Source organism: Mesoplodon bidens, assembly GCF_964165515.1.
Source record: "Mesoplodon bidens genome assembly, chromosome: 2".
NCBI lineage: Eukaryota > Metazoa > Chordata > Mammalia > Artiodactyla > Ziphiidae > Mesoplodon > Mesoplodon bidens.
In genome coordinates, this window is record NC_138177.1 from 97,498,073 (window position 1) to 97,735,587 (window position 237,515).

Consider the following 237,515-nt stretch of genomic DNA (forward strand, 5'->3'; position numbering starts at 1 on the left):
CCATTGGTAGTTTGATAGGGATTGCATTGAATCTATAGATTACTTTGGGTAGTAGAGTCATTTTCACAATGTTGACTCTTCCAATCCAAGAACATAGTATATCTCTCCTTCTGTTTGTATCATCTTTAATTTCTTTCATCAGTGTCTTATAGTTTTCTGCATACAGGTCTTTTGTCTCCTTCGGTAAGTTTATTCCTAGGTATTTTATTCTTTTTGTTGCAGTGGTAAATGGGAGTGTTTCCCAAATTTGTTTTTCAGATTTTTCATCATTATTGTATAGGAATGCAAGAGATTTCTTTGCATTAATTTTGTATCCTGCTACTCTACCAAATTCATTGAATAGCTCTAGTAGTTTTCTGGTAGCATCGTTAGGATTCTCTATGTATAGTATCATGTTATCTGCAAACAGTGACAGTTTTACTTCTTCTTTTCTGATTTGAATTCCTTTTATTTCTTTCTCTTCTCTGACTGCTGTGGCTAAAAATTCCAAAACTATGTTGAATAATAGTGGTGAGAGTGGGCAACCTTGTCTTGTTCCTGATCTTAGAAGAAATGGTTTCAGTTTTTCACCATTGAGAAAGATGTTGGCTGTGGGTTTGTCATATGTGGCCTTTATTATGTTGAGGTAGGTTCTCTCTATGCCTACTTTCTGGGGAGTTTTTGTCATAAATGGGTGTTGAATTTTGTCAGAAGCTTTTTCTGCATCTATTGAGATGATCATATGGTTTTTCTCCTTCAGTTTGTTAATATGGTTTATCACATTGATTTGCATATATTGAAGAATCCTTGCATTCCTGGGATAAACCCCACTTGATCATGGTGTATGATCCTTTTAATGTGCTATTGGAATCTGTTTGCTAGTATTTTGTTGAGGATTTTTGCATCTATATTCATGAGTAACATTGGTCTGTAGCTTCCTTTTTTTGTGACATCTTTGTCTGGTTTGGTATCTGGGTGATGGTGGCCTCGTAGAATGAGTTTGGGAGTGTTCCTCCCTCTGCTATATTTTGGAAGAGTTTGAGAAGGATATGTGTTAGCTTTTCTCTAAATGTTTGATAGAATTCGCTTGTGAAGCCATCTGGTCCTGAGCTTTTGTTTGTTGGAAGATTTTATTTATTTATTTATTTTTTGTGGTATGTGGGCCTCTCACTATTGTGGCCTCTCCCATTGCGGAGCACAGGCTCCGGACGCGCAGGCTCAGCAGCCATGGCTCACGGGCCCAGGCGCTCCGCGGCATGTGGGATCTTCCCTGACCAGGGCACGAACCCGTGTCCCCTGCATCGGTATGTGGACTCTCAACCACTGTGCCACCAGGGAAGCCCTGTTGGAAGATTTTTAATCACAGTCTCAATTTCAGTGCTTTTGTTTGGTCTGTTTATATTTTCTATTTCTTCCTGGTTCAGTCTCGGAAGGTTGTGCTTTTCTAAGAAGGTGTCCATTCCTTCCAGGTTGTCCATTTTATTGGCATATAGTTGCTTGTAGTAATCTCTCATGATCCTTTGTATTTCTGCAGTGTCAGTTGTTATTTCTTTTTCATTTCTAATTCTGTTGATTTGAGTCTTTTCCCTTTTTTTCTTGATGGGTCTCGCTAATAGTTTATCAATTTTGTTTATCATCTCAAAGAACCAGCTTTTAGTTCTATAGATCTTTGCTATTGTTTCTTTCATTTCTTTTTCATTTATTTCTGATCTGATCTTTATGATTTCTTTCCTTCTTCTGACTTTGGGGGGTTTTTTTGTTCTTCTTTCTCCAGTTGCTTTAGGTGTAAGGTTAGGTTGTTTATTTGAGATTTTTCTTGTTTCTTGAAGTAAGTTGTATGGCTATAAACTTCCCTCTTAGAACTGCTTTTGTATCATCATGTTTTCATTGTTATGTGTTTCTGCGTATTTTTTGATTTCCTCTTTGATTTCTTCAGTGATCTCTTGGTTATTTAGTTGCATATTGTTCAGCCTCCATGTGTTTTTATCTTTTACAGTTTTTTCCCTTTAATTGATATCTAGTCTTATAGTGTTGTGGCTGGAAAAGATACTTGATACAATTTCAATTTTCTTAAATTTACCAAGGCTTGATTTGTGACCCAAGATATGGTGTATCCTGGAAAATATTCCATGAACACTTGAGAAGAAAGTGTATTCTGCTGTTTTGGGGTGGAATGTCCTATAAATATCAGTCCAAACAATATAAGTCCATCTTGTTTAATGTGTCATTTAAAGCTTGTGTTTATTTATTTTCATTTTGGTTGATTTGTACATTGGTGAAAGTGAGGTGTTAAAGTCCCCTACTATTATTGTGTTACTGTCAATTTCCCCTTCTATGGCTGTTAGCATCCACCCCAGGCATTGAGGTACTACTATGTTGGGTGAACAAATATCTACAATTGTTATATCTTCTTCTTGGATTGATCCCCCGATCACCGTATAGTGTACTTCCTCGTCTCTTGTAACAGTCCCTATTTTAAAGTCTATTCTGTCTGATAGGAGAATTGCTACTCCAGCTTTCTTTTGATTTCCATTTGCATGGAATATCTTTTTCCATCCCCTCACTCTCAGTCGGAATGTGTCCCCAGGTCTGAAGTGGGTCTCTTGTAGACAGTGTATGTATGGGTCTTATTTTTGCATCCACCCAGCCAGTCTATGTCCCTTGGTGGAGCATCCACTCCTTCTACACTTAAGGTAATCATTGATATGTATGTTCCTATTACCATTTTCCTAATTGTTTTGGGTAGGTCTTTTCTTTCTCTTGTGTTTCCTGCCTAGAGAAGCTCCCCCAGCATTTTTTGTAAAGCTGGTTTGGTGGTGCTGAACCCTCTTAGCTTTTGCTTATCTTTAAAGGTTTTAATTTCTCCGTTGAATCTGAATGAGATCCTTGCTGGGTAAAGCAATCCTGGTCGTAGGTTTCCCCCCTACCAACACTTTAAATATGACCTGCCACTCCCTTCTGGCCTGCAGAGTTTCTGCCAAAAAATCAGCTTTTAAACTTATGGGGATTCCTGTGAACGTTACCTGGTGCCCTTCTGTTGCTGCTTTCAATATTCTTTCTTTGTATTTAATGTTTGATAGTTTGATAAATATGTGTCTCGCACGTTTCTCCCTGGGTTTATCCTGTACGGTACTCTCTGCGCTTCCTGGACTTGACCAACCATCTCCTTTCCCATGTTAGGGAAGTTTTCGACTACAATCTCTTCAAATATTTTTTCAGACCCTTTCTTCCTCTCTTCTTCCTCTGGGACCCCTATAATTCGAATGTTGGTGTGTTTAATGTTGTCCCAGAGGTCTCAGAGACTGTCCTCAACCCTTTTCACTCTTCCTTCTTTATTCTGCTCCCTGGCAGTTATTTCCACCATTTTATCCTCCAGCTCACTCATCCGTTCTTCTGCCTCAGCTATTCTGGGAATCATTGATTCCCTCTACAGCATTTTTAATTTCAGTAATTGTGTTGTTCATCAATTTGTTTGCTTCTCAGTTCCTCTAGATCCTTGTTAAATGTTTCTTGTATTTTTTCCATTGTCCCTCCAAGACCAAGGATAATATTTACTATCATTTCTCTGAATTCTTTTTCAGGTAGGGTGCCCATTTCGTCTTCATTCAACTGGTCTTGTAGGTTTCACCTTGCTCCTTCGTCCATAACAAATTTTTTGTCATTTCTTTTTATTTTTTATTTTATTTTTTTGATGGGTGGTACAGTATTCCTGTCTTACTGGTTTGGCCTGAGACGTCCAGCACTGGAGTTTGCAGGCAGTTGGGTAGAGCTAGGTCTTGGTGCTGAGATGAGGACCTCCCAGAGGCCTCACTCCGATTGATATTCCCTGGCGTCTGAGGTTCTCTGTTAGTCCAGCAGTTTGGACTCGGAGCTCCCACTACAGGAGCTCGGGCCTGACCTCTGGCCTGGGAACCAAGATCCCGCAAGCTTCGTGGCATGGTTAAAAAAAAAAAAAAGGAAGAAAGAAAGAAAAAAAGGAGCAGTATGATATCAAAGAATAAAAAACAAAATAAAATTAGAAAGATAAAAAATATATTCGGAAAAATAAAACTATAATTGAAACAACTGCAACAAGGTAAAACAAAACCGCAACAGAAAAAAGAAAGAAAAAGCCTTGGCTATGGGGGCGGAGTTTAGGCGGGGGTAGAACTTAGGTAGGGCCGGGGGTTTAGGGTGGGGTGGGACCTAGGCTGGTGGGGGTGTGATGTTTGAGCATGGGGCGGGGCCTAGGCTCAGGACCCATGCTGCAAGGAAAGGCCCTGGGGGCGGAGCCTAGGCTGGGCCACATTCAAGTGTGTGGCGGGGCCTCTGCTTAGGACCTGCACAGAAGGGGAGAGGCAGCACGTGGAAAGGGGGGCCTGTGGAGCGTGGAGTTCTGGAGTTTGCAGGTAGGGCCCTGAGGGTGTGTGGGTGGGGTTTAGGCCTAGCGTGTTGGAGGGGGTCTCAGAGGGGTTCTCCGAGTGCAGAGGTAGGGCCCTGGGTGGGGGTGTAGGGGCGGGGCTTGGGCTCTGCACTGCAGGAGGGAGGCTCCAAGGGAAGAGGATTAGGTCCAGGAGTCCAACAGGCTCCCTGGTGCCTAAGTGGACGGGGAAAGCACTGGCCGTGTTCCCTTCCGTTCCTTCGTGCCCCTGCCCCACTGTCTCCCCCAGGGTCTCCCCCGTCCCTGCTGGACCCCTAACCATGGGTGGGTCCCACTGGCTGTAGGAACTCCTCCTCTCCCCCAGCCACCCCTCAGGGGTGCCGGTCCCGGGGGTCCAGCCTTTACTTTTGCTCCCCCTTCCCTCCCTCCCACTGCCTCAGGACCTGCCGGCTGGAGGGGGCCTCGGTGGGCAGAGGATCAGGCCCGGGAATCTCAGCAGGCTCCCGGGGGCCCAAGTGGTCAGGGGAAGCCTGGCCATACTCCTTTTTCATCCTCTGCTCTGCCAATCGTTCCTCAATTAAGCTAGTTAAGATTCCCTTGGCACACTAGTTAAGATTAATTTCCAGTTCTTCATAGCGAAGTCATTAGAGACTCAGAACACTCTAAATTAAAAAAAATTTATTGTGGATAAATGTGGAAGTTTAATGTTGAATGTCCATGGAGCCATTAAATTTTCCTTCTGGGCACACAGTTAAATATGTACAGCTTAGCCTGCAGTTAGGTAGGGCCGTGTGATTTATTTCTAGCCATTAGAGTATGGGTAGAGGTGATGTAGGCCATTTCCAGATGTGGCCCATTAAACCTCCCAAGAACTCCTCCACACTCTCTCTCCTTTCTCTCCACTGGGGAGAAGCCTGCATGTGGAAGATGGCAGCTACACACAGTGGGGGCACCAGCAAAGCCCCCATCCCCCATATCCTAGCACTGATTGGTTTGAATGTAATGCAGGTGAAAAATAAACTTTTGTTGTTTTAAGACACTATCTGGAGACTAATCTCAAAATAATACCCTAACTCTAAGCTGTCCAGTGCAATACCTACTAGCCAAATGTGACTATTTAAATTTAAGTTTTAATTATTGTGGCTATTGCACACTTGAAATGTGGCCTGTGTAACTGAGAAACTGGTTTTAATTTTAATAAATTTAAATTTAAATAGCCACGTGTGGCTAGTGGCTACCATATTGGACATGGCAGATATAGAATATATCCATCATCACAGTAAATTCTGCTGGACAGTGCTGCCCTAACTAATAAAATAAACATATAGAGAAAACTGTTCTTATTTTTAAAATAACCCCCCCACCACCAAAAACAAAAACAAAAACAAACGAACAAAAAAACCTCCCTACCTCTTTAATGGCTAATTTCCCTCTGCCTAAAAGAAGACTCAGAACACTCCTTTTTCACATTGTTACCTCTGCCTGCCACTGCATGGACAAGCTTCCATCCTGCTCCTTCCTGCCTTTGCCTAGCTTGAGTTCAATTAGAATTGAATGGGTGGTCCTGAACTCCTTGCAGTTTGGCTTCCTTCCCTACTACTCACCTGTGCGCTTGGCAAAATCTGGCCACATCTCTCTCCCAAATGTTTCCTAAATAGTTCTCTCTGGATCCACCTCTCTCCTAAGCTCATTTTCACTCTTTAGCAACTCAAGGTCACCACACATTTCAGTGACATCTCATCAGACAGACCAGGTCAACTCTGAACTATTTATGCCAAGCCACAGATGGGCCATGTTACCATTGTTACCCCATCAAAATAACCACAGGCTTTTCAGTGTGACAGAAGGCACTCGCATTTAGACGAACACTGAAGGTATCATGAATCCTTGATGTTTGCAAGTTTAGAATTAAAAGGAAATAAATTAATTAGGAGGCAGTCCCGGTACTGAGCAGAAGGGCTCTGACCACAAGCTAATTCATATGCGAGTCAGAGCCCTGTGAGGGAACTCTAGGCCAGCTTGCTAAAACTGAGCAGAAGAATTTGGAGACGGTCCAGAGGGGAGCCACAAAAACAACCGAAGCGTGACAAGAAAAATGGCAGTTCTGTTAGGAAGAAGCCATCTATTATCAGGCTTTTACTGAGTACCATGTGGAATGTTACAGCGCCCAGCATGGAGAACAGCTGTTGTGGGTCTTACTAAGAGACAGGACGGAAGAAATGAGAACAGGTGGTAGATCAAGAATTTAGGTTAGACACGGGGGAAGTCAGGACGGTTAAAGGTGGGCTCACCTTCTCAGCTGAGCGGGCAGCAGCCTCCTCTGACCGGCAGCACACTGCCCCCACCCACCTGCCTTCCCAGGGGAGCCATCAGACCGGGTTAAACTTGCAGTAAACTATTTAACTTCCAAGTTTGCTGCAAGAAGCTTCTAAGTATGTGGTAGATTATTCTAAAAATATGGTGAAAAGGAAAGTGAAAAAAAAAAGTTATAAAGCCTGTACAGAGTGCAATTATCTGGAAAAACTTAGCAGTTTAATTTCCTTGAAAAATGCAACCAGAGTTCAGAGTGCAGTAACCAAGGCAAGTTAACTAAGTTGATGGCAGGTCTAAGTAAGTAATTGGAAACTGCAGACATGAATATAAATCTGAATATGACTAACAATTTGAAACATTAGATATTCAAATGTGACAGAGAGGAATCCACAGGCTAAGCCATCAGACTAACAACTCTGCAAGCCAAAGGCTCACAAATTGCACCAGAACCTGGCCTTAGTCTTATTGTGTTTCTGGCACAAGATTAGAAGGGCCCCGTTGGTTCAAGTGTTGCTTGGACAGAGCAGGACAAATTGTCAAGAGAGATGGCATAATTTTTAAAACCACCACTGTCATTTACTGCCCTAGTTTCCCAAATAAGTTTGTGAATATAAAAAATATTGATATATAAATGCAGTGCGTTCCAGTTTCAATAAAATGGCATTATTTCCATAAGATGTTTCTTTTCAGTTTATAATACTTTCTAAATACAATAAAAATTCTCATAGTTTCTATCTTTATTAGCTATTAAAGGTTCTGCATGGGCTTCCCTGGTGGCGCAGTGGTTGAGAGTCCACCTGCTGATGCAGGGGACACGGGTTCGTGCCCCGGTCCGGGAGGATCCCACATGCCGCGGAGCGGCTGGGCCCGTGAGCCATGGCCGCTGAGCCTGCGTGTCTGGAGCCTGTGCTCCACAACGGGAGAGGTCACAACAGTGAGAGGCCTGCGTACCGCAAAAAAAAAAAAAAAAAAAAAAAGGTTCTGCATGGTATTTGTGGACATATGAAAAAATAATTTTTGTAGTTGCCCTTTGAAATGTATACAATATCTCAAAAGTTCGGTCAATATCCTGGAAACAAAGTATTATGTAATTCATACAAAATTATCCAGTGAAAGTTTAAAATTTAGTGTAAATTTTATTTACACTATTTTATTTCCATAGAACTAAAAAGCATTGCATAAAAATAAAAGCAGAAGGAGCATATCTTTTCTTTTTTTTTTTTTTTTTGCGGTACTCGGGCCTCTCACTGCTGTGGCCTCTCCCGTTGCGGAGCACAGGCTCCGGACGTGCAGGCTCAGCGGCCATGGCTCACGGGCCCAGCCACTCCGCGGCATGTGGGATCTTCCCGGACCGGGGCACGAACCCGTGTCGTCTGCATCAGCAGGCGGACTCTCAACCACTGCGCCACCAGGGAAGCCCTAGTCATCTTTTAAATGGAAACAAAACTCCTGCCTGAACTTCAGTGTTGACTTATGAACATATTCAAGGCAGCCACATGTGGGATGGTGCAAACTCTCTGGACAGGGAGACTAGAGCTTAGGTTCTGTGATCTTCTTTACTCTTTCTGTAATCTTGAGCAACCCCATAACTCTCTGAGCTTATTCACTATAGAAGCATTAGAGAATTTCTATGGAATAATCAGGCATTTAAAAGCACTGAGGTTGTTGGAAGTGTCCAAGTGACTAAACAAACTATGACCAACCTACACACCAAAATGCTATGTAGGCATTAAAAAGAAGGATGTAACTCTAAATATGCTAATATAAAACAATTTTCAAGATATTCTGAGTAAGAAAACATGGTATAGAACAATGTATTTAGTATGTTACCATTTGTGTGTGTGTGTGCATACCAGCATGTGTGTGTGCTTTTAAAGAATATAGACATATTCATGCTTGTAAATTCACAGACCATCATTGGAAGGGCGCAGAAGTAACTGGCAATAGTGGTTGCCTTCAGAGAAGAGAACTTAATGGCTGGAGGTGAGAAGCGTTCATCATCTTTTTTTTTTTTTTTTTTTTTTTTTTTTTTTTTTTTTTTTTTTTTTTTTTTTGCAGTAGGCGGGCCTCTCACTGTTGTGGCCTCTCCCCCTGCAGAGCACAGGCTCCGGACGCGCAGGCTCAGCAGCCATGGCTCACGGGCCCAGCCGCTCCGCGGCATGTGGGATCTTCCCAGACCGGGGCACGAACCCGTGTCCCCTGCATCGGCAGGCGGACTCTCAACCACTGCGCCACCAGGGAAGCCCGTTCATCATCTTTTGAATTTTGTTCCATGTTCATATATTACCAATTCAAAAAATAAATACATATATTTTTAAAGAACTTGGAATTAACTCCTATTTTTGAAGTCTGAAGAGATGAGAATTAAGAGATAATTAAATCTGAAACTTGGATGCAACAGAAGCTTGGGGCTCATCTGTTACCTGGATTTCTCCACACCTTCATTTTTCTTTTTTTCTGAAGCAGTTGAAACTTTAAATATTTAAGTATCTATGGCTTACTAGGTAGGGTTTTTGTTATGCCATACATCTGTGTATTTCTCAGTTTCTTTGCTTGGAACAGATTCATTAAATTCTATTAAATACTCAAAAGGTATAAATCATGAAAAGTGGAAGGACTTTCAATAAGAATTATTTTTCAGGAGCTTAGAAATAGTTACGCCTAATGGTTTTATAATACCTGCAGTACAGTATTTTGCATTGTACGGAATGCACTCACATACTTTATCAGCTGATCCTTTGTGCAGAAGCTCCATGTGATTTTTGCTATTCTCAGCTTTGACCATGAACTAAAATTAGAACTAGGCTGACATTACATTTCACTTGGTTACAGTTTGACTGAGGATTTTAATCATTCGGAGTCACACTGAAAACAATTCTCCCAGCAATCCACTCCTAGCTGATACACTAACTTTGGGCATGTCAGCGTTTGCACCTACCGACTGTGGTAAGTGTTTTTCAAAAACATTTTTTCCCACTCTTGACATATAAATAAATTGCTGTTGATGTTTATACTGTGTCAGTATTTGCTGGAATGTACAACTAAAATTGGAATTGAATTTAAAAATCTCTTGGAGGTTCATAGTCATTCATGTAGTTGTCCTCCTCAGGAAGATTGATTTCCCCAGAAGTCAAGAAGTATTTCTTCTGAGATTGTATTTCTTTTGTTTTCTTTTGACTCTGGGAAGCTGACTCCTGAGTCATGTCACAGCCATGTCTACTTCACTGCCACGCGATGTGCTTTTCTGTTGTAGTAATCAAGGTAGAGAACACAATCCCATGCTGAAGGCAGACACACATATCACTACTGACTTGTTTTCCTCAAAGGGGCATTGGTCGCTATTACAGAAAAACAGATGACTGACCAAAGTTTAATGGCAAACGAGGACATGAATGAGCACATGAATAGTTATATATGTCCAGTAAAATACACATTTACATGTAGATACTTGAGATTTTAAACTTTATTATTTGATAAATGACTACTTCAAACCTGCTTACATCTGAGATAATAAATTGTAACTGGACAGGGGTTTGGATTATTAGCATAAATATCCCAAGGTTTCTTGATGGCAGAAAGATCTTGCAGGTCTGTTCCTGTTTAAATTCCGCATGCATTGCTTAAAATAAGGACCTCCTCCTAATAATTTTCTGCATATTGGCACTTATACATTCATCCTGAAATGTTAAACTTTTTCCCTCTGTAATATCAACACATTTTTCTCCCTCTCTCTGTCTCTGTCTTTCTCTCACACACACACTGCATACTTTTAGTTTAAAGAAATCAGTAATTTAGAGACTAACAATGAAAAGCAATATCCACCCCATTTCTATCACCCTAGAAGTAACCATTTTTTTAAATAGATCTTTATTGGAGTATAATTGCTCCACCATACTGTGTTAGTTTCTGTTGCACAACAAAGCGACTCAGCCATATGCCTACACATGTCCCCATATCCTGTCCCTCTTGAGCCTCCGTCCCATCCTCTCTATTCTACCCCTCTAGGTCATCGCAGAGCACAGAGCCCATCTCCCTGTGCTATGCTGCTGCTTCCCACCAGCCAACTATTTTACATTCAGTAGTGTATATATGTCGATGCTACTCTCACTTTGCCCCAGATTTACCCTCCCACCCCATGTCCTCAAGTCCATTTTCTACGTCTACTTCTTTATTCCTGTCCTGCCCCTAAGTTCATTAGTACCTTTTTTTTTTAATTCCATATATATGCGTTAGCATATGGTATTTGTTTTTCTCTTTCTGACTTACTTCACTCTGTTATGACAGACTCTAGGTCCATCCACCTCACTACAAATAACTCAATTTCGTTTCTTTTTATGGCTGAGTAATATTCCATTGTATATATGTGCTACATCTTCTTTATCCATTCATCTGTCGATGGACACTTAGGTTGCTTCCATGTCCTGGCTATTGTAAATAGTGCTGCAATGAACATTGTGGTACATGTTTCTTTTTGAACTATGGTTTTCTCAGGGTATATGCCCGGTAGTGGGATTGCTGGGTCATATGGTAGTTCTATTTTTAGTTTTTTAAGGAACCTCCATACTGTTCTCCGTAGTGGCTGTATCGATTTACATTCCCACAAACAATGCAGGAGGGTTCCCTTTTCACCACACCCTTCCCAGCATTTCTTGTTTCTAGATTTTTTGATAATGGCCATTCTGACTGGCGTGAGGTGATACCTCATTGTAGTTTTGATTTGCATTTCTCTAATAGTTAGTGATGTTAAGTATCTTTTCATGTGCCTCTTGGCCATCTGTATGTCTTCCTTGGTGAAATGTCTATTTAGGTCTTCCACCCATTTTTTAACTGTATTGTTTGTTGTTTTGATATTGAGCTCCATGAGCTGCTTGTATATTTTGGAGATTAATCCTTTTTTGTTTTATTTGCAAATATTTTCTCCCATTCTGAGGCTTGTCTTTTTGTCTTGTTTATGGTTTCCTTTGCTGTGCAAAAGCTTTTAAGTTTAATTAAGTCCCATTTATTTATTTTTGTTTTTATTTCCGTTACTCTAGGAGGTGGGTCAAAGAAGATCTTGCTGTGGTTTATGTCAAAGAGTGTTTTTTCCTATGTTTTCTTCTAAGAGTTTTATAGTGTCTGGTCTTACATTTAAGTCTTTAATCCTTTTGGAGTTTATTTTTGTGTATGATGTTAAGGAGTGTTCTAATTTCATTCTTTTACGTGTAGCTGTCCAGTTTTCCCAGCACCACTTATTGAAGAGGCTGTCTTTTCTCCATTGTATGTTCTTGCCTCCTTTGTTGTGAAGTAACCATTTTAACTATTTCAGGATTAGTTTTCAGTGGTTATCTCCATAATACATTTTTTTCCCCAAAGGGAGTTATGCTGTGTCTTCTCAACTTTAGACATTATCTATGGAGTTTCATTATGAAAGATGATGCTTAAATTCACTTGCACCCCCATAGAGTTATATCCCTATTTTAATTTCTCTTTTGATTGCCTTATAACTTAAATACTTAAATCTCTATTTCTTGTTCCATAAAGTATAGATAGTATCTCTTGACTCTCCTACCCTCCACTTCCCCATTTCCTTCTTCCACATTCTGTTAAAAGTACTTTTATTTTTATATTTTCAAGATGTACCACATTTATTACATTCTGGTTTTTAGCCATAAATAAGTCTTTGCTTTTTCATAGGTTGATTTATTTCAAAAAGTTGATTTTCATCATTCAAAAAAGAAACTTCATACCCTTAGCAATCACTCCTATTTCCCCCTCTGCAAAGCCCCTGGTTATCACTAATCTATTTTCTTTCTTCATGTATTTGCCTATTCTGGACATTTCATATAAATGGGATTATACAGTTTGTGGTATTTTGTGTCTGGCTTCTATCAGCATAATTTTACTGAAAATTTCTCCATGATGTAGCATGTATCAGTGCTTTGTTCCTTTTTATGCCAGAATAACATTCCATTGTATGGATATACCACATTTTGTTTGTCCATTCGTTAGTTAATAGCCATTTGTTTTCCACTTTAGGGCTCTTAAGAATAATGCTACTATCGACATTCATGTACAAGTTTTTGTGTGAACATATATTTTCATTTCTCTTGAGTATAAACCTAGGAGTGATCTTTTTCTTTTTTGTACTTTCCATTTTTTTCTATCTTTATGTTTTAAGTGTGCCTTTTGTAAACAATACATAGGATTTTGTCTTTTATTCAACTGGACAATCTTTGTTTATTAGCCTGGAGCATTTATTAATCAGGAAAGCATAAATGATAACCACGATGAGATATCATTTTATGCAGTAGTGTATTGGTGAGGATATATATCAATGGGGACCCTTATACAGTTGTAGTAAGAGTATAAATGGGCATAATCATTTTGGAAAACAATTGGGCTCTATCTTAAAAATTTGAACAGTCACATACACAGTGATCTAGCAATTCTAGTCCTGGGTATATATGCAATAGGAATAATACCACTTGAGCAACAAGAAGATAAGAACAGGAATTTTAGAAACAGTGTTACTCATAATAGCAAACATCTGGGACCCAAGTATCCATATTAATTAGAATGGACAATAAACTGTCATAGTCATACATTTTGGATATCATGGTATATCAGTATATAAAATGCTTTTCCTTCTTTATGGAGCTATATAATTTCCCACGATATGCATGTACTATAATTTATTGGTGAAAAGTTATGTTGTTTCCAATCTTTTGCTGTTATGAAAAACACCGTAGTGAATAACTTTGTAATATGTCATTTTACAATAGAAAATATTTACAGTATATATTCTTATGAGTGTGAATGTGGTTCTGTAAGTTTGATAGATATTACTAAAATTCTCTCCATAGAGAATATAACAATATATACTGTCACCTTTAGTGCATGAGAGTACCTTTTTTCCTGTGCTGTTGCAAATTTCACTTTTTCCTTTCCAAACTTTCTACCTTTCTATTTAATTTTCTTGCATTATTGCATTCCAGTATAATGTTGAATAGAAGTGGTAATTGTGGACATCTTTGACTTCTTGAATTTTGAACAAAATAGTTAAATTAATTGTGAATCAAATTTTTTCATTATTACTAATATAATCTGGTGAAAAACCAATACTATTATTTGTAAGACAAAGAGCATTCCATCAAATAGATCTACCATAATTTACATAACCATTCCCCTATTATTATTTTCCTCTCATTTCTGAGATTCACATCACAATCCTCAGTGTTAGATGAGTCTGTTTGCAATTTATTTGACACAAGAGAAAACAATACCAATATATCCCACTTAACTGAATTCCAGCTTGTACATATAGCAATTAGATTAAGCAGATATACCAAGATACCTGCTTATCTTGTATATCCATTATTAAACATTTCCTTATAATTGGACACGTAAACCAGTTGCAGTTTTTCATTATTGTGAATTAGTAGGAACAAAGGAAGTAGACTTGGCATCAGTTCCCCCCTCTGCCACTTATTAGAGATGAGACCTTAACCAATTGCCCACCTTTTTTAGGGATCGGTTTTCTCATGTGTATTAGTGACAATAAAAGTACCCATGTCATGATACTTTTATGAGAATTATTTAGTGAAATATGGCATGTAAAGTGCATAAAATAGTTTTGGGAACATGGAATGTGTTCAATAAAAAGCTATTATGATCATCGTGGTACTCAGTAAACATTCTGAAACATTACTGTTTTGTTTTTCCCTCTGGTACAATCAGGCCCTTTCTGAGATGGCATCTGTGATTCAGCTATTCAAAATTTAATAAAGTTGGTGACTCTGTGACAATGTGGAGAAGTCATGTCAGAAAATGTGATTTGTACTGGGGCTGTCAATGCTGTAAAGGAAGTTTGGGAGAAAAGAATAAAGAAAAACAATGAAGACCTGAAGCGAGAGAAGGAATTTCAACAAAAGTATGCTATAACATGTTTATTATCTTGAATTAGCAAAAATTCATAGGATCCTCATTATTAAAAATAGTATTTATTAAATGCCTATTATTGAATTTGATAGAGGTTTCTGTTTACTGAAAACCCAAAATATAACTAAAGGAAGCACCTGACAATTAAGTGTGGCCATGTGATGGGGGCCACAAAAAATACAAGTGTCTGTAAGTGAAAATAGTAGTTGTCCTAGGAGTCTGTTCAACTTTCATCAAAGTTTGATTAGTATCATTTAGTCTACTTTTCAGAGATTGTTTGTTCAACATTATATTCCCTAGGATCTAAAACAACAACTGGCAGTAGAAGGTACAGTAGATTCTCACCTATTTAAATAGCTGTGAGTTCCAGCCAGGGCCCCTGTGGATCACCTGATTCCTCTATTTGGGCTATACTTAAATAGTTTGGCTCTCACTTCCTCTGCCTCACTGATACCAACCTACCTTCCTCATTGGATATCTCCAAATTATCCTACTACTCTTGCAAGGATGGCCCCTTTCCTCATAGATTCCATGTAGCCCCCTACAGTTATCATTTGTTAGGTCTCTTTCTAAACATTAAATGGTCTTGCAATATGTACAAATATCAAACCATTATGTTGTACATCTAGAACTAATATGTTATATGTCAGTTATATCTCATTTTAAAAAACGGTCTTGTGTCAGCAAATAACAGAAAACTCAACTAAAAATGGGTTAAACAATAAGGAAGTCCTGAGGTAAGGCAATTCCAAAGCTTCAACAGTTTTAAAGACTCAGCTTATTTTTATCAGTGTGTCAGTTTGGTCCTCAGGTTAGCTCCTCTCAGTGTCACAGGATGACTGGTATACTTCCAGGCATCACAGCCAGGCATCATTATGTTATCAGAAGAGCAGGAATTATTTATTTCTGTATCTTCTTTAAGAATGAGAAAACCTTTCTGAGGTCTCCATCAAACTTCTCCTTCACCTCTCATTGGCCAGAATTGGGTCATTAGTACACCCCTGATCCAGTTACCTTCCAGAGAAATGAGATTGTATGATTTAGACAAATTAAGATTTATACTTGGGTAACTTGGAGGAAGTGTAAACACTTAGAAATAACTGGCATTCTCCCAGCAAAGAAGAGGGCTGGCACAGCACTGCACTGAGTCACACATTCAGGCTTTTATCTTGTTGCTCAACTGTGCATAGTCTCCATTCCTTTAGGAATGGACTTTAGTCACCTCATGGCCCCAAATACATAGATACACCAACTGTGGCCAATGTACTTGATTCTAGCCTGCAGGAAGTTGCACACATTACTATTTCTGCTAACATCTCATTAGCCAAAGCTTCATATGACCCATACCTAGCTGCAAAGGAGGATGGCTAAATGAAGTCTTGTGCCCAGTTAAATTTAGAGGATCTGTTACTGAGGAAGAAGAGGAGTAACAGATACTGGGGAATGATAAGCAGTCTCTGCCACACATAGGTGATGTTATTTTCTCCATTTTAAAGATGGAAACCTGAAGGATAGGTCTAGGTAACTTGTCAAAGATCACACGGCTAATAAATGTGGAACTGGTATTCACCTGTATTCATACCTAAGCAATGTGACTCAGTAAGCTTATATTCACCTTAGGTCTTAAATTTCCCTAGACTGAAATGTGTAAAACTACTCTTATGATACATATTATGTTTATATTATACAATTATGACAAACTTGACTCAAGTACTCTTTTTAAAAGAAATTTTATTGAAGTATAGTTGGTTTACAATGTTGTGTTAATTTCTACAGTACAGCAAAGTGACTCAGTTATATGTGTATATATATATATATTTTTTTCCATTATTGTTTATCACAGGCTATTAAATATAGTTCCCTGTGCTATACAATAGGACCTTGTTGTTTATCCATCCTATATATACTAGTTTGCATCTGCTAATCCCAAACCCCACCCCACCCTTGGCAACCACAAGTCTGTTCTCTATTGACTCGAGTACTCTTATAAATCCTATCCACTTTTTAAAAAACCATGGTCAGAAATCACGAGTTGGTTCTAAACTCTTGAATTTCACCTGTTATATGTGTCTAGTTAAGAATCATTTAATTTCAGCAGCTTCAAGTTTTCTCTGTACAAAACAGGCAAGGGGTAAAAATGTAATCTAAAGCTTCTTCTCTCAGCTAAAAGAGACTAAAGGTTTAGCTCAAAAAGCCTTAAGTTTAAACAGAAATTATTCTGTCTTTGGATGCCAAGCTGCCTTGAAGAAAGCAAGCACTTGGGTAAGAGTTGGTATAACAACATTGGAGAAAGTTTTTAGATAAAATAAAAGGGTTTTAGAGGAGGTAGAAAACTTCTGTTCAAAACTTTGAAAGAACATCAAGCCTAAAATAAACAGTGTAGGAATTATAGAATACTAGAGCTAGAAGAGACCTTAGATATTATTTAATCCAAACCCCATGTTTTATTGGCAAGGTCCTTAGAGATGAGATGTCTTGCCCATGGTCACCAAATTAAGTGATACATTCTGGACTTAGATCATAGTAATACAGAGCCAGAAAGAATTAATGAATCATTTAAGAGATGGAAATAAACTTGTTTAATAATAGTTAGCCTCACTTATTAAGGACAGAGCTTTTTGTATCCACAATGTCCAGCATAGTATTTGGCATATAATGGGTGCTTGATGAATTCTTTAATTGAAATTAAACGTTAGGGAATAACACACTTCATTGCCCATCATTAAATCTTGCTCTGAAATACATATATTTCAGTGAGTAATAAGTAATTAATAATCATTATGTCTACTGTTTAAATAGTTCTATTTTTATAAAACGTGGTGTAATTGAATAGATGGCAGTATACATTTTGTCCCACTTAACCACACCTATTGGAAGCTTAGCTGTTCAGTCTAGAAGGCCACACATAGCCATTGCCACAGTGCACTTGTTAGCAGATTAGTTAACTTTCAGACAAGCAGTGGATGAAAATACGCAGACTCCACAGAAATGTTTTGCAAACACAAACATATATAGACAGCAAATATTATACTTTTAGAGATATTTGGTTTTCTGTTCATTAAAATAAAATCCTCACTGAAGATCAGTTAATATGCAGAATTGCTAAGAATATATATTAACTCTTAGATGTCAAGAGAATTTTGGCAAATAAATATTCAAATTAATTAAACCTATCTTCTTTGATGATTGCTTATATTTCTTTATTATGTATCATTCTAATAGGCTAAAAGTGCAAAATTTCAATTCTAAACTTATTCTTTATTTTTCATACATGAAAAATTTCTAGTATAGAAATAGAAAACCTTCTGCAACCTTTTGTTAGTCTTTTTTTTTTTTTTTTTTTGGTATGCGGGCCTCTCACTGTTGTGGCCTCTCCCGTTGCGGAGCACAGGCTCCGGACGTGCAGGCTCAGCGGCCATGGCTCACGGGCCTAGCCGCTCCGCGGCATGTGGGTTCCTCCCGGACTGGGGCACGAACCCGTGTCCCCTGCATTGGCAGGCGGACTCTCAACCACTGCGCCACCAGGGAAGCCCTTGCTAGTCATTTTTATAAGCTTGACATTATTATTATGTAAGTTTGCTATGAACCAAAAATCAGTAGGATGTGCTCTAGAATTTTGTACATTTTTACATGTGAAAAACTAAATCTGGATATAATAGAATACAGTAATATACAATTTAACTCTGCAGTTGAACTACATCATTTGCAAGTCTTTAAAACATTTTTTATTAGATATCTATGAATTAGATATTTAATAAATGCAAGTCAAAACAACAGTGAGGTACCACTTCACACCCCTAGGATAGCTATGATCAAAAAGATGTACACTGGGCTTCCCTGGTGGCACAGTGGTTAAGAATCCGCCTGCCAATCCAGGGGACATGGGTTCGAGCCCTGGTCCGGGAAGATCCCACATGCCACCGAGCAACTAAGCCCATGCGCCACAACTACTGAGCCTGCGTGCTACAACTACTGAAGTCCACGTGCCTAGAGCCTGTGCTCCACAACAAGAGAAGCCCCTGCAATGAGAAGCCCGCGCACCGCAACGAAGAGTAGCCCCCGCTCACCCCAACTAGAGAAAGCCCGCGCGCAGCAACGAAGACACAATGCAGCCAAAAATCAAATAAATAAATAAATGAATAAATAAAATTTAACAAAAAAGAAATGTGACATAAAAAAAGATGGACACTACCAAATGTTGGCAAAGATGTGGAGCAATCAGAGCCCTCATACACTGCTGGTGGGAAGGTAAAATGATGCAATCAATTTGGACAAAGTTTGGCAGTTTTAAAAAAGTTAAACATTGAGTTACAAAATGACCCAGCAATTCTACTCCTATGAATATACAAACTCAAGAGAAAACATACGTCTACCTGAAAATGTGTACATGAATGTTCATAGTAGCATTATTCAGAATAGCTAAAAAATGGAATTGACCCGGATGTCCATCAACTGATGAATGGATCAACAAAATTTGGCAGAATATATTCGTCTATAAAAAGGAATGAAGTACTGATACACGTTACAGCATGCATAAACTTTGGATAAAACTATGCTACGTGAAAGAAGCCAGACACAAAAGACCATATATTATATAATCCCTTTTATATGAAATGTCCAGATTAGGCAAATATAGAAAAGATAGAGATAGAAAGTAGAGACAGAGATAGAAAGTAGATTATTGGTTGCCAGGGGCTGGGGCAAGGAGGAATGGGGAGTGACTGCTAAGGGCATGGGGTTTCTTTTTGAGTGCTGAAAATGTTTTGGATCAGATAGTGGTGATGGTTGCACAGCTCTGTGAATATATGAAAAAATACTGAACTGTATACTTTAAAAGGATTTTTATGGTATGTGAATTATATCTCAATAAAGCTGTTACAAAAAAATCTATGGAGAGTTAAGGTACTTTTCAAAAACTTAAAAGTAAGGCATTTATTGTATTAATCATATTTATAATTCTTGAAAAATAAATTCTTGTCTGATTTCCAGACACTATCAATCAAATGGTTGTTTTTGATGGGTCATTTTTTCATACAAAAGTGAATGCTACCTATGTCATTACCTGTGAACTAAAATGATTTCCTGGTCTCCTAGGCTAGTGCGAATCTGGGAAGAACGAGTGAGCTTAACCAAGCTAAGAGAAAAGGTCACCAGGGTAGATGGAAGGCTCATTTTGAAGATAGAAAAAGAGGAATGGAAGGTAAGCTTTATAGAAGTAATATTTGATTTTTTATATTTCACATTTTGTGGGAGAGAATGATTCTTAAATTATGTGCTTAAGTCTGGAATAGTTAGGAATTCTAATTTTAATAATGTACCAAATGAATCTGGGCAACATGAACTGAAAATTAATGTAACTTCACAACTTTTTATTGCAAAACTTCAACCAATGTGCTTTAACTCGGCCTAAATTTAAGTCATTTGTAATATTTCTCCCACTAATCCTTCTAATAAGCAATTTCTCATTATCCGTAAAAAGGTGACCATCTGCTTAACAAAAATCGTGTAGCTTTTTCAAAGCAAATGCTCAACTGAAAGCAGTGGAAGGTGTTTTAAATAAAGCTTTGGCCTTAAAGTAAAAACAAAAGCAAATGCTCAGTTAAAACTTCACAAAATGGAAATGTATATTAATTTTTTTATTAGGTCTACAACCAGATTCACATTATCTCCTCTTTCTTTCTTTCCCTCTCTCTCTCTCTCTCTCTCTCTCTCTCTCTCTCTCTCTCACACACACACACACACACACACACACACACACACAAACATAGTTGCTTAATTACATTAGGCCTACTCTAAGTTTGACAAGGGCCACCTCTATCCCTTGAGTCAGTGTTTGTTTTCACACATATTGGTATATTTAGCTAGGGGGTTAGCTCCTGTATTTTGTCTTTTGGCTACTTTAGGCTGAAAGGGAAAAGGCATAGAGTTCAGAATAGTTGAAACTTTTAAAATTCTTAAATTAAAAGAAAATGTGCTTTAAAAAACTAAACTATTTCAAAACAGAATGGGAAGAGAAGTTTGAATTGATTAGAATGATCTTTTTGGTTCTCTATAATTTCAATTAGCCACCATATTCTCATGTTGAGTAACATATGTACTCTAGTTAAGCCTAATAAAATGGAATCTTTAGAACACAGCTCTATGTGTGTGCAATATTGACTGAAATATGTTATTTCTGTTTATGTTATTATGATTGGGGTTTGAAGGTTTAGCACCCGCCAAAAAAGGAAAGTTCTTAAAACTTAGAAGTAGCACAAAGTATTTGGAAATATAACCCATTAAAGAAAAAATATTCCTAAGTTCTTTTACAAATCAAATAGTATCTCTACAGTCATATTTCTGTATGTCATGATACTAAAATAATTTAAGTAATATAGTAACTCTTCCATTTTTTTTACTTGAGTTTAGACCCTCCCTTCTTCTCTACTAAAACTAAATCAGCTACAGGAATGGCAACTTCATAGAACTGGCTTGGTGAAAATTCCTGAATTTATCGGAAGATTCCAGAACCTTATTGTGTTAGATTTATCTCGAAACACAATTTCAGACATACCTCGAGGAATTGGTAAGGAAAATTGCTTTTATTCCTGTGTTTTTCACTGAGAATTTTTTTTTGATACATGGAATAAAGACCTCATCTTTATATAGTCCTGAATCTTAAAATTTTAAACATCTACTCTAAACTGAAGCTTCCAGGGGATTCAAGCCTTCTGGATTTACTGAGGTGATTCAAGATGAGATTTCAATGCAAGAGAAGTCTCTTTGGAAATAATATTGTATAGATTCTGGAAACAATATCGTTGGTTTGGTTATTCCTCCTAGAAGGGAACAAATTGAAGACAAGAAAGAAAATTAGAAATAATTCCTTAAATGAGGAAAAAAAAATCCCCAAATGGAAAACTGGTCAGGATATAGTATAGATAAAACAGAATGAAAAGAATATTTTTGTTTATAGCACTGATAAATCACCAGCTCTTTATCTGAAGAAGGGGCAGGACACACAGTGGGAAAAGGGAAGAGCCTAAGTGTGAATTTGCCAATATGAAACGGGCAAGTAAATTATGCTGTAATACTTAATAACGGGAAACATTATTTTATATCCCTCTGTTCTTTATTGTGTATTATTTTTCCGTAGGACTGCTCACTAGACTTCAGGAACTGATTCTTAGTTACAACAAAATCAAAACTGTCCCCAAGGAACTAAGTAACTGTGCCAGCTTGGAGAAACTTGAACTTGCTGTTAACAGAGATATATGTGATCTTCCACAAGAGGTCAGAATGATATAAATACCTATGATTTTATTTTCCTTCTACTGGTGGTTTACTTCTCCACTGTGTGATCATTAAAAATAACACTAATGGAAAAATGCTATAAATTTTATTTCAGAAAATATTTAGTGAAAACCATTTCCTATTATTATGAAGCATGTTTTTAATTAGAGAAAGATTTATTTAGCATAAAAAGCTATTTCTATTATTGTCACAGTACTGACATTATTAGTGATCTCCTTGAAGGCCAGAGTGAGAATCTTATTTATTTCAATTCCCAGAATTGAAGGCACAGCCTAGGTTGTAGATGTTACTTAATGCCTATTGAATGAATAAATGATTATCATAAAGCACAGACAATGTGGTGACAGAAAAACTCTTTTGTTTATTAGTTTTTATAGGTGATCAGCTTTTGAGATAGAGGTAAAGTAAAAAGACATGAATTCTTCAGTTTAGGAAAAGTGTTTTCTAGCTTCCTAGGCTCTACCAAGTAAAGCAAGGCAGTGGGCTTGGAAAGCCCTCAAAGTTTGATTTGGTATGATATCTTGTTCTTGGTAAGACCAAACTGATCATAGAGATATAGACATTCCTATTATTTTTCAAGCATATTTAAGGCTCTTAGAATCAGCAAAGGAAATTTCCATGGTGCTTTGCCTTGAAAACAATGATTTTGCAAGATAAAAGTTAAGAAAAATAATAAAACTCAAAATAAAAGACTATTCCCCTTTCCCACTTTATCTTGGTAAGAATGTCACTTTCCTCCCCAAACCAGTAAACATGCACCAATTATTGTTGCTCTTGCAAGTAAAACATAGTTTCTATAGCTATATCCATCTGATCTTATAATAGTTCAGTTTAGTGAAATGTATACACTTGATTATGATGAAAATCATGATCACAGGGACAATTTCTTTATACCTAAAAGAGGGCCAATAAACATTTTATTTCTAATTTTTAATTATTGTGATTTTGTTTCTAGCTTTGGTTCTGTCACTAAAAAGCTATGTGAATTTGGGCATGTCTCTTAACCTGTCTTTACCTTAATGTCTTTACTTAAAGAAATACGTTTTACAGAAACAAATAGTGAACTGAGATCTTGAGCCTGGAATTATTTCCAAGTGTGGCCTTTAAGTAGCTGTGTGGCCTTGAACACACCACTTTACATAACTAGGTCTCAATTTTCACATATGCAAAATTAAGACTTAGATGATAATGGTTTTAATATCTTTCTTCAAGCTTTTAAAACCAAAGGGTTCTAGTCCCACTGAGAAATCTGCAACAGGAGACTTAACTCTCAGTCATTAAATTGCACACACTGTAACACACAAACAAATTTATGCTAAAGTAAAAACAATCTTTTTATACACTATTCTGAATCATTTGAAAATTTTAAAAGTCTGATGACAAGTTTTGAAAAGTGTTTTATTCATGACGAATTATAAAGCTAGAGAAATATCACCTACTAAATGGAAAACTGCATTTTTGTATTACCCATAAAACACTGTATTTGTGCATTTTTTGAGGTGTTAAAGTTGTGGAATGAATCTGAATGTGCCCTGAGATAGAAATAAAACATAGAACTTGCCTAGCTAAATGGAGAGTCTTTTGTAAAAGTTAACTAAATTCTTACATTTTGAAATTTTCACTACAGAGGAAAAAGAAATTTAGAAATTTTGCAGCTTTAGGTCCACGAAAACTTGAGTGTACATCATAGCTCCATCATTTCTAGTCACATGGCCTCTATAAACCATTTTGTCCATAAAAGGGAAAAAAGGTACTCACCTTGTAAAGTTGATGAATAAACTAGAGCTATATGCATCAATGTGAATACATATAAAGACTGATATTGAGAGAAAAAAGCAAGTTAAAGAAAGATAAGTACAGTATCATCATCTTTAAATAAAATTCAAAAACATATAAAAATATAATTTTGTTTATGAAAATACACAAAATAGTAATATATAGAGAGAGCTATATAGAAAACATATATTTATGTATAGTAATAAAAACATTTTTAAAATGCATGGGAATAATAGATACCAAATTCAGGATAGAGTTATCTTCAAAGAGGAAGAAGGGAGAAGTACATTGAGGGCAGTCATATTGATATATCTGTTTTCTTAAGCTGAGCACACTGGTGTTGTTATATAGTCTTAATAAATGTTTTATTGATGTTTTCATTTAAAAAATAGAATTACCAAACAGTAAATTCTATGACTGAGATAATGTTATGTAAAGCATAAGGCACGGGCTTCCCTGGTGGTGCAGTGGTTGAGAGTCCACCTGCCGATGCAGGGGACACGGGTTCGTGCCCCGGTCCAGGAAGATACCACATTCCACGGAGAGGCTGGGCCCGTGAGCCATGGCCGCTGAGGCTGCGCATCCGGAGCCTGTGCTCCGCAACGGGAGAGGCCACAACGGTGAGAGGCCCGCGTACCGCAAAAAAAAAAAAAAAAAAGCATCAGGCACAAAGAAAGGGGGTTAACAAAAGTAACTATTATTCTGAAGTTTGGGTTTTCCCAAGAAAATCTCAACTACTAGATAAAAGGAAAACATAATATATATTTACTCCCAGAAAGAAAAAAAAAAGCTTCTGCCAGGCAGGTGCTATAAACCCTGGAGCTTGGTTATTTTGGAAGATAAGTTTTCTTTGAATAGATGAACTTTCTATGAGAGAGTTTTTCATTTATCTGGAGGTTATTTAGCATTATTGTTATCTCAAATTTGTTGTGGACTGCTGTGACTAAAGTGCAAGCATCGTGTAGACAATCCTTGATGTGATATATCTCCTTTACCATTGTGGGTGTCCTAGTAGTTTACGTTGTGGACATTTATTTTGAAAAACCTTGCCTTCCTCTTCAGCTCAGCAACTTGTTAAAGCTTACTCACCTTGATTTGAGTATGAACCACTTTACTACAATCCCTCCTGCTGTGTTGAACATGCCTGCCCTTGAGTGGCTTGATATGGGAAGCAACGGACTTGAACAACTTCCTGATACTGTAGAAAGGTAACATAAATAACTTTTTTTGCTACCAAGAGACGTGTTGAAGCTCTCTATGATAAATAAGAAAGAATAAACAAAACACAGGGGACCCCAAGCATAATCAATCACAATAGATCCATTTAGTTCCAAATAATGTATGCTACTTTTTAACAGAATATATTCATGTACTCCAAATTTTAAAAAAAGGGTTTTGAGGAATTCCCTGGTGGTCCAGTGGTTAGGACTTAGCGCTTCCACTGCAGAGGGTCGGGTTTGATCCCTGGTCACGGGACTAAGATCCCACAAGCCACGTGGTACAGCCAAAAAAAGAAAAGGGAGGGGGGCGAGTTTGGGAGAGAAAAACTGGCTATCTGACTTGAACAAATTGACAAGAATAGGCCACAGCAATAACAACATTGCTTAGTGCATGCCAGGCACTTCTGTGCACTTTAAAAACATTGAGGAAACTAATGTAGAGATGATAGTAAATTGCTCAAGATCACAGTTAGTAAGTGTGCCAGTTAGGATTTGAACCCAGGCACCCTGGCCCCAGAGTCCATGCTGTTAACCATTATGCATACTTGCCTTGCCCTAAATGGGCATATTAATAATTTCTGAGTTTCCTCTTAAGACTCTAATTCAGATTAGATAGCATTTTAGCAGTTCTTCTGCAAGAAATCCTATGAGAACAGTGAAGAATTCTAGAATACATTGATTTAATTTCTACCACTACATGATGAGAGCTATACGGTAGATAGAGATTAACTCCCTTGTTATAGTTTCCCTAAAATCAGGTAATGTGAAGTCAGTTAACTCAATATGTATACTGGTTAAAGGAGATGTTATGCAAGATGACATTTAAAAAATTTTTGGGTTAATAAGAACCAGGGTTTTCATATTACATGTGATTAATCACAGAAACCTCTTAATTCTTCAGAATGCAAAGTCTACACACATTATGGCTCCAACGGAATAAAATAACACGCTTGCCAGAAACAATCAGCAATATGAAAAATCTGGGTACTCTTGTTCTCAGCAACAATAAACTGAAAGATATTCCAGTGTGCATGGAAGAGATGACCAATCTAAGGTAAAAGTTGTAGACACAGAACTGACATGTTCCTTTCTGGCTGCAGAACAAAGTAACATAAAGAAATTGTTATTAACAGATTTGAGTTCTCATTCACATAAATGAATACATTTAAAAATCTTTTCCAACTTTGAAATTCTATAATTTATAACTAGGATTAATATAATACTGGTCTAAATTATTCAAGAAAGAATCCTTGAAACTAAAGCCCTACTGGGATTTATCAGCTTTAAGGAATGCCCTGTGTTGGTGACATTTTCCTGAAAATCATCTTTATAACTGCTAACAAACTTTATCCACAATAGTTTTATCCACGATAAACCAAAACCACAAGAATAGTGATTATTTGCCTCCTAAATAACTACAAATGGACAAGGCAATTATGTTAGAGGTAAATATAACTTTTTACTAAGTTAATTGCTAACAGAACTCCCTCAAATAACTTCTGAAATTTAATTTCCTGACAGCATAAGACGTGAGAATTCACACCAAATCCCACAACTTTCATAACAAAATCATTCATTTACTTATTCAGCAACTACTGAGCCTTGTACTAGATGGTGACGATACAATGATAAATAAGACATGCTGTATAAAATATGCAGAAAATTTAAGTTCATAGCATTAATTGTATATTTGAGATGCATTAGGGTTGCTCTTGGAAGTTCAGGTGTACCACATTAAACATATGCTATGGACTAATAGTTGCTTTTACAAGCTTGGAAAATAAGTTGTCTAAAGCTAATATATTTTTCTTCTAGGAAAGAAATTTAAAGATTCTTGGGATATATCACATCTCTCCAAGATGTTCAGTTACTGAAACCAGTTTAAAAAAAAAAAAGAGTAATTTAGTATATTACCACTTGATCTTTCTCCAGGAAAATAAATGTACACTTCTATGGCACCTATAAAAATACTGTTTTTTGGTGAACTGCTAGGTTTGTCAACTTCCGAGACAACCCACTGAAATTGGAAGTAACACTTCCTCCCGGTGAAAACATAGATGAGGAAGAGGAACGGGAATTATTCGGCCTTCAGTTTATGCACACATACATACAGGAGTCACGGAAAGCAGGTATGAGATTTGTATATAACACAGGTTAAGAATTATTTTTAGTAGAGGAATGCATATATATATATATATATATATATAAATTCCTTTATAGACTTTTCATTCCATCTTACCTTTTGTCAAATTCTGATCTCTTCGTTAATATTGTTGAAGGAAAAAAAAGTGAAATTCTAATCTGTTCACGATTTTGATAAAGGCTTGGAGAGAAAGGTTGTAAAGATACTGAAAGTCTTTCAAATAGAGTCAGGAAATAAACTTCTTTGGTCAAGCACTTGAAGCATGACCAAGTGAATGAAGATGTAATTCTTAAAGCTTCACTACCTCATTTTATCAATTTGTCATGTCAGTTTACCCATGAACACTACCTTCCCTGGCATTTCCTCTTTTTCTACAATAATCCACAAATAGCAAAAAGAAATATTTTGACTAGGAATGAAAAATATTTTGCTACTGTGCCTAGGAATGAAAAATATCAAGAGAACATAGATTTTAGCCAACAGTTAAAATGTGAGTTTTTGATATATAGATTTCAATCACTTTTATCTCTGATAATTTAGAATTAAAACCTCTTTTTTGTTGTTTTTTTAACTAAGGAAGGAATGACTTTAACTTAACCCAAGATTAGGGGAAGAGGACAAAGAGCATAACTCTCTGTTAATAAAAAAAATAATAGGACTTCCCTGGTGGCACAGTGGTTAAGAATCCACCTGCCAATGCAGGGGACATGGGTTCGATCCCTGGTCCAGGAATATCCCACATGCTGCGAAGCCATCGCAATGAGAAGCATGTGCACCGCAAGGAAGAGTAGCCCCCGCTCACTGCAACTAGAGAAAGCCTGTGTGTAGCAACGAAGATCCAACACAGCCAAAAATAAATAAATAAAATATAAAATTTTAAAAAAGCTTTATAAAAAAATAGTATAGTAATGGAAAACATGGTTTTATAATTCACTAAAATGTGAAGAATTTTTTAGTTAAAAGGTAGAATTTAGTTACCTCTTCAAATAGTTACTTTGAAGAGCAGGTATAATCTGAGCAAACAGATATGAGAGTATTTTCAGCTGGAGAAAATATTTTTACCAACATCCAATGGAGGTCATTAGATCTGTTGTAGCAAGGTCACAGAAACAGTAACATGGAGGTTAGACTGGAGGAAGATATGTAAAAAAGCTGTAATAGGTTGGGGCCTAGGTTTGAAAAGTAGAGTATAAATATATAAAAGTCAAGTAGGAGACAGAATTGATGACTGAAGATGAGAAGAGGGAGGAGTCCAGGATGAATCTGTTTTTGGTTAGAGCAACTGGATGAATGGTGATGCTGAGATGGGGAAATGAAATATAGAAGCTGGTTTGGTGGTAGAAGTGGAACATGAGCTTCAGTTTTAACAGTAAATTTGATATATCTGTGGGACATGCAGGAAGAGGTAGTTGTGTAGATCAATCTAAAGTTCAAGGAGCTTGCTGAACCTGCAAATTCTGCAGGTCGAGAAACAGCTATATGCATATCCCATGTATTCACTGTCTCATGTAATCTTAAAGGAAATAAGCAAGGTTGGGGAAAACAATATCTTGGTACAGCTGGCATGTTGAAGAACAACCTTATCTTCCCATAGAGGACTTGGTATCATTGTCGGAAACATTCATTGGGCCACAGGACTCTATCAGTATAATTGTGTGTGTGTGTGTGTGTGTGTGTGTGTGTGTGTTTTATGAAATATAACAGAGATAATGCCTGTTGTAGGATAGCTTTTATTTCTGGGCATAAATTGTTGAATGAAGCAAAACAGATTGTATAACACAAATTAGCATTGCCTAACTGAGTAAAATCAGGTTAATTATTGAATGACGTATTATTATCTTCATTTATGTTCTCTTGATTTGGGGGCATAAGTAGTTAATTTAAACAAACTACCTTATTTTAATAATATTTGACATAGAACTTATAACAAGAGAAAAAAGGTTACAACTTAAACAGAGATAATAAAACCAAGTCTGCCTATTTCATTAAAAATATTGTTATGAATTAGTACTATTAAAAACGGTTAATATTTATTGAGTACTTACTCTGTACTTAGAACTGTTCTAAGCATTTTAATGTGTTATTTCATTTAATGCTCATAACAACCTTGTGAGGTATTATTATCTTCATCACGCCCATTTTAAGCAGGGAATTGAGGCACAAAGAGATCAAGTAGTAGGGTTGGGATTTGAACCTAGGCAGTCTCATAAGACATGTAAGGTTAAACTGAAGTAGAAAGGTCAGAAACTAAAAATGAGCTAGACTTCCAATTTATAATTAAGGTAATCATAGACCTACAAATAATAGTTACCTAAGAATATCATTATAATATCTACAATCAGTAATTCTGTATCTTTGTCTTGGCAAATGTACAATGATTAAGATAATTTTTACAAATAAGGCAGAAATAAACCAAGGATAAGATGAGGAAAAGACTAACAGTCTTACCATATGTTTGGTTTAATGTTTTCTTGTGCATAGAAACTGCTTATGAGCTAAATGAGGCCTGAAAGTGAGGTTTTTGGTATCACTATCTAATTTCTACTTTATTCCAAATTATTTTCCCAAACAGGAGAGAATATACTTATATTTGTTCTTGTATATGTAAAAATGACCTTTTAAAAGATATGACACCTAATTAACTTCAGAAGTTATTTGCAAATTTCAATTTAATTTGTGAATTAGGCTTACAAGTATCTTTTTGGAAGTTCTCACTAGATAATTAACTAATTATAAAAATGAAGTGAAATAGTTTTTTTCCTTGAAAATATCTTTTTAGGGGCTTCCCTGGTGGCGCAGTGGTTGAGAGTCCGCCTGCCGATGCAGGGGACATGGGTTTGTGCCCCGGTCCGGGAAGATCCCACATGCCGCGGAGCGGCTGGGCCTGTGAGCCATGGCGGCTGAGCCTGCGTGTCCAGAGGCTGTGCTCCGCAGCGGGAGAGGCCACAACAGTGAGAGGCCCGCGTACCACACACACACAAAAAAAAAACCCTTTTTAGTATTGGTGTCTGTCATGGACAAATTCTGATAATATTTAAACACAGGTATGGCTCTTGAAATCTGAAGGTGAATTCATTAATTGATGGTGAACATCTCTGAATTTGTTTGCAGTAGAAACAAATAATCACAATTAATTATTCTTTCCAGATCTGCCTGGACAAAAAATCCATACATAAACCAACTTCTCAGATTGGTCCTTGTTATAAACTGACAATTGATTATTACATCTTGAACTTGAAAAATAAAAAGTATTAAATAAAACCAAAGGAAAGTAAGTTTCCAAAATTAATGCAAATAGAAAGTTAATGTGCTAGTTACATGTTGACATGTTATGTGTGTTTCAGGTAACCAAGTCAACTACTCTACTACTTTACCAAACTCTATAAATGCTGATGGATAATATAATTCAAGATGCCCTGCTGAAGAGGATTACTTTGGGAATTTGGTGAATTCTCTAATGTTTGGACTTCTAAAGTAAAAAACAAAGCCATTACCAAAGTTCAACGAGGCCACATTTTTTGAAGTTCATATTATCTGCTATTTAAATTATATTTTCATGAATATAAAAATACAATTAAAAAAATTTTTTTGGTGGAAGACCGATGTTCAAAATTTCTTTTCCATTAAGCAGTTGTTTCTGGTGATGAAGAATGATTTGGTAAAGCAGTTAACAATACATTTTCCAAAGACACCAGAGGTTCTGTATAATACTGTAAATCAGGATTGAATCCTTTCTGCTGTAAATAGTTGATTCGGCCTTGGTCAATCAGCAATTTACAAAGATGCCCTATTTTCTTCTTTTCTTCAACAGTAAGAAACCTAAATTGAATAAACACACACAACACATTGTTAAAATTCTGTAAAACCTTATAACAAATTATTTTAGTCTTATTCATTGATAAGCTGCTAAATAACCCACAACATACTATGTGCTATGTCCCATGCTTCCAAGATACATTTTATTAATGCCACAATTAAAGTGTGTATATTTTAACTTATTCTAAAATTAGTAAAAAATATATATATATCTATATTTTCAGTAAAATATATTTTCATGAATGAATTTTTGGTAATATTCATCTAAAAATAAAGTATAGTAATAATAAAGTATTTCTGCCCTAGTGTTGTGCATTTCAAAGTAGTCACTTACCCAGGCAAACTCTCAGTGCTGTCATCTGTGATTCTGTATCCTCCATCATCATGCTCTTCACTGCCATCATTCTGTTTATCTTTTCTTCTTGTGGAGATATTTGAAGCTTCCAAAGATGTTTTTTGCATCCCACAAGTCGCCCAACTACTCATTCGCTGGAAATAGTGGAATTCCACTGCTCCAAGGCCTAGAGCCCTGAAATATTCTTTGCCCACATAATGTCTCCAATCACACCTGTGGTGACAACAGAGTGCAATAACAATGCCAGCCACAGGGGTCCACTTCTCTGGGATATTTTTTTCATTTCCTTCCTTGGCCAAAGTGTTAATTTCTTTTTCTGTTTTATCATTCTTTACGCGTTTGGCTAAAGGTTCTTCATTCCTTTCCTCACAACTGGCAGCATAGGTTTCAACCAAACATCGTAATGCAAGATCTGCAAACACAATTATGTGGCCCCCCAAACCACATCATCTTTAAAAATAAGTATTTTTTACATTTATTAGGCAGTATGGTTTTTAAAAGCCCAACAAAAACTTACTTAGCTCTATACTTGTACTAATTCTTTCATGAGTTATCAACTTTGTTCATATTTGCCCTTTCCTCATTATTGTACCATTTTCTCTAATGATTTATTCTGCATAAAGTCAACTTCCCCCAAAAAACTGTGTGAAGCTTAAGATCTAAATTTGTAAAACGTTTTGTCCAACTACTCAAATTTGCTCTCATTTCTCCTACCCTTGTTAAGGAAATTACTTGTATAGAAAAAATTTATGTCTCTACATTTAACATTCCAGGGAAGTTTTGAGCTTAAAGAACCCAAAGAAAGAAAGAGGAAAGGCATGGGCTAAGCATCTGCTAAGTTGATGTTAGGTGTCAGTCTTGAAATGTAAGATGTTCACAGCAAATAGTGAAGAGTTGAGAAGAGTGGGGTCAGAAGGTGGAAAGTAGGCCTTGCTGAGTAGCCTTACTATAGTTATACATTCATTCAGCAAATAGTTACTGAATGCCTTTCATGTGCAAGGCTTTGTGGATGTATGATGATTAATAAACACAAACTTAGAGATAAGTGAACTCTATATTAAAATGAAAAATTTATAGTCCACTTAAAAACTAAACAAATGGATTTTTGATGATTATGATAATTTCCCACTGACGACTGCTATATTATTGACAATACTGGAAAGACTCCAAATATATGCTGTAAAATCCACATTTTCTGTCTGATTAGAATGTCACACTGTGTTTGATCAATCAAGAACATGTATTTTTAAACTTTAATATCCCAAGATGTCACAAGTGAATAGTAAATGATCTGATATTTTACTAGTATATATAATACAGTATATGAATTTAAGTCAACAAACTATCAGGAACCTGTTATTTGGAGAAGGCGATAGCTGATCTATTATTTTATAAAGTATTATTTTCTGACAAAAGATATTCAGTCACTGTTTTACTTATATTGGAGTTAAGTAAATGATTTTCAGAAATGAGGATAATCAGAAAAATTATTAAAAGAATGAAGTTATTTTAGAATCAGAAGGAGCTTTAGCAATCCATCTCAACCCCTCCTTTACAGAGAACTTGAGGGACAAAGCCATGTACCTAAAAAGGGACATGGAAACACAGCACATTTGTGGCTAAGATTATTTATTCATTCAAATAATAAATAAATGAATTCTGAACAAATTCATTCAGAATTAGATATATAAACAGAAGATTAATATACAATGAGCTCCAGATATGCAGAGGCAACTATGATAAACACTAAGGAGGAGTATCTTATTTAGGGAGGTTCCCTGAAAGTGGTGACGAGCTGAAGAAGGAGTAGAAATTGATCAGTTTAGAAACGGACATATTATAGTATATGGGAAGGGTTAGAATGTATAGACCAATAGATATAGAGGCAGAAAGTGGCAAAGAGAGGAAGGCAGATGCCAGATTAAGACGAGGATGTCATGTTAAAGAGCTTAGACTTTAAGGTGTAGGTGACTGGGAGTTACTGAATAGTTTTAAGAAGGGGAAAGACACATTAGGTGTGTGGAAGATGGGTCTGAATATTGGTATTAAAAGGACAAGTAGTGGAAAGACACCATGAGATATACAGAAAGAATGGCACATATGTAGGGGAAGAACCAGGAAAGAATGTCACAAAAGAGAAGAAAACAGAATTTCCAGAAGGGTAAGCAACAATAGCAGAGATTTTTCATTAAGATGATGATAGAGTGATGAAGGGGAGAATTCAGATAGAGTGAATCAAGGAGAGAAAAAGTGTGTGGAACAATAAGAAATGGCCAGTGTAGATAATATTTCTGGGAAACTTGGGTTAGATGGGTAGGAGTAAAGGAGCATTTTTTGTTTCCTCCCCAGGATAGAACTGGCTTACTTCAGAAGGCTTTTATGAGAGTTAAATGAGACAAGGTACGTGAAAATCATCTAAAAACTATGAAGGACAACACAAATATATAATACTTAAAGTCATCTCCAGCCAACTTGAATAACTCTTATGGAGGCTCCAAGTTCCCCATATGGGTAGACATGAAATTAGCGGAATCCAGAAGATGTAACAATAGTTAACATTTATTGAGCACTGATATGTGCCAGACACTTTATATGTAAACTGGCAAATTATATGTTGTTATCCTCGTTTTACAGACGAGATAACCAGAGCTCAGAAAGGTTAAGTAATCTGCCAAGGTTATATAGCAAAGTTGAACCCTGTATTATCTGATTTCAAAGCCCATGTTCTTTCTACTTTATCATGCTACAAACGATGGATCCAAGTGCTAAGACACATCTTAATGTTTCCTTTTTTGTTTTCCCTAGAATCCTGATACATAATCATCTTCTAGTGGGAGAAGTTTCAGAGTCCTTCCCAAGCAACTCCTCTAAAAAAATGAGTAGCTTCTGGGATAGAATCATACAGTTTCCATAAATGATTTATTTCCTTTTTGGTTGAAGTATAACCCAATGAACTTTAAGGTTCCATATGACACAGTATTTACACATAAAACTCTAATTCATCCTGCAAAATGGCCAAAATGAGCAGATGAGTAGGAAAGCTCTAAATCTGATATAATACAGGGCCAGTGCTACTATGAAGATTAATGAGTTACAAACAAGGGACAAAAACTACTGAAAAGAGACGCTTTAAATATTTGAGACCATGTTAAGCTAAAACTTAATGTGTTCATCTCAACATTATTAGCATGTTTACATACCTGTTGCCACACCACACAGATGTTTTCCAATTCCTACCACAGGTAGTTTTTCTTTGCTTAGCAAAGGAATCTTGTCTGAAATAAAAAGAAATGAGAACTAAGTTAGCTCTCTTGTGAATTAAGGCATTAAGTGGCCTCCCAAAGAGAGAACTAATTAGAATCTTTGAATTTTAGGGCTGATAGAGACATAGACAAAAAATTCTCACTTTATAGCTTAGGAATAAGAGGCTCAAAGATGTAGTGACTTGATAAGTAACACAGATGACTATGGACATAGCCAGAGTCAGAGTTAAAAATTTTTCTGTCTTCCTTTTCTTCCCACCTCGCCCCCAGCTGGTTCTTTACTCCCGAGTTAATTTCTTGACTTTTAGGCCAATGCTATTTCTTCTATACTGACTCAGGACTTCACCCTGTAGAAGCCTTATTTTGCTAAATATTATTACCCATTGATAAAAGGACTCAAAAGTTTCCTTACTAGATTTATTTTGCATAACTACTATATATGATGAATACATATAATACAACCGGCATTTTATATTATAGAATACTATACTCAATATTATAATCAAACTAAAGATATAACTTTCATTATATCTTGATAATCAAGGATATTTTAGCTTTCACACTGTTCTGAATATGAATAAAAGAAAATATTCATAATAGTAGTATAAAAGTAAAATAAAAAAAGACATCTACAAGGTAATGCAGTAACTTGTAGTATATCGCAGTTATGGCTTCCAGTTTTTCCTCCCTATTCATTTTCCTTTTTCTAAGATTCTGAAATGAAAAGTATGTTTCCCCCTACAAATCCAGCTACAGCGCCCAGCACAGTGAATTGTCCAATGGAGGTCCTTAGTAAATATTTCAAATTCTTTGTTGCTTGCTTTCAGATGGTATCACATACTAGGAGAAGAAATTGGTACTAACTGGAATAGTTTGCCTGTGTAAGGTGGTTCAAGAAATTTATCCTCAATCAGGGTGAAGAGAAAGGTTGTCTAAGAAAGCCCTTATGGAATTGGGGGCATCAGGAACCTTGGAAGTAGAGCTGAGTTAGTTACTGATAACAGAGTGTGCCTGCAGAAAGTCTATTTAAGAAGTAATCAGATCCTCACCTCATAGCCACCTGGTGACCACCTCTTTACCAATTGGTGGAAAACTGTAGATTGATTCTCTCAAGCAAGTAAAACAGGTCACTGGGTTGAAGGATAATAGCAAGTTGAAAGTTAAAGTGTGGTAAAATAGCAGGATTAAGTGAGTATGCATATAGATTAAGCTCTTAACTTGTCACTGGGTCCCAGAATGTTGGTAATCAGACCTTTACCCTCTAGGCAGGTGATCAGAAGCGTCTTCTCTGGGGAACCTGACCAGCCCAAGAGGAAAGATCACGTTCTAGACAGGTCATTCCAAACTGGAGCCAGAGTCAACAACTCCACCTGAAGACTCAGAGCTCTTAGTCCCTCAGTCCTCACTATGAACACACCATCAAAAAGCACAGATGTTTTGAGCAGAGCCTCTAAGTTGAAAGAGACAGACCAAAACAAATGGAAAAGAGCAACTTAGTGAAAACAGAATATGAAGGGAGGATACTTCTAAAAAAAATCATTAATATCCTCAAAAAGATAGTACAATTATGAAAAAAGAACAGGTTACAAAGATAAACTCAGAGAAAAAAAAATCTTAGAAATTAAAACTGACAGAAGAAATTAAGTTGAAGAAATCTGAGAAAGTATACAAAAAAGGCAAAAGATATACAAGAGAGAAGTAAAGTCAAGAAAAGTAGAGAACCATTCCAGGAGGTCTAATAACTAAATCATAAAAGTTCTTCCATTAAGGGAGAAAAGAAAAAATGGAGCAGAGAAAATTATGAAAGAAAGAATGCTAGGAAATTTCCCAGAAAGCTGAGAATACTGGAATCTCTCAATCAGGATTTCTCATCCTTGCCATTATTAACTTTTGGCCCCTTTGTTGTCGGGAGCTATACTGTACCTTACAGGATATTTAGCAGGTGGAAAGCAGGTGGTTTAGCAGGCTCCCTGGCCTGTTTCCATAAGATGCTGGCAGCACGTGCACTCTCAGGACAACGAAAAATGTCTCAGACATTGTCAATGTTCCCTGAGGGTCAAAACTGCTTCTAGTTGAGAATCACTGCTATACACAAAAGAGTCCATCAAGTGCCCAGTACAACAGATAAAAATATAACTACATCAAGACACATCACTGTGAGAATTTAAAACACTGAGGACAAAGACAAGAGCCTATAAATCTTTAGAAAGAAAAAAGCAGATGACACACAAGGGATCAGGACTCAGAATGGCACTGAACTTCTGAACAACAATACTAGTGGAGTAATAGTTTCAAAATTCTTAGAAATAGAAATACCCAGACAAATCAAGTGTAAGGGTAAAGTAAAAGATATTTTCAGACAATGCAAGGTCTCAAATTTATCTCTAATCCAATTGTTTCTCAGGAAGCTATAGGAGGTGCTTTCCCCAAAGACAGTAAATCAATAGAGGAAGATATGCGATAAGATGTAGAAAAATAAATCCCAACCTAGGAGAGTGAAGGGAATCCCCAGGATGAAAATGAAGAGAATTTTAAGGTTGACAACTGTGCTCCAGGAACAGAGGGCACCCAGTCTACATTGGAATGCATCTGAAGGATCCAGGAGAGAATTTTTCAGGAAGATAGAAACTAACAGAATACTTGGTAAATGTATTAAAACAAATACAAATTTTAAAGTTATACCTTTTTGTTTAAATTGAAGTATAGTTGATTTACAATGTTGTGTTAATTTCTGCTGTACAGCAAAGTGATTCAGTTATACATATGTATATTCTTTTTCATATTCTTTTCCATTATGGTTTATCAGGAAATACTGAATATTCCCTGTGCTATACAATAGGACCTTAAAACAAACACATTTTCAAAAGACCAAGTAAACAAAACTTTAAATTAACTATTAACTCAATAAATAAATTTTATTTACTACATGGGCCAGCTATGGTTTGTGTTACAGGGCTGAATTAAAATTAGCAGAAGAGGTTGCTGGCATATGTTTGTATTATTTTCATTTTATTTATTTTTTAAAATTTATTTATTTATTTTTGGCTGCATTGGGTCTTTGTTGCTGCGTGCGGGCTTTCTCTAGTTGCGGCGAGCAGGGGCTACTCTTTGGGGGCTACTCTTTGTTGCGGTGTGTGGGCTTCTCATTGTGGTGGTGGCTTTTCATTGTGGTGGTGGCTTCTCTTGTTGCAGAGCACAGGCTCTAGGCACACTGGCTTCAGTACTTGTGGCTCGTGGGCTCTAGAGCGCAGGCTCAGTAGTTGTGGCACACGGGCTTAGTTGCTCCGCGGCATGTGGGATCTTCCCATACCAGGGCTCGAACCTGTGTCCTCTGCATTGGCAGGTGGATTCTTAACCACTGTGCCACCAGGGAAGCCCATATTTTCATTTTAAATAGTATGAAAAACCATTAAAAGGTACAGAAAGGGCATTAAAGCGTATGACTGATGTGTGTGTGTGTGTGTGTGTGTGTGTGTGTGTGTGTGTGTGTGTGTGTGTGTGTGTGTGTGTGTGTGTGTGTGTGTGTGTGTGTGTGTGTGTGTGTGTGTGTGTGTGTGTGAAATATGAGGTCCATAGAGATGAGTTATTTTCTTTGGTACAATTTAAAATTGTAGGAAGTATCTTTTACATATTAGCTAGGCAGAGAACTATCTCATTTCTGTAATAGTTTAGCTAAAGTCATGTTAACTATAGGCAGAAGGCTAGTGTATGGTATGAACAGACTCAGTAATTAATTTAAACAGGATAAAGAAGCAACATAAGGACATATTCTCAAAACTTTTAGGCTATTCCCTAGTATGATACTTCATTTCTAGTTGATACTGAAAAACAGTTTCTTAAAGTTTCAACCCTAATTCCATTTATATTTACCTAAATGTTAGATATAACATTCTGTATTAACAAAGGATTAATCTCTGTTTTCCCTGAAGCAGTGTTCTGTGGGATTGGATTTCTAAGCAACCCTCAGAGTTTGAAACTTCTATGGTTTATGGAAGAGCAACTGCAAGTTATGCAACTTACTCAAACACAGGTGCTGAATATCAATTTGAAGTCTCTCAAACACTGAATTTTTCTTTCTGTGTTTGCCATCTACCTGCACAAATAGAACATTATTATAATGATGCCTTTTATGTAAAAAAAGAACAAAAGTTTTATGAAAAAAGATTTCTATTTGTTTTCAAAATTCAGAGCAAATAATTTTCCATCTTAGTTTTTACTGTTTAAAAAGTAGAATTGTTAATTAAAAAATTTAAGATTGTATATTCTGTGATGAAAACTCCAAAATAACAATATCGTACATCTTTATAAGACTTGAACATTTTATAAATTATTATGTACACATTATTTCCTTTAACTCTAAAAATTCCCAATTCACTGATGAAGGAATTAAGGTTCATAGATAATAAAAAGCTCTACTTCAACAGCAAGTTCATTCAAAACTGAACCCATTATTTCTCCCTCCAAACTATTTTTCCCTTTCCTTCTGTATTCCCTATCTGAGGGAAGAACACCACTTAGTCACTTAAGGTGCAAAAGGTCACCAGAAGTAACTCCTCTTTCACACTTAATGGATAACAAGTCACCAGGTCTCGGGGCTTCCAACATCATAACATTTCTCACACTCTTTCCCTCCTCTCTATCTCATTGCAACATCCTTAGCTCTGGCCCATTTCTTACGTGGATTACTGGATAATAATGATCTTATTATTAATCTCCCTAATTCAAGGTTCACACTCTTCTGATACAGCTTCAATGGTACTGCTAGGAGGAACTTTTAAAACCCTTTTCTATTCACTTGGCCAATTCTTATATATTCTTTCAGTCTCCTCTCAGCTACCACCTCCTCCAGGAAAACTTCAGTGACCCACACTAGACTGAGGCTGGCACTCTATCTTCACACTCCTAGAGCATCTGGTACTTATCACTATCATAAGACACTTAGCATACTGAGCCAAGATACTTATAAGTCTGTCCCATTAGATGTAAGCTTCCTGAAGACAACAAGTAAATCTTGTTTCCACTGTACCCCCAGCATGTAGCAGGATAAAGTCAAACTCCTCCCTTCGCATAAAATATGAGCCCTTCCAGAGTCTAGGCCTCCTCTCCCATCTCATCACTGCTGAACTCTACTTCACACCATGGACTTCCATCACACGGAAATGTTTCCATGCTTCCCTGTTGTTTCAGGCATTTGGTTACACTCTTCTTGCTTCCTAGAATGCTTCTCAAACCCTGTATCTAGCAAATACCCACTTTTCAAGACATAGCTCAAGCACCACCTTTTCTGTGTAGCCATTCACCATCCCTTCTCTGCAGTAAAACTTGTCACTCCCTCCTTTGAACCCACACTGTACTCTGACCTTTTTTCATATTTTAACCCTTTTCTATAATCATTTATCTGTTTGTCTCTTCTTTCCAATATAAGTAACAGAACATAGGGACATTGTCTTATTTGACTTTACCCAATATCTATCAAGGTGCTTGTGGTATGCTCAATAAATGTTTACTGAACAAATAGTTGGTAAGTTTCAGATGTAGGTTAGGACTTAAGACTTTTAACTCCTAGCTTGAGCTTGGCTCTTTCCACATAATTTCTTGTCTCTGTAAATATTTTAAGAACTCAGATCAATGAACTATCAAAATTTAGATTAAAAATTTTACCTTCAGTTTAAATCATCAATATAATTAGAATAAAAAGCTATAATCAAATAAACACACAAAAAATTCATTTTCTTTAAGAGGCCTATTTCTGAGTATCATTTTTTTCAAACAAGAAAAGTGCAAACAAAGTTTGGTTACCAGTATACTACAATGGTTTCACTTACCTTGAATCTTGTGGTCACCTTTTCTACTAGGATGAAGTGAACTTTTTCAGCATCTTTTAAGGCAATATCAACCCAATGAGATAATTTTCCCTTTCCTGCTCCAAACTCAACAAAGCATCTTCTTGGACCAAGTAACTTTAATTTTTCAATGTTACCTAAAATAGAAGCCTGCAAACTTCACGAGATTATTTTATAAACTAGAGCAAAAACATTTGGCTCAAATGGGAAAATAGCAAGATAGTTTCTATATAGGGCAGCATGTTCACACTGATAATTTTTGTTTGGCTTTAAAGCTTTTCTCTTGCTTTTAAATATTTAACATGTAGTACTCAGAACCATATCCGATTTTTATATATGTTTATATACATTTTTTGAAATGGGGATTCTGTACCCTGAAAGATAATCTAAACAAAATCTCATTAATAATTATATTTAGAAACAACAGAATGTTAGCTTTGACAAATGAACAAAAAGGCCATTTTTAGTAGAGTTACTATGGATAAACATACCTGCTGTTTCAGATGTTTGGTTGCAGAATCACCGTTTTTAGGGTCATTAAGGGCATCATGCAACGCTGGATGGGACAGAATTTGATCTTTAAGTGTAGAGTTCAAACCTGTGCCAAATAAAAGCACAAAAGCTTAAACAACCAAACATGAAACCATAGGGCTCTAAACAATGGTAGTAATATCTCTTAAACCACAGTAGAATTAACTCATATACCACCTGATTATTCTAAAAAAATTTAACTTGCAAATTTAGGCAGACTTACCCTCACTTGCTTTTCTCAGTTTCTTAATTAAGTTTTCCATCTGCTCTTCAGAGAGGAAAGAAATTGGAACCTATATACAAAAATGGGGCATGAGCTGGTCTGGGAACTAATAAATAACATTGATTCTATAAGAAATGCATTCTAAATCAAAATAGTTAATTTATTCCAAAAATTGGAACACAGCTTATTTACAGTGTGGAGATGCTCATAAATACTTTGTAAAATTAAAAAGTACTTACTAATTGTTCAGGTATTTCTGTTTCATCTTTTAAGCCTGCATTAATATCTTGAATAAAGAAGTCCTGAATAAAAACAAAACCAAACCATAACAATACCGTTATTAACATGACGAATTCACAAAAATTAAGCTGAAAAACTGATCCGTGCCTTCTTCCAATACTTTGTACCTGCCATCCTCCCTTTCTCCCGTTCATTTATTCATTAAATAATTACTGAGTGACTACTATGGTCCTTAACTTGCTTTGGATGCTGAGGATTTACCACAGTGGAGAACAGTACAGACAAAAATCTCTGAGTTCATGGATCTTACATTCTAGTGAGGTGGCTATTTGAATAAATATTATAGTCTGAAGAAATTCATTAGTAATTTTTATTAAAGTTTTTACCTGTCTCCAGCATAGACTGAGGACTGTGTCATTTTTGCTAATGGTTAAAGCAAAAACAAAGACCCAATGGCTGTTTATCAGATAGGCAGCAGGGCCAAAAACAGAGATAAGAAAAAATATTACAATGGTTTAGGTCTGATTTCTTCTATTTTAAAATACTAATTAAAATAGAAAATAGAAATGTCCTGTGATATTATGTTGTTTAAATTAACACAGTGAGATATTTCTAGTCCATTTTCAGAGAGAGAGACTCTAGGTAAGGATCTAGATTAGCATTGTCCAATAGCACTTTCTGCAACAATGAAAATGTTCTATATTTACCCTGGCCAACTTGGTAGCTATTAGCCTTGAAATACGGCTAGTGTGACTGAGGAACTGGATTTTCAATTTTGTTTAATTTCAATTGACTCAAATTTTAGTAGTTACATAGCCATAGTTAATGGCTAGTGGCTACCATATTAGACCACATAGATATAGATGAATGAAATAGCACAATTTTTACAAATTCTGTTTTGAAAGTGAAAACAACTCCTGGGACATTATGCATAGCAATGGGCTTTAGTTACACAGATAGGAGAAAGGTAACATGTGGATTGTATGCTGCTACCTTTACCTATATGGGTAATAACGGAAACCAGTGATTAAGTGGAACAGGTGAAAAAAGCAGGTATTAGAATATTTTGTTGGACGACTGGCAAAACTATAAGAGAAAATTAACTATAACTATTAGTAAACAAACGAGTGATAAGATTTTCCCTGGGTTTCATGTTATACATAGTGTACTAAACACTGTTCTGCACTTCTTTCCTCTTATCTCCTCATCCCACTACTTTTCTCCCCTTCCTTTCCACTGTGTCCCAGCATGCAGTGGAATCTGTGCAGGGGTATTCCTTTTTTTTTTTTTTGCCCGTGCTACGTGGACTGTGGGATCTTAGTTCCCCAACCAGGGATTGAACCCAGTCCACTGGCCATGAAAGCATGGAGTCCTAACCACTGGACCACCAGGAAATTCACAGGGGTATTCCATTTTTAATAAATTCATTTCTACTCTCAAACTGTTCCCAGAACACGTATTCAACCTGCTTGCTTTAACTAAAGCCTGACACTTAGGTAAGGAAGATAACCTCCATGCATACCTGAAAGTAAAGGCAACATTCTTTCTTCTTACTGAGGGGCTAACTGGGGTAGTCATCACTTTTCTTTTCCACGTTTTTTTTTCTTTCTTTTTCTTTTTTTTTTAAAATTGGAGTATAATTGCTTTACAATGTTGTGTTTCTGCCATACAAGGAAGTGGATCAGCTCTATGTATACCTATATCCCCTCCCTCTTGTACCTCCCTCCCACACACGCCCCCATCCCACCCATCTAGGTTGTCACAGAGCACCAAGCTGAGCTTCCTGTGCTTTATAGCATGTTCCCACTAGCTATCTATTTTACGCATGGTAGTGTATGTATGTCTATCCTAATCTCCCAATTTGTCCCACTCTCCCCTTCCTCCCGTGTCCACATGTCCATTCTCTACGTCTACGTCTCTATTCCTGCCCTGCAAGTAGGTTCATCTGTACCATTTTTCTAGATTCCACATATATGTGTTAGTATATGATATTTGTTTTTCTCTCTCTGGCTTACTTCATTCTGTATGACAGACTCTAGGTCTGTCCACATCTCTATAAATGACCCAATTTCGTTCCTTTTTATGGCTGAGTAATATTCCATTGTATATATGTACCACAACTTCTTTATCCATTCATCTGCTGTTGGACATTTAGGTTGTTTTCGTGTCCTGGCTATTGTTAATAGTGCTGCAATGAACATTGGGGTGCATGTGTCCTTTTGAGTTATGGTTTTCTCAGGGTATATGCCCAGTAGTGGGATTGCTGAGTCATATGGTAGTTCTATTTTTAGTTTTTTAAGGACCCTCCATACTGTTCTCCACAGTGGCTGTATCAATTTACATTCCCACCAATAGTGCAGGAGGGTTCCCTTTTCTCCACACCCTCTTCAGCATTTTTTATAGATTTTTTGATGATGGCCATTCTGACTAGTGTGAGGTGATACCTCAATGTAGTTTTGATTTGCATTGCTCTAATAATTAGTGATGTTGAGCATCCTTTCATGTGCCCCTTGGCCATCTACATGTCCTCCTTGGAAAGATGTCTATTTAGGTCTTCTGCCCATTTTTTGATTCGGTTGCTTGATTTTTTTGATATTGAGCTCCATGAGCTGCTTATGTATTCTGGAGATTAATCCTTTGTCTGTTGCTTCATTTGAAAATATTTTCTCCCATTCTGAGGGTTGTCTTTTTGCCTTGTTTATGGTTTCCTTTGCTGTGAAAAAGATTTTAAGTTTAATCAGGTCCCATTTGTTTGTTTTTATTTTCATTACTCTAGAAGGTGGATCCAAAAAGATACTGCTGCGATTTATGTCAAAGAGTGTTCTGCCTATGTTTTCCTCTAAGAGTTTTATAGTATCCAGTCTTACATTTAGGCCTTTAATCCATTTTGAGTTTACTTTTGTGTATGGTGCTAGGGAGTGTTCTAATTTCACTCTTTTACGTGTAGCTGTCCAGTTTTCCTAGCACCACTTATTAAGAGGCTGTCTTTTCTCCATCACATGTTCTTGCCTCTTTTGTCATAAATTAGGTGACCATGTGTGCGTGGGTTTATCTCTGGGCTTTCTATCCTGTACCACTGACCTATATTTCTGTTTTTGTGCCAGTACCATACTGTCTTGATTACTGTAGCTTTTTAGTATAGTTTGAAGTCGGGGAGCCTGATTCCTCCAGCTCCATTTTTCTTTCTCAAGATTGCTTTGGCTATTCAGGGTCTTTGGCTATTTGGGGTCTTCCCATACAAATTGTAAAATTTTTTGTCCTAATTCTGTGAAAAATGCCATTGGTAATTTGATAGGGATTGCACTGAATCTGTAGATTGCTTTGAGTAGTATAGTCATTTTCACAATGTTGATTCTTCCAGTCCAGGAGCATGGTCTATCTCTCTATCTGTTTATGTCATCTTTGATTTCTTTCATCAGCGTTTTATAGCTTTCTGAGTACAGGTCATTTGCCTCCTTAGGTAGGTTTATTGCTAGGTATTTTATTCCTTTTGATGAGATGGTAAATGAGGTTGTTTCCTTAATTTCTTCCAAGACTGAACCAGGAAGAATTAGAAAATATTAGCAGACCTATCACAAGTAATGAAATTGAAACTGTAATTAAAAATCTTCCAACAAACAGAAGTCCAGGACCAGATGGCTTCACAGATGAATTCTATCAAACATTTACAGAAAAGCTAACACTTATCCTTCTCAAACTCTTTCAAAAAATTGCAAAGGAAGGAACACTCCCAAATTCATTCTATGAGGCCACTATCACCCTGATAGCAAAACAAGACAAAGATATCACACAAAAAAGAAAATTACATTGATGAACATAGATGCAAAAATCCTCAACAAAATACTAGCAAACAGAATCCTACAACACATTAAAAGGATCATACACCAAGATCAAGTGGGATTTGACCCAGGAATGCAAGAATTCTTCAATATACGCCAATCAATCAATGTGATGCACCATATTAACAAACTGAAGAATAAAAACCATATGATCATCTCAATAGATGCCGAAAAAGCTTTTGACAAAATTCAACACCGAGTTATGATAAAAACTCTCCAGAAAGTGGGCACAGAGGGAACCTACCTCAACATAATAAAGGCCATATATGACAAACCCAAAGCAAACATCATTCTCAATGGTGAAAAACTGAAAGCATTTCCACTAAGATCAGGAACAAGACAAGGATGTCCACTCTTGCCACTCTTATTCAACATAGTTTTGGAAGTCCTAGCCTCGGCAATCAAAGAAAAAGAAATAAAAGGAATACAAATTGGAAAAGAAGAAGTAAAACTGTCACTGTTAGCCGATGACATGATATATACATAGTGTACATAGAAAATCCTAAAGATGCCACCAGAAAACTACTAGAACTAATCAATGAATTTGGTAAGGTTGCAGGATACAAAATTAATGCACAGAAATCTCTGGCATTCCTATGCACTAACAATGAAAGGTCAGAAAGATAAATTAAGGAAACAATCTTCTACACATCTTTATGTAAAAATATTTTTCTTTTTAAACTTATGCCATCTGTCCTACTAGTTCTCATTTGGGAAGCATCTGGAAATGTATGGGGATATTTTGTTCTCAGAATGACTGAGAAGTGCTATTGGGACACAATTATCTACAGGTCTCTCAATTTTCTGCAAGTCTTATAAGCAAAGGCACTGACCCCCCTCTATTCTAGACTATCTTTGCAAGGACATTTGTATACCAATCAGTCTTGTAAGACAGAAGTAGTGTTTCCTTCTAGAGCAGTGGCAGGCCTGCTTATTGTACAATACAGTAAAGAAATGTCTACTTATGGAACAAAGGTGAGGCAGGTTTCCTTACTGCTCATTTAAAAAGATGTATTTCCTAAGCTTGGCCTTCTTCAGCTATGACACAAGCTGTGCACAAACATGCAGCATCCACTAAGACCACTCCAACTTGAGGGAACTTAGGGAACAAAGGGAGTTGATGCAGACAAGAAGCTCACAGTGCTTGCTGTGCAGCGAGTAATAAAGCCCTTTGTCTCTGACCCAGAAGTCTCATATCTTCTTCCAGCATCCACAATCCTATGGTAGGCTAACTTGTTAGCTTTAAAATAAGATTAAATTTCAAATCCTTCATACTTCTTGACAAGGGCCTTTGTCATTTGCCACTCAGAAGCCAGGAATTCTAAAAACAGGGATGCTCTGAAGTGCACAGGATAGGACTGTCCCACTTGAAATGCCAAAAGCCCCCACTGAGAAACACTGGGCTGTTAAACATCTTCTAAATCTCCCAGCAGTTGTCAACTATCAATCTGTTGGTCATTAACCAATATTCATTAGGAACTTTGACACCAAGCTGTTCTTTCCACTAAGTTCAGCCAATTTGACTATGTTTTCAAGCCATCCAACAAACAGCTCTGCTTGACCTTTTTGATTCTAATGACCTTTGCTCCACTTTGGCAAACTACTTTCAGGGGCCCTCTAGATTCTGGTGTTACTATGAACAATTTAACCTCTGAAACCTTAAACTTAATTAGCCCATTCTCTGACTATAACTTTGTACTATGTTAGTACAAAGTATAGTGATTCTCTTGCTCCTAATCATATTCTTTCACCTTTTAAAGACCTCTATTTTTTCTCAGCTAATTTCTGGCTTCCCTTTCATGCCACCCAGTCTGGACACTCAGTACCATTGTTATCATTACCTTTCACAATCTGGTTCTCTGTCAAACCCACCCTTACAAAACCTAATGCCTGCATTAATATGACTTTGAACTCCCAATAGTTTGAAAGTTAAAATTGCTGAACACTGCTGAAGCAAAGCTCCTCAGTCATTTGGACTGGTGCAGTTCAAATTCAGTATCTCCATCAGTCTAACTCTCAAAGATGCCTAGCAATTATTCTGCATAACTCTAATTCTAAACTTTTACCTCTCTCCTCAAATCTCCAACTATACCATCACCTCCCTTAATCACCTATCTCTTACTTCAGCAAGGAAGTGTAGCTATCAAATGACATTTTCTCAATTAACCTCCTGTCAGCTCAAATTTGCCTGAACTGATATCCATCTTATACTACTTCCCATCTACGTAAGTGGTAGAGCTATTTCTTCCCCTATTTCTTCCCTTCGACCTCTATTTTGTACCCTATTTCTGCCTGCTTCCTGGGGAGCCTCACACTATCAGTGATGCCCTCTTCTATTTCCAATTTCTTCTGCTCTACTGGCTCATTACTCTAAGCATACAAATAAAACTCTCTTCTCCCATTCTATCTATCTATCTATCATTTATTTAAATTCATTTTTTGGCCGCACCGCGCGGCACATGGTATCTTAGTTACCTGACCAGGGATCGAACCCACGCCCCCTGTATTAGAAGCGTGGAGTCTCAACCACTGGACTGCCAGAGAAGTCCCTCCCATTTTAAAACACACTCCTTCTGTCCTACCTTCCTCTCTGACTGCTATTCTACCTCTCAAGTTCCGTTCATAGACTAGTTTCTTAAAAGAATAGTTGACACTTAAGATTTCTACTGCCTTGTCTTCCATTTACTCATATATCATTTCAGTCTGATTTCTGCCCACTCCACTCTATTTAACATGCACTTTGCTAAACTCTTTGATCTTTAACAACTGCCATATTGCCAACTCAATGGATTCTCTGTCCCTACCTTACTTGACTCCACTGTGATGCTAGACACAGCTGATCACTCGTTTCTTTTTGAAATTCTCCTTCCCCTGGCTTCCCATATACGATGCTTCTCTGTTTTTTTCTCTTTCCTACCTCTCCAGCCATTCCTTGTCAATATTTTTCTATGGTTCCTACTAGCAGCTCACCTTTTAGTTGTCAGTGTCACCAAGAGCTCCGTCCTTGGTCTCATGCTCTAATTCCTGCCTACCTCTCATCTTCTATTCAGCTCTCCCCTTGTATTTCATACTTGTCATGTGAGTTACCCATGTTTTCTTCCTTGTCTGGATGACTCTCCTTTGACCTTTAGGTCTCATCTTATGACATTCCTTCAGAAAAGCTTCCTTGACTCCTTTCCCATCTCTCTAAACCCCTATGTCCTCCCCCAAAAGGGTTAGGCTCTTCTCCTTTATTCTTCCATAGCACTCTGTACTTAATATATTTTAACACATATAATATTGTATTTTCTATCCCTTCCACTAGATTGTCATGTTATTTTAAGCAGGGTGCTTGGTACAATGTCTGGCATAAGTGCTCAATTAATATATGTTGAATAAACAAGTCCCCCAACTTCCCCCCAGTTCTAACTAATCTCTTACCCTGGGTAACTTAAAAATCCAAAGCCTCACCTATGATCTGTATGTATTTGACTTCTGAATCTTTATTACTCGCCCAACCTCTCTACTGAGTTTCGGACTCACATATCCAACTCCAAATTTCCAATCAGTCAGCAACTTTTATTGATTCTGCTACCTAAATAATTCTTGCATTTATCTATATTCTTTCCATCCTCTTTAATTCAGTCTCTTATCATGTCCTACCTGGATTGCAGCAATGCCCCCCTAACTAGACCTTCTGATTGCAAGCCATCCTCCCACATTGCTCTAAGAGAAAGTTTTCTAAGAGATAAATCTGACTCCACCATTTCCTCGCTTGCAATCTTTCAATGGTTCCCTGTATCTTTTAGAATAAGTACAAGTTCCTTGAAAACCTCAAGTGGTTTCTCAATTTCTGCCTCTGCACATATAGTTCTTTCCACTTAGAAAGCTTCTTCTTTCTTTTCTTTGCCAAATCAAGACTTAGCTCAAGTGTTATTCCCTCTGGGAAGCCTTTCTTGACCCCTTGGATTTAATTTTAATGCAAGTATGTGCTCTTATCACATGTGTACTTACTTCTTTCATTGAACTTATTAAATAATGCCCATTATTTACAAGTTACTTACCAGTCTCAAGTAAGTTCCATGAAGGCTGGGATCATATTTTATTGAAATGAATTTAGTAGGCACTAAGTAAATATTTTTGAATAAATAAACTGTGGAATTATTCTCTGAATACCACTCTTCTTGCATAAAATTCTATTATCTCAATTAGGAGTCTAAGTGGATTCACAATCTGATATCCTATATACACTCAAATGTACTTGCCATATTTAAGCCTCCTGAGACAAGAGCCTTGTTAAAAATTCACATTTGTAATCTACTAAGTATATATAAACATTACATACCACACATTTCACCATTCAGTTTTACTGATCAAACACTTACAGGTTTTGGCTTCTCTCTTGAGTTACATTTTTTCAAATGTTTTGCTAGTTGATCTTCATATACTGTGCTAAATTTAAAGAGAAAATTATTTAAAATAAGACTGTGATAATCACTGTTTCCAGCACAGAAAAACCCTTCTCTGACCCATACTTACTGTTTTGGATCTAAGGGACACAGGATTCTTTTCCGAGCATTTTCTTCCTAATTAAAAAAAAAAAGGACATATTTATTTGAATAAAATATCAAGTTCACTGCTTACAGATACTAGATACAACTTCAGTGTAATCATAAGCTTATGCTATCCCAAAACAAGGTAAGGAAACCTTAAAAGGACATTAACAAAACACTGGCAAAATCAGGTCATAGAGTTTAACAGCAAAAATCTCCAGTGTCATGTGATATCACCTCATACTTGTCAGAATGGCTATCATCAAAAAGAACACAAAAAACAAATGTTGACAAGCACGTGGAGAAAAGGGAACCCTCCTACACTGTTGGTGGGAATGTAAATTGGTGCAGTGGAAAACAGTAGGGAGGTATCTCAAAAAACTAAAAATAGAACTACCTTATGACCCAGCAATTCCAATCCTGGGTACATATCCAAAAAAACCAAAAACACTAATTCAAAAAGATACATGTACCCCAATGTTCAAGGCAGCATTATTTACAGTTGCCAACATATGGAAGCAACCTAAGTGTCCATCAACAGATGAACAGATCAAGATGTGGTATACACACACACACACACACACACACACACATACAGTGGAATATTATTCAGCCATAAAAAAGAATGAAATTTTGCCATTTGCAACAAAATGGATAGACTTGGAGGGTTTTATAGTAAGTGAAATAAGTCAGACAGGGAAGACAAATACTGTAGGATATCACTTATATGTGGAATCTAAAAAAATACAACAAACTGGTTAATATAACAAAAAAAGAAACAGACTCACAGATATAGAGAACAAACTAGTGGTTACCAGGGGGGAGAGGGAAGGGGGGAGGGGCAGTACAGGGGTAGACAATTAAGAGGTACAAACTGCTATGTATAAAATAAATAAGCTACAAAGATATACTGTACAACACAGGGAATATAGCCAATATTTTATAATCATTATAAATGGAGTATAACCTTTAAAAATTGTGAACCACTGTATTGTACACCTGTAACATATAACACTGTACATCAACTATACTTCAATAAAAGAAAAACCTTTGGTGTAGCTCGTTTATGTATATCTGAGCAAATACTGCTTTGGACAACAAGGGTCTACAGCTTCAAACAGGTTACAGAAAAGGCCTACATATGGAATTTTGAATCTATGACAGCACTGACTATAATATACACTATTATTTTAGGTACCACTAAGAAAGGAAAAATGTTGCCAATTTAAATTAAAACATGTCATTGATTTTAAAAAGCATTCTGATTTCAGAGATGTTAAAATGTGAAAAAAAGAAGTATCTCAGAAACAACGAAAGACAGATCTTCCTCAACTTATGATGGAATTACAACCTGATAAACCCATCATAAGTTGACAATATCTTAAGTCAATAATGCATTTAATACACCTAACCTACTGAACATCGTAGCATAGCCTAGTCTATCTTAAATGTGATCAGAACACTTACATTAGACTACAGTTGGGCAAAATCATCTAACAGCCTATTTCATAATAAAGTGTTGAATATCTCATGTAATTTATTGAATACTGTACTGAAAGTGAAAAACAGATGGTTGTATGGGTACAGAATGGTAGTAAGCATATTAGTTGTTTACCCCCATGATAGCGTGGCTGACTTGAAGCCCTGGCTCCCTGCCACTGCCCAGCAGTGCATATCGCTAGCCCCGGAAAAGATGAAAATTCAAAATTCAAAGTATGCTCTCTACTGAATGCCTATCGCTTTTGCAACATCATAAATCCAAAGAAATCGTAAGTTGAACCATTCATTGTAAGTTGGGGACTGTCTATATGGTATTTTAACCATTTGGTATGTGGCCTTACTCTACTAGCTTTGCAACTTTTTAGTATAGAAGAGTTACATCCTGTTCGTTTCTAAGTTACATGGATTTAACTACATATACTCAGGGAAAAAAAAAGGAATTAATAGTGTTGGCAAGTCTACCCAACATTGATATGAATCTGTATATAACACGATAGCATAAGTTAAAACCAAAGGTCAGCCAGACTACCTAGGTATGATTCCCAGTTCTATCTATCAGGCTCCTAACTATCAGCTCCTAACTCTACAATCTGAGGTAGTCTTGCTGTCTGAAAGATGAGAATAATATATCTTACCTCCTAAGGGTTGTAAAAATTAAGTGAGCTAATAGGTTAAAAAAAAAAAAACTGCTTAGCATGGTGCTGTTCATACAGTAAATGCTAAGTGTTCACGATTAGTATTAACAATTCCTTTTTCAGTTTATTTCAGTTCTGATCTGCCTCCCAGGATATCTATGAAACTATGTACACTGAATTTCATGAACATGCTAAGAGACTTTTCAGTATCTTTTGAAAATATAGTACATTATTCTTCCCTATTTGCTGACTTGAAAGTCTAACCTCCATGAAAGAGAGGACTCTATACTAACCTCCCGAAGCTTAACGATAGAGTAGGGGAGAAAAGCATTTTTAACATTTATTATTTGGGTTTACAAACAGGGCTTCTCAACCTTGGCACTACTGATATTTCAGGTTGGATAATTCTTTTTCATCCTGTCCATTGTAGGATGTTTAGCAGAATCTCTGGCCTCTCTCCACTAGAAGCAAGAAACACTCCTCAGTTGTGACAACCAATATGTCTTCAAACATTGTCTGGGGGTGCTAAATCACCCCCATTTAAGAACCACTGGGTAGGGGCTTCCCTGGTGGCGCAGTGGTTGACAGTCCGCCTGCCGATGCAGGGGACGCGGGTTCGGTCCGGGAGGATCCCACATGCCGCGGAGCGGCTAGGCCCGTGAGCCATGGCCGCTGAGCCTGCGTGTCCGGAGCCTGTGCTCCGCAACGGGAGAGGCCACAACAGTGAGAGGCCCGCGTACCGCAAAAAAAAAAAAAAAAAAAAAAAAAGAACCACTGGGTAAAAATGAGTACAAGTGATCTCAGCCATATATGACACTTAAGAAAAAAAAAAGACGGAAACAATACACCCAATTATAACATAAATTACAGATTCAGTAGGATGCCTAAAATTGAAAACCAAATCATAGTCATGGAAAGTGTTTCCACTTAGTGTTTTGCAGTCTTTTTTCAAGGGATTAATAACATGATGTCATTCCTCTCCAGGAATATGGATCACACCATAAGGATCTATTCATATTCTACCACTGTCACCATCTGCAGTCACCTCTGGGTGTCTGATTAAGGTGAAGTGTAAGGTCTTAGAGTGAGAACAAAATCCTCCTCCTATCAGAAAGTTCATTTTTCAATCAGGGGATGTTTGCTGGTGCTCTCAAAACCAGCCAATACAACAGAGTGTACTTCAAAGAGTTCCCATAAGTCACAGGTCACCTACATTCCAAAACAAGAATAAGCTTGTTTCAGTACACTTCACCCTAGGCAAATATTAGCCAAATCAAAATATGAACTAGAGCTATAGCTATGAGGGACAGTAGGAGATGAAGGGGTTCTGGGGGCTTATCTGTGCTGGATATTGCCTAGAAGGATAAACCATCTAACAAAGAAAAATAATGTAAATAATACTGGACATTCAGAAGGTATAAAATCAGATGCTTGTCTCTTTGGTTTAATCTTTCTAAAACCTATTAAACATGCTCTTTTTCTATTAGCATTTTACTGTTCTTGTTTTTTAAATTTCCTATCATATAAATCCTAAAGAAACACACATACTAAAAATGTTGTTTGACAATACAATCATAAGTATAATTGAACAAAACTGTACACTTTCTGTTCTCAATTTTAAAAGGAGAGTCAAATTCTTACATGTTTTTAAATCTTTCCTTCCCCTTTTCAGCAAAGTAGTTATTAGTTGCTTTCAAAAGACTGTACGTCTAAGTAAAAAATTTAAAAAGTTTCTCTCAACCGCATTGACAAGAAGTTATTATCATTCACGGAACAATGAAAACACAATTAGTGAAACCTTGGGATGCTTCTTTGATCACTCTTCTTTCTAAACCACCATTTCCCATCAGGAAGGCGGAGAGTGAGCGGAGGGCAAGAAGCGGTAGTCTGCCGTAAAACTAAAATCTAGCATTACCATGAGTTGGTATCAAGATAAACGGGTCACTGCTGGCGCTTTACTTAGTACAAGAAAACACTGCACTTCACTACGGCTCATCATCTCTCCCTAGGGAGGCCAGGACTGCGTTTATCACAGGAAAAGCTGGAAAATCCAGGGGACTGAAGCAGAAATCTGTCAGAGGGGAGGTGCCGGACCAGGAAACTTATTTCCGACTCTCGAGAGGGTAAGGCGATACCAGACCTCCGCGGCTCCAGCGTGTTCACCACAGAACCTTTTTCCTGCTGCCACCACCATCCTGCAGAAGCGCTTCTTCTTTTCCACATAGTAGCCACATCGCCCCTCTGCTGGAAAGCCAGTTCCATGCGGCGTCGGCGCAGAAGCCGCCATAATTCAGGGCTCACTTTGGGTGGCAAGCATCGATCGGGTGAAGAGGAAAAGTTGTCAGGTTCTCTCGGGTCTCCTTCCCTTAACAAATATGTCTGCCTCGGGTCCAACCGCGCAGGATAATGCCCGGAACTACCGCCCCATCCGCCGAAAGAACCCGGAAGAGGCTGATGGTGGCTGGAGAGGTCCAAAGTTCCCGCCTAGCCCCTCTGATTTATTCTTTCCGCGCCTCCTCCGCGGAAGCCGAGCGCCAAACTCAAACTTTAACAGAACCCGGACGTCTTTTAGGCTAGTGCTGCGGGCCGGGCTTGTTGGAGTTTCCCCCACACCGGCCGGGGAAGCGGTTCAGCATGAGCCAGGTTCTGTTCCAGCACCTCGTCCCATTGCAAGTGAAATGCAAAGACTGCGAGGAGAGGTGAGGTCCGCGTTACCCCGTGCCCGCGGATGGCGGTTGGGGTCGGGCCAAGGGGGAAAGATGGCGGCTCCAGCCAGTGGGCCCCGGCGTGCGGCTGGGTGTCGGGCAGGAGTCCCCGGGACGTGGAGGGAGACCTAGCTGGGACCTAGTGGCTACCTCTCACCAAGTCCGCCGTTGCTGAGGAGGGAAGGGTGTGAGGAATGGGACGCTGACCCGCATCAAGTTAAAAAAAAAAATCTTATCGCTGAACATTGTCGTGGACAGTATAGCCCCTTTCTTTTTGACAGGTAAGAACTCTGGCCCAGAGAACTTCATTTACTCGAGGGCTCACGAGTTTACAGCAGGGCGGGCACTAGAACTCAGGCCTTGGCTCCCAGCCTTTTTTTTTTTTTTTTTTTTTTTCCTCTCTTTGAGTTATATGGGAAGTAAATTTAAGCTTCGACTTAAATTTACTTAAATTGACTTTTTCTTTTTAAGTCAACTTTATGGTATATTGCCTTTTTTTCACACTAGTTACTAAAAATAGATTACGTTTAATAGACTAAAGACAGTTGGGGAAAACTACAAGTTCATCCATTCATTTTTTCATTCAACAAATACTGCATACTTGCAAAACGCCTTGCTGGGCCCTGGGGATACAATGGTTAGGAAAAAGTCCTTGTGTTCGTGGAGTTCACAGTCCAGTGGGGGAGGAAATAAAGGCCAGTCTGACAGGTAAATGCGAAATTACAACTGACTAAAGAGGTGGTGCTGTTGAGGCTTAAATAGAGAGATCTGGCTGGAAGTCAGGAGATTTCAATTTTGTCTCAGTTCCACCTCTGAGTGTCAGCTCTCTCTTAAGTTCTCTGTACTGTAAGTTTCCTCCTTTGTAAAACTAATATAGCAGGCCTACCTACATGGTTGGTTGTTAGGAGGATCAGGTGTGAAAATGTGTGTGAAGACTAAATGGTGTGGAAATGTGACATATAAAAAACGAAGACACTGCTATATTGAGCTGCCAGTAATGTGAAAGCAGTATATAGTGCAGAATTCGATTCACAATCAATTGTTAGGCCAGGCAAGGAGATGGTACCAAGACCAGCAGCAGATCTATAGGTTAGTTGGTCATTCTTTTGTGCTGCCCAATATGGGAGCCACTGTGGTTGTTGGACATTTGAAATGGAGCTAAGCTGAACTGATGTGCGTAAGGGTAAGATGCACGTTGGACTTTGAAGACTTACTAGGAGAAAAAAGGAATGTAAAATATTTCAGTTTTTATATTGATTATGTGTTAAGGTGACAATAATGATATATAGGGTTAATTAAATATTAAAATTAATTTATCTGTTTTAATTTTTTAATGTGGCTTCTAGAAAATTAAATATTACATACATGCCTTATATTTGTGGCTCCATTGTATCTCTCTTGGACAGCTGTGTTCTAGAATGATTACAGAAAGATAAAAGAAAGGGAGGGCATAATTCCTGATCCCAATGTTGAAACTCCTAGCTCTTCTCCATCTCACTACATTGTCATCACAGTTATCTTCTTAAAACGCAGTTTCAGCCTTTTTAGTCTTTCTGTCTAGAAACTTTTCGTATATTCGTATCACCTATAGCAAGGGTCAGAAGACTAGAGCCCGTGGGCCAGATAGCCCACCATCTTTTTTTGTAAATAAAGTTTTATTAAATTTAGCCATTCTCATTTGTTTAAGGATTGTCTGTTGCTGCTTTTGTGGTATAAGGGCAGAAATGAATAAATGTGACAGACCTTATAGCCTGCAAAGCCTAAAATATTTACTATCTGGCCTTTTACAGCTAGTTTGCTGACCCTTGACTTACAGGAAAAACAACCCACACTCTTTAGTTAAAAGTATTCAAGGCCAGTTCAGCTCAACAAATATTTATGAATGCCTACTGTGTACCAGGCACTGTCCTAGGTGCTGAGAAGCTCCCTTCCTCCTCACCACCTTCCTCCAACAACAGCAACAGCAAAAAAACAATTTTCATTCTAGCCCTCAAGGAACTCACACTTTAACAGGGGAAACAAAAATATCTTCCTTTGAGAGGCAGCATAACATTGGTTAAGAGTTCAGGCTCTGATAAACAACAAGGTCTTACTGTATAGCACAGAGAACCATATTCAATATCTCATGATAAACCATGATGGAAAAGAATATGAAAAAAATATATATTTATCATTGAATCACTTTGCTGTACAGCAGAAATTAACACATTGTAAATTAACTATAGTTCAATTTAAAAAAAAGGATATATAATCCCTCTGTTTTGTACATTAAAAAAAGTCGAGTTCAGGCTATGGAGCCACATTGTCTGGGTTTTTTTTTTTAATTTATTTTTTGGCTACGTTGGGTCTTGGTTGCGGCACACGGGCTGTCTAGTTGTGGCTCATGGGCTCTATAGTTGCAGCATGCAGGCTCTCTAGTTGTGGCGTGTGGGCTCTGTTGCCCCACGGTATGTGGGATCTTAGTTCCCTGACCAGGGATCTAACCCATGTCCCCTGCATTGGAAGGCGGATTCTTAACCACTGGACCACCGGGGAAATCCCTGTCTGGGTTTAAATTCCAGTTCTACCACTTACTGCTTGCTTTTGTACAATTTTTCTTACTTCTCTGTGCCTCATCTTTAAATTGATAAAAATAAAAGTACCTGCCTGTGGGATTATTATGAGCATGTATTAAATGAGTTAATACATATAAAGTGTTTAGAACAGTGCCTGGAACTTAATGAGCATTCAGTAAACATTAGCTATTATTAAAGTATGATTAATGCATGAAGTAATGTAAATGAATTCAAGTCATAGAGGAAAAGGGACTTCAGTTGAAGACAGTGGTAGTGCTCAGATAACTCTGTCTGGAGGAAAGTGATGCAAAATTTTGAAGCCCACGGTTTGACACCCACATGCTTTTTCATTTTTTTTTCCCCTAAGCTCCTCTCTCCAATATAGTAGTCTCACAGGACTACTTGTTACCCTCTGAGTGTACCTGATACCCTCTCAATATCATACCTTTACTCCGGTTTTTCCTGATACCTCAAATGCTTTTTCTTTCATAACTTTCTAGGTCTGTCTTAAATTCTTTCACAATAGGGACCTTTTTAGAGTTGCCTAAGTTGAAATTAATTGTCCTTAATCATTTATTAGCATGGTGTAGGTGAAAAATCTGAGTTCTAATTTGGGCTCTACGGAGTGATCTTAACCAAATTTGTAATTCTGTGCATCTCAGCTTCTTTCTTTGTAAGGCAGAGATAATATTTACTTGACATTATTGTTGTTAAATAAGACGATATAAGCAAAGTGTCCAGCAGGCACTCAGTAGTGAATGAATCGGTAAGTGCTAGTAACCATTCCCTCCTCTCTCTTGAAGCTTTAAAGTACAATCAGAAGCAAACCTAGGGTAAAGTCATTTAATCTGATCTCAATTTGAGGACATGGACCATGTTTATTTCTGTTTGTATCCCTAGCACCCAGCATAGTACCTGGCTTAGAGTAGCTTTTGTTTGAATTGAGAGTTTAAGGTCACAGCTACTATGTGGCAGAGGTGGGCTAGAATCCAGTTCTGCTGAATCTAACTGACAGGGAGAATGTTATGCAGATTTATGCATTGCTCAGAATGTGACATTTATTTTGAAAAATAGCATTTTTAAAATTGTTTTTTAAACTTCATTTTATATTGTTCCTATGCCATTAACCATTACAGTGGAGGAAATAAGATTTGTGATTTCAGATCCTCTGAAAGCTCACGCTTTTCTACAAGATATTTCTCTGGAGGTTTTTGAAGTAAATATGGGGAATAGTTTTAATCTATGGGCTTCTCCTCCTCTTTTTCCCCCCAGCATCTAATGCATATAGGCTTTTGGAATATATGCAACAAAGTCATTAATATGATTGGAAATTTATCATAGTAATAAAACTTCCAGTATTATGTAGAGAATACTTTATTAATGGATGCTTCTTGAATTTTTTTACAAATTTATCAAGTATGACACACTTTTAAAAGTGTAAAGTTATCAACTTGTCATATAGTGTCATATCACTATGGCAGTATGTACTAGAAAAAACTTCAAAAGATGAAAACGAAGCATAATGACATTGTAGAGCTGAAAAGGCCCTCACAAACCTAAGTCAGTCCACTTTTTTTATAAGTTAGGGAATTGAAAGGTTCCCCCCGCCCAAGAACACTTAATTTAAGTGGAATTGGAGTAGTTTAATCTGTTTCACATACATTGCTTTAGATACTAGAAAGATAGAAACAAAACATTCTCTTGTTTTAAAGGTAATTCTTCCTATCTTTGTGGTGTTTACCAGTGCTGCTTGCGGTGTTTACCAGTGCTGCTTGTTCCTTTTTAGATAATATACAAGTTATGGTAACCTCGTCATGTGAACTAAGATTTAATATCCAGTCATATGTTTAATAAGAAACTTAACTAAAATGACATGATTTAACCAATATAAATTACAAGTCAGAGCATAAAAAAAACTAAACAACTGAATCTAGCCTTAGTCAACTATTACCAAGTTTTTCCATCAACACTCAGTTACTCTGTCTGTACTTCTGCAGAAGTAGTAGAATGTGGAAAAAGTTTAAAACATCTTTAAAAGAATAACTTAAAACTGAAAAAATTCAATTTGTTAGTTTATTTTCCCTTCACATCAGGGAAAGGCCATTGTTATTTAATTCTAGCAGAATAGTTTGAGAAGCACTTGTGCAGAAATGTTTTTTCACCATTTCCCCTTTGTTTCCTGAATTATTTAAACATTTTTGCTCAGTTTAATTAATGTTTATGAGCATCTTTATTTATATGCCTCTGTTCAATACTGGGTTTTCTAAGGTGCAGTATAGAATGTGTAACGCTATGTTTTTTTCCCTTTAGGGTTTAGATTTACTCTGGGATTAGATAGATAATAAACTTTTTTTTTTTGTTTGTTTTGTTTTTTTGTGGCACGCGGGCCGCTCACTGCTGCGGCCTCTCCCGCCGCGGAGCAAAGGCTCCGGACGCGCAGGCTCAGCGGCCATGGCTCACGGGTCCAGCCGCTCCACGGCGTGTGGGATCTTCCCGGACCGGGGCACAAACCCGTGCCCCCTGCATCGGTAGGCGGACTCTCAACCACTGCGCCACCAGGGAAGCCCTAAACTTGTTGACAATACTTCTGTGGATATATTGCATAGAGAGTCTATTGATCAGATGTAGTTTGTGAATCTGAAAAAAAATTTTTTTGTGTATGCGTGAGGGAAGCGAACATGTTTTCTTATTTCCTTTGTTGTAAACATTAAAGTATTTTAATATTATTCACACTTTAAAATTTTCAAATGAAATCTCTCATAAATCAATTTGGTCATTTCAGGTGTTTTTTTTTTTTTTTTTTGCGGTTACACGGGCCTCTCACTGCTGTGGCCTCTCCCGTTGTGGAGCACAGGCTCTGGACGTGCAGGCCCAGCGGCCATGGCTCACGGGCCCAGCCGCTCCGCGGCATGTGGGATCCTCCCGGACCGGGACACGAGCCTGCGTCCCCTGCATTGGCAGGTGGACTCTAAACCACTGCGCCACCAGGGAAGCCCACAGGTGGTATTTTTTAATGTGAAAAATTGTTATAAAACTGATGGTTTGGCTTTCAATAGATGGTATTTGAGAATCAGGCCAGTAAGCGTTGTATACCAGGCTAACAGTAGGCATTCCACATCATTTATCTCATTTGATCTTCATGACAACCTCTTACAGGAGAGAAAAATTTATCCTCAAGTTAAAAACCTGATTGCTTACTTGTAGAAAAATAGGAACTTAAACTTCAAATCCAGCATGCTTTCCAAACATCTGTTCATAAGTTAGGGACAACCTGTGGAGGATCTTGTGGCTTAAGATGGAAAATGTTAGCTATACAAATGGTAGTAATAATTCATTTCATGTGAATGTTCTGATAGTTGGGCATATCTTTTCATACAGGAGAGTGAGTATTAGACTGAGCATTGAACTACAATCAGTTTCTAATCCAGTTCACAGAAAGGTTGGTATTTATTTCTTTTGAAATAAATATTTTTCTTTTTTTGAGATATGGTAATTCTGTACATTATAATTATTTTTGTTCTTTAAGAATGTGAGATCTTTTGTTATATCATCTTGCTTTTTAATTTTGGGCCATTTTATAACTTGCAGATCTGGGGTGGTAGAATCTACTAAGACAACAACTGAGAGATTATTATATCATATATTTCTAAAGCATGCAAGAATTGGGGATTGGGACAACAGTCTCCTTAGGTTTGCCCCATTGCACTTTTTTTTGGCCACCCCTTGTGGTTTGCCGGATCTTAGTTCCTGGACCAGGGATCAAACCCCACCAGGGATCAGACCCGTGCCCGTGCCCCTTGTAGTGGAAGCTCAGAGTCCTAACCACTGGACCTCCAGGGAATTCCCCCATTAGACTTTTTTAAGTTGCTAGAATATATATTGCTACCCTGTAGAACTGGCATTTCATGTAAATGTGAGAACAGAATGAATTGAAGCACTGCAGGGAGATATTTTTGAATCTTCTTGCCTTTTGAAGAGAGGTATTTAGAGCATCAGTCTAATCTGATTTAAAAGTATGAGTCATTAACAGAAATGAGGATATAGAATGGAGGGCTAAGAAATACATCTGTTTTCTCTGTCATAACTTTCCCTGTACATATTCAAGGATCTAATGGTGTTAGTAGCAGCTTCAGTTTTTTATAGCATCTTGGGGTGGATTTCAAGAAATACTTAGATAGAAGCTGCTTTAAGAACAGCGCCTTCTGAAGCAGAGCAAACACCTAGGTTGCTAATTTTCCAGGGTAGAGATTATATATTATACTTCTTACATGTTATTCCTATGCCTGCTGTACCTCTTCATTTTCCAGCTCTACTCATAAAAGTGGTTTAGATTTTTCTAGGACCCTAGCGGTTCCTCAGTAGCCACAAGTAGATTTTGTTTCTAAGTAGAAACTTAATCTTAACCTCTGTTAGCCCATCATCTTGCTAGTCCTGTTTTCCTTGTGCCAGTGTGCTCTGAAATACATAATTTCTGTGTACTTTTCTGTCAGCTTTAGCTGCTGTGATAAAATGGTCTTTATGAAAGGTATTCACTTCATTTGAAACTGAAAACAGATGGGGTTCCACATCAGTGGCCACTTAAGAGTGGGAGAGAATAGGCTCTTAGGAAGAAGCCCTGGCAGCCTGTCACCTGATACCCCTGTCCTCTGCCTGAGAGACAAATGTTCCTTTCTTATCTAGGGTAGATGATTATTTGTCATTTCTGCTGATGTATTTACCACTTTGGAAATACCAGACAATTAACTTGAGGGAAACTGAAAATATAATTGAGTATGATATGATCAGTGGTAAAGAATACTTTTGTTATGGTATCATAGTGCAGCAAGGGCTGGGTCTAAACTTTCTTAAGCCTCTGATAGAATGATATATTCTTCAACTTTCAACCTCCTAGCATTTAATTAGCTTTTATAGACCCCTTTCCTTCCCACCTTCCACCCCATGTGGCTCTCAAAGAGCAGAATATTTATCCCTATTTAAGATGCTAAAGTCTCCAAAGACCAATGAAAACCCAGCAGCACCAGAAGACAGAGCTGTCTGAACTATAACAGTGATATGTTGATAATACTAGATGATTTCACTTCCAAGAAGGAAGAAATTACTCTAAAAGCCAAATCTACTGAAAACATTAAAAATAACAATCTTTCTTTTAGGATTTAGTTATCCGTCTGACTGATGATACTGATCCATTTTTTCTGTATAACCTTGTTATATCAGAGGAAGATTTTCAGAGGTAACTATATTTATTTTTCTGGTCTTTGATCTAGGAATAAGTAAGTTTTTAAGTTTTATGGCTGTATCGGTACTGTCCTCTTTGAAACACATATTTGAAGCAGTTAGGCATTTTGGGAACACTGGACTATTTATACTGTAATTATTCAGGCTGTTTTTGAAAATAAATGTTTCATAGATTATCAGCATTTTGCTTAACAGCTCAGAAGTTTGGAGCTTTAGCTAGATTTATTGACCTTTTCCCTCCCATTGAATAAACTATAAAAATCAAAGTTCCCTAGCTTAATTCTTGATTATAATGGGTGTTCAGTAAATAAAAGAATAGTCTTTCAGGATGTTATTTGTAATTAAAATTCTAAAAAAATTTCCTTTCCTGTCTTCTGTATAGTTTAAAATTCCAGCAAGGTCTTCTGATAGACTTCTCAGCTTTCCCACAAAAATTCATAGATCTCCTTCAGCAGTGTACTCAAGAACAGGCTAAAGAAGTTCCAAGGTAAGTCTCAGGAGAGCACTATATCATTAAACTTCCCTCAAGACAGACTCTTCTTTGTAAGACAAGTTGATGGCAAAATATTCTATGTAAGTACCTCTGTCTGTTTTCAAAGCTGTGGTGAGAGGTTCATAAATCTCAAGTTTATAAAATCAGAAATATTTGCCCCTTAATTTTCATGTTTTGGCAAAGCCATTAAAGTTACCTGAAATATTTAACAGCATCAAATATATTTTTTTCCAAAGGTTATATTCCATTTATAGTTATTATAAAATATTGGCTCTATTCCCTGGGTTGTGCAATAAATCCTTGTGGCTTATTTATTTTATACATAGCAGTTTGTACCTCTTAATTCTCTACCCCTATATTGCCCCTCTCCCCTTCCCTCTACCTACTGGTAACCACTAGTTTGTTCTCTATATCTGTGTCTGTTTCTTTTTTGTTATATTCACTAGTTTGTTGTTTTTTTTAGATTTCTCATATAAGTGATATCATACAGTATTTGTCTTTACTGACTTATTTCACTTAGCATAATACCCTCTAGGTCTATCCATGTTGTTGTGAATGACAAATTTCATTCTTTTTTGTACTCTATTGTGTATATATACCACATCTTCTTGTTCCATTCATCTGTTGATGGACACTTAGGTTGCTTCCATATCTTGGCAATTATAAATAATGCTGCTATGAACACTGGGGTACGTGTATCTTTTAGAATTAGTGTTTTTGTTTGATTTGGATATGTACCCAGGAATGGAATTGCTGGGTCATAAGGTAGTTCTGTTTTTAGTTTTTTGAGACACCTCCCTACTGTTTTCCACAGTGGCTGCACTAATTTACATTCCCACCAACAGTGTAGGAGGGTTCCCTTTTTTCCACATGCTCGTCAACATTTGTTATTTGTGTTCTTTTTGATGATAGCCGTTCTGACAGGTGTGAGGCAATATCTCATTGTGGTTTTGATTTGCATTTACCTGATGATTAGCCATGTTGAGCATCTTTTCATGTTCTTGTTGGCCATTGGTATGTCTTTGAAAAAATGTCTGTTCACGTCTTCTGCCCATTTTTTAGTCAGGTTGTTTGTTTTTTCAATATTAAGTTATATAAGTTGTTTATGTATTTTGGATATTAGCCCTTCATTGGTCATAACATTTGCAAATATTTTCTCCCATTCAGTGGGTTGTCTTTTTGTTTTGCTGATGGTTTTCTTACGTTGTGCAAAAGCTTTTTAAATTTAATTAGGTCCCATTTGTTTATTTTTGCTTTTATTTCCTTTTCTTTTAGGAGATAGATCTAAAAAAATATTTCTACAATTTATGTCAGAAAGTGTTCTGCCTATGTTCTCTTCTAGGAGCTTTATGGTTTCCGGCCTTACATTTAGGTATTTAATCCATTCTGAGTTTTATTTTTTTATGTGGTGTTAGAGAATTTTCTATTTTGTTCTTTTACATATAGCTGTCCAGTTTCTCCAGCACTACTTATTGAAGAGACTGTCTTTCCCCTTTGTATATTCTTGCCTCCTTTGTTGTAGATTAATTAACCATAAGTGTGTGGGTTTATTTCTGGGCTCTCTGTTCTGTTCCATTGATCTATGTGTCCGTTTTGGTGCCAGTACTACTGTCTTGACTACTGTAGCTTTGTAGTATGGTCTGAAGTCAGGAAGTATGATTCCTCCAGCTGTGTTCTTCTTTCTCAAGATTGTTTTGCCTATTCAGGGTCTTTTGTGTTTCCATATAAATTAAAAAAATTTTTTGTTCTAGTTCTGTGAAAAATGCCCTTGGTATTTGGATAGGGATTGCATTGAATCTGAAGATTGCCTTGGATAGTATGGTCATTTTAACAGTATTGATTCTTTCAGTCCATGAACATGGTATATCTTTCCATCTGTTTGTATCATCTTCAGTTTCTTTCATCAGTGTCTTGTCTTACAGTTTTCTGAATACAGGTCTTTTATCTCTTTAGGTAGGTTTATTCCTAGAAATTTTATTCTTTTTGGTGCAATTGTAAATGGGATTGTTTCCTTAGTTTCTCTTTTTGATAGTTTTGTTGTTAGTGTTCAAGTATATGTTTTTGTAATGAACTTGGAAAAAGGGAAGAATAAGATTTTGTGTGCACGTATATCTGTATTTGTTTAGTGTAACACCTGATCCTTTCCTTGTAAAACTCCCAAACCTTTTATGTATAAATTTCATCAATTGACGATTCTTGTTTGAATTATTTCATTAGCAACTATAAAATTATGCTTTTCCAATTCCATCATTCTTCCTATATTTATTAGATATAATTCTATAAAGAAGAACTTTCCTTTATCAATTAGGGCTATTTGATTACTCTGAAAATTCATACAGGAAAGGATAAATGCTCAATTCTTATTTTTAAATTGTCAGTTTTCAGAGTAAGGAGTTGTTACTCTAGTTACTTTTGTGGTTTCAATGGGTTTTTGATTTGTTTTTGTTTCAGTGTTTTCTTTTCTCTCTCCTCATCTCATTGTGAATTCATGGACATTTATATATTCATTGTTTTCAGTCAATAGATAAATCTCCATTTTACTGTTTACACTAATTAATCCAGTTTTACCATTGGGAGTCCTTTCATATTGGCTCCTATGATTCCAGTATGCTCCCTTTTCTGATCCTTTTAATCATTGATGAGCCAATAGAGCTCATGATTCAATGGGAGAGTTTCACTGTCTCATAAATGTGTTATGTGACACTTTCTTTTCAAAGGTTTTTGCTACAGTTAGTTTCTCCAGAAGCTATTTTGGATAACTCACCTGCTTTTTTAAATGTGGTAGAGACAAATCCTTTTAAGCATCTTACACACCTTTCATTAAAACTGTTACCTGGAAATGATGTGGAAATAAAGAAGTTTCTAGCAGACTGTTTGAAATGTAGCAAGGTAAGATTTAAATTTAAGTTAATCTTTTAAATAAGTCCCAAAGCTCTCTGATAAACCACTGAAAAGCTGTATTGCTATTAGATTTTGTTTTCTGAATAAAGTTCTTTTAAAGATGTCCAGGAAATTTTTATAGCATGTACTGACTTTATTGTTTTAGGCAAGGTACAACAGGATAGAACTGGGCCAGGAATTGAGAAACTTAGGTCCTAGGATTTTTACTAATTTTCTGTGACCTTGAGGAGTCACTTAAACTCTTGGTGTCTTGGTTTCATCAGCTGATAGATAGGCTGTCTTAAATGAGATAAAATATATGAAAGTGTCTTGAAGATTAGAAAGTGCTCTATAACTATATAAGGTGTGTGGCACAAGGAAACAACATTGGGATGCCTTGTACGAGTTTTCAGAAAGTCTTTTTAGTCAAATACTATGGATCAGTGCATCTCAAGATTTAAGGATTAGGCAGATCTTCTAGGGATCTTGCTCATGCAGATTCTAACTTAGAAGGTTTGAGGTGGAGCCTGAGATTCTGTATTTCTGACAAACTCCCAGGGTGGTACTGATGCTTACTTTGCTGCACTTTGAGTAGGACAGCTATGGATGATTAAATTAAATTGTAAGCTGCATAATTTTATTTTTATAAATAGGAAGAAAAATTATCATTGACACAATCACTAGATGATGTTACCAGGCAACTGAATTTCACACAAAAGGTAATTCAAATTTCATTTTGTCTTCGTAAGTCATCCAAACATAGGCTCTGAATTGCTTCTTGAATCAAATCTAGGCTTTTGTGTATTTTTTTTCAAAGCACACTGCCATTGAATTCCCCCTCCTTTTTGCCACCCTTCCCCTACCAGTTGTCTTAATCTGATGCTTTTTCTTCTTGATAGTTTATTCTATCCAAACATTTCTGTTATCCCCAGTATATGACACATTCTCTCCAAGTCTTCATTAAATAATGTATAGTATCTGTCATATGTTAGTTGTGCTCCTCTTTAATTCACCTCATTTCTCTTGTCTAAATGGCTTTTCAGTTCCTGTCTTCTAAATCTTTCCCTTCCTTCCTTCTGTTAAGTTTAGAATTAATTCCTCTGATAAGCTTGTCATCATTTCAGTCAGAGCTACTCCTTGAAATTGAGGACCAAAATATCTGATAAGCTGCATGGCTTCAGGTAGAAAATTGTCCTGCACCACATGGCCCATCTTGGGAACCTGTGTTACTAGATTTTAGGTGTATAAGTAAACTACAGTTGACCCTTGAACAACACGCGGGTTAGGGACACCGGCCCCCTGCACAGTTGAAAATTCTTGCATAAGTTTATAGTCAGCCCTCCGTATCTGTGGTTCCACATCATCAGATTCAACTAACCGTGAATTGTGTAGTATTGTAGTACGTATTTCTTTTTTTTTTTTTTTTTTTTTAAATTTTATTTATTTATTTATTTTTGGCTGTGTTCGGTCTTCGTTTCTGTGTGTGGGCTTTCTCTAGTTGCAGCGAGTGGGGGCCACTCTTCATCGCGGTGCACGGGCCTCTCACTGTCACGGCCTCTCTTGTTGTGGAGCACAGGCTCCAGATGCGCAAGCTCAGTAGTTGTGGCTCACGGGCCCTGTTGCTCCGCGGCATGTGGGATCTTCCCAGATCAGGGCTCGAACCCGTGCCCCCTGCATTGGCAGGCAGATTCTCAACCACTGCGCCACCAGGGAAGCCCTGTAGTACGTATTTCTTGAAAAAAAAAATCTGAGTATAAGCGTACCTGTGCATTTCAAACCTGTGTTGTTTAAGGTCATCTGTACTACTTATGACTTGGTCTACCCTGGGTTTCTTTTTTTCTTAATGCCAGAGGAGAGGATTGAGAGGCGAAGAGCCAGATTTAACTAAAAGGTTAGTGATTGTTAAACTGTGGACCATTTTAACTCTAAAATTGCTTTTATTTTATTTTTATTTATTTATTTATTTGCGGTACGTGGGCCTCTCACTGTTGTGGCCTCTCCCGTTGTGGAGCACAGGCTCCGGACGCGCAGGCTCAGAGGCCATGGCTCATGGGTCCAGCCGCTCCGCGGCATGTGGGATCCTCTTGGACTGGGGCACGAACCCGTGTACCCTGCATTGGCAGGCAGATTCTCAACCACTGCGCCACCAGGGAAGCCCCTAAAATTGCTTTTATTCTAATCTTGATTTCTTTAAATACCAAAAAATCTGTGTAAGAAAAGGCTTTGAGTATGTCTTAAAAAGCTGTGATTCCATCTCCTTTAATATACTTTGCGAATATTTTCATGTTCCAATCTAATAACATATTCAAGAATTTTAATATCTCATATTGAACTCTACTACAGACATTATCAGAAAAAATCCAAGAATTAGATAAGTTACGGAATGAATGGGCATCACACACAGCAACATTGTCAAATAAGCATTCTCAAGAACTTACGAATGAGAAGGAAAAAGCTTTGCAGGTATGAATATTAAAAAAAACTGGAAAAATATTTTTTTATTGCCGTTAGTCATTTTGTTAATTATAAAAGTAATACATGCTTTACAGTTTTCAAACAGTGTGGAAGTATATAAAAATTAAAAGTCTCTCCTTAAAAATCTTACTACCCAGAGATAATTTATAAACATTTTGATATTTGTTTTTCCAAACTTTATATATGTAAATAATATACAATTTATAAGTAATTGTTTATATTTATAAATTTAGAAATATGTAAATTGGGAGATATGTACACACCTATCTGAGTTTTGGTTTTGTTCTAAGCTAACGAGGTCCTCCTGGATATATTGATTGTAACTTTTTTTCACCTAACTTGATATTGTAGATACTGTGGTTTTTTTTTTTATCAGTTCAGAAGTGGCTGAGTAGTATTCATTACTTTGACATAACATAAATTGTTTAAGTACTTACTAACTGATGGACATTTAAATGCTTCAAATCTTGGTTATTGCAAATAATACTGCAGTGAACGTTTTTATTCCTAGAAGTGAGATTGCAATATACCCATATAAAATATTAATGTATATTGCAAATTTGCCACCCAAAAATGTTGTACCAAATGGAATCCCAAAGATAGTGAATGATCATACTTACTTCCTCATATTCCTGATACTATTAACCTTCTTAATATCTGCTACCTGATAGGTATTATAGTATTAACTTTAATTTATATTTGTTAGATTTTTAGTGAAGGTAAGTATCTTTTAATATGACTTTTGGCCATTTTAATTTCTTCTGTGGATTATTTCTTTTAATATCTTTTGCTTTCCCTGTGTGACTCATTTTCTACTGCTTTGTAGTGTGGATTTACAGTATTTTATACCTTTTATATCATATTAATTTCTTTAATTAATGTTAAATTATTCTTTAATATAAAATTCTATTTTTGCTTTTTGCACCTTACTAAATGTTTGCTTTTAAGGGTACTGCTTGATAACAGTTTATGTGTACTTTCACCCAAATTAAGATTCATAAAATTGTACTACCCCTTTAGGTTTCCTTGTGTGCCTTCTCAATCCATTTCATACTCCCACAGGAAGCCCATCACGTCAAAGCAGGTTTTGCCTGTTCTTGAACTTTAGATAAATGGACACATACAGTATGTACTTATTTGTGTGTGGCTTCCTTCACTCAGCATAATATCTCTGAGATTCAGTTATATTCTTGTGTTTCTTTTTGTTGTTGTGTAGGATTCTATTATATGAACATGCAGTAACTTATTTATTTTCCTGTTGGGAGACATTTGAATTGTTTCTGACATTTTGCTATTATTAAACTGTTATGAACTTTCTTGTACGTGTCTTCTTGTGAACACATGTACTCATTTTCCTTGGGTATATATTTAGGATTAGAATGGCTAGGTTCTAGTGTAGGCATATGTTTAGCTTTAGTAGAAACTGTCAAACAGTTTTCCGAAGTGGATATATAGGATCACACTGCCATTCAGTGGGTGTATGGTAGTACCTCATAATGAACGCTTTTTCATTTGTATATGGATTGCTTGGATATTTTCTTGTGAAGTGCCCATTTGAGTCTTCAGCCCATTTGTTAACTGTGCAATCTGTGTTTTTCTTAATGATTTGTAGGAGTTCTTTATATGTTCTGGACATGAGTCCTTTGTCAGATACATGCACTGTGAATATTTTCTGTCCATGGCTTGCCTTTTCATTTCTGGTGTAAATTAAGGATATTATACCTTTACCTAGTATGTATATTATAAACATTGTATTTTAGCCTGTCATTTGCATTTATTACTATTTCTTGCCATATATAGTTCTTTTTTTAATATTCTTAAATTTAAACTATTTTACTTATTTTAAATATTTTGTTTATTTATTTCTTTTTTGAGCTGCGCCGTGCAGCATGTAGAATCTTAGTTCCCTGACCAGGGATCAAACCCGCGCTGCCTGCATTGAAAGCATAGAGTCTTAACCACTGGACCACCAGGGAAGTCCCTATAGTTCTTTTTATCTGATTGTCATCCAGTCTTTCAATCTGTGTCTTTATGGTATAAGGGTTCATTTTATGTTTGGAAAGCCTTTGCCACCCCAAGGTTATGAAAGATATTCTCTGGTATTCTCTTCTAATACTTCTATAATTTGCTTGTTGAATTTAACTTTTTAATCTGTTTGGAGTATATTTTTCTGGAGTATGAGATGGATTTTTTTGACATTTAGTCAGTGAGTTGTTCCAATACCATATTTTCCAGTGATTTAAAATGCAACCTTTAATATATACTAAATTCCTTTATTTATTTGGTCTTGTTTCTGGACTATTGGGTAGAACTGATATCCTTGGAATTTTCTTGTCCAGTGTAGAGAAATATCTCTTCATTTATTCAGGTCTTATTTGTTTAAAACAGGTTTATAGTTTATTCCTCATTTACCTCCTTTTCTCTTTCTTTTTTTCTTTTACAGTTCTTATTAAATGTTTTTGCCTAGAGATTTTACAGATTTTTGCTCTATAAATGGGACCATCTATCACACCCCACTACTGTGATAATTTCTAAGTGTTTATTGCTAATGTATATTAATGTCATACCCATTAATTCTAGGTTATATTTACAAATTTGCATTTTAATTTAGATATTCTAATAGTTTTGGAGGTTCTCTTAGGTTTTTCTGGTAGATATGTAAACTATAAAAAATGGTAATTTATCTTTTCCAAGATTTATATCTTTTTTTTCTTATGCAGAGAAATGATAAATAATAGTGGAATCCTTATCTTGTTTCAGTTTTTTTAATTTAATTTTTATTTTATATTGAAGTACAGTTGATTTACAGCATTGTGTTAGTTTCAGGTGTATAGCAAGGTGATTTCAATTATATATATGTATGTGTATATCCATTCTTTTTCGGAATCTTTTCCCATATAAGTTATTACAGAATTATTGAGTAGAGTGCCGTGTGCTATACAGTAGGTCCTTGTTGATTATCTGTTTTATATATAGTAGTGTGTATGTTAATCCCAAATTCCTAATCTATCTCTAACCCCCTCCTTTCCCCTTTGGTAACCATAAGTTTGTTTTCAAAGTCTGTGAGTCTGTTTCCGTTTTGTAAATAAGTTCATTTGTATCATTTTTTTTAGATTCCACATATAAGTGATATCATGCGGTATTTGTCTTTGTCTGTCTGACTTTCTTCACTTAGTATGATAATCTTTTGGTCCATCCATGTTGCTGCAAATGGCATTATTTCATTCTTTTTTATGGCTAAGTTTCCTTTATATATAAGTACCACATCTTCTTTATCCATTCCTCTATCACTGGACATTTAGGTTGCTTCCATGTCTTGGCTACTGTAAATAGTGCTCCAATGAATACTGGGGTACATGTATCTTTTCAAATTATGGTTTTCTCCAGATATATGCCCAGGAGTGGGATTGCTGGGTCATATGGTAGCTCTATTTTTAGTTTTTTAAGGAACTTCCATACTACTCTCCATAGTGGTTGTACCAGTTTACATTACCACCAACAGTGTAGGAGGGTTCCCTTTTCTCCACACCCTCTCCAGCATTGACCATTTTTAGACTTTTTGTTACTGGTATGAGGTGATAGATACCTCACTGTAGTTTTGATTTGCATTTCTCTAATAATTAGTGATGTTGAGCATCTTTTCATATGCTTTTTGACCATCTGTACGTCTTCTTTGGAGAAATGTCTACTTAGGTCTTCTGCCCATTTTTTGACTGGGTTGTTTGTTTTTTGATATTGAAGTGTATGAGCTGTTTGTGTATTTTGGAGATTAATCCCTTATTGGTCGCTTCATTTGCAATTATTTTCTCCCATTCTGTGCATTGTCTTTTCATTTTGTTTGTGGTTTCCTTTGCTGTCCAAAAGCTTTTAAGTTTCATTAGGTCCCATTTGTTTATTTTTGTTTTTATTTTCATTACTATAGGAGGTAGATCCAAAAAGATCTTGCTGTGATTTATGTCATAGAGTGTTCTGCCTATGTTTTCCTCTAAGAGTTTTATAGTATCTGGTCTTACATTTAGGTCTTTAATCCATTTTGAGTTTATTTTTGTGTATGGTGTTAGAGAATGTTCTAATTTCATTGTTTTACATGTAGCTGTCCAGTTTTCCCAGCACCACTTACTGAAGAGTCTGTGTTTTTTTTCTCCATTGTATATTCTTACCTCCTTTGTCGTAGATTAATTGACCATAGGTGTGTGGGTTTATTTCTGGGCTTTCTGTCCTGTTCCATTGATCTGTATTTCTGTTTCTGTGCCAGTACCATAGTGTTTTGATGACTGTAGCTTCATAGTGTAGTCTGAAGTCAGGGAGCTGGATTCTTCAAGCTCCCATTTTTCTTTCTCAGGATTGCTTTGGCTATTTGGGGTCTTTTGTATTTCCATACAATTTGTAAAATTTTTTGTACTAGTTCTATGAAAAATGCCATTGGTAATTTGATTGGTATTGTATTGAATCTGTAGATTGCCTTGGGTAGTATAGTCATTTTGACAATATTGATTCTTCCAATCCAAGAACATGGTATATCTTTCCATCTGTTTGTGTCATCTTCAATTCTTTCATCAGCATCTTATAGTTTTCAGAGTACAGGTCTTTTTCCTCCTTAGGTAGATTTATTACTAGGTATTTTATTCTTTGATGAGATGGTAAGTGGGATTGATTCCTTAATTTCTATTTCTGATCTTTCATTGTCAGTGTATAGAAATGCAAGAGATTTCTGTGTATTAATTTTGGTAAGTTAATCTTTTTTGGTAAATAGCTAAAATATCTCTCTAGTAGGTATGATGTTTGCTCTGCTTTTGAGAAAGTTTTCTTCTGTCTGGCTTCCAAAGAGTGCTAAGTCAGATGAAGTGACTGGGGATTTAACCAAATAATCATTTTTCTCACTTTAATAGTAAAATAATGATAATAATAGATTTCTAAAAGTGGAACCATTTTTGAATTCAGAGGATAATATTTAGTCAAAGATTTTTAATATCCTGTTGAATCAGTTTGCTAATATTTAATTTAGGACATTTGTATATATATTCACACATGAGATTGGTCTGATATTACTATTATCCCGTACTCTGTCTTAGTCTGCTAATTAAAATTATGGATTTTGGACTATGGTATTAGAATTATGCTAGCGTCAGGAAAGGTATGAAAACTTTTTCTGGTTTTCTCTATGCTTTGGAACACTCAAATAATGAAGAATTATCTGTGCTTTGAAGGCCTGATAGAATTATCCTTTTATCATTTGGGTTTGATCTTTTTTTTTTGACAATTTTTCTTTTTTAACATCTTTATTGGAGCATAATTGCTTTGCATTGTTGTATTAGTTGCTGCTGTATAACAGTGAATTAGCTATACGTATACATATATTCCCATATCCCCCCCCTCTTGCGTCTCCCTCCCACCCTCCCTATCCCACCCCTCTAGGTGGTCACAAAGCACGAGCTGATCTCCCTGTGCTATGTGGGTGCTTCCCACTAGCTATCTGTTTTACACTTGATAGTGTATATATGTCAGTGCCACTCTCTCACTTTGTCTCAGCTTACCCTTCCCCCTCCCTGTGTCCTCAAGTCCATTCTCTAAGTCTGCATCTTTTTTTTTTTTTTTTTTTTGCAGTACATGGGCCTGGTTGTGGTACCCTATCATCTATTTCACCATATATTTTTCATTTCTGTTGTAAGAGTTTTTAATTGATAGTAAATAGGATCAACACATTTATTAATGCCATTGTATAAACTGTTTACTATTGCAGTGGGAGTTTAGAAGGGTCTCGTCCTTGGCCTCTTTTTTTTTTTTTTTTTTTTTTTGCGGTACGCGGGCCTCTCGTTGCTGTGGCCTCTCCCGCTGCAGAGCACAGGCTCCGGACGCACAGGCTCAGCGGCCATAGCTCATGGACCTAGCCGCTCCGTGGCATGTGGGATCTTCCCGGACCGGGGCATGAACCCATGTCCCCTGCATTGGCAGGCGGACCCTCAACCACTGCGCCACCAGGGAAGCCCAAGTCTGCATCTTTATTCCTGTCCTGCCCCTAGGTTCTCCAGAACCTTTTTTGTTTTGTTTTATTTTTTAGATTCCATATATATGTGTTACCATACTGTATTTGTTTTTCTCTTTCTGACTTACTTCACTCTGTATGACAGACCCTTGGTCCATCCACCTCACTACAAATAACTCAATTTCATTTCTTTTTATGGCTGAGTAATATTCCATTGTATATATGTGCCACATCTGCTTTATTCATTCATCTGTTGATGGACACTTAGGTTGCTACCATGTCCTGGCTATTGTAAATAGTGCTGCAATGAACATTGTGGTACATGACTCTTTTTGAATTATGGTTTTCTCAGAGTATATGCCCAGTAGTGGGAATGCTGGGTCATATGGTAGTTCTAGTTTTAGTTTTTCAAGGAACCTCCATACTTTTCTCCATAGTGACTTTCAATTTACATTCCCACCAACAGTGTAAGAGGGTTCCCTTTTCTCCACACCCACTCCAGCATTTATTGTTTGTAGATTTTTTGGTCATGGCCATTCTGACCGGTGTGAGGTGATACCTCATTGTAGTTTTGATTTGCATTTCTCTAATGATTAGTGATGTTGAGCATCCTTTCACGTGTTTGTTGGCAACCTGTATATCTTCTTTGGAGAAATGTCTATTTAGGTCTTCTGCCCATTTTTGGATTGGGTTGTTTGTTTTTTTGATATTGAGCTGCGTGAGCTGCTTGTATATTTGGGAGATTAATCCTTTGTCAGTTGCTTTGTTTGCAAATATTTTCTCTCATTCTAAGGGTTGTATTTTCATCTTGTTTATGGTTTCCTTTGCTGTGCAAAAGGTTTTAACTTTCATTAGGTCCCATTTGTTTATTTTTGTTTTTATTTCCATTTCTCTAGGAGGTGGGTCAAAAAGGATCTTGCTGTGATTTATGTCATAGAGTGTTCTGCCTGTGTTTTCCTCTAAGAGTTTTATAGCGTCTGGTCTTACATTTAGGTCTTTAATCCATTTTGAGTTTATTTTTGTGTATGGTGTTAGGGAGTGTTGTAATTTCATTCTTTTAGGTACAGCTGTCCAGTTTTCCCAGTACCACTTACTGAAGAGGCTGTCTTTTCTCCATTGTATATTCTTGTCTCCTTTATCAAAGATAAGGTGACCATATGTGCATGGGTTTATCTCTGGGCTTTCTATCTTGTTCCATTGATGTATATTTCTGCTTTTGTGCCAGTACCATACTGTCTTGATTACTGTAGCTTTGTAGTATAGTCTGAAGTCTGGGAGCCTGATTCCTCCAGCTCCATTTTTCGTTCTCAAGATTGCTTTGGCTATTTGGAGTCTTTTGTGTTTCCATACAAATTGTGAAATTTTTTGTTCTAGGTCTGTGAAAAATGCCGGTGGTAGTTTGATAGAGATTGCATTGAATCTGTAGATTGCTTTGGGTAGTATAGTCAATTTCACAATGTTAATTCTTCCAATCCAAGAACATGGTGTATCTTTCCATCTGTTTGTATCATCTTTAATTTCTTTCATCACTGTCTTATAGTTTTCTGCATACAGGTCTTTTGTCTCCTTAGGTAGGTTTATTCCTAGGTACTTTATTCTTTTTTGTTGCAATGGTAAATTGGAGTGTTTCCTTGATTTCTCTTTCAGATGTTTCATCATTAGTGTACAGGAATGCAAGAGATTTCTGTGCATTAATTTTGTATGCTGCTACTTTACCAAATTTATTGATTAGTTCTGGCAGTTTTCTGGTACCGTCTTTAGGATTCTCTGTGTATAGTGTCATGTCATTTGTAAACAGTGACAGTTTTACTTCTTTTATGATTTGGATTCCTTTTATTTCTTTTTCTTCTCTGATTGCTGTGGCTAAAACTTCCAAAACTATGTTGAATAATAGCGGTGAGAGTGGGTAGCCTTCTCTTGTTCCTGATCTTAGTGGAAATGGTTTCGGTTTTTCACCATTGAGAACGATGTTGGCTGTGGGTTTGTCATATATGGCCTTTATTATGTTGAGGTAAGTTCCCTCTATGCCTACTTTCTGGAGAGTTTTTACCGTAAACAGTTGTTGAATTTTGTTGAAAGCTTTTTCTGCATCTACTGAGATTATCATATGGTTTTATCCTTCATTTGCTAATATGGTGTATCACATTGATTGATTTGCATATAATGAAAGGATAAATCCCCACTTCATCATGGTGTATGATCAAGTGGGGATTCTTGGGATAAACCCCACTTGATCATGATGTATGATCCTTTTAATGTGCTGCTGGGATAAACCTGGGGTAAACCCCACTTGATCATGGTGTATGATCCTTTTAATGTGCTGCTGGCTTTTGTTTGCTACTATTTTGTTGAGGATTTTTGCATCTGTGTTCGTCAGTGATATTGGCCTGTAGTGTTCTTTTTTTGTGACCTCTTTTTCTGGTTTTGATAGCAGAAGTCTGTGAGTCCGTCCTCAGTTCTTTTCATTCTTTTTTCTTTATTCTGCTCTGTGGTAGTTATTTCCACTATTTTATCTTCCAGGTCACTTATCTGTTCTGCTGCCTCAGTTACTGTGCTATGATTCTTTCTAGAGAATTTTAAATTTCATTTATTGTGTTGTTCATCATTGTTTGCTTGCTCTTTAGTTCTTCTAGGTCTTTGTTAAACGTTTCTTGTATTTTCTCCACTCTATTTCCAAGATTTTGGATCCTCTTTACTATCATTTTAGATTTTGGATCATCTTTACTATCATTACTCTGAATCCTTTTTCAGATAGACTGCCTCTTTCCTCTTCATTTGTTTGTTGTGGTGGGTTTTTGCCTTGCTCCTTCATCTGCTGCATATTTCTCTGTCTTCTCATTTTACTTAACTTACTGTGTTTGGGGTCTCCTTTTTGCAGGCTGCAGGTTCATAGTTCCTGTTGTTTTTGGTGTCTGCCCCCAGAGGGTAAGGTTGGTTCAGTGGCTTGTGTTGGATTCCTGGTGGAGGGGACTGGTGCCTGTGTTCTGGTGGATGAGGCTGGATCTTGTCTTTCTGGTGGGCAGAACTGCATGTGGTGGTTTGTTTTGGGGTGTCTGTGAACTTAGTATGATTTTAGGCAGCCTCTCTGCTAATGAGTGAGGTTGTGTTCCTGTCTTGCTAGTTGTTTGGCATGGCGTGTCCAGCACTGGAGCTTGCTGGTCCTTGAGTGGAGCTGGGTCTTATTGTTGAGATGGAGATCTCTGGGAGAGCTCTTGCTGATTGATCTTACATGGGGCCAGGAGGTCTCTGGTGGTCCAGTGTCCTGAACTCGGCTCTCCCACTTCAGAGGCTCAGGCCTGGCACCCGGCTGGAGCATCAAGACCCTGTCAGCCGCACGGCTGGAGTACCTTGACGGTAGAAGCTGGCCTGCAGCGGTTCTCCTTCTCCACTGCACATTAGAATCCCCTGTTTCTTCCTTGTTTTGCCCAAAAGGCAGTGTTCCACAGAGAAAAACAGTAGCCTTGAAAATAGTCACAGCTCTAAGACTACTTTCTTCTTCCCTTTGTGCTTAGTCGGGTTTCACTTGCTCACAGGGGGCCACGTGCAGAGGCCTTGCACCCGGCTCTTCTGACCGGAATGCCTGGTGCGGAATGGCTACCGCTAGCACCTCAGCTCAGGCGGGCTGTGTGCATGGGTCTGATGCCTTTTTAAGGCATTTTTCTTTAGGTTCTTTTCTGATTTCCTTCATGATTATTGGTCCTTTTGGATTTTCTATTTTTTTCTTGAGTTAGTTAGTTATATTTCCTTAAAAAGCCATGTATTTCATCTTTGTGTTTAAATGTATTAGTAAAATATCTTATATGTTGTTTTAAGATTTTTAAAGTCTTCATACCATTTCTCTTACGTTCTTAATGTCTTTTTTTTAATGAGACTTGATTGTTTGTCTGGTTTTTTGTAGTATTTTTAAAGAACCAGTTTTTTCTTTTGTTAATTAGTTCTACACTGTCTCCCCGCCCACCCCAATCATTAATTTCTATTGTTTACTAAAGTTTTTTTTTGTCTCTATTTTCAAACAAGTTAGATTCTAAAAGTCTCATAATAAGTGTATTTGTTTATAACACCAAAATGACTGAAGGATTTGTTTGCATTCCTTACTGCATTTTCTAATAGGATTGTGAATCAGTCCTTAGAGACTTTAAAACCAAGCAAGCCACTCTTCTCTTCCTGCTGATAGATAGTCTATAGGGCAGTGGCTTTAAGACTTTAGTGTGCATCAGAATCACCTGAAATAAAGTAGAAAATGTAAATATTGTAATCCTATCCATTACACTTTTTAAAACAAAAGCTCCAAAATCCTGATTATCACTGGGATAAAGCCATTTCTTTATAATCTTTGGTCTCTGTTGCCTTCAGTGTGTTTGATTACCCTCTTAAACAGTTACAGTTAGCATCTGTACCAGTTTGCTCATTGTTGTTTTTTTTTTCTTGATTGCTCCTTGAGTGTTTTCTTCCAAGGTTGCATTTTCAGTTTTATATGGACTTTTTTTTTTTTTTTTTTTTTTTTGGTACGCGGGCCTCTCACTGTTGTGGCCTCTCCCGTTGCAGAGCACAGGCTCTGGATGCGCAGGCTCAGCGGCCATCGCTCACAGGCCCAGCCGCTCTGCAGCATATGGGATCCTCCCAGACCGGGGCACGAACCCGTATCCCCTGCATCGGCAGGCGGGCTCTCAACCACTGCGCCACCAGAGAGGCCCTATATGGACTCTTTTTTTCTGTTTTATCTCTTTTTCTTCCTTCTTCTCTCTATTTCAGTTTTCCAAAAATGAGGAATTCTTAAAATAGTTATGTGAAATTCCCAAAGTATTTTATGAGAGAGACACGCTCCTTGTTTTGTGGTAGGAATTTTTGAATGGGTACAACTTTTCTGGAATGCAGTTTTGGAACTAGCATCAAACTTTATATTTGTTTACATATTTTTGACCTATAATTGATCACAAGGAAATAATCTGAATTTGGATGTATGCTTATATACAAAAATATTAACCATAGTTTTATTTGTAATTGTGAAAAATTGGAAACTCAGTATCCATAGTAGAGCAGGGGTTAATTACATTATGGTATAGCCATGGGATAGAATATTGTGCGGCTATTAAAAGTATTTACAAAGAGTTTTTTTAATGATGTGAGGAGGTGCAAATGCTAAAGGATTAAAAAGCATGATTAAATTGCGTAAACAGGTTGGTCTCATTTTGCTGAATTTAACTATGTGTGTTATGTGTGTATGTGTGGTGTCAGTATGAGCATATAAATGACTCAAAAGGAATATTCCTAAATATTTAGAATGACTCCTTGGATGAGATTATCGGTTATTTGTGATTTCTTTCTTTATGCCTTTAAGAGAATGTATAACTTTCATAATGAGAAAAATACTCTTTATTTTTAAAATGTATTTAGGATTTGATAGTGTTCATCAACAGAAATTATTTAACACTTTTAAAATTTGTTATTGAATGAAAGACTTTAAATTCTGTAGTGCTTTACAGTTTTTAAAGTTTCACATACATAATTTTATATAATCCCATAATAACCCTTTTTTAATTCTCTAACCCTATATAGCCCTTCCCCCTTCCCTCTCCTCACTGATAACCACTAGTTTGTTCTCTATATCTGTGAGTCTGCTCCTTTTTTGTTTTATTCACTAGTCTGTTGTAGTTTTTAGATTCCACATACAAGTTATATCATACAGTATTTTTCTTTCTCTGACTTATTTCACTTAGCATAATGCCCTCCAAGTCCAACAACAGAAATTATTAAGATAGATTAGTGGTATGATTCAAAGAGGTACCAGAGATTTCAGAGTTACAACTATGTTCAAATTTTATTGTTGGTGAAATGTAACAACTAAATGTAAGACTGAGCAATACCTTGTCAATTTTACAAGTTTAGATGTTTCTTTCATTAGAAGACATATATACTAGTTGTAAAAAACTGAAACAGTATAATGTGGTTTAAAGCAAATACTGAAAGTTCCTTATGTACCTGCTCATTTGTTTTCTCAGAAATAGGTTCACACTATATATACTATTTTGTAATTTGCTTTTTTCTTTTTTAACTTAATCCTGTATCATTCTTCCCTTTATTTGAAGACCATTATGTCTAAACATGTGGGCTTAAGAGAAGAAGAAATTATGAACCAGATCATAGTGGTAAACTTGACTTTGTTGACTTTTCTTTTTCATGAAATCCATAATTGAAAATAGAATCTCTTAAAAGGAAGGAAATCTTATAAAGAAGAATAATTAAGATTTTTTTTTCTTCAAATCTCATGTTTGTATTTTTTTTCCTTTGAATTTTGGTACTGTATTTTATTATATAATAGGCACAGGTTCGATACCAACAGCAGCATGAACAACAGAAAAAAGATTTAGAAATCCTCCATCAACGAAACATCCAGCAGCTACAAAACAGATTGTCTGAGTTAGAATCTGCTAATAAAGACCTCACTGAAAGGAAATATAAAGGAGACTCTACCATCAGAGAACTTAAAACAAAGCTGTCTGGTGTTGAAGAGGTATGGAACATTGGGGTTGGTCTCCCCGCCCCCCACAATTTAAAAGCACAGTTTAATTAGGTGACTTGATTTTAATTTGTTTACTGTATTACTTGTATGGGTGGTGTTCTGGATGCTCTGCAAGGATCTCTTGTAGTTGTAGGGTAGTCAGTTCAGACAGTACGAAAAAAATTGAGAATCCAAAATCTAATAAACTGGACTATTTGAGAACAGCGCTAAGGTAAACTTGGATATTTTTAGTTGGGGCCTTGAGTAGCAGCTCTTTGGCACAGCCCTCAGATCTTTCAGTGTACTTTCAACATCAGCACAGTGTGTGTGGCTCAGGGTGCTCAGTGTTGGCAGGGCTGGTTCTTTCTTTCAGTCTACTCAACATATTAAACAACTATATGAAGTTTAGTGTCTAGAAATAATAATGCTAATAATAATAGAAATGATAATAGCTAATGCTTACTGAACACTGTTTTATGTGCTTTGCATATAAACTCATTTAATTCTTATAACAATTATTTTAAAGAAGGTACTGTTATTATCCCCATCTTACAGATGATGAAACTAAGGCACAGCAAGCTTAAGTAACTTGCCCAAGTTGGCATGGCCATAAGTAGAAAAGTGAGGATTGAAATCCTTTATCTACCTGTCTCTAGTACTACCTTGTTCTTTTAGGCAACAGAGACATTTAAAATATTTTGCTATAGTGGTACTTTTGTTGATACTTTGGCAGTGATGATAGACTCCTTCCTAGCATTATTATACATTATTGTCATATGAGTTATTAGAAAACATATGTAGATTTTGTTAAGTCTGTCATGTTTGACTGTAAAGATCTCCAGTGTTATTCTAGCTCACAAGACATCCATCTCCATTTCACCAGTCTGTTATGCTTAGAAACTCTAAAGCCTGACTGATTTTCTTTTTTTTTTTGGCGGTACGCGGGCCTCTCACTGTTGTGGCCTCTCCCATTGCGGAGCACAGGCTCTGGATGCACAGGCTCAATGGCCATGGCTCACAGGCCCAGCCGCTCTGCGGCATGTGGGATCTTCCTGGACCGGGGCACCAACCCATGGGACTCTCAACCACTGCGCCACCAGGGAAGCCCTAAAGCCTGACTGATTTTATGTTCAGATCCTCACAGCATTCTGCCCTAACAATTATATGTCTTCAGTCCTTCTCACTACCCCCTTCACCTTTCACACCAGTTAGTAAAACATTTCAGCCTGCATAGTACATTGGAGAGTGAATACTTCATTATAATGCTACGTGGTTTCTTCTGTTTTAGCACTGACACTGGCCAGTGTATAAACAGTGTGCTTTGTTATGTTGATTTTCATATAATGTAATCAAAATATTTCTTTCAAGGTTTGCATAAGACTTGCAAATTATGAGTCCTGGGAATTTTCTTTTAAACTTCTGAATATTGTTACCTAATTATGTTAAATTATACCTTTTAGAGATTAGTACCCTAAAATTAATAATTACTGCCATTTATCAGGTATTTACTATGTGCCAGGCAATATGCTAAGTAGTTTATATAAGGGTTTTTGTGAAGATGAAATTAAATAATTTATGAGGTGTTGTTTCTATTCTACAAATAAGGGAACTGAAGTTTAAGGAGGTTAAGTAATTCCCAGGGTCACACAGAAGAGCCAGGATTTGTATTCTAAGTCTGCCTGATAGCAGAGTCTGTGCTTCTAAAACCACTATGGTATAATACTATAAAATTATTTTGTAAAGTTTTTGTTAAAATCGAAAACTAATTAGGAATACTACATACTGGGCTTTAGTATAGTATACTGGCAACATTTGGACTGATATTAGCTGATTGAGGTGTGATCTAGTATAGATTTTTTTTAAATTATTTTTAATACTATTTTTCATATTTTCCATTATGGTTTATTATAGGTTATTGAATATAGTTCCCTGTGATATACGTTAGGACCTTGTTATTTATCTATTTTATACGTAGTAGTTTGTGTCTGCTAATCCTAAACTCCTAATTTATAGCCAGCCTGTCCCCCGGCTTCCCCTTTGGTAACTGTAAGTTTGTTTTCTATGTCTATGAGTCTGCTTCTGTTTTGTAAATATGTTCATTTGTATCATATTTTGGATTCCACATATAAGTGATATCATATAGTATTTCTTTCTCTTTCTGACTTCACTTAGTATGATAATCTTTTTAATTAACAATTATTGTCAGTTAACAATATCATGATTCCTTGGCTACCCTTGGAAACAGTTGAAGAGCTCAGGCCATATCTCACACTAATGAAATCAGAATCTCTTGGGCATGGTACCAGGCATCAGTAGTTTTTAAAGCTTTCCAGGTGATTTCAATATGCAAACTAGATTTAGAGTCACTGCTTTGGTGGTAGAATGATAGGGCTTTCTTTTCATTTATATATTTTATGTATTTTGCAATTCTGTTATAATGAGCATTTATTACCGCAGTGATTTTTTTAAAACTGTAAATTTCAAGACATCAGAAAATTCTTGTTACTGGTTTTCAAAAGTTCTAGTAATTTATTCATAAATAAGGATTGTTTTATTTTCCCTTGTTGTCATTTCATTAGATACTAGTGTATCTTACGATTATATTTCAGACCTACAAGTTATATGTGCCTTTAGAGAGACCTTCATTTCTTTAAAAGAATACCGGTACTAGAACTTTAAAGTTATTAAAGACATTTTTTTCTATTTTAGATATCTTAATTATAAATTACCGGACCAGCCAACTTTCCTTTTTCATAATGCAACTTTTTTTTTTCCTCCTCTAGGAGCTCCAGCGGGCTAAGCAAGAAGTCCTCGCTTTGCGAAGGGAGAATTCTACACTTGATGCTGAGTGCCATGAAAAAGAAAAGCATATTAATCATCTACAAACAAAAGTGGCTGTTTTAGAACAGGAAATCAAGGATAAGGATCAGCTTGTTTTAAGAACAAAAGAAGCATTTGATACAATCCAGGAACAAAAGGTCTATTTTAAAATTTTCTAAACAAATTGATGGTTTATAAATGATCTATAAATGATCACATTTATAAATGATGCTTTTCCTAAATAAACACAGACTTCCTAATTATTCGTGTTTTTAAAAATACGTGTCAGGTGGCTTTAGAAGAAAATGGTGAGAAAAATCAGGTACAACTAGGAAAACTTGAAGCTACAATAAAATCATTATCAGCTGAACTTCTTAAGGTTTGTTTTTAAAAACTTAATAGAATATTGATATTTCATTGGATTATGTAGAGATGTACATATGAAGCTCTTTTACAGGCAAATGAAATTATCAAAAAGTTGCAAGGGGATCTGAAGACCTTAATGGGTAAATTGAAACTGAAGAATACAGTAACTATTCAGCAAGAGAAACTCTTGGCTGAGAAGGAAGAAAAATTACAAAAGGAACAAAAAGAATTACAAGAGGTTGGACAGTCTCTCCGAATTAAAGAGCAAGAGGTAGTTAATATTTTATATTTTTGTGTGTGTGACTATTTGCAAAGCATAATGAATTTCCTCATGTATTTTTAAAACTTCTACTTTGTTATATCAGAGAATAGTTTTGGCCTTTTTTCCCCTAAAGAACATGACTATAATCAACAGAACTTAATAACCTATTTCAGTTTGAAAAGTTAGTTATCATGACTCAGATACCTTGAGTGTTCATACGTATATATGTGTATGTATATGTGTGTATATATGTAATTATATGTATATATTTTTCACTGTTGAGCTAATTCCTTATTTAATAGTAATTAATAGTTAATTATTTAATGAATAGTAATACATTTCTTCAGTCTTTATTTTAGTCTTTATTATGCTTACTATAAGGATTAACATATTTCAGGTATGCAAATTACAAGAACAATTAGAAGCTACAGTTCAAAAACTTGAAGAAAGCAAACAGCTTTTGAAAAATAATGAGAAGTGTAAGTATTTTACCTTTTTATGTAAATGAGGTTTGTAGCTTTATTCTTAACCTGAAATTTTTATTTGAATTCATAAGTCTAGGTAAATCAAGGTATTGCTATATACAAATAATCTGCTTTAAATGTACCATCTTAATGTCTTTGCTATAGTAAATTATATCAACTGTCCAGTAAAACAGTTACCATCATTATTAAAAAAAAAAAACCTAGACTTCCGGGGAAGATGGCGGAAGAGTAAGATGCGGAGATCACCTTCCTCCCCACAGATACACCAGAAATACAGCTACACGTGGAACAACTCCTACAGAACACCTACTGAACGCTGGCAGAAGACCTCAGACCTCCCAAAAGGCAAGAAACTCCCCACGTACCTGGGTAGGGCAAAGCGGAGAGATTCCCGCACAGAGGATCGGTGCCAACCGGCACTCACCAGCCCGAGAGGCTTGTCTGCTTGCCTGCTGGGGCGGGCAGCACTGGAAGCTGAGGCTCGGGCTTTGGTCAGAGCGCAGGGAGAGGACTGGGGCTGGCGGCGAGAACTCAGCCTGAAGGGGTCTAATGCGCCACAGCTAGCCGGGAGGGAGTCCGGGAAAACTCTGGAGCTGCCGAAGAGGCAAGAGACTTTTTCTTCCCTCTTGGTTTCCTGGTGCGCGAGGAGAGGGGATTAAGAGCGCTGCTTAAAGGGGCTCCACAGACGGGCGCGAGCCGCGGCTGAAAGCGCGGAGCACAGAGACGGGCGTGGGACGCTGGGGCTGCTGCTGCCGCCGCCAAGAGGCCTGTGTGCGAGCGCAGGTCACTGTCCACGCCGCCCTTCCGGGAGCCTGTGCAGCCCCTCATTGCTGGGGTCCCGGGATCCAGGGGCGGCTTCCCTGGGAGAATGCACAGCGCGCCTCGGGCTGGTGCAACGTCACGCCGGCCTCTGCCACTGCAGGCTCGCCCCGCACTCCGTGCCCCTCCCTCCCCCCCGGCCTGAGTGAGCCAGAGTCCCCGAAGAGGCTGCTCCTTTAACCCTGTCCTGTCTGAGCGAAGAACAGATGCCCTCCAGTGACCTACATGCAGAGGCAGGGCCAAATCCAAAGCTGAGACCCGGGAGCTGTGAGAACAAAGAAGAGAAAGGGAAATCTCTCCCAGCAGCCTCAGAAGCAGCAGATTAAAGCTCCACAATCAACTTGATGTACCCTGCATCTGTGGAATACATGAATAGACAACAAATCATCCCAAATTGAGGAGCCAGGAGTCAGTGCTGTGCCTCTGAGGTGGGAGAGCCAACTTCAGGACACTGGTCCACAAGAGACCTCCCAGCTCCACATAATATCAAACGGCGAAAATCTTCCAGAGATCTCCATCTCAACACCAGCACCCAGCTTCACTCAACGACCAGCAAGCTACAGTGCTGGACACCCTATGCCAAACAACTAGCAAGACAGGAACACAATGCCACCCATTAGCAGAGAGGCTGCCTAAAATCATAAAAAGTCCGCAGACACCCCGAAACACACCACCAGACGTGGACCTGCCCACCAGAAAGACAAGATCCAGCCTCATCCACCAGAACACAGGCACTAGTCCCCTCCATCAGGAAGCCTACACAACCCACTAAACCAACCTTAGCCACTGGGGGCAGACACCAAAAACAACGGGAACTACGAACCTGCAGCCTGCAAAAAGGAGACCCCAAACACAGTAAGATAAGCAAAATGAGAAGACAGAAAAACACACAGCAGGAGAAGGAGCAAGATAAAAACCCACCAAACCTAACAAATGAAGAGGTAATAGGCAGTCTATCTGAAAAAGAATTCAGAATAATGATAGTAAAGATGATCCAAGATTCTATTTCCAAGATCCAAAATCTTGGAAATAGAATAGACAAAATGCAAGAAACAGTTAACAAGGACCTAGAAGAAGTAAAGATGAATCAAGCATCGATTAAACACACAATAAATGAAATGAAAAATACTCTAGATGGGATCAATAGCAGAATAACTGAGGCAGAAGAACGGATAAGTGAGGTGGAAGATAAAATAGTGGAAATAACTGATGCAGAGCAAAATAAAGAAAAAAGAATGAAAAGAACAGAGGAGAGTCTCAGAGACCTCTGGGACAACATTAAACACACCAACATTCGAATTATAGGGGTTCCAGAAGAAGAGAAAAAGGGACTGAGAAAATATTTGAAGAGATTATAGTTGAAAACTTCCCTAATATGGGAAAGGAAATAGTTAATCAAGCAGGAGTCACAGAGTCCCATACAGAATAAATCCAAGGAGAAATACGCCAAGACACATATTAATCAAACTGTCAAAAATTAAACACAAAGAAATCATATTAAAAGCAGCAAGGGAGAAACAACAAATAGCACACAAGGGAATCCCCATCAGGATAACAGCTGATCTCTCAGCAGAAACTCTACAAGCCAGAAGGGAGTGGCAGGACATAATTAAAGAGATGAAGGAGAAAAACCTGCAACCAAGATTACTCTACCCAGCAAGGATCTCATTCAGATTTGATGGAGAAATTAAAACGTTTACGAACAAGCAAAAGCCGAGAGTTCAGCACCACCAAACCAGCTTTACAACAAATGCTAAAGGGACTTCTCTAGGCAAGAAACACAGCAGAAGGAAAAGACCTTCAATAACGAACCCAAAACAATTAAGAAAATGGGAATAGGAACATACATATCGATAATTACCTTAAATGTAAATGGACTAAATGCTCCCACCAAAAGACACAGAGTGGCTGAATGGATACAAAAACAAGACCCATGCTGTCTACAAGAGACCCACTTCAGACCTAGAGACACATACAGACTGAAAGTAAGGGGATGGAAAAAGATATTCCATGCAAATGGAAACCAAAAGAAAGCTGGAGTAGTAATTCTCATATCAGACAAAATAGACTTTAAAATAAAGACTACTAGAAGAGACAAAGAAAGACACTACATAATGATCAAGGGATCGATCCAAGAAGAAGATATAACAATTGTAAATATTTATGCACCCAACATAGGAGCACCTCAATACATAAGGCAAATACTAACAGCCATAAAAGGAGAAATCGACAGTAACACACTCATAGTAGGGGACTTTAACACCCCACTGTCACCAATGGACAGATCATCCAAAGTAAAAATAAATAAGGAAACACAAGCTTTAAATGATACATTAAGCAAGATGGACTTAATTGATATTTATAGGACATTCCATCCAAAAACAACAGAATACACATTTTTCTCAAGTGCTCATGGAACATTCTCCAGGATAGATCATATCTTGGGTCACAAATCAAGCCTTGGTAAATTTAAGAAAATTGAAATTGTATCAAGTATCTTTTCCGACCACAATGCTATGAGACTAGACATCAATTACAGGAAAAGATCTGTAAAAAATACAAACACATGGAGGCTAAACAATACACTACTCAATAACGAAGTGATCACTGAAGAAATCAAAGAGGAAATTTAAAAATACCTAGAAACAAATGACAATGGAGACACGACGACCCAAAACCTATGGGACGCAGCAAAAGCAGTTCTAAGGGGGAAGTTTATAGCAATACAATCCCACCTTAAGAAACAGGAAACATCTCGAGCAAACAACCTGACCCTGCACCTAAAGCAATTAGAGAAAGAAGAACAAAAAACCCCCAAAGCTAGCAGAAGGAAAGAAATCATAAAGATCAGATCAGAAATAAATGAAAAAGAAATGAAGGAAACAATAGCAAAGATCAATAAAACTAAAAGCTGGTTCTTTGAGAAGATAAACAAAATTAGCCAGACACTCAAGAAAAAAAGGGAGAAGACTCAAATCAATAGAATTAGAAATGAAAAAGTATAAGTAACAACTGACACTGCAGAAATACAAAAGATCATGAGCGATTACTACAGGCAACTCTATGCCAATAAAATGGACAACCTGGAAGAAATAGACAAATTCTTAGAAATGCACAACCTGCCAAGACTGAATCAGGAAGAAATAGAAAGTATGAACAGACCAATCACAAGCACTGAAATTGAAACTGTGATAAAAAATCTTCCAACAAACAAATGCCCAGGACCAGATGGCTTCACAGGCGAATTCTATCAAGCATTTAGAGAAGAGCTAACACCTGTCCTTCTCAAACTCTTCCAAAATATAGCAGAGGGAGGAACACTCCCAAACGCATTCTACGAGGCCACTATCACCTTGATACCAAAACCAGGCAAGGATGTCACAAAGAAAGAAAACTACAGGCCAATATCACTGATGAACATAGATGCAAAAATCCTCAACAAAATACTAGCAAACAGAATCCAACAGCACATTAAAAGGATCATACACCATGATCAAGTGGGGTTTATTCCAGGAATGCAAGGATTCTTCAATATACGCAAATCAATCAATGTGATACACCATATTAACAAATTGAAGGAGAAAACCCATATGATCATCTCAATAGATGCAGAGAAAGCTTTCGACAAAATTAAACACCCATTTATGATAAAAACCCTGCAGAAAGTAGGCATAGAGGGAACTTCCCTCAACATAATAAAGGCCATATATGACAAACCCACAGCCAGCATCATCCTCAATGGTGACAAACTGAAACCATTTCCACTAAGATCAGGAAGAAGACAAGGTTGCCCACTCTCACCACTCTTATTCAACATAGTTTTGGAATTTTTAACCACAGCAATCAGAGAAGAAAAGGAAATAAAAGGAATCCAAATTGGAAAAGCAAAAGTAAAGCTGTCACTGTTTGCAGATGACATGATACTATACATAGAGAATCCTAAAGATGCTACCAGAAAACTACTAGAGTTAATCAGTGAATTTGGTAAAGTAGCAGGATACAAAATTAATGCCCAGAAATCTCTGGCATTCCTATATCTGAAAGTGAAATCAAGGAAACACTCCCATTTACCATTGCAACAAAAAGAAAAAAATATCTAGGAATAAACCTACCTAAGGAGACAAAAGACCTGTATGCAGAAAATTATAAGACACTGATGAAAGAAATTAAAGATGATACAAATAGATGGAGAGATGTACCATGTTCTTTTTTTTTTTTTTTTTTTTTTTTGTGGTACGCGGGCCTCTCACTGTTGTGGCCTCTCCCGTTGCGGAGCACAGGCTCCGGACACGCAGGCTCAATGGCCATGGCTCACGGGCCCAGCGCTCCAGGGCATGTGGGATCATCCCGGACCGGGGCACAAACCCATGTCCCCTGCATCGGCAGGCGGACTCTCAACCACTGCGCCACCAGGGAAGCCCTGTACCATGTTCTTGGATTGGAAGAATCAACATTGTGAAAATGACTCTACTACCCAAAGCAATCTACAGATTCAATGCAATCCCTATCAAACTACCACTGGCATTTTTCACAGAACTAGAACAAAAAATTTCACAATTTGTGTGGAAACACAAAAGACCCCGAATAGCCAAAGCAATCTTGAGAACGAAAAATGGAGCTGGAGGAATCAGGCTCCCTGACTTCAGACTATACTACAAAGCTACAGTAATCAAGACAGTATGGTACTGGCACAAAAACAGAAAGATCAGGATAGAACAGGATAGAAAGCCCAGAGATAAACCCACGCACATATGGTCACCTTATCTTTGATAAAGGAGGCAGGAATGTACAGTGGAGAAAGGACAGTCTCTTCAATAAGTGGTGCTGGGAAAACTGGACAGGGACATGTAAAAGTATGAGATTAGATCACTCCCTAACACCATACACAAAAATAAGCTCAAAATGGATTAAAGACCTAAATGTAAGGCCAGACACTATCAAACTCTTAGAGGAATACATAGGCAGAACACTCTATGACATAAATCACAGCAAGATCTTTTTTGACCCACCTCCTAGAGAAATGGAAACAAAGACAAAAATAAACACATGGGACCTAATGAAACTTAAAAGCTTTTGCACAGCAAAGGAAACCATAAACAAGACCAAAAGAGAACCCTCGGAATGGGAGAAAATATTTGCAAATGAAGCAACTGACAAAGGATTAATCTCCAAAATTTATAAGCAGCTCATGCAGCTCAATAACAAAAAAACAAACAACCCAATCCAAAAATGGGCAGAAGACCTAAATAGACATTTCTCCACAGAAGATATACAGACTGCCAACAAACACATGAAAGGCTGCTCAACATCTTTACTCATTAGAGAAATGCAAATCAAAACTACAATGAGATATCATCTCACACCAGTCAGAATGGCCATCATCAAAAAATCTAGAAACAATAAATGCTGGAGAGGGTGTGGAAAAAAGGGAACACTCTTGCACTGTTGGTGGGAATGTGAATTCGTACAGCCACTATGGAGAACAGTATGGAGGTTCCTTAAAAAACTACAAATAGAACTACCATATGACCCAGCCATCCCACTACTGGGCATATACCCTGAGAAAACCAGAATTCAAAAAGAGTCATGTACCAAAATGTTCATAGCAGCCCTATTTACAGTAGCCCAGAGATGGAAACAACCTAAGTGTCCATCATCGGATGAATGGATAAAGAAGATGTGGCACATATATACAATGGAATATTACTCAGCCATAAAAAGAAACGAAATTGAGCTATTTGTAATGAGGTGGATGGACCTAGAGTCAGAGTGAAGTAAGTCAGAAAGAGAAAGACAAATACTGTATGCTGACACATATATATGTAATTTAAGAAAAAAAAATGTCATGAAGAACCTAGGGGTAAGACGGGAATAAAGACACAGACCTACTAGAGAATGGACTTGAGGATATGGGGAGGGGGAAGGGTAAGCTGTGACAAAGCGAAAGAGCGTCGTGGACATATATACACTACCAAACGTAAGGTAGATAGCTAGTGGGAAGCAGCCGCATAGCACAGGGAGATCAGCTTGGTGCTTTGTGACCACCTGGAGGGGTGGGATAGGGAGGGTGGGAGGGAGATGCAAAAGGGAGGGGATATGTATATGTATATGTGTAACTGATTAAAGTTGTTATAAAGCAGAAAAAAAAACCCTATTACATGTGTCAATAACCCAAAGTTAAGTGTTGAAAATATTAACTATAATTTGCTATTTAAATTCTTTACTACTACTTGTTATAATTGCTGTGTTTACCTACTGGTAATAGTATGAACTGTTTGAAACAAAACTATGAGATCAAGCCTTTAACATCTTCTCAGTTTCTGATATTGATTATGAGAAATAAGAGTTTGAATTTTAAGTAAACTAGAAGGTATCATTGTAGAAATGAAAGCCTTTAAAGAGATCCTTGACTAGCAGAAATACGTGCTTCTGATAGTAAAAGAATAAGGAGTCCTATTTGGCAGTTGCTAAAATAAGAATATTTAATGACAAAAATTTAGGTGAACCTGTGTTCTCCTGTGATGTAAGGTAGTTTTAAAAACTTAAAATTAAAAAAATTTCAATATAATTTTTAAATATTTAAAATTATTAGAAAAATAATAATATTCAAAATTCTTTACCTTGTTTCTTGTTCTTTTATTTAAGTAATCACATGGTTAAATAAAGAATTAAATGAAAATCATCTAGTGAGAAAGCAAGATGTATTGGGACCTTCAGCCACTCCACCTGTACATTCTAGTAGCAACACCATCAGAAGTGGAATTTCTCCTAACTCTAATGTGGTAAGATTTAAATTAAGATGTTGTGAGTGGTCTTAGTAAATTTTCTAAAACAAACATATTTCCAGATTGTTGGGTGCTGGTACCTAATATGACTAGAGTCCTACAATTTTTAGCACTGAAGTAGAGTTTAAGTTCCATTTGGAAGTGGGACATAAAGGTACACTTATTCTTAACAAAGAGGCTATATTTTAAGGGTACACTTCTTTGTAAGATTTTAATGGATATTGAAATCACTCAGCATTAACTAATGCCAAATGTGCTGAAAAACTGTTAACACACACACAAAGTATTTAGGAGGCCTCAGTAAGGGAGAACAAGGTATGGGCTCAGGTTTGGCACTGTAGTGGAGGAGCCTAATCTGAATTCTATTAGAAGAAAAAGAGAGAAAGAAAAACCCTATTACCAGGCTTGTCAGCTCTAGATTCTGGAAGAAACTCTTTAGAGTTTTTTAGCTCCAAGTACCTGGATCTGGCTTGGTAGTATCAGCTAGGTCTAGGGATTGCTGGGAACTGACCTTGCACTCAGAGCGAGGTTTTGGGGTTCTCCTGCTGAACATAAACAATTTCACGGAGTATCAGCATCAGGCAAGGCCACTCTCTGACTGTGATGGATCAAGACAAAAACAAGAACACTTCATAATCATGTCTGGACACAGACAAGAATATGACATTGCCAAACCACAAAAATGGGCAAGTATTCTTCTATCCTAGCTAAAATGAGTGACTGCTGCTCATTACTAATTATAGCTTCAGCCTTAACACATTCATCCTGCCTTATTAGATAAGATTTATTCAGATACCCAGTCATATAGTGATCCCCGTTTCCTTATAGCATCCAGTCCACAGCAAAGCCCCGTGTTCTTAAACTGTTCCTTAACTCACCTAACACATGACTAAGTCCAATAAATAACTCCCTTTTAACACTGTCTTACTGAGACACCTCTCTTACTAGGTTCCACGTGGTGTGCAGTCTTCCTTGTTGCAAAGAGTGTGTACACCTCTAGATATGTTTCTGGTGGTCCTTGACTGGAGGGCATTGGCAGAGGATTTAAAATGCAAATCCATAATAGAATTTTTAATCTACTCTAGTAAATGAGATAGTACTTGATGTTTAAAGGGAAAGGATTTGTGCTAATTTGGGAAAAGGTGCAGAGTGAAGTGCCTGGTACTGAATTACGAACTTGAAAAAACTTGACAGTCTTAACCTCAATGACTGATGATAAATAGCTATGTAAAAGGTATTTTTGTCATACAGCCACTTTTGTACATGAGTGCTTATTAAGATTTGTGTTGTGATTGTCCTCTTGTAAAAACAAACTTTTCATGATGTTTGTTAATGGTGGTGTCACTATATTGAAAATTAGTGGCAGAGCAAATTATTTCTAAGAACACAAATACTGTTTTTACTCAATCTGGAAGAAAATTATTTTTATTTTATCCCGTATTGGCCTTTTGATCTATGACTACCCCTCAACCCCCTTTTCAGTAATTTGAGGCCTGGAGGGAACCAAGATGGTTCAGAGGTCTTTGTTTTACTTCAGTTCAAAGGCAGGTCCAGTGGTTTTGTCTTGTCTAAGCTTGCAAAGCCACTCTGAAAAGCCCTCTGGGCCAAAGGTATTCCAGCCTCATGATATATTATAATGAAGCAGGGTTTTGTGGTGTCACCATAAACAAAATCGGCTTCTGAGATAGTGTCCTTAACTGTTAGTTATTATAGCAGGTGCTAATGCCTCCTGGATCACCAAATACCATTTAGAACTAATTTCTCATCCTTAACCTTTTTTATGCTTTTATTTTTAGGTTGAGAGTAGACTGACTTACCCAACTTGTGGGATTGGTTATCCTGTCTCCTCTGCATTTGCATTCCAGAATACCTTTCCTCATCCTATAGCTGCCAAAAGTACCATCCACCCAGTTTCAGGACCAAAGGTAGCCAATTCTAATACCTTTTTTAAAAAAAAAATAGCAATTTATTTTTTAATTAAAAAAATTCTTTGATCAGTTGCTAAGTGTATTAGGTGATGTATTATATGAATATATTTCTGAATAGTGTATATGCTTACAGGAAATATTATCTATATTATATGTTTTTTTTGAGTCACTATAATTTATAATAACCTAGATATCAGTATGTTTAAACTTTTTTTATTCATGTTCAGCCTCTCCATTTTTATTCATTCTTCTCCTTATATCTTCTATAACTCTCAAACTTATCTAGGATTACTGACTTCATACTGCTGGCATATTAGCTGTGGTGACATTTTGGATCCCATTGTCAGAATTTAAGGGTCTGATGGGCAGGGTTATAACAAATTATAAAATGTAGTTCTGGCAGCATTATCTCAAATAGCACATGCTTAGCAATCCCTCCAAACCTTGATTTATTTGCAAAGGCTTTTTTCTGCTCACTTGAGTTTTTCATCATTGTTATTACTGTCTTAGATATATACACTATTTTCACATGTATTATAATTCTATTTTCACTGTAATTTAATCCACCCAGATGAGCCACTGATTCTGTTTTCATTCCTAACTTCAGGTCCGAATTGATTTTTTCCTAAATCATGGAGACAAACATTTTTGAAAAGAATATTTTATAAAAGGTAGAATTGAGGACTTTGAAACTGATATTATAAACTCTTTCTCAAATTAGTTTTGGGCTGCCCTAAAAATAAGTTTGCTTTGTTGCTTAGGCATGTACTTCTTTTTAGCCATAACCTTATTACTATTTGGAGCTATTGAGAATTCTCAGTGAAATGAGAATTAAGCCTGAGTTTTTATGCTTAGAATGTTATGTAAAGAGTATTTAGTTGCATTTAATTGGCTTTTCTTATATAGCTTATTGAAAATTAGATATGTGTAATCAAAGGAATACTGTTGTTTTAAAATAAATATCAGTATGCTTAAGTGTGCTTACGTCTTGGTAACAGTTTTTTCTTGAGAATTATTATCAAATTCACAATTGCTTTTTTATTTTAAATGGCTTTCCAGAAAATATATATAATGTCCAAAATGAGGACAGGAACTACTACAGATAATTGCTTAGTCGGTAGGACTAAATATGACTTACAAGATTACCTTTCTTATAGCTCTTATGGAATCGGAGGAATCATTCTAACAATCCTGTTCTTAAATACTGACTCAAGACTTTCAGTGTCTCCTATATTATTGATCTCCATATTCTTTTGATATGCATCCCTAACAACAACAACCAAAAAACCCTAATACTAACAAAACACTTTGAGTTTGAATCTCTGATACATGAATATTTATTTATTTGTGAATTGAATGCATATACTACTCAATTATAATGGTTAAAAACATGGAAGCTGTTGTTAGAGTTTAAATCCTGCGTCTGTCAGTATGAAGTTGGACAAGCCAGTAACAAACAAAAAACAATATCCAACTGCTGTGTTTCAGTTTCTCCGTTTGTAAAGTGGAGCAATAATTGTATCTATCTTACTGGATTATTGTGAGTGTTAAAGTGAGCTGCTGCATTTGCTTAGAATAGTGCCTGGTACATAAGTGCTTCAATAATGTTATCTGTTACTATTAATAGTAAAATGTATTCCAAAATAGAAATTAAAGAATGAGATTAAAAAATGTGTATAAATCAAAGTTAAAAGATTTTCTTCTCATACCCCAATGGACGGTTGTAATCACTGCCTGCTATGGAAACCACTAATCTAGGTAGTCTTGTGCTAGCAGCTATGGCGATTAAAACATGTTCTTTTTAGTTGCGGTAAAAAAAAAATAAAAATAAAAATTTATTTAATGACATTGAATCTGTGATATACCTAATTTCTTAAAATGTTACTGTCGGGCTTCCCTGGTGGCGCAGTGGTTGAGAGTCCGCCTGCCCATGCAGGGGACACGGGTTCGTGCCCCGGTCTGGGAAGATCCCACATGCCGCGGAGCGGCTAGGCCCGTGAGCCATGGCCGCTGAGCCTGTGCGTCCGGAGCCTGTGCTCCGCCATGGGAGAGGCCACAAGAGTGAGAGGCCCGCGTACAGCAAAAAAAAAAAAAAAAAATTGTTACTGTCAAGATTTAGTACATTCAAGTAGTTTAACTGTGAGGATGTAGAATAACATGAGTTAAATTAAGAAAAGAAATAAAATCATGCTGAAGGAAATACATAGGAGTGAGTGTTTTAAAAGATTGTGCCATGCTGACAAATAGAAAGATCACTTGATACTTTTAAAGCAAAATAGGCAAAATAACTTGTTTCTTCACTTTTATTTTTGAAGAGAGTAATCTCTAAGGATTCATTCATTTGGTATATATTTAATGATGGACTCTGTGGGACATTTGACTGACTAAGGGACCCAAAGGAGACCTTTTTTTTTTTTTTTTTTTTTTTTTTTGTGGTACATGGGCCTCTCACTGCTGTGGCCTCTCCCGCTGTGGAGCATAGGCTCCAGACGCGCAGGCCCAGCAGCCATGGCTCACGTGCCCAGCCACTGTGTGGCACGTGGGATCCTCCCGGACTGGGGCACAAACCCGCGTCCCCTGCATCGGCAGGCGGGCTCTCAACCACTGCACCACCAGGGAAGCCCCATTTGGTATATATTTAATGAATGTCTGCTATGGCTAGACATTGTTCTAATTGCAAGAGATATAACAATGAACAAGACAAAGTACAGTTTGTGGTGAAACACATTATGATGGTAAACTGTAGTATCTTTCAGACTAACCTGTTATTAAAGAGGAGATGTTATTTGATGTCAAAGAAAGTACTTGTGACAGACTCTCTTAAAAACTTTAGAATATCTGATTCTGATTCTTTTTGTATGGCATAAATTCACAAAGTCAAACATGATCAGATTTCATCTTGGAGATTATGAAGTAGGTGAGGGGTTTTCTGCAGTAAGAAATGAACTGAGATCAGATGATTGATTAATTTTTGATAGTGTTTAGCCCACAGTGTGTATTCAGATAAATTTTATCTAGAGATAGCATTTCTCAGTTTGATTAACCATCTCATTCCACAGATGGTTCTAAATTAATTTTTATTTCTTTTGTATTAGCTATTTAAAAAATAGATTAAAATATATGAGCATGGGAAGCTCCCAAATATTTAAGAGGATGTATTGGCTAAATGTACCTCCTGTGGTCCCTAGTCCCCTCCTCAGAGAAAAAATCCTGGGAGTTTTTTGTGATATATTCGAAAAATACTTAAAATATATACAAGGATATATGTATATGTCTGTATGTTTGTATACATGAGTGTTGGTATAGATAAGCATAAATAGTACATGCCCACTGTTCTATACCTTGCTTTTTTCGTTTAACAGTATTATCATGGTACAGGTCCATTTTCATGTATTAGAATGTAAGTTTTTCTTTGTTTGTTTGTTTTTAATAACTTAGAAGTATTCCAGTATACGGATGTACGATAATTTAATAGTGCTCTGTTAATGGATGATTAAGTTGTTTTCAATCTAGATAGTCATACATGTTTCAGCAGTTATCTTTGTATATACTTCTTTGTGTCTTTGTACAAATAGATTTGTAGAATAAATTTTTTTTAATTAATTTTTATTGGAGTATAGTTGCTTTACAATGCTGTGTTAGTTTCTGCTGTGCAGCAAAGTAAATCAATTGTACGTATACATATATCCACTTGTTTTTTAGATTTCCTTCCCATTTAGGTCACTACAGAGCATTGAGCAGAGTACCCTGTGCTATACAGTAGGTTCTCATTAGTTATCTATTTTATACATAATACTACATATGTGTCAATTGCAATCTCCCAGTTCATCCCACCCCCTCTTCCCCACTGGGTAACCATAAGTTTGTTCTCTACATCTGTGACTCTATTTCTGCTTTGCAAATAAGCTCATCTGTACCATTTTTCTAGATTCCACATATAAGGGATATTATACGATATTTGTTTTTCTCTTTCTGACTGACTTCACTTTGTATGACATTCTCTCCGTCAGTCCATGTCTCTGCAAATGTCACAGTTTCGTTCCTTTTTATGGCTGACTAATATTCCATTGTATATATGTACCACATCTTTATCCATTCCTCTGTCAGTGGACACTTAGGTTGCTTCCATGTCCTGGCTATTGTAAATAGTGCTGCAGTGAAAATTGGGGTGCATGCATCCTTTCGAATTCTGGTTTTCTCTAGTTATATGCCTAGAAGTGGAATTGCTGGGTCATATGGTAGCTCTATTTTTAGTTTTTTAACAAACCTCCATACTGTTCTCCATAGTGGCTGTACCAATTTACATTCCCACCAACAGTGTTGGAGGGTTCCCTTTTCTCCACACCTTCTCCAGCATTTATTGTTTGTAGATTTTTTGATGATGGCCATTCTGACCGGTATGAGGTGATACCTCATAGTAGTTTTGATTTGCATTTCTCTAATAATTAGTGATGTTGAGCATCTTTTCAAGTGTTTTGTTGGCCATCTGTATGTCTTCTTTGGAGAAATGTCTATTTAGGTCTTCTGCCCATTTTTTGATTGGGTTATTTCTTTTTTTGATATTGAGCTGCATGAGCTGTTTGTGTATTTTGGAAATTAGTCCCTTGTCAGTTGCTTTGTTTGCAAATATTTTCTCCCATTCTGTGGGTTGTCTTTTCATTTTGTTTATGGCTTCCTTTGCCGCACAAAAGCTTTTAAGTTTCATTAGGTCCCATTTGTTTATTTTTGCTTTTATTTTCATTACTGTATGTGGTGGATCAAAAAAGATCTTGCTGTGATTGATGTCAAGGAGTGTTCTACCTATATTTTCCTCTAAGGGTTTTATAGTATCCAGTCTTACATTTAGGTCCTTAATCCATTTTGAGCTTAATTTTGTGTGTGGTGTTAGGGAGTGTTCTAATTTCATTCTTCTACATGTAGCTGTCCAGTTTTCCCAGCACCATTTATTGAAGAGACTCTCTTTTCTCCATTATATATTCTTGCCTCCTTTGTCATAGGTTAGGTGGCCCTAGGTGCATGGGTTTATCTCTGTTCTGTGGATCTATATTTCTGTTTTGGGGCCAGTACTATACTGTTTGATAACTGTAACTTCATAGTATAGTCTGAAGTCAGGGAGCCTGATTCCTCCAGCTCTGTTCTTCTTTCTCAAGATTGCTTTGGCTGTTTGGGGTCTTCTGTATTTCCATACAAATTGTAAAATTTTTTGTTCTAGTTTTGTGGAAAATGCCCTTGGTAATTTGATAGAGATTGCATTGAGTCTGTACGTTGCTGTGGGTAGTATAGTCATTTTCACAATATTGATTCTTCCAATCCAAGAACATGTTATATCTCTCCATCTGTTTGTGTCATCTTTGATTTCTCTCATCAGTATTTTATAGTTTTCTGAGTATAGGTCTTTGGCTCCTTATAGGTTTATTTTGATGTGATGGTCAATGGGATTGTTTCCTTAATCTCTCTGATCTTTCGTTGTTAGTGTATAGGAATGCAAGAGATTTCTTTGCATTAATTTTGTATCCAACTTTATCAGATTCATTGATTAGCTCTAGTAGTTTTCTGGTAGCATCTTTAGGATTTTCTATGTATAGTATCATGTCATCTGCAAACGGTGACAGTTTTACTTCTTGTTTTCCAATATGGATTCCTTTTTCTTCTCTGATTGCTGTGGCTAAAATTTCCAAAACTATGTTGAATAATAGTGGTGAGAGTGGGCATCCTTATCTTGTTCCTGATCTTAGAGGAGATGCTTTCAGTTTTTCACCATTGAGAATGATATTTGCTGTGGGTTTGTTGTATATGGCCTTTATTATGTTGAGGTAGGTTCCCTCTAAGCGCGCTTCCTGGGGAGTTTTTATCATAAGTGGGTGTTGAATTTTGTCAAAAGCTTTTTCTGCATCTATTGAGATGATCATATGGTTTTTATTCTTCAATTTGTTAATATGGTGTATCACATTGATTTGTGTATATTGAAGAATCCTTGCATCCCTGAGATAAATCCCACTTGATCATGGTGTATGATCCTTTTAATGTGTTGTTGGATTCAGTTTGCTAGTATTTTGTTGAGGATTTTTGTGTCTATGTTCATCAGTGATATTGGCCTGTAATTTTTTTGTGTGATGCCTTTGTCTGGTTTTGGTATCAGAGTGATGGTGGCCTCATAGAATGAGCTTGGGAGTGTTCCTTCCTCCGCAATTTTTTGGAAGAGTTTTAGAAGGGTAGGTGTTAACTCTTCTCTAAATGTTTGATAGAAATCACCTGTGAAGCCATCTGGCCGTGGACGTTTGTTTGTTGGAAGATTTTGTTTGTTTGTTTTTTTGCAGTACGCGGGCCTGTCACTGCTGTGGCCTCTCCCGTTGCAGAACACAGGCTCCAGATGCACAGGCTCAGTGGCCATGGCTCACGGGCCCAGCCTCTCCGCGGCATGTGGGATCTTCCCGGACCGGGGCATGAACCCGTGTCCCCTGCATCGGCAGGTGGACTCTCAACCACTGCGCCACCAGGGAAGCCCTGTTGGAAGATTTTTAATCACAGTTTCAATTTCACTACTTGCGATTGGTCTGTTCTTATTTTCTATTTCTTCCTGTTTCAGACTTAGAAGGTTGTATCTTTCTACGAACTTGTCCATTTCTTCTAGGTTGTCCATTTTATTGGCGTGTAGTTGCTTGTAGTAATCTTTTATGATCCTTTGTATTTCTGTGGTGTCCAGTGCAACTTCTCCCTTTTCATTTCTAATTCTATTGATTTGGATCCTCTCCCTTTTTGTCTTGATGAGTCTGGCTAAAGGTTTATCAATTTTGTTTATCCTCTCAAAGAACCAGCTTTTAGTTTCATTGATCTTTGCTGTTGTTTTCTTTGTCTCTATTTCATTTATTTCTACTCTGATCTTTATGATTTCTCTCCTTCTACTAACTTTGAGTTTTGTTTGTTCTTCTCTAGTCGCTTTAGGTGTAAGGGTAGGTTGTTTATTTGAGATTTTTCTTGTTTCTTGAGGTAGGATATATTGCTATAAACTTCCCTCTTAGAACTGCTTTTGCTGCGTCCCATAGGTTTTGGATTGTCATGTTTTCATTGTCATTTGTCTCTAGGTATATTTTGATTTCCTCTTTGATTTCTTCAGTGATTAATTGATTATTTAGTAACGTATTGTTTAACCTCCACATGTTTGTGTTTTTTACACTTTTTTTCCATATAATTGATTTCTAATTTCATAGCATTGTGGTCGGAAAACATGCTTGATATGATTTCAGTTTTCTTAAATTTACCGAGGCTTGATTTGTGACCCAAGATGTGATCTATCCTGAAGAATGTTCCACGTGACTTGAGAAGAAAGTATTCTGCTGCTTTCGGATGCAATGTCCTATAAATATCCATTAAGTCTGTCTGTTGTAATGTGTCATTTAAGGCTTGTGTTTCCTTATTAATTTTCCATCTGGATGATCTATTGGTGTATGTGTGGTGTTAAAATCCCCCACTGTTATTGTGTTACTGTTGATTTCCCCATTTATGGCTGTTAGCATTTGCCTTATGTATTGAGGTGAACCTATGTTGGGTGCGTATGTATTTACTGTAGGACAAATTCTTAAAAGGAACTGGGTCAGAGGCATTTTACCTATCTAGTGACTGATGTTAATCAGCATTTCCCTGATTATTAAGTGAGGAACATCTTTTTATGTATCTATAGATTATGTTTACTCTTCTATATAATTTCTCTTCATTTCTTTTATTCATTTTCTGTTTGGGATGTTTAACCCCTGTAAGATGACATCATAAGTGTTCTTTATATATTCTGAACATTCACTTGTCTGCTATTGGTTTTATATGTTAACTGTTATTATTTCCCAATTTTGGGATTATCTTTTTACTCTTTTTAAGGTGCCTTTTTAAAAAATTTAAAACTTTTTTATAGTTCATACATGCAATCCTCCCATGCTTAAGTCTACAGTTCAGTAATTTCAGTCAGTTTATAGAGTTGTGAAACCATCATGACAGTCTAGTTTTGAGCATTTACATTTCCCCAAAATGTTCCTTAGTGCTTTTTTGCAGTTAAACCACACTCTTGCCCCCAGCCCTAGGCAACTACTGATCTGCTTTCTGTTTCTATAAATTTGCCTTTCTGCATTTCAGATGAATAGAGTGATACATTATATCTGCTTTCACTCAGCATGACTTTTTTGTGCTTTATCCAGGTGGTAGTGTGTATCAGTAGTTCATTCTTTTAATTGCTCAGTAGTATTTCGTTGTATGGGTATACCACAACTTGCTTATCCATACATTCATCAATTGATGAAAATTCGAGTCATTTTCAGCTTTTGGGTATTACAAATAAAGCTATGAACATTTGGGTACAAGTCTTCGTATTTCTCTGGGGTGAGTATGTAGAATGGATTGGCTGTCAATATGTATTTGATTTTTAAGAACCTACCACACTTTTCCAAAGTGGTTGTGCCGTTTACCACTAGCAGTCTGAGAGTTCAAGTTCTATATGTTTATCAACACTTGATATGGTCAATTGTTTAATTTCAGGCATTCTAGTAGATGTGTAGAAGTATCTTGTGATTTTAGCATGCATTTCCCTAAAAGCTAATGAGGTTGAGAGCAGTTTTTTATGTGTGTGTTTGACATCAGTATATCTGCTTTGGTGAAATAGCTATTTGAATCTTTTGCCTTTTTTAAAATTAGGTTGTTTCTCTTGAGTTATGAGTTCTTTAAATATTCTGGATGCAAGTCCTTTATCAGATAAATGTTTGCAAATATTTCTTCCAGTCTGTGGCTTCTCTTTTATTTTCTCTTTTGAAGAACAAAAAGGTTTTAATTTGATGAAGTCCAGTTTATCAAATTTTTTTCTTTAGTTGATCATGCTTTTGGAGTCATATCTAAGAACTCTGCAGCCACAGGTGGCAAATAAGATCTATGATCCATTGTGAGTTACTTTTTATGTATAGTATGAGTTTTATGTATGGAATGAGGTAAGGGTCTTCGGTTTTTTTGTTTTGTTTTAGCATGTGGATATCTAGTTCTTTCAGTAACAGTTGTTAAAGACTGTTGATTTAGGCAAATCATTTGACCATAAATGTAAGAATTTCTGGACTCTTAATTCTGTTTCATTGATTGTCTATCCTTGTGCCAATACCACACTGTCATGATTACTGTGACTTAATAATATTAAGTTTTGAAATTGAGTAGTATAAATCCACCAACTCTCTTCTTTTTCAAACTTGTTTTATTATTTTAGATACTTTATATTTCCATATAAATGTTTGGATTCAGCTTGTCAACTTCTACAAAATAGCCTGCTTGAATTTTGATAGGGTATATAGAATTTATAGATCAATTTTGGAAGAAATGTCATTTTGACAGTATTTTGTTTTTAAATCCATGAATGTTAATATGCCTCTCCATTTATTTAAGTGTCCTTTAATTTCTCTCATCAGTGTTTTGCAGTTTTCAATGTCAAATTCTGCATTTCTTTTATTAAATTTATTCCTAAGTATTTTACTCATTTGATGCTATTGTGAATGTAATTGCTTTATTAATTACTTTCTCAGAATATTCGTTGATGCTGTATACAAATATAATTGATTTTTGTATATTGACCTTGTATCCTGAAAACTTGCTATACTCATTTGTTAAACTCATTACTAGTGGCTTTTTAATGCTTTGATATGATTCTGTGATTTTTCTCTCATCAGTTAATAGATGTATTATGTTGATTTTCAAATATTGTATAAGCCTTGCATTCTTGGGATAAAACTTCACTGATCTAAATGTTAGTCAAATTCAGTTGGTTGATTTTGTTCAGTTCTTCTGTATCCTTGTTGACTTTGTATTAGTTACTGAGAGAGGAGTATCTCCAGTATTGGATATCTCCAATTATTATTATGGGTGTTTCCATTTCTATCAGTTTTCCATTTAATTCTATCATTTTTTGCCTCATGTATTTTGAAGCTCTTTTGTTCGGTGCATACACCTTTATAATTGTTATGTCCTCTTGGTTGCTTGACCCTTTCATCATTATGTAATTTCCTCTTTGGTAATTTTTCATGCTCTGAAGTCTACTTTGTTCAATATGAATATAGCTACTCAGGTTTTCTTTCGAGTGGTGTTTCCATGGAGTATCTTTTTCCAACCTTTTTCTTTAAACTTTTGTATATCCTATCTAAAATGGTTTTCAGGTAAAGGGCATATTTAGTTTGTTCCCTCTATTTTTCATTCCTTTGTTTCCCCTTTCTTGACTTCATTTTTGGGTTATTTGCACATTTTTAAAATATTCCTTTTTAGTTCTTCTGGTGTGTTTTTTATTATATCTCTTTGTACACTTTTTTTTTTAGTGGTTGCTCCAGGCATCATAATAAACATAGTTAGCTTTTCACAGTATGTATAGAATTAATATTTTACCACTTCAAGTGGAATATAAATACCTTACTACCGTGTGTAGTCCCTTTACCTTTACCCCTTTGTTTTGGTATGTCATATGTATTACAGCTATACATTGGAAACTATCAGACAGTGCTGTAATTTTTGCTATTAACCAATATACATATGTATAAAACACTTGAGTGGAGAAGCATGGTCCATTATATTTATCCCTGTTTACCATTTCTGTTGCTCTTCCTTTATTCCTGGTATTCCATGTTTTCCATGATATCACTTCCCTGAATAATAGAATATTATTTAGCTTTTGTTTTATAGGAGGTTTTCTGGCAAAGAAGTTTCTTTGTTTTTCTTCATCTTGGAAACACGCTTCTTCCACCTTCATTCCTGAATGATATTTTCTCTGGACATAGAATAATGTATTTATAGTTTTTCTTCCTTAAGCACTTTAAAAATATTCTACTTCCCTCAGACTTCCATGATTTCTGATGAGAAATCAGCAGTAAATTCCAACTGTTGTTCAACTATATATAATGCATCGTTTTTCTCAGGCTGCTTTCAAGATTTATTCTTTTCCTTTAGTTTTCAGGAGTCTGATGATGCGTCTAGGCATGAATTTATTTGTATCCTTTTTGGGATTTGCTAGGTTTCTTGAATCTCTAAGTTGATACCTTTTACCAAATTTTGGAAGTGTTCAACCATTATTTCTTTTTTTTTTTTTTTTTTTTTTTTTGCGGTATGTGGGCCTCTCACCATTGTGGCCTCTCCCGTTGTGGAGCACAGGCTCCGGATGCACAGGCTCAGCGGCCATGGCTCACGGGCCCAGCTGCTCCGCGGCACGTGGGATCTTCCTGGACCAGGGCATGAACCCGTGTCCCCTGCATCAGCAGGCGGACTCTCAACCACTGTGCCACCAGGGAAGCCCAACAGCCATTATTTCTTAAAAATGTTTTTTGCCCTACACTCTTCCCCCATCCTTCTGGGACTCAGGCAACATGAATGTTAGACCATGTATGTTTTCCCATAGGTCTGTGAGGCTCTCTTCTTCCTTTCTTTTTTCTCTGTTTTTCAGATATAATAATTTCTATTGATTGATCTTACAGTTTAATGCTATAGAGTCCATCCAGTGAATTTTTTCAGTTCTTAAATTTCCATTTGTTTCTTTTTTACATGTTCTATTTTTTTTTACTGAGACATTTTTTTTACATTTATTTCAAGAGTATTAACTTTTACTTCTTAGAACATGGTTATAATAGATACTTTTAACTGCCTTCCCGATAATTCCATTATCTTTGCCATCTTGGAGCTGACAACTGTTGGCTTGTTTTTGGCCTTGCAAAGTACTTAGATTTTCTGGGTTCTTTGTTGAGTGATTTTGGATTCTGTGTGGATCCAGTATTGAATGTTATGAGGCTCTAGATCTTGTTTAAATCCAAAGGAGAATGTGAATTAAAAAAATTTTTCAATTAAAATAATTTTTTTTTGTAGCAAATAGTTTTGTTAGGTTCAAATTGCAAATTCTGACTTACCGTTTGTAGGCTGTGGTTTCTGTGTCAGTTCAGTCCTTAAAGAGTTTGCTCATGTTATTTGGATCTTTCTGTCTGTGCACCATCTAGTGCCTGTTCTGTGACCTGGGTGGTGGTTTACTCCATAGTTCAGTTCTCAGAACCTTTGGTATGGTGACTGTGGTCAGATCTTGCATGTCCAGCTTAGAATAGAACCCAGTAGTTCATATACAGCTTTTATAGGATCTCTTTCTTGAGTTCCTTTCTCTCTGTGATTTCCCTCCAGATTTCAGAATCCCCTGAGTCCTTCTTCCTGAAAACTGGCTAGAAATCATGGACCTAAATTCCCTTGGTCTAAGACACAGTTCCTGCAATTGTGTCTGTGTCTGGTGCCAAACATTGGGAGGACAGAGAAAGAAAAAACATAATGAGAATTTGTATCATGCTTGTGAGACCACAGCATTTCTGGTCAGAGGGTGTGCTTCCCCGCTTTGAGAGTTTTAGGTGCCTGCTTGGCCACTGCTGTTATCATCATTACCCCTGTCGCTTCTGTTTCCACTGAATTGCCTGAGGGTTGGGGCAGAAGAGAACTGTGAAAGAAGGGATTTTCCTCACTCTCTTTGACCCTTAGGATTTTGTTTTTTCATTTCTCAGAACAGAAAGAAGACTATACCTTGATATTAATATTGTACTCTGGCTTTCTTAGCATTTACATGATGTATCACTTTCTTTCCTTTTACTTTTACCAATCTGTGTCTTTATATTTAAACTGGATTTCTTTTAGATACTCTATACCTGACTCTTATATTTTCATCCATTCTGACGTTGTCTTTAACAATTTAAAATTTAATGTATATATTTATACGTTTTATCATCTTGCTGTTTGTATTCTATATATCCCATCTGTTCTTTGTCCCTCTTTTCTACTTTAATCCTGACTTTTCAATTAATTGCTGATTTTATTTTGCATTCTATTTTGTCTCTACTTATTGGCTTTATTTTTTGTTTGCTCTAGAGTTTACAGTAGACATCTTCACCTTATCATAATCTATCTTCAAAATTTTATACTACTTTCCATATAATGTAAGAACCTTACAATAATTCCATTTCCTCATTCCTGTCCTGCTAACTACTGTCAAAATTTTACTTCTGCATTTGTTATAAATCCCACTTTTTTTTTAAACAATCAGATATCTTTTAAATAAATTAAACAGGGAGGAGAAAGTCCTTTTACTCATATACTTACTATTTACACAACTCTATTCCTTTATGTAGATCTACATTTTCATCTGGTATCATTTTCCTTTCTCCTCTAATGAAGATTTCTTACAGTGCAGCTCTTTAAGATATCTTACAGGGCATGTCTGTGGGAAATTCATAAAAATCTCATAACATTTTTATTTTGAATTTATCTTCTCTGCATTTAGAATTCTGGGTTGACAAGTTTCTTTTTTCCTTTCAGCATTTTGAAGCCATCATTCCATAGTTGCCAGTTTCTGGCCTGGCCATATTTCTTCACTTTTTTTTTTTTAAACTGTTATTTATTTATTTATTTATTTACTTACTTACTTACTTATTTACTTATTTATTGCTGTGTTGGGTCTTCGTTGCTGCACACGGGCTTTCTCTAGTGGCGAGCAGGGGCTACTCTTCGTTGTGGTGTGCAGGCTTCTCATTGCAGTGGCTTCTCTTGTTGTGGAGCACAGGCTCTAGGCACACGGGCTTCAGTAGTTACAGCATGCAGGCTCAGTAGTTGTGGCTCATGGGCTCTAGAGCACAGGCTCAGTAGTTGTGGTGCACAGCCTTCGTTGCTCCGCAGCATGTGGGATCTTCCTGGACCAGGGCTCGAACCCATGTCCCCTGCATTGGCAGGTGGATTCTTAAACACTGCACCACCAGGGAAGTCCCTCTTCACTTTTTTTGTTATCTCCTTTTAGTATTACAGTTACTCATGGTTGATCACATGATATTGTCCCATTGAGTCTGTTCATTTATTTGCTTCATTTTATATATATTAGATTCTAATGCTTTCTTAAAGTTCACTAATCTTTTCTTCTGCATTGTTTAATTTGCTGTTAATTCTGTCCAGTGAGAACTTTTTTTTTTTTTTTTTTGCGGTATGCGGGCTTCTCACTGTTGTGGCCTCTCCCTTTGCGGAGCACAGACTCCGGACGCGCAGGCTCAGCGGCCATGGCTCACGGGCTCAGCCGCTCCACGGCATGTGGGATCTTCCCAGACCGGGGCACGAACCCGCGTCCCCTGCATCAGCAGGCAGACTCTCAACCACTGCACCACCAGGGAAGCCCCAGTGAGAACTTTTCATTTTATAATTTTTTTTTTTTTTTGCGTTATGCGGGCCTCTCACTGCTGTGGCCTCTCCCATTGCGGAGCACAGGCTCCGGACGCACAGGCTCAGCGGCCATGGCTCACGGGCCCAGCCGCTAGGCGGCATGTGGGATCTTCCCAGACCGGGGCACGAACCCGTGTCCCCTGCATCAGCAGGCGGATTCTCAACCACTGAGCCACCATGGAAGCCCGAACTTTTCATTTTAGATATTTAATTTATCATCTCTGGAAGTTCCATTTCATTCTTTTTTTATATCTTCCATTTTTCTCATACTTTTAATTTCCATACATCCTTGTTCATAGTTACAATACTTTTAACATGTGCATCCTTATTCTATCATTTGTATCATCTCTGGATCGGTTTCTGTTGAGTGATTTTTCTTAGTATGACTCATGTTTTCCTACTTGTCATTTCTAATAATTTTTTAAAATATTTATTTTATTTATTTATTTTTGGCTGCTTCGGGTCTTAGTTGTGGCACACGGGATCTTCGTTGCGGTGCACAGGCTCTCTAATTGAGGTGTGTGGGTTCAGTAGTTGTGGCACATGGGCTTAGTTGCCCCATGGCATGAGATCTTAGTTCCACGACCAGGGATCAAACCCGCATGCCCTGCATTGGAAGGCAGATTCTTGACCACTGGACCACCAGGGAAGTCCCTCTAATAATTTCTGATAGGATGTGGAACATTGTTAATGTTACTTTGTTGATTATCTAGATTTTGTTATCTTCCTTTAAAGGGTGGCAGTTATTTAAGTTACTTGTCGATCCCCTGGTCCTTTTTGAGTTTTGTTTTTCTCTTTTTTCCTTTAGCTTTACTAGGATGCATTTAAAGTAGCTTTTACTCAAGGGATAGTTCAGCCGTGTTACGAAGCTCCCCACAGAATGCCCTAAATGATTACCAAGGACTGTCCACTTTGTCTCCATGATTATGAACCTTGGAAATTGTTCAGCTTGAAACTCCCATTTTTATTTGCCCAGCATTGTGGAATTTTACCCTATGCATGTTCCTAGTACTCAGCAAAAACTCAAGGGGATTCATGTGTAGATTTCTGTGGCTTGTTCTCTTTATAGCTCCCTTTTCTTCAGAATTCTGCCTTGCAGCCTCCAGGCACCTCATCCTCCCTGAACTGATTTTAATCTCCTTCATTTAGCAATTATGTTCTTTCTCTGTACCTATAGTCAGGAAGTGCCTCTAATTAGAAAGCTGGGTCAGTTGTAGGGATCACACTTTTCTTAGAGAGCACAGTTCTGTACTACCAGTTGTTCAGTTTTTGGGACCATTCTTTTCGTTTATTTTGTCTGGTTTTCTAATTATTGGTGGCTGGAAACTATATTATGTATTAATATCTTATACTCTAAATTTCTTCACTCTTGCATGTTTATTTTTCTATAAGGAATATGAAAATCAGCTTATCTCACTTTTTAAAAATCCTGTTTGTATTTAATGTGATCTGATATCTTTAGAATATTGAACCCTGATAGCCAAGGACAGCAGCATATACCTTTCTCATTTATAATTTTATCCTATTAAGCTAGTATCTCTCCCTATTTTATTATGATTTTTTTTTACCAAAAATAGATATTTCTTATCTTCTCATGCCTTTTTCTTTTTTTCTTTCTTTCTTTTTTTTTTCTCTTTATATGAGTCGTCATACCTTTTTTCTTTGATTTATTAGTATGGTGACTTACATTTATAGACTTCCTAACATAGAACCCATTCCTGGTAAGAAACCCCCTCAGTCATAGTCATTATTACTTTAAATAAACTACTACACACTATATGCTTGATATTTTAGTTTGGACTTTTGTATAGATTCTTGGATTACTTTTGACTATTTCAGTATTCAATTCCTAGCACTCATTTAGAATCCTTAAATATGACAGGCTTTAAGTTCGTGAAAAGAATTCTCAGAATGTATGAGGTAAATGCATCATTGTGGTACTTGGTTACTTTTAGCATCAATAACATTTAAATGTATTAGTGTTCATGTTTTTGTTTGAAAATAATTAAGATAATTTGTGCTGTTTATCTTGCTGATATGACAGGAACTTTTTTGTCAAGGAGAAATAGGATTTTTAAATTAAATCTTCTCAATAAAATGTGCTTGTGTTATAAAATATAGGTTGAACTTCTGTGGTCTATATTCATCAGAGAAAAAATTTAACCACCTATCTCCATATAGAACTGTCTCAGTTCTCACTAATTCAGTTACATGTTTTCCCTCTTCACAGGTGCACTTTAACTTGCAGTTTACAAAACCAAGTACATCACTAGGAGATGTTCAATCAGGAACAACTGTTAGTATGCCTTGCTCAACTGATAAGGAAAAGTAAGCTCTTGACATAAAATTTAATGTTTGTAACTTTGGAAGTCAGGGAGTTTTTATCAGTATTTGAAAGCTATTATGACCACTTATTTATGTAACGTTTTAAGTTGCTGATCAGTGGGACTTGACTTAGTCCCTTTTAGCTATAAGAAAGAGGTTTATCATATTTTTTAAAACTGTAGGATAGACATATAGTAAAATTTAATTTTTTAAAAGGGATTTTCCTACATAACTGAAGAACACCCTTTCATATATTCTCGGGCAAATAGATAGAAATCTTTTAAATTCCTCAGAGTTGGCTGTTTTGCTTTTGTTTTCCTGTATGGCTGTGTCTGTCTCTAGAAGCTCTTTGTTTTTCCTGAATAATTGCTTCCAGTGTAAAGTAAACTGAGAAATCAGCTGGTTAAACTGTTAGAATTCTGGGGTAAATAAGAGTAAAAGGGTTTGTGAAGTTGCCCCCTAGCCAAGCTAACATAAATAAGCATTAGTGCCAATTTGTGACTTCTGTTTTGCCTACTCAGAGATTCTTTGCCTATTTTTTTAGATCTTAAGCAGGTTTTATGTACTGAAGTTTGCTGAATCAGTGAGTTGTAGCTAGAGTAAACAACTTATAGATGCAGACTTGTCTCTCTGGGTAGTCTTTGTTTGTAATACTGTTTTCTTATTGTGCCTTTATTTATTTAAAATGTAATCGCTTTAAGGCCTCTCTGCTGGCACTCATTATCATGAGCTATCACCCTCCCCAATATATTGCAAACTAAAAAATTACTGTCATGGCTCAAAGAGGCTTCTTATTCCAGCTCTCTTCACTCATTGGCTCCTCTAAAATTAGTACCAAGATGAGTATTAAAATAGTTAATGTTTATGAGCCTCTGTTTTTTAAAAGTGAGAATTCTTTGAAGTCCTGAAATGTATGTGCTTGTTATATTTAAGCTCACATTTGTTAAAGTGGCAGAGCACCTAGAATTCCTATTAATGGTAGAACACCGTGATGTTTGTATGTTTAACTCCATCATACACACTAAGAACAATTTTACTTACAGATCATATTTGTGGTACAAAATCAAACATAATCGTGTGTCCATAAAATTGGGACTGTTCAGCTATTTTGAGATTTTTGTTCAGAATTGGTTTGTTTTGTTGTCAGCTAGTAATAAGTGGCAAAGGTTAAAGAAAAAATTTTAAATTGGAAAAAACACCTATTCACCCACTTTATTCTTTTCTGAAAATTGGGAGAAGACCATCATTTAATTTTAAAGATAAAATGTCATTGTTTTGCAAGGGCCCTGAACTTCTTCTTGGCAAGTGTACTAATACAGAAACTGTTAATACTGGACAGATTTAGAAAGAAGGAATATCGTGGTTGAAAGAGGAAAAATACAACTATAGAAATATCCCCTCTTTGTTTTTTCAAAATTTCATATTTGTATTCATCCAACCAGAATTCATTACTGTACAATGTGTATTAATGTTTAATAATGACAACTTTGAAGCATAACAAAATTTTGAGGAGCTTTTGGTCAAAGGAAAAAGATAACTTACTCTTTACTGGGAAGAAGTATACTTTGGCTTATGAATAGATAAATTATTTGCTTAAGAACCCAGTGAAAAATGGGATTTGTTTTGAACAAAGCCATAAACATAAGTTATATTATTTTATACATAGTATATGTATGTATATAAACATTCAGACTTTACTGAAGAGAAAGTAAGACTTTGTTAAAATAAGTAAATAATTACTATTTTCCTTTCAAGTGGTGAAAATTTAGGGCTGGAATCCAAATATCTGAAGAAAAGGGAAGACAGCATTCCTTTACGTGGGCTCAACCAAAATCTATTTAATAATCCAGGTGAGAAGACATTTCTGAAATGGATTGTACACTGTGGTTTAATTAACTGTATTATATAAAGACTTACGTGAATGCAGATAACCTTTTTTTGTCCTCATTTGCAGACCATCAAAAAGACGGCACTTTAGGAGTATTACAGACATCTTCCAAACCCGTAGTGCTCCCTTCTACATCTTCAGCATATTTCCCTGGGCAGCTACCAAACAGTTAATCCTAGTGTCATCTTTTACTTTTATTGAAATTTTAGAAATTCAGCGTGGTTTTAATATAGAAACAGCACAGATCAAATTCTGAATAAGCAAGTTTCAAAGTTTACTTGAGCTACTGTGTTAGATTGTTTGGGTCCTTTAAGTACTGCTGTCGTTTATGCAGTTGAGGGGCAAATTTGTACTACGGAATGGGTGAAGATTCTTTTTAGTTTGGAACATGGTGTTTTATAGAATAATAGTATGAATTTTATTAAACTAATACTTAGAAATTCTCAGAAGTTCTAAGAAAAGAGTTGATCCTTGTAAGGGACATTCTAATCATATTCAATATCTCAGTTAATTAAAACCTCAGATACATATACTAGTATGAAACCAAAGAATGCTATCAGTTCATTTTATCATCTTCATTAGTACAATAAAAGTTTTAAATTTGCCACCTGAGAATTTTAAGGGAAAATAATTATCTCTTGAGATATATTATTGATGACATTTACAGTAAAGGGAAAAGTCCTGAAATTACCTTAAATGAATAAATTCTTCATAGCAAGTAAATATTTTCCTTGAAACCTTTAAATTATCTTTTGAAAAAGTCTGTTAAGTAATTTTGATAAATTTATTGTACAGAAAATCTTGGACAGTCTAATTACATGAACAGATTAGGTACAAAGTGCTTTTAGTCATTTGAGGTGCAGAGTTTATGGATTTTAATGCTTCCTGGAAGTCTACAGTCATCCAGTTTTTCTCCTTCATTTGGAGTTTTGTTTGTTATGCAGTTAAATCTGTATTAGTGGAATATTTGTTTTAAAAATTAGTACTTACACAAAATATTTACTGAGAGCATCATGAATATTCATTTTGCTTATATCAAAATGGGTTCATTTTCATGTTTGCTTATTAGTAAAGTAGGCAAAATGAATAATGTTAGAAGTTACAACTTTCTTCTCTTCCCTATAATTAAGTTTCAAATAAGAATTGTTCCTTTGGGGAAAATGAGGTAATTTAAAAAATTCACCCAGAATCACAGGGTTGCATTTTGTTTTCTTACTGACAACCATCCAGTAGAGTAGCATTCTCTTAAGAAAACTCTAAATCAGTTTGTTTGCAGAGATTGCTAATGCTCATGTGATACTTAAAAAATATTTTCAAGGACCTTATTACACAGATGAGGAAAAGAGACATTTCAGGATACTGATGACATACTAATGTTATTGGCTTCCATGGTAAGACAAAAAATATTTGCTAATTTTTTTATGAAGCCACAGTATTGAGTCTTTCCTTATGATACGTTTGAAACTGCTGGCAACCACAAGCTGTCTTAAACTAGGGATCTTATCTAAAAATTTAATAACCGTTATTAGGTAGTCACTTTTTATATATATATTTTTGTCATTTCGATATACTATATTAGTAAGAATACTCAGTTATAGTAACTTGAAAGCACTAATAATCTGGAAAGAAACTTTCTGGCAATGTTGGAATCTTTCCTGTAAATAGTATGTAATATAAAACTTTGTGACAAGGGTTTGGATAGGATACATGACATACAGGTAGCTCTTTTTTTTTAAAATATAGATACCCTTTTCCATATCTACACATGGAAAATTGGGAGAATTCCCAAAAGATATAGAGATCATTTTGATATCAAACTTGCTAAAGACTTTTTGGTATTAAATGTATATACACAGACTTTCGAGTGTGCTAATTATTTGCTCTACCTCTTAAACTTTTATTTGAAATTGTTTTGCTGTGTGCAGTTGTACGTGTGTTAATAATCAAAATATTGCATTTAATGTATTTCTGTAAACTGTGAGCTTTGTTAATAAAGTATTAATATTTTGGGAATCTGACATGTAAACAGTATGTAAAAACAAACATAGGACTGACCTACAACACCTGTGCTTAGAAAATTAAGTACTTAGTTAATTTATGAACTAGGTTTTCATTTCTTTGCTTTTGTCTTCCTACAACAGTATTTTATTGAGGGAAATGAAATGGATTCAAAGGGAGAAGGTATAATGCTTTGATTTGTTACTGTAAAAATATACTAACTGGGCTTCCCTGGTGGCGCAGTGGTTGAGAGTCCGCCTGCCAATGCAGGGGACATGGGTTCGTGCCCCGGTCCGGGAAGATCCCACATGCCGTGGAGCGGCTGGGCCTGTGAGCCATGGCCGCTGAGCCTGTGCATCTGGAGCCCGTGCTCCGCAACGGAAGAGGCCGCAACAGTGAGAGGTCCGCGTATCGCAAAAAAAAAAAATATATATATATATATATATATATATATATATAGTAACAAAGCCAAAACAGGCCTCATAAGGGAATCACAGATCAAGACTTTCTTTAAAATAAAAAATCATTAAAATATTTAATTTTATTAACAGACTATTTACATTTCTTTTAAGACCTTATTTAACCATAGTGAATGTTCCAAGTTTAAAAAGCATTAAGCAGTAACCACACATAAGATGAAAACAGTGTAAACTATACAATACTTTATGTACAATTTTTTACAAAGTAACACTTTTTTAAATAATATAACTGGACACAAAAATATACACTTTAGAGAAATTCACATCAGTAATTGTATAAAGCTCTCTTCTAGGGTCCTGAAAATTTAGGACAAACATTAGCTCTGTAAATAAAGTGTTACTGTGACAGTCCTGAAAGGCCACTATATATACTTATCTACATATAGATATCACATTGACATTTTCAAGGCTACCAGCTTTACTATATAATTTTTAGATTATGTATTCAAGTGTTGAGGTTCTTATGATTATGCAAACATTAAAAGAATAGTGGTATAAGTAGCTGGGGAACAAATACGAGCCAGCATTTAGATTTACAGGCTCCAAACACCCCAATTTAAATTCTAAATGGCTGATATTTTCTCATTTCAAAAACAGTAGTGAATGAATAATGTTTAAAATAAAATTACTACAAACAAGCTTGAAACATGATTCAGATTTAGTATAGTTTTCTTAAGAGTTTTGTTTTTTAAATGCAAACAGTTCATTTACCATTTCTTTACTTTAGTGCATCTGCATTAAGGCTTTGAATTATTTGACCCAAGATTTTACACTATTAAAATCTGACTCACGATTTTACAATGTTAAAATGAACAGTTCCACACTATACTACCTACTCTGTCTCACTGCGAGTCAGCATAAATAGTTAAAGCTCAACACCTGAAGGAAATGGTAGCAGAGACATTGCTAGTATCTAAGAAGTTACATATATAGTTTTTAATTTTAATTAAAGGATGTATAATAAAACAAAAAGCTTAGTGGCAAGAAACTGGTGCTAATAAACAAAAGGTTTCTTTTCAAAAGAAATTGTAACATCTTTGGAAAACTGTCCAGTTCTTTTCTTTAGTTCCCACGGAGTTCATGCAGATACATTTCTTAAGACAATCTTAAAGTACATTGTAGATGGAAATGGAATGTACGTCCAGAACTATAGGTGAAAACTAAGACCTGGGTGCTGATAGAAAAGTCTTCCTGATTTCGGTTGTCACACATTTGTGTCCTGGAGTAAAGGTTCTTTGGCCTCTCCTGGCGCTTGTGCACTATGAGGATGGCTGTGACTGCCACAGTGCTTTCTCCAACTGCTGGACCTTAAGCTTAAATTGGTATGTTCCGGAATAAACAAGGCAACAAGCAGAGCCAGCAGTACTGAACAGGCTCCAAAGAGGAAGGGGGGGCCAGGGATGATGGAATTCTGAGGAAGGAAAAGAGAATTAGGATTTTTGCAAAGACTTCTTTGTTCATAACAAGAAATTGCTTATCTTTTAGTAGTAACTGATGGCTGTGAATTATAAGCCAATGACTCCTCTCTTCATTAAAGCCACAGTTAGAAAAAACATTCCCTTTTCAAGGGGAAAAGACACGCTCACTGTCACATTCTCAACGTAAAATTCTGGGGGATAACAGCTGACCCAAGAAGCAGCCAAAAGATTTTTTAAGAACAAATACATGCAAAAATATATTGTCATTTATAGCATAAAATCTGAACACATTCTATGAACCTTCACTTAATTTGTTAGTTCAAGAGGAAAACGGAGATCTCACAAGTAAAATCAAGTAGCATATAATATTAACTACAGTAACAGAATCAATTACCATTTTCTTTGTTAAAAATGTAACTATATTCTCTAGTGACTGAAAGTAAGGAAAACACAGATAATGTCGTTACCATGAGAAGAATCAAACAGACCTGTGTTTTAGCCCCAAATCACATTCATTCTTAGCAAAAACTTGCACTGCCAGTTTTACCTGTGTAGAGCCCACAGACAAACATTCTTTTTTATTTAAAAGTAGTCTTAACTGGTTAGAAGATTAGTGTAGAACTCTGCTAAATACAAGGAAACTAATGAGTTGTTTGTACTGGCTAAAATAATGTGTTTCGCTGTTAATGTTTTCAGTTGAACAGAGGGGAGTATAGCGAGCAAGTGAACAAAGATGTTTACCAGCACCTAACTGACTCTTCTACAGAAGGCAGACCTGATACAGGGAAGCTCTAACATTCCAGAAGCCTCAGATGAAAGACAAACAGTAGTATGACAAATGGCTGTTACCTATGCCACTAGGTATACTAAGACAAACTAGAATACATAAATAATTTTTTAATTATCCAGGGAAGAAAAGAACACACAGCCAATTTTATAAAGAAGTACGTATATAGGAGGACATAGTCCCTTAGGCTTTGGTTTTAAGTGTTTTTATTCAATCTAAGAATCTCAAATAAAAGCTTTAGTGACCAAAAAACATCACCTTTCAATCCAGCCAAATGAACTATATTTTTATAATTACCTGTTCAAAGTGGTGCTGTGGGCTTGTGTTTGTTCCCAAGTCTGTTCCTGTCATTGGCAGTTCTTTAAGTTCCACATGGAATATGTAGAAAATGAATCCATAAAGGGCTGGTCCCAGACCATTGCATAATCCTCTAATTCCTGTTATCATCCCTTGAACGACACCTGAATTGTTTAAACAAATTATTTAGTGTACCACTTATTTTTTCCTACCCTAGAACCGATACAAACATGAAGTCACTTATTCTAAAGGCAAAACTTTTATCAGACACCAGCAACTTACTGCAGTGGCATCAAAATTACTTAGAAGCTATAAGCTCTACAAAGTATAGTAAGCTATCTGATGCAAATGTAAGTTCAGGTCTAATGTAGAAACAAGGGGGCAAAAGCACTTCATTTCCTTTAAAAAAAAAAATCTCTTGGCTCAAAATCAGCATGAGCTAATAAGCACAGCTGTTAAAAACTCTGTCCCCAAGCAGCCACTTAAGACCCCAAATATAGCCCCTGTTTATAGAGTTTGATTTTTGTTTACCTCTGGGATCTTATCCCAAATTTAAAATGCAACTTGATTTGGTCACAGGCCTTTTCTTATTTATAACTAAGTGACCTCCGCCACTCTTTTGTAATGCCCGTTTTTCCTTTTGACATAAACAGGCTTTTCAAAGAATTATTCCTCACTTATTAGTGTTTTAAGAATTAAGTGTTCCTGCCACAAAAGTGTAAGACAATAAAAATACATTTTCTATGTGTCTTTAGGTGACAAACATACAATGTTAATGAAAGGGTTATCTGCGTATCCCTGAGATGTCTAGCACATCATAGCATATTGTTTATGTAATAAATAAATGGTTAGTGAATATAAGGTGACTAACCTTCATCACTAAATTTTCTAGCAAAAGAACAGACAGGGCCACATATTCACAGTGAGGGACAAGGTTATCTACCTAAGGATAACACCCTAGAATCTGCTTTTCCTCTTTACAATGAAAGCAATTTATTTATTTAAAAAAATTTTTTATTGCAGTATAGTTGATTTACAATGTTGTTAGTTTCAGGTGTACAGCAAAGTGAATCAGTTATACATATATCCACTCTTTTTTAGTCTTTTCCCATTTGGGCCATTACAGAGTATTGAGTACAATGAAAGCAATTTAAAATTCTCTACCCTGAAGATACGCTTATGTTTCTGAACTTAGGAAAGAGAACAGAGAATTAGAATATTCTGTATTTTTAAATAATTATCATTGGATCCTATCAACTCACCTTGTTGATCAGCATCAGCAGTTCGTGAGACAAGTGCACTGACAGCTGGAAAGGTAATGCTAGACATGGCTGCCACCGCCCCAGCAGCCCACATCATCCTGCAATCAAAAGCAGCAAAACAAAAATACATGTTATTATTGCTCTCCATTGTACCTGTCAAAGTCAAAATACATACTTAAAATCAAGTAAGAGAAATGGCTGTGGTACAGGAAAAAGGAGAACTATACTTGCTCTTCCTTCCTATGTGACTGGACAAGTCACTTAAAAGTCTAAGCCTGTTTACTCTTCTAGAAAGAAAAACAACCACTTATTCACAAGAATGCTGTGGGTTTCAATGTAGAATTGGGATATCACATCTAAACTGTAAAGTGTGTTGGGTATTATTTCTGCAGGACTTGGACGGGTGGGGAGAGAATGTTGAGAAACATCATTAAATGTTTCCAGACGTTCGCTAGTAGAATGGCAAGGTTCCCAGGGATCTGTGATTCAGTGTGAAGCAATCACTAATTTGATCTAAATGTTCTACTTGGCTTGATGTCTAAAAGAAATGTTTTCGATAAATTGTGAGCACCTCTTTTGAAAGGCTAGACAGAAAAATAAAACATCCATCAAAACACACTCTTGGTGCTTACTCATATCCAAGTCCAAACAGAGATGATGTGTTCAGCTGAATGAAACACTACTGTACATTGTGGAGTTCAGTCCTGTAATACCTGAGCACAAAGGTGTGCATGCGCAACCTGACAGCAGCACTATTACCATTACCTCCCTGCAGGAAACCAGACTGGCAAGAAAAGCAGAGAGCTTTCCCAGCATAAAGCCGGGACCAAAACAACTGGACTTCTTGTTTGCCATCAGCAATAATCACTGGTGTTACTCAACTTTTTTTTCCTAACCTTGCTGCTTTGGGATTACATGTGTTTTTCTGACAAACTAAACTGGATTAAATGCTCATTAGAAATTGAAAAACTCCATCTCATTCAAAAACCCAACCCGTTGCTTAGATACAAAATGTCACTCCGCTATCCTCAAGCCACTATAGAATATACAAATACACAAGTGAGAAACCTGTGTTATATACACTGAGAGAAAAAAAAGCATATTAAGAGACAGATTAAAGTCTAAGCCTTAATTGAGAAGCAAATTAAGAAATATAAGTTTTGTCAGTTACATCTCAAGCTGAAAAAAACAAAAACACGGCAAACACCAAAATTAAGAAAATTAAAATATTTGTACCTACCAAGGTTCTGAACCGAAGCCATACCATGCCAGCTGCAATATTTGAAATCCCAGACCCAATAAAATGGTGTTCTTATTTCCAATTGACCTCATAAGTAAACTCAAGACTATGGTCTAGAAAATATGAAAAATCAAAGTGGCTTATTAGAATAGAATAAGCTTTTTAATACTGAAAAGAAAAAAAGCTATTTGGTGACCTATTTCTATCTATAATATAAAAGGACTATTACCACTTTTCTACATTTTGGCTTTTCAGCAACAATTGCCCTGAATATATTTGAGACCATTACTCCAGGTCATATAAGCAGATGAAAGGTGCCTCTGCTGACACAGATCCAGATTCAGGGGGAAAGTCAGAAAACTGAAAATAGAAAAGGTGAACTTCGTGTTCAGTACACTTCTACTGAGGACCACTTAAAATCAGAAATTGTAAACAGTAGGGTTGAAAGGTTCTAACTCATGGTTTAGAGATCCCTGTTATGGAATAGCTTAAAAAAAGTTTTTACAGGTCCAAGTTAATCCAAAACGCTTATTCTCCTGACTAAATAAAGCTGAAACAGTACAATTACTCATATATCCTTCACCTAAATTAACCTATTGCTGAAACCATGATGCTTTTATGAACAGTAGATCAGTTTAACAAGTATGACTTGGGAGTCGTGTAGGCTAATAACTAAGAACACAGCCTTGGGAAAAACAGCCGTAATCATCATTTTGGCTCTAACCATGTGACCCTGGGCAAGTCACTTCAGTCTGAAACTCAGTTTGGTCTCTTAAAAGACTGTGATAATAGTACTTACTTCAAAACTGTGTCATGTGAGTTAGATGAAATGATATACTTAGCATTGTGCCTGGCACATTTAATAAACAACATTATGAATTGGGTTTTCTTGCTTTTCTCTCAAAGTTAATAAAAATTCAGCAATCATTTGGGGACGTTAGTATTAAACATACCCCTTAAGATAGCTATTAAGTCCATAGAGGAAGAAGTGAAAATAATTCAGGAAATCACTACCTGATGACTGGCTGATACTCTAAACTCAAAATTATCAAGTATAAGTTTAAAATTCTTTAAATTGAGACAATCATTTAAGAGTTTAATCAGGCTTAATCACAAATAAGCCAGCGGGAAGCAGATGAAGATCCTTTTAAGGATTCTTGAACAATTAACACTCATAGCTTTCCTCTCTGAGATTTCCCCTTAAATCGGGTGAGTGTGAGATTGAATTCCACAAAGCACAAAGCCCTGGAGTACATTCTTCAACAACCACAGCTATGAAAGGGAACTCACCCAGAGCGAGCACTCAGAGAAGAAAAACTTCCTGTGTATATGATACTCTAACTGGGACATCGATTCTCTCCCAAGGGCAAGGGCTTCCTTCTCATTTATCTTTGTATCCCCAGCACCTAGCATAAGTTCTTTTTAAAAAAAAAAAAAAAATTTAAAGAGAACAGAGAGAACCAAGAGAGAGAACCAAGTCGTAAAGGTTAAAATGACTTATGACTTAACCAAGATGACACAGCTAATTAACAGTTAACTGACATCAACTTTGGTCACTTGGTCAACAAATATTTGCCCAGTTCCTACTGTAACCAATGGCTATTCTAGGTCTCAGGGCACTGACCCAGGTCAGAGTACTGGTCAGCAAAGAGATTACCTCCTAGTAGAGGGAAAACGGACGTAAGCATACTTATCAAACCAGATAATTCCAGGTTGTAGCTGCTCTAAGAAAATAAGACAGGGTAGTGTGATAGAGGTGCTGCTCCAACCAGGATGTGCAGGGAAGGCCCTTCTGAGGCGCGAGCTGAGTGAGGAGGAGGAGGTATGTGAGTATCTGGGCAAAGAGCGCCCGGCTGTGGGTGAAGCAAGCACAAAGCCCTGGGCTGGAGTGTGTTCAACAACATGGAGAACGGAGGAAACGGGGGCTACGTCGAGAGCCTAGATTTCATTCTGGTTGTGACAGGAAGGGAATATTAAACAAGAGAGCACTATGGCTCAATTCCCACTTTACAACAATTCCTCTGCCAAGTGGCAAACAAGCCGTAGGGAGACAAACATGGAAACAGACCAGATGGAGGCTACGGTCTTGGCTTAGGCTAGGCTCCTAGTAATGGAAATGGTGAGAAGTGCTTCAATTCAAAATACGTTTTGGAGAGAAGTGAAAGGAGATACCATCTGATGTGCCGGATGTGGGAGAAGGAGAAGAAAAGTAATCAAGAATGGCACCAAGGCTCCTGGCCCCAACAGCCAGGAGAGCGGTGATGCCACTGAACGAGATCAACAGCACTGGGTGGAAGGAAGCCAGGTCACAGTCACAGCCCTGTCAAGGGTGAGATGCCCAGCAGGTGTGTGACAGCACTGAGGAAATGTGTACAACTATCTCCATGCACTCGTGTAAACGTTTATCGAGCGCAAATGTTATGAACTCGTGCCTGCTAGTGCCACGGAAGTGATGGCGCCTATGGCAAACCAGAGAGCAAAGGCCCGAAGGGGACAGCAACCATGGGGCTTCCACTGAAGGTCACATTCATGTTACCACATCTCATTTGGTGGAGAAGCTGCATTTCCATATTTTCGTATCACACCTCCCAATTTTTAAATGCTTACTACTACTTTTTAAAGTTTTAAAATCACTATGGGAAAAAACCAATGACCTCTAATTTAGCACCCGCTGGGCTGCAGGCACAGTGCAGGGTATTAGCGTGACCAAGACAAATATGATATAATTCTGACCTTGCAATCCTCTCAGAGTTCTACTAGAGCTCACAAAGCTACTGAGGCAAAAATAATAAACAGAGGTAAAAAGAGATACACCCAAGTTAATATGAGAACTCAACGAAGGTATACTTAGGGGGTGAAAGGGGGATGCAGTAAGGACGGCAGGAACAAAGGCACAAGGGCAAGCAAGAAAAGAGAGAGAGGCAGGCTCTGTGCTACTGGAGAGGAGAGTCAAAGACACTAGTCTTTCACTTAGAGGTCAACAGGGGAGAAGTCATTCTCAACTGTATACTTGCCATAAATGAGAGCATAAGCTAATGCTCCTTCCTTTGGGGCTATACATTTTACTTGATATTTTAATTCATATAATGACATAAACTTAATTATCAATATTTACGTGCAGACTACATATGCCTATTCACCTGTTTTTGAAGTTCAACTAATTTTCTCACTTTGAGAAATGTGATTTTACATCTCAAAAACTATGCTTCTATGTAGGCCCCAAAAGCTGAATGGTCATTTAAGTACTGTATTCCTTGTGGACCATGTTTCTGTTTACAGTATCTGCTGTGCTAGCAACGCTGGCTGGGTCGTGGCTCATTCCTTCTAGATTCACAGCCCTCATGACCCTGCTGCTGCAGGGCTCTTTCCAACGCAAACCCAACCATGCTCCCTCCTGGGTTCACATGTCTGCCCTCCTGGATTCTGAGCTCTTAGTGACTGTTTTCCAGCCTGTATTCCTTTGTGCTTGATGCAATCTACTGAGCAGAGGGAAAACTTCCTCTAAAGCACCTTCAACTCATCATTCAAGCAGTCCACAGTGTGCCCAAATTTACTAGGTGCCTGCATGCTCACTTAAGTATGAAATGGAACTTAAGACCTTACAACTACTAACTTCTTAAGTGTCATTATAGTAAATGTTAGCCTGTTCTCTTTAAGATCTAAATCAAATAAAATAGTAGCAAATCTAATCTAAACAATATATGAAAAAGATAAGACATAATGATCAGGCTGGATTTCTCTCAGGATTCAAGGTCAGTTTAACATTTGATAATTCATCAAGCTCTCGTCTTAGTACACTTCCCTTTGTGTTCAGAAAGGTTTTTTTTTTAAGCTTTTTTTTTTTTTTTTTTTTTGCGGTACGCAGGCCTCTCACCGTTGTGGCCTCTCCCGTCGCGGAGCACAGGCTGCAGACGCGCAGGCTCAGCGGCCATGGCCCACGGGCCCAGCCGCTCCGCAGCACGTGGGATCCCCCCGGACCGGGGCATGAACCCTAAGCTATTTTTATATATGGGCAACAATACATTTTCCCCCAAGGCTAAAGAGCACATTTCTGAGGCCTTGGGGGAAGTATATTATACAGTTTGAATTTAAATTTGAAGTTTATCACTAAATCTACCAGAAATTCATAAATGATGAGATCTGCAGAAGCAATCCTACCTCCAAGATGGTGAAACATCCAAGAGTACTATTAAATGGACTTTACTTTCCATTTTAAGAGTAGAATAAAACAGAAAAAGCTGCAACCTAGTAGATTGGATCTAAGGTGGGAAAGAGTGTTACAGTAGATCATTTACAGAGTCTGGAAAAAACAAAGCCCAACAGAAAGAAATGGGAGGGGTTTTTTTTCACAGAAAGGAGAAAGAGTGGAACTGAGATAGTTTGAAGGCCAGAAGAAATATCTCCTAAGAAAATCCAGATTCTTGCGTTGATTAATATCTTATTCATCAAACAACCACCAGCTACCAACTGGGTTTCCAAGATAAAAATACTTTCACGTCACTTCTCTGCTCAAAACCCTCCTATCTTCTTGTCAAGTCTTATGATGACCCAGAAGGCCGCACACGATCTGGTCCCTCTCCACCTCTCAGAATTCATCTCCTGGCACTCTCTCCCTTGTTCACTCCACCAGAACCATACTGTCCCCTGGCTCTTTCTTACACATGCCAGGAATTGTCTTTCAGAGTTGTAGTTCTGTTCTGGCATATTCCAGTGGATTGTTCCTCCAGGTGTTCCAGTGGATTGTTCCTCATTCCTTTGGGTCTCTGCTCAAATGTCACTTGTATCAGCAAAGCCTTCCCGACCCTCCCAAATAAAATAACACCCTGCCCCCAGCCACGCTCTACATCCCTTGTGCCCTTTTTCTCTATAGTTTTCATTACACCTGATATGTTTACACTGACATGCTTACTCATTCTCTTATCCCACAAGAATGCAAACTTTACAATAGCAGGGATCATGAGCGCTTGACACATGATAGGTATTCAATAAATATTTACTGAATGAATGAATCAACAGTAGAACAAGACTAACGTAAAATTTCTGATTTTATGCAGGTGAATACTCTAGTGTAAATCAATAAACTGTCTTTCTGGTTTACACATCGTATGATGATTAGTACGTGTCAGTCCCCAAAATCTAATCAATACTAACTATACTAACAGAATTATGTTTCCGAACCTTCGAACATCTCTCCCTCTAACGAAAAAGAAACTCACCTGTGCAATAATGGAAAGAATGCCAAGGACTGCTATAAATGCTGCAACACTTTCTGGTGAAAATTTCATTATCTAGAAGGTTTCCAGAAAAAGTAATGTTAATAAAATAAGCACAACAAATACCATACTAATGCAACTACTTGTATATTAACATTAAATCGACCAGAAAAAGAAAATGCAATTCATTTATAACCAAAGAACTCCTCAGAGGAAGAATCTGGCTTTCACTGAGGACCAAAATTATAATAAGTGTTAGATACTGAAAATAATAGCTACGTAACTTAGATTAAGTAAATCTAAATCCCGTAATTTCGATTTCCTAAATAGGAGACTGCTATCAAGCATTCAAAATCCATTTTACAAATAAATATTGCACCATTTTGTGCTTTTTACAAGTACTGATAAAGGCTTAATCTCTGCCTAGTAAGATTAGTGTCAAAGAGAAAAGAACTAATGCTCTTATTTTGGCTAGCTGCTTTACAAATATATGCTCTAAATCACAAAGAGACTGGAGCAGGTGAATGGATTAAAGCATCCCATCACCTGTATAAGCAACACATAAACAAGCTCAAATGACACACTTTGACAGGAAAATCATCTCTTTTTGCCTAAGCCAAAAGTCTTCATAGAAATGCATAAGGAACATCAGCCACACTAAATAGGAGGTTAATTCTAGTGAGCCATTATTTTAAAAATGATAGTCATTTCTAAAAGTCTCTGCTCTTAAAGTTCTCTCAAGATTAAATGTTTTGTATTAAGGCACTAAACAATGAAAGAAAAGTCCACCTTCATAGAACAGAATTTTACCTGTCTGAGGTATAAAAAAAAGCTGGAATATTGGCCTGCCTCCGGTAAGTAGGAGAGAAACACCGTAATGCAGATCAGCAGCACTATGGAGTCCTGGCCCACTTTCTTTAAGGACTAGAACAAGAGAGAGAGCAACACAAGGCTTTATATCAAAACACTGAACTACTCTTAAGAACATGCAGAGATATCTTCTGGCAGTGTACATACAGATACCTAGTTGTCTTTTTTTCCCCCAGTTTATTCTCATCCTCCCCAAAAGTATTCTGAAAAGTATTTCAAAATATTTTTTAAAAATCCATCACGATGTTTTCCCCAAAGAAACATCCACAACAAAACATTAATGCTGTGCTGAATCACACATTCATTTTTTTGCCAAAGTGAATGAAAAAGCATAAACTTACTGCAAAGGGGTCAGCCTGTTCCCAGGAAATGGGTGCTCCCCATGATGCGGGCCGCATCTTCTCAGGTAATGACTCCGGCACAGCAACAAGGATAAAACAAATATCTAGCAGAGCTATCGCTGTAGCCAGGACCACCACCAAGCTGTCCCCATACACTCGCCCAAGATAAGCGCCAATTGCAGGGCTGGTTACCAAACTTGCAGCAAATGTTGCCGAAACCTGAAACAAACCAAGATCAATAGAAAGAGATTAGGCAGGACATCTGGCTCCTTTACTTCCACACCACAGAGACTCTGACTTATGTCAGTCCTCCTGCTGCAGTCTCCCTTTCCTCCTCCTACCTGTGCCAGTTTTCTTATACTTTCTTCTTTTGCAGAAAGAGAAAAGAATTAGATTCTTAACTAAAAAATATGTAGGTGGCGCAGTGGTTGACAGTCCACCTGCCGATGCAGGGGACGCAGGTTCGTGCCCCGGTCCAGGAAGATCCCACATGCCGCGGAGCGGCTGGGCCCGTGAGCCATGGCTGCTGAACCTGCGCGTCCGGAGCCTGTGCTCCGCAGCGGGAGAGGCCACAACAGTGAGAGGCCCATGTACCGCAAAAAAAAAAAAAAAAAAAAAAAAATGTAATAACCTCTAAGATAGTGGCTTCAAACTTTCTTTTAAGCCTTGGAGCCCTCTGTTTAAATAAATCCGACTGACAAACTTGTAAGTAAAAACAGATTTAATGGTTTCCCTGGTGGCGCAGTGGTTGAGAATCTGACTGCTAATGCACGGGACACAGGTTCGAGCCCTGGTCTGGGAAGATCCCACAGGCGGAGCAACTAGGCCCGTGAGCCACAACTACTGAGCCTGCGCGTCTGGAGCCTGTGCTCCACAACAAGAGAGGCCGCGATAGTGAGAGGCCTGCGCACCGCGATGAAGAGTGGTCCCCGCTTGCCGCAACTAGAGAAAGCCCTCACACAGAAACGAAGACCCAACACAGCCAAAAATAAATAAATAAATAAATAAATTTATATATATAAAAAAAAATGCCAGCAGCACCTAATAACTTCCTCAATTAAAAAAAGATTTAAAAATAAAAAACTGTTTTAGTTGAAGAAGGGTTGGGGGCCTGGATTACCATCCAAATACCCACCCCACCCCGACTGCCAGGCATGCTGGCCCCTGGGGTGCCTCCATAATCCCACAGTGCTCTGTGAAAGGAGTCTAAAACAATACTCTAAGGAAATCCAATGCCACTGTGACTTTTCCCCCAATATTAAAGTTAAAATTAAATGAATGTTTACTTTGATACATATTTAAAGCTGGCTGAAATAAAGCTTAAGGACTTTAAAGTTTATCTTGTCAGCAGTAACAGTGTTAAGCCGAAGCACAAATCTGAACTTGGTCATCACTAGGTGGCAGGGTCAGGAAGAACCAGATCATCGATCCTTGGCATTGAGCCCATCTGTAACCATGTCTCTCTAACATCCTGAGGGAGCCCATACAAGTCTGGTGAAGATGCAGATTAAAGTAGAGAAAACAGGGGGAGAAAAACTGTTAATCCCAGAAATATCTGGCCTACTGGACAAAGTGGCCTGCAGATCAACAACAGATGTGACAACAGGTAACACCTGACAGAGACCACACTCTTCAGAGGATAATTAGAAATTAATGTTATAGGTGCATGAGCTTCTGCTCCCTACTCTGTGCTTTATTCTGTTTGTATGCTCTTTCTGACTTTTGCATGGAGGATTTAAACTTCACAGGAGTGCTTATTTACACAAGCACTTATTTGACAAGTACCTAAAATTCTAATAACTATAAACATCTAGCTATCAACCCAAATGTTCATCAACTAGTGAATGGAGAAACAAAATGTGGTATATCCTGTACAGTGGAATACTACACAGCAGTAAAAAGGAACTATTGATATGTGTATCAGCATAGATAAACCTCCTAAGATTATGCTAAGTGCAGACACAAAAGACTACATTTTGCATTATTCCATTTATATGAAATTTCTATTGAAAGCAAAACTACAGAGACAGAAGGTAGACTGGTGATTGCCTGGGGTCAGAGGTAAAGTGGAGACGGATGGCAGATGGGCCCTAGGGAACTTTTTGGGCTGATGGAAATGTTCTAAAACTGTATTGTGGTCGTATTTTGTTACAGTAGCTCTAGAAATTCATTACAGTGGGCTGTGGTCTCAGAGGGACCTGGGTTATGAGCAGAGCTCTGGCACTGGAGTTGGGAAAGGGGCAATGGTTCTCACTGTAAGGGTCAGTGAGGTATGTGGGAATAGGAGAGAGCAAAGGTCTAATCAGAGTGCAGGTATTTCATGTCATTTCCCTTCTCCTCGATTCTCCTCCCTGGGGGCTATTTTTTTCTGGCCAGACAGAAGGAGGACCACAAAGATCACTTTATTCCCTTTTATCTGCAGCCATATTATTTCTAGAAGATTGAAACTGTTATTTACTAGATGTACCTTCAATACATAAAGCTTCCCGGTTGAAACTATTAATTTCAAAGATTTGGCTATGACAAAATAAATTACCTTAGCAAAAACAGAAACAACCTTGACAGTGGGCATGTTGCAAAGCTGTATAAATTTACTAAAATTGATTTAACTACACACATAAAATGGACAAATTTTATGGTATGTAAATTGTATCTCAATAAAGCTGTTTAAAAACATCCTGGCTATCATTAACTTCATATCATTTAATGTTCTTGAGTTTATAACTGATCATTAGTTTTTTTGGTAAGTTTCTCACTATAGGTATTTCCCTCCAAATCCTCTTAATTCCATGATTCTTTGTTATATTTTTTGATCTTTGAGTCAAAGACAACAGACTCTCATAAAAGTAAGATTCAACCTGACACAAAATTCAGTCCTTATTTAACAAAAGATGCTTGCTCCCTATCTGCTGAAGCTCATCACTGTCCTACTTCTGGCTAACAGTGATCTGTTAACTTATTTTATTTCTAGATTTGATAGACATTAAGTGTTCAGAATTTGGCAAACTACTGCCTGTGGGCCGAATCTAGCTATAAATGATTCTTCCACGTTAAAAGTGATATAAACACGTGTCCACAAGCAAAAACAAAAGAATATGCGAGACAAACTTGCAAGGAGTAGTAAATAAGCCAAAGAGATCCAATGCCAAGTAAAATGAATATAGACAATATTGGACTATAATTATGTAATGTGATAAATATAGCTATAACAGCAGTCATATTACAATATATAAATGGATCAAAGTAACACTTTGTGCACCTTAAAGTTAAATGATGTTATTATGTCAGACTTATTCAATAAAAATTAATTTTTTTAAAAGCTAAGTTAAAAAAAAAAAAAAGAAAGAAAGAAAAGAAAAAAGAAAAAATATGAGAGAGACTCTGTGTGGCCCAGAAATCCACCAAAAAGGTTTGGGATCCCTGAGATGGGTGTTAACCTATTATATTTTAGATTAGCCATTAAATAATAGTAATTTTAAAACTCATTACATATTAAATAGTTCTTTTAGTATTCTATTAAAAAGAACTTATATAAGGTAAAAATATTCCACTGTAATTTCAAATCTGATATGTGTGACTAATACTGACTGAATGAAAATATCAAAACTTACATGGCTTTGTACTGAAAAAAAATTTAATATAGTCTAATGGATGATTTTATTTTAAAATGTATTTATGCAAAAATAAATCTTATAATGCAAAGGCTTGCACTCCTTGTAATAAAAGACAATAACAGGGTGTTTTTCAGCAGACACAAAGGTACAGATTAAAAATACATACCAGTCCATAAGCCATACTTCTTTCATGTTCTTGGGTTATATCTGCTACATATGCAAATACCACAGAGAAAGTCACTGCAAAAACCCCAGAAACAGAGATAACAGCAAAATACCACCTAGGATTGAAAGACAATTGACAAGAAATGGTTAGAAAACAATTATTATTACCTTAATCTTCCTTCATTTTTATAATGTACGTATAGCTAATTTCAGTCAACAGCTTACTAGGACAGTTCATAGATTAATTCTTCTATAAATCATAAGCCCCAGATATTATGTAAACAGGGCTAGATGTGGGCCTTCGATAGCAACTCAGCTACTATGCGGGAATACTTAAAATTAGAAAATGTAGTCAGGTCAATTTTTTACCCAATTGTTGAATTGTTAAGTGGCTTTGTTGTTGTTTCTACTAAAAATAGCAACAAACTAGAGTCTACTATAATTCATCTATTACAATTTCCCATCACAGTACTACACAAAAAAACAAAATCCAGTAAATAAAACTGAGGGACAAGTTAGTCTATATTTATCTTGAGTCTATGTATAGAAACTAGATGTTTTTCCATAAGTTATCTTTAGTTCTTCAAATGTTGGCAAAACAACCTGTATGGCAGTGTCCAAAATAAAATGAACAAAAGCTATTTTAAAAAGCAAATTACATTTTGCTATACATGATTCAAAACTACCTGGCTGAGAATAAGAAGTCTCTATTGTAATGCTGATGTTTAGTTTTTAAAATCAAGTGAAATCATATTGCACTTTCAAAATATCATGCCACCGGGACTTTATTGCTTACCAAATTTTTTCTAACATGCTGCTTTACACAGCAAATAACTTGTTCATTCCCTAGATTTGTTTGGTAAGATTTCATTTAAATGATGAGCATTCATCAAGGGTTTGGCCTTCAGAGTTATATCTCACCTATGAGAGGAAGGAAGATCCTGCCTCATAAATAGCCCTGACCTTTCTAGATTCACCATGGAAATACAGCCGATCTATGATATAGAATTAACTAACATTAATATTCAAGTGGAGTAGAATATTAGTCAAAGAATTAAAAAATCTACAACTAAATTGGGCTCTATTATCTTGGGAAAATCATTCTCTTTGTGAGCTTTCCCTCCCTTCCTCCTCAGTGGAAGACTTGATTTTAATCAGGGTGGCCAAGAGCCCAGCCTCCTGTAACTAGGGGCAGCGTATGCCTGAAATCTGACCAAACAGATGCAAGCAGAGGTTGGGTGGGAATTCCATAGTTTCCCTAAAGGAAGGCAGTATGCTCTTTGTAGCCACTCCTTCCATCTTTTCTGCCTGAAGGTGACACAAGCTGGAGCTCACTTAAGCAGCCATCTGGACAGTGACGTGATAGTGGAGGATGGCAGAGCATGAAGATAGGAAAAGTCTGGTTCCCGGGAACTGCCCTACCAGCTCTGGACTACTCAACTCCAGACTTCTTTTATATGGAGAGAGAAATTAGCAACGAATTTCCTTGTTTTTAAGAAACTATTATTTGGGACTTTACTGATATATAACAAAATCTATTCCTAATTAATATAGATAATGATGATAAACCTTGTGTTTTTAACATCCTACTTAAGAAAATAAAAAGTTAGCAACCCTATCCAGTACCTAAAATATTGTTTTGAAATTTGGGCTGTGAAATCCAAAAGCAGATTAGCTGGTAGTCTACATGCTTCCTATAGTGGCATCTAGTTCAAAAAACTTTATTACTTACTGTTATATTACTTAGCTACTATATTTTTAAAGGCCCTTTTATCTGTATCAAAGAATAAATGTATTAGAAAAATAAATTAAAAACCTACATAGATAGGATGGATAAAAGTGAAAGAAATAAGGGAATATTCAGAAAACAATTAATAGTTGATATTTAGTTGCTATAACCTGAATGTGCACGTACCATGGGCTGATCTTCATTAAAGGAATTGGGGCACACGTGAAAAATACTGTTAGCAGCAAGAAGGATTTTCGGCCCCAAACATCAGAAAGAGCACCAATAAGTGGGGCACTGAGGAATGACAACAAACCCTAAAAAAAAGTTAAATGAAGAAAATACATATACTATGTATACTGATGAGCCAAAAATAAATCATTTTACTACCACAGAAGAATTTTAAACAAGTTTATTTCTAAAATAAGTATATCACCAAACTTTAGATAAACAACTTGTTTCTTGTCTGTATATAATTTTTAAATTTCCCAAGACCATACAGAACCATCTGCAGGCTGTGGTAGCATATTAAATACAAAACGTTCTAATGAATTCCCAACCACAGCTCTAGCAATTCTAGAAGGAATATCATATGCTAATTATCAGTTTATAAACTTGTTGATCAAATGGAACCAAGAGTAAAGAATATGTAGAATAATCAAAACTTTACCATATTGATATATTTTATACTCATACATTTTTTAAATAGTTCTTTTCTCTTCAATCTATATTCTTGTTGCTAGTTTACAAAAAGCACTCAGATCTTTGTAATGAAAGTGCCAACACATAAAACACAGGGGAAATTTGTTATGATGTGGTTTACCATTATTATACATAGTTGGCTATATGTAAGTCAAATCATATTTAAAACCCAGTTCATTTAAAAAGTGCTAAGTAATCCCCCAAGATATACTCCAGTTGTAAAAATTAATACTTAGGAGATTGATCAACTAACTTAATAAACCGGCAGAATTACATATATTTACATAAGTATATGTGTGCATGTTTGTGTACATGCATATGTATATATATATGATTGATCCTACCTTTACTCCTTGAATTAGGCCATTCATCAGAAATGTATGTTTAGGGAAGGTTTCATGTAATACCTAAAGAATAAGAACAAAATAAAAAGCTCATGCTACATTTTGTCCTAGTAAAACTTAAAACATCCCTTCATAACACAATCCAATTTTATTTCATATAAATTTTCAGGTTTGTATGACACTATGCATATGAGTAAATACTAATAATACCAAACATTTATATGGCATTTACTATGTCACAAGGCACTAAATTGGGCACTTTATCTCATTATCTCCTTTCATTCTTTGTAATGGCCCTATTAGAAAACTGATACACAGAGAGGTTAAATGTCTTATCTAAGATCACATAGTAAGTGGCAAAACTGAAAGTGAACACAGGAAGTCAAGCTTGAAAGTCCATGCTTTTAATCACTATGGTATCCTGCTTCCAACATATAACCGACTGACTTATAACTCCCTTTACAGACAGGTGTTATTATCTAAGATAGGAGACTAGGAGAATAAATAGGGAAATTTTAATTGCCGAAAAGTGGACCTAGAGATTCCATAAGGTAAGAAAGAAACAAAAAAGAAATCCCAACCCATGAAAATGTATAACAAGCTTCTTTATCCTTTCCAAGGCCTGGTCTCAAACCACATGGCATCAGTTTGTTCACTGGGTAACAAGTGAACCATGGGGAACTCACTGGTTGAGAAAGTAACTGGGGGAAAGGTAACTAAAAAAATAAAAAGCAGCAACCACCATTTTCACAGCCTATGTATCAGAGGCTTTAATACTTTTACTTAATCCTAACAATATTATGAATTAGATATTACCACTTTACAGATGTGGCAACTGAGTTCTTGCTTGACTTATATTATACCATTATACCATACTGTCTCTCAATAAAAACAACAGAGAATGGCAATGTGGGGAATGAGACAGGTTGGAAAATCTTCTCTTTAGGAAGAAAAACTATGCTGGTTTCTAACATCCTGCAAGTAAAACCTTTAGAAGGATTAGAAGGCTCGCTTTTCTTCAGTTACTCTTCTGCCAATAACTAGAAATTTAACAAAAATTAGCTTTTATGTAAAAATAAAATTAGAAATGTTTAGTATTCAAAGAAAATCACTAATATGGGAAAAATCACATATTTATGATATTCACATATTTTGTGATTCTCAACGGAGGGTGATTTTGACCCCCAGAGGACATCTGACAATGTCTGGAGACATTTTTATCACATGAGGGATGAGGGAGGGCAGGGGGCAGGGGAAAGAAAAGACGTTACTGGCATCTATGAGGTAGAGGTCAGGAAGGCTGGTGAACATCCTACGATACACAGGTCAGCCCTCCCCCGCAATAATCATCTGGCCCCAAATCTCGATAGTTGAAAAACCCTATTATTTATTATTTATAGTGAAGACCCACGGATTCAAAGAAGGTGAGTGCAAACTTTTTCTGTAAAGAACCAGACAGTACATATTTTCAGTTTTTTCTAGCTTTGCAGGCCATACAGTCTCTGTCACAAGTGCTCAACTCAACAAAAGCAGCCATAGACTATATGTAAATGAACAGGCATGGCTGCGTTCCAATAAGACTTTATTTACAAAAAACAGGGTACTAGCAGTATTTGCTCTGGCCATAGTTTGCTAGTTCTTGTACTAGAGAAAAAGATTTAAACTCCTTAAACTGGTATCCCCAAACCTTTCATAACAACTCAAATCTGCTTTTGTTCCAGTTATTACTAAGGACCAATTCTTTCTAGGGACAAAGAATGGATTTGGTGTTAAAAAGAAAGAAGGACATAACGAATGCTTACAAGAAGTTTTGTAATACGCTAAATCTTATTTCTAACAATTCACTTTGCCAAGCTATCTTCCATTCCAATCAATCTGGTCTTTTCACTACTTTAGAAATATTCCTATGCTTTCCAATATTCATACTTTTACACATGATATCCTATCTACCATAAATGTTTGTTCCCCTTATCTTCCCTATCTAGTCGACCCCAAAATCTTCCGTATTGCTCCTTTGCTACCAAACTTTCCTGTCCAAAGCAATCAATTTCTCCTTTAGGGCCATATAATAGGTGATTACAGCACTCCCTTGGTCATCACATATAGCTTTCTAATATTTTTTATATTACAGTACTCTGTTACTTAGGTCTTGTATTTTTCATCTTTTCAGGTATTTGCTAAATATTTCTTTTCAATTATATTTAAAACTTCTTAAGGGCAGACAGGCACTATATCTACTATACTTTGCATTTAATATATTTTTATTTCTATTAGTGCCTCATCAATAGAGTGCCTTCATATTATTAACTGTTCACTAAATGTTCATAATTAACAGATTATAAATTCTGCTTTCAAAATGACTTAATATAACATGACAATTATGCAAATTGATTTAACCAAATGTTACAAAATAAAAACTTTTATAACCCCTCCAAAGGAGTATTGCTAAAGATAAACAAACCCTCACGTTTTTTTTTAACAAAAATTTTAACACAGAGACAAATATTAATATAAGAAGTAATAAAAATGTTGGTTGTAAAGATTTTTGATCCTGGGGGACCCTTAAGCACTGGAGCTCAATAGGAAAAAAATGTATCATTTTCCAATAAATTTTATGGATCTTAAAAATTTTAAGAACTTAAAAAATTTTGAGAGTAAATAGTCCTTAAAATATTAAATGCTTCAGGACTATCTCTGAGCAAAGAATGCTAAGCCATTGATACAGAAGAGATGCTGGAGGACTGGAGCGCAGGGTCTTGCTCCATAACATGCATTGTGCACCTAGCAACTTGAACCATCAGATATTGGCCTAGTATTTCTAGAACCATAGGTCTATCAAAAAGTGAAGCCACTTCTTAGCATTATAGATCCTTAGACCTACTGTCATTAATTCTCTTTATGTAAATGTATATTATTTAGTCAATCAATAATCACTGACTGAACACCCACTATGAACCAACCATATAGTCATAACCTCTCAAAGTGTTAATTACTGTCCTTAAAAATGTCAATATAAAATTCTTCTGTGTAATTAACATAAATCCCCTTGTTGGAGATTTCACCATCCTCCCCTGGGCACGTCCTCCACATAGAACGCAGCCTTTGTTCTTTGACTGTATTCTAGAACAGTGTTCTGGAAGCTCTATGGGCTTAAAACTCAAAGATAATTGCAAACACATGAAATTTTTTAAAAATATCTTTTAACTTCACATTACTTTTTAAAATGAAAGCTATTATAAATCCAAAACCAAACATTTATTATAATTAATATGTTTTAAATTTGGTTATCCGTTAAATGAATTAATTCAAAGAGTATCTTTGAAAACTGAAAGACTTAAACTTTATAATTTTTGAGAGCTATGTATGGGAAGGGAGAGATACATAAAATGCAAATAAACTCAATTATATCTTCATCCTCACTTTCCCTTTTTAAATGAATGTTAAGAGCTGTGACTCTCTAGCAGGCACCATTTATAATCAGTTTCAAAACACATAAGACAGAAATAAAATGTTTAAAGGTTAACAGACTTTTGGAAGAGAGAGTAAAGTGCTACAACTTGGTGCCTTCTACCCCGAAACTCACTTTTCCCCACACCCCAACACGGGGGAGTACAGGAGTCCAAAACAAAGAGAAAAAGGCTGCTAATAAAATCAACAACAATAAAAAATTGCAAGCAGAAAGTCTCAAAATGAGTCTCAAGTAGTATATTGGTTCTTAATTAGTGATATATACTAGATATATGAGAATCACTTCTAAAAAATACACATGCCTGAGCCTCCCCCTTTAAAACTCTGATTTCAGCCAGACAGGTTGTAAGGCCTAGGTATTTGGGGGAAAAAACAAAAACAGGTATCACGAATATTCACCTCTGGTTTAAAAAAATCACTGAATTAATAGATACCACATTCTAACAGCTGAAACCTTCATCTCCAGTTGGCCAATCTGTCCTAATGGGGCTGGTAAAGCCTACCCTGAAGCCAAAATCTCCTAAACTGATGGTTGCCTGAAGGGATGAGTAGGACTGCAGGAGAACTTTCCTGTTCTTACACATTTCACATTGCTTAATGGTCTACAACAGGCACACACTGTGTTTCTAATTACTAAAAAAGTAACATATATAACATATAGAGAGAGGACTGTATATATATATATAGATTTCCCATGCACAATTTTTTTTCAGTGATGTTTCAAAGATTCTTGCTGTTCCAATGCCCAAAGGCCAAAACACCAGGAAGTACCTAGAGTATAACAAATCTCAACACTTAGATACATCTAATCTCTACAATTCAATCCTTGTTTTACCTAAAACTCGCCACCCAAGGTTTTCCCCATCAAGCAAAAAAATGTAGAGCACAAACACTGCAATTATTTTTTTTAATGTGTATACATTAAAGATGAGAAAAGAATCAGAAAAATAAAACTCTGAGCTTAACATTCATTTATATTTGAACTTATTTTTCATGAGAGAAAGCTTGATTTAAAAAAATATAATGAAGTGAAAAATTGAAAAAGGTAAAGAATTATGACTATGATAATATTACGGACAACTGCCCCATGTAACACCTCATCATTTCACCATTTAAAAAAATTCAAGTATTAAAAACAAACATGGGAATTAAGAGTAACTGTTACAACAACAATGGGGTGAAAGAACTCTTTCCATAAATAAAATAATTGGCAACAATGTTATAGCAATTATTCTAAGATATGTATTTATGCTGGCAAAAGAAAAATAATTCATTAAGTCCCAAATTAGCACTTTTCATTTTCCTGACCATAATTCAATTCAGTATTCTAAAAAGTAAAAGAAAAAAGAGAGAAAAATAAAAATCAAAGGTACTATCCATTTTTTAATTAATAAAAAATAGTTAAGGGCTTCCCTGGTGGCGCAGTGGTTGAGAGTCCGCCTGCTGATGCAGGGGACATGGGTTTGTGCCCCGGTCCGGGAAGATCCCACATGCCGCGGAGCGGCTGGGCCCGTGAGCCATGGCTGCTGAGCCTGCATGTCCGGAGCCTGTGCTCCGCAACGGGAGAGGCCACAACGGTGAGAGGCCCGCGTACCGCAAAAAAAAAAAAAAAAAAAAAAAAAAATAGTTAAGAACGTACTGAGCACACAGTTTTCCCATAGCTATGAAAAATGAACTAAGCAAGCAGTTATATCTAAATAACTGGATTTCTTCCTTGTTCTTAAAGAAGACAATCTCTTTTTGTCCAATTAGAAAAATGATACCAAAGTTAGACAAAAAGTTGAGATATCTAAAAAATATAAACGAGAAACGAATTTAAAAACCAGCTACACGCACTTCAAATCATGATGACAAATTATGGAATCATCACAAAAAGCTTTTTTTTTGATGGCTTGCTCACAGTTTACCCAATATTTTAATCTCTCTACTTAGCTAGTAGTTGGGCTACAGATAACCTCAACTACCTAAAGCATGGGTATGAACCACTTGCTACCAGTATTCTCCAAGACTGAGCACTAGGAACAAAACAAGCCTAGCTTTAAAACCAAAGCTGCAGTTTACTATCACAGTAACAAGTTGCTTAACTCTTCTAAACCTTAATTTCCTCATCTGTATTATTGAAACTGAGGAGGACACTGTAGGGGCTGCTGGGCACAGGGAGCCTTTCTGTTCAGTCTCCATGACCTTCCCTGAGTTCCAAAGGGCAGATTTGAACAGTTGCTAATCCAGGAAGGGAAGGGATGCAGAGTCAAGGCAGGAACAGTCAAGAAACAATAGTGCAGCCTTAGGGCAGGATCCTGGTTCCACCTCAAGGGACACACATAACAGTATCTTTAAGCCCTTTTATAGAATTAAAACCAACAAGTGGAAGATGTCAGCATTCTCCATACCAGAGAAGACCAACTGAGACCAGACTAAAGGAACCAGAGAAGCTCATCAAGAATACCTGAGATGAGATTTAAGGAGTGCAGGCCCTACACATACCCTCCCTAATCTTATCAGCAACTCCACCCTTGAACTATTGCCATAAAACTCATCAAATCCTCCCAGGTTGGGACACATATTCATAGTTTCACAGAGGGCAGGAGCCCACTGTGTTCCTCTTTGCCTGGCAAAGCCATAAAGCTATTCTCTTCTACTTCACCCAAAACTCTGTCTCCAAGATTTGATTCGGCACCAGTGTACAGAGAGGCAGAGCTTTCGGCATCATTATGAGGCTAATTCCTCATTGATAAAGTGGTTTTGAGGATTTAAAGTAACGTATTTACAGTGCTTAGTACTATGCCTGGACTCATCATTATATAAATATATACAAACTGCTATTACAAAGCTCAAGCACTTTAAACCATAGGACTAATGATCCACCAGACAGATTTATATGTTAAATTGGTAGATTATAAATAACCACACTCTAATATTAGAAAGCTAATACAAAGGTGTGAGAACACATAGTTATTACAACACCACAGTAGCCCTTGACATCAGGTTATTACAGTATAATGTGGTTACAAATGTCATAATGATTATTAGACTAGTTCAATCCATCTATATATGATCACTCAATTTATTTATGAACAAACTTTTTATAAAAGTCTTTTTTGTATATCAACAAACAAGCTCATGAAAATACAAGGAAGTATATCTCTTTAAAAATCTGTTCTTCTGGGATTTAGAAAGCTGTACATTTATCCTGAATACACCTTTCAAGATATCATAGAGGTCTACCATTACTCCTTCCTTCATTCAATTCCCCTCATCTAAACCAGGAGACAGGAGAAAACTAGCTATCACCTAAGATGTTTAGTCTGGCAGGGAGGTCTTTTTGTGAGGTTCTAAACTTGGGAATATTTGAGTAAAATCAGCTTAGAGCTATGAAAAGAATGACCTCTCTAGATGGTTACCTCTAAATCCTCTGCCTAAACTAAAAGAAACCTGTATTTGGAAAATGCAACTGCAGGAATGAATCTCAAAATAATAATGTTGAGTGATTCAGGGCACAGACACCATTCTTCCTAAGCTTGTCAGTATAAGAATCCTTTCCACCTTCCCCAGAGGGGGGACTGAGCCCTGTTTAAACTTGTCCAGTGTTCACCAGAAGAATCAGACCCGCCCAAGCCCTGCTAAAAAGTAAGGGAGAAGTAAAGGTTGGAAAAGACAACTAAACCAGTAAAATACAGTACTAAAGGGCTGACGATATTGGTGGGAGAATTAACCTTGAAAAGGAAAAAGGGCCTTTTTTCCCTCCCAAAACTGATTTCCCTCCTGAAACCGAAGAAAAATAAATTTTAAAGTCAGTGATAAATAAGTTAAAAGATTACTTACCACCAAGGTGGGTGCTGTCAATAATCCCCAAGCAAAAAACTCCAAAAAGATGACGATAACCGCATGATAAACACTAGGAGAACCTATTCCTTGAGGCTACAAAAACAGAGTTTTAAAACATTAACGGTGCATTCCAGAATTACTAACAATGACAACAGTCGATAAATATTTACAGAGAACATTCATGTATTGGGCACTATGCCAAATATCTGGACACTCACTGTCCCTGTCCTCAAGGTGATGGGGGCAGACAAGGAAACAAATACATACATTATATAAGCACAGTGTGCAATGGGAACACAGAATCCAGAGTGGGGAGGGGAGTATCAGAATTCCAGGAGGACGGCTGAAAGGATGTAAAGGAAGTAGGCCAGGAGCAGGAGTGGGAAGGAGGACAACAGAAGTCAAGGAAGCAGCCTGCACAAAGGTGGCAAGGCTTAAGAGCAGGAGGCATTACAGGACTCATACAGTTCAGTACAACTAGAGCACAGGCTGCACACTGAGAGTACTGAGAGATGAGCTAGAGGCACACAGGGCTAACTTCCATGCTAAGGAGTCTATGTTCAATTCTGAAGGCAATGGGGAGCCACTAAAGGACTCGTGTGATCAGATGAAAGTTTTAAAAAAGATCATTCCGGCAAAGATGTAACAGATAGATTAAAAGGGGGCAAAACTAAGGAAAGTTAAGAGGCTACTGTACTGATCTCAAAACATAAATGAATCATGTGGCAAGAATGGTAACAGATACCAACATGGTTCAAAAGCAGAAAAGTCCCGAGTAGTATATGAGAGATCTGGGACTTGATATACACAAGAAAGACATTAAAAATTAACTTTATACTGCTGCTAGAGATATCTTAAGAATTACTTCAGTTGCTGGATTTTATATTTCTAAGGGCAATATTAAATTGATAGAAAAGCAAATGACCTATAACATTAACTCAGTCTCCATTAACAAGTTTATATAACAGAAAGACAAGTTTAATGAATACATATAACAATGTCATACTTAAGTTTTAAAAATATATTCAGTAGTCTTATGTGCAAAATATTAATAGTATTTGGATTTCTCTATACACTAAAAATGATGCTACATCATTTTATAAAAATAGATGTCTCTCCCAACCTGCAGAATACAGGTACCTGAAAACCCCCTTGGTAGGAGAACTTGCAGTTGAGGAATCAGAGACAACAGAGGTGGGGTAGGGGTTGGGAGACATAAGAGCTGAAGGACCATGGCTGGGAATGAGTTTGTACAAGACCTCATTCATTCAACAAACATTCAGAGTACCAGAGGTGCTGGGATTACAAAAACCAGTAAGACACACTCCCTGATCTCAAGGAGCTCACAGTGTAGAGAGGAAGAGGCCTCACTATAATCATCTGCTTATATGTAAATGCAGTAAAAGAGATATATACAAGTTAGGAAACAAGGAAAGGTTACTGCAAGAAAATGAAGTAGTGTGGACAATCACATCAGAGAAAACAAACCAGATGAAGTAGACAATGGCCATGACAGTTTAAGGCTGAAAGGAAGGCAGAAGAAGTAGCCTCTAAGCTTTGGTAAGGAGTTTTTCATCTTCACTCTAGAGATATAGGAAACCATTGACGAGTTTTAAGCAAGAGAATGGTGTGATGAGACCTGCATTTTTCAATACATCATGGTGATTTCCTAAAGGATGTAACAGGAGCAAACTGCATGCAGAAGCAGGCTATTAGAATCAGTTCAAACAAGAGGTGATGAGGGCATGACATAGGGGAGTGGCATGGATGCTGGAGGGGAGGGAACGGAAATAAGAATTTAGGATTTGAAACTGAAAGAATTTGATAAATGTGGGAGGGAGAATCAAGAAGAAGACTTCCAAGTTTTTAGCTTGGTTGTCTACTAGTGGAAGCTGGTAGCTTCCTAGCTCTTTTTTCCCCATGAGGCTCAGATTTACTTCAGATTCTATCTACTAGATAACCCTTGTACTTAAAACATTTCTATTGTCCTCTGAGGGCTGATTAAAACAATTAGTCAGCAGCAAATGTGATATCTGAAACCACCAGAGTAGGTGAGATGAAGTGTGAAAAGAGCAGTGGGCTAAGACAGAGCCCCAAGAAACACCAAAATTTAAGTATAGTTGACCCTTGAACAATGAAGGGGTTAAGGGGCACCGAGCCCCACACAGTCAAAAATCCATGTATAACTTTACAGTCAGCCCTCCGTATCCAGGTTCTGCATCTGTGGATTCAACCAACTGCAGATCATGTAGTACTGTAGTATGTATTTATTGAAAAAATCCATGTATAAGTGGACCCCGGCAGTTCAAACCCATGTTGTTCATGGGTCAACTGCAGTGGGCAGAAGAAAAGGAACCCATGAAGATAAAGGAACAATCAGAGAAACATCAGGAGAATCAAGAGAATACCATGTCGGGCTTCCCTGGTGGCGCAGTGGTTGAGAGTCCGCCTGCCGATGCAGGGGACACGGGTTCGTGCCCCAGTCCAGGAAGATCCCACATGCCACGGAGCAGCTGGGCCCGTGAGCCATGGCCACTGAGCCTGCGCGTCCAGAGCCTGTGCTCCGCAATGGGAGAGGCCACAACAGTGAGAGGCCGTGTACCGCAAAAAAAAAAAAAAAAAAAAAAAAAAAAAGAGAATACCATGTCACAGATGACAAAGGAGCAGTTTTAGGAAGGAAGGGGTAATGCCCAGTACCAAATAGATAAGGTAAAAACAAATGTCCACAGGATTTCGTTAAGCTCCAAACTAGTTTTGTTCACCATCACATACTCTCAGCATCTATTAAAATGCCAAGTAGAACTTCTCAGGGCCTTTAACATGCTAATTTATATTATATTATTTTTATTACGAATCTCCAAGAAGATATTATTTTCCAAACTTGACCATGAAATCCTCTGTCATATAAGAGACAGTATCTCACCAACACTTGAGTTCCTTGGAAAACTGTCTGAGAAATAGTGATAAAAAGTAAGATGATAATTACATAACAATGTGTATAAATATACACATAGAGCCAAAAGCCTGGAAGTGGCTGCTTAAGTGAAGAACACTTAATCATTCAAGGACAGTGTTGGGAAAGCTTTGCAAAGGTATTAATAACATAGAGGGAGTAGGGATGGAGCAAAGTGAATGGATAAAAAAAATATTTAAGAGATAGAATAAGGACTCAGTCAGTGGATGACTAGATGTAGCAGAGGAGGGTAGAGAAGATCAAAGATGAAAAGATTTCAGTTTCTGCCTTGGTCAGCTGGACAGTGAAGAAAAGGGAAAGAATAAAAGATTAGTTTTAGGCATACTAGTTTGAGAAAAACATGTACAGCATTAGCTGAATTTAAAGAAAACAAAATGAGTAAACTATGCAAGAAATAGCAAAAGATTAATATCTTAACTAGGCAAAGCATTCATGAAAACCAATACAAAAGCACTACGATGCTTAAAAATATAAAAAATATAAACAAATAATTTTAAAAATAGCTCATAACATTCTATCATGGAAATAACCAAACATTCAGTAAAAGTTCTACCACAAAGATGTTCACAGCAGCATCACTTATAGTAGTAAATATGGAAATCTAAATGTTCAACCTTTAGTTACATATCCTATAATCAAATCATGGTATATAAATTAGACAGAATAATATGCAGCCAAAAACTGTTTATTGATCATCTTTAATGACAAGTAAAAATGTTTATGGCAATGTTAAATTTAAAAAAATCAAAGGAGGATATAAAATTGTATGTGTAATTTCAACTGTGAAGAACAAAATAAAAGCTCACCTCAATGTTAACAACGGTTATATTAGGTAGTGATTTTAAGTGACATAAAATTGTTTATTATGCTCTTCTGAATTTTCTAAATCTTTTCTAATAGTCATGACTGTACTTTAAATAAGAGGGGCTTCCCTGATGGCGCAGTGGTTGGGAATCCGCCTGCCAATGCAGAGGACACGGGTTCGAGCCCTGGGCCAGGAAGATCCCACAGGCCACGTGGCCATGGAGAAACTAAGCCCGTGCGCCACGGCTTCTGAGCCTGCACTCTGGAGCCCGTGAGCCACAGCTACTGAGCCTGCGCTCTAGAGCCTGTGAGCCACAGCTACGGACGCCCGCGCGCCTGGAGCCCGTGCTCCATAACAGGAGAAGCCACCAGAGTGAGAAGCCCGTGCACTGCAATGAAGAGTAGCTCCCGCTCACTGCAACTAGAGGAAGCCCACGCGCACAATGGAGACCCAACACAGCCAAAAATAATAAAATAAATTAAAATAAAATAAAATAATCACCTCACGTCGGCCAGAATGGCCATTATCAAAAAATCTAGAAACAATAAATGCTGGAAAGGGTGTGGTGAAAAGGGAACCTTCCTGCACTGTTGGTGGGAATGTAAATTGATACAACCACTATGGAAAATAGTTATGGAGGTTCCTTAAAAAGCTAAAAATAGAACTATCATATGACTCAGCAATCCCACTACTGAGCATGTACCCTGAGAAAACCATAATTCAAAAAGAGACATGTACCATAATGTTCATTGCAGCTCTATTTACAATAGCCAGGACATGGAATCAACCTAAATGTCCACTGATAGATGAATGGATAAAGAAGATGTGGCACATATATACAACGGAATATTTCTCAGCCATAAAATGAAATGAAATTGAGTTATTTGTAGTGAGGTGGATGGACCTAGAGTCTGTCATACAGAATGAAATAAGTTAGAAAGAGAAAAACAAATACCGTATGCTAACGCATATATATGGAATCTTTTTTTAAAAAAAAAAAAGGTACTGATGAACCTAGTTGCAGGGCAGGAATAAAGACGTAGACACAGAAAATGGACTTGAGGAAATGGGGTGGGAGGGCAAAGCTAGTGCGAAGTGAGAGTACCATCAACATATATACGGTACTGAATGTAAAATAGTTGGCTGGTGGGAAGCAGCAGCATAGCACAGGGAGATGGGCTCTGTGCTCTGCGACAACCTACGGGGTGGGATACGGAGGATGGGAGGAAGGCTCAAGAGGAAGGGGATAGGGGGACATGTGTATGCATATGGCTGATTCGCTTTGTTGTGCAACAGAAACTATCACAGTATTGTGAAGCAATTATACTCCAATAAAGATCTATTTAAAAAATAAATAAAAATAAAAAATAAAATAAAATAAAATATTTTTTAAAAAAATAAATAAGAGGAAAATGTTTTACTTATCTAAGAGAAAAACTATGTAAAAGATAGGTAGTTGCATATGCTTGTCCCTCCTAAGCCATTCTCTCATATTTCTCAGAGTTGGGGGGGAAAAGTGTGTGTGTGTGTGTGTGTGTGTTAAGGCAGGGCAGGGGGAGAGATAGTTGCTTGCCCTAAGGTACTGGTAATTTTGAGAGTTGTATTATATCCATAGTCATCTATCCTGTTTTAAATGAATTCAAAAGTAATACAAGATCTTAATAAAACTGACAAATTTTTAAAATATTTTACTAATCTGGAATTACAGAAACTTCTAGGCAGGACTTTTGATGTAAGTTTTAACGGAATACCGATCCATAATCAAAATTCCAGGACAATTTGGGAAGAATACAAGGGTCATGGCCTGGGCAGAAAGACTAAGGGAAGAGGGTTAACAGACAGGTAGGGGGCAAATATTTGACCAGTGCGTGGTTTACAGCATCAAGAGTAGAAAGTTCAGCATAATGAGATCATATCAACATACGACATTTGAAGATTCTCAAAAGAATTAAGAGGTACAAAGTGGAAAATTCTGAAGGAGACAAATTTGAACATAAACTAACACGTACCCAACCCGAAATGCCAAGATATTCCGCCTAAAAGAGTAATAATTACTATGCCAAAAGTACATTCAGCTGAGTAATTTCCCTCTTATGGAGGCATGAGAGATGATTCCATGGCAGTCACCTCTAACTTCAACCTCAGAAGTCGGGGACAATCTCCTTTAACCCCACCTCCACCCTCCAATCTAATTCCATTTCCCAAAGCATACTTTCCATTGGTAACATATTTGGTTTCATCATCTAGGCTTTTGGCTAAGCCTTTTAAAAATCTACTTATTTATTCTTCTACCCTGTAACACTAGATAACTTTTACAAAGTTATATTTTGTCTTGTAAAGTACCTATTTCATTTTATTTAACTTAAACTTACCTTTTTCAAGCTCATGCTCTCTGAGGCAGGCCTTATGCTTTATTCTTCTACAATCTGGAGCATGTGGTACATGCATAGCACAAAAGTGTTTAATAATTAATAAGTGTTTGCAGAACTGAAATGAATTACTCTGTAAGTCTCCTCCACCTATCACTTTAGGCATTCAGTATATGGTTACTGTATTTAAATATTGTTAAAAGGGCAATATATTCATTAATTAAATTTGCAACTTCCCCTATTAACTCCCTCCTCTATACTCTGTCTGCTACTGTATCATCTATCACATGGGTTTACTGTACACATACATGAGATTAAAATAATAAAAAAAATCACTAAAGACTTAGAATGATTTACATTCATAATCTTATCTACCCCTTCTAACCTTTCAAGTTAGATACTGTTATCTCCATTTTACAATCCAATACAGCACTTAAGAGATGGATCAGTCAATCCAGGCAACTGCAAAGCCCACCCAAGTCTGGAGCTACACTGGTTGCAGTGGTTACACTGCATATATTACCACAGACTGTTACTTAAGAGTAGGGATCCAATCTTAACCATCTTAGTATCTGAATGCATAGCTCAATGCCTAGTATAGAAAGGGTATTTCATGCTCATGGACTGACTGATAACCCTTATCATGAGAGTCAGTAGCTGTTAAATGACTTAAGTAAGTCACTTTACCTCTCTTAGCAGTTAGGGGTAAACTATTAATTTCTTACCTAAATCCTCATCTAACTCTCAAATTCCACATCTATGATTGTCCAATCAATATGAGTTTATGAATCCAGCAGTTATTGTGGGGAATATGGACTTTAATAACTTATGTTATATTCCTATCAATGAAGAGAGGGACTTATATGGGTTGTTGGCCAGGAGAAAGAAGTAATTCCACCAGCAACTGGGCATTATAATCCTATTTATTAAATAGAATGTTATCATGTGAGGAAACCATGAGAATAAGCCAAACTGAGGATCATTCTTCAAAACAAAGGCTTAGACTATTAAAAATGTCAATATTATCAAAAATAAACAAAAAGCTATTCTAGACAGAAGAGACATGGCAACTAAATGTAATAATTAAATTCTACATCCAAAAAAAGACTATAAAGGACGTTATTGGGAAAATTGGGGAAATGTGACTGGCCTATATATTACACACTATTATTGTATCAGTGTTAAATTTTCTGAATATAGTGATTATATTGTGGTTATGTGGGAGAATATCCTTATTCTTAGGTGATGCATCCTGAATGTTTTAGGGATAAAGTGTCATGATGTCTACTACTAACTCAAATGGTTCAGAAAAAAATGAAAAAAAATATATAAAGGAAAAACAAATGTGGCAAAATGTTAACAATTGCTGAATCACAAATCTATGGGATGGGCAAATAGATATTCATTATGCTATTCTTGCAACTTTTCTGTAGTTTTGAAAATGCTCAAAATAAAAGTTGGGGAAACAAAAAACACAATGAAAAATATAAGGTATGGAGAATAATTTTGAACTTAGAATTTAATACTGACAAGTTATCAATCGAGAATGAGGATAAAATAAATCTCCAGAAAGAAACACTGAATTTTCTCTGAACAATATATAACTAAGTTTACTAAAATAATTTAATGTAAAAGTCTTGCACAAAAAAAGACAAAGATTCTTAATTATAGACATCTAAGACCTGGAGCTTTTCATGGAAGAACACTAAAACGAAAATTTCTATAGAGAATACCATAACTACAGAGCTGCTTTCCTGGGATCCTGACACATTATGGAATAACTGAAGGAAATAAGGCTTTACTGCTAGTATTTGGTATCATGTTTCCTCTCTCACAAAGTCAGCTGGTGTTTTCTTATTTTCTATGACCTTAATCAGGCAAGGCAAGGTTTACTACATTTGTGAACAAAAAGAAAACTGATCCTTTATATCCTGAAAGTATGAATCACCATAAACATGTAGAGACACCATCATACTAATTAAGTCACTTTGGCTTAATTTGCAGCGAGACTTCAGAATTATTTTATGGATACATTATGGATCAATTTAAAAGAGATATTCAATATTTGTATATCACAGAAGTGAAGAGGTATTGGTTAGATTGCCCCTAAACAGAATGAAATACACTTCCTATAAATATTCAAGAAGAGTATAGTGAGGGGCTTGCTTCCCTGGTGGCGCAGTGGTTGGGAGTCCGCCTGCCGATGCAGGAGACACGGGTTTGTGCCCTGATCCGGGAGGATATCGCGTGCCGCGGAGCGGCTGGGCCTGTGAGCCATGGCCGCTGAGCCTGCGCTCCGCGGTGGGAGAGGCCACAGCGGTGAGAGGCCCGCGTAACCGCAAAACAAAAAAAGAGTATAGTGAGATCAAGTTTTACTCTTAAAAAAACAGAAAAGGGTCTTCCCTGGTGGCGCAGTGGTTGAGGGTCCGCCTGCCGATGCAGGGGACACGGGTTCGTGCCCCGGTCTGGGAAGATCCCACATGCCGCGGAGCGGCTGGGCCCGTGAGCCATGGCCGCTGGGCCTACGCGTCTGGAGCCTGTGCTCCGCAACGGGAGAGGCCACAGCAGCGAGAGCCCCGCGTACCGCAAAAAAATAAATAAATAAAAAATTAAAAAATAAAGAAGATTTACAGCTTGAGACTGTACTGCTTTGAGGTAAATTTTGAAAAGATAACTAACATGACAATCTACTGCATCCCTCTCCATTCTTAAGGGGAAAATATGTGGCTGGCTGTTAAATCAAGTCATCATTACATTAAGTTGCTTATCCCCCATGAACACCGAATGGGTTACACAGTTCAAATGACTATAAACTAAACTCACTAAAAAGGTAAAATAAAATTAAAAATTAAAAAAAACCCATCAACACAAAAATCAAACTGTCACCAATGTCTAAGATGGAGCCTAAGCTCAAGACCTGTCTTAGGGTAATCTCTAATTACTCAATTCATAGAGTTAAATGATAAAATATACCTCTTGTTTTAAAAAGACTCCCTAAGAAGTATTTCCTGTGGTAGAATTCATAACTGTATTTATACACTATTGAGAAAGTAGACCTATTATTAAGAATAAGCTACTATATCTGGCTCTGAAAGAAACAAACCCATTTCAGGGATCTTGATGCGCCCTGGCTGAAATGGTCAACTGTTACTTTAATTGACACTTCTAATTCAAAATAATGCCAAAAGACAAGCTTTTAAATAACTGAAAATTTTAAATCATATATACTTATCAGAATGATACTTGAGAAAAGCTATTCTTTTTACTTAACTTCAACACTTCAACTGTGAGTGAATTTCCACAGATGATATTGGAAAACAGGTCTTCAAACTATAGTAAGACAAACTGAGATATCAGGAATAAGTATCTGGTGCTCTGCATCTCTGGGCATATCTGAAATGTCAATTTTACTTGTTTTCAGGTACTTCCAATAAAGCAATACACATATGCCTTGCTTTCTATCTAATTTTTAAAGTCATTTTACCAATTCAATTGTGAAAATGTCACTTGTGACATTTTTCACTTTGTCAGAGATGCAGACTCACAGCTGTATTCACAAAACAATAAAGATCACAATACGAAACAAAGAAAACTTTAAAAAATCATAAGGATAATTCTATCTTCGACAATACAAATAACTCACGTAAATAGTTCTTTGGCTCTTAGCCTCTACCAAGAATACTTATAAGCTATCTGCTAATACATGGTAATGATTTAACAACAAAACCCAAAGTATTCTAAAATGTCAGAATGCACTTTCAATTCAACTGTCCTAAATGGTCTGCAATGAATAAGAGATGTAGCAAAATGTTACATACATTAAAACATAACTAAACACTGTAACCCTATGTGCGGATGCTTCAAAAAGCAAAATCACCAATAATGTCACAGCCACTTTTATCAGTAAAATGGTATAAGTAGATGATTAAGTAAATATTTATTGAATTTAACCTGTGAAACTATTCTTTAGTTACTTCTGTTGTTTTCATATAGAACAACTGTTCTTAAACTTTCAGGAAGTATGGATCCTTTTGTGGAATCTCCCTAGAAAAATGTGTAGTCAAAGAAAATTTTGCAAACACCTTCAGGGTGAACAGACCCAAGTTAAGAACTCCTGATACAGAATCACACACCTTCATGTAATTTATCTTAATTGTGTACTACTCAAATGAACAACATTAATAGTCAGCCTTACCCTGGCTTCAGCGCCAACTGAAATACAATTTCAAGAAAAAAACATTTAGTTACTTATGATTAACCTGGTTTGCTTAGAAGGGTTCACTTCTTCAAAACTGTTAAAAACTACAATAAGTATGTGCTAAGTTTTTGACAAATTAACAGCTCATTAATAATTTTGTTTATGAATATTACAACTGGCTGATCAAGCTTACAAAGATGCCATTAGCAGAAGGAGAAAGCAAAATAATCTTAACATTGTTGAACACCAGGAAGAAAATGGAAGGGGATCAGGTCAGTACCATTGGCCAGGGATGTGAAATACTGTTCAGAGCTTGTCATGTGTGACCATATAGCCTCAGACACCTGGATGTTCATAACAGTAGTCCGACCAATTTTAAGTAGAGAGGCAGAGAAGTAAATGTCATTTTTAAACTATTTTTATGCCTATAATAACTCCACATGTTTTCACTTACAGCTAGAGTAGATTAAAATACAAATACTGCAAAAAATTACCCTGGCACTTCTAGAAATATAAATATCTACTGATTATATATGGGAATAAATAAAATTACACTAAAAAATCATCTTAAGAATGTGCTACTAGACCCATTTTTAAAAATCACTTTAAATGTGTTTTTATCACTTTAAATTCACATAGTAGGCCCTGTAGGATTAAAAGATGCATAAACAAAGTCCCTATTCTAAAGAGGTGTCCAGTGCTGTTAGAATGGAAAGTTCAGCATAAGTGTACAAAGATGATAAATGATAATACCCCCATGCCCACATCCCTCAAAAGAAACTTTCATTTATTTTATGATGGGATAAAAACTGTATTTTGTGTCCAAAAGCAAGCTATGAATTCACTACAACTTCAGTAAATATCAAGATAAAAAAAAATAACTTCTTCCAAATAGCCCAGGATTTAATTGCTATAAAGCAAATTTAAAAAGTCAGAGGTAACAAAACTGAACTTTACAAGGTAAAAGGTGTGTTTCTTGAAAACAGCTTCATTCTTATCTTTTATATATAAAAAAAAAAAAAAAAAAAAAAAAAAAAAACTAGGGGCTTCCCTGGTGGCACAGTGGTTAAGAATCCGCCTGCCAATGCAGGAGACATGGGTTCAAGCCCTGGTCCGGGAAGATGCCACATACCGCAGAGCAACTAAGCCCGTGCGCCACAGCTACTGAGCCTGCGCTCTAGGGCCTGCGAGCCACAACTACTGAGCCCGCATGCCACAACTACTGAAGCCCGCGCGCCCAGAGCCCGTACTCTGCAACAAGAGAAGCCACGCAATGAGAAACCCGTGCACCACAACGGAAGAGTAGCCCCCGCTCACCACAACTAGAGAAAGCCCGAGCTCTGAAATGAAGACCCAATGCAGCCAAAAATAAATAAATAAATTCATTTAAAAAATTACTAATCTTAAATATCACTTGCTTTTACAAAATACAATTCTTTGATGCTTCTATTTTGTAGATTGTAGATGAACTTAAAATATCAAATCCCTATGACTGACAAAGGCAACCAGTATTCTTTCAAACTATTTCTCTCCCCTCATAGTAGTTCTAACCAACTTGGTCAAAAGAGCCAGGACAATTCATAACTGACTTAATCAAAATAATGTTTTAATTAATTAAATAATAATAAATTGAATACAACAAAAAGATCTGACGACTTGAATTTCAAAGTTTCTTTTTTCACCAAATGTCAAAGCTATGACATCTATAGATTTGACAGTTAACTAAAAGTATATGCTGAAATTGCTACATATGCCCCAAGCTTTCTAAATTTTAGCATAACTAACTGGGCCGTATTCTGAAATGTCAAAAGAAAGTTGTCTCTGATTTCAAATGAATTTAGCAAATCCTCAATGGCGACCTAATTACATATTTAGCACTGTGCTAGTAGCTGAGGGCTCCAACAAAACACAAACAAATATGGAAAAAAGGAACCATTTCTGCACATTTCTCGGAAAAGTGAAGTATGTATTTCACCTTTGCATTCTATTTCGGAACGTGATATCAAAGAATGCAACAAAGACCAGAGAGTGTAGCAACGGAGAATTTTCAGCTAAAAAAAAGTATAGGCGAGTTATTGTCAATTAAAAGGCCTACGTCCCCTGCCGGTTAACAGCACAACGCATAAAGTTGACTGTGATGACAACTGTTTCTAAAAAGCAAAAAATTTTTTCTCGCCCTCAATCTGTCTTCCTTTCAAAGGTCTTCCAATCCTCAGGCCATGATCAACTCTACCTAGTATTTTTTGTTTTAAAATACACCAGGTGATTTTAAAACCACAGGGTGATGGCTCTTCTTTGAAAACTAGCAGATTGAAGTCTAGGCCCCAGGTGTCCTCCGTCACGCTCCTGACTGCGGGAAGTGAGGAGCAAAGCCCACCTTCCGACAGTGTTTACCGTACTGGAAGCAGCCAAGAGCAGGAGCACTGACCCAGAACGCCGTGGAAGAAGGGAGCGAGCGCACTACGGGGCCCCAGCGGGGTCGCCGCGCCAGATGCCACCCGGTTAGCAGCATATGGGAGGGCAGAGATTGCTCCCGGCCGCTTCCAGAGCGCGGCCCACGACCTCGCGGGGCCTGGACGGCGCAGGCGAGGCTGCGGAGGCGAAGGGGACGGCGGAACCAGCTCCGCCCCGGCGACCCGGCGGGCCGGCCGGCAGCGGAGCCCGGCGTTGATTCCTCCCCGCGGCTGAGGCGCTCGTGGGCTCAAGGCCGCAGGGCCAACAGGGGCGGCCAAAGGAAAGGGTGGCAGGTGCGGGAGAGGCGGGCGGCTTCTCCATTCGAGAGGACGGGCCCCGGAGGCCGCAGGCCGGGGCGAGGGAGGAAAGCCCCTGAAGCAGAGGCACTGGGGGCACGGGAGCCCGAGACACCGGCACCGTGGGAGAGGTGAGGGAGGGCGGGGGCAGTCGGGGGCGGCTGCAGGCGTCAGCGTTGGGGGCAGAAAGAGATCCGGGCCCCGAAAGACCCTCCCCGGCTCGGTACCCCAGCTCACCGTGCCCCCGTCCTTAATGATGATCTTCTTGGCCAGCATGATACTGCGGTTCGCGGCCCGTTTCTTCTTCTTCCCCTGGGTCATTTTACCATCCTCGATTCCTGGCGTTGCTGCAGCCACTCCCGGGGCGGCCGGCCCCAGCGGCGAGTGCCGTCCCGCCACTACTGCTGGGCCGAGCCGCTCGGGGCGCCCGCCGCCATCTTGAGGGCCCGGCCTGCCTCCGGCGGCGCGTCACATCGTGCGATCGGTCGACCAGCCCGCCCCGCCCACGTGATGCGCCCCGCCCGCTCAGCCGCTGGGCAGTCTGCGCCCGCGGAGGGAAGCCCCGAGGGAAGCGGGCGGCGCGCGGCGGAGGCAGCCGGTGGAGGGAGTGGCGCGTGGACGGATCCGTGTGCTCTCCGTTCACCAGCTCGCTCAGCCCTCACCACAGCCCTGGGCGCTGGGGACGGTGATAGATCCCCTAAACAGAGGAAGAATTTAAGTGTCTAAAAGTTACCTGCTAGTGGAAGTACAGCTGATAAACGGTTGCACTGGAATTTTAACCAGGTGGCCTCAACTATGAGGGCTGTCTCCAACTGTGTTCTAACCAACACCGGAACCGAAGGAAACTGTTGAAATAGTTTTACAGAAATAGTGGGTGACTGAAGGAGGAAAGATAAACTGAGTTTTCCTAGTCTTTTGTCCTTCTGGTGCCGGGGGCGGGTCGGGGAAAGCCTGGAGCTCAGCTGAAGCCCGCCTGTTTCCAGGAGCTCCCTGGCCCCAGGCAGGATCTTTTCTCTAATCCCTGCCAATAAAAAATTTACATAATCTAGGCCACACTTTGTAGCCCACTACCTGTTTCACCGTGTTGTTTAAAAATTAACGTTGTTAATTAATGCTGTTAATTAACAGTTGTCACAAGTGGAGTATGGACTTCAAATTAAAGTATCACGATATTGGACTTCCCTGGTGGCGCAGTGGTTGAGAGTCCGCCTGCCGAGGCAGGGGACACGGGTTCGTGCCCCAGTCCAGGAAGAGGAAGATCCCACATGCCGCGGAGCGGCTGGGCCCGTGAGCCATGGCCGCTGAGCCTGCGCATCCGGAGCCTGTGCTCCGCAACGGGAGAGGCCACAACAGTGAGAGGCCCACACGCCGCAAAAAAAAAAAAAAAAAAAAAAGTATCACGATGTTAAATTTGCGATTACTGTGTTATGAAAGAGAATATCCTTTTCCTTAAGAAATATACACCGGAGTCTTAAGGAGTGAAGGAATGTGATGCATGCTACCTACTCTTAAATGGTTAGGAAATAGCATGTATGTATGTGAGAGGAGGGGGTTGAGAGAGTGATAAAGCAAAATGGCAAGGTGATAAAAAGTGAATTTGTGTGTGGTGGTTTTAAGATATCTTCACAAATTCAGTGATATTCTCTTCTGGAAGAGGCGGGGTCTAATTCCCCTTCTCAGGAGTGTGGGCTGGGCTTAGTGACTGTTATCTAATAGGATATTGTAGAAGTGACTTATCTGACTTCCTAGGCTAGGTCATAAAAGGCTCAGCATCTTCTCGCTAGCTTTCTCTTTTTCATTCACTCAGAACCCAAGTCTAGTGGAAACCAGCCGCCATGTCATGAGGACACTTAGGCAGCCTGTACTGAGGCCTTCCACCAACGATATGTGAGAGTCATCTTGGAAGCCAGTCCTCCAGTCCTGCTCAAGGCTTTGGCTGACAGCAACCCATGCCAACATCCTGACTGCAACTTAAGGAAACCCTGAGCTATGCCTGCCCAGCTAAGCCACTCCTGGTTTCCTGACTCTCAGAAACTGTAAGATAAAAAGTACTTGTTTTAAGCCACTAAGCTTTGGGGTAATTTGGTACTTGTCTTAAGCCACTAAGCTTTGGTACTATTACTGCAACTTTTCTGTAAGCTTGAAATTATTTTAAAATATTAAAAAATAAATTTGATTGAATTTTCTTTCTATTTCGGTAACTGACTAGACATAGAAACAAATCAATTTCCATGGAAGGGAGAAGAAAGGCATTTTAGCCTGATAATTCAAGTTACATGTTTCCTCAATAAGTAAACTCAATATTTGTTTAAAAATATTCTTTTACTGAAACTGACTTGAAGCTCTTTAGAGAAAGTAAGATGAGATAGATTTCGTAGTTAAATCCCCGGGAGTTTGTTTTGGATGGATAGAGAGGGTTGGTAAGATCATTTATTGTGTGGCTACTCTGACCTTTTTCAAAATCATACTTCATCTAGCTGCACCAGCTTTATCATCCTTAACAACTGATTATTGTTCAGTCATTCAAAAAAATATTTGAGTACCTCTAAGTGTCTGCCACAGTTTTACTAGACACTGGAGATACATCAATAGATGACATTATATTTATCTACATAGAGCTTAATTATACTGGGGGACAGAGTTATAAAACAAACACAAAATGAAGATAATTACCAATTGTGGTAAGTGCTGTTGTAAAAAAGGTAATAAGAAAAATTTTGCATATGTTGAATGTCCAGAATGTCCCAGGCATTGTGCTAGAAGAGCTGCAATAGTAAACAAGAGATGACTCTTGTAACAGACTTACTGTGCATGTACTTGTGGCTTTCTGTGTGATGTGGGGTTGTGAAGATTCACAAACTTTACATTAAGAGGTTGATGTGTCAGTTAGGGTTCTTTGGTAATAGTCAACAGAAACTAGCATTAGCTAACATAAGCAAAATGGAGTGATTTGGAAGGATCCTGGAAGTTCCCAAAATTAATGAGCAGGTGAATAATCAGGCTTGAAAACAGGCAAGAACCAGTATTTGGAAAGTTCATGAGAACACTTCATGAGGCACTCTGGAAGGGAGAGAAATCCCTTGGAGAGAAGGGCAAGTGGCTGAAGCTAAATATTCCTAAAGAAACAAGATTGTATGGCAGAATCCAATCCCCCAAATGTGCCATTTATTAAAGAAACTGCAGTTTACCATACAAACAGAAGAGGGCCTCCTTAACTATGAAACAGTCACCTACATTCTTTCACCCCTTCCTTCTGTAGAACAATCTGTTCTTGCTGATCCAAGAAAATCCTACATGTTTTACGAGGGACAGAAAAAGCCACCAAAACCCCATAAAAGGCTACTATAAAAGGAAAACAGAAAATGAAAACTTTTAAATTAATAGAAAATACTACCCTCTAGAAAATATGAAGCAGAGGAAAACTATATACATCACTCCAATATGAATTAAATATCATTAAATGAGCAATTTCAGATGTGAAAGAATGTAACAAACTGTTAAAAACTCAATAGGAAGATGAGAGTTGATCAAACTCAGGCAATTTACTGAAATAGTAAAATCATCTAAAAAATGAAAACTAAGTTACAGGGTTCCTAAGAGAGAACAGATACACATGAAAATAAGGAACATGGAGGAGAGAAATAAATCAGTTATAAAGAAAAAAAGAGAAAATAAGGATGAGAGAGAAAATGACATGGAAAAAATTATCTGGGCCCCCAGGAAAAAAGCAACAACAAACAAAGTTAATATTTTTTCCAAAGGGGAAAAAAAATCAAATGGTGCCAGATTTCTTGACAATAACACCAAGCAACACAACAATGGAGCAACATTTTCAAAAAAACTCAAAGTGTGAGCCAAAGACTTTATAGTTCATCAGGCTGTACTTAAAGTATCTAGGCTCTAGAAGAAATTTTAAACATGCTAGAACTTGAGGAATATTGTACTTACAAGCCCTCCTTGAGTACTCTACTAGAAGAGCTTCATCCAGCCAAGAGTTGATTGGGGAGCCTTCAGCTAAAGTACTGGTGAAGAGTATTAAATATACTTAAAATACATTTAATTTTATAACAAATGCAGGGACTAGGGTGAAAAAATAGTGTGTAAATGTTATAAGTTCTAAAACATTTCGAATAGAAATAAGGCAACTAAAAAATATGAGAAGATGGGAGGAAGGAGTAGAATAAGTTCATTGGTTGTCACAAAGGCAATTAGATGGGAGTCAAAGAACATTTAAAACAGCAAACAATAGTAGAAGCTTAAACAAGCAAAAAGAGGTCTTTTATGGCATTACATAAAATGTTATCAGTAAAAAGGTAACCACTAGAACAGAAAACCCTTTCTAAACATAAAAAGAAAATTTAAAAGCAAGGAACACACTCCACATGGTGAAACACAATAAATATAGCAATGTACACAGTTTTATTTTTTAAAAAGAAACACAGGAAAGATAAACTAGCAACTAATGAAAATAATTATCTATAGGAGGTGATTAGGAATGGGGTGGAAGCATAGGCATGGCAGCTTGGCTAATCTGAGTATACTTTTTATATAGTTTTAACTGTGAACCATGTAAATGCTTCACATATTCAAAAGCAATAAAATTTTAAAATTAAATATGAAATTGAATATAAACAAAAACAAACTAAACTAGTTATATCACAGTGATAGCATAACCATGTAGAGAAAATAGTAATTTACATTCACTTTTGAACACATACTCTTAGTGGGCTATTCTAAGGACAAAGAGAACTGCAAAGAGATCTTAAATTTTATTCAATATGTTTTCCATTAGTAATACTGGTATTGTAGTGAAACATAAGCTATATAATAAAACATTTAAGCAAATACGCTAATGTTACTCAGAACCAATATTTTCACTGTAAGAGAAAAGAGAGGCAAATATAAAGTAAGAAAAAAGCTTGTAATACTAATTTTTAATTGTAAACATTGATTTAAATTCATGAACTCTTAAAAATATTATTTCCTAGCTCTGCCCACTGATATGTGGCCCATAAGCAAATAGAGTTCAAATTCCATTCCCCCTAAAAGGAATAGATAGGGCTCCTTGGAGAAATAGCTGATATTCCCCAAATTTGGAACAGGATGAGTACGATGCAAGTCTGGAACATATTGTTGTACCTGAAGCAAGGAGGACCTCAAAGACTAATGTGGTCATGTCTAACAGAACAGAAGCTAGCTTCTAGTGACCTCCACTGGCTACTGGCTTACAATATGAACATCAAAAGGAAATGTGACTGGGGAATTCCCTGGAGGTCCAGTGTTTAGGACTCCACACTCTCACTGCCGAGGGCCTGGGTTCAATCCCTGGTCAGGGAACTAAGATCTCATAAGCCATGAGGCGCAGTTAAAAAAACAAACAAAAAAACAAAACAAAACAACAAAACTGTGACTGTAATTAGCTATAATGTTTACATTGAATATTAAGGACAGTGGTATCTGGGGGAAAAAAAGAGGGCTTTGGGAACAAGAAAGGAGGGAAAATAGTCTTTTTAAAATAGAGGAATAGAAACTATATAATAAATGTAGAAGAAAATTAGAGAATTAAAAAATTTTAAATCACTATTTTGCACCTCAGTGTGATAAATGATTCAGTTAAGAATCATCAGTTGATGCTAAAACCATTAAATGAAAGGCTGGTAGGAAAAAGAACATTCCCATGGTGCCAAAATACTACCCTAAAGAATACTAATTACTACGGGGAGAAAATGACCTTTACAATGGAAAGATCTGTTAGTCACCACCTTGACTGAATGATTATCATCAATAATGAGACAATCTAGAATTATGTGTCTTCTAATGTGATATAATATAAAACCTATAAGATAATCTATGAAATATTCTTTCCCAAAACATTTAACCTGAAGTTAATCAAACCTACAGACTTCTAGTTTGAAGGAGATGCAAAGAATAAAGGGAACAGGGCTTCCCTGGTGACGCAGTGGTTGAGTCCACCTGCCGATGCAGGGGACACGGGTTCGTGCCCCGGTCCGGGAAGATCCCACATGCCGCGGAGTGGCTAGGCCCGTGAGCCATGGCCGCTGAGCCTGCGCTCCACAACGGGAGAGGCCACAACAGTGAGAGGCTCGCGTACCGCAAAAAAAAAAAAAAAAAAAGGATAAAGGGAACAAATCAAGGATATTGACAGATCATGGATAGATGCCAAGTGACTTAGATTCTTCAAAAAGTCACATCATGGGGAAAAAAAAGCCATTGGGGTACAGGGAAGGATCTTCTAGACTAAAAGAGACAATCAAATAGAAAGTATGAACCTCAACTGAATCCTGGATCAAAAAAACTGTAAAAGGTCATTTTTTGAGACAACTTGAAATATCTGAATATGAACGTAGATGATACAATGAAATTAAATTTTCTTAAGTGTGATAATGGGATTGAATTTAATTAGAAAAATGTCCATATTTTTAGAAGTGTCCTGATAAAGCTAGTATGGCAAAATGTTAATAATTGTTGAATTCAGGTGGACGGCAAATGGGTATACTATTATTTCAACTTTTATATACTTTAAAATTTTTTCAAAATGAGAAGCTGGGGAAAATTTAAATTAAAAAAAAAGGTCTTTTAACAATGCTTACTTCGTGAGTACACGGAGATGACCCATGAATTTTTCAAAACTAAGCTGACAATCTATCATAGCATGATTGAAGTCATTAAAACGGCAATAATAGTATAAAAACAAAATATTAAAAGCAAAAACAGGGGAATTCCCTGGCGGTCCAATGCTTAGGACTCCACGCTTTCAGTGCTGAGACCCAGGTTCAATCCCTGGTTAGGGACTAACATTCCACAAACTGTGCAGCGCGGCAAAAAGGCCTTTAAGGTGAATGGAGACAAATACAAAGTAATGAAAATTTGGGGCATTATATATATATAACATCCAAAGTAAGCTTCAGATTTTAAAATTTTAGAATTCATAGCAATATTTTGAAACAGCCGTAAAATGAAACATAAACTCACCTCTGTCATTTTCTGTAATCCTATTAGCATCCAAGAAATATTACTGTTGCTATCTTTAAAAACATATTGAAGCAGCTTGCATATATTAGAAAAAGCACTTAGCATCATAATTTTTAATTGCTGTATTTACTATCCAAGCAAAATAAAATAAAATGGAACATAATAAAACTTCAGCCTAAAGGAGAAAACTTAAACCCTCAATTATTAGAAATTGTGTTTTTGTATATACAATGTTTTTTAAAAGGAAGAACAAACACATAAACTCACATCCACAGATTTTGTTTAAAATATACAAGCGAAGTCTGATTTAACACATTTAACTAAACCTTTTAAATACTTTACATTTAAAGTACGTTTTTTTAGAGTGAATTTTCAGATGATTACCCCAAAACACTGTAACAGCATTCATTATTCTTTTAAATCCTCAGTAAGTTCAAGTTAAAAAAGGATGAAAGTGTGTATCTCAGGTAAACTATTCCCAAAGGAATATCATTACTGTTTGTTTTAAAGAAGTTACTTTTAACATATTAGAAACCCTAAATAAATAAATGTAAATAAATGCATAAATGAAAAAAACTGATTAGATGCAGTGGAGGGCTGATACTTAACCCCAATAAAGGATGACTGGAAATGTGGAGCTGTCAGTTAACAGTGAAGGCCTATTATGAGCCAAACTAAAGTGATGGCTACTGGTAATTTACAATTAGCTCAGGGAGCACCCTTCTAGTTGCTAGATGGGATGCTGCCCAATTCATGAATCGTCTAAAAAGCCAATTAGATCTTCTAAATAAATAAATAAATAAAATTAGCTCAAAATTGTATGTTAATATACAGCATAGAGTAAAAGTTTATAAATTAATTTTTAAATTTCTTTTAAATATTCCAACATTTAATAAAATTGTAATTAAATATCAGAACTGAAAACTAAATAAATACTACATATGCTACTTAGCACTGTATCTGATTATGTTTTTCTGCCCTCGAGTCATATGTTCAGAATCATTTCACAAAATTTCTGAAATTAAAAATGACAATGTGTAAGTGTCCCCATAAACAATTGTCATTGCTTGTGTCATCCTCATCAGTTCAGAAGAATGTGTATTAGAGACGAATGGCCACTGTGTAAGGAATTTGGCCTTACCCAAAGAGTTCTGGCCTTCATCGTCAGGAGGTCCCAGTGAGGAGTGTCTTTGTTATTCATATTGGGCTCCTCAAATCACATCTGATAATTTATGCTAACATGAGCCCCTAGAGCCTGATGTCAGCTAGTTCTCCAGGGCGGGTCAGGGCTGGAGAGTGAGTTCAACCCTGTGTGCAAAGAATCAATCATGCCGGGGCTTCCCTGGTGGCGCAGTGGTTGGGAGTCCGCCTGCCGATGCAGGGGGCACGGGTTCGTGCCCCGGTCCGGGAGGATCCCACATGCCGCAGAGCGGCTGGGCCCGTGAGCCATGGCCGCTGAGCCTGCGCGTCCGGAGCCTGTGCTCCGCAACGGGAGAGGCCACAACAGTGAGAGGCCCAATTAGTTAAAAAAAAAAAAAAAAAGAATCAATCATGCCAAGTAATAAAACTTCAGTAAAAATCTGACCACCAAAGCATGGGTGAACTTGCCCGATGGGCAGTACTCGCGTGTAGTATCATAAATTGTGGCCAGAGTATATAACATTGTCTAAGACTCCACAGGGAGTGGACAATTGGAAAGGACGACTGGAGTTTGGACCCCTCCTAGGCTCTGCCCTATGTGTCTCTTCCTTTGGCTGGTTCTAATTTGTATTCTTTCTCTGGAATAAATGTGATTATAATAGCTTTCAGTGAGTTCTTTCTAGTGAATTATTGAACCTGAAGGTGAATTTGGGAAACCTCTGAATTTATAGTCACCAAGACACTCTACTATAGTACAATTTCAAATCTTTGGGATTTGAAGTTTGGCAATTTATTTCCTCTGATATTTTCTCCTCTGGAATGTGTATGTAATCCTGCTTTGAAAAAATTCTCTTTTTAAGAACAGTAAGAAAGACAATTATGATTACTAACGCTGGTCACTATCTGTGTTGAATGGCAGTGGTATCTATAAGATTTAGATTATGCGGCGTATCTGCATAGCACAGGATTCAAGGATTTTTATATACTTTCAACGAAAGTATTACAATAAAAAATATTTAAAGATTTTCAGTTAGTGCTTCTGAGAAGATACCAAAGAAGAGTATACATTTTAATGCTGATATTCTTATTTTAGTAACATTTTAAAACAGCATTTTGTACAAGGTTACTTCAGTAATAAAGGTGGAAATAAAATCCTTTATACTGCTTATCATTTGATCTCTATGCATTGAATTGATAGCCACAATAGAAGCAATTATATTCAAATTATGAAGAAAATTGGGAATTTCCTGGCGGTCCAGTGGTTAGGACTCCGTGCTTCCACTGCAGGGGGCACGGGCTTGATCCCCGGTTGGGGAACTAAAATCCCGCAAGCCATGCGGTGCGGCCAAAAAACAAATATGAAAAAAATATATACCAATTACTGTAATTTCTTAACTTTGAGGCAAGCAAAGAGATAATTTATTTAAAGCAAAAAAAATTTAGACTGTTATCATCATACAGGTAGAGAAATTCTAATGAGTTTAAATAAAATCCAGTCTTTCATGCTAGGGCATAGGCTAGTAAAAAGGAAGATCACACACATGATAAAGGTAACTAGAGAGGTAGGGAAAGGCTCAGTGAGTCATTTTTGATATATAGAGAGGAGACTAATTCATGATTAAGTCAAGCACAGGTGAATAGGGAAACAAGGAAATATAGGAAAAAATTTACATAGTTATGAAAATAATCTATTTCCATATATCTACTGAATAGATAATAACTGGATACCAAAAAATGACAAAGAGAAATTTATCAATTAAAAAGTCATTTAACAAAAGACCAGTTTACAGATTCCTTTGAATTATGTCCATAAAAAATTTAAATATACAAATCACAGCCCCAAACCCAAAAGAATCTTCCTAAACAAAGGAAATACACATATAGACAAATTCAGAATCCAAATCATTAAAAAAATAGTTTAAAAATTACAGTAAATTATATCTTATAATAAGAAATAAAAAAACCAAAATGACAGTTATATACAATTGTTAAAGTTTCAAAATTTCAATGATGGAGCAATAGTACCATAATTTATTTAAATAAGTTCTGTTCACTAATACTTGTATAATATACCTATTTTAATATTCTGTTAGATAATGGATTTAAATAGCAAATGTTGAAACAATGAAAAAATTGAATTATAGTTATTCTTAAAACATCCTAATTTTGCCTATGTGTCCAAAATTGTGAATTACAGTAATGTCCTCCAGAAAAGTCAGGTATTTGGTAAAGCAAGGCACATAGGACCAGATTTTGATAAAGGTGCTTTTTCTTTGGTCCTATAATTACTTTAAATATGCTACATATCTGGGAGATCCTTAAGATGACTTTCAATATAGCATAAATAACTTTCATAAACTTTTTCTTACGTAGAGCATACATTCACATGTAATTAAATATTATAACAATGAAAGTGTAAATAAAATGAGTGATGCTAAACCCTGTTTTTAAAAACAAAACAAAACTCAGGTGAGTGACTATACAATGACATTTTAAAAGTCTAATAATTTGATATGTAGGAAAAGTGTATCAATTCTTAAGAATAGTTTGTATTACACTAAGTCTACTGAGCACAAAGTCAATTAGTTTCTACTCTGATTCTGTCTCCTTAGAATCTAGTTTAAATATCAAACCACCTTTCCTTCTATGAAATTGTGACATTCAATATAAATTGATGTAAACATTTAAGTTTTGTATCTCTAAACTACATTTTCCACCATAAAAGTAGTCTACAATGTCTCTAAAAATCACTTATTATAGAATTGATAATATTACTGTGTTGATACATCTACATGTTGCATTTCAAAAATTTCTTCCAAAATACCATGTTCTTAAGTTTTATAGAACTATCAATTGGCACTCTTCTCCCATGAGTTAGCACATTTTTATAATGAACAAAGTAGTAACATGTAAACTCTAAAAAGTATAAGAATTTAAATAATCAAGGAGTCATCATTATAAAAGATTGATACAATAAGGCTTCTGGAGGTCATCAAAATACACAGCACACACAGAAGAAAACAGCATTATCTGTATATATGACATGATCTAGGATACAGGTCCACCTTCTCAAATATGATTATTTCTTTATGAATCACAAACTACACAACCAAATCTCTAATAACGTTTTCAAACCTACTAGGAAAGCAAAATATAAATTATGCCTGTCTAATAAAAGTTTGCTTTGCAAATAGACTATTTTGCCCTTTCTCAGAACTCTTGATTACATTTTATAAACTTTGGTGGGAATCTTGAAAATTGTGTTCTTTTGGACACCTGAAAATATATTACTATTGTAACTAACATGTCTGATGTCCAATAATTTGCTGTATCATTTTTTGAAGTGTTAAAATTGAGAGACTAAACCTGAATTAACAATTAATTATGAATGCACACCGAATTAACACATAAGTACCCAACCAGTACTTCAGTGTGAGCTGAACATAAATCTTCATATTTAGTCTTGAATTCTGTGCATTACAGGATTTAGATTTCCCTTAGCAGTAAGTAATAAGATGTAAGCCTGAATGTTGTTACAGTCTAAAAACACCATTCTCAAATTGTGGTAAAGTTATTAAATAAATACTCTAAAAGGTGGTCACTGAAAGTTGTAAGTCAGAGTTCCAGAAAGTTTGTTTGGTGCCAACTTGGAATCACCAGCAAATTAATTTAAAATACTTTGTAATTTTAAGCATTTTTTAAAACTCTGTATGGAATATATTAGGCTTTTGTCCTCAGCAAAGTAACACAGCCAGTCCTAATTAGCCAAGAGTAGCCAACAGTTTGTAACATAGTATTTTTCAGCCAAATTTTAACAAAATCCATTAGAATTATATAAAAATATTTATTTTTTTACAGATTTATACTATTAGAACAGGATACATAATGTATGAAAGAAAAAAATAAATTACTTCCTATATATAATAGGTAATAGGTAATTCTGTCTCTAGTCAATAATTAAACCCATATTCCAATTTTAGAAAGCATTTGTGCCCACCAGTTCATTTGATCATTTCTGCTATATTTTCTCTCCCTGAACCAATTTATTAAATAACTCATGTAATTTGCAATCTCAACTCCAGTGCTAATCAAATGGAAAGGAAACCACAATTGTAAAGCAAAGCTGTGGCTCCTTCCTGGCAGCTTTTGTAGGGCCACAGAAAGGGAATTCAGAATTCGGCTGCCTTTCCCAGACATGCATCAGAGAATTCCTGGGAATGGTGGGTTTATGAGAGGCCTAGAAAGTTCTTCTGAGCAGCCTTGAATTTATACTTACAGTGCCATTTAAAATAATATAATATCATGGCAATCTGGAATGTCTCCAAGAAAAGTCATTTTGGTCTCAATTTATTGACATCTGTACTACTACTTTTTTGGTTTTGTCAACAGTTGTAGATTAAAAGAAGTTTTTACAGATCAATGAGTAAAATATTCATCTAAAAATGCTCTAGTTATATACAGTATATGCTTTGATAGTTCAAAATTCTCCAAGTGGAGACATTAGACAATAATTATTATTTTAAATTATTATATGAGTATTTAAATTACATTTTAAAACTTTAATGGAAATTAACACACACAGAAATTTATTTTAAAGTAATATTAAGGATTTATCTGATTTACAGAAAAGAAATACAATTAAGAGATTAAGGACAAAACTCCATTAGTGTAAAAGTAACTGGCTACTATCTAGCACAGGAACAACTGGATTGCTTGCTTCCAGCAGTTCTGAAGCACTAAAAGATCTTAAAATGTAGATGGAGAAATAGATGTGTATATTTCTTTACATTAAATTTAAATATGAATTTTATTGTCTGACAAATCAGACCCAGAATGTTACTTTATCAATTTTTATGCAGTTGAACATTTGCAACATATAGCAATCTTTGTTTAGTAATCTTCTGTATAAATATAAAAATCTGAGATACATGAAAATGTTTTTCAAATCATCCTATCTCTTCACAGCTTTATAGGTAATTGTAATTATCAAACTTTGAATATCCACGTTATTTGATATATCTGTACAGCAAGAGTCAGATAAAAAACATTTAATAAGATTAAATATATCTAATTTGCAAAATTGATGTCTGACATTTGTTGTGTGCTCTTGCAAAGAATGCATAGGATATTTCTGCAGCAATCAAATACATAAAATCTTTTTAAACTCAGATTTCAAGTTTCCTCCAATAATTATTCTAATCCCTGGAAATACTTTCAAGTTTTGATTTCTAGATGCAATAGGCATTTTGTTACATATACATATATTTATCCTTTAACTTTTATATTTTCAAACCATTTGAACATTATGATCAGATTCAGCATGATGATTTTTTTCTTAGAATCTGTAGAAGTCCTCTGTGCAGGATTAATGTTGAGATTCCTAGTGCACCATTGTGAAAAACCAGATAAAGACAGTATTACCACTATGCTTTAGTGGGATTTCCTGCAGGTTTAGGATCATAACCATATAGGAAAGTAGCTGTTATTACAAGGATGGCTCCAAGGAAAAAGACACTAAATAGATGAAGAGAAAATGAAAAAGAGAAAATCAGATTAAAAACAAAACAAGTTATATTTCTTTATTATAAAAACAAATATAATTTGGGACAAAATGTTCCAGTAACATGGCTAACAAATACTGAGTACTTACTACATTCCAGATATTTAGCTAAGTGTTTTACATGCATTATCTCATTTAGTTCTCACAACAACCCTATGAAGAAGGACTAGCACTGTCCTCATTTGTTTATGTATGAGGAAATAGGTTTAGAGAATTTAAATAATTTGCTTAAAGTCCCACAGCTTGAAGTGGGAGAAGGAATTCAAACTCAGGTATGTTTAACTCTAGAGCCAAGCCTGCACTTTCATCCACTGTGCTATACTGTAGTCTCCCAAAGCAAAGATGTATAAAAGGTTGTATTTCATCTTTTTTCAAAACCATTTTTTAAAATCGAAGTATAGTTAATTTACAATATTGTGTTAGTTTCAGGTATACAGCAAAGTTATTCAGTTATACATATATGTATATATAGTATTTCATTGTAATGTGCCTTTTGCCTATAACACATTGAATAATAAGAGATCTCAATTTTTTTTTAATTTGAATATATAAAGGGAAAATTGCATTCTTTTCAAACCACAGTAAAGTTCAGTTTAAAATACAAGGTAGTAAGTAATAAGCAAAACTCAGGATTTTTATAGGATGCTTTACAAAAGGAAATAAGACTGAATGCAGGAAGACTTGGTTTCTTCTTTAGTTTATCTATCCATATACATAATATACCTTACTATAAACAGGAAATGAATTTAAACTGGTACTGGAACTCAAACTGAATGTAAACTGGAATATCAGTCTTAACTTTTAACATGTATATTCTTCAAAGTGCTGTTACAGGGACATGAATTAGTCGTGCTTTTAAAGTTTTTATTAACAGTTTGAAGTCACTCCCCTGCCTCAAAAAAAAAATTGTTCTATAAGGGAAAAAGATCACTAATCCTTATTATGAGTTAAAGGGCCCTTCATAATATGGCCCTTCCAACCTTATCTCCCACACTCCACCCCACCCCATCTATAATTCCGCCACTCCATTTAGTGAACACAACATGCCGTTCAGGGCAGTATCCTGTAGATGCTATTCCTCTGCCTGCAGTGTCCCTCCCAAGAAAACTGCTTATTCATAACAACTCAGGTCTTAAGTCTCCAAGACTAACTCCCCTAAGCAGAGTTACCCTATGGTAACACTTTATCACACTGTAGTAAATAATGTGTTATTTACATTCTGCTCCCCTGCTCAACCATGTGTTCCTCATTCATCATTATATTCCTAGCACCTAGCATATATAGGGAGCTTAATCATTAACTGTTATGATAAATCTAGTGTTGACCTGATGCAGATGTGTAACTTTTCAAAAGCCTTGAATACATATATACATATAAGATTAAGAGAACATAAAACTTCCTATAATGTAAATATCTTGAAGGAAATTACTACCACAGGAATATTTGGTAACTATTTAGGCTGCATAAGCTTCTGACTGAGCACTTTCTTTGTCAATCATTATGAGCTTCTCTTAACTTTCCAAAAATCTGGAATTGCATAGAATCACATGCTCAGTTGGAAAGTTGTCTGTTCCAACTTTCTACCCACCATAGGAACCCACTGTATGATATCTCTAACAGGATCTACTAGACCAGGGGTCCCCAATCCTGGCCTGTTAGGAACTGAGCCGCACGGCAGGAGGTGAGCGGCAGGCAAGCGAGCGAAGCTTCATCTGTATTTACGGCCGCTCCCCATCGCTCGCATTACTGCCTAAGCTCTGCCTCCTGTCAGCATTATGGTGAGTTGTATAATTATTTCATTATATATTACAATGTAATAATAATAGAAATAAAGTGCACAATAAATGTAATGTGTTTGAATCATCCCGAAACCATCCCTCCCTGCAAGGCTGTGGAAAAACTGTCTTCCACAAAACTGGTCCCTGGTGCCAAAAAAGGCTGGGGACCGCTGTACTAGACTATCTACTGTCAGGAAACCCCTGCTTCCCAAGCCAGCTATTTTTTAGATGGTTCTGAGAGAAAAAATTTTGTTAAGGAAAAAGCTATCTGAATTTAATATTTCAAAGATTTGAGCCCCCTCTTTCTAATGGAATTGTGTATATACTTCCATTGCTGCATTGATCATAGTTATAATTTATTCTCATGCCCGTCTCTCCAGTCACTGTGACCTCCTTGAAGATAGAAAATCATATCTTATTCAGGTATTCCTGTTTTTCCAGGATCTAGTACACTGGCAGGCAGACATATAGTGGACACAATAAATTTTTGATAAAAGAATAAGCAAGCCTAAATACAAGGATGGTAATACCAATAAGCAAAATAATGAGCACCAAAAAAAAATAGGAAAGGGAATACTGGTGATATATCAGTAGAGATGTCTAGCAGTCAGTTGAAAATAGGGATCTAGAGTTATCTTCATAGAGAGGACAGATAAGACATGGCAGTGGATGAGATAGATAAGAGAGTGAGTAAAGACTGACAGTTACCAAAGGAACAATCAGAAAGGCAGGTACAGGGGTCAGGGGTACTACTTCTGAGAAACCAAAAAACTTTCAGGAGGTGAAATGGGTATAACGAAGGAAAATATATTATTATATTCACAATATAGATCATTGATTTACTGGATAATAGAAGTTCTCCACAAAAGTAAGAATACGTAAAGATGGAGGGCTTAGCTCTCTATTTTAGGAAAACTAACCTGTATTCTCCATCTGACTTGGTGTCCTATGCATATTCTCAAAACATTCATTCATTCAATAATAACAGTATCATTGTCTTTTCTCTTTTTAGCTTCATCCCAACATACCTTACATGCTCCCTCAGAAACATGGATTTACAAACGCAGGTATGTAGCTTACTGAAAAACTCCTACTCTTTTGTCCCTCTGCTGGTTTACTTGATCATTTACTTGTTTTATTCCCTGCATGATTTGAAGATTTAAAGTTAACACTTTGGCCTTACTTGATGTTTTATTTTTTTGAAAAAGGTATGCCTTTTTAAGTTACCCTAAAAATCTACAAGTTCCAAACATTCTCAAATAATATTAAAGCATGTAATTTCCCCATTTAATACGTAGGGAGTAAAGCATCACTAAGACATAGGTGCTAATTATTACGGTTGTCTCAATGTAAGTAATTCATTCCCATATCAAGTTAAAAACAGAAATACTCTTAAATTCATGCCTCAGAAAAATTAGATTTCAACATGCATGTCCCAGACCTATTGTCCAAGTTGCTAGAGAAGAACCAAACCATAAATGTTCAATATAGAAATAGAATGAGCATATTACATTTTTCTACTACCAAATTCCACCCACAATCCTATCTCACTAACTCTAACACAAATTAATTTTACTAACTGTATTAAAATTTTAAGGTCTTGAACATTCATTCAATAAACATACTGAGTATCTATTATGTGCCAAACTCCAGCCTTGCTTACTTATTATCAGATGGTGGTAAGTCTTCTGAAGACAGGAGAAAAGAATGTTGGAAGACGGGGTGCTTTTTCTTAGAGGTCTCTTGATAAAGGGATATTTGAGTCAAGATCTGAGGACATGAGGGAATATGCCATGTGAATATGTAGGGGATGTGTTTTCCAAGAAAAATAGGGCAAGTCAAAGCCTATAGTAAAGAAGTTAGGGCTTCCCTGGTGGCGCAGTGGTTGAGAGTCCGCCTGCCAGTGCGGGGGACGCGGGTTCGTGCCCCGGTCTGGGAGGATCCCGCATGCCGCGGAGCGGTTGGGCCCGTGAGCCATGGCCGTTGGGCCTGCGCGTCCGGAGCCTGTGCTCCGCAGCGGGAGAGGCCACAACAGTGAGAGGCCCGCATACAGCAAAAAAAAAAAAAAAAAAAAAAAAAGAAGTTACAATAGCAAAAAAAAAAAAAAATTAAAAAATTTAAAAAAGGTAAACAAGAGGAAAGTAATATCAGGTAAGGATAGAAAGGTAGCTAAAAGCCAAAGCAAATAGGCCGTTGATGGTGACAACTTTTGAGTGACATGGGAAGCAATTAGAGGTTTTCTGAGTATGATCTGATTTACACTGAAAAGAATCATTCTGGTTACTGAATGGAGAAAATTCGGGGACACAGGTGAAGAGAAGAAGCAAGGAGACAAGTCAGGAGACTATTTCTTTAATCTAGATGATAAATGAGGGTGACTTGGATCGTGGTGGTAGCAGTAGAGGTTGTGAGAAATGGTCAGCTTCTGGAGATATTAAAAAGGAAGAATTGACAGGATTTGCTTCTGGATTAGAATGACATGTGGGAGAAGAGTAAAGAGAAGCTGATGACCTTACTTCACTAAGAAAATTTAAAATTTCCATACATTTTAACTTCCTCTTATAAAGCTATCTATATCCATAGCTATAGAGCCTGCCTTCTCTGAGGTTACTGTGGATATACTGTGTTCCTATCTAAGTCAAAAAGGATTTTGGCCTAAGCAACTGAAAGAATGAAGGTGCTGCCACTTACTAAATTGGGAACCCTGACAGAGATGGGGAATGAGTTAGACATTGAAGAAAATGTCAAATAGACAATTAGATATAAAAGCCTGGAATTCAAATTTAAATTTGAGAGTTATTAGCCTTTAGATGGTATTTAAAGCCATGAGAATAGAGATCACCAAGGGAGTGAGTGCAGATATAAGAAGTCCAAGGACAGATGAAGAGAGTACTCCGAAGTTTAGAGAATGAGAAGATAAGGAGGGGAGTGAAGTTAGAGGAAACCATGAATGGTATCCTGGAATCCATTAAAATATAATCTCATTACTCTGGGATTACAAATTAGTAATTGTAAAAAATATATAACTTTATTACACTTTACTCTTCCTTACTCTGTCTTCTCTCTTGGCATCCATGACACTACACGATCCTGGGTCTCCTGCCTCACCCATCATTCCTTTTGCAATTCTTTTTTCAGACTATTCTTCTCCCTGCCACCACCTAGTTGAATTTTCTCATGAGCCACTTTCTCTATATAAACAAACTATCCTCTTCAAGAATGTCACCTACTCTCTTGGCTTTAGCTTTATAAATTCTTCATTTAAAAATGTAATTATATGACTTATTTTATGACTTTTATGACTTATTAACTTTTAAAAATATGACTTTTAACTTTGGGGACAAAAACCTATTCAGATCTACTGAGAAAATTCTGGCGAGCCAAATTGTATAAATTGCTTTCCAGTGTTAGATTTTCTTTCATGCATTTAGTTTCAAAACTTTTTAAAAAGATAGTTAAATGGGGGGCTTCCCTGGTGGTGCAGTGGGTGAGAGTCCGCCTGCCGACGCAGGGGACATGGGTTTGTGCCCCGGTCTAGGAAGATCCCACATGCCGCGGAGCGGCTAGGCCCGTGAGCCATGGCCGCTGAGCCTGCGCGTCCGGAGCCTGTGCTCCGCAATGGGAGAGGCCACAACAGTGAGAGGCCCGTGTACCGCAAAAAAAAAAAAAAAAAAAAGATAGTTAAATGAATCTTACTATATTTCTTCAAAAGTTGTAATAGAACAAAATTTTTCAGATTAGATCTTATGAAGGACTCATTTTTCTATATACTTTTGGAGATTTAAAGAAATAGAAAAGAATACACTACCTGGTTGGTACGAAATCTTGTAACCAAAAATAAGATATCAGTGTTGATAATATTATGGACAGAGAGGTTGCAAATCCTTTTAAAATGTTATCCGCATACTTAATAACAGCAGCTATTACAAGGCCTCCCAGTGCCTGCAGAAGTTTTAAAAGATTATTTTAAAAAGAAACATATACAAAACTGCTTTTCAAAACAATCTCAATGAAGCTTTAGGCTTTGTCCTATAACCTAATCCCATTAAAGTAAGTGATTTTTATTAAACATCTCATAACAAATGGACTTCTAGGTTTTGTTCAATAGCCCCCTTATTTCAAAAGGTATCTGATAAAGTAACTACCAGCATAATCTGCAGTTTGTTATAATGGAATTTGACCATATTATGAATAAAACATCTATCCTCATCCAACTTAGTAATTAAACATCACTTGTTCAGACACATGTGGGAAAACTGGACACACTGATTAGTGAAATATTTTTACTTTTGATTCAAAATAAACTTTAATTTGAAAGTTATTTTACTAGCCTTTTAATAGCCTAACTTGGATTTCTTCCTCTAGTTTCTTCCCATTCTAATCTGCCTTTCATTGCTGTCAGATTACTCTTCCTAAAGCACTTTAATCATTCTCTTTAAGAGTGAAGAACTTTCTACCAAATCCCTCTCAAATTCCAAACTGTGGCTACTTAAATGACAAAGTTTTACCATATCTCAGTTTTGTTTTCTACCGAACCCTACATATCAGCTCCCAAGTCTGGGTTACCCACTTTCACTGCACCTCTTCAAATGGTAGAAGCTTTATGAGAGAAAGTCACAAATTATGCCAAGTGAGCTCACTACAAATTGATGTTTGAGTCCTGGTATATCTTAGCAGTGTTCTCATTCCCCTGTTTACTCCCTCATACCAACTGTACCAAACCTTTTAAATTTTTCTCAAGTCTTTAGCCCCTCTTAAGGAAAGAGCGCTTCCCTCCTTGATAGGATAAAAGCCATCATACATAAACTCTCCTGACTTACCCTATCTCTACCTCAAATTTTCTCTGAATTTTCACTTACCCTTGTCTCCTTTTCTCCTATATTAAAAATAGAAGTATCCTTCCTGCTTTCAAAACACAACTATCCTTTGCCACCTTCACCCATCCTCCCTAAGGGACCTTGTTTTTACAGCTTCAAATACCTCTAGAGAAAGGCTTTGTGAAGGCAGAGACTTCTATCTTCATTTTTGTATCCTCCAGAGTACTCAGTAAGTATTTTTTGAAGATGAAATTACTCAACCCTTGAATAATTTCAAGTTATAAGCCGAGGTAATTTGATAGGAATACTCCAATATGTAACCAAAATATAAACTATAAACTGTTACAGATTTAAATATCTAGATTTGCTTCTTGAGCCTGAAATAGCTGACCACAGACTTCCTGTAAAATGATCAGAACAGTAGAAAAATTACAAGTTATATTCGTCCTCAGCTTTCAACTCTTTTATTCTTAAACTTGCATTTTCGTTATGTTAAATTTAAATACCATAAAGTTCATTCATGATTCATTTTCAAATAAGTTTTCATTACGGCATTTACATCAGTTCTATTTTAACTTCCCTGAATAAACTAGAGATAATGAGAGTACTTGATAGGAGGGACCCTTCTTCCTCATATCAGTATATCATAGCTACTTTGATTCTCTATATTAAAATAAAATTTATTAGCATAAATGTAAGACTTTAAATGCTTTACCTGAAGAACAACAACTATCCAGGTCAGCCAGTTATACCCCTGAAAAAATCCATTCTTTGATACCAGTTCTCCATCATAAACATATACACCCATTAATCCAAATATACTCCCAAAGAAACCTAAAAAAAAAGTAAAGTCTATGTCAAACATCATTTAGTTTGCCTGGAGAGATATTTTTCCATTAACATTCCAAATAATTTTAAACTTAACTTTTCCTTTTCAATAAAATTGGACTACTTAAAAATTTTTTTACTTGTATAATTATATAAACTTAAGAAGTATACTTAATACTATATTATGACTGTAATAAAAAGACATGGGAATATATAAAAGAACAGAGATTACCAACTTTGGAGGACTGAAAAAATATAATGTATACATTCCAGGACTAAATGGCCGTCCCATTCAAATATTTGTAAAATGCTCACTTTTGGTGTACTTCATTGTATCTTATATCTTCCTATTTGCTAGATCTAGATTTTCATATATTCACCTTCATACATGCAGATATAATAGCTCAGGTATGTGGTCCAGCATTTTCCTTTATTTAGAAATTCTGGATGTACAATAATTAATAAACAAAAAATTAGAGCTAAGAAACAGTCAGCCATAGGCAACATCAGAATGTTATTGAAGTTTCACTGTTAGGGAAAGTCAGCTCAGTGAGAGCCTGAAATGTGTCTTATTCACTGCTGAATCCCTTACTTCTACCACAGAGCTTATCACATGACTACTGGATCTAAGATTTCCTGGAGCAATCCTAAACTATGAATAAAGAAATGGATATTACAGGGGTCATCTCTTTGGGGCAGTCTGTGGTAAGATATGCAAAGAGTGCAGGGTAAAGCAATTTTTATAAAGCCACAACTACTCAAAGTATTCCACAGTGAAAAAGAACTAAAAGGGATGTGAAATGTTCTTTCTAAAATTTTATTTATGCCAACTCTATCATTTTAATATGTCTAATTTAGAACATGAAAATAATACTGGCATAATACAAAATCACAAAAATAGACACTTCCACGGGTATTATTCATTTCTTTTTTAATTATAAAAATAACACTTGATAATTACAAAAAATGTATAGAGTACAGAAGAGTACACACATGTCAGTATGTACAGATCTACTGCATTCTTTTTATCAGTTGCATAATATTCCATCATATGGACAATAACAGTATGAAATACACATATAACACCACATGCAACGAAATGTATTAAGTGCTTTATGTATGTTAACTCATAACAACCCTATAAGGTGGACACTTCCAGCTCGTTTTACAGATGAAGAAACTGAAGCAAAGAGAGGTTAAATAAACTTGCCCAAACTCATGTTGCTGGTTAGTGATGGATTCAAGATTTTAATCCAGGCAGAGTGGTTTTGAAGTCTATGATCCATTTAATCATATTGATAATTTATTTAACCAGTATTCTAAATGTTTTCTATTTTTTACAATTGTAACCAATGCTGAAATGAATAAACTTGGACATTTATCTTTGTGCTCTTGTATAAATATTTATATCTGTAGGATAAATTCTTATCCAGACATGGAATTTTTACATTAAAGCTGTAATTTATTTAAAATTTTGTTATATATTCCCAAATTGAGATCCAATAAGGTTACATCAGTCTACCAGTTGCCCCTCCACATTCACAGGTTTTGCATCCACAGATTCAACCATCCATGAATCAAAAATGTAAAAAAAAAAAAAAAAAATTCCAGAAAGTTCCAAAAAACAAAACTTGAATTGGCCGGCACAGCAACTTATTTACAAAGCATTTACACTGTATTAGGTATTATAAATAATCTAGAGATGATTCAGTGTATATGAGAAGATTGCGTAAGTTATATGCAAACACTATACACCATTTTATACAAGGGACTTGATCATCCACGGCAGTCCTGGAACCAATCCCCCACAGATACCAAGGGAAGACTGTACTCCTAGCAACCTTAGGTAACAAGAGTTCCTGTTTCTCCATTCTGTGGCTAATATTGGATCTTATCAATTAGCTAATCTTTGACCTTTGATGTTTGAAAACTTCTATACATTGTTTTGTTTTTATAATCTCGAGTTCTATAACTTATTTATGTATCCTTTTCAAAACTTTGAGTTATTACCATTACCATTAGATTGTGTTGTGAGGTCAAACCAAAGAATAAGAAATCCATGAAATACCACAGAATCATGAATTCTGACCTTTCATTTTTATCTTATAATCGAGAAAATTTGGGGTAACTCACACAAACCTGAATCTTTCTTTTCTGATATTTGCGTATTAATGTAAATAGCTGACATAAGTGCTTAGGCACTAATAAAGCACAAGGCACTTTATTCTAAACACTTTACATGTATTATCTCATTTAATCCTCATAGCAACATATGAAATAAGTACCATAATTAAGTATGTTTTATAGATAAGGAAGCAGAGAGGAAGGTTAAGTAAGTTCTGTAATGCCACACACGTGGTAGGTAATAAAATCAGGATTTGGGGCTTCCCTGGTGGCGCAGTGGTTGAGAGTCTGCCTGCCGATGCAGGGGACACGGGTTCGTGCCCCGGTCCGGGAAGATCCCACATGCCACGGAGCGGCTAGGCCCGTGAGCCATGGCCGCTGAGCCTGCGCGTCCGGAGCCTGTGCTCCGCAACGGGAGAGGCCACAACAGTGAGAGGCCCGCGTACCGCAAAAAAAAAAAAAAATCAGGATTTGAGTGGTCAGACTACCAAACCAAGAGTTCTTAACCACTATGCTATAGATATACTCTTTCTGAAATGGTGAATGCTTTTCAAGTCTGAACTTGCCTTCTAGACAAACTGAACAAAGGGAAGCTAATTTAATTTTGTTTTCAAAAACATTTACCTTGAAGTTCTTAAAAAAAAACCAAAACACGATACATTTCTACAAATTTTGCAGAGAAATAAATACTATGTGATAAAATGAAGGTCCAGTCTGTTTGTTATCATATTATGTGAAAACAGCTGAAAGGATGGACTTTAATCAAATTTTGAAGGTTTGTCTTAAAATATAGGCCATTTGGAATACAGACAATTCACTGTATAGGGCCTGGAAGGGCCTGTTATGACTGCTATCATGAAATATGGTATAGCTATTAAGCTGATGTGAAGAAAAAAACAGTGGCTTCAAAGAAAAAAACAATGGTTTCAAAGATGAGCTCCAAAGTCACAGGGACAGAGGCTTAAAACAGAACTTGTTGATTTGCAATTGAGTTGCTTCTCACATGTAGCATCTTCCAAAGTGAATATGACAAGAATACTAAATTCTGAAATCTTTGTATGAGGAATTAAATGTTACAATACTGTATACAAATAGTTTAAATATCTATTCAAAGGCAATCTCTCAATCTCTTTTTTCTTTTAAACTATTCACCTTCAGTTAGAAAAATGCTGTAGTATTTAAAAGCTAAAATGTAACAATTTGAAATAAAACATAGTAAGATTTTAAAGAGACAAAAATTTCTTCATTTCAAACTTCCTCCATTTAAGTATCTATTTTTTTCAGCTTTATTGAGGTATAATTGATAAGTAGAATTCTAAGACATTTGAAGTGTACATTGTGGTGATTTGATATACAGCATGGTGACTGGAGCTGATAACACTGTATCATGTAATTAAATTTGCTATCTTAATCTCTTTTTCCAGGAGGAAAATATGTAAGTTATTTGCAACATCTGTGGAAAACACAGCAACCAAAGACAAAGGCTCCAAACGGTGAGGACAGAAACAGGCTTCATACACTCTTATGAGCACAGACCCAAAATTCCATATTCTTGAATAAAAGACATTCATTTAAAATAGTTTTTCAAAAGGCAAAAACCCTGACAGATACTTGCATCAACAGCAGCTTTTATAAAAGGTTTATTTAATTAAAGATACATAGGACTTCCCTGGCAGTCCAGTGGTTAAGATGCTGTGCCCCCAATGCAGGGGGCACAGGTTCAACCCCTGGTTGGGGAACTAAGATCCTGCATGCTGTGCGGCGTGGCCAAAAATTTTTTAAAAAACCAGAAAAACATAGAAATCTTTAAACATAACAATATAATCCTTTAAAAATAGTATTAGAAAACATTTAAAACTTACCAAGTTGAATGTTTCTTATCCACACTGATTGTTTGGTTTCTTTTAAGATTTTCTCAAAGTAAACCCCAGCAAAGCCACTTGAAAAACATGCTGTGAGAACTGCCATGAGGCCTACGAATTGTGAGCCAGCTGAAAGTTCCTTAGAATTAAGCTCTTGAGAATCTGAGGGCCACTGAACAAAAAGAAAAACAAAATTGAAGTTTAATTCCTATAATATTTTACAAAATACATATTTAGAGTCCACTCTTAGACCTTAAGGTAAAAATGCAACCAATACCATTCTTGGGGATTGAAGAGAAGAGCTTTTGAAAGAAAAACTTAGAATCATTTTTTTTTCCCATAGTAATATTACTGTTGTAATTTATAATTTCAAAAATACCCTAAAAAAGAGAACAAGTATAATAAATGCACAGATGCACAAAATAGCCTCCACAAGCAGTTCAGTTGTAGAAATTCAGAGTGTGAAGTGTTGGAGCAGCAAAAATGAGTATGGAGCTGTTGTTTCATTATGGAAGGTCCATTTCATGCTAACCATTCTGAGCTTTATTCTGTAGATCAGTGTTCCCAAAACTTCACTTATTTCCCTATCATCTTCATGGTTTTTGTCAAATGTATGTTCTCCCTAAACTATCACTTGATATTTTAATTTAAAATACCTCTTTTTTTTTTTTTAAGAAGATGTTGGGGGTAGGAGTTTAATAATTTATTTATTTATTTAGTGCTGTATTGGGTCTTCGTTTCTGTGCAAGGGCTTTCTCTAGTTGTGGCAAGCGGGGGCCACTCTTCATCGCGGCGCACGGGCCTCTCACTATCGCGGCCTCTCGTTGCGGAGCACAGGCTCCAGATGCGCAGGCTCAGTAGTTGTGGCTCACGGGCCTTGTTGCTCCGTGGCATGTGGGATCCTCCCAGACCAGGGCTCGAACCTGTGTCCCTTGCATTAACAGGCAGATTCTCAACCACTATGCCACCAGGGAAGCCCTAAAATAGCTCACTTTTAAAAACTGAATACCGACTTTACCTTACCTTAAGCAGGATCTATGAAAATATGGGTTTGATATGCCAATTATATTTTTCTAATAAGCACTTAAATAACTATTAGAAATATTTATTCAAAATATACATACCACACTCTGAGGAAAGTGATTGTAGGGGAGGGGGGCTTTGGACGGCAGGAGATTGACATGATTGGATTTCTTTTAGATAGACCACAGTGGTGACTAAGTGGAGGCTGAATTGTAAGACAGAAGTTAAAAAAAAAAGAAAAAAATCAATTAGGAGGCAAAAGATTACTTGAGACACAAAGAAGGCACGAAATGTGGAAGTGTTAGTAGAGACAGACAAGGACAGAATCAAGAAGTATTAGAAAGCAGAATCAGAAAGTCTTAGTGATTGACTGGATGTACAGGCTAAAGGAAGAGTCTAGGACAACTCTCAGGCTAAGTAAATCATGACTGGATAAAACAGAAATAAAGAACAGGTTTGGTGGGGAAAAGGTAAAGTGTAGCTTTGGATACACTGAGTTGATAAGGCCTATTGAACAACCAAACAAAGATGTCCAATGTGCTTTCAGATATATAAATCTGAAACTAGAGGTGATAACCAGAGCTGATGACACAGACCAAGAAGCTATCAGCATACGTGTTAATAAAAACCTTCAGAAAGAATGAAATCTCCAAAAATAAGGAAATAATGTAAGAGAAGTAACAAGCCTATCAACAACACAATATCTAATGGGAATATCAAGAAAGAGGACACCAGGAAGGAAACCAATAAGGAATCATTAGAAAGATGTGAAAAGAACTAGGAGCGAGTGGTATCAGGGAAGCTGAGAGACAATAGGAAGGGAGTGGTTGATCTCAAATGTCCAGATACTCAGTAAAAATCAGCTTTGTTTTACATACAGTGTCTTATTTCCCTAAATAGACTCTTCATTTCTTTATTTCGGATAATTTGATTTTACTTCTTTGTGTCATTTACAGTCCCAATGTAGTATCTTGCTCAAAGGAAGCACTCAAAAAATGTCAGTTGTAAGAATAAGCATTAATTTTCTTCAACAAATAACAGAACCACATTTTCCAAAATGAGGTTCTGAAACTGTGATAAAAGTAAAAGTTATACTTATCTTGAATAATTACCTGTACAAAAGCAACTCCTGTCATCAAAATTACTAGGGAGAGCCACTGGTACACACCTAATTTTTTACTAAGCATCGACACAGAAAATAATGCAGTCGTAAGAATTTTCAACTGATATGTGACCTGAAAAAGAAAACAGCTAATATTATTGTTTGTTTCTTTCTTTCTTAGAAACACTACTAGAAATGTATTTTAAATACCTGATAAGTAGCTGCATCTAGATTTGACAGTGCCACATAGAGTAAATTATTCTGAAGAGTATATATCCCTGATGGAATAGCAAGTTTAAGTGTTTCCATAGGTTTATTAAGAATTTCATCGTGTAGTATTCGATTCAGTGCTCTTAGACTACATTCTAGAAAAAACATGAAATGGACAAAATCAATAATTAAGTAACTCCAAATAAGTTACATACTCTCTCTCAAGTCCTCAGTTTTTTCACCTGTAAAAAATGGAAATTAGGCTACATGTTAAGATCCTTTTAGGTCTAAAATATACAGACGTACCTCAGAGATATTGCAGGTTCATTTCCAGACCACTGCCATAAAGTGAATATCACAATAAAGTGAGTCACAAGAATTTTTTTTGGTTTCTCAGTGCATATAAAAGTTATGTTTACACTTTACTGTAGCCTGTTAACTGTGCAATAAGATTATGTCTAAAAAAAACAATGTGCATACCTTAATTAAAAAATACTTTATTGCTAAAAACTACCATCATCTGACAATGGAGGGTTGCCACAAACCTTAAATTTGTAAAAAACACAATATCTGCAATAAAATAAGGTATTACACCTTTAATGATGCTAATATTTCAAATATTAAATATTATAAGGTAGCATATTAAGAAGAGCATTATCTTTATATATATATATTTCATTGGGAAATAAATTAAATTGATTATATACACACATATGTATTTATGATAACCAAAACCTCAAAGTATTAATTTGTCAACCAAGTATTCTTACTTTATCATAGCAATATTATAATATTGATACCTTGTATTTTATAATGTATTTTATCATCAGCCATTAATGCCAATTAATAATTATGAAGACTTTAATCATAAAAAGAAGGATATCAGGAAGTGGGTTTGGCTCAAACAACAGAAAACCCAACCAACAGTGGCTCAAACCCATAGGGATTTGTCTCACATGTCATCAGTCCAGGTCAAAAGCTGCTACAGCAGCTCCAAGATGACATCAGGGACCTAGCTCTCTCTGTATATATATTGGCTTTTTATTTTTATGCTTTTCATGTATTGTCTACGTAATTTTTTGCAACAGATTACCAACTGACTGATGCACCTCTGGTTCTTCTTTCCGGAAGGAAGAAAGAGGAGGAAGAAACAGTGGCCTAGCAGGCATCTTCTTCCCTCTCACTGACCAAGACTGTGTGTTGCATAACTACCCCCTGATGCAAGGGAGCTGGAAAATCAATTCTTTTCTTTTATATTCTCCACATTAGAGATAAGAAAGGGAGAAAGGAGTTAAAAATGGACTCTGAGCTAGCCAACCCACAGTATCAATCACAAAAAAATGTCCAAAGAACTTTAAGAGATACATAAACCCCCAAAGAAAGGAGAAATTCTAAGGAACCCTACCACCTTACCAACAATACACTTCACAGATGATTTTCTCTCCCAACATAAAACTTGCAAACTTTATGAAAACTGTTTTAAAATGAAAATACCTTTTTAAATTAATTTTTATTGGAGTTTAGTTGATTTACAATGTTGTGTTAGTTTCCAAAATGAAAATAACTAAAGAATGCTACTTGATATTCAGCCTTTCCTGACTAAAATAATGGTAAAAAAATTATGTAAGTAAAACAAAAATTACCAAAAGATTTTTTTACTTTTAGCAGAAAAAAAATAAAATATTAGCTCATCTTTAAAATTAAATTTTTAAATAATTAATGCCATCACATATTTTTCTCATTAGCAGTGTGAGGGTAGTGGAATTGAGTCTTGTGGCTTTAATATGATTTCTCTGACTGCTAGAGAGGTTGAACATCTTTTTATACATCGATTGGCCACCCAGGTTTTCTCTTCTGTGAGTTGCCTATTTATATCTTTTGTCCCTTTTTTTGTTGAGTTTCTTATCTTTTTCTTATTGAGTTGTGGGAGTTCTTTGTACATTCTGGATATTAGTTATTAGTTATTACCTGTGATGTAAATATCTTCTCTCAATCTGTTGCTTGTCTTCTCACTTGGTTTGATATATAAAAACATGAAAAAGTCTGTTTTTCATTTTAATGTACCCCCAAATAATCTAACCACATGGAGCCCTAACCACTGGACCACCAGGAAATTCCCTCAATAAAGATTTTTTTTAAACTATATCAAATTAGTCACTGCTGAACTAATCATGCAGCAAATAAAATAAAAAGCCTTGACTTTAGTAAAAAATTATTACTCCTCTAAATTACTTATTCTCAAATTATTATAAATGCAAGAAACTTTGTTTCATATTTACAGCATTAACCAGAGGACATGAATCATAACATAGATAAGAATAAAATACCTTTATTACTAGACTAAAACCATCTTAATAAAATGAAAATTGAAATGTTCTTAAATAATGCAAGTGTTCAAATGTGTAGTTACCTATATATATAGGTCATATATATAGGTACCTATACATATATACTATATATATATATATATATATATATATATATATATATATATATCACATGTGAATAACTCCAAAATAATTAAATAAATTGCAATGACTTAAAAAACCTAGATACCTACTGCTGTCTTTGTAGACTAATAAAATGCAGGCCATTATCTTCAAAAGTTCAGCAACAACCACGGCTGTAGATGACAGATAACGAGGCCCCTCCTCTTTTAAAGTCCTAGAATAACGCATCGTTAGAACCAGACTGGTAGTTTGAAAGACCAAAATTCCCAAGGAAAGGTATTTTAGGTTGGCTGACATTGTTTTATCTTCATTTGCCTGAAAAACAAAATACACAGGGCAAATAAACAATTAGAAAATACAGAAATTATAAATATTTTAAAAACCAGTAAGAGATGTCTGGTTCCAAACAAGATAAGTTAAGTGCATTCCATTCTATTCTTCCTGCTAATTACAACTATAAACCTTGGACCAAAGACAAAGCAACTACAAGGAGACTCTGAAAAGGTGACAAAAATAAGACAAACTGGCTAGAGACTGCAGATCTTGAGTGATTAAAACATCTTGAGATTTTTTGCCATTCATGTATCTCACCCTGGGTGTGACAGCAGTTTACAACCTGGAACCACCAACAGGTGTAGGTCAACAACAAAAAAGCCATAAGAAAAAACCCACTGTCTCCAACCAAAGGACAGGGAAGACAGCGGCCCTGAAGGATGCAACCCTCCCAAATGAGTGCTGTATAATCTGTGGGGCAGAGCCTTGCTGACCATCCCAACCCTGCACAAATGACAACAGAGGTGGTGGCCCTCCCATCCCCCACCAGGATGCAGCCACAAAGACTATGGGGGCAGAGCCCTGCCAACCATTCCTGCCCTATATAAGGTGAATGTCAGCGAAGACGCAACACCATTCCTCCCTCTCCAGTGGCTGCCTACTAATATAGACGATTTAAGTAGGAACCAAGGTCTCATAACACTCAAAACATCCAGGATACAATCCAAAATTGAGTATACTCATCATTCCAAAAGAGAGGAAAAAAAATCTCAACTAGGATGAATAAGGAGAAATCAACAGACAACAACACATAATTGATACAGATGTTGGAATTATCAGACAAGAATTTTAGAGAAGTTACTACAAAAATGCACCAACCAACAGGCAATTATAAACATTCTTGAAATAATTTTAGACTTACATAGTTGAAAAAAATAGTACAGGAGTTCTCATGTACCCTCCACCTGGCTTCCCCCAATAATAAAAGTAGCAAAGTTTCTGTATTTTTCCTAAAGCAATTTAATATTAACTCTAAGAGGCTCACTTTAAATATGAAGATACAAATATGTTAAAAAGTAAAAGGATGGAAAATGATAAAAGCCATGAGGAAAATAACTATGAGAAAGCTGGAGGGGTTAGATTAATATCAGGTGAAACAGATTACATAAGAATTATTTTTAGAATTAAAGGACACTTTGTAATGATAAAAGAATCAACACATCAGGAAGATATAACCATTATAAATATATATGTGCTAATAACATAGCTTCAAAATACATAAAGCAAAAACTGACAGAACTAAAAGGAAAAACAGGTAAATCCAGTCCTAATGTGAGATTTTAACCCACCTTTCCCAGTAATTGACAGAATACACACACACACAAAACCCAGTAAAAATACAGAAGATTTGAACAACACTATCAACCACTGTAACTCTGTAGACTTGGAGATGCTCCACTAAGATCCTCCTTCAAGGAAGGACATAATGTAGTGTGCAAGATCATTCAACTGCCTCTCCACTCCAGGTCACATCCTTTGCTTCAAATTCGTCTAAAGATTCAATTTCAAACAAAATCTCTGAAGGTTTTTTTTGGTAGAAATTGATATTGATTTTAAAATTTATAGGAAAATACAAAGGACCTAGACCAGCAAAACAATTTTGAAAAGGAAGAATAAAGTGGAAGGAGTTAAACTACTGAAATTCCAGACTATAAAGCCCTAGTAATTAAGACTGATATTGACATAACGACAGAAGAATAGGTCAGTGGGATAGAATGAAGTCCAGAACAGAGACTTCCCTGGTGGTGCAGTGGTTATGAATCCGCCTGCCAATGCAGGGGATACGGGTTCGAGCCCTGGTCTGGGAAGAGCCCACATGCCGCAGAGCAACTAAGCCTGTGCGCCACAAATACTGAGCCTGTGCTCTAGAGCCCATGTGCCACAACTACTGAGCCCACATGCCTAGAGACCATGCTCCACAACACAAGAAGCCACCGCGATGAGTAGCCACCGCTCGCCGCAACTAGAGAAAGCCCACGCACAGCAATGAAGACCCAACACAGCCAAAAATAAATTAAATAAATAAATTTATTTTTAAAAAAGCTAAAACAGGGGCCTCCCTGGTGGCGCAGTGGTTGAGAGTCCGCCTGCCGATGCAGGGGATACGGGTTCGTGCCCCGGTCTGGGAGGATCCCATATGCCGCGGAGCGGCTGGGCCCGTGAGCCATGGCCTCTGGGCCTGCGCGTCCGGAGCCTGTGCTCCGCAACGGGAGAGGCCACAACAGTGAGAGGCCCGCATACCGCAAAAAGAAAAAAAAAAAAAAAAAAAAAAAAGCTAAAACTATAAATAATCAGGAAGAAAACATAGGAGAAAATCATAGCCACATAAAAATAGGCCGAGATTTCTTAGGATACAAAAAGCACAAACCATAAAAGAAAAATATGGAAAAATTGGACATCATCAAAATTTAGATCTACTCTTCCAAAGATACTGTAAAAATAATGAAAGGCAAACCACATCATGGGAGAAAATATTCTCAACACAAAAATCTAACCATGGTCTTGTATCTAGAATGTATAAAGAACTCTTACAACACAATGAGTAGAAGACCCAAATTAAAATGGACAAAAGATTTCAATAGATATTTCACCAAAAAAAGATAAATGAATGGCTAATATGCACATGAAAAGATGTTCAATATCACAGTCATTAGAGAAATACAAATTAAAGCCACAATACGATAACATTATACACCTATTAGAATAGCTGAAATCTTAAAAATTGATGCTACCAAGTGTTGAAGAGGATTTAGAGCAAATAGAACTCTCAACTTTGCTAGTGGGAATGTAAAATGCCACAACCACTTTATCAACCAACTATCTCATTTTTATAAATCTGCATTAGAAGAATCCTAATGTGAAATAAAATTTTAGCATTTTAGAAGTGGAAGATGCTTTAGAAATCATCTAATACAATATCTTCATTTTAAAATAAAGAAAATAGTGAACAGAGAAGTTAGATGACTTGTTCAAGGTCTTATAATTATTAATTGAAAGTAACAGTTATAAAGTTAAATATCAAGTTCCGCAGATCCCATTACAAGCTACTGTAGAATTTCAAAAGACTTCCTGGTGGCCTTTATCTCTGTATAAAAGGAGGACAAGTTGCCAGCAATCTGCATTTGGCACATGCATCTGATTTTCCTGGAAAATGTCAAACAATTATTTCTCACCTGTTCAAGAAAGTCTTTTGTTTATTCTGTACAACTAAGACCATAATGTATGTGTTATAACAGCAATACTCTGATTTCTTTTCAAATGTAAATTTAAAGGTCAGATTCTAGGCCAGGATACACTATTTGTACAATTTTGCTTTTCCATTTCCATACATACAACATCAATATAAACATTCACTGTGATAATACAGTTCGTAATATTTTTAGTCTCTCACAATGTTTTGTTTTGTTTTTCTAAGTCTGTGAGATAATAGAAAAACATATATATTGGTCTCTGGCACTGGCTCCTGACACAGGGCTCCTGAAACGCTTGTAATTTCCTAAGTGATAAGAGCACTAGGAGCATCTTTTGTTCTAATATTTGGTCTTTGACCCCAGTTCCTGACACAGGGCTCCTGAAACCCTTGTAATTTTCTGGGTGATAGAAGTGTCTTTTGTTCTAGTGAGGCAAATTTGGGCAGGCTTCTGGATGGCTTCTGAAGAGAGCTGCTCACCAGAAAGAACAAGCCATATTAGAAGCTTGGAATTTTCAGCCCCATCCCCCAAGCTCCCCTACTCCCCATTCTCTTGAGAAGGCAAAAGGGCTGAAAATGGAGTTAGTGATCCATTTTGCCTACATGATGAAGCCTGCATAAAATCACAATACTACAGGGTTCAGAGGGCCTCCAAGTTGGTGAACACATCCACACAGGGAAGGTGAGGCACCCCAATTCCATGGGGACAGAAGTTCCTGTGCTGGGGACCTTCCCAGACCTTGCCCTATGTATTTCTTCATCTGACTGTTCATCTGTATACTTTATCATATCCTTTAATAAACTGGTAAACATAAGTGTTTCCCTGAGTTCTGTGAGCCACTATAGCAATTTAATCAAACATGAGGAGAAGGTCATGAGAACCTCTGATTTGTAGCAAAGTCAGATAGAAGTTGTGCATAACCTGAGGACCTACTACTTGTGATTGGCATATGAAGTGGGGTGGGAGCAGTCTTGTGGGACTGAGCCCTTAACGTGTGGGATCTGATACCATCTCCAGACAGACAGTGTGAGAATTGAAGTAGGACATCCAGCTGGTGTTGCAGAGAATTGCTTGGTGTGGGGAAAAACCTCACATACATGTGATGACCAGAAGTGTCAGAAGTGAAGTATTCTGTATGAGGAGTAGAGGAGACACATAGGAAGAAAGAACAGCATTGCTTTTCTAATATGAAGTCGAGAAGTAAAATACATGCAAACACACGCTCATTTGCACTAGATCACATGTAAAGAATTACAATTTAATTTACAATTCTGCCTAAGGGAAGAAAAAACTCAAAATGAAAAAATTCAAAATACTAGCATTTCTAAGATATACAAATACTTAGTTTGGTTGGAGTAAAATATAGGTAAAAGTTAGTACTTTCACTTAGTACAATATAGGTAAAAGTTAGTACCTTCACTTAATACAACCCCTAAATGCAAAGCAAATACATAAACATGAAATAGACCAAAACAAAGATTATGTTCCACCTCTATAATTTATAAGAGTAACACTGTTTCTTCATTTTAAAGTCTACAATATTTTCTCATTATAAATGAAAACAATCTTTTACCAATTTCATGTTTAAGATTTAATTTCAGTCTCTCGTACATTTTTTTCTCTTACCGCTGAATTCCCCTTCTTTTATCCTTTCAGGTGTTGCCAATCCTCTGGTTTCCAGATTATTCTTTGTTTCACAAAAATTTCCTATCCAAGAAACTTTTATATCAATAATAAGAAACTGTTAGGTTCTTTCACAAATGGAGCCTCATTCAGTTTACTTTCAAAAACGTCATGAATCAGTCAACAAATTACTACCCATGTTCCATTAAAGACCCCGATTACTAAGCTCTGTAAACCCACTTGGAGTTCAGTCAGGCTCTCAGATTTATAGCAGTGTCAAAGAGACAGGATGCTTAGATGTTCCACTTCCACCTTAACAGCTAAGACCTGAAAATGTATTCTTCCTGATCACTAGAGTATTTCATTCAGAGTGCTTTCCTTGGTTTTCGTTTGTTCTGGTTTTTCTAAAAAAGCATTTATTATTTTATTTACTTTAAAAAGTAGTATATTATTAGTGAGAAAAAATTAATAAACTTAAAAATTATATTAATAAGTAAGAATCTGAACCATAATCTCACCACTCAAAGACATCTAATGATATTTTGATATAGATTCTGTCAATATTTCTTAAGTTTTTTGGAAATCCCTAAACTCAAGAACATTAGCAGCAAAGGTAAAATAAAGTACCTAGACCATTTCATATTCCCACTGAAAGGATTTCAACAACTTTTGGGGATTCTTAGTTATATAGAAACTAGTCTTGTAATCACAAAGTTCCAAATTCTCCTAAAAAATAATAGATCTTTCTTGAGGGGAAAAAATGGATTTAAAAAATACAATAAAGTACCAAGAATATAACAAACATCCATGATTCTACCACCCAGAACTAACAAGTGTCAATCTTGTCACATTTGCTTACCTTTCCTTTTTTAAAGGAATAAAACACAACAGTTAAAGTCCCCTTTAAGCCAAACTCTAAGTCCTATTCCTTTTCCCCTCCCCTATTATGCATTTGGAGTATGTATTTCAGTACATTTTTAAAATTTTATACACCTATATAGAAATATCCGTAAGCCTAAATATTTTAATATACATACATGGTATCATAATGTATACATTATTCAGCATCTTCCTTACTTTATTCAGCATTGTTTTGCCATCTACATTGATATACAGACCTAGTTCATTGCTTTTAATAACTCTATATTGTTCAAACAAATAAGCAGACCTTCTGTTTACCCATTCTCCTACTGATGAACATTTAAGATCCTTTCTTTTCCTTTTAAAGATTTATTTAAAAGTTTTCTTAAAAATTTTCAACAAGTAGCTCCTAAATATTATATAAGCTACAAATATTTCAAGCCATTTTGCTAAAATTTAATATTGTATATGATTTCTCAGGTCTCTTCCAATTCTAATACACACACACAATTTTATTAAAGTAATTTCAATTTTTTCATCTAAAAGTGCCTCAATTTTTAAATTGTAAACTTTGAGTACACATATAGTAATACATAACATATATAATCATTAACTATTGTAAAATTATTAGTGTATAATTATTGCATAATAATAATAATGTATAATTATAATTTTTGTGTATGTCTGTGTATACTATAATCATATTTATTCGATACAGTCACACTGCTAGTGCTTCTAAAGGTCCTTTGCACAGGAATATTCCAGGATTTGGTTAGTCACTATAAAAGATCTTGTACTTGCTTTCCAATCATTATTTTTCTCCTGAATTGTTAGATAAGTTTGATATTTACAAAGTTGAATTTTATTATTTTTAAATTCCTTCTCACCTCTTGAAAGAAAAATGTACAACAAAAACTTCTTTCATCTAATAAGCTCCATTCATTTGGATTTGATGATGACTTGGTTAGAATTGTGTGCAAAAAATATTAGTAAGCTTATTAAGAGTTCAAAAAAATTCTCAGTAATTATTTATTACTCTTAAGGGGGAAAAAACGGTTTTTCAAACATGCTAGAAGGTATAATTTAAGTACATTTGATATGCTAATTACATATCCCTCATTTCCATTAAAGTCGCTCCCTAAGATCCTTTCCTTTACAATGCTTTGTCAGCCAATTCTGAGTTACTTTACAGGCCTTAAACATTTAAAAAATATACATTACATAAAGTATATGTATCATTAATGCACACTACTACTACTTCCACCCTTATATTAATCAGGGTTAGTGAAAAATTAGTTGTTTATACCATCATTATTGCACTAGATATGCATTAACTAAGTTCTGAAATATTCAAAACACTATATACTAATAATTTCTATTTATCTTTTCAAACAGAGATAGGTACTTGTAGGTATATCTGAAAATCAGTCTGGCTACATTATATCCAATAGGTTACATGTATAATCTTTAGGTCTGTGTATGAAGCCCATTATTCTACTGAGACAATAATATCTGTATTTTGCTGTTATGTCTTCAGCCACTAAAAGTTCCACAAAACTAAATCTTTAGTCAATGTCTTTAAATTGTAATAACATTTATATAGAGAGATTGGCTCAAGATGGTGGAGTAGAAGGCCATGTGCTCACCTCCTCCTGCAAGAGCACCAAAAATGACAACTAACTGCTGAACAACCATCAACAGGAAGACACTGGAACCCACCAAAAAAGATACCTCACATCCAAAGACAAAGGAGAAGCCACAGTGAGATGGTAGGAGGGGTACAATCACAATAAAATCAAATCCCATACCCGCCGGGTGGGCGACCCACAAACTGGAGAACAAGTATACCACAGAAGTTCTCCCACTGGAGTGAAAGTTTTGAGGCCCGCTTCAGGCTTCCCAGCCTGAGGGTCTGGCAACAGGAGTAGGAATCCCCAGAAACTCTGACTTTGAAGGCCAGCAGGATTTGATTGCAGGACTTCCACAAGACTGGGGGAAACAGAGACACCACTGTTGGAGGGCACACACAAAGTCATGTGTGCACCAGGACCCAGGGAAAAGGAGGAGTGACCCCATAGGAGACTGAACCAAATCTACCTGCTAGTGTTGGAGGGTCTCCTGCAGAGGCGGCTGGCAGCTGAGGCTCACCGTGGGGACAAGGGCACTGTCAGCAGCAGTTCTGGGAAATATTCATTGGCATGAGCCCTCCCAGAGAGCACCATTAGCCCTGCCATACAGCCTGTAGGCTCCAGTGCTGGGTTGCCTCAGGCCAAACAACTAACAGGGAAGGAACACAGCCTCAACCATCAGCAGACAAGTGGATTAAAGTTTTACTGAGCACGGCCCTGCCCACCAGAGCAAGACCCAGTCCCTCTTAGATAGCCTCATCCACCAGAGGGCAGACAGCAGAAGCAAGAAGAACTACAATCGTGCAGCCAGCAGAATGAAAACCACAATCACAGAAAGTCAGACAAAATGAAAAGGCAGAAGATTATGTACCAGATGAAGGAACAAGATAAAACCCCAGAAAAACAACTAAATAAAGTGGAGCTAGGCAACCTTCCAGAAAACGTATACAGAATAATGATAGTGAAGGTGATCCAGGATCTGGGGAAAAGAATGGAGGCAAAGATTGAGTAGATGCAAGAAATGTTTAACAAAGACTTAGAAGAACAAACAAACAGAGATGAACAATACAATAACTGAAATGAAAAATACACTAGAAGCAATCAATAGCAGAATAACTGAGGCAGAAGAATGGATAAATGACTTGGAAGACAGAATGGTGGAAATCACTGCCACAGAACAGAATAAAGAAAAAAGAATGAAAAGAAATGAAGACAGCCTCAGAGACCTCTGGGACAACATTAAACACATCAACATTCGCATTATAGGGGTCCCAGAATGAGAAGCAAGAGAGAAAGGACCCGAGAAAATATCTGAAGAGATAATAGCTGAAAACTTCCCTAACATGGGAAAGGAAACAGTCAACCAACTCCAGGAAGCACAGAGAGTCCCAGGCAGGATAAACCCAAGGAGAAACAAACACACAGAGACACACAGCAATCAAATTGACAAAACTTAAAGACAAAAAAAATATTAAAAGCAATAAGGGAAAAATAACAAATAACATATAAGGGAACTCCCATAAGGTTATCAGCTGATTTCTCAGCAGAGACTCTGCAAGCCAGAAGGGAGTGGCATGGTATATTTAAAGTGATGAAAGGGAAGAAACTACAACCAAGAATAATCCACCCAGCAAGGCTCTCATTCAGATTTGACAGAGAAATCAAAAGCTTTACAGACAAGCAAAAGCTAAGAGAATTCAGCATCACCAGACCAGCTTTGCAACAAATGCTAAAGGAAGTCCTTTAGGCAGGAAAGAGACTAGCAACTTAAAAAAAATTTTTATACAGATTTTTAAAGACTACTAAGTACCTAAGTAATTCTGCAAATCAATTTTCCTTCTATCATAAAAAGGTTAAATTTCTAACTTAAGGTTTTTAGAGTGAGCTATATTTACATTTTCTAAACATTAGTTCTGAAATATACTCCCTAAGTATAATATTATAATCTATTTCAGGTTAATGACACAATAGAGTACATATGAAAACACAAGTGCTATACAAATATAAATTCACATTACACTAGTCAGAAACAGCTATTGGTATAAAAACAAACCCTTTAAAATTTTTCCAAGTAAATGCACAGAAAAAGTAATGCTGACCTCAGCTGCAATTTTTTGTTCATTATCTTCCATGATGCCAAAACTTTAAAACTGCAACCTATAACTGTGTGCTAAATAATGACAAAATTCATCATAACTGGCTTTACTTCTGACACTGGCATTTATATATCTTCTTGCCAAACTATCTCAGAAGTAGAGACAGTATTCACCAAAAGTAGCAACAATATGTTGTACTTGAAGTCCACAATAATCCTGTGGAAAACCCAAAATCTTATTTATAAAAGTGAAAGAAATATGAATTAAAGGTACTTTACATTAGTGACATAGTCAATTTTGTTTCTACGATAAAAATAATAACCTCCACTAAGTTAGTGAACTTAAGTTCACTCTTAAGTGCTTAAGAAAAGCAAAATCCTGTTCGATAACACTTAACAACTGACTCTTTACATTCTATGGTTCCTATTACATTCTAAGTTAAACAACTTTTCATTGTTTCTCCTTCCTTTTCTTCCTCAAGCTGTCAGGTATCTGTTTACATAAGACGATATCACTTGTATGTAAGTTAGAGTACTGTCAATTTTTAACTTGTTCTTTTACAGACTGCAGAATTTCCACTCCTACATTCAGATAAAATCAATAGTACTCAAATATTTCTTCAACTTAACATAAAACCTATTTGCATTCCAATTTTTAGATTATAAATTTTTCAGTATTATTGTACTCTTTACATAATGTCAATGACTGGGAAAACATAAAGACCTAATAAATATAGCCCTAAGATCCCCTTCTAATGTGAGGTGCCATGTAAAAACGTACTCCTTTCTCACCCTCTCATTTCCCCACCCCTGTGCCATTCTGCTCTACCACTTTCTGCTATGGTCACTTCCCACCACTTACGACTAAAGGCTGATGTTAAAGGTATTCTACAAAGAACAGAGACTACTGCACAATCCAGGTAGGATCTGTAGGGTAGCAAAACTTGTCATGCCAAAATATCTCTTTGGCATGTGGGTTATTTCAAGCTGGAAACAGTGAAGGCCCTAAAGACTCAGCAAGATCTTTGACCTTTCCCCTAACTGATAAAAAAAAAAAATTAGATAGAGGGCCTGTTCCCACAGTATCACCAGAGATATCTGCAAAGAATTAAGAATATGGGCTATGTGTGGTGGAGGGAAACTCTAGGCAGAGCCTAGAGATCAGAGTCCATTCTGTGTCCCATTGTCTCTGCATGGCCCAGCAAATATTTATTTATCAAACTTTTGCTTTTACATCTCCGTGTTAATTGCTTCCCCCCACACACCTTTGAAGCCTCAAACCACTACCCCCAACATCCTCTCTTGTCTTTAGCTGCAGATGGTATGTAAGGTGAGGGTTTCAGCCATTTTGACAAGTTACTCAGTTTTCCTGGGTCTCTCCCATGTATATGTGTTATTAAACTCTTGTGTGATTTTTCTCCTCAATCTGTCTCATGTCAATTTAATTCTTAGACGGGCCAGAAGAACGTAGAAGAGTAGAGGAAAAATTCCTCCTCCATGATAGGTCCATAGGCACTAACCATTAGTAAAGTTTCAAGACTCAGGAGATGCACTCAGAAGTAGAAAATAAAGGTATCACACAATTCACCATCAATATTTAAATACTAACTATGGTCAGGAACTATGATGAGCACTGGATACACAATGATGAACAAAACAAATATAATCTGTTTCTTCATAGAGCTTATCCTCTAGCACAGAAGACACATATTATTCAAATAATTTAAGAAACAGTATAAGGATGTAAACTGCTATGACATGGTGTATAATAGGAAAATATCATAGGGAAATTATGGTCCTTGTATTATTGCTGTATCAACTTGGTTAAACTCAAACACATTTCCGCAAATCCCCTTCTCTATATGGTGCCAGGTCAGAATTGGCTAAACACAAAACCTGCACAAGATCTGGAAGGCAGAAGTGAAGCAACAGCCATTACTCCAGACGATTCTCAGTTAAATGTGGTGAAACAGAAGAAGCAAAGGTGTCGGCAGGTTCCAGTTATCCTCCCTTCCCTGCTTTAGGTCAACTCTTCCCAACTGCTGATGACCCTACTGAGCAACAGGTCCTAATCCTTAAAACCTGTAAATGTTACCTTATTTGGAAAAGGGAATTTTGCAGATTAAATTAAATTAAGGATCTTGAGATGGGAAAATTATTCTGCATTAGCTAAGTGAGGCCTAAACGCCAACGTAAGTGTCCTCATAAGAGACAGAAGAGGAAAATACAGATACTCAAGAGAAGAAGGTAATGTAAAGATGGAGCAAAAAGAGATTTGAAGATGCTGGGCTTGAAGACTGGAGTGATGCACCCACAAACCAAGGAATGTTGGCAGCCACCAAAGCTGGATGAAAAAAGGAACAGATTCTCTCCTAGAGCCTCCGGAGGGAGCATAGTCCCTCTGACACTTTGATATCAGCCCAATGATACTGATTTTTGATTTTGGATCTGATTGGAGCCATGGACAGCTACAAATTTTGAAGAGTTTTGGATACTACACTGAATAATTTTAAATTTATCCTGGATTCAATAGAGAGTCACCGAGTATTTCTGAGGGAAAAGAATACACAAGACCTCTGACTTTAAAAAGCAGTATGGCGGGGGGAGTTATTGGAAGAGAGACAGGCTGAGGGCAGCAAGTCTAGCCACTGCTATAGCGCAAGTAAGAGGAAAGAGAAGCCACGTTCAGCACAGGAATGAAAAAGGGAAGAAGCAAATTGAGATGCTGAAAAAGCAGAATCAATACTTGGGAGGAAAGTTAGGACCAGAAATGTAAATTTAGAAGTCATGCCTTTAAAGGAAACAACCTGAGTTTACCAGTGAAAATGAGTAAGCGCACGAAGTGAGAAACTGTACCAAAATTTCATCTTTAACTACCAAAGTTGAACGTTGATCGAAAACAAAAAACTTAATTCTGGTTCCATTTTCAAATACTACATGTAATAGAACATAATAAAAGATTCAGTCTTCTACCATAAAGTAATGACACGTGTTTTACTAAGCAAGGCCCAGTACTACATTTAATATTATTATCCTTTAATTCATTTGAACCAGCGTTCCCCGGAGTTTAGTTGGTTTAAATAAATGTTAATTAAAATGCTCCCTTCCTAAACACTCAGAACCCTCTCCCAACACACACACCTGTTCTGATAGGAATCCCACCTGGCCTCAGACAGCCATTGCCTATGTATTAGCCTTACCAAGGACTACTTTTCCATTTTTTGAAGTCCCTGCGGCTTCTTCAGCGCAGGGTCCCCGTCTGGTGGCTCGGTACCTGCCACAGGGCCACACACCGAGCAGGAGCTCCGGGGCTGTTCGCTGACGTAATGACCGCCAGCTTGGCCCTCCAGCCGCGGCTCCCCACGCCCCAGCCTCTAAGGTACACACTGCGGTTTTCATTCGCTTGACACACCCCTTTCCCCGGGACCTTTCTTCCTCCTCCACCAAGCACATTCCTCATATATTCCCTCTGACTTAACAACGTGTCACTTCATCCACTCCCACCCCTACTTAGCTAGTACTTAAGGTCTTCCACACCGTCCCCTTCACTCAGACGGATTTCACATCACTGCCCTGGCCGGAGCCGCGGTCACCGGCCTCCCCGTGCCCGCAGCCGCCAGGAGCGCGCCAAACTCACCTCCCACGCCGCTCGGCCGGCTGCGCGCACTGGGGGCGGCGGCTCAGCTCCGCCGGGCCCCCCAGGCTGCGGCGCCCGTCGGGTCCCCCGCGACCCCTGAAGCGCAGCGTCGCCCGCTACCGCCGCCGTCGCTACCGCCGGCCCGGTGCGGCCCAGGCGTTTCCGGGTTCCCGCGGTCCAGTCCCCCAAATGCTCCGGCTTCCTCCTCGGCCCGGGCGAATACCGTTCCCGGCTCCGCTCTGGTGGCCGCAGCTCGGCACTGGCCGGCTCCATCCCGAAGGCGAGGCACCCGGGAGGCCCCGCGGGCGACCCCCGGTGCCGGCTTCACTGTCGTGTCACCGCCCGGGGCAGTGCCTCTTGCTGGGTGTGTCCTGAGGGGACCTGGCGGACGGAGTAACTCCAGCGGCGGGCCTCTGCCGGGCTGCCCGGTGGCGGAGGGCGCCAGGGTGTCAAACTTCTTTGGGGGCAAAGGACCCGGAGAGGGAGTGAGGAGGTGGATTCGGGAAGGAAACAAACCCGCTTCTAAAAATGACTGTCACTGACAGTGAAAACCAACGAGATTCGCTGTGGCGCAGGCTGCCACCCAGTCATCTGGAAAGCTTGTTCGGTTGGAAACAACCAATTCTCCCACCCTGGCTTAAGACCCTGAGGCTGAGCCGCGCCCAAAGCAGCGCCGCCAAATAGTAGATAGAGTAGGATTGTCCCTTTCCTCTTAACACAATGCCGCTATGAATTAAGCCTGTGTCTCTTTATATTGCAAATGATTAAAACTACGTCCAAGAAAGAACGGAGAGAGAGCAGTAAAATAAAATTAAATAACTGTGTTAGAGTAGAATAACTGGCTTTAAAATGTTCTGTAATATGATCTTGAGAAATTCCCTGGATGGTGGAATATATATCAGATCTTAATGTTTGTCCATATATTTTGGAAGTAAAATGTGCCTGGTGCATAATAATAATAGCTAGGCACTATTCTAAGATTAAGAGATAGATAGATAGATAGATAGATATAGATAATATATAATGAATATGTATTTATTTTTAAAATAGTAGTAATTATGTGTGGTTGTAAGGGGAAAAAAAGATTTAAAATATTTTTTAAATACACCAGCAGGAAAAGTACACCTTATGACATAAGTACAGCTTTTTAGAGAAAAGAAAGACCTTTTAGTGTGTTCAAGAAGCTTTAAAATGAAAAAAAGAGACATGGAGGCACTTATTAATTACAAAACAGTAACATGTGCTTTGGCATCTTGGAAAATGACCAAAACTCTAGACAAACAAAAACAACAATGAAAATAGAGGGTTAAATATATGAGACCCACAATTGATGTAAAGATATGAGTCCCAAAACTGATGACCAAAAGAAAGTAATACTTTCATTAACCTCTCCTAGCTTTACAATCTATGCTCTAACAACACTGAACACCTTTGAGTTTCCCCGTATATACCATTCATAGTACCTTTTCCTATTCCTCATGCTGTTCACTGCATGTAGAATATGTTTCCACTGCTCCTGCCTATATATATATATATATATATATATATATATATATATATATATATATATATATATATATTTTTTTTTTTTTTTTTTTTTTTTTTTTTTTTTTGCGGTACGCAGGCCTCTCACTGTTGTGGCCTCCCCCGGTGCGGAGCACAGGCTCCGGACGCACAGGCTCAGCGGCCATGGCTCACGGGCCCAGCCGCTCCGCGGCATGTGGGATCTTCCCGGACCGGGGCACGAACCCGTGTCCCCTGCATCATCAGGCGGACTCTCAACCACTGCGCCAAGAGGGAAGCCCCTGCCTATATATTTTTTAAGTTAGCCCCATTCATCTTTTAATTCTCTGTTCAGATATTATCACAAACTTCAAGCCTTTTCTTGCTTCCTTCCTCCCAGGGGTCTGAACTCCTTCTCTGTGGTTCCATAACATCTTGAGGCATCTTGTGCATATCAAAATATTTTACTTCACTGTATTGTGATCTGATTTATATATATATCCTTTCTGCCCAACGCTCTCCTTGAGGTCAGTGCTATCCTATTTATCTCTGGATCTCCAGCACCTAGCACAGTGCTTAGCACATAGTAGAAACTTAACACATATTTCCTGAACAGACCTGAACTGGTTGGTAATGATGGTGAAGACAAGCCAGGCAGTACAAAAGCTCACCAGGGAAGAGTATCCAGCAGAGCCTAAACTGCAAGTCTAGGCATCCAACACATTTAAAGATTCAAGTCAGCACCCAAGGCCTGAAGCTCTTTTAGTAATAATAATCCAATATGGATTGTACCTTTGAGTAGTTTGCCTGTATCAATCTCATTTAACCCTCACAACAGCCCTATAAAGTAGACATTAGTACTTGTATTTTACAGAAGGAGAACCTGAGGCTTACAGACATTAAGTAATTACTGAAGCTCCCATATCTACTGAAAGGTGAACTGGGATTCAAATTCTAATTTGTCTGCCTTTAAGTCCATGCTTTAAAACAGTACACTTAGCTGTCATAGGAAGAAAAACTGGAACAGAAAAAGAATAGCACAGTATAGAAAAAAGGTGGCAGACAGCAGAAGTAGCAATAGGGGTAGAAATATCAATGAAGAACAGAGATGGCCGTGAAGGAAGAGAGAAAAACAGCAATCTGGGGGCACAGGGGCAGTGGACTGGCTTTGGTTTTTCTATGATAACAGATCTGAAAGGCAAAATTTTGACACCCTAAAGACAGACAAATTAGAATAACGTATCTGTCTAAGGGCAGCCAGAGCCAAACAGGACTATGTATCTCACTGGTACTTGATTAGGGCTGCCAGATAAAATACAGAACACCTAGTTTAACTTGAATTCCAAATAAACAATGAATAATTGTTTAGTATATGCAATATGTGGTGTATAATGTGGAAAGGGAATGTTGCCTGCCATTCCAGTAAACAAAGAGTGTTGCCCACCAGTTCCAGTTGTACAAGGATCAAGCCAACAGCCAATGCAGAGCTCCCCACCCCTAGCACCCTGAGGGGAATTCAGGATGGAGAAAGATAGGAAGCAGTCTAGGCTTCTGGGTACTGGCCTTAAATAGTTGAGATGTATATCTAAGGAATAATTTCAATGCATTGGTCCATAGAGAGAAAAGCACTAACATAATTAACTTTAGATGTCTGTTTTTTTGTGATTAGCAGTAATCTTTTGATGTTAGACTGCATGTTTTGTTTTGTTTTGTTTTCATCAGAAACTTCCTATATATCCTGGCTCCTCCCTTAACTCTTCAGAGCAGTTCCCCAGAGCTATCTGAAGAGGCTGTCTCCCAGGCTACAGTCCTCAGTAAGATCCACAAATAAAACTGAACTTGCAACTTTTAGGTTGTGCAAGTGACAATACTTAAGCTAAAAAGAATTTATTGTTTATCAGAAATTCAAAATTTAACTGGGTATCCTATATTTTTATTTTCTAAATCTGGCAAACCTATTGAAAGCATGAGTGCATTATAATATTGCACAATAACTGCAGTTTCCAAGAGTGGCCCAGAGAAATTAAGACTAAATTAAATTATTTGTGGTGCAGATGATACTGCAAGCATTATGCACACAAAGTGACATTCCCCAGATCTGTATCTTCAGGCAGAGTCAAGGCTGATAGTTTATAATCTTTAATGGCTTAAGACTCCATAGGAAAAAAAGAAAAGATAACAAGAAAGAAAGAGAGCAGGGACTATGGCAATTTATATTTTTAAAGAATTGCTTACCAAAACAGCTAAAATACAAAAAATTTCAGTGCTTAGGGAATTAAGCCTCAGGTTTCCAGGTGTCACTTATACTTTGTTTCTATGCTATTATAGTTCTTAAAATTATTGAATTGAAAGTATAGCTCACAAACAGGAAAAACCAGTTGTTCTCTCAAGCTACCATATTAGCTGAATCTGGCATGTTCTTGTTAGTTCTTCAGGGCAAAGAACCTATATGGAAAGAATAGACAAAGGTTATTTGCTTGTCCATGATTTACCTCTAAGAGAAGTTGAATGAGGTCACTTCCATATCACCAATAGCTCAATAGTCATGTGATTCTTTTGCTTCGTGATAGATCTGTAGAGTTTAACACTCTGTAGAACAGCTATTTGACAGGTTTGAAAGGAATTTACTTTTTATTTCCTTCTTTTCCAAGGAGGGCTTCTGCTTGGCTTTTCCTGTTATAACAGACTTACTTTTGTCTGGGGGGAGTGGATCAAGGGGTGTTTTAATAGAAGTGATGCCATTTGCTCTATCTATATATTCAGAAACTGGGAAAATTAACCTGGATGATTGCTGCCCCATGGAGCTTGTTGATTCTGGTCAAAGCATCAGTTATAACCTGATGTTCTTTTAAGTCTCTGGTAGATAAATTTGGTGGTCTGGGCATCAAGGAATTGGTTTTATCTCAGAGTCAGTGGATTCTCTTTTACCTGTCATAGTTACCTGACAAAATCACCACAGATCCTTTTGTGGAAGTCTAGGAGAAAGGTACATAGTATGTATGGTGCTATTAAAGCTGGTCAGGGGCCTCTTAAGTCTGAGAACGGATGAGGAAGTGCAATTGAGTGAAGTTTGGCCTCTATATAGTCCTAGAGTACATTTGATTATACAGTTCATATGCACTTGGATTATGCTGTTCACAAATACTTCCTGCTCTCTACCTTCAGGACACATGGTAGGTTGTGCTTTCTGACTCTCTTATAGTTGAATGGGACCACATGACTAGTTCTGGCCATAGGGGAACAAAATTTACCACCCCAAAATTTCTCTTTGGCATGTGGATAATTTCGAGTTGAAAACAATCATGGCCCAAAAGACTCAGGAAGAAACTTTGACTTACCCCCTAGCTGCCTGAAGAATGTAGATAGAGGACTGTAGTATGAACTAGGCGTGTAGACAGGGAGGAACCTAGCAAAGTCTATTTGTTAAAATTTCTCTCTGTGTCCCACTGTCTCTGCATGATCCAGCAACATTTGCTTACCAAATATTTGCTTCTCCATCTCCACAGCAATTGCTTTCCTCCCCTTTGAAGTCCCAAACCACTAACGCCCAACACCCTCTTTTGTCTTTAGATGAAGATGATGTCTAAGGTGAGGATTTCAGCCATTTGGGTGTGTTACTCAGTTTTCCTCGGTCTCTCTCATGTATACATGCTATTAAACTTTTGTTTGATTTTCTACTTTTAATCTGTCTCATGTCAACTTTAATTCTTAGACCAGCCAGAAGAGCCTGGAAGAGCAGAGGAAAATTTCTCTGTCCCCGACATGGCCAATCAGTTGTAAACAGATTGTGTGTCAACGAGGGCCATAGCATTGAATTGCTATTTTGTGATCCTCTGGAACTCTCTTTCTCTCTTCTTTGAGTCTGGCAATGTTCATGATCATGATTCCATGAGCCCACATAGAGTGAGGAGCTGTAAAGCGAAGTCCTCAGCAACCGGCAACAGACATTCAGCATGAACAAGAAATAAATCTTTGTTATTATATGTCATTAAAATTTTGACAAAACCTGGCATATATTGATTGATACAGAAATTGATACCCAGAGATGGGGTGTGTTTTAATAAAAACCTTCCTTTTGTAGAATTGGCTTAGCATTCAAGTAAGCTGATTTTATAAGCTGGAAGAATGATTATGTTATGCATTGGAATATTTGATAAAACTGTCACCTACAATAACTTGGAAGGTAAATAATGAACGTAGTAGGCTTGTAGCTCTGGGAGAAGAAAGTAGAAAACAAATGTTAACTGTATATGTTGGTTAGCATTGGCTGCATTTGACAAGGCGCTTCACGAAAGAGAAGCACTCAAAAAATAATTGACTTTTTTATAAGCAGAAATGGAAAGGAATAAAGAGAACAGAGAAGTTCAAGAAGTTTCAGGGTTGGGAGTGGCAAATGCTTTTCACCTCAGTTGGTAAATTACAAAACTGAATAGGCTTTTTGTCTCCAATTGGTAAACTATAAAACTGAGTAGCCTTTGAAACAAAAAAAGGCTATTAGATCTAGGCCTTTAGGCAAGGATCAAGTCAAGCATATCTCTGTCATAACCATCTTTAAAATCTCTGCCTGCTGCTATGTACCACAATTTCAAGTCTATGGTATGAGAGAATGTCTACTCATGTGACTTTAAGCATTGCCATAATTTGTAAAAACACAAATTTATAACAAGACTTGTGAAAATGAAAGTGCTTGTTAGCACAGAAGACATTATTTTTAAGCTAGGAGAATTCTACTTCAAATATGTTTAAAGCAATACAGCCTACCTAACATACAACTTGTGGAAGTATATCTCAATAGGTCACACACACATAGCAAAATTTCTTGAATTATATTAAAAGTATAGGTTCCAGCTCTAGTTAAATGGCATAAGCATACTCTATTCTATTTCTCCCAGTGACTATAATAAAAATCCTGAACAGAATACATAAAGAAACTAAGGGCTCTGAAAAGTAAATAATAGCAGATAAATTAGGGAGGAAATCAATACTCAAAATAAGACCAATAGTGAGTTCCCTATTTTTTTCCCTCTATAATTTCCTGGTTTAGTCTCAAGGCAACCCAAATTCTGGAATATTGCAATGGTCACAGCCAAGAGAAAATCACTCTCTCAAGTAACAGGAATGGGAAAAGGGACCCCTGAAGAATGGAGAGAATGGGGAAGTATCCTGGTTTTGTTTTCCTCTATTGGCTCCGCAGGGCTCCACTTCCAAAGCTGAACTCTCTCTGGGCAATGGCTGAGGGCAGTGAGTGCATCAGCAGCTGAGCTTGCTGATCTGCCTTGAAGGTAGATCCAGTTGTGGGAGGTGTCTGTCTGATAGCACAGAAGACTGAAAGCCAGGCATTCTGGCCAGAGGACCAGGGGATGAAACCCTGGGAGCCAGAGAATGTTGTGGAGATTTTGAGAGGAGGGAGCTCAAAAAGTGAATCCTATAGATATACGTGTGTGAAGTTCTAGGATCACCCCAGGAACTCATGTGTGAAACTAATCTGATAAAGAAGACCAAAGGCTTTGAACATTGGTCTATGGTAAAGACCACTACCCAGGCCCGTTTAGCCCCTGGGGGAAACATATAGAACATATCCAAATAATACTGCAAATGTTTGAAACCTGAAATTACATTGGAACCATGGCCCAAAGAAGGCAGGCTAATAAGACATTTGGCCTGAACCCAACTGGGACAACTAGCTGCTAAAACAAAACAAAGAAAAACTCAACATTCTCCAGAGGATTTTAACAGACCTTAGAGTCTCATAACATAGCAATTAAAACATCCAGGATATAATGCAATATTACTCAATGTTAAAAAAAATAAATAAAACAGAAGCAAGAAAATTGTAGCAACTCACAAGGGAAAAAACAAATTCCAGTTTAAGATGACTCAGATGTCAGAATTACCAGAACAAGACTCAATAGCTCAATAGCAGAATGGAAAAGAGGAAATTGTCTGTGAACTTGAAGATCAATAGAAATTATCCAATCTGAACCAGAGAGAAAATATTGGAAAAAAATTGGATAGAGCCTCAGGGAACTGTAGGATGATATCAAATTGTCTAACATTAATGCATTTGAGAGGCAGGAGGAAAGGAGAATGAAATTAGTGCAGAAAAGAATATTTGAAGAACAAAATTAGAGGATGCACGCTACCCAATTTTAAGAATCATTATAAAGCTATAGTAATCGACACAGTGTGATATTGGTGAAAGTGTACACATATAATCAGTGGAACAAAATAGGGTCCAGGAATAGACACATATATAGTCAACTGCTTTTTGACAAAGGTACAAAGTCAATTTAATGGATAAAGGATGCTCTTTTTAGCAAATGGTAGGGAAAAACAATTGTACATCCAAATGCAAAATAACATGAAATAAAATAAAATGAAATAAAATAATAAAATAAAATAATAAAATAAAATAAGATAAATCTCTACCTCAACCTCAAAAAACCCCCCAAACTATAAAACATTTCGAAGAAAACATAGGGGACTTTCCTGGTGGCACAGTGGTTAAGACTCCATGCTCCCAATGCAGGGGCCTTGGGGTTCAATCCCTGGTCAGGGAACTAGATCCCACATGCATGCTGCAACTAAGAGTTCGCATGCCACAACTAAGGAGCCCAAGAGCTGCAACTAAGGAGCCTGCTGGCTGCAACTAAGACCTGGAGCAACAAAATAAATAAATAAATAAAATATTTTTTTTAAAAAAAGAAATCAATCACTGTGACCTTGAGTTAGGCAAAGTGTTTTTAGTTATGACACCAAAAGTACAATCCATAAAAGAAAAAATTATAAATTGGACTTCATCAAAACTTCAAAATATTTTTTCTGCAAAAGACACTGTTAAAAGAAATAAGATACAAACTGTAGACTGCTAGAAAATATTTTAAAATCTCTTGACAAAGGGCTTGTATATAGAATTTACAAAGAACTCTCAAAAGTCAACGATAAGAAAAAGCCCAATTTAAAAAATGGGCAAAGGATTTGAAAGGACACTTTCTCAGAGAAGATATACAGATAACAAATAAGCACAGAAACAGATAGTCAACATCATTAGCCATTAGGGAAATGTAAATTAGAATCACAGTAAGATACCATTACACACCTATTAGAATGGCTAAACAAACAAACAAACAAAAATTGACAATAAGTGCTGACAAGGATGTGAAGAAAGAAACTATCATACACTGTTGGTGGGAATACAATATCATGTAGCTGCTCTGGAAAACAGCTTTGCAGTTTCTTATTAAGTTAAATGTATACTTATATGACCCAGCAATCCTGCTCCTAGGTATTTATTTACCCAAGAGAATTAAAAACTTATGTTCACACAAAATCCTATATATGAATGTCTATAGCAACATTATTCATAATTGCCCAAACCTGCAAATGCCTCGATTGTTTTTGAATAGGTACATCAATACAATGTACTATTCCATTATATGACATCCAGGGATTATAGGGACCAAGTAGGAGGGATTAGTACTTGTCAGGAATTAGAGGTGGAGAGAAATTTTGATTACAAAGAAACAACATAAGGAAATTTGGGGGGTGATGGAGCTGCTCTGTATTCTGATTGTAGTGGTGGTTGCATAAATCTATGCATGTGTTAAACCTAATAGAACTGGACACCTTATTAAAAAAAAGTAAATTGTAGTCTCTTTCTCTCTCTCTGTCTCTCTGTCTCTATCTCTCTATATAAAATACCTTTACCAACACTACGTTATAAATTCAACTTTGTCTTGGCAGCAGGTTGTTTTGATGGTATTTTCATCAAATTGGCATTTGATGAAAATATAAGTATTATGCTACCCTTTTTTTTTTTATTTGGGAGGTACCAGGTATTTGGGAAATATGTATGTTAACAAGGTATTGACATTCCTCCCTCTTAAATTCTGTACTAGGAAGGCCATTCCCTCTATTAAACAGCTGCTCCAGATCTGGAAGATTGTGTTGTCTTTTTTCTAGCTCCTCACTATTACTTTTAAAATATTATTCCCTCACTGACAAGGAAAAAATTTCTCATTTGCCATCTTTATTCTCCCACCTTATGCCCCTTCTTATCCCTGACATCTGCTAACCACATTTCCACATTTCTCAGGAGCATTACCACATGATTTACAGTCTATTTCTTTTACTGTACTTTAGCCACCTATACCCATGACTACATTTTAGACTTTATCACCATGATGCTCCACCCCTGAAATAATAAATCTCAGTAGTCCAGTATTTATCCAGAACTTCCTTTCATTTCAGCTGTGTCATTTCTTTACTCTCACTATACCTATTTATTTGAATTCTTCAGGATTTTTAGTCATTTTGTTTCCTCCACTTGCCTTATTCTATCTTTCCCCTCTTTTTTTCTTCTTTTTCTACCTAGATTTGACCCCCAATGTCCATAACCTCTTCCTGTTACCATCCACTGCCATGTCCTTTTGTACTTTTATTCACCCAGAATTACTTAACTTGGATCAGTCCACTGATCTCCTCTTCCACTCATACACTCAGTTAACAAATCTGCCAAAGATTCCTGGAGAAAACTACACAACCACATAACTTAGTGGATTAGAGCCATGCAAATTTACAGTCTCTGGTATTAAATAACGTGTCTACTCATGGTGATCTTCAATATCTTCAATTCACTTACTCTGTGTTTCACAGTAATCATTTCAAACCTTCACAAATCTCTAGACAGCCCTCCTCCTTATGTCAACCCTCCCCGTCACACACATACCTCAAAGAGAAGACTGAAATTATTAGGCAACTTTCCCAGCTTCTTGAACTACCCCTGTTCTAAGCAGAATTCTAAAATGGCCCCCATGTTCTCTGCCCCTGGTGTCACACCCATGATTAGATTGTGTTATATAGTGTCAATGTTAAACTTTACCTGAGCCTGGAAAATAGAGGTGCTTAAGAAATCCCCCCAACCCTTTATTTTCCAAAATTCCTCTACCCTTTCAGGTTCTGAGAAATGGCTTACTATAAAGAACAACTTCTCCCAATACAACTTAAATAAGATTTTCTGTCCAACTTTCTCATGGTTCCCATAAGACTCACAGGTGACCCTACCATTTACCTGTGACAATTTCCTTTTACCTGAATCCTCTGACATGGGCAGACTCAGAACGTCCAACTTCCATTTTCTGTCTCATGATTGATTAGCTGAGATTAGAACTGTTTTGTCCACCTGAAACTAGCTATCCACAGAGGAAAACATTTCCTGTTCAGCTAACCAACTGAGACTTCCCCTGTTTGCAAAACAATGCCAACTGTAAATCACTCTATCTGCAACTTGTTGATCCTTCCTGTTTTAGTTCTGGTTGGTATGACAAAATGCCAGACTGCATGGCGGATAAACAACAGAAATTTATTTCTCACAGTTCTGGAGGCTGGGAAGTCTAAGATCAAGGTGCTGGCAGATTAGGCGTTTGGTGAGAGCCTGCTACTTGATTCATAGACGGCACCTTCTAGCTGTATCCACACATGGCAGAAGGGGCTAGGGAGCTCTGTGGATTCTCTTTTATAAGAGCGCTAATCTCATTCATGAGGGCTCCATCCTCACATCTAGGCACCTCCCAAAGGCCCCACCTCAAAACCATCCCATTGGGCATTCAGATTTCTACATGAATTTTGGCGGGACACAAACATTCAGACCATAGCATTTCTCTATGAAACTCCAAGGCAAAACCAGTTGCTGAGATACTCTAATCCGCTCTCTCTAATAGCCTGAATAAAATCAATATCCTGACTTGTCCAGCTTTTGTCTTCAATGGTGTGGTGCCATGAATCATATGGGACTGGACCTCTCCCTCAATCCTTCTTTACTCCATCCAAGCAAGGGGAACTCCTCATGCCCTTTGTGCTCTACTCTTGACTGGCGATCCAGATATTCAACAGCAAGTCCCACATTTGGACCTGTGTTCCAGACTCCTGTCCATCAGCAGCACAGTGAGGACTTGATTTGTATTCTTTTTGAGTACTGGCTTGATTTCTGGTGCTAGCTTCTTTTGGTTTTATGGTCTGAACTTTTGATGACCTCTGTAAATGTCTTAAATGATTTATAGAAATCTTGCTTCTGTGGGTGAAGCATAGCAGAGAATCTGGTCTATTACTCTGTTTTTTTTCTATTTTGTCTACTTGAAACTCAAATCAATTAAAAATTTGTACCTAGGGGCTTTCCTATGGGTACAGTGGTTAAGAATCCACCTGCCAATGCAGGGGATACGGGTTTGAGCCCTGGTCCAGGAAGATCCCACATGCTGTGGAGCAACTAAGCCCGTGCGCCACAACTACTGAGCCTGTGCTCTAGAGCCTGCGCTCCGCAACAAGAGAAGCCACCGCAATGAGAAGCCCGCGCACCGCAACAAAGAGTAGCCCCCGCTCTCTGCAACTAGAGAAAGCCCGCACACAGCAATGAAGACCCAATGCAGCCAAAAATAAATAAATAAAATTAATTAATTAATTAATTAATTAAAATTTGTACCTAATGAGAACAAAACCCCTTTTTTTTCCTACTTGGCTGAAATACAAAATTGACTGAGATTAAAAATTGAAGCTATAAGCTCTCTGTTTGGGTCTGTATATATGTTTATGTGCCTGTGAGTATGTAATATTTTCTTTCCTTCATGGTACTACCAGATTATAAAATCTCTTAAAAGAGTGGTACATGGAGTGATTTAGAGATAAGTAAGCCTTATCTAATTCTAAAATTCCCAGAAATTAAGGAAATTGATTTTCTAAAAATTTCATTGTATATATATATATATATATATATATATATATATATATATATATATATATATATATATACATATATATATATGTATATATATATATATGTATTATATTAATGCAAATGGCTTAGGAATTTGAGTTCACATTATTTAGGTAAATATTTGGCAAATGACACTAGTTTAATATTCTTTGTTTAATAAAAAGAGCTATATTTTCTGAGTATTAGCAATAACCATAAGTATATTTGCTTGATACATATTTATTCTAATTGGGTATGTTTTTCATAAACTTGTTCACTTACTGATCAAAGAAGCTAGCATATATCAACTATATGTTTAAGATTATGAAAAATGTAAATTTGTGTTTAACCAAATTGATTTGTTATTCTGGCAAACTTTATTTCAATAGTAATTGTGTTTTGTAATATGTCCTCTTGGAAATAGCTTCCAAGATCTTTAGGTCTTAAACTCTTGGACAAATGCTAAGCTGAGTTAATTAATGGATATTTATAGAAACCTAGATCATTTCTAAGTAGGATAGATAGGATACTGAAACGTTAATTGCAAAGCATAATTTTTAGTTTATATAATTTTTGTACACTTTTGCCTCTCATTTTTATTGATACACAGAGGCTATATATTTGGATCTGTTAATGAATGTGTTCATTTTTTGCAGCTTTGGGATGTGCATGGCTATAAAAAGTTGTGAGATGTATATTCATAAGCTCTGTTGATCTGCTAAAAATGCTAGTGTATTACAGATAGTCACAATTACCTAATTACTCCTTAGTTTTCCCTGTGAAATAGAAGTGACTGTGATTAAAAGTTATAATCAATATATGTAAATGAGTCTACTCAGAGCAATAGTGGGAGAGAGGAACTCTGTATGCAAGGTATGCAGGATGGGTTTTTGTTAAGCAAAAAGAGAAGTTTTCTGCTAAAGTAAACCGACTCTTTGTTTTAGAATGAGAAGGAAGAAGGTGTAGGAAAAAATTGGGATGGTTATAGAAAGTTGTAGCAAGTTCTCAGAAAGGAAATTTTAATTGTGGTGGTCTAAAGTGGCTAAAGTTTAATGGATTTATTCATGAGATTGTCAAAAAGTGTTTTAGTAGCAAATATACTGATAAAAACTAAAGACTTTAGTTTTCTCTCTGTTCTTGGATTACTTGCCTGCTTTATTTAGTTAGAGGTTGTAAGAGATTTTTCTTTATCTTCTGAGTAATTTGCCTGTATAACGAGGATCTTGTGTCATATCAGAATGACTTCCTGTGCTTTATGTTGATTTGATCATGTCCTTGATTATTTAAGAGTACAAAGTCTTCCTACTTTTGAAAGAGCTAGGTTCTTTACAATCATGTTATCCCTTATGTACACTTTTAATGTATTTAACCAAATATTTTCATTTTGGTTAAATAGGTGGCCAAGTATTGTTTCACAGTAACCCATGATTCTATTTAAGCAAGTGTTCAAACCTCCTAACAATTCTTGATATTCTACATTCCAAATATCAAATTCCAAATGATATATTTTCCATCTAAAACTGATTTCCCAGAAGGCCCTTGAAAAATCACAAAGAATTTGTTCTTTTATCTTATAAAAAGTGAGGTTCTAGAAATAATTAGGTTTATTTGTTATGTTACTATTAATGAGCTGCATGGGAAGAGTTGTCAAATCAGAAGAAAAGCTTAACCTTCCCTACGCTAATTTTGTATAGGTAACATATTATTAATGTAAATATTTCAGAAATTATATGTTGTTTGAGAAGTTCCTAGAGATTTGTCAGTATCCTCACTGTCTATAGTATGTTTCTATTTATTAGAGTTGAATGCTACTTTGCCTGATATGAGACAACAAAAGGATAATGAATACAATCATAATTTCAGTAATTTTTTAAAGTGTTAAGTTAGTCTCCACTTTCTTTAATTCAAATGTAGCTTCTAGTCCAATGGTTTTAAATTGGAAATTCATATCACTTACCTATGGAGTTCTATGAATACACAAATATTAAGGTTTTACTCCGTTCTACTGAACCTCTTTACCTGATAATTTTGATATATTCTTGGTATATTCTAATTACGTACTTGGAATATCCATGGTATGCTATGTCTCAGGATTATTATATGTTAAATCTAAAATTTATTTCTCTGTAAAGATTATATTCATTCATTTTTCATAAAGTAAATGTAATATACACTGGTCTTTGAAAATAGGATTGTTATGTTTATAGATATTTTGTCTAAAATTTCTTTTGGATTGACTTTGTTTTGTATGTCACAGAAACAATCTTCTTTGTCAGTTTCATTATTCTGATAATGAGCTCTCATCAGACCTTTCACTTTTGAAAATTATCAATAATAAATTAACCACAGCCATTTTAAGTCATTTGTCATCTACAGATAATTTTTTATTTTACTCTGATGTTTTCCTGAAAGCACCTGCAATTGGCCACAGGCCAGAGTGTGTCAACTAAGATGGATTTTCTCAGAGCCTTGTGCCCAGGTACTCTTGGCTTTCCAGAACTGTAGTCCAGAAACAGACGGGTTCCTGAGACTGCTAACCCAAGGTCAAGTAGAATAAAAATTAATTACACAGGGCTGAATAAACTGATAAGGCATGATTGTGGATTGGAAGTCATCCAATCCTTTAAAAGACAATAGAATATTGTTGATGTTAATGTTATATTTTCTAGATAAAGGAACCCCTTTCTCTTTTTTCTTAAGCTATCTATAACTCATAATAATTTAGTATACTCTGGTTTTGTAAACAGAAAATGAAACATTTATCTTTTTCTTTCTTCCTGACCCCTCCAGGATTCGAAAACTCTTATTGAGTATTCTTATTTTCATGGTAATGTAGGTATTTACACAATTTCAATAGGAGTCTATCTTCCTTGTTAACAGGACTTAATTGAAAACATTGGTTATGCAACTAAGGCCTTGCCTGGAATGAATAATTGAGAATAATGCTGAATTTAATCAGATATGACCAGACATTTTTAAGGAAATACAGTTAACTTTATGGCACTAATTCTTACAAAGCATGCTCAGAAAAACTGGACTGACTGTTCTATGGTTTACAGGGTGAGTAACAAAGGTCCCTTTCTGGCAAGCCTAGGAACCTTAGGATATTTCAGGAATTTGAGAAGAGAGGAATTTACCCAAGTTTATAAATACTACAAGTGAAATCTGACGGTGAGTTCTTAGCTCAAGAGGCTTTTGAAAATCCAATTTGACATTTCTTATTAAACTTTCAGCAAAGCAAATTTTAAAAGTACTATATGATAAATACCATTTTTGCTGCAGCTATGTAAATATTCAGGCTAAATTTGATGAGACCAGATTTATTTTATGATCAAAAATAATCTTTCTTTGAGGTTATCTTTAACAGGGAAGTGACTATAGAGAGAAATTTTGTGTTTCAGTGGAAAACAATACCACACCCTTCTGACTCTAATCCCAAGTTAGCAATAGTCAGAGTTATGACTCTAGCCTTGTTCATTGTCTTTGTGCTCTTTGCTCACTTAGTAAATTACAGGTAATTGATGGATATGTAAACTCCATCTTCTCTGGTAGAGATTTAAGTGACTTCCTCCCCACCCCCCAACCCCAGCCCCCCGCCCCACCCTTGTGGAAAAACCAGTTTAGGAACCTACCTATGATTTGGACTGGATCCTGTTACCTTACACAAATCATTAAAACTTACCAAATATTCAATGCTTCCAGATTCCTTCAATATCTGGCTACAACCCTCTAAACTAAGCTTTCCAAACTGTGCTTCCCCTGTTCAGAAACTAAAATCTGACCACCCAGATTCCTTTTGTGTGCTGCACTGGCCTTTAACCCCAGGATCAGAAGAAGCCCTATGAGCTAAAGCCCAATCACTTCATATAAAATTTGAAGGACTCAAGGACTCATCACCATAGCAGACCATGCATGGGTTGGATTTTTCCCTGGACAAGCCACTGTCTGGGCCAGTAAGGAAGCTTGGCAAGATACTGGGTCACATAGGCCCTTACATGAGAGGTAACCAAGGCTGTGGACCACATCACCAAGAGCATCAACATCTTAACTTCAAGGAACTCAGTGAGTGGTGTTCCACCAACTTCTTAGAATCCATTGGTCTGGTTACTCTCAGGTGCAGCTCTTAAGGTTATTTACTTTAGTACAAACTTTCATATTAATACTTCTTATCTTCATTTCAAGCATTCCTTTTTTAAGATATCTGATGTCCAGGACTCTAAAACAACTGAATATTTCTATCACCTCTCCATAAATGGTTCAACTGATTTTGAAGAAACAGTACCAAAGAGAGATCTTAAGGGATTATTTCTTGGACCCTGTTTGACCCTCCTCAAGAGGTTTATTCTCACCTCTGAATTGTTCAGCAAAAAAGGATATTCATTCATCTTCAACAAAAGAGACAATGTTGAACTTCACCTGAGCCCTATGTTCTTGCAGAAGAGCAACAGTTAAGAAATCTGCCACCCCCATCAACATTTTGTGTTCCAGGAAAGGGCTTCCTGCAAAGAACCAAAGAACCATCCTTCCCCATATGACTTAGATAAGACTCACTGTTCACTCTTTTTGTTTGTTTTTGTTTTTTTCAGTTCATAAGCAGAGGAAAGCTTTATTCTTTGATCAAAGAATTGGAGAGGTATGAGCTTGCATTCTAGAGTTCACACTCTCCTGTTGACTCTTTCCCATGACTCCTGTAAGACGTAAGGAAAACTCCACTATCTACCTGTGACACGGCCAAACATATACCTTTCCTTTTTTGTATGAACCTGCTGAGAAGGCCCAACAGACCCTCCTACTTCTTGTTCTTTGTCTCGTGATTAGATGAGATTAGAACTTTCTGCACCCTGAAACTAGCTGTGATGGCTAATTTTATGTGTCAACTTAATTGGGATACTTGGATAGCTGGGAAAACATTATTTCTGTGTGTGTCTGTGAGGGTGTTTCCGGAAAAGACTAGCATTTAAATTGTTGAACTGGGTAAAGCAGAGGGACCTTCCCAATGTGGGTGGGCTGGGTGGAAGTCATCCAATCCTTTAAAAGCCAAATAGAACAAAAAGGTGGAGGATGGGTGAGTCCCCTCTCTCTGCTTGAGATGAGACCTCCATCTTCTCCTGTCCTCAGACGTGAGAGTTCTTGGTTCTTGGGCTTTTGGAATTGGCACTTACACCACCAACCCCCTGATTCTCAGGTCTTTGGACACAATCTGAATTATACCACCAGATTTCCTGGTTCTCTAGCTTGGAGATGGCAGATTGTGGGACTTCTCAGCCTCCATAACTGTGTGAGTCTATTTCTATAGTAAAACTCCTCTTATATCTATCTATATACACTATTCGTTCTGTTTTTGTTGTTGTTGTTATTGTTGTTTTGGAGAGCCCTGACTAATACACTAGCTATCCACAAGGAAATAAACATATCCTGTTAAGCTGACTGGTACCTTCTCTGTTTGCAAACAACTCCAACTGTAGATCACTCTATCTACAACTTGTTTACCCTTCTCTATGAAATTTTAAGGCAAAACCATCTCTGAGATACTCTGATCTTTGGATCTGGGGTACTCTCCCTGTTGCAATAACTTGAATAAAGTTAATACCCTTACTTATCCAGTTTTTGTCTTTGTTAATAGTAAAAGGGATTTTGAGATGTATTTAGGGTCTCTAATCAGTTGACTTTAAGAAGGGAGATTATCCTTGGAGGGCCAAACCTAGTCAGGTGGGCCTTTAAAAGCAGAGAGTTTTCCCTGGCTAGTCACAGATCAGAGAGATATGCTTTGGCTGGCCTACGGGAAAGCAAGCATCCATACTGTGAAATGCCTATGGGTACTATATGGCAAGGAATTGCAGGAGGCCTCTAGGAGCTGAGAGTGGCCCCCAGCAGATAACCAGCCAGACACTGGGGGCTTCAGTTTTCCAACTGCAAGGAACTGAATTCTGCCAACAATGTGAATGGGCTTGGAAAAGTTCCTCAAGCCCCAGAGGAGAACTACAACCTGACCAACACGCTGATTTCACTCTGTGAGACTCAGCTCAGAGAACCCAGCCACATCATGTTGGACTTCCGACCTACAGAATTGTGAGTTAATAAATGGGTGTTGTTTTAGGCTATTACATTTGTGATAATTTTTTTACACAGCAATAGAACTCTAATGGAACCCCTTACAAACCATTTTGTATCTTCACTGATCTGTACCTCTCCTTTCTCAGTGGTTAATACCTCTATCTATGCTATGATCCTGCCCCCTTCTGCACCCTCATCCACAGACAGCTTACTCCATTGAATGATCTTACAGCTACTCTTCCTCTGTGGTTCATCCCCTTCAACATATAAACAGGGTTAAATCTCTCCTATTAAAAGCAACAATAACAACAACAATAAACAAACAAAAAAACCCCTCATTTGACCTTATCCTCCACTGATCTTCTCTTCCCTTTGCTATCTACTGATTTGAAAGAACATTCATCTACACTTGATGTTTCTACTTCCTTACCTCTTACTTACCACTGATCCAATATAGGAGGGCTTTCAACCAAACACACTATTAACATTGTTCTCAGTAAGGTCACCAGTGACCTCAGTTTTGCTAAACTTAGTAGATACTTGATCTCTTTGTGTGTTTTACAGTGATACTCTTCTGGTTTCCTTAAGGCCACTCTCTTGTCTCTTTCCCTTATTTCTCTGAGTAGTCCTTTGATCCTTCTCAGCCTTCTTTATGGGGGTGCTCTTCCTCTACCCACTCCATATATTAACATGAATAGCACAAATTTCTAGGGGTTTTGCGAGGTCTGCAGACACCTACAAATCTCTCTCTCTCACACACACACACCCTGGGTTTTACTGGGATTCACTTCTCATAAACAAGTTCACTTTGCTGGCTGCTGAAGTGGCTCTGCTGTGTGATCTCCTTCGCATCACCTCTCATGCTCTCAATTGCACATGAGCCTCCCAATGGTGGCTGCCCTGCTCTTCCAAACATCACACCCACTTTCAGTACTGCCACCTTCTTTCAGCAGATAGAAATAGGATCTAGGACCTCCCACCGCACTGCCTCCTATTTAAACTGGGCAGTTACCAGAAGCAAACTAAGCAAACTGAGGGTCTGCTATGAGGGATGCAATGCCTCTTTCCCTCTTATTATTATTATTATTTTTTAACATCTTTATTGGAGTATAATTGCTTTACAATGGTGTGTTATCCCTCTTATTTTATCTGCAGTTAGAGGAAGTCTCTAGCTAGTGCTGCTTGTTTCCTGCTTGAAAACCTTTAGGGAAAATCTTTCTGCATTTCTTGCAGTCTTTTCTCTCTCCAGAACTCAGACCTACATATCCATGGAGAAAAATGGAAATAGAGTTGATTGACAAGCACTGAATTGTTCTCAAAATTCTGTTCCCCTCTATGGCAAAGGCGTTCTTACTGAGTTTGTTCCTATGAAGCTCCCGAGACCATGGAGGACATCACTGTTGGGCCTCTTCTACTATTACATCAGATAAGCCTTGACACATTTGAATCTCTTTGCAGTGGTGACTAGGGCAGAACTTCTCAATTATCCTAGTGAAAAGACCAATTCTTTTCCCCTTGAATCATTTTGGATTGTACCTTGGTAAAATACAATAAAAAGGAGCCACTAAAAATGAAATAGAAAAAAAAAAAAAAAAATGAAATAGAAATCACACTGATCAGGCAATGTCAGACTGCCATACATTTTCCAAATGCTTACTCTCAACGTCTGTTTTTCTCTATTTGCAGACCTGTAACACACAGTACATTTCCCTGCACTGGCCTGCAGAGCATTCTGATTAGAACTGGTCTGTGAAGCGAAGGGAAGCCAAGGCCCGAATGTCCTGCCTGTCATCTTGAACTGTGTCCTAGTTACTATTTTTCAGGATTTATTGTTTCTTCCAGCTTCTGGCGAACTGTGTAGATGAGGACCATCTTTCCTTCATTTGAACTCTCAGCTCTCAATTTGTTGGTGCCAAATTTTCTACTTTCTGAATATTTTTAAATCATAAACATTCCCCTAAGTCTCCTCTCTCTTTAGTTTATTGCTCTTTGGTAATGTTAACATCTCCACCAGAGAGTGTGAGAGGTATTTGCAGGGAATCAAATTGAATTGTCATAGAGAACAGACTTGTGGTTGCCAAGGGGGAGGAGGGTGGGAGAGGGAAGGAGGACTGGGAACGTGGGATTAGCAGATGTTAACTATCATATATAGGATGGATTAATAACAAGGTCCTTCTGTAGAGCACAGGGAACTATATTCAATATTCTGTGATAAACCATAATGGAAAAGAATATAAAAAAAAAGAATGTCTATATGTGTATAACTGAGTCACTTTGCTGTACAGCAGAGATTGGCACACATTGTAAATCAACTATACAGCAATAAAAAAAATTTTTTTTAAAGAATAACAGGGCTTCCCTGGTGGCGCAGTGGTTGAGAGTCTGCCTGCTGATGCGGGGGACATGGGTTCATGCCTCGGTCCGGGAAGATCCCACATGCCGCGGAGTGGCTAGGCCCGTGAGCCATGGCCACTGAGCCTGCACGTCCGGAGCCTGTGCTCCGCAACGGGAGAGGCCATAACAGTGACAGGCCTGCATACCGCAAAAAAAAAAAAAAAAAAAGAATAACAAATTGAATTGTCAGCATTTTGGGTAGCATCTCTTGCTAAAGCTTAGAGTTAAACAGATGTTTGAACACTAACTGTGAATTTCATTTTACTTCATAAAAATATTACTCTACACTTGATCTGAAGGATCTTCCTTCCCAGCAAGACTCAGAGTTGAGAAAACACAGAAGTATTCATTTACTCAGGTGGTAGGTGGAGGGAGGTGGGGTGGGGATTGGACTCAGCTATGTCACTCTTTTCATCTAACTCTCCAACAGTTTTCTTTTCTTTCCCAGTTTTTTCCAACTCTTTATTGTGCAGATCAACTTAACCTCTAAAGCTTCTCTTTTTTCCAGGCTCTGGATTTAGAATCATAATGACCTGAATCATAAAGTTGGGGACCAGGGTAGTATACCCCAAAATGTGCCTTGGTGGCATATTGATTATTTTGAATTAAAGTTACTTAAGAGATAGCCAATGCAAGAGGGATACTCCGACCCTGCTTTCTGTCTCCCTGAAAGCAGGTGTACGCCCTGCATCTGGAGGTAGGACTCCCTTGTCCCCAGAATTCAAGGCCAAGAAGCCTGTATAAACAAACATTGTTACTTCTTTAATTCACTACCCCGATCCCAAACTCTGTTTGGATTCTTCACTCACTGGGTGGGTACATAAAACCTAAGTTTTTTTGTCCTATCAATTCCTCACAAAATGTATTGTTTCTTTGTCTAAAAAGTATAAAAGCTGCCTACTTTGGCCACTTCTTATTTCCCATTTTATGAGACCTCCATGCTCATGAATTAAAATTTGCTCCTTTTCTGTTGCTAACCTGTCTTGTGTCAATGTTATTATTAGTTCAGCCACAAGAACTCAAGATGAGTAGAGGGGGCAATTCCCCCGTCTCTAACAGTTGGCGAGTCAGGCAGGAGGCTGGCTGGACCTTGTTTCCTGCCTTAAAGTTGCTGCAACTGAGAAATCCTGGACATTTGACAAAGGCCAGCAGAAGGTAAGATTTCTTACCACGTCAGCCTCCCGGGTCTCTGCCTGCAAGGTCTGGTGGAAGGAAAAGCAGTGAAAGTCCCTTTTCTCTCTCTCTCAATTTAGATTAGTGGGAGAAAATATTCGTGGAGCTAGTCCCTTGGACTTAGCGACTCTTGGGGATTCTTTTCCTCCCAGAGAGGGTCACTTTTTCTTTGTCTCTATTGTGTTGTTTGTCATAATGAGGAAGAAACATAGGGCAGACTGCAGGCATGAGCCCTATAATTCTGCTTGCAAGCTGGCCGTACAGACTGGTGAGTTAAGAGTTCTCATCAGACTGGTGTCTATTTAGATAGACTTTGCTGTGGTTCCTATATATAAAAATCAGATGAGGTTTTTCCTTCTTCCTTGTTCTATGTCTGGAGAGTTGGCTTTGTGTCCAGTGAGAATATTCTCTCTGGTTTCCACCATGCAGAAGGTGCACTTACTAGGGTGCATCTGATGTCCCATTGAATAGACTAGGGTTCTGAGACACGAAGTCACAACGAGCATGCTCTTTGTTTGGCCATTCCAGCTCTCAGGAGATTTTGTTATAAGGGGTCCAAGTTCATAAGGGGCCTTTTTTTTTTTTTGGCTGCATTAGGTCTTCGTTGCTGCACACAGGCTTTCTCTGGTTGCGGCGAGCAGGGCTACTCTTCATTTTGGTGCGTGGGCTTCTCATTGCGGTGGCTTCTCTTGTTGCGGAGCACAGGCTCTAGGTGCACGGGCTTCATTAGTTGTGGCACATGGGCTTAGTTGCTCCACGGCATGTGGGATCTTCCCGGACCAGGGCTGGAAACAGTGTCCCCTGCATTGACAGGCTGATTCTTAACCACTGCGCCACCAGGGAAGTCCCGTAAAGGGCCTTTATCAACTCAACCTTTGTTTCTTGTTAATGCTGGAAAAGTCCCATTCCAGTAGCACCTGCCTGATGACATAAATTAGTGGGTCTATGGCTGTGAGGAACCCCACATTTGGGACACGAGAGGCACTGTTTTCACTGTACCATTCTTACTGCCTATAGTAATGAAAGGCTTTTACTTTCTTAGACTATCTCCGAGAGTGAACTTTCTGGATCTTGTGAGGGCTACATATTCTCTTGTGAGAATATGCCTCTTGCATCTTTGGTTAATTGACTATATTTTAAAGGAATTTTTTTTTTTTTTTTTGAGAGAGAGCTCTCATCATAAACAGCCGTCACACTGGTACTTACGGGAGGATCAAACTGAAACGAGAAAAAGATAAGTATAATAACTGGTCATAAGGAATCCCTTATTAAGATGAAAGAACAAAAATCAGACTCGGGCTTCCCTGGTGGCGCAGTGGTTGAGAGTCCGCCTGCCGATTCAGGGGACACGGGTTCGTGCCTCGGTCCGGGAAGATCCCACCTGCCGCGGAGTGGCTGGGCCCGTGAGCCATGGCCGCTGAGCCTGCGCATCCGGAGCCTGTGCTCCGCAACGGGAGAGGCCACAACGGTGAGAGGCCCGCGTACCGCAAAAAAAAAAAAAAAATCAGACTTAAAACAAAAGTCCAACATAAATTCCCCTTCTTAAAAACTGCCCTGTCTCCTAAGCAATTCCCAGGCCCTCCTACAAATAATCGGGAAATAAATCAGCTCGAGTCCAATATTCAAGGGTTAATAGAAATAACTGTCTTTGTCTTGCAAATCTCTACACAACCAGAAGTACAACACTAGAAACAAGTCAAGGCCCATCTAACTTTACCAGTCCCAAGGCCTTGCCTATTTCTCTCACATTTCTCAATATCCTGTAGATATTATAAAGGATCAAGATACCGGAGCAAAATTGTCCTGTTGAGAAAAAAATTTACCTTAAGACTTATGACAACAGACAAATATACTACAAAACTCCTAAGAGAAAACTTACATTTTCTTTCTCTGTCCCTTAAAGTTATAAATCTTATCATGTCTTTGAAATGTAGACACAGCCCACATCCTCTGAGACTGAGCCCAGATTAGGTCAATTGGTAGATCTGAAACTAAAGGAAAGAAAAGGGAAAGAGGCCTTTTTAAACACAAGCTGTTAAAAGTACTCTCTTGCCCAAATAGCCTCCTTAAAAATGCTTGTCAACAACAAATACAGATCTTAATAGTCTTCTCCACAAATAATAAAAGACTTTAGCCATCTGAAGGAATAATTCTAGTTATTCCAACTGTTATTTACAAACTAGTGAGTTTTGTATTGTACCTAAAGTTTTAAAATGGAAACTATGAGATCTTGTTGTGTCTTTCTATATGTCTATGTGTATGTTATAAATATGGTATCCTTCTACCTCTGCATGGTATTGCCAAAATTAATTTATAAGAGTTCTATTTAATTGGCTTAAACAAACAAGCACTTATATAAAAAAATCTTTAAAATATAATAAAAACTAACAAATGTTTTTCAAGTTTATGTGATCTAGGATATTCTTTAGTAAATAAAAGCTAATTTTAAGCTTGTTTATTTAATTAATATAGGCATGTCTTCAGAATTAGCATTAAATATAATGTATATAAATAACTTTTGTTCTACCTGGGTTTGCTAGTCAAAGGGCAAATGTTTGTCTCTGTTGCAAATTTTGTCAGAAAAATAAAACACTTGATAATGACTAACTGCTTTAATGTCTCATGAAATTTTCATGAGTAATCTATGTATGATTATTAAGAACAAATGAATTCGGCTTCCCTGGTGGCACAGTGGTTAAGAATCTGCCTGCCAATGCAGGGGACATGGGTTCGAGCCCTGGTCCAGGAAGATCCCACATGCCATGGAGTGACTAAGCCTGCGAGCCACAACTACTGAGCCCACGTGACACAACTACTGAAGTCCACGTGCTACAACTACTGAAGCCCATGTGCCTAGAGCCCGTGCTCCACCACAAGAGAAGCCACCGCAATGAGAAGCTCGCACACCCCAATGAAGAATAGCCCCTGCTTGCCACAACTAGAGAAAGCCCGTGCACAGCAACGAAGACCCAACACAGCCAAAAATAAATGATTAAAAAAAAAAAAAGAACAAATGAACTAAGTAGATGTAAATGAGATAAGACTTTTTAGGTGAACTTTTTTTTTTTTTTTTTTTTCTTCCCCAACATAATTTTTTATTTTTGCAAGATATTCCATTGTAAGGAAGGACTATAATTAATGTCTTTTGGGGGACATTTGGATTACTTCCTCTTAGCTACACCTTTGTGGGGTACATTCTTATTATTTTTTATTAGTTTCTGCTTTATAACAAAGTGAATCAGTCATACATATACATCTGTTCCCACATCCCTTCCCTCATGCATCTCCCTCCCTCCCACTAGGTGAACTTTTTAACAATAATTGTTTTATGATATGTCTATGTAATTTCCTATATCTCTTTGGTAATTTACACCCTTTGAGTTTTGCTAAGTCAAATTAAATGATTGAAATTCATAGAATGTCTAGATCATTTCCAAATAATATAAGATACTAAAACATTAATTGCCAAACAAGTCTAAGTTTACCTACTTTTGATCTCTTGTTAGAGAGACTAAGCATGTTTGGGTCTATTAGTAAATATGTTTTGTGCTTTATTGAAAGCTTGTACTATGAAGTAGTGTATGTTTTTAGAAATTATAAAAGGTATTTATAAGTTTGCCAAGACACAAACTTTTAATACAGTTCACAGTTGTTTACTTCTTTATTTTCACCAAAAAATTAAGATTTCAAAGGATTAAGAATTCTAACTAATATATGTGGTTAAAACTACCAGTGTAATAATAGAAATAGGATGTGTTTTTGCGTAAGAAAATGTATAAGGTATGGAGATGTTTTTGTTAAAGAAATAGAAAGTGATTTTATCCTAAAGCTGGTTAATTCTAAATGGGAAAGAAAACAAGGGACAAACTAAAATGGGCATAAAAAGTTGTAAATATTTGTGAAAAAAGGAATCTTTAGAAAGGAATTTTTTTTAATTAATTAATTTTTGGTTGTGTTGGGTCTTTGTTTCTGTGCAAGGGCTTTCCCTAGTTGTGGCAAGCGGGGGCCACTCTTCATTGCGGTGCCCGGGCCTTTCACTGTCGTGGCCTCTCTTGTTGTGGGGCACAGGCTCCAGACGCTCAGGCTCAGTAGTTGTGGTTCATGGGCCTAGTTGCTCCGCGGCATGTGGGATCTTCCCAGACCAGGGCTTGAACCCATGTCCCCTGCATTGGCAGGCAGATTCTCAACCACTGCGCCACCAGGGAAGCCCCTAGAAAGGAATTTTATGTGTTGTCAGGACTGAATAAGATTGGAATGAATTTAATTAAGTAAGTACGTTTTAATGTCAAAAGTAAACTGGTGCAAAATGGAATTTTGTTTTTTCTCAGTTAAAAGAACAAAGTTGGGGGTTTTTTTTCCTCTTTTTTTTTCCTATTGGTCTGCTCTTGACAATAAGAGATTATGAAAAATTTTTCTTTAAGTAATCTGCCTAGGGGAAGAAAAAAAAATCTTATGTCTTGTCAAAATAATCACTTGTGTTCTATGTTGTCTTTATCAGTTCTTTGATTACTTAAGTAAACCAAATCCTCTCAATATTAAAAGAGATAAGTTTTGCTCTGGACTATGTAACCTTCTGTATTTGCCTATGAAGTCTTTATTATTTTGGTTAAATATATGACTAAGCATTGTTTCACGGTGACTTATTTGACTAAGTGTTTTAAGACCTTTTTGATATTTTTGACAAAATTCCCCAAAATCAAATCTAAATGAGTCTTTTTGACTTAGAACTAAATTTGAGATATAAGGTATTTCAGAGGGTCCCTGAAATATCTCAAAGATTTGTTCTCTCTCCTTATAAAAATATATTAAATTAATTAGGTGCATTTGATATGTTAAATTACGTAGGGAGCATTGTCAAGGAGTAATGTTAAGCCTTCTTTATGTTGAGTCTGTATAGGTATGTAATATACGTGTTCCAGAAACTATGTGAAATTCCTGAAAGTCTTATATGTCTTGGCATAAAATGTTGTTTGTCATCAAAATTGAGGCTCACACTAAAAGGACTGAACCTAAGTATCAGGGAAGTGCTTTGACTTTCATGCAAAGGCAGCAACAACAGAATCTGTAAAGATTATGGCACATGTAGATGAAGTCTATTCTGCTTCTGCAAAAAAATATTAATCCCTTATTGACCAACTTTTGCCATCCTGATGGCCTTATAACATGGCAACTGTCTGCTCCTGAATCAGAGAAATTAAGATGGATAAACAAGAGCTGTAAATTAAACAATGGTCAGGGCTATAGGAAACCCAAGATGGCTGCTTTGTTCTTCCAGCTTCCTGACAAACCTCATTTTTTGTTTTTGTTTTTTTGTTTTTGTTTTGCATTCCTTCACCCACCATAGTGCATTTAAGATGACTCAAGTTGTAAGTAGATATTGGTGAGAAGACTTCTATAAAATTGCAAAAACAGTCTACCAACAATGCCTGACCTGTCAGGTCCATAACCCTGGAGAACAAAACAACTATTTTTGTCCCCAGAGGCCTCAGACCTCTTCCCTCTGGACCCTTTGAACACCTGCACTGGCCTTCATTCAACTGATACTTAGTATGGGTTATCAAAACATACTTATTATGATGTGTATATTTTCCAGATGGGTTAAAGCCTCCCCTTGCTGCAAATCCAATGCCCTCATAATAGCAAAAAAATGGAAAAATGTTTCCTACTTGGGTATATCTTCAACAACCTTCAGTGATCAAGACATTGACTTCACTAGGCAATTCATAAGAGCCTTAATAAAAACCTTGCAAACTTCTTGGAATTATCACTGTCCCTATCACCCTCAGTCATCAGGCAAGGTTGACAGATCTAATGGAAAAACTGGACTCAAGCAGAACAAGGATTAATTACATAGGATTGAATGAACTGATGAATATGATTATAATTTTTATGACTTTTTGCCTCAAATATTACTGTTTTTTAAATCTTTTGTTTTCTAGATACAAGGAATTTTTTAAAGACTTACAGCAACTTAGTAAATTATACCTTTGTAAGCAGAATTGAAACATTATCTTTTTCTCCATACCTGATCACTTCAGAATTCAGAAACTCTCAGTAAGTATTATTTTCTTGGCAATATAGTTATTGCATAAGTTCAATAAGAATCTGTTCTCCTTATAAAAGGACACAATTGGAAACATTTAGTTATATTACCAAGGCTGTGACTAGAATGTCATATATGTAACTCAGACATGTAGACTCAGATATGACCAGACAGTTTGAAGGAACTAAGGTTGACTTTATGGAGCCAATAAAGCCCCTTGGAAAATCAGCCTGGTACCTTACTTACAGGATTCCCGGCAGCCTTACCAGGTGAGTAAGGAAGGTCACTTCCTGGCAGGTGCAGGAACCTCAGGATATTTTGGGGACCTCAAGAAGAGAGAAATTCACCCAAATCCATAGGTATTATAGGTGAGTCCGATGATAAGTCTTTGGTGTGGTTTCTAGGACTTGAGAAGCATTTAAAGTTCAATCTGGAAATTCATTATGAAAAGTTCAAGCAGAGCAGATTTAAAAGAGCCTATATGCGGACTTTGCTGGTGGCGCAGTGGTTAAGAATCCGCCTGCCAATGCAGGGGACACAGGTTTGATCCCTGGTCCAGGAAGATCCCACATGCCACAGAGCAACTAAGCCCATGTGCCACAACTACTGAGCCTGCACTCTAGAGCCACAAGCCTCAACTACTGAGCCTGTGAGCCACAACTACTGAGCCCACGTGCTGTAACTACTGAAGCCTTCGCGCCTAGAGCCCATGCTCTGCAACAAGAGAAGCCACCACAATGAGAAGACTGGGGACCGCAATGAAGAGTAGCCCCTGCTCACCACAGCTAGAGAAAATCCATGCGTAGCAATGAAAACGCAATGCAGCCAAAAATTTTAAAAAAATTAAAAGTAACCAAAGAGCCTATATGACCAACCGCTATTCTTGCTGGACTTACATACATAATCAGACCAAGTTTATCAAATCTAAACTTATTTTGCAAACATATCAGTCTTAATTTGGCTATCTTTGATAGAAATGAGGGTGATTTTAGAGAGAAAAATTATGTTTCAACAGAAACTATAATACACACTTGTGGATATTAGATTCTAGTGCTATTAATATTCCTTGAGGTTTTGTTATTTCCTGAAAACTGGACTGGATCCTGAATTTTTCTAGTTTCCTCCAAAACCTGGCTATAACTCTCTAACATTTCCAGTCTTCTCCCATCCTTTTGATTTGGAATCAAGAACTAAAACTGCCTTTTTTTCTGAAATCCTGCTAACTGAAGCTAGATGGCTTGATATAAACTTCAGAGAAATTACCACAAACAGCTCACATTTAAACAAACTTTGTGCCTGTTTCTGTATGAGTCTCTCAGAAAGTTCACCTGAACACCCAATGACATAATCAGAGACATTTCAAACTGCAAAAGATGCATGACACTTACATCTAGAAATCTTTTTGACTGACTGCCCTCTGGGTTCAGAAACTGGCTTACAATCTGCTCCAATCATTAACCATTGTTTTTTCTTTTGTTTCCATATAAATGCCTCTTATTAAAGGCCTGATTGTTTGTGACATAGGACTAGCTTTGGGAGCCCATCTGCATCACTGCCTCCTAAAATGAGATATAACTGTTTAACTGAACTGACCTCAGAACTAAGAAAATTATTCAGTGAAATGGAGGACTTTACTAACACTTTCCCTCTCTCTGCAGTCAGCAGCTCAGCTTTAATATGTGAGTCTTCCAGGGACGTTTCAGAGGAGGGAACTGTTGTGGCCCAGGGTAGCCTGTCCCAAAATGTGCTTCAGTGGCATATTGACTTTTTGAATTAAGGTTACTTAATAAGTCTCTCATGTGAAAGGTGCACTCCCTGTATCTGGAGATAGAAGAACACCCTTAATAAGCCAGATATAAATTTTGGGGCCGAGAAGCTTGTATAAAAAACCCTGTTACTTCTTTAATTCACTACCCCAATCCCAAACTCTATTTAGATGCTTCACTCATTGGGCACCCAAAACCTAAGTTTTTTGTCCTATCAATTCCTCACAAATTTGTTTTTTGTTTTTTGTTTTGTCTAAAAAGTATAAAAGCTGTCTGCTCTGGCCACTTCTTAGTTCCCATTTTTATGAGGCCTCCATGCTCATGAATTAAAATTTTTCTTTTTCTCCTATTAATCTGTCTTGTGTCGATGTTATCATTAGGTCAGCCACAAGAACTCAAGAGGGGTAGAAGGGAAACTTCCCCCTCGCTGACAATAAAGACCTAAGATCCCTACAATTAAGGAGAAATGAGGAGGAGATAATTATCTGCATAAGTTATATTTACAACTGTTTTCTTTTATGTATAAATCTCTGAGTCATAAATGTGAAAGTCATGGTGGACCTCAAGTTTCTTCACATTTATTATTCAAAAACACTAACTTTGACTAGAAATGACATGCCAGAGCAATTTTTGATCATTTTGAGGTGAAAACAAACAAACAAACAAACCCCCTCCAAACATCCAGGATCTTAATCTTTTCTCCCAGCACCAAACAGAAATTTATGGTAACTTAATTCACCATCTACAACTTGTTTGATAAGACTTAAAATGTCAGATTAAGACTGGCATTTTCCTGACTTCATCCAGGAAAAAAAGGACCAAGGTTATGGATCTCTCTTCTTAACAGTAAACTGTCATATTTTAAGTACAATCATGTCTCATGCTTCTAAAATATTCTCCAGACACATGTTCCCTGAAAGTCTCTGAGTTGAATAGGAGAGAGTCTCTTCCACAATTGGCTATGAACAAAATATGAAATGATTGAGTTACTTTGTTAACTAAAGGGAAAAGATTAAACTGATAAGGGTCATCAAAATGCTGAGACATTTTAAAGAATCCTGAGAATGCAGAGCTTGCCTTTCAACCTCTCCAACTTCTAATATTTTGCATTAAGGAAGTGTCTCCCATCTTACTCAATTTCCTACCTACCCTTAACTACAGGAAAGTATTTGAAGGCAGTGGGAGTATCATCTTCCTGACCCAAATTGGCTGCATAGTGTAAAACAACAAAAATTCAACTGAATAAATTCAAGAATCAAATTGGTTTTATTAAATGATTCATGAATCAGGCAGCACCCCATCTAGCAAATAGAAGGGAGCTCCTCTAAGCTGTAAAAAAGGAAAGGTTTTTAAAGGTGGAAGGGCTGTGAGAAAAGGAAGTTATTAGCAAAGAATGCGTTGTTTCAGGCAAGGTCACCCTCCTAAAGGGAACCAGAGGGCCTGTAGGGATTACCTCCCTCAGTGCCGACCAGCGAATTCTAGGTTGACTGGTTAAAGGTTTCACTTCTGGGAAGGTGAGACTGCAATTAGGTTAGGTAATAAACTGGTATGGTGACGGTGACGTGGGCTTAACACAAGTGACTCCATTTAGGGTATGTTGTTTCTTCTTAACAATAGAAATACCTCATCTCTTAATAGGCATTGTTATCCAAAGAGGCTTTATGCAAAAGTGTTTTTTTTTTCTCCCATACCATCACTAAACTGAAATTAAAATCTCTTTATTGGTTGGAAAAAAAAAACCTTTAATTTTCTCATGAATTAAAACTTCAGCCTTATCTATTGTTGAGATAATACGTATTTAATTTGGGGTTTCGGCCTTAGTCCCTTTTCTTTTTTTTTCTAGCTTTATTCAGATATAATCGACATATTTATTTAAGGTGAACAACATAATGATTTGCTATACATATATATTGACAAATGATTACCACAATATGGGATTTCTTTTCTATAAAGTTCCATGAATGAACTTACTGATAAAGAGACTGATGACAATTGGAAAAATTACCAGGACATCATGAATGAAAATGTGAAGAATTCATAATATCAGAGCAGACTTTGATAATTGGTACTGTCTCTTACTGAATGATTTATTTAAAAAAGTCACCTCAGGAGATTGGAATTAACAGATACAAACTATATATAAAATAGATAACTAACAAAGACCTACTGTATAGCACAGGAAACTCTACTCAATATTCTGTAATAACCTATATGGGAAAAGAATCTGAAAAAGAATATATATATATCTGATGCACTTTGCTGTACACCTGAAACTAACACAACATTGCAAATCAGCTATACTCCAATACAAATAAATAAATAAATAAATAATTCTGTTCACACTCCCCCCCCCAACCTCCCCGCCAAAAAGCCATCTCATTTCTTTTAGAATTCATCAATTCTTCTCAAAGAGAAATATCACCTATCCCATTAGATTACTGGGAAGTTTGGGGATATTTGGAAAGGCTTATGTAAAGGGTAACAAGGCAGAGCAGGTATAATTATGTTCAATATCAATCCAAAATGAAAGGCAAAGTTTCATTTATGAGAAGGGAAAAAAAGCCCCTGTCTTAGTATAATTTATATTAGGGTTAAACTTACTAACAAGTTAGATTCATTATGAAATTTAAAGCGAACATACATGCCCTAATTTCAGCTGGCAAAGTCCTGAGTTAGCTAAAAGTGTTGGTTCCCCCCACGGGAGAGAACTGTTCAACCGCATCTGTCAGAGCAGTGTGGGTGACTCAGAGACATAAGGTGAGCATACACTGTCCTCTGCTGGCACTTGCTCAAGCTTGCTCAGCTTCAAGCGGAGCTCAGCACTCAGCAAAGCAGGCCCTTGATGGGGTGCACTCCTGATTGTCTACCACATTTCTGTATCTTCACTGAGCTTGCAGAATGGCTTTAGGAGGGACTTCTTAAAATTAATCATAGGGACTTACCTGTGGCGCAGTGGTTAAGAATCCACGTGCCAGTGCAGGGGACTCTGGTTAGAGCCCTGGTCCGGGAAGATCCCACATGCCGGAGAGCAACTAAGCCCGTGAACCACAACTGCTGAGCTTGCGCTCTAGAGCCTGCGAGCCACAGCTACTGAGCCCGTGCACCACACACTGAAGCCCGTGCTCTGCACCAAAAGAAGCCACGGCAATGAGAAAGCCCGCGGGCAGCAATGAACACGCAACGCAGCCAAAAATAATAAATAAATAAATAATCATAAGTTTAAGAATTAAAAAAAAAAAGCTTAATTGTACCTAAGTTTTCAAAGATGACTTTTTGTCACATTCTAGAAATAATGATTAGAAGTTTTTAAATCGGAAAATTCTCTTTAGAATACAGAAAGAATTACCATGTTCCCTAGAAGTCAAATACTTTAAATAAATGTTGATATCATTTTGATGTGAGTTCTAATTTCTTGAATTCCCCGACCTCTCCACTATAAGGTCAATTTTATATCTTGGTCCAAATGACTGGAGAGCCCCGTGTTGTCACAAAATGGCAATGGCAGCACTTACATCAGGGATGGCCCCCAGAGGCACCCAGCTCTTGTCTTACACCGTGGAGACACAGGAAGAAGAGTGCTGAGCTGGGTATCAGGATACTTACGTGTAAAAATCTGTGTAACACTTAAGCTCTAATTTTTTTTTAGAAGTGTGTAAAATGATGTGCGTGAGACAGAGAGAAAAGAGAAAGAGAGAAAACTGATTATAGATGAAAAGATTTGGGATATGCTAGAAGCCTATAAAATAATCAAGCTCATTATATAAATATAATTAGGATAAACACAGGTTTACTGATCAAACTGAGTAATAGTTCTGAAAGGATACATTGCGCTAAATTAAAAAAAAAAAAGGACTACTTCACCAGCAGATAGTGAACCTTTAAGACCTGAAGTAGTAAATCACAAAATATAATTTAATTACTATTGAAATAATACAAGGGCTCTGTAACAGGTTTTAATGGTAGGGCTGGGGGACATTTTATTGAACTTTAACCTACAGACAGAATACTGCACAAATCGTAATTGTGCAGCTCAAGGATTTTCTACAAACTGACCTTACAGGTATAAACAGCAGCTGATCAGGACACAGAACACTGCCAATGCCCAGAAGCCTTTCTCATGCCCTTTTCTAAGCACTGCACCCCCTACACAAGGAAAACCACCATCCTCACTTCCAACAGTATGATTAGTTTTGTTCATTTGCATATTTTATGTAAATGAAGTCATCTAATATGTACTCTACTGCATCTGACTCAACACTATTTGTGAGATTTATCTTCCTAGTTGTTCTAGCTGTAGTTCATTCTTCTCACTACTGTATACTCCACTGTGCAAGTGCACCAGAATTTATCTATTTTCTGTTGATGAGCATTTGGGAAGTCTCAAGTTTGGTCTATCATAAACTGTGTTTCTTTGAACATTCTTGTGTATGTCTTCTGTTGAACATATGAACACGTTTCTCTTAGGTGTATACCCAAAATGGAACTGTTGGTATGTTTAAGCTCATCAGGCAATGCCAAACAGTTTTCCAAAGCAGTTGTGCCAGTTCACACCCCTATAAGCAGTGTATGAGAGTTCCAGCCACTCCATATCCACGTCAGTACTTGGTATTTTCTATTTTTGTTTTAGCCATTCTGGTGGGTGTAGCTGACTTGTATTTATTCTAGTTTGCTTTTCAGGCCTTAACCTCTATCTAATCTTATCATAATAGGCATCTGGTGGGTGTAGCTGATTTGTATTTATTCTAGTTTTCTTTTCAAGGCCTTAACCTCTATCTAATCTTATCATAATTTATCCCAGAACAAATTGTGTTGCCCACATTCCTCAGATGTACCACACTCACTCTCACCTCCATCCCTCTACTCGTTATACAAGACTGTTTAGGCCTGTCCAAGCCCCACTATTTTCCAAATCCCAATTTTTAGTGCACCTCTTCAATAAAGAACTCCTACAAGTTCAATGTGAGCTAGAAAGTTTACCTGTTTTGTACGTATATCAGATTGCGAGTTGTAGGTCCTGGGAGATAGAATAACATATTTGTTTAGCTGTGATGTCATATTTCAGTTCAGTTGTGGCTGTTTCTTAGCCACTGTGCTCCTCTTTTGTCAGTCCTGACAAAACAAAATTTAGTCATTAATTTATTGAGCATATGCTGTATGTGAGGCTAGAATATTCAAGGGTGAACAAGACTCATGGAAATTTCTTCTTGTAGGGGAAACCCCAAAACCCCCATAATAATTCTCAAAAGGTTTCATGAAATAAAGGTCATACACTAGAACCAAAAAATTAAAAATATTCAATATGTTAAGGTGCCATATTTTGGGGTAGTGTGTCCTGAACACCATCACAATGTTCTAGGCACTGAGCTCCATTCTTCATGCTGTTTTCAGGTTAGAAATGTCTATCTAGCAGGGGAACTATTTTAATTAAATAATGACTAATGTAGAATTGTAACTATTTAAATGCTGTGAAGAAATTTCACAGAGTCCAGTGAGAGAGTATAATAAGGAAATCTGGTCTCTAGGACCAGGAAAGGCCCATTTAATAATGAAAAAGATGTAGAATACAGAATAATTCTTTAAAAAGTTAAAGTATATACATGCTATATTGAATGAGGCTATGAGTTTTCTAAGCAGGGTTTGAATTTGTAATTAGTATATAAAATGAATTAGTGATTTTCTTAAGCATCTTTCTTTTTATAAATAGCACAGAACTTAGGTTTTGCTTGTTTATAGTGGTTAAAATTTTCAAATGACTGGTTATAATATTCCAACATTTGGCAGTGACTTGGAAGTTTTCAATTTTTACAGCAAGAGATGACATGGTCTTTGACAACCCCATGATAAATATTGCTAAGAGAAAATGTTTTACCTGTTTGTTGGGTTTTCAACAGGAACTGAAACACAGAATCATGTAGAACAGCCCATCTCAACATGCTTCACTTAAGTAACTCAAATGTCACTTACCCACTTTCCTTCTCTCTCAGTTGTTAAAGCTCATCATTACCTTCCTTCTTAAAAGACTTTGTCTTCAAGAGAATATCTCGTGTATTACTTCCTAGACAACTATCATTAGGAGTAACCATTTACTGGAAGATGAATCAATGCTAGCACAAGAGGTATACTAATTGTTAAAAGAAAGAAAGGGTAGAAAATTCAGCTAATTAAACCATTTGGTAAGCAAAGTCAGGAATGCTAAGAGCTTATTTTTATAATTTCTAAGCATAAATAACTCTGTGCACTACATTTACAAATATTTTTTGTTCATTTTCCCCCTTTAACTGAATATTTTACTCTAGATAGAATGAGATTTAATGTAATATTCCAAAGAAATATATATGTCGCTAAAAATTACTAAAGAAAGATAATTACACAATCCTCAGGTCCTACTTTTAACTAAATAAAGATTCAGATATCTTTTAACTTTTAAACATCACATAATTAAATAGGACTAATCCAGCTCAAGATTCAACTTGGGAATTTAAGTTTGAATTTCCTGACTCTGTTGATTACCTTTGTACTATTTGGTTATTGCCTTCAGGATTTTTAATTTCTCATTTGTAATCAAATTTTTCTGTAATCACATCTGGCTCTTGACTGACTTTTCCCTTTTTTGAAGGTTCTTCTGAGAAGAATAGTCATCTCTCTCCTTCTCCCCACCATATAATAATTTTTTTTATTGTTGAGAATTTTAAATTGAGATATAATTGACATATAACATTATATTCATTTCAGATGTACAACATAATGATTCGATATTTGTATATATTGTGAAATGACCACCACAACAAGATTAGGTAACATTTGTCACTATAGTTAACAAATTTTTTTTTCTTGTGATGAGAACTTTTAAGATCTATTCTCTTAGCAACTTTCATGTATGTAGTACAGTATTCCTAACTATAGTTGCCATGCTGTACATTATATGCCCATGACTTTGTTATTTTATAACTGGAAGTTTGTACCTTTTGACCGCTTTCATCCATTTTACTCACCCCCACCCTCTTCTTACCATGGGAATTATTACAACCAGAAGAGGAGATGTGGAGTGAAATAAACTACCAAGGGTAAAACATCTATTCCAGGTATCTTTACTGGTATAGCCTGACTTTATTTAATGATAATGAAGATTGTATTATATATAGTACCATGTGATAATTTTCCTGTATCTATGGTATTAAAGTTTAGAGAAAACTGTTAAAACCCACAATTGTAACAAGCCTTGAAATATGTATAGTTGGAACACCAAAAATCATTTTGGTTCAACAACTTAGGATCAGAATACACAGGTTTTTATGATTTAAATAAATAGTTGAGATATTTACCTGACGTAATTGTGACTACTTAAGCTGTTTTAGAATGTTTTTGGCTGAAGGTTTTTTTTTTCCTATAGGAACAATGGGAATATTAAAAGATTATTAGAAAATGAAATTGCTTCACACAAATAACATTTCTAGTATAAAATCTGAGAATTACAGTATTGATGGAACTTAGTCAAAATCACTCAGAGTTCTTGCAAAAGCAAAGATATTGAGCCAAATAATTTGGTTGCTTTGTCACTGGAACAATTATTTTCAAAGTTTAGTCCAAGGAGTTTTAGATTTTGTAGGTATTGAACTCAAAGCTGTGCAGTTTTTTATCTGTGAATACTGCTATGAGGCCATGCAATGCTTATAGTTCCTATGGTAAGAATAAGGTACTTCCAAGGAATAAAATAAAATAGGAGAGGGGAAAAAAGGGAAAGAAAGAAAGAGGAAAAGGGAGTAAGGGAAACCACAAAAAAAGGGAAGGTGAGATAAAAGGAGAGTAGGGTTTTAAAAAAACTGTTCAGCTATTCCTAAATAGGACAACTTTTTTTTTCTAAAAATATATATATATGACCATTTCAACAGGATTACAAAAGACAGAAAAGAGTCAAATATAAAAATAAAACTGGAAGAAAAAAAAAGAAGAGGGAAAAACTTGTTATCCAAGTTTTAAAACAGTAGGTTATACAAAATATATATATTTAAAAATATTTATTTGGCTGTGTCAGATCTTAGTCATGGCATGTGGGATCTTTGTTGCTGCATGCAGGATCTTTAGCTGCGGCACATGGGATCTAGTTCCCTGACCAGGAACCGAACACGGGCCCCCTGCATTGGAACCCGGGCCCCCTGCATTGGGAGTGCAGAGTCTTAGCCACTGGACCACCAGGGAAGTCCCCCATACAAAATATTCTTGAACTACCTGACTGGATAGGAAAGGAATAATGACAACCACCTGGTAAATGCATTTTCGAGTTAAATTTCAATAAAATGTAGCACCTAAGAACAATTTTTGTAATTTCAAAGATGATGTTAAATTGGAGAGCATTCTCTAACACAGCAGTCCCCAACCTTTTTGGCACCAGGGACCGGTTTTTTTTTTTTTTTTTTTTTTCTTTTTGCGGTATGCGGGCCTCTCACTGTTGTGGCCTCTCCCGTTGCGGAGCACAGGCTCCGGATGCGCAGGCCCAGCGGCCATGGCTCACGGGCCCAGCCGCTCCGCGGCATATGGGATCCTCCCAGACCGGGGCACGAACCCGTATCCCCTGCATCGGCAGGCGGACTCTCAACCACTGCGCCACCAGGGAGGCCCACCAGGGACCGGTTTTGTGGAAGACAATTTTTCCATGGACGGGGTTGTGGGGTGTGGTTTTGGGATGATTCAAGCACATTACATTTATTGTGCACTTTATTTCTATTACTATTACATTGTAATATATAATGAAATAATTATGCAACTCACCATAATGCAGAATCAGTGGGAGCCCTGAGCTTGTTTTCACTTGCCACTTACTGATAGGGTTTTGATATGAGTCTGCAAGCAATTGATTTATTATGGTCTCTGTGCAGTCAAATCTCTCTGCTAAAGATAATCTGTATTTGCAGCCATTTCCCAGCACTAGCATCACCTCCTCAGCTGCTCCTCAGATCATCAGGCATTAGATCCTTATAAGGAGCATGCAACCTAGATCCCTTGCATGTGCAGTTCACAGTAGGGTTTGTGCTCCTATGAGAATCTAATGCCATAGCTGATCTGACAGGAGGCGGAGCTCAGGCGGTAATGCGAGTGATGGGGAGTGGCTATAAATACAGATGAAGCTTCACTTGCTTGTCTGCCGCTCACCTCCTGCTGTGTGGCCTGGTTCCTAACAGGCCACGGACTGCTACTGGTCCGTGGCCTGCAGGTTGGGGACCCCTGCTCTAACACACAGCATGTGGCCTTTCCATCATCCTGCTTACTTCTGTAAAGACAGTAGATTGACTAGTTGTCTTGAGTTTGATGCTGTGGCTCTCACAGGCCTGTCGGATGGTTTGATGAATTTGGAAGGTGTCTGACTCCCAGTGTTCAGTGTAAAGCTTGCTCCATTCCCAAGGACCTATGAAGCAAATCTTGCTGCAAATCTCATCAGAAAAATACTGCTGTGCAGGCTGTTTTACAGTCTTATCTTCCTAGAGCAGAATTCCTGGAATACACTGCTATTATCTTTGCTTGGTCTCAGTATTGTTTAAATTGGGGACAGGAAATTTGTTTCAGTTTTCAATTCTGTGTCGGGTTCATGGTTATTCATTTAATTAATCTTCTTTAAAGGTGCATATATGTTATATACTTTTTATATGGACAACATATTTCAAACTAATTTTTCTCTAGGAAAGCACTTGTACTTGAACATTCCTTAAGATGTTTCTAGACTGAAAACTGATAAGCCATGTCTTTAACAAGCCCAACAAACCATTACCCCTTTAATTATAAATGGTTTGCTCTTCCTTAGGTTGGGCATAAGGTAAAGTAGCCTCTGTGTTGAGAGCAGTTTTCTAACTAATGTGGGGCCCCATGGTAAAAAGGTTCCAAGAGTGATGAGATAGTTTTCTTTAGCCCTACAGGCCAAACATCTCTGACTAGTTGTCAGCAGCCAGAAGCATCCTCCTTTCTTTTACCAAAATGCTGCTTAAATAGCTTTTTCTACATATTCCACAATATATAAAAGATTGGGAATCACTGGTTTAGGGAACTATGTTTTGTGGAAAATGGCATCTCTTAAACATTAAAATCACATGACATCTTTTAATCACTAGAATCCATTGACCCAATGGAACAATCACATTATGAGAAACACACAGAAATGAAGATCCCCTTCATTCAAAGTAACACATTTGTTTACTTCCAAGCAAGCAGAGCTGAATTCCAGTAAGTTAAGTGAAACTCTAATAGAAAACTACTCTAGGTCTTAGAGTTAGTGCTTTGAAGTTGCTTTAAATAAAAAAGCTTATGTTTTCTAAAGACACTCAGAAACAAGGGAATTCTAAGTCTATTAAACAATTGCATACTAGGTAATTATTCCAAACCATTTCATTTATTTTTCTGCTGAAATACATTTTTTCCCCTTTAATGAGTGATGAGAACCACCCAAACTGAAAACAACAAATATTTGTATAAAATTCCATCTTGCCTTATTAGTAGAGACTTCAATAATTGCTATTTTGCTTCTTTAAACTTTAATGTAAGTGCAAAATTATGAATTAAAAAATGTAAATATAAAATTATGAATTATAAAATTTGTTCTTATTTTAACCAAGCCATAAAATTTACAACCAATATGAAAGACGTAAACCTTGAATTCTTTTCTCCTCAAGGTAAGGCTTTGGGAAGTCAAAAAGAAAAAGAATTTGGAGAAACCACTGATCAAAATAAGTGAATAGGTTATTGTACATTTGTTCACAACATCTAGGAGACAATGAATTCATATTAAGAAAATTATATATAAGAAATTATAGAATATTTTTTGTCATTAGATGCTAGCCTTGGTTCCTGATGACCACAGAACCAGCATATCAGCCCTGGATTGCACACTTGTAGACTTCTGTCTCATAGAGACCACTGTTATGGGCTCTGTTATGTGCAGTCAAACTTAATCCTAACGTACTATGGGTTGCCTTCATGAATTCTTACTGCCCTGCAACGTAGGTATTACCATCATTCTTGTTTTTACAGTTGAAAAAACAAAGACTCAGAGTGGCAAGTAATCAGCTTTGGAAAGAGCAAAAAGTTATTGTAACAAAACTGGAATGAGATTGGGGCCACATTATAGAGTATCCCAAACGTCATCTGATCAGTGGTGGGATATAAGCAGTGTTCAAGAAAGGTTTTCCTCAGTTCTATGAGGGATGGTGTAAGTTGTGATCAATTAAGCAATCATTATGTTTGTTTAA

At 36.9% G+C, this 237,515-nt stretch overlaps 5 protein-coding genes and 1 long non-coding RNA gene across 16 annotated transcripts; 3 read left to right on the plus strand and 3 right to left on the minus strand.

Annotated features, from left to right (window-relative positions):
• The first annotated feature begins 14,430 nt into the window (after positions 1-14,430).
• Positions 14,431-30,428, plus strand: LRRC39 (leucine rich repeat containing 39). 2 transcript variants are annotated; one of them, XM_081223664.1, is made up of 8 exons: positions 14,431-14,561; positions 19,664-19,769; positions 20,978-21,134; positions 21,705-21,841; positions 24,701-24,846; positions 25,760-25,912; positions 26,851-26,987; positions 30,346-30,428. In XM_081223664.1, the coding sequence occupies exons 1-8, from the start codon at positions 14,449-14,451 to the stop codon at positions 30,399-30,401; spliced, it is 1,005 nt and encodes a 334-aa protein (XP_081079790.1). In that variant the 5' UTR covers positions 14,431-14,448; the 3' UTR covers positions 30,402-30,428. The 2 variants fall into 2 exon arrangements, with proteins under 2 accessions (XP_081079790.1, XP_081079791.1); XM_081223665.1 differs by lacking the exons at positions 24,701-24,846; positions 25,760-25,912; positions 26,851-26,987; positions 30,346-30,428 and adding an exon at positions 24,031-24,247.
• An 83-nt stretch (positions 30,429-30,511) lies between these two features.
• On the minus strand, positions 30,512-54,151 carry TRMT13 (tRNA methyltransferase 13 homolog). Of its 3 annotated transcripts, none has more exons than XM_081223661.1 (11): positions 53,919-54,151; positions 49,630-49,676; positions 49,476-49,542; positions 41,272-41,334; positions 41,033-41,102; positions 40,770-40,876; positions 40,261-40,428; positions 38,456-38,528; positions 34,373-34,447; positions 31,152-31,584; positions 30,512-30,820 (listed from the first exon to the last, which is right to left on the minus strand). In XM_081223661.1, exons 1-11 carry the CDS (start codon positions 54,063-54,065, stop codon positions 30,625-30,627), a joined length of 1,446 nt encoding a protein of 481 aa, XP_081079787.1. In that variant the 5' UTR covers positions 54,066-54,151; the 3' UTR covers positions 30,512-30,624. The 3 variants fall into 3 exon arrangements, with proteins under 3 accessions (XP_081079787.1, XP_081079788.1, XP_081079789.1); XM_081223662.1 differs by lacking the exon at positions 53,919-54,151 and adding an exon at positions 53,694-53,853; XM_081223663.1 differs by lacking the exon at positions 30,512-30,820 and having other exon boundaries at positions 31,208-31,385.
• Positions 54,128-114,234, plus strand: SASS6 (SAS-6 centriolar assembly protein). Of its 4 annotated transcripts, none has more exons than XM_081223651.1 (17): positions 54,128-54,477; positions 60,417-60,477; positions 62,189-62,268; positions 62,656-62,760; positions 65,484-65,655; positions 66,300-66,365; positions 67,990-68,109; positions 80,424-80,615; positions 83,387-83,581; positions 83,713-83,802; positions 83,881-84,060; positions 84,449-84,530; positions 92,001-92,137; positions 93,937-94,065; positions 110,522-110,619; positions 112,372-112,466; positions 112,571-114,234. In XM_081223651.1, the coding sequence occupies exons 1-17, from the start codon at positions 54,413-54,415 to the stop codon at positions 112,675-112,677; spliced, it is 1,974 nt and encodes a 657-aa protein (XP_081079777.1). In that variant the 5' UTR covers positions 54,128-54,412; the 3' UTR covers positions 112,678-114,234. The 4 variants fall into 4 exon arrangements, with proteins under 4 accessions (XP_081079777.1, XP_081079778.1, XP_081079779.1 ...); XM_081223652.1 differs by having other exon boundaries at positions 54,330-54,477; positions 112,544-114,234; XM_081223653.1 differs by lacking the exons at positions 110,522-110,619; positions 112,372-112,466; positions 112,571-114,234 and adding an exon at positions 95,226-95,749 and having other exon boundaries at positions 54,330-54,477.
• Positions 114,235-114,378: 144 nt separating this feature from the next.
• On the minus strand, positions 114,379-160,465 carry MFSD14A (major facilitator superfamily domain containing 14A). Of its 3 annotated transcripts, none has more exons than XM_081223656.1 (12): positions 160,343-160,465; positions 140,251-140,346; positions 132,961-133,023; positions 132,104-132,231; positions 130,190-130,304; positions 126,410-126,628; positions 126,009-126,122; positions 125,202-125,273; positions 119,986-120,098; positions 118,746-118,843; positions 117,484-117,647; positions 114,379-116,392 (listed from the first exon to the last, which is right to left on the minus strand). In XM_081223656.1, the coding sequence occupies exons 1-12, from the start codon at positions 160,448-160,450 to the stop codon at positions 116,186-116,188; spliced, it is 1,497 nt and encodes a 498-aa protein (XP_081079782.1). In that variant the 5' UTR covers positions 160,451-160,465; the 3' UTR covers positions 114,379-116,185. The 3 variants fall into 3 exon arrangements, with proteins under 3 accessions (XP_081079782.1, XP_081079781.1, XP_081079783.1); XM_081223655.1 differs by lacking the exon at positions 160,343-160,465 and adding an exon at positions 153,587-153,862; XM_081223657.1 differs by lacking the exons at positions 117,484-117,647; positions 160,343-160,465 and adding an exon at positions 153,587-153,872.
• LOC308611254 lies at positions 150,164-170,682 on the plus strand. Its single transcript, XR_014014809.1, has 3 exons — positions 150,164-153,480; positions 155,157-155,385; positions 169,833-170,682. It is a non-coding gene; the product is annotated as an uncharacterized lncRNA (long non-coding RNA).
• Positions 162,870-196,746, minus strand: SLC35A3 (solute carrier family 35 member A3). 3 transcript variants are annotated; one of them, XM_081223667.1, is made up of 9 exons: positions 196,605-196,656; positions 188,387-188,479; positions 183,347-183,551; positions 180,787-180,941; positions 180,587-180,709; positions 178,452-178,623; positions 174,353-174,471; positions 172,629-172,762; positions 162,870-166,996 (listed from the first exon to the last, which is right to left on the minus strand). In XM_081223667.1, the coding sequence occupies exons 3-9, from the start codon at positions 183,531-183,533 to the stop codon at positions 166,906-166,908; spliced, it is 981 nt and encodes a 326-aa protein (XP_081079793.1). In that variant the 5' UTR covers positions 183,534-183,551; positions 188,387-188,479; positions 196,605-196,656; the 3' UTR covers positions 162,870-166,905. The 3 variants fall into 3 exon arrangements, with proteins under 3 accessions (XP_081079793.1, XP_081079792.1, XP_081079794.1); XM_081223666.1 differs by having other exon boundaries at positions 188,372-188,479; XM_081223668.1 differs by lacking the exon at positions 188,387-188,479 and having other exon boundaries at positions 196,605-196,746.
• Between the last annotated feature and the right edge of the window lie 40,769 nt (positions 196,747-237,515).

Coding starts and splice junctions, on each gene's coding strand:
- MFSD14A (XM_081223656.1), bottom strand. CDS start 160,450: ATGATGCTAAGTGCTTTTTCTAATATATGCAAGCTGCTTCAATATGTT. Junction 133,024..140,250: donor TGACAGCACCCACCTTGGTG/GTAAGTAATCTT, acceptor CTTATTCTTTAG/GTATTACATGAAACCTTCCC. Junction 126,123..126,409: donor AACAGGCTGACCCCTTTGCA/GTAAGTTTATGC, acceptor CTCTTGTTCTAG/TCCTTAAAGAAAGTGGGCCA.
- TRMT13 (XM_081223661.1), bottom strand. CDS start 54,065: ATGGCGGCTTCTGCGCCGACGCCGCATGGAACTGGCTTTCCAGCAGAG. Junction 49,543..49,629: donor TGTCCCTTAGATCCAAAACA/GTAAGTATGGGT, acceptor CTTTAAATTTAG/CACAGTATATGAAGATCAAC. Junction 40,877..41,032: donor ACTGAGAAAAGCAAGTGAGG/GTAAGTCTGCCT, acceptor TATTTGGCACAG/GTTTGAACTCTACACTTAAA.
- SASS6 (XM_081223652.1), top strand. CDS start 54,413: ATGAGCCAGGTTCTGTTCCAGCACCTCGTCCCATTGCAAGTGAAATGC. Junction 83,582..83,712: donor ATACAATCCAGGAACAAAAG/GTCTATTTTAAA, acceptor AATACGTGTCAG/GTGGCTTTAGAAGAAAATGG. Junction 84,531..92,000: donor TTTGAAAAATAATGAGAAGT/GTAAGTATTTTA, acceptor CTTTTATTTAAG/TAATCACATGGTTAAATAAA.
- LRRC39 (XM_081223664.1), top strand. CDS start 14,449: ATGTCAGAAAATGTGATTTGTACTGGGGCTGTCAATGCTGTAAAGGAA. Junction 21,842..24,700: donor TATGTGATCTTCCACAAGAG/GTCAGAATGATA, acceptor CTTCCTCTTCAG/CTCAGCAACTTGTTAAAGCT. Junction 25,913..26,850: donor GAAGAGATGACCAATCTAAG/GTAAAAGTTGTA, acceptor GTGAACTGCTAG/GTTTGTCAACTTCCGAGACA.
- SLC35A3 (XM_081223668.1), bottom strand. CDS start 183,533: ATGTCAGCCAACCTAAAATACCTTTCCTTGGGAATTTTGGTCTTTCAA. Junction 180,710..180,786: donor TAGATGCAGCTACTTATCAG/GTATTTAAAATA, acceptor TTTCTTTTTCAG/GTCACATATCAGTTGAAAAT. Junction 174,472..178,451: donor GATAAGAAACATTCAACTTG/GTAAGTTTTAAA, acceptor CTTTTTTTTTAG/GTTTCTTTGGGAGTATATTT.